A 288,358-nucleotide genomic window follows, 5' to 3' on the forward strand; every position below is an offset into this window, starting at 1 on the left:
AGAAGTCAAGGGGAGGCTCTGGTTCCCTGCTGCACGTTTCAGCAGTTCTCACCGAATCCCGCCCGGCGCTGGGGAAGGCGCCTGCCCGCAGGGTGCCGCAGCCAGGGCGGGACTGCTTCGCCTTTCGCACGGCTCACCAGGAATCTGCCGCGTGGTTATACACAGGGGAACTTTGTTGACAAATAACCAGAGCTGGAAATACGCTTTAATGAAGGACAGCAAGAATTAGCTATATTCACTTCCCCCCCCGCATTGTAGACATAAATATATGTACTTAAAGAATGATGATGTTTTGGGTAACCACGGCTAAATGAATAGGACGGAAACTTCGCATACCTTATGCAAAAGAATTTTCTAGCTGCAAGATTTCAAGTTTCATTTAAAAATAATCAAGTCATTGGAACGAAGCCTATACCCCAAAACCATGGCTTTGCATTTCCGAGTGCTATGGCCATAACGCAATAATGAATATATTTGTCTTCTTCAGACTGTCATCCTATTAGTTGCTGTGTCTAACATAATCTGCTTTCAGCTAGCATCTATCATAACACACAAACAGAAGAACTGAAATGCATTAAAAAGAAAATTGATTCCCTTGCATGCCCCTCTTTGTCTGGTTTCTTCATTTGCCTATTAATAGCCCACGATGCAATTAATTATGTACAATTTCAGGTACAATCCTTGTACCCCTGCGGAAGAGAGTTGATAAAGTTCTGCAGACATTTCCAGCCTGGAGGTAATAATTCTCCTCCTGAGCCGCGCTGCGGGTTTCTGCTGGGACCCGGGTCGCACACGGCAGCTCGGAGAACACAACAGCACCAAGGAACACACAGGACAAAAACTGTTTGCTTAAAATATTCAGGACAGTCCTGATGAATAACGGATACGTCCATAGAAACAGGGCTCAACCACAAGCAAAACAGTGGTTAAATTAATCAGGTAATTTAATGGCGAGCAGTGATTTGACATCTTGTGTCTCACTGGCGCTACTTCCACAGCCTTCCTCCGAGCAGGCTAGCTTATTCTCATCACTGCAGGCTGGAGTTTCTTAATGCAAGGCTTTTAATTATCCTTAGATCAATACTTCTCATCAGCCCCGGGAATAACCTTCCCCTCCCGGAGCGAGCCATGCAGTCGCAGGTACACGCTCTCGGCGCGTTCCACAGCTCCACCGGCACCCAGAGGAAAGGCAGGGAGGGAGTCACCGTCCCGTCCCGTCCGGTCCGTCCCTTGGAAGAGCCTGCGCTTCCCACAGCGCCGGCCAGGCTGGGGGGGCCACGGCCCCCAGGCGCAGGCACCAGGGGCTGCAGGGAGACCCCAGCCTGCAGCACCACGCGGCCCTGCCCAGGCGATGGCTGCGTCCTCCGGCCTGGATGCAGGCAGGAAAAAATAGCTCTAAAGAGCAGCTCCTGCTGTAGGCCAACTGAAATACAGGGAGCGCTAACGACATTGTTATTCTTCATGTTGAGAGGGACTTTAATTATTGACAAAGCTCCCAACTAGACGCTCAGCGTGCCTGGCATGTGCTTTTTCTTCCTCTTGCTCTCCTTTCCACCTCTCACTTTGAGAGCAGACCCATCCTCCCGCGTGGAGACACGCACTGCCGTACCATTTCCCCACGCCCGGAGCACCCCACGGCCGGATCCCGCGTGCCCAGCGCTGGCTGGTCCCCGTGCTCCCCGGCCCTCCGGAGCATCCCCGCTCCCCTGCCCGCGTCCCCAGCCCCGTGCCTGGCCGAGCTGCCACCCACCCAGCCCAGCCGAGGAGCACGATCAGAGCTAATGAGTTTGGCCTTGAGCAACCACCTCCCTCGCTCCGTTATTTTTATTTTTTTGGAGCCTTTCAGCCCAGGGTGCTTGTTGCTCCTCCAACATCAACAACATTAACAAGCTCTGACATCTCATAAATTTCCCTTGGTAAAACAAAGAGAAACAAATAGGAAAACAAGTTTCAGCAGTACAGGGCTTTTGGTGCTTTGAATTTTTCCTTCCCTTTCCATATATTGGATTTCACTGTGAGCAGCCCCTTTTATCCTGCTGGTGTCTCACTGCTGCAGCCAAACTGTTCTGGACAGCGTGGTGCGAGCTGGAACATACTCTTTTTGGCTTTGGGTAGAAAGTGCTGAGATAAAATAGGATCTGATTGAAAAAAAAAAAAGTGCTTAGATCCAGTCCAAGCCCAACCATAAAACCGTTGTGAGCTCAGAAATAATTGGGTTAATCTCCTTTAATTTTCACATTATTCCAGAGATGAGCAAAAGCAGCTGGATGAAAAGCAGAAAGTTGGTTCCTGTTCCCCTGCCTTTTCCAGCCTCACGAAAGCCCCCGCAGAGGCTCCAGCCCCACGCGCAGATGCCCAGGACGGGAGAGGGGGAAAGGAACCGGCCGGAGGTGGAGACTTTGCGGCTGCACAGGCATCGGCCACGGGGGTCCCTCCAGCTTGCATGCCTCAGTTTCCCCTTTTAGAAAGTGTATGTAGTAATAACTTGTAAGAATAATAAAAATCTTTGGTAATGCTTAGTTTAGAAAGTGGAAAGTGCAAAATATGCATTAATCATACCACAAAGCCTTTGTTAGAATGGTCTCTGCCATGGCAGCCCTGGCCTCTCTCGACGCTTTCCTCCTTGCTCTCTGTAATGCTTTGCCTGTGCTCAAAATATAAATTGGCTTGCTTTAGGAAATGAGTAATCTCTTGCCTCTGAGCCCAGCTTCTGCTCATAGAGTGGGGATGTAGCTACTGTAGATACACAGGATTTTCCCTTTCAATCAAATTTGGAAGTGCAGCTCCTCCAAGGTGCTATTAGAAATCACAGAAGGATGAAGCAGCTACGAGCCATTCCCTCTCTTCCATGCAATTGATTTTCTTTAAATATATCTCGGAGCATCTCAGAGACACTTAAGTAAATAGGACTCTCCTGTAAAGCTCATTTTGTTATCAGGAGCTGGATGTGGCACTGCAGCAAGACAAGCGCGAGCTCCGTCCTCCCTGGGCTCGCTGGCAGCGTCTCGGGTCAGAGACTCCCGAGGACCCAGCTATGGGGTCCGGCTTCTTCCGAGCCCATTTTTTATCATCATTTACCCCCGTGCAAAGGGAGTCTCAGCTGGTGCTAAGCCGGTAATGTGCGACTTCCAGTTAAGTGACGGCACCAACCACAACATTAATGAAGACAGCCAAAATGGATTTTTATCAAACCTGTCGTTACCTGAACACTGGTCCCATAAAATATAAACTGTCATTAGAATAACGTTACTGGGAGGGAATGTGAGATGGAAGAGAGAAACTTATTTTCCAAGGATAAAATTATTTAGTAGCAATGCTGGATATGTGAAATGGCATTTTGGACTCCAGTGCCCACTGCTTTAAACAAGGCAGAATATTTTCCTTGGGGATCTGGTTCTGACTTGAAGCACTGAAGATCCTGGCTGTGTCCTCTATGTTACTGTGGCATCATAAATATCGGGAGTTATGGTGCTTTGCAGCAAGCACACTGCACATTGCTGAGCTGGTTTGAATTTAATATGAATTTAATATTAGCATCCAATAGTGCTACAGCAACTGTCAGGAGGCAGCTCCATATTTATCCCGTTTTGCTTTCTGCCTTTTCCTCTTACTCGTCCTCTCTACATACAGAGAAATGACAATTATAAAAACCATCTCAGGGCACAGCCCCTCCCAGAAGAGCCCTGCTGATGCCCTCGCTGGCGGGATGAGTTTGCCACATGGAGGAAAGCGGTGGCAGCGTGTCCCGAGAGGGAATTTTCCTCCATCTCCATCCGAAAGGCTCCGAAGTGGCCGTGGAAAGTTCGTCCCTTCTGTGTGGCGCCGGCTGGCCGCAGGACTCGCCCAGCGCGTCGGACGGGTCGGAGATGCAGACGCTGTGTGCCTTTCCAGAGGTACAGGGCTGGGTCACCAACTCCCACAAGACGTGGGGCAGCCGACGAGCATCCGGCCTCTTGGCCCCAGCGAGATCGTCACTGGGCTTCTGGGTGCAGGAGCAGAGCAGGGCGAGTTCTCCAATTAAACCTGCCTGCAATAACACCCAGGTGTCCGAAGGACACCTTGCAGAGGAGGGCAACGAATCTCCCAAATCGTCACGCTTTTGGAGAACATTTGGCAATTCTTTTACTGTCACTCTCTGGTATTTTTAAATTGAAATATTTCTTTTGTTATTTAAATACATTTTAGTTATTTAGTACTAAAAGTTTGAAATGTTCTGAAGTATGAAATTATAAACAAGATTACTTCAAATTCTGGATGTTTGAAAAATATTGGAGATTTCAACTCCTCAGTTTGCGTTTCATTGGGAAAAGTTATCAAAAGCTAAACAGGTCTCTGGAACAGAACCCCCCAACACCCCCAGCAGAGCCAGCCCTAACAGCTGAATTAGAACAACATCCTGGAGGAGCTGGGCTGGGCTCTCAGAGGAAGACAAGATTTTTTTTTTAAAAACTTCAAAAAACCCCCTGTATCTATTGCTCTCACTGCATTTCCACTTTGCATTCACAAACCTCCGAGCCCTAGCCCCCATTTTTTATTAATTCATCCTTGTACTCGGCTTTTACAGACCTTCAGTCTGGGACTGGCTCAGGGCTCTGCTGACATGACTTGATTTGGTACCGCTGTACTGTGTACAATGGAAAAAACCATGAACCCTGATCACTCCCGCATTTACTGGCACACTGTTGCTGCTTTGGTGCAATAGGATACGTATTTAATACCATGGCAAAGTTGTGCCACATTTTAGTGCACAAAAATGAATTGGATGTGCAGCACCCCTGCCCAGAGCATGCTGCTACCGCGGGATGGACCAGAGCTGCAGGATTAACGTCGCTGCGCCTCTTCAGGAAATTACCACAAGATCTTCAGTTTCCCAAATCTCTTTTCCATCTGAACAGGAAAAAGAAAAACAAAAAAACCCAAAACCCACCCAAAAAATCCACACCCCACCCAACCCCCACAGCCAGTTCAGCAGTTTGACTCAGAGGCTGCAGCTCCTCGCCCGCTCACCGAGCCCGAAGGGTTAATCACCTGATCCTCTCCTTATTTATCTGCAGCTGGTTTACTATAAATGAGGAAAAATAAGTACATACTACATCACCCATCATCATATATCACATTAATATAATAGTGGAGGGTGTCTGCAGATCTACTGCAGGCATAAACTGGTTGTTATGAATCTTGTTACCCCTGAGATTAGTACATTTCTTGAAGCAATATGATTTAGGGAGAAAAGTTTATTTCTCACTGATCCAGCACAAACAAAATCTGCATTCCAACTATGAAAACTTTTTGTTTAATACTTTATATTATGCTACAAAGAAAGGAAAAAAAATATATCCAGAGAAGAAATCCCATTGCATGAAGATCAGAAATGAAACTACCAGCCCCGTAAGCTGTGATTTATCGATCAGCCGAACCCCAGGACAGCTCTACTTGGACTTGTCCTGTGTTTTTATGAGCGCACTAAAAGCAAACATTTCACAGCACAATCATGAATCCTGATGTTTGGGAGACAGACAGTACATCTCTGTCAGTTATATGGGTTCAGAAAATAAAACGATCTGAAATAGCACATCTGAGTAAAAGATTAAAACCCCATGTACACCAAGAGACAGCGGGGCCTGAAAAAGCAGCGGAGACTGGCGGTACTGTACTGCTCAAAGGAGTGGAAAAGGGATGGAGATCGCAGAGAAAAGACCAAAGAGGTTTTCATTAAGCGCTGTGCCCAAGAACATGAATATAATTACAATTTTAATGTAAATGATGCACTCTCTACAAATCAGACCTAGTGTCAGAAGTCTGTCACCTTATCCCAGGCACTCAGTCTGCCTGTTATTTAACCGATAATATTCACATGGGAGGAAACTGGTAGAGCAATTCCTGGGTGAGCAGTAATTGGTTTGAACATGATTTCTCTTACCCCAAGGGAGACTGAAGTCACAAATAAGATAAGGCACATTTTAAAATTAATTCCCATGTAATTGTATAATGTGCAAAGGGAGCACGAGCACCAACAGATTGTTTCTCCCCTCTTTGGAAGAGTACCAGTGCTGAGGGGATACAGGATGGAGGTGCCTGGAAATCAGCCCCAGCCCAGAGCCCGAGGAGCCGTTTCGCCACGGGATCAGCCCCCACTGAAGGGCTAGCGCAGCCTTGGACAGCAGCAGCGAGCCCGTCACGGGCAAAAAGATGCCTCCTTTTGCAAAAGCACAATTGGAATGGTGATTTTTATTTCCTGACAGAAGAAACTGACCTTATAGTCAGAAACCGGAGGTGAAAATGGAAAGCATTTCTCCACGTGTTAGCGTGCTTACAGCAGCACAAAATCCTCTCGCTCCGCCCATGGAGCAGCCCCCGCGTTGGTTGAAGATGCTCTTGCCCCTCTCGGACGGCATCGCCCCGAGGCAGAGTCAGCAGCAGGGAGGGGGTGCGCAAGCCTCGGCTCGCAGCCCAGCCCGAGCTCCAACCCCTCCTCAAAGGCCGGCGTCCGTGCGCCCTTCCGAAGCCGTAAGCCCACGAGGCTCTGTATCTTCGAATGTAAAGGCCAGTGGAAACAAGCAGAGCAGCAGTGGATAGTTGCAGCCAGATATAATTATGTTTGCAAATAACAAACATGGCTATTTGGAGGGAGGTGCTACCCATGTGAATTAACGTCACACGGAGGGCACAGATGCACTGCTAGGCATTTCTTTAAATCCTCCCCCCAGGCAAGCACTACTGAGCAACGTGTCCCTCTCCACAAGCATCTCCTTCAATTGGAAGTCTCCTGTCTTCATGGAGGTTGGCTCTGCCAGCGCTCTTGGACTAAGGATGCAATTGAGGACCTGCGCGCAGTCCGCCGGGTAGCTGCAGCCTTGCCCGTCTGCTCCAGTGGCTCTCTGCCTGCTGGAGTCAGTCAGGCTGCCCTGCTGAAGAGTAAGTGCCAATCAAAATGGGATTAAACGGGCAGCTGGCGAGAGCGAGCAGAAGTCACCTCTCCTGCCAGAAGCCCCCAGCGCGCTGCCCGCACGCGCCTCCTGCCTGGCAGCGCCCGCCGACCCTCGCTGCGGGCACGGAGCTGCGCGCTGCTGCCAGGAGGACAGGTTGCAGCGTGCTGGCTGCCAGGGAGAGCAATTAAAACCACTTGGTTTGTCAACACTTACGCAACACGAGAACATTATGCTTTGGCACTTCACCTTAAAGTAAAAGCCCCACAGAAGGTAACGGTGCAGAGGAGCACCGGCACCCGCTGCTGCCCTCTGCGAAGAGCTGGGCTTCTGTCAGTAGCAGTGCCTTCAAAGCCATCTCCGGGGGCTTGGACCCTTAGGGGGTGATGGAAGGCGCATGCCAGTACCCCCCGAGACCCTTTACCAGGGGTCACAGCAGCCTCGTAGGAGGGCTCTTCATGCAAAGGAGGATGAAGCCAGCAGAGCAGGTAGTAAGCAGAGGAGGCACAGATGGAGCAGCAGTGGCAGCTACTCAAGAAGGCACAGAGTAGCTGCCCGAAGCTAAATAAGGAGAGGAAGGCTGCTCTTATTTCTGTCAGAAGCCTGTGCTTATTGCTGTCCCATAAGCACGGCACTGCGCCAACACGAGCGGCCCTCCTGTCCCGCACTTTGGAGCTTTTGAAGATGGCTTCACTGGGAACCAAGCCAACCCTCCTCCTCCCTCTCTTGCTGCCCCTGTAGCGTGCACTGGAGTGGAGACATCAGCCACGGCAAACCCGTCTGAGAGCAGCGTATTGCACCGGTGTCCTGTCGAAGACTGTCCCTAGGAACACTCAACAGAAACTCCTGTTTTAACATGCCCAGAAGCGGCTTCCCGAGCATCCCTCGAGAACCGGCCCTCCGCTGCCGACGGCTTCTTTCTGCGAAGGAGCCAAAGACGTCCCTGATGGAGCTGGGCCCAATCCCGATGCTGTCACTGCAGCAGGGACAAGCGCTGGGCCGCTCACCCGATGTGATCAGGTGGAGAAACTGGTTCGTTACTGAGGGGTTTGCTTTCTCATGTCCTCTGGCCTCTTTTCCTCTCTTCAGTGCTTACATTTTTCAGATAGTGGCTGCCATTTACGTCTCCTTAGCCTGTGCGCTAACCAGATCACACATCTTTATGCGCTCCAGCTTTCCCCTTAAGCCTGTATGTTTCTCTTTCATTTCAAGAATCTATATAATTCCTGTAAGTATTGTTGGATAAGAAATGTCAAATGCAAACTGAGCTCAGAGATGCAAAATTTGAGAAAAAGAAACAAAGAGTCAGATGTGGGTAAAAGCGATCCCTGAAGGCACTTCTCGCCCCAAAGAGGCATTGGGAAGGGCAGACGGCTCAAGAAGCACCAGTAACAGACACAAAACACTAGCAGAGGCTGAAGAAGTGATAAAAGGTTAGCATACATTTGCATGGCAGCAAGGCCCTAAGGGGACGGAGGGAAGGATGGGGCTTTTTTTTTTTTTTTTTCCTCTCGCTGGCTTTGCCAAGAGCAGATAAATTGCTACAAACCAAAAAGATTTGAGAAGGAGCTCTGTATAAATCAGCTTTGGCATTATTAAGCTTATCTTGGGAGCAGACAGAAAACAAGGGACAGAATGTCAATTAATTTGAGTGCAAGAATTCCCCAGCACGGCGACTGGAGGAAGGCAGGAGAGCAGCACAGATGGCAGCGTCAGAAGGAAGTGGATTTTTCTGCACAGGCCCAGGAACTTGAGGCCCTTTTCATTTCTATTTGTTTAAAGATTCTGTGCAGCGTAGAACAATTTGGGCTGGATGAATGCTGTCTTACAGAGCAATAATTGGTGCTCTGAACAAAGAAGAAAACTCTGTATGAACAAAGCCAGCATGGGCTGAGCAGCGCTGGAAGGTGAATCGACTCGGCTGGCGTTGCCTCTGCCGCGCAGGCTGCAGCAGGGCTGGGACCTGCTCCCAGCAAACCCGTCCTCCTCTTGTTCCTTAAACACTGTAAGTGTTATTACTGCTGCAAGGAGGGGGGGACCTGGGGCCCGGCACAGCCCTCACGCCGTGCTATGAGGAAAGTGCTTGGCTTGACTTTGAACTTGATCTATAGCAGGATCTTGGGTTCGGGCCATAGAGGAGCTCACAAATAATGCATGTCTCACTGCCTGGCACTGCAGGTAATTGATCAGCTGGGAATCGCACACGCACATCTAGGATGAACTCATTTAATGTACTCCCAACTTGCCTCTGTGTAACCACTGTAGTTTCAGAAACGCTGTTTGCATCTGGAAAATACATCGTCAGTGACAGAAGCCAGCTAAAGCTCATTTCATTCATTGTCATTAAATCCAAGAGAACAGAGAGACTCTTCTGCTTTGATTTTTTCCTGCTCGTACACTGAATTTGGTGCTCCTGACAATTGCCAGCTGTTGCAGTTAGGCATCTCGCCTGTAAGGCAGGTACAGCCTGACTGATGCCAGCGGGGATCCCTCGTGCTGGCCCACCCCCCGGGGGCAAGGTGCTGGGGAGATGGATGAGGCTGTGGGCTGCGACCTGGTTGTTCATGGACCAGGGTCTCCCCTGCTGGGTCTTGCTCATCATTCTCCCTGGCATAGCTGTGTACCGACCAGCAAGTCGGGGTGCAGTAGCCGAAACCCTTGGTACTTCTGTGGTTTTGCGAGCATGTGCTGTCCCGTGCACGGCGGCGGAGAAGCCCCCCTGCACTTGCGCCGGCACAGCTGAGGTCGGATGCTGCAACAGGGAACACGGCTCCTCTCGGGGCTGGCATGTTAGCGAGCCACAGGCACCAGCCTCGGCCCTGGCACGCTCCTCCAAAGCTCCGAGTGCTGCAGAAAAGCTTGAATCCTGCAGCCACGTCTCCCGAGGCAGGCCCAGAGCGTGGCAGAGGACAAACCATGGCTCCCCACCAGCCCCCACGCACGGCAGAGCACAGCCCTTGCTCACAGCGCACGCAGCGGGAAGGACAGCGAGCACCATCCTGGCCCCCGTTCAGGCTGCAGAGCCTTTCGAGACGGCTGCATCTGCATGATGTTTAGCACTGCAGCGCTCTCATTTATTTCAAAGCCTCAGGTGCTGCTGTAATGCAATTGCTAACAATAAACTCTTCAAGAATGCAGATGCATCCAAAACAGAGAGCAGCGTTTAACCCTGACACGCTTTCCGGATTACGCGCAGCTCCGTCCCCTCCTGCCCCGTCAGCTTTCCTCCTCTTGCTGCATAACTGCTTTCGCTAATCACAATCCCTTGGTGCGTGGAGCAAAGTCCTCTCTTAGTTCCTCTCAGTCAGTTCAGAAGCCCTCAGGGCAATATTTTAACATTTCCTTTATCATTCTCACTTGATTTCTGTAGAATGTGTATTTATGCAGGTTTTCTCTGGAGGACTATTCTAAGCAGCGTTGCTATATATTTACACTTAACGTGCTCTTCAAGGAACTTGCTATACTTGCAATGTGCCCGTGCATGCACAAAGATGCTCCTGGAGGAGCAAAGCTGCCACAAGATATTTTCCCTTAAACTGCTCAATCCAAAGGGATAAGCACAATCCAGAAGGGTCAGAGTCGGGGGCGTGGGGGGGCAAGAGGGAAAATGGGTCTGGTCCCATCTGCCTGGACCTAGCCTGCCTTGGCAGGGTCACAGCCAGGGACAGCCCTGTGCTTCCTTCCACGGGGCAGAGGGGAAAGCATCCCGGTGGCAAAGCCAAGAGCATGAGCAGATCTTCACAAGCGCTCAGCGATTCGCCCTGCCACGAGAGTCTAGTCCCAGCTGTGAAGGCGGGCAGATCGCTCAGCATGCCACGCTGGGCGGCATCGCGGGATCCCACCGCAACCTCTGAAAGGACGGCCTGGGTGCTCTGCGGAGCAGACGTCCTCTGCCTGAGTAGATCTGGAAAGCAAGGCAGCATCTATCTACCAGCTAGCTGCAAGTCAGGTCAAAACCTTCCAAAAGTAAAGCAAGCAGATATAATAAACTCTTAAGGAACTTTCATTCCCAATAAACTTGGAACACTGTTTTCTCTAATAGTTTTATTAGTACACACTAATAGTGCACACAAAATAGTGCTTTTCCTTCCCAGGAAAAGCAGGGAAGCAGTGCTGCTGTCTCATGCCTCCCTGCCACGAAATTACCTTTTACAGTCATGCAAGTCACCAGGAATGACACCTACCCTATAGTGAAGGATGCCCTTTGAGAGCGCTTTGGGCTGCACTAGTGGAAATGCCTGCCAGGCTAACGCAGCCTCCGCTGACGCAGCGTAGGGTCAGAGACGCCCTGGCCACGGGGATCTGATGGTGGGATCTCCCTTCCAGCCCCATCTCCTTTCAAGCTACAGCCAAGCAGCTGTCATGGTACAAAACTGTTAAAAGATCACTCGGGGTCTGAGCCATCTCTTTTGGTACCTGCGCTGATGTACACTGAACAAAAATTAAATTAGCAAATTAAATTAACTGTCTGCTCTCTTTTCTCTACCCCTCCACGAGCTCTTCACGAGACCGTGTGGCCACGGCGTGCAGAAGACTTGTAGTTGATGACCTGGCCACAAGGCTCAAGGGAAGGCTCCTGCAGCTGATGTTTCAGCAAAACCCCGATAAAAAGCCACGTGTGCCACGTGCTGTCCTGCCCGCCGCTCCCTGCGTGGCTCTGTGGGCACAGCCCGCTCCCCATCAGCGTTTTCTACTCCCGACTTCAAAGATGCTTTTCTCTCATTACAGCAAAGTGCTGGGAGTTTTTGTTCCTGTTCCTTGTTCAGGCCCTACATGGCTGGTGGAAGAAATTTTAATTAAAAGCTGTTCTGCTTTTATGTCCAACATGGTTCAATGGGAAATACATCTTTCTGATGCCGGAATTGCCTACTTAGTATTTCTTACACCCTCTAAGCAGCTGGTGCAAGGCAGCACTCGAATTAGGATAGGGAGCTGGATGGAAACCGTGTGGTGTGGCCACAAAATCCTCTGCATCTCCATAAATGCTACTAATTATAGCAGTGGCTGGATTCCAGCTGATGCCCTGGGAAAACAAGACTGTAGGCCTGGAGATTAGGGAAAACACGCTAAAACCTATCCAGACATCTCCTCATGGGTGGCTCGCTGTCCTCTGCAACCAGCGTTTCATTTAGTGACACTGGAAAACGTCTCAAATAGCGGATTGTTCCTCTACAGAGCCAGGAGGAGAGCGTTCATAAATGAGGAGGAAGCATCCTCCCACATTTACCTCCCACTCGACCACCGCTGAGATGTACAGAAGCTGCCTCAGCCGCAACACCCCTGGGTCAGCACAGGTGCAGCCCCGCCGCGCCGAGCAGGGCTGCTCGCAACTCCCGAGCGACACGCGAGAGCATGGTCCGGGTCACACCCTTTCCTTTTGGGTAAAAAAAGGCTCGTCACTTCTGAATAATGTGGTTTATTGTGCTGCCTGGTTTGCAGTCTGGGGGGGAATGATTGCCCATAGCACTGAAAAGGGCATACAGTTGGGCAGAAAAGAAAATGCTGGGGAATGAAAGAGAACGAGAAGCAAGAGGGAGAGGCAGCTGCCTGAACTTCTGGGCTGCTGAGCCGCCCGCAGCTCAGTTTGCCGGCTGCAAAACCCAGGCACCAGCTCCCCTTTTGCAAAGGAAGGCAGCTCTTCCCCCACGCCTTAGAGCTGGGAACAGCTTTGGGCTTTACTTGCGGCTGCTTTAACTGCTGGCATCTTCGCAGAGTCAGGGCTATCCCTTAAGCAGGCAAGACCCTGCAAATCCTGGCCAAGGCCAAAGAAATGGCATTTTTTCCTCTCTTTTATCAAGTGAAGTTACTAGTAAGCTGCAAAACCGATTCTTGGTCCCTTTACGAAATCAGCCTGCGCAGCCACAAAGCTGCTTCCCCTTCATCGACCTGCAGGTCTCTGCGTGAGCTTTCAGGACCCACGGTTCGCCCAGCGACCAACTGCCCATCAGATGCCATTACAGGTAGAAATGTTGTCAGGCTGTACACAGGAACATATACATTTAAGCTGAGAAACTACTTAATAAATTCAGACCAACACTTTGTGACATTTCCCACAAGACTTTAGTGCTGTTTACAAATTCTGAAGAACACCTCGAGTCATTGCTGGCATGGACTTATGATTTATTTCAAAGAAAAATGGGTCAGAGTGTGTGGGTCTGTGTTTAATGCGAAAAGGGATTTGGAAATGAGAAGTCAACTGGCATGAAAGATTGCAGGGCCTATGTAAAAGCAGTAAAGCGTGTGGGTGGTCTCTGAGCATGTAATAGGATATTTGTAAGGAAAAGAAACATGCAGGATTGTAAGCTTTAATAGAACAGTTCCTTTTTACCCAATCAATAACATAGTTGTAATTTTCCAAGGCAAATTGCCTCTTAACTCCCTTTTCTTAAGGAAAGAGTGGCACAAATGGGACAAGGACTGAGAAATTACCGAAGCAGCAGGCATGCACGCGTGTGCATGAACCTCCCCGGCCCCCAAGGCAGAGGTCCCGCTCGCAGCAGGAGCACCCGGAGCAGGCAGAGCAGGGCTGGTTCCTGCCGGGGCTGAGCACCCCCAGACAGAGGAGGGTTTCTGCTCCATCACGGCTCTAACTTCCCGCACGCTGCTTTTGTGCATTTGCCAAAGGATGTTCTTGAGCAGCCCGGCTGCTCCGAGACGCAGTCGCGCTGGGAGAGGCGAGGGCTCAGCACATCAGGGAAAGGCTTTGCAGGAGATCGAACGGGGAATGCATCAGCTTACTGGAAACGCGGCGGGGCGGTGGGGGTGACCGGTCTTCTGGAGGCGCGGGGAGAGCGGTGCCGAGGGGGAGCTGGCGCGTGGTGCCAGAGCCCAGCGAGGGGGGAGAAGGACCCAGGGGACGGAGCGGGCAGCGGCAGGACAGGAAAATCATTGAATCAAAAATGCAGATAATGGCAGGGTGTCCTTTCTATCCGAGAAGGCTAACCACTAACTGGGCTTCCCAAAACTGCCCAGTAGCATGAAAGCCCCAACTAAATTCCTGTCTGCCTCATCCAAAGTTCCAGTGTATCATGTTGAAATAATTAATCATTATACAACTCCCTGGTATGAAACTAAACCCCACCTTTTGTTTCAACACTGAGAGAGTGCAAGTGCAGTTTATTTTTCAAAATTCACAAGAAACACTTAAAGATGGAAGGCTCACAGGAGTATCTAGGACTGCATCGCCATTCTTTAGCAGCTCTCGTTGTTCAATGTAAAATAGAAGATACCATAATTTAATTGCCATAGATTAGCGTAAAGAGGGTCAGGCAGCGAGCGCATCCTTAGCTCAGACTCATTCCTGGGCTCCATCTCTCTTTTGCCTCACAAGGGTGATTTCCTTCGTGCCTTTATTAGTATGCATGTCAGCTCCAAATGGAGATTATACAGGCGGGGGGGGGGGGCTGTTCATTTTTTTTTAGCTTTTAGGAAATAAACTATTTGCAATAAGAAGAAAATGTAATAGCTGTCAGATGTTTTGGGCTTGAATCGAGCAATAAATACCAACACAAAGATTAAAGCTCAGGTTGGGATGGAAGTAGTTTCGAATCAAAAAGACTGGAGGAAAGGTAACCCCAGCAGACCATGACTCTGCTCAGATCATCAGGGACATTAAAATGCAGCAAAACACAGTCATAAAAGGCAGAAGCCCCGTCACCGACACAGGGACACGCTGCCTTGCGGGAGAGGACGGCAGACGCCCCGGACCAGCCTGGGCTACTGCTGGGCCGGGTGCCGGAGGGGACAGGGGACCAGCGCAGGGGGCTGGCAGCCGCAGGCAGAGCAGCAGGCAGCTGAGGAGCCTTCTCCTCTCTCCTCCACGGAGACAGCACAAGCTGACTCGCAAGAACAGCCTTTCTCAGCCCGCATCTGTGCGGCGCCAAGCATGCCGGGACTGCGACCACAGGAGGAGCTTCCCTCTCTCTGTTTCACAACAGAGATATTCCAGTGCTAAATAACTACGGAATGCTTAGATGTCCCTGTACTAACAAAGATTCGCCCCTCTCCCCACACAGCAGAGTAAAGCACGATGCAAGTACCCTGTGCAGCACATGCACTGACGGGCACTAAACCTGAGACCGACCAACAAAGCGAGCCAAGCTAAGGGAAGCATCATAGACCCAAAGCACTGCTCGCACACACCAGCTCCCAAGCACATTCCCTGCCACACTAAATAGGGAGAAAAAACATGACAAAACCCTCAGGAAATAGTACAAAAAAAACCCCCACAAGAAATACAGGAAAAACAACCACTCACAGGCCAAGCAAGCAGCAAATCCTCCTTCCACCATCCTTCTCCCTCCAAAACCTTCCCCTGCCTGTGCTGCCATTTCTATTTTCTCTGAAGAAGCAGGTGACCTCAATGAGCCTTCTCCTTCTCCTTCTCCTTCTCCTTCTCCTTCTCCTTCTCCTCCTTCTCCTTCTCCTTCTTCTCCTTCTCCTCCTCCTCCTCCTTCTCCTTCTCCTTCTCCTCCTCCTCCTCCCCACCTCCTTAAAGCCTAATTGAAGGATCACTGCCAGTAGCTGTGAATCTTCTGGCTGCTGGGGAAGGTGGTCATCCTTTTAGCCTGCTCTTGCCATGTGTTTTGCAGGTTTCACCCTTGCTTGCCAAAACTTTGCCCCTTTTAGCAGAGAACTAAACTGAGTTTGGTGGGCTAAACTCAGTGCCCAAGCTAAGAATCTGGTGAGCCTTTCCACGGAGTGCTCCCATGGGAGCCGGCTCCGGCTTTCCCTGCTCTCGCTGGTCCTGGCTCCCAGGGGCATGGCTGCTGGTCTGTGCCTGAGCAGCGTGGGAGTCTCCAGAACTGGGTGAATAAAAGAAGGAATATTTATCCAAGCATATTCAAAAGTAATGAGACATTTAAACCTGAATCCAGACTACAAAGTTTTCCTGTACCTACAGTTCTGCAGCAACAAGGTCAGCAGTTTTGCAGAATTGATTTAAGACAAAACTGAGTGCTTGCTCCTCCTCCAAGTCTCCCAGGGGGACTTTTCTGTGCGCTCTTCTGACCCAATGACTTATTTCATTCACCTGAACTGCTGGTGGACAGTGCTCGGGAGAGAAAGGCTGTCAGCGTCCCTGCTGACGAGCTCTCAGTGGGGAGGACGAGCAGCAAATACCCAGGCTCCCACCATCTGTGGTCCTGTTCCCGGCCAGGCACCCGCAGACACAGCCCAGCGAGCAGGCTTTTAATTAGGAGTGAGAGTCAAGTGCATAATGTTTCCATCAAATGAGCAGCTGACAAAACTTCTGCGTATCCCGGGGAATTCAGAGCGTGCTGTCAAGTGCCTCCTGGCTCGGCTCCGGGGAGGTCACAGCACCCGTCAGCCATCTGGGGCTCGGGTGCTGGTCCTGCCCAGGATGGGGCTTGCAGAGTGGCCTGTATGGCCAAATCCACCTGATGGTTTGGAAACCTCAGCTCCATCCCTGCCTCTAGCAGTGACTCCCCGGGGTAGCGGCTGGAGATGCCCTGTGTGCATCTCCGGAGTAAAGCAAGCAAAGCAGAGTAAAGCAAACTCTTCTGCAGAGGGCTTTACCTTTCTGGACAGTTCAGAGTCAGAAACTGGCTTCAGGTCTTCTTTTCTGCAAAGGAAAAAGGAAGACAGTTTGAAAGACTCTGCCATTATCCTCCAGGACAATAACACAATAATTAAAACCACCCGACACAGTCCATTTTCCTTCCAGACCTTGGAAGACTATAACAGAGAGAATAACAATTGCTAAGACCCTTTTCTTCTCCCCCTAGAAGAACCTCACAACTGACAGAGACTTGAAAGCTCAGAGCCGGGCTCTTGGGGAGAAGATGAAATGCTGCTCGGAATATAGATTTTGGTGCCAGATGGGAATTACAGCCCTGATCCATCCTCCTCTGTCACTGGAGTCTGTGTTGCTCTGTGGGCTAAATGGAAGTGAATACAGTTACTTTCCCTGTCTTGGGGGAAAAAATGACATTCCATTTTGTCTCCAAAAAATACACATTATTTAACTTATAAAATATTTAATCTATGTAATTAATCCTCTCATGACAGCGCTTTGCACATTTTTGCTGGCAATCCATACTTTGAATGGCCTATAGTTATAGCTAACTTTGTTTCCTTTTTCTCATGAAATTAATCAAAGGCTTGTATTCTAAATTATTCAGGAACTGAATGAAGCCTGCTTTCTATAGCTTGCAGCAAGAAAACTCCTATTTCTTTCATGTGCCAGCAATACAGCAATTCAACTTTTCCAGGGGGGAAAGTACCAGAAAGCAGAGGCGATCCGCAGCCCGGCGATCCGCAGAGGCGGTGCCGCCACGGGCAGCGAGGCACCGGTGCGGGCTGGTGACACGGCCGGGGCTGAGCATCCCCTGCCTGGCGGGGCCGTGCACGTCCTCCACCTGCCTGGAAGGAACAGCAGCACCAAAGGAGAGGCTTCAAACCACCGAGGCTCGGATGCATCATGGAAACAGAGGTGGCCTAATTTCCAGAGACGCTGGGCTCCCGCAGCTCTCGCTCAGCTCAGTTGGATTTGTCATCGCCAGCTGCAGTTACGGGGCTGAACAGGGCGGCTTCTCCTTTCATGATGCTCCAGGAGAGGTGAAACGGTGGCCATGGTGGCCATGAGCTCTGGGTACCTTGAGATCTATGGAGACGGGGCAGAGATATACTGGTATAATCCAGAGCAGGGTCTTGCCCTTAAATTGCAATGCCCCGTGCCTGTGCCTTGGCCGGCAGGATCGTAGCATGGTGCTGGTGTGCCGCCAGCAAGTGCATGGGGCTCTTGAGCAACGTCATGCCAAGAAGCAGCATTCCCTTCTGCTCCTCCGACTTCTGCTGCCCGTCCTGTGCAGCTTCTTTCTTCGCCAAGAACCTGTCCGGGCTTCTATGTTTCCTTTGGGATATGCTAATAATTCCAGCGAGGCAGAGGAACACATGCCTGCAAAAGTTTAGCGGTAACGTACTATACAAAAATGGGTAATTAGGGACCTGAGTCCATGGGGATCTTTCCTTGGCTGTAACGCGCCCTGCTTCAAACCCGCAGCGCTTGTCTGCTCCTCTGGGAACCACTTGTCTTGAAAAACCTCAGACCATTTAGGAGCATCAAAAGCTCAAAGCACCCAACATCTTCCATTGTGAGCTTGAAAGATAGATTTTCTTCACCAAAAGAAAGTGGCTCTCTCGTGACTATCCCGCCTGATTTTGAGCCCTGAACACTGCTCAAAGTCTACATCAGTCAGGCTTCAGGGCCGGGGAGCTCAGGCTGTTCCCCAAGCATTTCACTCAGCCTGCCCAGCACCACCCTGCACCGGACACTTCTGCTGTCCTCGCCTCCATCTCCTCTCACACAGTACGTTCGTGTAATTTCAAAGGGTTTGATTTGCATTTGGTCCCCCCCGGCACTGGCCAAAGCCCGGTCTGCCACCGCAGCGGGGCTGCAGGAGAAAGCTGATCACAGGCTTGGCGAGGATTTTTTATCAACACTTGCTCTTCTCAGCTCCTGGATGTGCATAAGGCTCTTGCTGGATTCAGAGTTCAGCCCCTTTGAAGTTTTCACCTCCAGGCTTATTTTTTTCAGCAGAAAATTCTCTCTATCACCACTTGTGGAGGAGCCATATGGAGAGTCTCACTGCAAGGGAGACACACTTGCTGTTTCACTAGGAGCCGCATATGAATTTCCTGAGATCCTTTTATTTTTCTTATCTAAAATATTTTCTTCTTTCTCTGAGCAGCCGCTACTTGCAACCTCCCAGGAGTCTTCTTTCTCCTCTGACTCTTGCCCAGCATCACTCCGGATTTTAGTGACCCCACTAAGTGCTACCAGTGAGAGCTCCGGTTTAGATTCGGGGGCTCTGGTGATGAGGTTTTTGTAACACCCAGAACATCGCCGCTTTCTGTCACACGGGCTCCGGGAAACCCCACAGAGTCTGTTCCCACCAGACTGACTCTTCTCAAGGAAATAAAGTACCAGCACTCAGCACAGAAAGGAGACCCAAAGGGGGCTGACCGTTCATTAACTGTACCCAAGAAACTGTCCTCATCTGCCCTTTACTCTTCAGCCTTTAGCTTGGAAGTCAGTCTTTGTTACCAAATAACATGGGCAAATTGATAGAAAAGTCTCTTTTCTGGCTGTTCCGCTGCCCAGCGGGTTGTCAGCCACCAGCTCGTACAGAAGTGCACCCTAGAGCACACCAGCCTCGCGTCAAGGGAAGAGGCAATGTTTGTTAGAAAGCGTTCCCAGCGAGCGGTTGGATGGCACAGCAACGAATTCCGTAAGAAAACCTTAAGAGTGAACAGAAAGTATTAGTCATGGCTTTGGGAGCCAGCAGCTGCGTTGGCAGCATACAGTAAAGTTTCAGTCTCTTGTGTTGTTATCAGCTCCAAAATTCATAGACAAAGAAAATAATAATAATTAAAAAACAAAAGCAAACCCTTGATTAAAGCATACCCTGCTGCACAGCGAAGTTCAGTGCAAACCAAACGGCTTTGCGGGGCACTGTCCTAATGCATCAAAGCATCCAGTGCCGCGCCATGGCACAGGTACAGGAAGTCTTTTAATGATGCAACAAGCATTATGAGCGCCATTGTTAACCAGGTTTTACGGATTTATGAAACAAATATACACACTTATCTTGTTTAATATTATTTTCCAGTTGGAACCTTATTTTAATGCAGATGCCCTGAAATTATACCATTCATAAATAATGCAAGCAATAAAACCTTTCTCTCATCCCCTAGTGCACACAAATGCAAGCTTAAATGTGGATTTAAACAAAAAATGCTAGAGCTTTGGGTTTAAAAACCAAAAGCGTGTACAAAATGGCAGCCACTCCAAGACCTGGTGGCAAGCTGAGAAAGTCACTGCAGCTTCCAGGCTCCAGGTCACAAATGAGAGTTTATTTTTAAGGAGAGAATTGACGCCCTTGGTTTTGTGGTTAGATTTATATCACTGGGTCATATTTGGGTTGTTTGGACACGGGGCACGGACGTGCGATCAAACTGGCAATGGAAGCCCGTGCGCCCGCACCAGGTCCCTTCGCCCTGGGGAGCTTCACGGGGCCTCGCAGCGGTTATCATCCCCCTTTGCCCGCTGAGTTTCCACAGGTTTCGGAAAGGCCCCCACGCTCACCGGTGAAATGCTCTCCGGAGGATGGCGGGACGAGAGCGAGCTGCTGGAGGAGCTGCTGCAGACGGACGGAGCCGGACGCTTGGCACGGGGAGTACTCCGGCTGTGTTAAAACCTGCCAGGGCTTCAGTTCATTTGCAATGCATCTTCTACATAATTCATATCCCAGAGACTGCTGAAAATCAGGAACAATAAATAAGGCAGCAAAATTGGTATTCTTGGTCTGGTTTTCACAAGGCAAAACACAGCTAAAAGAAAACCATGGTCTCCCTCTGCTGAATCTGGCCAAAACCCAACCATGGGCTGAACTGCGTTTCCAACCAGTAAGAGGCAACTGCCTTTTTCCTTTTAAATTTTTGGAAGAATCGATGTGTCTTTGTGTTCAGAAGCCTGGGACTAGTTTTAATGAGGTGGGGAGAAGGAAAGAAAAGATCTATGACCTGTGGGGCATTTTGCAGGCACAGAAAGCGCTTAGAGCAGGCACAGGCAGAAAGGGCAATTAGGTTCCCTGCAGCCTGATCCCCTGCCTTGGTGCTTCCCCTGCTGCACGCTTTCCCAGTATTTTCTAGTAATTTCTCCAGCCAACTTTCAGGTCCTAGGCAATGAGCCCTCCACTTCTGCTCTGTGGAGACCACCACCTACGATGAACACGCTTTAAAGGCTTTTTTCTTGCTGTTCAGGGCACATGCTCTGTGTTCAGCTTCCGAGGGCACGAGGCACAGAGGTCTGGTGGCGGCAGGACCCGCTGCAGCCCCTCCAGCTGCCACACTCTTCCTCCTCCCTTAGGCATGCTGGAATATGTTTTTATGAAATGCATTAGGCCCTGAATGTGAGAAGCTCGTGCCCTTCTGCAGCCAAAAAAGGCGATTTCCCTCCGGGGCAGCCCGGCCACGACTCCCGCAGGCTGGAGATGCCGCTCGCTGCAGCACGGCCCCGCACCCCAGGAAACGCAGGAACCGTGGAGTTGGAAGAATCCTGAGAATTCAGGTAAATCGCTCTGGGGGCTTGGCACAAACCCTGTGGTGTTAGAGCAACAGACTTCAGAGTAACAGACTTTCTCTGCTTGCGGCTGAACACCAGTCTGGGGAGGTAAGCACAAAAAAATCTGTTTTTCCAGCACACACACCACCAGCAGCCCCTCTCTCCTCCTGCCAGCTGGACAGGGTCCGGTGCTCCGTTGCCGTACAGGTGAGACTGCAGACAGCAAGGGCAGAGCCTTTAGAGCTGCTGGCACCGCGGCTGAAATGCCAGCGGCAGCCCGGGCTGGAGCTCGCTGCTCCTCCTGCCCCGGCCCGCGGCCCGGCGAGCAAAGCCCTGCTGCATCGCCGGGGGCTTCCAAGCCGGAGCTCCCGGCTCTGCCAGGCTGGCGGCTCGGCCGGGGGCTGCCCCCCACGTGTGCCCCCACCTTTGCCTCCTTTGCACCCCGCCGCGATCCCTGCCTGCTTCCTCCCAAGCGCTGGCAGACCCTGCGTGCTTGCTTTCTGCCCGTTACACGTGTGTGATCGCACGTGTGAAATTAAATCTGTACGTGAATATGAGTACGTATGTCGTCCTCCCGTCATTCTTCCTTCCCCCCCCGGCTCTGCATCTCCCCTTTCAACCCACGCAGCTCCTACCCCTGCACACGCCTGTTTGGGTGGGAGGCAGGCGAAGGCGAGAGGCTGCAGAGAGATTAGAGCCTGATGTTCAGAAAACGGATGCTGACAAACCGCAGAGTCATCACTCCCGGCAGCCGCCTGCTCAGCCAGCAAACAAGGGAAGAAAATAAGCTCAGTGGCTCGAATAAGCCCCAGAGCCTGCATTTGAATTTACAATGAGCTGCTCAGTGGAGCTCAATCTGTCAAGCACCATGTCCCATTAAGATGAAAATTTGAAGGTCTCAATAGAGCAGATAGATAACCTCCTTTATTCTCTTTTATTAGAGGATGCTTGTGAGGCTGGCAGGTCAGGCCAGCTCCGACAGGACTGCAAATGCTTCCCCAAGAGAGGCCACTGTTCCAATGACCGTGTACTCCTTTTCTTGCGTGCTTGTTTGTTTCTTGGGCTTTTATTAATTCTCAGCTCATCACATTTGCATGTGCTTATGCCAGTGCCTCAGTCTGGGGGCTCCTCGTCTGCGTGATGCCACTCGGTGCAGGCTGTGCTGGATTAAAGCCCCCCGCGCTGCGCTCGCGGGGAGGTGTCGGCATGAACCCCGCTCTGCCCAGACCCTGCCCGCAGTTTGTGGGAGACCTGGGCAACGCTGCCCCAGCAAAGCAGGCCAGCGGTGGTGGGTCTGTGGCTTTGAACGAGTATAGAAGGAGAAAATGGAACGTCTGGGCTCTAAGTCACCTCCCTCCTGGGGGTCTGCTGGAGCCCAGCACTCAGAGCTTTGGTTTTACCCAGAGCAACACTTTAAGTCTCGTCTCTCTCCCTCCTGACAGCTTCTCTGTCAGCCCTTGAAAATCCAGCCCTGAGTGAATGCAACTCCCTGCCAAAAAGCAGGAAAAACTCACTTTGCTGTTTCCCTTCATCACGATAAGGCACAAAACGCTTTGTATTCCCCCTGCTCAGCAGCATGGTGTGCAGATGCAGCTGGGAGAAGGGGCAGGTTCAGAGGTGCCACTGGTGGCAGCTCCTGTGGAAAATTGTATTTAGCTGAAGTTTTGTGTTAGAAAAGGATGCCTTTCCCAGTGTCAATGAGCCAGAAGATGTGTGCTCCTTTCCTGCAAGCCGATTAACCCTTTGCTACTGCCCATCCAGCAGTAACGGGGATGTGCTCATTACTCCTCCCTTGCCATGTGTTTTGGCTACGGGAAGCACTGAATATTTGCAAAGCATTCGGTGTTTGTTGAAATGTTCTCTCTGGATCAAAGCTCAATATTTCTTGGCTTCTCTACACTTTCTGAGCTGCCTTCTGCTCACTGTTATATATTTGCCTTTCTCTCCTAGGTTGTTAATAGGACTGAACAGCTTTTGTTTATTGCTTGGGCTTCCTCTCCCGTACAACCCACCAAAGTGCTTTGGCCTCTCTCATACCTTTCCCCTCTCCTCTCTACCAGCGTGCAGCTGGGATGAAGGAAACCAGCAGGCAATTTCTCTTTCTTGGCGTTAGATTTACTGGAGTGTTTTAAAACACCAATGAACTATCTTTATGGGAAAAATTTTGACACTTGAAAAGTCAGGTTCTTTGGAAAAAAAACAAACGCACCTTGTTCTTCCTGTGCTGCTTTCAGGAACTCAGGAGACAACCGTTCTGCTTAATATTAAAAAATTCCATACTACTGGGCTACTTTCTTAGGCAAAACCCTTCTGTCTTGATAACGGCACGGGGACCTCGGAGACGCTCTTCCTCCCCTCCAGCACTGCCGGAGTGAGCACCAGGACCTGCTGCCACATCGAGGGACACCGTGCTGCCCTTCCGTCTGAGCCCCGGCAGAGCAGGAGAGCCCACCGCTGCGGAGCAGACCCCGGCTCTCCCCCGAGGGAGGACGGCAGCTCTCCGGGGGCTTCTCCACCACCTTACCCTGCCTGGAAACGTGCTGCTGCCTTGCATTTTCAGAGGAAAAATGATGTGGTCTTGCCAGCAGCCACCAGTTCTTTTTATTGAATTTAGAATCAATAGTGCATCAACTGGCTTGGGATGTTATTAATCAGAAAATTGGCATGAAGGACCAGGAGGTAATAACGCTGCAGTGAGCCCACTCTTTTCTTGCGGAGTGGCTGTACACGGTTCTGGGTAGTGCTAATTACTCCTCGGGACCTGCCTTTCAACTGCTTTATAGACAAGGCAAACTACTGCTACCGGCACTGCAAAGCCCAGCTGCTCCCGGTTATTTTCCTGTCATCGTGATTGCAACCTGCAGCAAAATATTATATTACATTTCCTCAAACCCAGAAGAAAGGATGTGAAAGTTGGGGAAAAAAGGCACACCTATTTTGGGTCAAAAGCCACTAAAAAAATACGGGGTGTCCTGCCAGCCCTGGGAGGAATATACAGCAGCTTCTCCTGATGCTGTTATTCCCCAGGTTATTAAGACTATATTTATAACCAGGCTATAGCCACCAACTGTCTTTCATCTTCCAGCTGCTCTCTGGGTCTCGCTGGACTGCATGATGAACTGCAACGTCCAGATCCTGAAGCTGCCTGAAAACTGGGCTGGTAATTGCACAACCCCTAATGAGGTCTGCCCGGCGTGCCCGCGGGTACCGGCAGCGCGTCTCCTGAAGGCAGTACAGGACCCGATGGACAGAAACTGGCGCTTTTCATGGAAACTAGTTAATTATATTCCAAGCATTTAAACTAACTTGTATAGCACCTCCTTGTCACCTCCGTCCCAGCTCCCTAAAATGCAGCAGCATGTCTAACACGCAGGTTGCATGCGTGCAGCACCAGGGTTCCGTATACGCAGGTCTGCGACAGGTAAGATACTCAGCTCTTAGGATATTTCCCATGATCTGTTTTCAGAGATTTGAAACCTTTTCATTTCTTTTTCATTTACTTTTTATAAGAAAGTCTCTGTTTGCCAGACCTGTTCAGGGTCAACAGATTTAGTAGTATCTCTATAAAAATAACACAGAACTTCTGTGCCTCTGAATTCATGCCATACACAGCGTACTGCAGAAAGGAAAATAACTTGAAAAGTATTAGAACACACTTTAATAAGATCAGGTCTCCTGCCTGTGACCCTGAAAGTGTGTTTATCTTTGGGCTTGTCTCGAGCAATCGTTATTCCACTGCCACCTTAGGATGAGCACGAATGCATGAATTTACAGCTGCAAATCCCATTTGACTGCATGTAATCTAGTGGTTTTCCACGGCAAAAAGGTTTGAAATTCTGCACCTGTCTTGCTTTTGCGGAGATGGCATTATGTTCTCATATAATTATTGTGTCACTGTGTCTAATTGGATTTCCAATGCCATTTATTTCATCATGAGGCTAACCTGGAAGTAACCTCCGAATGAATTTATTAATCCTAATGAGTTACTAAATTTGCAACTAATAAACACCAAAGGGAATGGAGACAAACATACTACTACCCCCACTGAAAGGAGTGTTAGGCATATAAATGATGAAACTTTTCCCCAAATCATCCCTCCAGCTCTCACATACCTCTCCATAGCCACAGGGAGTTGGTCTGTCATCAAAGGACCTCCAAATTATCAAATTATTGCTTTCCTGCAGCCTTTCTGGTCTCCCGAGATAACCTCTGGTCTCCTCTCAGGTTCCTCCTCATTCCCAACACGTTACGGAGCTTTTCTTCTCTTGTGACAATCAAAAGATGTAGAAAACATTCACAAAACTATGGAAACTGTCTGCATCAAGGTGTAATTGTACAGCAACAGATGGGATGTTGGTGTAGCTCAGCTGTCAAAAGAGGAGCGAGCAAGACGGGCGCTGGTACCCTGGCTCTGGAGCAAACAACCTGTCGCTTATGAAACGTGCAGGGTACGTGCATTCTGTGTGAAATTGCTTATTCCACACATTGCTCAGGCTGGGTTGCTGGTGGATATGGTGACCGTGCGCCTGTTGCACCACCGAATGATACCCGCAGCCGGGTGTTTGTAAAACGGTAACGAGTAAACCTCAAACAAACACAAAGTTTGTGCTCGCAAGTCCCCCAAACGAGCAGCTTTTTTAGACAATAAAGCAGAAAATGAAATATTGTGTAATATCGAATATCTGCCAGGGAAAGTGGCGGTTCTGGGGAGAGAAAGTGCTGCTGGAACCCGGGGCTGGGCAGAGGTGGAGTTTGCCCTCGGGCCTTGCCCGTGCAGCACCCCGCGCGTGGGCTCGGGATGTCGTTGTCCTTGACTCCTGCCTGCATCCTCCTCCGGTCCTTCACCTCCACTTGGAATATTTAGAAAGAAGAGAAAAACCTTGACTTTTCTAGCAACTATATGGTGGTTCCAAGATCCCTTTCAAACTCCTTTCATTCCTGCATTACGAATGGGTTTTAATGTTAAACGTAACAGTTTATTGCTATTCTCGTTCAAATAAGCCATCCTGCCGCCTGCCCAAGCTCTCTCCTTTCTGCCAGCCTGACAGGAGCGGTGAGGACCCGAAACGAAAGCGGAGGTGAGCCGGGGAAGAAGCAGCGTTGATGGGAAAGTTACAGAAAAGACTCCTAAAAATGAGTCTCCCTCCCAATTTTCCCTTCCCCTGTGTACACTTTGTCAGTTAAATCTGTTCCTCCGCCTCGCTGCAGTGCACAGCCTTTCCAGGGAAACCCACCCAGCTCTGCTCTCCCAGCCTCGGCAGCACCAACGCCACTAAAAAGGGGTCCCGCGGAGAAACCGGGTCCCTGAGAGCAGCGCGTCGGGCTGAGGCTGGATCAGAGGGAAGCGGGAGGGATTTCCTAATGTTAACATTCAAGCTAGCATGCTGACACCGTGGCATTTTGGGGGGTAAAACTTGGACGTTGTACAGTAAAACCTCAGTACAACAGTTGTACCTGCTCTGGAAAAGGCGGCTGTAGATACCACAGTCATCTGTAATTAAAATGTGTGATCTTCTCAAATGCATGACTTAGTTTTTTAGGCAAATCCGTATTCTTCAATTTGTAGGCCGCTCCCATTTTAGGATTATACTGGCAGATCAAACGCGTGGCAGTGAAGGCCTGTGATCAGAGCTACTGAAATTTCAGATGCTTTAGATCTCTCGTCTTCACTCAGGTTTATTTATTTATTCATGGTGATGTCTTCTCCTGGCAAGCTCTTGAACCTCCTGGTTCACAGCTTGCAGCAAAAACTTCATCAACAATGACTGCTTTTAGTTAAAAATCTCCCCATCAAGTGGCATGGAGATCAAGCTCTTCTTGAATTTACATCTCTTGGCGGACTGTGATTTTCTCTCTGCTGCTGCATTATGTGATTTTTCAGATTGCTTCCAAGAAATGGGGCTGTTACGTGGTCAGCCTCACAGCTCCGCCGCGTGTCTGAGAGTCGATTCCTCGTCCTGCTGCTGCTGTGGCTTCTTGCTCTGGTTTTTAATCAACAGAGTGCAGACATCCTTGGTTTAAGACAGATCTAGGGGCCATAAATGGAAACCTTCAGAGCCTGCTGCCCCCACAATGGGAACTGGCACGTCAAATATATTTTAAAAGTATGTAATTTGATTCAATTGTCACATGCCTTAGATAGGAAACAAATTCAACTTCTCGCCCCCTGGCTTCACGTTTCCCAGCTGGGCCAGGAGGAGAGGGGCTGTGCCGACAGACACCCCAACGCCTGAACGGGGGTCCCTGGGCTGGGCTCCGTCCCCCCGGCGGTGCCACCCGCCTCCTGCCACGTCCCAGCAGCGGCCGCGCTGCCGGGGACCCCCGACGTGCTGGGGGGGACGGGAAGGGGGCGGCTGGAGCAAGGGGAAAGATGACAAAAGCAGCCAGAAAAAGAGATGCAGGGAGATGCGGGGACACTGGGAATTTTCCGCAGCGCCCGAAGGTGCCGGGGAGCCGGGAGCAGCCGCGGGGGGCTGGAGGGGCTGGAGGGGCTGGAGGGGCTGGAGGGGCTGGAGGGGCTGGAGGGGCTGGAGCGGGAGCAGGGCTGCCCCAGCCACCCTGCCCGGCTCTTGGACAGGAGGGAGACAGGGGGAGCAGCCTACGGCCTCAGCCCCAGGGGTGCGGGGTACGTTTCCCCCTTTTTACAAGAACCTGGTTGCTACTTCGGATTCTTGCAGAAAGTATAGAAAAAATTTAGAGAGATACTATAGATACAAGATACAGCACGCCCAGCCTTGCACTAAAAAGCCTGTTTTACAGCAGCTATTCTGTTCTAGTCCCTGCTATTTATCACCTTGGTATCTGATCACCACGTAGCAGTGTACTAAAGATGCAATTAGCATTCTCACAGATATTATCTGTAGCAATACGTAACAATAAAAGCCGAGAAGTGAAGAAGGGAGCGTCCAGCACAACACCCAGCCTGCTTTCTGCCTGGACTGCAGATTTGTTTTATACACTGGAATTTCTGACAACCACAAATAATTGGAGTTTCAGTTTAATCTAAAATATAGCCATGTTTGCTAGCATCAAATAGGACGCTGGGTCCTATCAGAGCATCCTGGTGTATAACCACCACTTCTCATTGCTTTATTGCTGCAGGTTCCCCGTACAAACACTGACCCGCTTCAAACCTGTTGAAGTTCTAACAGCCCCAGAATCGCATTACGGAGAGGTATGATTGCCTGTTATTTACCTGCCCGAAAGGAGGCCTGTAATCAAATCTCTCGTTTACCTGGCTAACAGAGAGACCTGCAATCAAGCCTACAATTCCAGCGCCTGAGGTGCCTATTTTGCTGGGTGGGGACCCAGGCTGGGTGTGGAGTCCAGGGAGGTGGGGGGGACTGGTGGGGAAGTGCCAGGGCTTCTGCGCGCGGAGCTGGCTTTGCCCCCCGGGTGCTCTGCTCCTCTCTGGCTCAGGGGCAGGAGCCAGAGGGGCCGGGGCGGGAGGGGGCCAGGAGCCCACCGGCCCCACAGGGGACGGCACCTTCCTGCGAGAGACCCAAGAGCTGGTGCTCAAGACTGTAGGTACGTTTTTCTGCACGGTTTTCATCCAGGCCTGTTTGGGGAAGATTAGCATTGGCACCATGTCAAAGATGAGTTTAATCTCATTATGAATATTCATTTGTTCATGTTCCATGACAATTTTCCTCGGAGTCTCAGTGTGGCTGTGGCCACAGCAGGCCGGAGCTGGGCTACTTCCCTGCGGTACTTCTGGCTCCAAATGCATGGAAACAACTGTGGGGGAAACTCTACCGTTCAGCAAGTTTATGGGCAATGCAATTTATTTTATGATCAAATTACACCAGGGTAATGCTGCCTTTTGCATCAGACAATTCAGTTCTAGTAATTGCTACCCTGGGGGTCTCTTCTCTTCTCTGTGTGCCCAGCCCATTTGTAACACTAATGGTAGCAATGTGTGAGCAGAGGGAGGATAATAGACCTTAAATAGCAGCAGCATCTTGCTGGAGGAAAGAGAGAGCTTTGTCTTTATATTTCCAAGACTTGTTGAGCCTTATGAGGTGCATGCCTCTCTCAGTGAGATGTGAAACAACACAAAAAGTTGATGCCATGTGAACTGAATAGATCAGACTGCTTTCGAAGCGTGCCTCCTCAAAGTCTGCGACCTCAAGATGTGTTCTGTTTCCGTACGCACCTGCATTAGCCTCTGCACAGATTGGTACGTGCATGCGTGTGCATACATCCACCAACCAAAGAGACAAGTCTGCAAGCATATAGGTTGCAAAGAGCTGAGGAAAACCTACAAAGAACTGGAAAAAACCCAGTGTTTTGCTTGTGAAATGTAGCCAACTGATTTTCCAAATGCACTACGTAGGAAAGGTTAAAGTACTCTGCTAGGTAAAAATTTTGAATATTTCCAAAATACAGAAAGGCAGATGCCCCAAGCTGAACGTAGTTATATGGAGAAATCTCTTTGGTTGCCCATGGTAAGCAATAAGGCCACTGTAAGTCCCTCAGACGTCTGAGCTTGTCATTTTTACGACAATTATGAAATTGGAAATGAAAACTCTTCATTCTGACACAATTTTTGGTGCCTGTTCCCCAGCTGGCCCTCGTTCCCTGTGACGTCTGCTGCCACGTCCCTTATGATCTTAACTGAGCTCTGCAGGACGGATCGAGTTTGTTACCGCGCGAGGCAGAAGGCACGGCGCAGGGCAGCGTCTCGGCGGCACTGCCAGCCCTGCTGGGAGGGCTCCGCTTGCTCTTTTATACTTTTATACCATCCCTCCCCTCCTGCCTTTTACTCGCTATTGTATTTGCCACCAGCTCATAATATGATTTTGCTCCCTGTAACAAATGTCTCTGGACTATGATTCAAATGAGATAAGGCCTTGGATTGCCTCTTTTTTGGTACATTTAACAAAATACTTGTGCATAAAATCAAGCTCTCAAGCAGCAAAGCGAGGTGAATACGGCTCAGCATTTCTTTTCATCTTACAGACACGAAGAGCTGAAATGTCACAGAAACACGGTGTTAAGAATGAAAATCTTCTCACAGCCTTCCTTGACTTTTTTAAAAAAGGTGAAAATGAGTGTGGCATTTGACCATGGCATTGCTAAAACTTGGATGCTTGTAATTAATTGAAAGGAATGCAAAAGTATTCCAACTCCAACTTGAAAATCCACATAAGCATTCATTATAATGAGATCTCTAAGTCTCAGACTCCATTTAGATTTGTAATTCTCAAGTAAGCCGTGATATATCCAAACAGGGGCTAAATTCAGCCAAACTGGCGAACCTGAATAAACAACCCCGGGGAGCGAGGACTGGCGTTCCCGTCTGTGTGTGCTCAGCTACGGCCCCCAGCTGGGCTCACAGCCCCTGTCTGAACGCGAATAGAGAGGGGACCATGGCGTTGGCTTTGGCCATGACTAGCACCCGCTCTTGTTCCGAGGCTTTGCAAAACCCTTATCTGTCCACTCTGCTGATGCCTTTTACCACCCTCACGGCCGCACCTGGGACCATCAGCCAGGACGGCTTTTGCCGTGTCTCTGGCGATGCGGTTTGGTCTGTGCCCGGCAGTGAAAGCCCGGCCGCGCGAGCAGCGGGCGCGGGAAAGCTGCCGAGAGTCACTGCGCACCGGGGAGAACACGGGTCACCGGCTGCAAAGGTTTTCTGCTGTGGTAGCATGGCGACAGCTTTAGCATCTAATTAATACCATCCTCGGGAGAAGAGGAGGCAGCTGAATGCCAAGGTTGCCGGCCACAGAGAGAGGATGAATAAGAGCTGTCAAACTCAAGCAATCGAGGACAGAAATGAAAACCATGCTGGGTGGAGGGACTCAGCAGTAGCTTGGCCTGAACAGAATGAGATACTGAAATTCCAACACTAGGAAGAGCAAACGTCTGCTCCCCCTCGAAGGTGCCACCGCTTGCTCTGAGCCGCACCCGCAGCCCTGGCAGCAGGGCAGACCCCAGCGGGCTGCGGGCCATGTCTGGGAGATGTAGGTCTGAGCGGTACCTGCCTGAGCCTCCAGCTGCAGGAATTTCTGCTGCTGAGTAGCGTGTTCAGCCACAACTTAACCGCTCTGTTCTTCCCTTCCATATCTCTGAAATGAAGGTGGCATTCGCCTTCCTCAGAGGCGACCAGCGAGCTCTGCAGTTAATGCCCAGGTGAAGGTCAAAGCCTCAGCGGTGTCGCCGCGTTCAGCGCAGATTGATGCCATCCGGGAGGGAGCAGGAGGACGATCTGTCTAGGCTGACGCCTGTCAATGGGAACAAATCTGAGCAAATGACAGGGCATCATGTATTTTGAAATAACGTCCTCTATTTGAGGGAAAGTCACACTGCAAGCTATGTTGGAAGCAAGTCTTGATCTATTTAAACTGTTTTGCTCGGGGTTTAAAAAGGACAAGAATTTCTTGGGGGGGGAAAGCAACAGCAAACTCGCAACCAGCTGTATAATTTCCTATAAATATTCCACAGCCCCTGGGATCCCAACAGCCTCACTGAACACATGGCGTTGAGCACTGCGGATCATCTTCTCAGTGTGATGAGCCTAGAAAAATGGTTAAAGGAGTCCTGGAGGATACCTGGATGATTGCAAAGATGAAAGGCAGCCCCTCCGTGCTGGCGCTGGGCTCCTGACACTGCTGGAGCGCTGGGCTAAAGCAGCCTTTTAACCCTAAGTTAGATAGACTACGAGGAGAAGAAACTATTGACTAATTTTTGCCAAGTGCCTCTGTCCCCACCCTTGGAAAGCGGCAGGTAAATGGCAGCAGCAGATACAGCACGGGCTCCTGGAGAAGGCGTTTCTCCAGCCTCTGCCTCATCCCAGCCTCACGTTTCACTCGCTTCAGCTGACTCCTGGTACGGATCCCCCATGCTCAGTGGGGTCTTCCCTGCCTGCCCCTCTCCTCCATCCCTAACTGGCATGATTCCACTCTACCTTTTATGCGCTCCTTCACCTGGGCTGCTTTCCAACCCTTTTTGCTTTGATCTGGCCCGTTAATGTCAATAAGCTATTTTTGGAAGCACCATTCCAGATGCCTTCAGATCTCTTCCACCGTCTCTGCCGGTGTCCGCAGCGCAGAGCACACGTGGCCGCGGCCAGAAGGGTTTTGAATGAAACGGAGAAAGCAGCGAGTGCCCCGCACAGCGCCCGGCTCCCGGGGATTGCGCCAGCGGGTTGGCAGGCACGTAAGTTAATGCGAGGCTGCTGCGTGCCCTTACACTGCAACGTGACAAAAAGCTACTGCTGGCCACGGAGAGCCTCGCCGCCGTTTATTGATTTACTTTTAACACTTCATTCCTCAGCAATAATATAAATCAGCAAGAGAAAAAGAGGAATAGGAAATAGCTTCCAGCAATGCTGAATGGACTCTCGGTGCTTACGTGCTGCAACCTTGGTTTTACCCAGCAAGGTTACAGCTCGGAGGAGTTACGCTAGTATCTCAGAGCTCGTATTTTTTCCCCTTATTCTTAAAATAGCTTAAAGTGGTTAAGACATTTCTTTAATGTCCCTGGGTGAGCTTTTGGGATGCACTGAATCACTTTGGTTCCTGAGGAAAGCCGAGAGCAGCAGTTCTGCTGGCAGCCGGCTGCCTGCGGGCGCTGCAGGGGCCGGGGGCCACCCCGGAGCAGGGCAGAGGGGCTGCGGTCTGGGCACAGCAGCTGTGCCTGCGCCGTCCCCTCCTGCCACGGCTGTCCCGCCCAGCAAAACCCGACCCTGCGCCGGCCGCGGGCGCCCTGCGTCACGCTATCTGGGAGCAGAGGATGGAGACGGCTTCGGTGGCGCAGGCTGAGCCCCGGGGCACAGTCCGTCCCTCGGCAGATTTGCCCTTGGAAACCACTGTCCTCCGAGGAAGGCACTAATGGAGAAGCTCCTGGTCGCTGCAGTTTCCAGCACCTGCCCAAAGCCATGCCCTGTGCTCAGCAACCCAACTCTCTCTAACGGAAGGCATAGGGAAAGGCAATCTCTAAACCAGGGGCCCGTCCCTAGCCAGAGACCACAGAGGAGGGCTAGCCAGGGTGAGCCACGTCCTTAATATGCCAATTCACTGGGTATGCAAGAGAATCGCTTCTCGGCGACAATCGTCGTCACAGAGCACAGAGAAGGACACGCATCTCCCAGCACAGCCTGGGTCCGGCCGCTCGTCCCTCGCCCCGCTCAGAGCCGTGTCCCGCACAAGGGAGCCCGTCGGCAGCAGAGGAGGGCACCTCTGGGCTGCCCAAATCTCAGCTCGCAGGAGAGGGGAGCGGTGAAAGGACGAGCGGTTGAGCATTTCCTAGCAGAAGAGCTCAAAGGGTTATTTTAAGAATTAAAGTGTTCCCGTTAGAAAAAGAAAAAAGTTTTGAATGATAGTCTCCCAGGTATAAAAGACCAAAAATAGCATGAAGTAAAATAAAAAGGAGCAGGAAACAAAAAAGAGAGTATACTTCCTCAGCTGAAAATTCCCATTGATCATCACATGCATAGACCCACACACTTTTTCTACAGAATTATTGTTCAGAAAATTATTGATCCACATCCACTCTTAAGTGTATCTCTCATTTTTCTTCTCCTTTCTGCTAAACAGTCATACTTGATAAATCTCTGCTGTATATGCACTTACACCCTGATGCTCACACTGTGCGTGCGTGCACACACACACACACACACACACACACAGATCCTCTTGTGCCTTTGAACACAACTGCTTCGGTATTTCCGCGCGCTCGCATACATGTATTTGGTCTCATCCACTCAAGGCTAAAGAGATTCCCTGAATAAAATGTCAGTCTACGTATGGAGATGAAGCTAAACATATATCTAATACCTGCCTGAGCTCCCGAGCACTCGGAAATTTGGCTTCTGAGCTGCCCAGCCCTTTCCAAAGCGTGCGGCAAGCAAACCCCGCTGCTCTGCATCTCGGCTGCGTCCCTGTCGGCACGCAGCCTGGCAGGCTGCCTGCTTCTGGACGGAGCACGTTCATCTTTGGCAGACCTGCCAAAATAATCATAATTTGCAAAGATTTTTCTTCAGTCTGCACCTCCCATATACCTGCAAGGGTGGATGTGAGAAGTGGGACATTAGTCTCAGCCTTTTTACCTTCTATTCTCCAGTTAAATGAGCATGGAAACAGCATTTTCACTGGTGTTTGCTTGTCCTTATAGCCTGTGTCGCGGGTGATGGGGGTTTCTGACTTCAGGAGCTCAAGCAACCTGAAACCTGCCAGGTCTTAAATTTGTTATTGATTCCTTCTACTATCTCCAGGGACTGCTGCAAAAGAGCCAGGCTAAAACCCCTTATTTATGATGCATGGCACTTTCAGCACAGGACGCTGATTGAAGAGGATTTCAGGTAAAGCAATTACTCAGCCACAAACACACCAATGTTTAACTAATAATCTGTTTTACCATAAAGTCCTCTAATCCCTAAGGATTGGGACATTCGATATATCATCTCGCAGCACTGCGCCTTATTGGCCTCATTACTGTATAAACAGAATGAAGTCGAAGATGAGCTGGGTGGGGACACGCTCCCTGACGCCTGGCAGCCTGGGCAGCCCCTCTGCGGGACAGGGGGGACGGGGAGAAGGACCCGGGCACCCCGGGAGGCCAGGACACGCTTCCTGGCCAGATCCTGACCCCGCTCCATGGGCCTGCTAGAACTGGTAGATATGCAGAGAAAGAAAAAGACTGTGGAAAATATTAAACGACTAAACAAAAATCCTATTTCGGTTTTTGGCAGAGATTCCTTTGGGAAGAATGTTCTTGATCCACATCTGCCGGCGAAAGTTACTGCATTCAGGGGTGAAAGTTCCTGAGAGGTCTCGCTACAGGAGGATAGTGAGAAGCCACAATAAGACCATCTTCAGAGTCGACACTGGAAGAGCCAGCGCAAGAAATACCATTACATATGTGCTTGCAGATTGTTAAGCACCCTTCAGTATTTTAATGAGCATTTGGATTTTGCAATGAATGTTTTCTATTGTGCTACAAGGTCTTTTAATGGCTGTACTGACAGTGAGACACATGTTCGCAGAGGAAACCACTTTCTAGAGAAATAGGGCCCCATATGAGCAACTTGTAACAAATGAATCTGATTAGAGAACTTTTTCTTCCCTTTCATCCTGGGAGGAGGAGGATGAAAAAGGATTAAAATGGAAAGCGAGCCCGGTGCTAGGGAGGTGCAGGTTTGATTGTGCAGATTTTTATCCCATTTCCATTTAAAGAGAAGTGCGTTTTTTCTGCGTTCTTGCAACGCTCACTGTACTGACGTTCCTCTACTTTTCCATCATTTTTCGTTTGCGTCTCTTTCCTCCCGTTGTCTGCAAAGGGAGAGATCCTTGTATTTACACACATTTGTATGCAGAAATAAATACCAGGATAGGTATCACTCTCTAAAATATGACCAGGGAACACACTGTAATCTCTGTTAATGATGGTGAATTGCAGATTTTATAGATTGAGGCAATGTGACTGCTTTATAGTTGCCCTTTCATACAAGGATGAACACAAAGCTGTAGCCTCACCACAATGTATTTATTCATCCTGGGTGAGGTTTGACTTGGAGATGCCACTCTGTTCGTTAAATGATTAACAGCTAATGAAATCTTGCAGCCACCTTCTCTGAAAACACCTCTTGGAGAAACAAACCCATCTTTTTCACACTTTTCCTTTCGCCACGTGCTTCTGCCTCGCTCAGTAAGGCAAGAGTTGGAATCGCTTGCTGCGTTTGTCCCCCTCGAGGGCACAACATGGTCCCGGCACGACACGGTCCTCGAAGGTGGACACGGACGTCATGTAAGCCCCAGTCCCCAGAGAGCTTTTAACAGAGAAATCTCTTCCAGCCGGCTTGGAGCACCTTCATCACGGATGGGTGCCCCGGCTTCAGCTGGAGGCTGTATTTGCTTATCTCCTCTAGAAGTCAGGTCGCCACCCGGACGTGGTCTGGTGTGAAGCCGCTGTGCTGGAAGCCCATCAGGTCTCAGGTCTCCACTCAACGGCCCAACACCCTGTTGAATAAACCCTGCGATGTGGGGCAGACCGAGGGAGGCTTACGTCTGTCAGGTTTCCTCATCAAGCAAAAGACAGCGTAAAGAATTACAAATGAGAGCGTCAACAATCTCCTTCAGCCTTCCGCAGACTGCCGGCGTGTGTTACCCTTCCTTGCACACCCGCGTCCAGAGATTTCCCAAACCCCGTGGGGAGCAGCTCGGCACATTGGCCCCCGTGAAACTGCAGAGCCAGACAGAAATACCCAGTACGGTTCAGCCCTTTTTAACACAGCGGTGATGCCGAAACCGTTCTGTGTGGTTCACCTGAGAATTTGTCGGTGAGGATGTGTGGTTTAGGGCTTTTTTTGTCCTTTTCCATCTGTGGCTGAGCACTCTCCATTGGCAACAGTTTCAACCTCAGACCATGCTGTGAGGGAGAGATAATCTACACACAGTTCTCTTTTTTTTTCCTGCTCCAGAATTGTCGTTCTTCATCCCAATATGGAAACATGTGGTTTGAAATACAGTAACCTTTTTTCTTTATATACCTGGAGTATGCTTGAAGTCAAATGGAGATACAAAATTTACTTGCTACTGCCACCAAAGATTTTTTCCAGCAAATTATTCAGTTTTATTAAGCACATAAAGACCTACAAAGTTGGTCTTTTAATGTACTTATATAGACATAAACTTATATCACTGAAATAATTGCATTTTAATGATTTTTTAATCTTCACATAATTTGTATATTTAACAATCACACCAATAGAAAGAGAAATGCTCACTGTAGAAGCTTTCTGCTTAGAGATTAGGTGCACGCTTATTCCTCATCCCCACACTGCTGATGAAAGATTCCTAATTCCCTATTATGTGCTCTTAATGGCTTCTGTGAAGATAATCTCGCCGTCGCGATGTCCTGCCTCGGTGCTTTGCACACCAGGTTTGAAACGCTCCGGCCGCTCTAGAAACGCGGGTTCAATCCTACCTGGGCAGACTCGCTCTTCTGAAAACCATCTCCGAGGGAAGCTGGTCTCTGTGGGGAGAAGCAGACGGAGAACCCTGCTCCCTCGAGCCCTGGGCTGAGGATTCCCGTGGGATGCGAGATGCAACAACGCCTGGACCGCAGTCAGCCAGACCTCTTTTACAAAGAAAAAAAAAGAATTATGTCCTAACTCCTTTGGAAAGCATACAGGGATCCAAAACGGGTTTGGCCGGTAACACCTTTCACCTCATGCTGTCTGTGGTGGGCTTTTTGGGTGACTGTTGGGAGCACCCCAAAGCCACGACCTCGCGCTGAAGCTTTGCCATCTCCCGCCGGCGTCCCAGTCCTGCGGGACCGGTGCTCCTCCAGGCAAAGCACTGAGCAACTGTCCTCGTTACGTCTGGCTCTTGGGTCGTGACAAATACACAGCGGTGTTTTAAACTGCCTAATTAAACCTTCAGTTCAGATTTAATAACAGATTAATAACATTTCTATCTATAGATAGATATAAATTTGTATCTATAGGTAGATATCATTTATATCTATGGATATAATCTATCTATGGATAGATATAAATTATCAAGGAAGTGCTGTTTGCTAACGGCGTACAGGATACTGTCAACTGCCACGCCATTCACAAAAAAGACCTACGCAACAAATGGTTAATTGAGTTCTCGGCTGAGCATTCCCTGTAATAATTTCTGGTTATTTAGTGAGATCAGAATTACAAATTATTAAACCTAGTTAATAATTAGTTTAAGTGGACATTAATTAGCGTTGACTAATAATGAGGTTCTTACTACACCCACTTGCTTATCCAGAGACCTTCTCCTGTTTAATGATACAGAAACGAAAGCCAGATGAATCAGTAATATTTACAGCTTATTGAAAAGAATTGCCCGAGTCAGAAGGAATAAATTAGCTGGTAATTCCAGAAAAGTCAAATGGATAATTATCGTGCCATAGGGTGTCTTGTCCTGTATCAAGCTCCTGGCTGCTCCTGCTGCTGTGGGGCAGTGCCCGAGCTCTTCTCCGCTGATGCTGCGTCTGCCCTGGCCGCTAATGAGCTGCAATCATCAGCACGGCGAGAGCAGGAAACCTCCCCTTTGCGGGGGCCACGAGGGGTCTGCAGCACTCGGCGCCTCCGAGGTCCCTCCTTCGGGGCTGGAGGGTGGGTTCGGAACGCACGCTCGAGCACCTTTAAGGGCACGGGAGCTGGGAGCGCATTCTCAAGTTCCACTGATTTATTTTTTTAAAGTAATTGAGGTCGAGAGGACTCGAGTCTCCCACTGAGCCTGGGCTCAAGTGGAGACAAGAATCAGGCCTCCATCTCCCGCTGGCTGTCAGGAGTTTTGCTTTTCCAGAAGCAAATGCTTTTGGAAGGCTCTCTCTTGCTGCATGCTGCTGTCGTAGGAACGGCTGTACCCCGCTCATCCAAGAAACAATAAATAAACCCCCTCATAGTTAAATTGTAAACGCAAATAAAACAATTCAACACCTTATACAATGAACTACAAAAACTGAATTCCAAATATAACCTTTCTATCTTTGTCATAATTTCAAAGTCTTCACATGTTGGGTTTTGGGGTGGGGCGTTTTTTCTTTCTCTCTTTAGCAAGCTGCAAAATGTTTTATCACACTTTTAGCAGATCCTCTGTTAACTTATTATGCACACCTTTAATTTTTGTGAGGTTTTTAATGTAGTCAATTACAGAGTGACACACAGGTCTCTGCAATCCTTTTCACGGTGGCTCATTGCACGTGTGGAAATGGGGCTGCAACACATCACGTTACGGCGAAGTTTCTCCTTTCTGCTTTAGGAATGAATTACATTGCGGCAAGCTATATTTGGAGCTCTCAGGCACTGCTCTCCATTCTGTGGCTTTTGATGTTTTATACATTTGTCTGAGCTGCCTGTCTGCCGTTTGAGCTGGCTTGAAGTTATCAAAGTTTTATCATTTTTCAAGTATAAAAACACTTTCTCCAGCCCCTCCCCTTCCACCGGTTTTCTTCCGAATGCAGTCAGCCTGCAGACAGCCACAGCCACCGCTCCTGCCTCCGCACGTAACGCGCCTCTTCGTGCTGTGCGATGTTTAATCAGGCATCCGCTCTTGGCTGTGTCAGGACTTGGGCAGGGCAGATGAAAGCAGCGGCTGTGATGGTATTTAGGCGCGGGAGGGTTACAATGACGATGCTTTGAGCTTCCAACGCACCCTCCATCCCGGGAGCTCCACTTGTCTTGCCACCGCCTGGTCCGCCTTGCAGCCCCTCGAGAGCGGAGGTCTGGTGCAGGCGAGTGCGGATGGGGAAGCTGGTGGAAGGACGTAAGAGGGATGACTTTCTTTGCCATGAATTGCTTAATTCCTTGTATTCCTCCTTCACTTGTATGTTTGTTACTTGCTTGCTCCAAAGAAGTTAAAGCTGGTCAAAGCAATTTATCCGTAGGGAATTCAAGTGTAAGCACCCACCACAGAACAGGACACCTCCTGGTAACTGCTGTGGCTTTGATTCGGTACCTATGCTTTGTAAGCCATGTGGAATTTGGGTACAACAGCTGATCCCAAATATTTGTCTCTCTATAGTAAGTGTTGCACATTATGTCAATGAGGTGTAGCCCACGGGACATGCTTTCCTTGGTCTTCATGTTCGGAATTGGCAACCCTCTCCTGGAACCTGCAGGTGCCTGGTATTACTGCCAGCATTTGGCTTAGAGCTGGGGAGAAGATGGGGAAAATGTCTTCTGCTGTAAGTAAGGTCTAGCATACTGTAGGCAAAGATGAATTTTCATTGCTTCTTAATGACGATTAGTGATTTTGATACCAGTGATCACATGCATTCCCAGAACATTTGATTAATGAGACCATTTCTAAGAAGAAATAATAAGTCCATGGCAAAAATATGACAGGAACAGAGAGATCCGTCTGTACTTCTCTCTCTTAAAAGGTCCTGACTGTAAAGAAATTCTTAAAGGTTGTAAACAAAAGCCTTGTAATGGTTTTCTTCCTCCCATTTCCCTTTCCCTCTCCCACAAGCTACTTGCATCATTACAAATCATTGCATTAGCTGTAGATCTCTTGCTTTGGGGTTGCAAGCAGGTAATACCAAAGTATTTCTAATCATAACAAAAGTGAATTTCAACAGCAGTAAGGGGGAATCAGAGACCGACTCCTGCTGATCAGTGGGGGCATCTGCTGCCACCGCAAAATTAATACAGGCAGCTCTGCAGGGATGGACCTAAGGGCCTGCGACTGCAAGGGCCACGGGCATTGCTGAGCACAGCCCGCTCGTGGTAGGCAAGTAGGTGGTGAGGGTCAATTCAGAGATGGCCCCAGAACACCAGCTCCACAAATGCCACCCTCCGCAAGCCCTTTTCCAGCATGCCACGACAAATCCCTAAGCTGGTAAAACAGCAGGAGCATAGGAGAGAGGAAGGTCACGGCTACCTTTCTATGTCCTTGTAGCAAGAAGGAATTTCTTTGGTTAAATCCCCTTATGTGCTATCTCTCATCCGAGGGTCCTGAAAGGCTTGTATCAATTCTCATTTAAACTAAGTTATCTATTTTTACACCAGATTTTGTATGGGGAACTTACATTTGGACTTGCAGCAATGACCAACCAGGGAAATATTATTTGTCCTTTCTTGTACCATGATGACAATACAAGCACAGTGGGAATCGTCAATACAATTAGAAAGTGGCAAAAAGTAGTGAAAGAAATGAGTTCATGCCGTGCAGAGGAAGCAGCTACCAAAGACGTACTGAGCCTATGGGTTTATACAAATACGTGGGATCTGCAAGATAAGGAGGAAAACAGCCTCTCCAGGATTGTTATAATGGTGCCATATTTTTTTTTAACCCATGGTATGTTAATATCATACTTCTGGGTTTAGTCCCATTTCTGGATAATCAAGGTGGAGAAAGCAAAAGGAAAATGTCTGGCAGCTGATTATTCCAGACCTGGCTGCGTGAGGTTTCTATAACGTCCTCTGAAGCCACCGAGATGAGCGCTGTCAGAGCCAGGCAGCCCTTGCGATGGACGCTCCTTCTGCCCCAGCCCCGCGGCTCTTGTTTCTGGTGAGCGAGAGTGGGCAATAAAGGTGCAATTATGTTGAGACACAAGAAGAAAGAAGATAAATTATGGTCTTGCATTTATATAGCACATTTCATCCCAAACCATTGAGTTAACTGATTGATATACAAATTACATTTTGAGAGATCACTCTATCCATCCCTGACATGCAGATAGATATAATGTAATCGTTATTTTTTAAAGCAAACTTACTTATTAATGCAAACCCTACAATTGGGGTGAGCTCTTCTGGGCAAAGATGAATCAGAAGTGACAAAACTCCACCATCTCGTGACGAGCGTGCTTAAGAATGAATGGAATAATTTAGATACTTAGATCCCTCCAACACGATAAGTTCAAAGCCAAACAGAAAATGTCTCTCTCCTCTAAGGATTCAAAACAGACTTTGCTAAAATGTAATTAAGCGCTAAGTCCCTTGAAATCAATCACTTCCAGAAACTAATACCCACCTTGCTGATTAGGCAGTGGGTAAGCCAGGGGCAATTAATGCATTAGTATGAAAACTGTTAACCATGAGAGCAACCAGTTTTGATGGGATAATTGCTCTGAGAAAGACTACTTGATGGCTAATATCAGAAGAAGTGATGTATTTGGGAGAGGGGAATCTACTATGTTAACTGCAGCTAATTAAAAGTGACCTAATTCTCATTAATACTATGTATGATTGGATACAAATTTGAATCTGGGAGGCTAATTGGGAGCGTTGGCACATGTCACCCCAGCTGATACCAGTTGGGAGGTTTTCTGCTTTATCTCAGACAGGGAGAAGAGGTGGGGAGCTATCCTCATGGCAGGGGAGAGTGTCTGGCGGATTGGAAAGGTGAAACCCTGCCTCCTCATTAAGTTATTTTTCAGCCCACCCCGGAGGCAGACGCCCATCGCTGCCCACCAACTCCAACAGGTCACAGCTCTGTTTTGTGGAAAACTGCTTAAAACTGCTGTAAATGTGTCAGCCAAACTCACTTCAGCAACTAGAAACAAGCCCAGTAAAATTAAGCCCATCGTGTTTAACCGCTTTGAATAATGCGTTACATTTCTAAATTTTCCAGCATGTGTTTGTTCAGTGTGGCTGAGTGGAAGTGTCAGGGAAAAATGTTTGTTTTTCATACTCCCGCAGTTAATGACCAATTTTCCACAAATCATAATAGTCTTACGCCATTAGGTTTTATAATTAAGTCTTTATTATGTGATCCTGTTTACTCAGCACACACAGGAATCTGACAGCCATCCCGCTCGCCATCAGACAGTCCAGAAATGCCTTGTGTTGCAGCGCAACTTCGCAAATGATGGCTGAGCTCCTCCGACAGCACCAGAGATCGCGACTCCAGGCGAGGAGAGAGGCAATTTCAGCAGGAAACATTAAATAACCCTGACACGGAACCGGTGCCGTAGCTGATGTGAGGCAGCGTAGCACCATCCACCCCCATCCGCTGAGAAGCTCCACGCTGGAGCATCACCTCTGCATTAACTTCAGTGGAGATGCCCCATCTGCTCCAGCAGAAGAATTAGCCCTGATGGCTATCGCAGCCGGCCGGCTGCGGACGGGGAGGACGCCCCACGACCGTCGACGTCCCTAGCAGGCAGCGCTCAGATGACTTGCCCAGCTACGATGCTGCTGTACTATCCTAAGAGGGGCTGAATGTGACTAGAAAAGGGAGGTGTGGCTGGAAAGGCAGGGTCCCAGCGTGTTTGCTGGCTGTATTCATTGCATGGGAAAAGACGCACTTCAGGTTTTCCCCCAGGCCGTGTTCCGCCATCAGTTTTTCCTTCATGGAAATCGCAGCCAAATGGGAGCTTTGCGACTTGTGAATAACGATGCGGGTGATTCACTGGGCAATCAATATCCATTCCAGAAGGGAACAACGGCTGTGTTCGCGTAGGTACAACTGGGGGTGAAAGGTGGTGATCATTGAATTAATCATTAATTTAGTATTATATTGCTATTTATATGGCTGGGCAATTAGTGACAAAAAAAAGCAACCACAAATAATTTACTGAACAAAAATATCAAAATTATTTGTGTAAATTGTTGGCAATAAATAATGTGACCAACCCTTATCAATTCCTTTGCTCATTTCCTAGGAAGGTTTCGAACTGCTGTGCCAGTGACTTTTCACGGCCGGTAAGATTTGTCACCTTCACTACAGACCAGGATCAGGCCCCCCCCAGACCACAGCCATCCGTGGGAACAGAGCTCAAGGAGCCGCACTGCACTCCTGGGCACTGAGCGTCAGCCCTGAGGGCTGTCCAGATGGGTGTTCAGATGGAGAAAACCAAAATGTCACATAAGTAAGGGTCCAGGTTCGGTACTCCTGCCCGCTAGCTCTGTCCGTGCAGGACCTCATCCTCATCCTCGCCCACAATGCAGCCCAATGCCCTTCCACCACGCACCCAGACCTCTGCTGTGACCTGGTTTCATGCTTTTCCAAAACTGCTTTGAGTCACCGCCATGATTATTTGCCAGAGCATATGGAGCTAAAGAGGAATGGATATATGCTGGACCTGCCTCATTGGCTTCACACCATTTTAAAGAGGATTTAGAGTAGCATAAAGTTGTTGTGGCAGAGTGGAGAAGCTCGGCGGGTATATGTATTTACATTGTGTTATATTGCTCGAGATAAACCCCAACTTAAAATCCTTTAACTCTTTTTGACAACAAATTAGTTTCAGATCAAGGGCTCCTGCTCTGTCTCAAAATATGATTTTCACTTCCAAATTATTCATCTTGCCAGAAGCTGTTGCTAACAAAAAAGGCAAAATTTTAATGGTTTCTATAACGTCTTGTTCACTTTCAGTTTTCTTCATAGAAAATTCTCTTTGTCACTTCATGCCAGAGTGTCAACTTTTCTATCACATTAATTAAGCAAGGCAGCCCTGGCTTTTGGGTAGAAACCTCTCTGTGGGTGCGCTTTGTGCAACCTCTAAATGCAGCATCCCTTGCACCTGAACTCCAGGCTGAGCAAGTATCTAACAGTGATCTGCTGTCTCAATGACAAGGGTCCCATTTATTACAAAAGTCTCAAAAATCTGAAATTTTAGTCAAGATGCTGGTACTAAAGCTATCTCTGGAAGGTGTTTCAACAGGCAATAAACTTCAACCCCCTAACCCTTCCTTTCCTCCTTTCCCTCTGGGCTGTACACTAGCATCGATTTTCTTTTTCTTTCTTAATGTTACTTGAAGCGTCCAAGAGCTGTTCTGAAAACACACAGAAACAGAGCGAGAGCAAAGACCCTCGCTGGCACCCCAACGCCTGTCAGGAGCCGTCTGGGAATCACAGCAAGGAAGCAAACCCGAGCGACGGGGCGGACGCACAAGCGTTGGGAACTGGAGGCACCGAGTCACGGGGAGCTGGTGGAAGGCTCCCAGCACCCGGAGCCGGGCCAGCGAGGTGCTCGTGCAGGGAGGGACGCGGGAAGGGGAAGGGCACGCAGGAGCACCGAGAGCTGCACCTGGAGGGGAAAACAGGATTTTCACAAATCCCGTAACTACTTGTTAATACAGGGCCTGTGCTACGTGGAATTTATCCTTTAAGAATATTATTCTTCCAACACTGCAGTAGGCTGAAAACTTCATCCCTGATAGCTTTTCTATCCTCAGCAGAAAATGTCTTCCAGACATAATGGATAATAATTTAAAAAAAACAAAACAAAACCTACTTTTATTGTCTGTATTTCCATTTGAGAAAAAGAGGAAAGGGAAGGATTTCCAGTAAAATAATAAAAAAAAAAAAACCAAACCAAACAATTATGTTCTAAAGATCTCGGAGTTCGTGGAAAAATCAAGTTTGATGTTCATATACAGAAAAAAATATATTTTGGGGATGTTATTCACCAACTAATTCAGAGAACAAATGTCCTACTTTTCCAGCCTACCAGTGTGGCTTTTCCGTGACTGCGTGACCGTTTACAGCACTTTTCTATTTCACCCGAACCACTGAAGCAGAAGCCGAGCCTGCACACAGCAGCATCCCTTCACCAGACCTTTCGGTCCGGTCCCGCGGCACTGACTCTCGTCCAAGCAGGGCAGGACCTTGCTCCTGCCCCGTGCCAACCTCCAGCCCAGCGGGGACCTGGGCTTTGCCCCCAGCATCGCTGCGGTCCACAGGGCAGCGGAGCAGCTCCTGCCAGGGCTGGTGTCCTGACGATGGGAACACCAATACACGAGGCTGGTGCTTAAAAACAGGGGAGGACCACACCTCGCACGACGCAGCGCAGCTCTCGCCGGCACAAACTGGCGATAACTACTGTGAGCTTTCTGTTTGCTACCAGCACACGAGGAAGCTGCTGGAAGCTCCCGCTTCTCTTGCTGGAGACCATCAGCAAGATGGTCTGCATGACAGCAATCTCAAGGCTCTCTGCTTGTCATCGCAGCGCTGGGCGAGCTTTGGCTCAGATCCCGCTAACCATGTTTTCTACAAGCACCAAGTATGGCACAGAGCAAGTTTCCAGCTCCTTTAATTGCTCAGAGAGAGCAAAGCAGCTGTAAAGACCCGGGAGCTCCGGAGGCCCTGCGGCACAGGCTGTGCCAGCCGCGCTGCCCGCTGTGCCAGAGGCACGGCCGGCCCGCGGCCAGGGACGCCGGGGGGCAGGGTGCTCTCTGCGGGGACAGCAGCCTGCCCTCCGCCCACGCACATTGGCCTTAGGGCTGGGAACAACACGCTCTGAGAAGCTGAAGAAAGGATATGACACAAGTCGGGGAGAATGGGGATATTTTTCCCCTTTTAATTGCTTGCTGCTTGGCTAGCTATTGATTACCTTTTTTGCAGAGTTGCTATTTGTTTTTCTTTGCAATATATTGGATCTTGAGGCTTTTAATCAACTGTAATTGATTGTGATTACCACTAGCTGCTCTCGAGCCCGCCTGGCTTATTCCACGTGCTCAAAGCAGGGGTTGTCTTGCTCCACGTGTGTGCGGAGACGCCTGCATCCCCTGCCCGCCTCCTTCCCCCCAGCCACGCGCATGGCCGAACCCGAATTTTGGGACAAGCTACATCAGCAGAAATGAAGGCATTTCTCCTAAAAATTCCCAGTAGCTCTCCACTCCTTGCAGAGCTCACATCGTCATCCCAGCTTCCCTCTCCACTTTCGGGGGGAACCCTGGAACTTCTGATCAAGCTTTAGGATGGAGCCTTTAAAAACTCACTGCTTGCTGAACTTGGAAATTTCAGCAGGTGTTCTGGTTGCAGCTGGAGCAACGCTGGGATAAGTCTTCTATTGGCTTAATGATTAATTGTATCCAGTGGAAAATTATTCCACAGGCACAACAATCAGCACTCAGTGTTTCCAAATGTTAGTTTCTTCTATAAATGGGTGTTAGCAAAAAGCAGATGGCAAAGATAATTCACTGTCTACTGCACTATCCTCACCCATTGTCTTTGCCTATTGCTGCGAACTTCAGTCAGGCTCTATTTACGGTTATCTCTTCAGCTGCTGGATATCGCGCCGTGACAGGCTCTGATTTACGGTTATTTCGTCTGCTGTTTTAATTACAAACTTGTTGTTCTGTGATTCAGTTTGCGCGTGAGCCTGTGAGGCGGAGAGAAAGGGGTTAATTTTGATGCTGTCCTCAGAGCAGCGGTTTGCAGGTTCAGCTCCTTCTACCCAGGCAGATGCTGGAAAGGAGCAAACGCTGGAGGAGGACATCGGCTTCCCCCAGGGCCAGTAACATTTGGGCTTTCTGGCTTCTTAATCACCTGCTTTGGCCACCTGAGCAAAGGTTCCACCACCCGCTAACAGAGAGCACCTGAGGCGCAGGAATCGCCCGTGGTTCACTGAGCTTTCTCCCTTCTGTCACTGCAAGTGCCTTGCAGTTCCCGAGGTTAATTTTGGACCCATAAATGGTCCTTTGACAACATCGTAAGGGTCCTGGCTAGATTGCTCTCGAGTGAGGAGGCTTCCCCTCCGGTGTGCGGCTGTCTGGATGAGCCGGGTCCTCCGCCCGTCTCTCGGGACCTTGCAGTCTGGATCCCAGTCTTTTGCCAGCATCCCACCTCCGAATGCAGCACGCTGCCGTTCCTCCGTGGTGTCCCTTGAGTCAGGTATTCTCTTGTTTACGGTTCTGCTAAGGGTTTTCCCATTAAATTATAACTTGGTTGCTTTTTCTGTTTGCTTTCCCCTGCAGGCTTTTCTCAACCAGACCATCTACCACACAAATGTTTCTGTAATCTGAAGGCAAAGTTGTCCCTGCTAGTCGTTCCTTTAGCCCCTCTGAGACACTGATCATTGAAAAAGCCCAAGCAACCTTAACACTCTCAGCTGCCACGGTGTCACGGAAATTTTGAAACATGTCAACTCCTTTTTAGCTTGTGAGACAAGAAATCAGCTAGATGGAGGCTTAAAGGAAAGAAGAAGAAATTGTTCCCCAAACTAAACAATGCCAATTTTCTTCCCTACTACGCGCAGAGCATCAGCACCGATAGAAGACTCTGCTCTCCACCGCTCCAGTGCAAAAACGTGCAGCTGCTTCATTACTTTGATTTCTATGACAGCCTATTAAAGATCATCACTGCCATCTGTTCCCTCTGCTAGGTGAAGGGCTCGCTGGCTGATTGCCCTGCAGTGAGAACTCGGCTGAATGTGGCCTACGTCCGTGGAAGCTATAATTAACCTTGGGCATGCAGTTCCAGCCTGTGGTCGGAGCGGATGCTCCCTGCAGGACACGGTCCCACGGGGAACCGAGCTGGGGCCCAGGCAGAACGATCACCTCCCGCCAGGCCTGCGGAGCCACCCCACAAAACTCTCATGGGGACAGAGTTTACTATTAAATTTTCCGGGATGGTTATCATTCTCTATTTAACACTGTACACCTGTGGAGTAATTTCTTCTGAACCCTACTGCATTCCACAGAAGCCCGCTAATTTAACCTGTATTAGTGGAAAATCCTCTGGGGTACCTTGTGCATAGCGGCTGCAACTGAGTTTTAACTGCCATTTAACTCAATGGGCTCGAGACTGGTATGGGGATCTTTCCAGGCTAACGTTCATGGGGCAAGGCTTGACCTATTCATTCTGACCATTGCTGAGTGCTCCCGATCCTGCTGCTCCTCGTGAATCAAGCTGCTTATGTCCCATCTGCCTGCATGGCAGATCTACCTGCGTTCTCCTAAAGGCATCAGTCGCTTGAAAAGAAACACGAGATGCCACAGGGGGTCAAATCAGCAACATTGAGAAATACATTTTCTTCTTCAAGAAAAAAAATCTTGCCATTAAAAAGAAAAGCAGAGCACATCAGGGATGTGTAGAACAGATGCGATGAAAGACATACGGTCACTTCATTTCGTACCCCAAACTCTGGGAAGGACGAGCACTGAATGCTGTTCTCACGTGGACTTGAAAACATTAAACCCCCCCCCCAACAACAAAACGCCAAAGTTTCTGATCAAACCTGTTCCTTTGGGTACTCCAGCTGCAACTTGTTATGGTGCAAAAGCATATCCTTCATGAAAATCAGATTTGAGTGCTCCTGAACATTGATCTCAAAGTCAAAACACAAAGTCTTGAAGTACACATATATCACAGAAAGAGAGAAATTTCTCTCATCCTCAGAGCCAATGTATAACTCTCGCTAAGGCCAAATAGCCTGTGCAGGACGTCCCTCGCTAGTGTAATACAAATAGAAGCCTATTTTTGCACAGCATTAGGTCTTGGAGACAATCCAGAGGCGACTATTACAATCCAGAGGCGGCTATTACAATCCACGCTGACTTCGGGCTGACTCACATCCTTAACTCATACACGCCATTGTCTTTATTCAGATTTCCCATTTACATTGCAAGCATCTGACATTGGTTAATTACAGCTTTTTTTCAGCGAATATTTCTTTTGTTTCTCCCCTTTATATTTAGTACATTTATAAAGGCCTACAGCAGGCATTAATGAAGATGTTCTAATTGCAAAAGTCTGCAGTAGCACTGGAGAGGAACGGAAAAAATCCTTCATATACAGTAAACAGAGGCTGGAAGCTGGGACCATCCCCTGCCCAGCTCCTGCCATGCCAACCAGCCTCAAGGGCACGGCACAGCCCCCAGCCAGGGCGAGGAGCCAGCGATGAACAGAGACATCGCCAACAGGACGAAAAAGCCATTATTGTTCCTGGAGGAAGAAATGGCATAAAATTAGTTTTTACGTCAGAATTTGCCTCCAGCTAGGATCTCCTTGACCAGTTTGCCAAGGCTTACACGATCCAGCTCCCCGTGACTTTGGGGACAGGCACCGAGGCAGCCTGGCAGTCAGAGGGTGAGCCCAGCCCCGCGGCAGGGTGTCACATACGCTAGGCAGAGATGTGCGTTAACAGCCACGGGGCCAGACGGCGTCGGACCGTGTCTATGGATGGGAGAGACGGAGCGGGGAGGGCTCAGGAGAGATGGCTTTAACACCTTAACAGAGCTTAGCAGAAAATAACAGCTTTCCTCTAGGCTTTTAAAGGTAGAACCAGAGAACTGTAGACAGAAATATATTGTTTATTACATTCTAGAAAATGGCTTTCTCTCACCAGAATTGTACGGACGGATACAATTTTCTGTTGACAAACACGGTACAGCCTAGTGCAGAGGGCATCTCCAGTAAGGGGCAACTCTCATCCCTCCAGGACAGACTGTGTGTTTGGAGGGGGATGCACTGAAGAAGAGATGGGGGGAAAAAATGTCCCGAGGGGAAGGGAGAATCAATTCTTCCAAATGCTGCACAGGTGCCATTTACAAGCAATAAAGGGATTTACTGGCTGCAGAGACAATAGCGTGGCTCCCCAGAGAGCAGGCCACCTAACAGCCCCCAGTCACGGCAGAAAGAGAAGACGATTAAAGGAGCAACTGCTACATGCAAAGCACATAATTGTGGAAAAGGTAATTTATAGACAAGCAAAATAACTCACTCCTGTTAACTCAGGTATACAAACCGATGGCGTAACGCAGAAACCAGGGAGGGAAATGAATCACACTCTTTTACTTGCCAATTATACAGGTTTTGAAGCACCAATCCATAACATCCTTGGCTTGCCATGCAGCACCAGGAGCGAGCCCAGGAACTCCGTCCTCTCCTCTCGCAACCAACACCGTTCCTCTGCACAGGGCGTCCTGTCCTCTGCGAGCCCGAGGCAGATGTAAAGCCTCAGCCTGCCAGATTTTACGCAAGACGTTTTATTTATATACTCTTCCTCCCTGATTATACCCTGCTTGAAATAGAGACACCCTTTTTCTTTCCACCAGTGTTCACAAGTCCTGTCTACCAGTAAATTTGCCCACCGACAGTGAAAAAATTAAAGGGCTAAAGATCTCCCTGGTTAAGCTGGGCTGTAGCTGGTGCTGAGCCTGTCCCCCCACCCAGGTAAGGTGCCATTTGGCAGCTGCTGAGGATCCAACCTTCCAAGTTTCCCAAGAGCAAGAACAGAATGAACAACCCCTGCTGCAAAACGGATGGGGGATCAGACTGGCGCAGAAAACACCTCGATGACAGCCCGGCTGAGCTGCGAGCCCCCAGGCTGACCATGGGCATGTCCATCAACATCCCCCATCTTCAGGAAAAAAAAGTTAGCGCTAACGGTCCATCTCGTTCTGTGCTTTAACATCTGCTCCGACACCTTTGTGAATGCAGCAGAGCATTGCTCTCCGTTCGGTGCTAGCCATGGGGGACATGGGGAAAGCAGGGTGGTCCCGCAATGCTGTGCTGTCATGCACGCTCGCTGCATTATTAGGACCTTCCAGGGGATACGGGGACAGCAGGTCCGTGCTTCAGGGCACGGGCTGGCAGCTCGGAGGAGCTGCATTGCATGTTCCTGACCGCTTTCACGCCCGGCCTGCGGACCGCACGCTGTAACGGCCCGTTGCTGCCGGTGGGAAACAAGGAAAAAAGGAGCAAAACAAACGTTGCCATTTTACAAATAATTGTCCAGCAAGCCTAAGTCCCATGAATATTTATTTTTGCCTGGCAAAAGACATGTCTGCTGATGGCGTACGGGGCTCTAATGGCGCAGGTCCGTGCTTTGAAGGGACACACTGAACAGCATTATCTGACTTTCTTCAGTTTATTTTACCAAAGACAATTCCCACTTTATTCTGCCTCTTTTTCTGAAGCCACTTTGTAAAAGCAGAGAAAATGAGAGAGCTTAAAGTAGAGGCAAAAACGCAGAAAGCGCTGAATAAAGGCGGCGGCATAAATCCAAGGGGAAATGGATTTAATGGTCCGATCAGCTGTCTGAATGCTACACTGTGCCCAAAGCCCAGGGCAGGAATAAGGACTCATTAGACCATAACTTCAGAGAATTGGCCAAAACCTGCTAGATTTAACAGATTACAGCAGATTATACTGAGTAGTCATTTATTGCTTTGGAGCTGGATTTCACACATCTGGTTTACAGCCTAACCACCCAAATTGGCAAAGAGCTCATCTGGCCTGCGTAAGCAAGTTTAAGGGAATGCAAAACACTGTTAACGTGTTGTCATTCACGGACATTAAGGTATACAAAAGCACAAACTTATAACAACGTTTTCCTAACCTCAGGCCTTACACACTTGTTTTCATGCCAGCCTCCCTCTTAAATCAAAATGGCTGAGAACTGGAGAACAGAGGCGGAGTTGTCGGAGCTGTCTGCAAGCTGTGGAGATGAACAGAAAGCTTCAAAGAATAAAATTTTGATGAAAACCAGAAATGAAAACGTATGAAGCTTTTCTTTCCCTCGGTTTCAAAGAAATGATGTGTTTTCAAGACTGTGTCATTGGTATTTGTGAGCCCAAATACCTACAGATAAGAAGAAAAGCACTGAAAAGTCTCCAGAAACACAGGCAGATAAGAGAGCCCCAATCTCTGATAGCCCTTACCCTTCCTTCCCTCGTCCCAATAAGTTTTATTCCAAAAGAAGACAAGAAAACTGCATGAGAGGCAAGAAGAGAAGTCAACAAAGACTCAGCAAAGAATTCAAATGGTGTGGACCAATGTGGCATTCAGAATAATAAATGGCTCATTCCACTTATCAACTGCACTTTTTATTATTATTATTATTATTTTTTAAGACTGGCTTCAGACTCTTTATTCAGTTACTCAGACCTATTGATGTTTTGTGCCAAATCAATACACTTTCCTAGAGAACATGGAGTAAAAATCCATACTCCTCCTGCTCAGCAGTACAGTCATGCAGGCTTGGTGCTCAGGTGCCTGAGCGATTGCTCTGCGGGTAGGGTATTAAAACTGTCAAGTGTGGATGCTTGGGTAATAAAATAACCCATTTCCTGCGTCGATCTGCACTTACCCCCTCTTGGCCACTGACCTGGAACATCATTTGCAGAGTACACGTGCAAAGCAAATTACCAGGTGAGCTCCCAAAGACTCTGGGTCCTACTCACAGACATTTTTTGCTAGCAAAGTCATACTGGCCTAGAAGGTGCAACCTCAAGAGAGATTGAGGCTCACATTAAGAATCGTTGCAAACATAACCCTCGAGCACAGGCACTGGGGAATGGCGTACGCCAGCCTCGGGCGCAGGCGGGTGCTGAGGAGGTGCCACCTCTTCACTGACAACGGGCCACCGAGGAGAGGGGAAGGTTTGAAAGTACGCAGGGAGAGGAGACCAGGGAGGATGTATGTCAAGGGAAAACTGTTTCTGCGTTTCTGCAGCGGTGGGTCCGGCTGAGAAATGGCAGGGGCCATCACGCAAAGCACATTGCCCAGGGGATCTGCTGACCCGTCAGCAGCGTTGGCCACTGTGCTGCACCCGGGCCATCCCCAGCGCGCTCCTTATTCCAGTGGCTGCTAACAGTACACAGGGCACACGTGGAATGAATTAAAACCGCAGTATATCATTGAATAACCTATTCATGAAGGCAGCTCCATTTATCAAGGCAGTGCAGAGTGTTTTCAGCAGGTCCTTTGTCGCCAGAGAGGGCATTACCATTGCCAACGCCGGCCTGGCTAACGTGCTGGAAGTTACTTGTTTTCTGCTAGCCCAGGCAGATGATGATGGCATTTATCATGTTCTGTTCTCCTGTGCTGTGCCTAGCTGCAGGGCATAGGGCTAATTTAAATCAACAACCAAAAAATAGATGGAGAAAAAGTGATTTTCTCCATCAACATTTATTGACAACAGAACTCAGTTCCGGACCTGCTGGAAACCGCAGCAAAAGCCAGTACTCCTTCACATCAGCTACTGCACCACAGGGCTAGTGGGAACGTAATTGTGGCACCGCTGTATGCGTTTAATTCCTTCTCATGGGGGCAGAAACAGGGAGATGCTTTTTGCTGTGACTCCTTCTCTCCCCACCCCGAGTTTGACAGACGATAGAAGAGATAACACTGGCTTCCTTTGAAACTTGCTGAGACAAATACCCTGCAGTCACTTGCACAAGGATTTGCTAGCAATCTTATACACCCATTTCTCCCGTTACTGTATTAGTGGATTACATTATCTTTATATAGTTCAAGAGTTCAACCCTTCTGGACAACCCTTCTGAGTCCTGCTTATATGCTTCTTCCGACTTGTTTTACTGAGTTTCTCCAAGTACCTAAGCTACAACTGATTTGGGAGTTTTGAGCCACGATTAGAAATGACAATTCAATGCTTATGAGTCTTTTCAAAATATTTTGTACTTAGCAACAGCAATAATGACAAGTCATCTGAGTTTTAGTTCTGAAAACCACAAGAACCAGTACCTAACAATGTCGTGTTCCACTGCCCAAGTTGCACTCCCTCTAGTGAACGAGGAATGCAGATCTGTAGCGATGCTCAGTTCAGTGTGCCTCTGCTTTTCCATTCAGGCCTAAAGTTGGGGTTTGTTGTTGGTTTTGGGTTTGGTTTTATTTTTTTTAAGGAAGAGAATTTTTTTAAAAAAGAGAATCTGAAGGCTTATACAATGTTTGTAGAGTGCACACAGAAACTCCTTTGAGACAGCTAAAGTCTAAGAAATGAAACAGGAATGGAATCAAATTTTGGCCTATCCTTCTTTTTTCTACTTTATAACAGAATTATAGATGGACTTTTTTTCCATTTTAACTTTTTCCTTGAATCAAACATCTTTTCTCTGTATTCTCTCGAGGCTGGCCTCTTCATTTCAATGTCTGCTTATTCAAAAATTGGCCTGGCAGCCAGCCTCAAAATGACTTTGCTCCAGGGAAAACAACCAAGAACATTTGATATCGGTCTTGTTTGGATGCTCTTGCTCACCTGGTGAGCGGATCCTGACTCCTCTTTGAAGAGGCAGATGCCAGGCTGGCGTGCTGGGAAGCTCCATTCCAGCACGCAGTTCCATTAATCAAAGAGAGTTTATTAAACCGTGAATAAGAAGTTGGATGATTAGAAACTCCTTGAACCTGCCCCTGCGAAACGATTGCCCTTGCTCCGTCACCAGGACGAGCAGGAGTCTCCGTGCACCGAGTTTCCCTTTTTTATCAAGAAGGATAAAGAAACAGAACTGCTCATTAGAGACAGACCATTTATAAGGTTTTTTGTTTTCCTTGCAGCTCCAAACTACTTTTTAATTGGTTTCAGTTGATGCAAGGCATTTTTAAGTAATTTTTTTATATATCCAAAGAGTTAGGAAAATATACTTTAGGTGGAACAAAATGTTCCCTTCAGTGCAAAGGTTTTTCTTTCCCAACTGCTTGGTTTTCGAGCACACACAGAGATTAGAGTTATTTGTTTTATATTGCAAAACATACTGTTTCAAGTGTATGTATTTATGACTGATTTTTGAGATCAGATTTATTATAGAGTTAAAAACAATTTACATTAAAATGAAAATTGAGCTCATTCACCCCATTTTATGATCATTGTAATAACAGTCTATTCTGGATCATTTCTTGGATTATATTCAGTACAAGCACATTTTAATGAGTCTATTGCTGTGGATTTGAGTGACTACACTGAAAGATGCTACTAAACTGCATCTTCCTCTCTGTGGCTTTACTACATTAGTTCTTCCTTTTTCTTGCTTTTCTTTAGCATTCATATCGCATTTAAACGTATGAACGTTAAACCCATCCTATAGTGCTTGCAGCACCAAAGAACCCTCTCCCTGTGTCTGGTAGGAGACTCATGTTTCATTAGCAAGCCCCAGCGTTCCTCTTCCCTCCCTGGCCCAGTGAACTCAGTGCGGTGGTTTTCTAAGGAGCATGTCAATAATTGATCTTAAAAGGATTTATGCCTATCTCAGTCATGCTTTCCCTGCCACATTTACTCCAACATATGTCTGCAATCTACAGGGGCAACACAAACAGATCAGCCGTCCACATGACTGCACTTGGGAGCTAAAAATAACCTGCTGAAGTGAATGCATTAAGTTCTGTATGCAAAACGCCTTGTGTTAAGTGTCTGTTTGCACTGCTGATAAAATGTGTGTTGAAATATCCGTGGCCTTGATGTCTCGTATTCACAGAATAGGGCTTTGGCAGCCAAAAATACCACCCACCACACACGCTGAAATAGCAGGCATATTAATCTGTTTAATTTTTCCATTCTCTGCTGTTTTGAAGGTCAGGTATTTGCCTACTATACCTAAACATCTTTCAAACTACAAAACGAAGAATAGTTAAGAGCAGACAATTAAGGCTTAGAGAGAAGTGTCTCTGAGTAGTCATTCAAATCCAAGAGGAAATTTCAATTAGATCATGCTTATTACTCCTTCATGTTTGCTTTCTGCTAATCTTTGAGCACTTAAGCACTGAGAACATAGAATAGTCTTCCTGCCCCTCCGAGCGCGAGCTAATGGATGAGCTGGTGAGGAGCCGCCGAACCTCCGCCTGCATCTGGAACTGTGTATTTGCAGGAGCTAGAGGAAATACAGTTAACCCTCTTTCCTTGCTGTTAGTAATTAATTATCAGCTACTGAATTTGCCTATGGAGAAGAAATACTGAGCTAGCAGCTGCCTTCATTGCTGCTGACAAACCTGGAAGCACTCAAAAACTTAAGGGGTTTGCCAGGAAGGTGCCAGCGAGATTCTCGCAGCGGTGAGTAGGAGCAGACCACGGCAGAGGCCACCTTCGGCGCGGTGCCAGCCTTCGAGCAGAGCAAGCCGCCTCCTCCCCTCCCGCTGACTCCTCCAGCCGCACAGCGGTTCTGCGCACGCGAGTCGCAGCGCTGGCCTTTCTCTCGCAGTGCAAAAGTCAACCACAAACTACGGTAACCACAAATTCATTCTTTTACTTCAGGAGCTTTGGACAAGCCATACTGTCAATATTTGCTGCTTTATCTAGTTTGATTACATCCTTTAATATTTTTCCAAAAGATCCACTGGTTTAAACAAAGTTCACTGAGGCTGAATGCTTTACAACGTTCAGATTTTTTTGTGCAAGTCCTTAAGCATTTTCTCAATTTTCTCGGTATTTGGTTTCTTCTACAATTATTGACTTAGCCCAAAAATGGATGAGTATCCCATGCATGTTTATGAACATACTCACACATGTGCTCAAATATACATACATTTATTTATTCACTTGCAACGAAAGCGCCTACATGTTCTCCAAGCACCTTTATTAATACCCAAGGAACTTGCAAGAGAATAAACACTGGCTATGAGTCTGGTATCTCCAGTAACCATAGTTCCTGAATTCATAATCTTTCACATTAGTATCCTCATTTCTGTAAAGCAAAGTAAAACTATTAGCCTTACTTTATGGGAGGGAAGAGAGACAGCAGAGTCGGTATGGGGACAGACAGACAGAAGCTCATCTTCCTCCATTCTGAGCTATCTATCTGGAAGCTGTGCATCTGCATAACACAGCTCCACACCATGAAAATCAACAAGCCTGAGTCCTCTGAGTAACAAACATAAGTAAAATTGCATTAAAAAAAAAAAATCTCCACAGTAATTTTTGCTGCAAAACGAGATACAACTTTGGGGGGTTTGTGAGCTTTCCATTAAAGATGCAAAGGACTGCCTGTACGGTCAAGAGAAAGAGAACTTGGTGCTTTCATGTTGGCAGGAACTTATTCCTGAACGGCCGCCTGTGCCATTCATCCACCCAGCGTGAGCAGGGAGCCAAGCCAAAGCCAGCGCACAATAACCCCGCACACACACGAGCTCTGCTGTCGGCACAACATTAGTATGAGCCGACGTGCTCCGTGGTAGTCGGAGCTCCAAGCAGAGCGAGCTGGAGGGAAACGCAGTCCATTTGCCATCTCTGAGATGTGCCGACAGGAAAAAAAGAAGGAGCCCTGTGACAGAGAAATGGAGGGCTGGTGAGAAGAGGGGCATGGGCGAAGTGGAAGAATAGGCTGAGCTGCTCCGAGTGCCTTCTGGTTTGGAAAATATTCTTTATTTTGTATAACCTTGTTAAGGAGCAAGCTTGCTTCTTTCATAATGCTACCTGATGAAATTACTCCATGGGAGGGAGGAGACGAGCGTTGTTACCTTTTCTATTAAGACAGCTCTGTTATGGGAACTCCTTCCCACCGGGGAAACCTTACTGCTCCGGAGCATGCGATCCTGTAAATTAAAACAGCCCAGAGACCCGTACACAGCAAGGGCGAAGGGGAGCGGAGGAGCTGGCGGGTCCTGCGCCGGAGCAACGGGCTGGCCGCTCGTCCCCACGGCTCAGAGCCCCATCGACGCTGTCACCCCGCTGTGCGCACCGACACCCACGCCCCGCTCACGCTTCCCGAGGCTTTACTCTGGAAATCTTCTCTTTTGGGTTGTCAGCAAATGTGACACACAGATACAAAAAAGCAAAGACTGCTTCTGACAGCTCACATTAAAAGAAAGATGAGGTAAAATGGATTGAAATAAAATAAGGAATGAGGTGACAGAAGGGGCTTTATCTGATGGAAAGGATTTTAAAGTGGGATGTCTGATAGCCTTCATTAATCATCATCTACAAATAGGGAAAAGCTTACACTCGGTCCACACCACTATTCTGTTTCTACTTATGCCTCAGAATTCACCTGAAGATCGCTGGGAACCAGATTATGAGCTCATACAGACGGAAAGGGAACGCGCCTCGCTCCCAGTCCCGCTCCCCGTCACGGCGCAGCTGAGCCGCTCCGCGCAGCCGCCTCCAAGCAGGCCTGGGGACGTGCGCTCCTGCCGTGGGGCCCTCGCCGCTGTTTGCATCCTTAGGAGAACGGGGATATCTTTGGATGCCTCTGTATCAGAGACCAGATCAGAAAAATTAACTCTGTTCCAAACATTTGTACTCAAGAAGAGGACTGCTCTGTTACAGAAAGCTTACAGAGCAAACCAGAAGTATTTTTGGAGCACAAATAATATCTGCTATCAGTGTCAATTCTGTCTGTCTTTGGCTAACTTAGCCTGAAAGAAATCAGATAATAGGAGTTTTTTGAAAGCGTCTCCACCCGGAGCTAAGGGAAACCTTTCTGCAGATGGATGGCTCCTGCCCAGGTGCTGCATCCAGTGCTCCCAGAGGCTGCGTGCAGAGGACACGGTGCACAGACAGGGTCCAGTTTTGCAAAATATTTCAAGACGATTCAAGCCACCGGTCTCTCCTGGCCCGTTTCTGAGCTTCAGACCTAGCCCTCTGCGTCACGTCCAGGTGTAACCTGGGACGGGCTGGATTCATCACTCTCCAAGAAAAAGGTCCACCTCACGAGTGAAACTCTTTCTTCTTGCTTACGCCAAAAGCCTGGTCTTTGAGTTAAACTTCAGGTTATAAAAAACTTACAGAGTGCATTTCTAGAACTCAAACTCTCAAGAAAAACTCCTTACGCTAATTAGCCCAAACCTTACAGTACGCTCATACTGCAAAAAACATCCTTTTCCACTTGTTTTGAAGTGGGCAAAGGCTGGTAAATGCTCCTAATTGCTTGGTGTGCTCCTTTGTGCTGGTTTATACCACATTTTAGTTATTATTTTTTCATGTGAGCACTTTTACATTATGACGATGGTAATTATGGCTTACGGGAAGGTGCCTTTTTAGTGGGTTTGGGAGTGCGCAACATTATATATGTGTATGTCTAAATAAATGATGCTGGCTGTTACTACCAGCATTTTTACGCAGACCTGGTGCCTCTCTCCATCACTGCGCACTGTTTGCACAAGGGACGGTGAACACGGGAGATGGCGAGACCAGGCAACACAAATGGAGGATTTCAAGGGGTTTCCAGGCCCTCCCCGAGCCCATCCGCCCCCAGGGCGGGGAGATCTGCCCCGGTAGCCGCCCGGTCCCATCACTAACCCTCCGAAACAGCGACGTCTTTTTTCATCCCCCACCTATTCAACAGGATCGCGGTCTCGTCTGCTGTCCCCCAAATGCGGGATAGCTGCTTCTGCTGTGGCACCGGCGGAAGTGTCCTAAGCTGGTTCTCTAATTCTTCTAATTGAGTTTTTAATAATAAGCTTTTTGCTAGTGAGAAAATTCACATTAAGTAGCTTTTCTTGTCCAATATTCCTTCTCATTTTTCTTCCTTGTCTCTTACTAACATCTGTTGAACAAAATTGATAACAATAGGGGATCCATTACTGTCATGCCAGGGGTACACCATCAATCCAGATGCTTCGGAGGTTAAAATCAAAAATGCTCTCATGTTCAAAAGAAAGGGAGTCACACGCTATGTAGATATGTTTTATCGCTAAAAAATTACATTTTCATGGAAACTGTGTGATATCTGGTTATTCAACTTATTAGCACGTTTCGTACTTTTCCCCTTCGCGCGTCGCTTTCTATTTGTTTTTCTGTTGTTGACAGTCAAACCATATTATCTTGTTTCATCACTCCGTCATCCTGTTAGCTGGCACCAGCCCAGTTTCATCCAGCAAGCATATTAATCTTGACAATGCACCTGGGGTTTCACTCATTCTTACTTCGGCTTTTAATAGACATGTCCCCATGCACTCAATTTATTACCTTGTTTATATCGGAGAGTGAACTGAAGAGCTGTGCACCCGAGTAAATCACCTCAATTATCAAACTCGGCTACTTGACCAAAGGCTTTAAACCACTATAAAGTTATACTTAAAACTCTGTACTCAACCACATGAAGAGATCTTAGTTTGCATCCCATCATACGTATCTACCCCAGAGAGGTAATAGGTTTATATGGTATCGTGCTTTTTATATCAGCGATCCGTTAAAGGCTCTTTAAGTAGATAGATGTTCCAGGTAAGAAAGAGCGAGGCAGTCTGAGGCTGTAAGGGTGTGCTCAGGCTAAGAACCCCTGCCCGCGACTGACTGCTCAGATATTGCCACCCCAGAAAGCGTAGCCCTTGGCTGTCAGTATCCTAAGTTAAGATAAATTTGACTAGAACATATAAGCACTTTAGACAGATGAAGAATAAATAACGATAAGGCAAGTAGTTTATCACAGATGTGTTAGTAAAAATGAACAAAACAAGGTACCTTAATGACTGGGATAAAGACAAGGAAACCTGACAAGGCCCTGATAGTTTCTGTACTTCTCCAAAGCCTTGAGTCTCTTGGTTCTGCAAAATTAAACCAGAAATCTAAAAATCATTAGCTTTATTCTAAGTTTTTTTCCCTGGTATTTCCATTTCTGGTCCAATTAGCAATACCTCAAAAACAATTTCTCTCTCCTGGCATGTCAGGTCCCTACAGGAGGGCCGTCTGCTTTTCAGCAGGAGATGGAGCTCCAGTGTGGGCAGAAGCCTGGAAACCCAAGGGTGTTGCAGAGATGAGGTCAGGCTGGAGTCAGACATTGCTGACACCAGAGAGCATCCATTTTCATGGAAATCATGACAGAGATGTCAAGCTTAATTCAGACAGAGCCAGGTGCCCTCGAAAACAGAAGATCAAACCAGTGGGCAAGCTCAGGAATCAATGCGGTTATTAAGGAGTATTGGAGAAAGAAGCCGCCTGAATAGATGAATATGCTGAGAAAATTGAGCTGAACTATTTCAACGAGCAACAGCAGCACAGGATTACAGGCCACCGAGCATGTCAGCAACCAACCGAACCAGCCATTTGCTGGTATATTTAGGAAACCTCCAGTAATGCCCTCTTCTACTTTTTGTCAATATTTAGGCTCTCATTGGGCATCACCTCCTTATTCTGTTACCACTCCGAGAGTTGGGAGGCAGATCTAGAACTGAAACAGCAATGTTTATTGGCACCTTCTCCTCCAAATAACTGGCAGACTTTCTTTCTGACACATAATTGCATTTCTACAAGATTTCCTGTTTGGGTGGGCACAAGTTGGTTTTCCTCGTTTTTGTGCAGAGCATTTTACCTCCCAAAGTTTCCCTGCACCCAGACGGCGAAGCTGATTGAGACACCGTTATCCGATCAGACGCAGCACTTGCACCAGGAGAGGTTTGAAGTTAACCGCTTTAACATCACTCCCTGCTCTGCTTTTCAGTGGTAAATCGTACAGGGGGCCGGGCTGAGGTGGGCAGGGTTATGACGACTTTCATTTAAGATCACAATTACTTTAACAGATCACTTTCCAAAGACTCTCTCTTAGTCCTAGCAGTTTGTTAATGATCACTCCATCATCCTCATCTCAGGCAACCGATCCAAGCTGGCAAATATTTGGGTTTATAATTACATTAGTAAATTCCAGATTTCACATCTGCTCCAGTGAGGGTGCTGAGACTGACACCAGTGCAAGTTCATCGTCTCACTTAGCATTTGCAGACAAGCTGTTGTCTTTATCCTGATTGAAAGGCGCTGCTACCAAGGCCTTGTACTCAGAAAGCACCCACCACTTAGGCGCATGCTTAAATCCCACTGCAGCCCACTTCAATGTACGCTTAAATGCTTTCCTGAATTTTAGACCAAGCTCAAAGCAGGCTGCAGAGGGGGGAAAAAAAAAAAAGGCTTTTTGACATGTTTTGAGCAATTTTACTGTTGCCATGAGGTGCTTTTTTTACCCTCTCCCATCCAGAGGATGAATTGTTCCATTTCACTCCAAAGGGATGTCATTAATTCAGGTGTCTGTGTTATAAATGTGTATTTTGCTGATATGTTCTGTGTGTCATCCAAGGCAAAGTCTCTCCCATCTCATAGTTCTGCAGCACAACAACTATCACAGTCTGGAGCCAATGCACCATTGAGAAAAATAATTATCCAAAAAGTAATTAAATTAATTGACCAGGGAAGTGATTCTGTGAGGCTGTGGGGATAATTAAAACTAACACATGTTTTGATGCATTTATAGCATAAATGCTCAGGGCCACAATGTTAACCGGCCTTTTTAGCTCCATTCTTCACCCAGCGCAGCCATCCAGGCATCCCCCTCCCTGCCCACTGGTGCAAACTGGAGCAATAAATACGTATAATGTACTTTTTTCTTAATGATATTCATGTGAATGGGACCCACATTCTTGAGGCTCAAGAAGAACACGACTGAGCTTTGCAAAATCATCAAGGCAGAAGAGAAGGTCGATGTAGAACTGTTATTCGCCAAATCCCTCAAAATAGAACTCGTTGAAGCTGGCAGGGAGGATGTTTGAAACCGATAAAAGGAAGGGTTCTTGACTTGTCTGCTTTTCGTTCATTTTTTAGAGCAGGTAGTGAACTGGAAACTGCTGCCAGGGGAGGCTGTGAAGCTACAGCACGAAAAAGGAATTAGGTGGATTCATGGACAACAGGTCTGTAAACAGATACTAAAAGCAGCGGGCAGGGATGTACCCCTGAAGCCTGAAGGTTAAAGGGAAGAAATAGATTTTCTGCCTCATATACTTCTGTCCCTTGGTCCATGGTGTCCCCTTGCTCTGCTCCGCACGGGGAGGCTTGGGAGAAGACTTGGTGGCCCTGTGCCAGAGATTGCCTCGTGCCCGGAGATGTCCAACGGCTCCTGGGTGCACCCTGGCGAGGCACCCCTGGGTGGACATCCCTGCCACGGCTTTGGGGAGGGTCAAAAGGCTCCTGCTCAGATGGCCGCAAAGGCATCGAGACCTGCTGAAAGCAAGTTATGTAAACCTGAAACAGCGAGCATCATCTGAGCAGGAGACAGGTGGATGGACAGTCTTCATTAACTGGTTCTTGTGGCATATTCTTGATCATTTGGTTGATATTCCTGCAGTCCATTACAAACGTCATTAAATTTACTTGCCTGGCAGGCATTTCTACCTCTTATAATCAGCCTCATTCCTGTCAAAGATAAATTGCTTAATGGGGTAAGTTGATCCTATACAAATGGAGCTTGCTTCGAACTGGTGTTGATAAGTAGTATTACACCGAGGCACCAGACAGAAGGCTTCTCTGCTGTCTATCTTTGTAGCGATATGGCATGAAATAAAAATGGGTGCCACTTTGCTACCTGAGCTGCATTCATCAGGCTGCCCAGAGATTAGAAAATGCTCAAGTTAAATAAACAAAACAAACTAAACTAGAACCCTTAATAAAGGCCTTTTAGTTCTTTGATGTTTGTATTTAGTATTGACAGGTTGCGGCTACCAAGACATCACTTGCAAAACTTAATGTTTTCCACTAGACCAAAACCAAGCTCCACAGTTTAATTCATTGTTTGAAACCCTCTCTTGATAGTTGTAGCAGATCCTTTAGTTCATATTTTTGAGAAACAGCCGATAATAGTTCCTATGTTCTATACCTATCGTGACTTTATAGCCTCCTAGCATCTCTCTGCTTCTGTCCTCTCTCCTCCAAACGATGAAAGTCCTCCCGTACAGGGAAATACCTCGTCACCCTCCTTGAACCAGAACAAGGTGCCTCGGAGCAGCTCTCCGCTCCCACTGCCTCGTTATGCCGCCCGGGTCTTGGTAAGTTGCTCTTCATTACGTGAGTCATCCCACTGAAATCGGACCGATGGGACTCTTCAGTGTTATGCCATGGTCGGAGAAATGAGTCTAGCTCCGTAATTACAGTAACTATAATGCTTTAATGTTGATGTGGGTGTAATCTCTTAATTAACACATATTTTAAAAAGCGCTTAATGCTTATGACAAAAAGCATTGAAACTTAATGCACTAACTCAATAACAGCATAACCTACTTTCTTCCAAATAAGAAAGCAGGGAATTATTAGACATCAATGCATCATTTGCTAATGAGTTGTAATTCTGTATTAATTTACCTACTAGCTGATTAGATATGAGAGTTTTACAAAATATGTTAGAGATCGTGGTTCCAGAAAACTAGTTCAACATCAGGAAAAAATAAGTTACTGAATCTTTCAATATGGTGCACCTGGAATAATTAATTAGTTGGCATTTAAATAAAACTCATAAAAATTAGATCTCAACTGACAAATTGCAGCATTAGAAACAACGCACGCAATACCACAAGGCATCCAGCTGCAGTGCTCGGGAGAGCAAGGATTCTCTGCCGTGCTCAGAAGTCCAGAGGCGAGGGGCAGAGCCACCCGCCTGCGCGTGCCCCCCAAAGCGGGCATTCTGCAATTTCCATATTTCTGGCTTTCCCTGTTGTTTCTAAAGCTGTGACCCTGGAAATTTGTTCCCTATAGTGTCCAGTTTTTAACAGAATTCTTGCTGTTACTCTGGCCTTTTTAAAAATAAAAACTATGAATCTATTAGAACATCAGAAAAACTAAGGCTTAGGGAATTTTCTCTGCAAAATCCATGATGGCAAGGCATTATTTTTTAATGAAGAGGGATGGTTCAAAGCTGCTTTCTGACATTACCTCCCTTTTATTGCTGTAACAGTTGCAGCCATGTATTTCACATTCTCCTAATGCGTACCCAGGAGTTATTTCTGGGAAAAGATAATAAGTAAATAACAGAGAAAAGAGAAACATAACAAAAATGTGATCTCCTCAAGAGATAAGCCCCTGGGTTTAGGGCCGGTCCCTGAGCGCAGAGCAAGGCAGCAGCTCTGCAGCGAGGATCCCTTCTCCCCGACTCGCCCTGCAGCGCCCGCGCGTGGGCACGTGCCCGGGCTGGTCTGACGACTGACGCCTCCAACGATATAAATGCTACGGACGTTTCTGAAAGTAGCGCGGTGTATTCAAAGGCCCCAAAGTGACTTTGAGACCTGAAGCTCCAGTTTCAGAAGTGACATGAAACTCCAGAGGAGCTGCTCCTGCTCCAGGGGAGAGCCCCTCAACTTCTTCTGGTTTAGCTAGCGTGAAAACGCACTGTATTAGCCCCTATACACAGTCGATGTGCATATACAGCACAATTCCTAATACGTGTACTTAAATCCTCAAGGTTTATAGCTTCCAGAAGAAAGCTCTGACTTCTTTACCACCTACTACCGACATTTCCGCAGCAGTAACAGTGCTGATGCTGCTCAAATTCCTAAAGCATTTCCAGATTTAGGTATGAGAATATTTGTGTAAATTCTGTGTACTAGTCTCATATGCGTCTGAGTATGGGCTATTACTCAAAAGTCCTATCAACGCCATCCTTATTTAAAAAAAAAAACAAGCAACAACTTATTTTCCAATAAAGCGTCAAACTTATCTGCTTGAGAGATCTGAGGGACTGTAGAACTACAGATACAGAACATCAAAAGGATCTACACAATACCTGAAACAAGTACTTAAAAATACACATTTCAAGTAGGTCAGGCCACATGCATGTTTTCCTGCTTGTTATTTGCTACTTTTAACACACTTTCTTGTCATCCCAGCTTACCCTGAAGCCCAGATCGGTATTTCCAGAGGGTTTTCTGTGCTCGTTGTGCGCTGGGAGAGAACTCCCTCACGCTGCCAAAGTTTCAGGTGTTCCTCTTCTATGTAATGCACGGTTTTGAACATTTACTGCTTTATGTTTCAGCTTCTATTCTTAGATTCCTTTAACCACATTGGGTTTCTGTCTTTGGGAAAGGACTGTGATCACATTACAATACTGCATATTATCTCGAGTCTGTCATAACTCAGAAATGTGTATCAAGGAGAAGCGTCAAAATGTTAATTTCAGGCATAAGATTGGTAATTTATTTATTATACATCCTCTTTTTGTTTTGCCAATTGCTATAGACTCAGATTCATCTCCCAGTTTTGAAGGGAACTGATGTTTGACTCTTTTTCAAGATCTGCCTTATTATATTCTGCGCAAAGCAAATTCGAGTTTTGCAATCATATATTTTGTGTCAGATGCTTCTCCTTTAACATGGCCAATTAATTCCCCATCCTCCCTGCTTTTGAAACCGACTCAAAAATTGCGTACGTTTTCTATGAGCTCAGTTGTGACAAACTGTTAAATGCAAGTAACAAAAAATATCTTCAACACGAATGAATTAAACTAAATCTTAAAGCAGCTTGCTTGAGCAAGAAGGCATAGAAATTCTCCCTACCGCTTTCTTTCAAACACTCGCTTCAGAAAACGCAGTTATGTGGAACTGTTGGGGGACATAGTCAGTTTTCTTAAAAAAGGGGGGGAAAAAAGAGGCGAGAGCAAGCCAGGATGGAGCTCTGCGCACAGGCGATATCGGGCTACGAACTGTCCCGAGAGCGACGGGCAGCCTGCGCTGTTCGAGCTCTTCACAAGAGCCTCATAAACGGAAGCGCTGCTGCTCGCGGCGCAGAGCTGTCGTCCCCGCCAAGCGCCGGTGCCGAGCCCCCGCGCCGGCCGCTTCGCCAGCAGCACGCCGGCACCTCCCGCCCGCGCCCCGGCTCGGTCCCTGGGCCCAGCGGCTTTCAGCCGGAGGGGGCTCATCCGCATTTGGCCCCCTCGTACGTTCCCAAACGTCTTTGGAGGGGGAAATGCAGGCAGCGCTACGACTGCCAGCTTTAAAGGAATGACAAAAACCAGTTAAGGATTAGGACAAATAAATGGGAGCAACTGAAAGACTGAATAACAAAAACAGCTTGCTGCTTTCACTGCAGCAGAAGTAAGCACCTGCCCTATTCTTGATGCTTTGCTCCCTTCCCTGCTTTCCCATGAAACGCTGTAACCCCGACAGTTCCTGACACAGAAGAGGCAGTGGTACCAAGAGGAGGAATCGGGCAAATCCAGCGTCTCATGAACAGGAAAGCAGGGTGCTGAGAGGTCTCAGGGTAGAAAGAGCAGCAGAGATGACGTTCCTCACAGCTAGCCAAAGTGTCTTACTCTGCTGAAACTTGAAATAACCAAGAAGAAAGAGCTTACATAAAAAGATCTGCATATCTAGAATAGCTGCAACATCAGGAGGAAAAGTAGCGCAAGAGATGTGCGTTATTGTTGCCCAGGACTGAAGTATTTTCGTCCATACACCCCAGAGCTAAGCACCTACTTCCATACATTAAAACCTAAGTGAGACATACCCACATGAAGGATCTAATGATCTACCCACACCACTTACTTGATTTGTCACTGCAGCAGGGGGGAAAAAAATACCACAGAACCCCCAAAACCACAAGACCCTTTCTCGCTCTCATTCTCAGCTTCTCTACTGGCTTGGCATACTCCTGCCTAGTGTAAGCCTAAGTGATAACTGGGCTTTGTCTCAGCTCAGACTCTGGTTTTGCATCCGATACATCCATTTCTTGCGAGGGATGTTTACCCAAAAGAATGAACGCTGACACCTGCAAGCACCAGCTCTGGGAACAGTGCTGCTGTAATCACAGCGAGCTCCCAACAGCCCCGAGCCGCTGAAGCAAACCCCTCGGGGTGCCAGCCCCGTCCCGCCCTGCGAGGGGCTCTGCCCCCGCGCCTCCTGCTCAGCCTGCGACTCCTGACACCGCAGCAGCAGGCGGGGAAGATGGCACGAGCATTTTAAGCAGGCTGTGAAATCATCTGAGGCCCATCTAGCTAAGACTCTCTATTTTCTTTTTCCTCTCTCTCCGCTCCACTTTTCCCCACAGAGACCAGCTTTGTTCCAGGAAAGGCAACACGAAGCTTGCCACTCCACAGTAAAAGCGCTAGGCTAGATCAGGACGGTTTCATTATTTTTTAACACTAAGCCTCCCACCCGTCGCTCTGCAAACAGGCGCCCAGGGAGGGGGGTGTGCATGCTGAGGGCATGGGAAGGGATGGATGGGATGGGATGGGATGGATGGGATGGATGGGATGGGATGGATGGGATGGGGGTCGGGGCAGCCCCTCCTGGCAGCGGGGACACGTGGCTCACCTCACCAGGATGGTGAGAGGGACCACGCTGCCTTTCCCCAGGGACACTTTCCCCATGGGGGTTTGGAAGCTCACCCCGAGTCCCTTCTACATTTCCAGGAGGAATAAACTGCGGAGGGGAGGGCTGAGCCCCACAGGGCTCCCAGCTGACGACCGAGGCTCAGCATTTTATGCATCGCCAGCAGTAATAAAGTGAGTGTGCAGGCCAAATGGTTTCCTCACTTACATCTGTGCAACCCCATTACCCTTTAGTGCAGTTGCACGGGTGTAACCAAGGGCATAATGCGAAGACAACGCACCCGAACAAAGAATCGCTGCTGCCTCGTCCTCGCGGGTTAGCTGCACCGCTCCGCCGAGCGCATCTTTAATGCAAAGCTCTGGCAAACACATAGGCAACAGAGGGGAGAAACACGCAAGCTGCTGCGACAATAACATTCAATGCTGAATTAAAAAAAAAAAACAACAACAAAAAACCCCAACCAAACCACAACATTGTTTCAGCACAGGATTTGAAGCAGTGGAAACAATCACTGTAATTGAGAAAACGTGTCCCAGGAAGGAGGCAACTCTTCCGCCCACTCCCCGAGCAAAGCCTTCCGGAGGCACCGCAACCGCTACACAACAGCTGGACTCCCTTACAAGAAATTTCATAGAAAAGTACATAATCTTATAATCATTGCCTCTGTAAACAAGTCATAATGTCTCAATTACAGTGAGGGTCCCCTGTGCTCTGGTTGTCTGTATATAATATTGCTAATTTAAAAAACAGAAGAGATTCTCAGAAGTTCAGAGAATTACCCACCTCCCTCCAAGTAGACTCTAAATGGAGTTTTCTGCACTACCCATCTGTTCATTTTATATAATATGTACACTTTTTTCAAGATTAGATTGTTCTCCTCAATTTATACAGATCCGCAGAGCTTTTGTAAGAATGATCTGGGCTCTAGACCCAAGCAGCAGTGAAAGATCCCCTGCACTGACAGAGCAGCCCCGATTATTATGCAAGTATTTAAACAAGAAGAAAGAGAAAAAAGCAGACCAAAACCACCAGTATTCCTTTTCCCAGTTATGAGAATTATGGGCAACTCGTATGAGGTTATCAAGGAACTAAAGAAAAACCACTGCCTTTAGGTACAGAAGTGGGTAAGCCTTAACGCTGCCGCTCACGTGTTCGTGTTTTATTAGGGCAGTGATCGTCCCCCGTACTGGGCACTGGTGAGGCCGCACCTCGAATGCTGTGTTCAGTGTTGGGCCCCCCACGACAAGAGAGACATGGAGGGGCTGGAGCGTGTCCAGAGAAGGGCAACGGAGCTGGGGAAGGGTCTGGAGCACAAGGCTGATGGGGAGCGGCTGAGGGACCCGGGGTGGTTCAGCCTGGAGAAAAGGAGGCTGAGGGGAGACCTCATCGCTCTCTACAACTGCCTGACAGGAGGGTGCGGAGAGGTGGGGGTCCATCTCTTCTCCCAAGTAACAAGCCATAGGACAAGAGGAAATGGCCTCAAGTTGCATCAGGGGAGGTTTAGACTGGATATTGGGAAATTTTACTTCACTGAAAGGGTTCTCCAGCATTGGCACAGGCTGCCCAGGGCAGTGGTTGAGTCGCCATCCCTGGAGGGATTTAAAAGCCGTTTGGATGAGGTGCTCAGGGACATGGTGCAGTGGTGGGCTTGGTAGTGTTAGGTTTACGGTTGGACTTGATGATCTTAAAGGTCTTTTCCAACCTCTACGATTCTGTGATTCTGTGTACCGGCTGCTGGCTCATTCCCACCCAGAGGGACACGGCAAATCAGCGACCGCTGCCTCACCGACGGGGAAAGCGCTCCCTGCCCGGGAAGCGCCCACGTACAAGGAGGGGAGCTCAGGTCAGCTCACAGGAGCAGGAACAGATGCTTGTGGCAGATTGCACTTGGCCCTTTTTGGTTTAGGGAGAAGATTTGTAATCTCTTTAATAAATTAATAGGGTCATCCTGGAGGAATTGTCTTTGTAAATGTGATGGATACAAAAGGGAAGGAGAGCAAGCTTGTTTCCCAGGTTTTGCACGCGTGAGTGTTGGGAGCAGGTTTCAAGGAGAGAACAGACATAATCCATTCGGGTGTTTTCAGCTCACTGGCATAAAGCAATTAGGGATCATTTTTTCATTTCTTCACCTTCCAATGAAATAGGCCCGTGAACTTTTCTGACACAGGCAATGTTCATAACCAATGGAAAATAAAGTGATTACAGGGCAGGGGAATAAACCGCACGAGCCCTTGCTCTGCCCCGACGCCGTGGAGTCCCACAGCGAAAGCCGCTCTCCGGCTTCGTGCAGCACGCTGCAGCTGCAGCACAGAGCAAAGCCGCCCCTGCAGTGGTCCGTGCCTTCCTTTGGCCATGGCAAGCTGCACGCTTGAAACACCAAGCAAGAAACTGCATCCTCATAGCCGTCACCGAGATGGTCCCAGAAACAAGGAAATAGAAATTTGGAGGCTTATTTCATCTCGTTGGAAAGGCTCCTTTCAGCTGGAAAAAGATGCGCATGTATAGCCATTATAAAGCTCCTGGTACCAACAGGCACCCTGGGGAAGAGCCACTGCATCACGACAGGGACCCCGCTTCTCTCTCTCCACCCCGTTTTCAGAGATCTGAGTATAAGCAGCTGGTGACAATTCCAACCACGGCAAAAACTTCCATTTGAAAGATGGCAAGATTTGCTTTTGAAAACTTTCCTGTCTCCTTTTGTCCTTTTTTCCCCAGAATAATTGTTTGAAACTTGTGAAGCCCAAATTCAAAAGCAATAGTCACCAAAGAGACTTTCAACAGAAACTATAAATAAACAATTTCTTAAGCTCAGACTCATCCTCCACCTTAGACACAACACGTCATTCTGTAAGCCAAAAGTTCCAGACTCTGGGTATTGTACTTTCATCTTCCACCATGACAACCTGAGTCTTACGGCTGCTGTGTCCGTGCTCTCTCTGCAAGTAGGAGAGCGCTTTGATTACTGCGTGGCAGGCGAGGGAGGACGCGCTTCCTCCCAGGAGAGGAGGTTGGTTTGTTCACACTGACGGAGCCCCAGCCGAGTGCAAGGCCCTGGAGGTGTCACACTCGCAGGCCCTTGCTTGGGAAGCCTCAGCGGATGCGCTGGCCATTGGGCAGCCATGTGGTTTGCTACACACCCTACTGTGCTGCAAGGCAGCTACATCTCACGGGGTAGCTCGGTTTGGCCACCGGCACTGTCTGGATGGCATGGGCAAGGAGCAGAGCAGCGCTAGGAGATGCGGTGGAGGACTCTGCCAGGGACACGGGAATAGCAGTGGAGAGGTTCTGCAGTAAGAAATCGCCTTTGGTAAGGAAAATAACAAAGGGGGTTACGTCCAGGAAATGTGAGATCGAGCCAGTTTCTCTCCAGCCACAGTGAAATCTGAGCTCCCAGCCAGGGCTTCCCACGTACGAGATGGCTTCACGGTCAGTGCTTCTGTTTCAAAGGGCCAAAGATCTCATAATATCAGTATACGCTTTTTCAGGTCTGATAAGAACAAGCAAGCAAATGTACTTTAAGTGAACAGATGCCTTTTTGTGTGCATTAAGGTGGTGCATAAATGCCAAGGTTTTCCCTGTGTCTCCTCCTGTTTCTTCACCTCCAAATCCAAGACCGGCTGGGCTAGCTGCTCATTCCTTCTGTTGTTCCCTACCCTTCTCCATAGCAGAGAGGAGAAGATAGGAGCTGACAGTGTCTAGATTATTTATAAGGATTATCTCCCATGGGGCTCCCCTTGATGTGCAGCAAACACTTGTTATTATGCTATCCCATCCTAGTGAAAACCACTCGGTGCTGATGCAGTAATCAGTCGTCCGCAGAACAAGGTCCTTTAAAAAAAACCCTAGCAGGCTCGAGCGTACGAACAGCGAAGTGGCTTGTGGTTTGCTTTCATTCCCCTGTGGCTCTCATTTCCTTTCCAGGACTTGCTCTAATAGACTAAAAACAGCAAGAGGAGGTGCTTCTCCATAATATTAGACCACAGCGCAAAGCTTTGTGCACTTCTTTCAGGAACAGACCGCCCCTCTGCACAGAGAACGCGCTCAGAGCGTGGGCACATTCAAACAGGCATTTTTAGCTTTTGTATTGACCCTTCTTACAGAGTTTATCAGTATAATACCTCTAAAGCCAGAGCAGATGTTTTAGTGGAGCCACTGTAACCTTTCCAGAGATTGAGTTAAGTTGAAGTCTCGCAGCTGCAGGAAATGCTGGGCACCTTATGGGAGTCATCCCATCAGTAGGCAGCCCCAGGCTGCCAACCCAAACACATTTTAGAAGCTAATCAGGGTCAAATGAGGTGGATAATTTGGTGGATATTCCCTGGGCATTTCCTAACTCACTGCTGCTTTTCACAAGGATGCGGAGTGTAAAGGGCACCGCCTTGGCTGAGCTGGCGTCGGAGGAACAGGCATCTTGCTTAGCAGATCCCATGCATTGGTCACGTTTGACCTTAGCTGCAAATGAGAAACAGCCAAACAGACCCTCAGTCGGGGTTTTCACAGCAACAACGGTCGCTGGCAGGCACGTGGCTGAGCTGCACATTAGCCTCTCCCTGCCCCGGGCACGCAGAGTCCCCAGGCACTGGGGTCCTTCCCATAGCCAAGTCAGGGGTACAGCACCAGGGTCATCAGCGGGTGAAAACTTGTGGCCTGGGGCTCACGGGGTGATGCAGTGGTCCATTCTGGTTTCGGACACACTGAAATCTCTGGAAATAAAGTGTTGCACTTTGCTACTGAGAGAAAAAGCAGCTTTTCTTTCCAGAAATCAGCTCAACTTCCCTACTAGGGAGAGAAGAGAACCGTGCAGCTGTGCTCTCCCAGCTTAGAGAACAACATTTCCATCAGGCCCGACCTCGCAGCACAGTGTAAGCAAAGCGTTAGGATCATCTGCAAAGATCGCAGCAGGGAGGACGCTATACAGCGCCCCGTAATTTGCAAGAAACACCACGAGTGCTAAAACAATAACCCTCTGCACATACACTCCCACACAACCCTACCCAGCACTGCGCCACTGAGGGCTCAGCAGCTTCGGCATTTGCAGTCAACGTAGGTGGGTTGAAGAAAGGGAAACATGTTCTTTTCCGATGAAGAGAAAAGCCCCAGCAGCCAAAGGAAAGACGCGAGAGTCCAGGCTGGTGAGCCCTGCAGGGCACAGAGCAAGAGGCGTTACGAAGGCAATGGATCAGGCACCATTTCAAGCTACTGACCTGTTCCAGGCTCCAGCTAATTGCCCTTATTTCACCTCAGATTTGAAGTTCCATTTAATTCAGTTTAAATTCCAGTGCAGATCTTTGAAAAGAAAGCAAGCAGGAGGCTGGGGAGCCGGGGAGAGCACGGCGAGGTGCTGTGCGGGAACGAACCCTCCCTCCCGGCTGCCTTGGCGGAGTTGGGGCTCCCAAACCAAAACACATCCTCCCGAAACGCCTCCCCCCGGTCCCTACAGCCGTTATTCACCCAAGGCCCATCTCAACTGCAACGATGAAACTGAACTAGTAGGTATTGGAGCAAGGTACCGATGGACACAGTTCATGCTGGGAGTACCGGCTCAGCACAAGGACCAGTATACCTCCACGGCAGCCCATTTCACACCGGTTCCCGTTACGCTCGCCATTACGGCAGGAGATTGTCTGCCAAAAGTGCATTTAGCACCATGACTCATCTCCTCTGATGGCTCTCTCAGCCCCACAAGGGAGTATCTCCAGGGGAGCGTTTCATCTTGTTACAAGCTTTTCTATAAAATAGGTATGTGCAAAACCAAAGTAAAATCTGAGAGTCACGGGTGCTGCTGCCTTGCTGGCTGTTACGTGCTTGCATGGGTTGCTCCTGACTTGTAATTTCTTTTGCATTAGTAAGTCCAGTCCTGAGAAACACTATTTAACTAAATTATATTTTGGGCTTTATTTTCCCTGCTGTAGAAAGGTATAAAACCAAAAGCATGCACAATGCTTAATATTTTCCCAAACTTTTATGTAAAAGCATCCCAGCAGACAATAAATGCCACAAATAATTCTTGGGCTTCCAGAGAAAAATCAATGTCCTTATCAACGGCAAATGGTAGCTGCAGTTATGAATATTTAATATACAGCGTTGCTATGAGTTTAGAAATGCCTTGCATAGCCCCAACCCAGCCCTGTAATGAACCCTATGGTCTTGTGGGATATTTTTTTAATAAAAAGAAATAAAAAACATTAAAGCTAAGTCATTAAGTGCTGAAAGTAGTCGTGAATGCCAAATGCAATCTGTGCAACCCATCAGTATAACCTAGCCGTAAGTCAGGGCCACTTCCTAATGTATTTCAAATTTATTCTTTTTGTGTGATAAAATCATAAAATGTTCTTTGCCTTGCTAAATAAACAGCAAGTGCAGTTCACTTTAGGATGATACTAGTACTTAAGAACTGAACCAAAGAATAAGTCAAAACCAAGGGCAGGCCCATCCTTGCACATGCAACTGCCGTTGCCATCACCGCAGCGCATCCGGGAGAGCGAGGTGCCACGGTTTCCCGGATTTGGCATAGCCGGATGCTAGAGGTGATGCTGGCATTGCTCCAGGAGCAGCAAACCCAACACCTTTGGCCAAACGTCTTGGCCAAAACCCATTGCTTTCTCTCTTTTGCCTTCTGGCCTTCCGTCTACATGGTTTAAGCTCCCTGAATGTTTTTTAGCCCAAACACGTGGGCTAAATGTGTTATTAGAAAAGCCAAGGCAGCCCAACCCCTACGCGGCCGTGTGGCTCCCGGAGCGAAGGCACAAAGCCGCCCCAGCTCCCCGAACCCCTGCTCCTTAGTGCACTGCACTCTCAGGAGCTTTCGCTCCGTTCTTCTCTGCTGGGAACCTGCTGGAAGTTTCAGTAGCTTTTTTCCAATCAGATATTCTAGGATTGCCTGGCTGCTGGTGTTCCTCTTCTCTCTCGCTTGCCAGCTAAACCCTACAAGTTTACAGACAAACACTGAAAATAAACCAATGGCAGTAACAACGCGTCCGATCACTCCTCCCCCAGGCCCAGAAGACGGTTTCCAGCTCATTCTAATGCAGTTCCAGGAATGAAGGTTTCTGGTTTTATTTCCCCAAAATCTTTTAGAATCCTCTCCAATTAATAATGTTATTCAAAAAATATTTGTCCTCTAGGAATTGTAGTATTTTGTAGCTACGTCCAAATTTAAAACACAAGCTGAAATACGTTTTTTCTGAGAACACTAAGTCCTGAAAATCTTCCTGAGAAGTTCCAGTGCTAAAGCGTTGGTAATTTGGGGGTGAACCCTGAGAGCTGGGGTGCATTCTGCTCCCGCGTTTGCAGGTGGCGCATCCCGTGCCGCAGCCCAGCCCACGCTGCGCCCGCGGCAGGCGGGGAGAGCGGCGCTGCCAGGCGCTGCCCGGCCCCGAGCGATTCTCCGTCACGCTGATGAATGCCCCTCGGCGCATCGCTGCGAGGGGCAGCTGAGCCCAAGAGCTGCGGGACCCAGCCCTGCGAACTTGTTGAGGTCCTGGGGTGAAAATATTTGAATGAGTTACTTTTGAAGTTCTTCATACGAGATTGTGGACTTTTAAAATAGGTTATATGATTTCTGGATTGATACTGAAATTTTCAATGGAGATCACCCAAAGCCCTGCCATTTGCTGGGTAGGAAGGGATGTGAATTAGGGAAGTTGAATAAATACTCAGTGTTAAAGTTTCCCTTAAGTAAATGACTTGTATGCATAAATAACATGGGGAGCTGTCAATAAAATCATCCACAAATTCTGTCAAACAGAAGAGTAATTATGGCTTCCGCTTGTTAGTAATAAAATGATACATTAGCCGAGCTTACACAAAACACAAACACCTTCTGATTTCATTGAAGATTAATGCTAATGTGCCAAATTGCCAAACTAAACTTAATTGCTCTTTTTTATCTTCATTAAATGATAAGCAGCAGCCACAGAAGTGGTTCTGGTGACCTTGGATTTACATAGGCCTTCAATCACAGGAAAATCTACTGCTTTTATTTCTGACATGGTAACTTCACGGGGGGCCGCAGCATGGCCCCATGTCCCCTTCCGAGTTCAAGCCTGCTCTGCAGAGCCCTGCTCTGGGCTTCGTGCCTCATGGGAGACACCTGAACCCCCACGGTCCAAGAGAACTATTTCTGCCTCTGTGTGACAACCTAAAACTGAAGTTTTTGCTTCTTCAAAGACGAGGTGGCTCCTTTTCTTTCCCCGTTTGTGTTTTGCAACAATATATTTGCAGAAGAAAAAATATCACCCAGCTGCTTCCCATCTCCATGGCAACATTCTGCTCTGGCTCCAATTGAGAAATACTTTGCAAAACCCTGTTACTGCAGGTTAGTTGTTGCAAAAATCATACGCTATCACTCACAAATAACTCCATAATATTTAAAATGTTCTCTGGGTGAAGAGTAATGGCCTGATTTTAGCCCTTGTACGCCTGAGTTTCCTTCCTCTCACCCGTGGTTTTCCAGACAGCAAGTAATTGCAGAGACAGTTTAATCCATTTCTGTGTGCAAGCAGTGCATTTGCAGGTTTCTCTTAGGTACCTCAATAACTGAATGGCTTCACGTGAGACCACAGGAGAAGGAGAGTTCAAGATCCCACCTACAAGCATTTGCAGTCGGTCATTAGAGAAAGCTGCTGTTGCACATCTGTCCGTATCTGCTCGTCCCACCCCACCCGTTGCTCCATAAGCCGACCTCTGCAAGTACAGAGGGGAAAGAGTAAAGAAATGTCCTTGCTCATCTTCTGGGGCTAAAACTTGGTAGGACTGAGCAGAGAAACTAGGGGAGAAGGGAAAGTTTCCACGTTTGTGTTCTCCTGCACAAGCAAGCAAAGGGGCAGAACCGCCTTGCCCGAACGAACTGGCAGTCCCTGTCCAAAGCAGCTGGCCTTCCTCCTCCTTGCTGAGGCTTCTTTGGTGGAATCCGTCGTCTTTTGACTTCAGCTGCACTGAGTCAGCAGCGGCATACTGTCCCTGCTGGAAGGGCCCTCCAGGCAAAGTTCAAATGACCAATTAATGTCTCCATGTACTTTTAAGCTGCTTTCCCCGCTTGCAAAGGCTGAGTCAGTAACCTTTAAAAATGCAAAGCTCATCGTGGGATGCTTGCAACTGCATCCTCAGACATCGCTGCCTGGTGATGGGAACGTGTTGCTGGGCTCGCTGTCTCATTCTCTTACGCCATCCGTATTTCAAGCCCCCCCCCCAGCATACGAAACAGATCCTGACCTGGCGTGAATCGGCCGGGCCCAGACGCAGAACCACCCCAGAAAGCAGCACTGGTTTGAACCGAGAGCCCTGCTCCTCGCTGGTCCCTCCAGCCTGCCTGGCCAGCCAGGGCAAGCGTCCAACGCTTCAGCTGCCAGACCAACCCCTGCCGTCGCAGCCCAGGTAAAGCATCGCAGGAAGGACGTGGGATACTCGTGGACCCAGACTGTAAAGTTAGCTTGGGCTGCCCTGAGGGATGCCCAGGAGGTAGCAGGCAATCAAGTGCTTTCCTCTGTATTGATGAGCGCCATTGGACCGGATCATTCAGGAAAGTGTTAGATCTGGATCTGAAGACATCCAGAGAAGGGAGTAGCTAGCCAAATTTTCCTAGTAGTTAATGATCCTCAAAGTTCAAAATTTCTACCTTGTTAACTGGATTTTTCTGGCTTCAGCTTAAAGCTATTGGGTCTTTTTGTGCCTTTCTCTGAAGAAAAAGCCTTTCAGTACCTGGAGCTTCCTCCCTGTGAAGATACTTATCCACTGAAATTAAGTTACAAGCTTCTTTTTGATAAGATAAACAGACTGAGCTCCTTAAGTCTATCCCTGTAAAATATTCTCTCCAGTGCTTAATCATTCTTTATTAGCCTTTCAGCTCAGTGACATGGCAGCAGAAAGGTAAAAAAAAAAAATAATAATCAGGAAACAAGCAAAAAAAGAAAGCCCCACTACAGGAGATAAAGGGATATGCTATCCGAGGGAGTGAATAGTCCAGGATTTCACAAAAGATGCTAAAGTCATTACACAACTACAGTACGAAATTACTCCAAAGACCTTACTGACGTGCAGCATTGCTACCCTGAGCCGGGAAAGGCGAGGCGAGCCGAGGGGAAGCTGCCTAACGCTGGTCTGTGATAAATGTACATCTTCTGTATTTCTTAAAGTGCCTGAGACAGGGAGCTGGAGTCAGACTGATAAGGTGGGTTGTCCTTTTAGTCAAGGATGTCAACATGGATTTCAACATGTTCTTACAAAACCCCTGACAGATGCACATCAGACACCAGAGGAGAAGGCAGATCTCTATCACAGCGCTTGTGAAACTGCATCGGGGACTACTTCAAAGATTAGTTTATAATGAACATAAACTAGGCTTAAATTAGGCGGTGCGAACCAGATAGCTGGGACTTCTACACATTATATTTATTGATTTACAGATTTATTTGCAGTATGCAAGTCACAGAGTGCTCCCAGGATAAACTAGCCCCCTGAGATCACGCTAGTGGTTTCCAGTGCTCTGTGCTCATACAGAGCTTATTCCCCTCCCCATAATTGGGGTGCCAGGCTGGAGAGGCACCACGCTCCAGCGTAACCGCCGAGGTGGGTGCTGGTGAGCGGGAGCACCCCAGGAGGCACCGGCGGCAGAGCAGCTCAGCGCCCAGCCCAGCCCCGGGGCACAAGCAGCTCCTGTCCCAGCCCAGGGAAACCTGCAGCAGCGTCGGCGCTCCTTCAGAATGCCCCACCGCTGAAAACAGGAAGAATTCATTTTGGTCCAAAACTGTCACTATTTTGGACCTTTTCAACATAAACGGCCAGCTGGTAGTTTCTCCCAGAGTGAAAATCAGGGCTGCCTCCATGAACAGAGACGTTTGTGGGCCTGCGCAGATGCTGGATTACACCCACAGAGCATGTCACGAACTAAAGAACAGATTATTTCCCGTTCCCCTGTTACTGGGAGCCCCAGACCACACCGAGAAGAGCAAAACGCCTGGTCACCCCATGCTCCCCCCATTCACACCGTCATTCCTGCTAGCTGTGACACAGCAATAATTGCTCTGCTACGACGGCAAGAACTAATGCTCTTTTTTGCATATTTTGCAGGTGCACCGGTCATCTTTTGCTATCTTCTAAAATCCTTGCTCCTGACTTTTAATAGCTAACAATAGTTAACACTTGCAATGCTCATGTCATTTTTAAAAATCTGATTCACTTAAATATGACACTGACAATGACGGTGTCATTTGTTATATTACTGACCCTTTCACTTTATTCATTTATAAATTAATTGTCAGTTAAATTTGATCACATATGTCTGAATTGAAGCCATTTGCATTAAAAATAATACAGCTTTTCCCTTTTATTCCCTGTATTGTGGCAGGTGTTGCTCGATGATTCAATCAGTGCCTGCAGAAAGCTGCTGTTTAATTAATATGAAAATGGCTAACCATCTAAGTGGAAAAAAACCAGGCATGGATGAAAATCCCTGATGAGAAACAACGGATCTTGTTAGAGACTATAAAATTCAGACACTCTCATTTACACTTTCGCTGGGTTAAGAAGAACCGGACCTTCCCGGGGATGACCGCAACCGCCCCGGCACGGCCGCAGCCACGGGGACACGCGGGGGCACCAGCAGAAGTGATGGGATTCGCTTTCCCCGGTACCTATGGATCAGCGATAGCAGTCGGCTCAGGCTGCCAGGCTCTGCTTAATCCAGCTCCTCCCGGCAGAACGTTTGTGGCTGCGAAGTGATTAATAATGTTGCTTTTGCCTGGAAATTCAGTGCTTACAAAACAGCGACACTCACTTGTAAACTGCCCAGCCGTGGCAGCCCGCATCGCCACGGGCTGGGGAAAAATCCCGCCTGGCCGGGGGGATGTTCTGAAAGTTGTGGATGCTTCACAGCTCCTGAGTTGGAGAAATATATCTCAGTGATGAACTGGATTTTTTTCCTGATTAGTATATTGTAATTAATTCTCTGAAGAATCCTTGCTTAGGAACTTTATTAAATCCCATTAAGACTAATGAATTGTTGTTGTTTCCTAATGATATAGTTGTTTCTAGTTTAATGAACTGTATATGAATAGACTTATAGAATGGACATTTTACTTTTAGGATGGAAATACTTTAAATAAGAAATACATATCCTTGCTAATAGCATCAGTTGTCAGTTACAGTCGCTTGTAATGAATCTGCTGGAAAATACTGTCTTTTTGAATACAGATTTTGCTTATTTTGTTAGCTAAGAAGGCAAACGAAAAGCCAAAAATGAAACTTGTTCTAATGTTTTATGTAAAGCAGATATTTTTGCTCCTGTTAATGCAATTGCTCATTGCAAAACAAGATCTCCAGGCATCTGCAACTAGCTGAATACTTCTGACTGAAGTGATTATCATAGAGGAAAAGAAGTTCCGTGCAGGATGGGTGCCCCATGACAGTTTTTTCTTCACAAAAGAAATCAACAACATGGCTGTTTTTCCAGCTGAAACCCATTTTGAGGGACATGGTGACAACACCCACCTGCCCACACCCGAATCGGAGCCCACCAGCGTCACGCAGGCTCGAAGCAAACCCTCGTCGAGATACACACAGCATCCACGGCCGAGGTAACTTTGTGATGAGCACCACTGCAAAAGGAGGCTGTGAAACAGCTTTCAGTGCCACGCCGAGGGACTAAAAAGCCCCAAATGTTCTTTAGGTCGGTTTTGGTCACTACCCTACAGCAGGCGAGATGCACACACCACTCCATGAATAAGACCGGACGGGCACGGGGAGAAAAAAAGACCTTTTTCAGCAGCAGCAGAGATGCTGAGCATTGCCCCAGGGGCGAGTTCAGTAACACACGGGGGCTGGTTAATCACACCCTGGCAATGCGATACATCCAGAGCACACCCGCCAGTCGAGCTAGTACGTGTTTATTTTATTGTCCTCACTGAAAATGCATTTTCATAGAATCATAGAATTTTTCACAAAACTTTGCAGCCACTCAAAAGTTGTATTGAATTTTCTCCTACAGGAGTGAACTTGCTTTAAGGCTGGCATCTAACGCAAACGTTCCCTGGGCAATTCTGTGCCAGTTTGCCCCCAGAGCTCCTCAGCCCGCGCAGACAAGGGCGTTACGCGAGAGGGTTTGTGCTTCGTTAATTCCCTCTTGGCCTCCCCAGCGCACACAATGCTTCCACGACCGACCGAGGAGCCGTCTGGTACCTGAACAAGCTGAAGCCGTCTCCGAGCGGAGAAGCTGCTGCACCTCGCTCACGAGCTGGGAGCTTTGAAGTCTCGCTGCAGGGTCAAGGCCGGTGTCTAGGGCTGGAATAAAGGACAAAACAGTCAAAAATCCTGTCCTGTTCTCCAATGAACCGGCCTAACGTAGAGCGCGGGGTAGGCTCAGACCTGCCAGTCGTCAGCAGCTGGCACAGTCATACCTACAGCTGGTTTTATCCAAAGAAGTAAACACAGTTTCTCTGCAAATATGTCCTGAACTTTTCCTGAGGATATTTTGTAGGGCAAAATAGATATACTCCTAAAATAGGAGCTGCTTAAAAAGTAAGAATTGCTACTGCTTAGAAAAAAAAAAGTCATCATCTTGAATGCTAATACATATAATCTTCAACACACTGCAGCCACACCACAGATTAATTTCAGTACAGAGATTATGTTAATATAAAAAAAAAGAAGTTGTGATATTGAGTTAGATCAAAGATTTTTCATTTTAGTCACTGTCTTTGGCACCACTCAGCAATGCCTGTTTCAAAGTAAAGTCAAAGGCCTCTATAATGCACTGAGCTGAACCGTAATTATTACGGGGAAAGGCATAAAGTTTAGACCAGAGTGTTGCTCGATCTTGATCTGACATTAGTTGCTTAAAGTAATGAGTATTTGGCGAGGAATGACAAACTCCTCCTAAGGCCAGCACTGCTCCTTGCAAAGACTTAGGGTTTTTTGCTTCATAACCTGGGCAGGACACTGGGCAGTCAGTCCTCATTCCACAGCCAGCAGGACCCAAGCCGCTCCAGTTGAGCACGGAGTCAAGCTACTGCTTTTTATTTTTTGTTTACACTACAGCGAAGTTTAACCCTACAGAGAGCACTGTTCGGGAGGAGGTGCGGGAGAGGAAGGCGGGGTGCGGGGCACGTTCACGTGCTGTCGGTGGAAGCAGAAGCTTTCAGCGTCCTTCTGCCGCTTCTGACGGGTGTTTACTCAAGAAGCTGTGAACCGTTTAAGCCTTCTGTACTCTGACTAGGAGGTGCAATCAAACGGGAAGGAAAGCGCTTCCAGAAGTGAGCCATTATGGATGTAAAATATAAAACTAGCAAACGCTGGTCGGAGCATTGCTCCAGCTGTCCCAGGATCCCCAGCCATTCAAGGACTCCTAACCAGGGACACGCCGGTGGGACGTGCATCCCGGCAGAGTCCACGGCAGGGCCCTCACCAGCACAGAGCAACCTCGCTGCTGCAGCCTGGCTGAACCGCAGCTCACGAGCCCTTGAGCACAACACCTGAGCGTCACCCCTGACTTCCCAGGCTGCTGCAGGGATGCTCCCCCAGGCAGAAAGCTGCCATCCCAGCTCACAGGCACCCATCGCGTGGTTGCTGACTTTTTTTGTTTACTCTGCCTTCCCTGATGGCCCTGGCATGCTCTCCAGAAAAGCTACAGTTCTGGCCATTAACGGAACTCTCGGGGAGGGCACTGTATGACTGCGCTGGCAGGTACTGGATTTACGACCGCCTGCTCCCTGCGGCAGAGCCGGGCGCTCGCTGCGGGACGGGGAGAGGCTCCGGGAAGGGAGGAAGAAAGGCAGCCCCTTCCCCAGCGCCCAGCCGGAGCCGGCTGGTACCCAGCCACCCTCCTCCCACACACATGGCAGAAAGTCCCTTTCCACTCACTTTCCCTAAGAGAGAAATACACTTAGCCCGAACAAGGACATTATGGATAGAAACATTAAGCTTTATAGGTACACTATAGCCGAATGAGTTAGCTTGATAGTCTCTTGGGAGGCCGATATCCAACTAGACCCATATATCACCTCCTCTTGCAATTTAACTACCTCTTTCTCTCCCAGCAAAAAGCCAGAGATTTTTCTCCTATTTCTGGAGTCTCCCAAAGGCACGGCAGCTCTTTGCCTTAACACACCGGCATCTGGAAGGGAGAGCGAGGCTGACTTCCAGGCACCCCGGCCATAATTTCAGTCGATTCTCCACAGGCTCCCCAGACGGCTCCTGGCTGGCACCGAGCCCCCCGGGAGGCACGGAACCCCCAGCATCGCTGCCACCGCCCCCGCTTCCCCAGCAGACAGGCTCGCTTTTTATTTAAGCCTACTTCGAGTTAAAACTAATACCTTCCTACAAATTTTACTATCAAGCAAAGACTTAAATGATGCTTTGCCTATCTTTTAAGAATGGAAATAAAAATACAAGAAGCCTCTTCTTGCTAAAGGAAAAGTTTGGAAGTACCTTAAAGAACCCTCGAACGAGAAGCCCATCCACAGCCCTCGGGAACCTCAGCCCTCCTCCCACGCCTGCAGGGAAAGCCGGCAGCAGGGCCACAGGTTGCTTCTGTGCGTGCCTGGGTAAGGAGCGGCTGGGAGCGGGTGATCACCAAACCGCCCGCAGCTGAGCCCCTGCTGTCCCCGCAGAGCCTCCCGCCCCAGAAAGGCTCTGCGGGGACGGGCGGGCACCCCGGCCCCGGCACCCCAGCCCGGGCGCAGGCAGCACGCTGCCTGTCCCCGTCCATCCCCAGCCTGGGGAAGTACTCCCCTCTTCCCCATCTCCCAGCATCATAAACTTCCAGTCAGTCTTGCTTAAAGGAAAGAGCAGGAAATGTCAACTGTGGGAGAACCTTAACAAATTACGGAACAATCACTTAAGCCTTGACAATATTGGTTAACAATATTTAACGCAGGCTCTGGCTAATTAAAATTGAGCCATTCTGCTCAGGCACAGCTTCACTCCAGCCAAACTTCTAGTATTTTAAGTAACACCAGTTCTATTACAAAGAATGCAGACAGCTACCTGTACAGGGGTGGGACACCTGCAGATTTCTGTGTTTGCCAGTTCTCGAGGTATTGCTGTGGATTAAATGAAATGTTTTGTCGTAAAGTCACAGCACAGGTACACGTTATTACCTTCCTTCTACAGTAGGAGAAGCAACATTTCGAGGCTGAGTGGGAGACAGAAGAAACACACAAAAGACCTAATTCTCTGCTGCTCCCTCACACGTGCGCTTGCTCCTGCCAAGGCAGACCGCTGCCATTTGATGTCTTTGCGTTTACACCCTCCTCAAGCTTCTCGCCTTGTTTTTTTGCCAATGAATAGAAAGGCATATTGCAGCCAACGTCCCATTGTTACGGTTTTGCCCTGGCTGCAAGGACAAGATTTCAATATAGCAAGAAAAATATACATGTTGTAATTTTCCCATATTTTTCTTCTAGGAAAAGCACAAGGAGAGTCTCGCTTTCAAGGGGCAACGGCATTTTCTTCCAATTTTTCTTTTTGGAAGGCTCTATCAGTATTTGCTTTGCAATATGTAAGTTTGTTGCTGCTCAGAAGTGTTATGAGTTTTAATTAGCAGGTTTTCAGTCTTTCTGACTCATTATAATAACAGACAAGAAATCACACTTAAATTAATAAATCAAGTTTCTCTCCTAAATTGCTGTTGGGCAGAACTCAGAAGGTTTTTAATATGTGTAATTACGTTCAAGGATCTTGCCAATCATTATATTAATACGAATCTTATGGAGACTTTTGGGATCAACAGAAAGCTCTGCCTGGGCCCAGGGCAAGCATTACATTAATATTCTCTCCTCCAGCCTGCGTGCACGCCTCTGTATGAGCGAGTGCTTTTCCATAACGCACACGAAGCCCGCTTTGGTCCCAGTCGTGAACACCCTCAGAGAAGCCTTACTAGCGGCAAGGCTGAACCCAGCCCCGTGGCTGCCGTGGGGCCAGCCCCCAGCCTTGCACAGAGGCTGTGTCCAGCCTGATGCCCTGCCCTCAGCCTGCCCTGAGCCCAGAGAAACCGGTGTCTGCTTCGGACGAGAGGGAAGAGCTTTCCCCGGCCACCCTGGCAGCCCCTCGCGTTGGCACGCCGGCTGCTGCTGCCCTCCTTCCGGCACCGCAGGCAAGAGCAGGGCAGCAAAATCCAGTCGGCTCCTTGTCAGCAGCCCACCAAATAAATAAAAAATCCCCGCTGTGTTATCCTGGAGATGACCAACCAGAAAAATTATTTGTTACTTGAATCCCCAGTTCAAAACAAACCCTGATTCAAGATTCGTAATCGCATTTGAGACTCGAGCGCCTTGCTACCACTTGCCAAAGAAATCTTGTTTGTAGAAGACAAAGGATCATTAGGGAATGGAAAGAGTATGAAAGTCATAAATACAGGAACTTTTAGCTGTTTTCTCATTGTTAAAAGTCTGAATATTAAACATGATTGCTTCTCCAAACATTCCTCCATCAGGTATGGGTTTCTAGTCATGTCAATGGCACCACAGGATACATGCATAAATGAAGATGGGCAGGGTCGGGATTTGCACTTAAAATTACTTTTCTGCCGTTAGAACTAATTTAACGACTACAGGATGTTATTGGCAATTTAAAATACATAGGAAAGAGACCTTTTCTCTGTGACCTCCCTTCGGTACGTACCGCAGCGGCCCAGCAAGCCAGGCTGCGCAGTGCCCGCACCTCCTGCCACACTGGCACGGCTGCGCTGACCGGCCCCGCCGACGCGCCTTTGTAATAGCCACGCTGCTGCCAAACCGCAGATGAGTCTCCCGTTCCTTGTTTGTGCCTTTAGCGCTAACAGAATAACCAAATACAGGCAAAACCGAGCAGTTACTGTGACAACTGTCTATCGCGTACCCTACAGCACACACGGCTTCTCACTTTCCGTTACTGTTTTGCATTATTTACAAAGCACAGCTCCAAACAATTCGCTTAATAACTGCGACCAAAATAAGAACAACTTTCTAGTTTTGAAAAGACAACATTTGCTGTCCTCTTCAGTGACACACGTGGGCTGGAAGGTAAGGGGCTGAGGACTTGCTTTTCTCCCGCTTGTTTGCCATCCTGCCTCCAGCGATGGCTGATACCTGGATGCCCCAGAGAACAGACAAAAATATATGTTCATATATGTTTACTGCTGCCGTAGAGATAGTGCCCCTGGCTAAGAGTACAGTGTTATTTCACAGAGGAAAACTAGCTTTTCTTTCACAGTGTTCAGAAAGGCAGCTAAGAAAAACAGATGAGTATTAAAATATATATTAAAAAAACATAAACCAAAACGCACTTCTGTAAATTCCTCATCATTCTAAAGCGATTTTTTTTCTAATAAGTCAGAACAGTTACAGATTGAATTTTCGCCCTGAGATGCTGAGAGAGGAGAGGAAGGCATGCGCTGAGATGCTGAGAGGAGAACATTTCCTGGCTGTGTGTGCTGACCTGGGGCGGTTCAGGTCTGGGGAGGGGAGGGGAGGCAAGGGGAGGGGAGGGGAGGGGAGGGCAGGACCCTCCTCGGGGCAGCCCCGAGCTCCCCGGGCAGAGCAGGCTGCGCTGGTGCGGGCCTTCGGGATGGGGCGTTGGAGGTTTCTAGACGTACCCATGGGTCGACTCACGGGTGCACGTCCAAGCATAAGTTCTGCCAGCTGGGGAGAAATGACAACCTCGCAGGCAAGTCCTGGGGAGTCCCAGCGCTTTGGTACTCCCAAGAAAGGCTTTTTGCGGGGAAGAGGGTCTGAAGGTGCTGGCAGGGGGTGATGTGCTTTCTTGCCTTTAAAAAAGTTCTTCCGTTTATCTTTCTTCTTCCCCTCCCATGTGGTTGCAAACCAGCCTTTTGAAAACAGACATCCAGCACCTCAGCCTGACAACTGAGTGCTTGAATCTTGTCATAATATAAGCCCTGAGTACTTCACAGCCGGAGGAAAATAATGCCATTAATACAGCAAAGGGATCTAGATGCATTAGCTACACCCAGGAGAGGGCTCGCACTGCACATCTTAAACATCCGAGACAGCAGATGGAAAAGCAGTACTAGAAGGGGTTTGACAAGCATGCCTCTCGTCTCTCTGTTCCATTTAGGAAAGCTCTGAATCACACAGGCACAATAACAAAGCAGCCATCCTACCCCAAGAAGCACTAAAGGAGCCCGGGCTGCCACGAGCAGGTTTCATTTTCCTGCTTCGCGCAGCGCTTGCAGAGGCTCCCGCGGGCAGCCTGCTCTGCCTGCGTCCTGCCGAGCCCACGCGCGTCCCCGCAGCCGGCTTCGGAGCCAGCGTGGAAGGGCCGCTGGCGCTGCCTCCGCGCCCCGCGTCACCCGCGCGAGCGCTAATTGCTTCAGAGAGTGAAGCGGCACAGGCTGCCCAGCCTGACGCGGTGCTCCCCTCCACGCGGAGCAGCTCTTCAGCACGGGCCTCTGCAAAACCGCAGGGTTTTACCTGCCGGGTTCAAAGCTCAGCAACAAAATTAATTCAATTCATTCTTCCCTTACGGAGCAATAAGCCGAGTGACGTGGATTGAGGACCCATGAAAATACAGAGCGAACCATCATCTTCCAGATTTCAAACCTTCAGAATTGAGGCAAGTTTAGAGACTTAGCCTTTAAAGTGGATTGTTTCATGGTCAGAAAACATTGCTTCGTAACTATTCATGCGAAACGGCAGTATTTCCGCCCATCGCTGAAGTGAGCAATGTGTATAACAGACGGATTCCCTACCTATTACATACATCAAATATTTGAAGAATCCCGGAGCCATTTGCAGACTGTACATCAGCGCTTGTATGTGTCATGCGGTTCGCATCTCATTTTGACACTGAAGAAGAAGAGCATCAGTGTACCAGTTATTGCTTGAGAGGGGACTGTAAAGAGCATATTGCTAAGAGGTTTCTCATTAGCAGCAGAGAGCCAGAGATTGTATGATTCATCATCCCCTTTTTGGAAAGCTTGCAGAGTATGGAAACAGCACAAATACAATTCCAGTTGCAACGAAACACCATGTGTTTGAATATTAGCTTTGCTGGGCAGTAATAATCATCTCCATTTATTTTATTTAATCCTTTAAGTGCACAAATGTAAAATGGTTCTGTAAGTACCTAGAGGATAAATGAGGTTAAAACATTCACGGGCAGTGGGATCAAGTCAGGCTCACGCTGGTGTTTCGTACATTCAGCCCTCTATCATTTCTGCCAGAACCATTACTACACAATCAGCTTTAAACATTTCAGACCTTGGTGGCAGGGCTTCTGCGTAAAATGTCTGTCTGCTTTTTCCGAAATCCAACTCTTCATTATAAAAGAGCTGCACAGAAAAGATAAAATGTAATAAACACACCTCACTGTCGTGCAATTGCACTGGAATTAGGAACAAACTGCAGGGTTTGTGGAAAGGGACTTCTTTTCTCAGAGCTCTGGAAAAACACATCTGCACGGAGCCTCAAACCTCCCCGGGTCCCAGGCTGAAGTCAGCAGAGCTCGCAGTCAGGTGTAGGTAAGGAGCAAGAGATGCAATAGATAGGTGCACAGATAGTCACAGGGAGCTAAGCCCGCAGGAGAGGCTGGTAGCCCACAGGAGAGGCTAGCAGCCCGCAGGAGAGGCTGGCAGCCCGCAGGAGAGGCTGGCAGCCCGCAGGAGAGGCTGGTAGCCCGCAGGAGAGGCTGGCAGCCCGCAGGAGAGGCCGGTAGCCCGCAGGAGAGGCCGGCAGCCCGCAGAAGAGGCCGGCAGCCCGCAGGAGAGGCTAGCAGCCCGCAGGAGAGGCTGGCAGCCCACAGGAGAGGCTGGCAGCCCGCAGGAGAGGCTGGTAGCCCGCAGGAGAGGCTGGCAGCCCGCAGGAGAGGCTGGCTGTGCTGGCAGAGTGCCGGGGGAGCTGGCAGGCGGGCAGGCGGGAGGAGAGGAAACCCCCCGGCTTCGCTGCCTCCTCGTCCCCAGCTGCAGCAGTTGCCGCCGTGGCCCGGCGCGGCTGCGAAGGGGGAGCCGAGGCCTCCGCAAGTTTTTAGACACACACAGACACTTTAATTCATCGCAGTCGCCATCTTAATGTAAATTTACAATACGGAAACTAGGAATAATTTAACACCTAGGAAAGGAAAAGATGAAACAAAAGCCTGAAAACCTTGGCAGTCCCTTTGAAAGCAAAGGAAATGTCACAACTCTCTTTAACTGCATCTTTATTTTTGCAGGCAAATTCAAGTCCAGGTTCAGAAGTGTTTTTGTTCTGCCATTCTGCTGTGACAGCGTATGCTGGCAGCCTCTAATTCATTCAGGAAAATCCACAATAGAAGTGAAGAAGAGAAAATAACAACCGTTTTGTGCAGCTCCTCTTTCCTCCCTGCCAGGCAGCAGCAAACACTGACTTTCAGTGTAAAGGGGTTTTAGGACTTCATAAGCCCTTCTTGCCGCTCCTCAGGCTCTCGCCGTGCCTCCGGATGTTCTCTCCTCCAGATGGTCCAAGCCTGAATCACCACGAACTGCTTCACCTCTCAGCTTTCTGTCTTATCTAACGGACTTCTGTGCCCGATCAGTCCAGATATAAAGGGCAAATAAGATGCACAATCATTAACATAGAAGATGTGTGCTGTTCCTGTAGCCAAGATTAATAGTATACATTCTTGGAGCCCTCAGGGATATAGATTCTGGAAGTCTGATATATGGTTATTATTCTTTTAAAGGAAAACAGATTTACCTAATTTACAATCAGTTCTGATGGTGGGAGGAGGTATTTAATTTTTTTTCTTTTGATAAATATACTGCAACTTTTCTATAATCCCTATTAATCTGATCTCCTAGGGAAAATTTTGCTGATCCATCATCTCGTGGCAGTCTTAATTCCCTCAGTGCCTCCAAGCAGGAGAAATGGATTTCCTCCTACTAACCTCTTATGCCTCTAAAAATTCCAAGTGAAAACTCCCTGGGGAATTCAGCCCTTGTCCACGGGAAAGAAGATGTGTCTGTGGAGGCTGGAGCCAAGGTGCTGTGGGGAATCACTGCAGTGCCTTCCTAAAGCATTCCCGTGGGAAAGCTGAAATCCTGCAGGTTCCCGCCCTCCCCGACTGCTCGTGCAGACAGCGACACTATTCAACACTCCCCTATTCAAAAGCAACAGGGAAAGAACATCTGTTGAAAAATAAATGCAAGACTAATTATCTATGATTGAGGACTTTAAACTGCTATTTTTAGCTTCTCATTAAAAAGATTTGATGAATCAAATGTTTGTGCTCAGCATTTTGAGCTAAAAGAGGAGCAGAGTGTTGACTGCAGGACCTGCAGAGATGGAGCACGAAGCCCAGAGGTGCAATGGTGCTCGCTGTCGCCTGCTGTGAAGCTGTGCACCCCTCAGCATTCGGGCAGATTGAATGGAACCAGCAATTCATCTGAATACGAAAGTCTTTATTTTTTCCTCCAGTATGAGCGGGAGCAGGTGAACATCAAGGCTCTTCTCATTATCAAGTTTACTTCAGCTCATTCTGCTGGGAAAGATCCAAGCAGCACGTTGCGGTGACACGTCTGAAGATGTGCATAAAAGGGCCCGCGTGCATCATCCGAAAGGCAGACGGATCCCACAGAAGGATTCCTGGGTTCTGCTGGGCTCTGATCTCGCATCACTGCAATGATGTCATTGGCAGAGAATCACAAGAAAATCTTGACAGAATTGTTTTTCATCTGCTGCATTAAAAAGTAAACGGACTCCGTGGAGGTATTTTAAAGGGGCAATAAACAGAGGGAAGGCGAAGGTGCAGCGAGTGCTCGCAGGCACGGCCGAACGCCCAAGCTGCCGTGCAAGAGCCAGGCTGGATCCTCCCTCCAGGAAGCTATGTATTTAAGGAACAAAGCTGGAGACAGAAAAGGAGGATGGACACAGGTCTGGTGGCTGCCAAGAGAGCCATAAACGCCCAACGCAAACACACTTGCTCGAGCGATGGGATTGCTTTTACTGCCAGCCTCCCGAGCCGGGCAGGACGCTGCCCTGCGCCTGCGGGTGCCGGCGGGTGCTGTGCCCGGGGGCTCCCGGACTGCGCCCAGGCTGTAACCAGTGCTGCGGAAAGGGCCGGGAGAGCAGCTCCCGGGGGGCTGCGTGGAGCCCCGGCGTACAGCCAGGAAGGCTTGGGGGGAGCGGTATGGGTCCCCCACATTGCCCGGTGCAGGGAAAGGCAAACTGTCGCTACCCGAGCTGCTCATCCTGCTGCATCGCCCCTCTAAATCTGAGAGCTGCTTCGTAACTGAGGGAAGAGCGAGTAATGCGCAATCAAGAGAAAAGCTGTTTTTCACACTTATTGCCCTTGAATTGGCAGAGTGAGACATCATGTTTTATAATAACTTCATAATAATTACAGTTATTACTGAATTCATGTATACCAAAGAGGTTACAGCTCCCTAGGAAAGCTCATAATATTATTAATGGAGATGCCATTCCATTGGTGTTATCATGTAACAAGCTAATTCAAACATCTTTATGTTTAATACAGCATACCTTCGAAAACTCATGGATTTGTGCGTGGTCGCTGGGAGCAGTGGCGGTTACACACACCCGGCACACACGTAATTGCCCTGTGAAACAACTGCTTTACAAAGCACCAGGAGCACAACCCAAGAACAGTAAGAAGCGCTGCCTTTGCTTAAAGCAGTGAAATTAAAACTGAAGGTTTTTAATACAGAGGAATGGTGTGAGAAGTTAAGGAACTGTTGCTAGCTGTGGAGAACCAAGGGAAAGGAAGATCTTGTCTTTAAGAGACAGTAAGGAACTCACCCAGCCTGTTCTCATACTTTCCACGTGATTAATTGCAGATTTAATTTCTGGGGGCATGTGTTCGCATCGGCAGACAAACTTTTCCATCAGATTAGAAGAGGTGACCCATCTCCAGAGCAGCTGTTATTCTTGCTTAAAGATCTGGAGAGTGGCTAAAGAAGTCAGGAAAGGTCATCTTCGCACCAGAAGGCTGGGGGAGGAAAGCAGGCTGCCGGCAGCAGCCAGGGAAACTCCGATACAAGGGGAAAAATGTTTACGACAAGGACGGTCAAAGATTGGGGCAGCTCCATCTCGTCCCGTCTCCCCACGCTCGGCACGGCCGAGGCCACCTCCGCCCTCCGCGGCCCCGCAGCCGGGGCACAGCCGGGCCCTGCACGGCCACGAGCGGGCTGGGGAAGCGGAATTCGGTCTCACACGTGCGGTGTCAAAGTGACGTAAACTCAGACCAGGCCTATAACCTCCCATTGATTTTTACTGTAAATCTACTACTTGGAGCCTGCCATCGAATGAATTGTTGCACATAAACCCCAACCATACACATGACAGGAGTAAAATTAGACAGCAGGTCTGTTCCAGGACTGTTGCATGTCAGACTATAGCAACACATACATATTTCAAAAAAATTAAACTGCTATTAAACTTTGTGACCACCTTTGTAAATTAACCTCTCTTTCATCTCGGCAAGAGCCAGCTTTTGATTTAGCAGGAAATAATTTTTTGAGCAGTTTCCAGACTTCTTCCATTAGGCGTTTGGGCTGTGGTCAATAAGCCTGAGTTAATTACCTGCTTAAAACAGATCGTGCTTCTGGGTGAACCGGTGGCTCATCTGTACTGCAAACACTGTTTTCCTCCCCTTCTACTCAAGGGGAAGCCAGCCCCCTGGGCAGCGCCCGTGGGAGCTCTAGGCACAACCTGCACTTCATTTTTCCAGTGCGGCACTCGGGACCGGCAGCCCTTGGCCAGCGGGTCTCGGGAGAGCAGCCGAGCGCATCCCAGCCGTCGGGTTTGTCGTAACCCGGAGCTCCTTCCCATCCCGCAGGCTGGGAGGGCGAGCGGAGCTGTGCTGCAGCCTGCGCGGTTGCGGTCAGCACTACAAATAACCACGCGGCTTCAGCACGTGGTTTTCCCACAAAGAAATAGAGCATTTCTTGTGAAAACTAAGGCAGCAGGTCCTGCTCCTACCTTTCTTGGCGTGCTCTGCAGCACCCTCCAAACTGATGCCGAACGGGTCAGTGTCACATACAGCTTTGGTGTGACGATTCTCTGGCCGTCAGCAGGGACGAGGTCTCTAAGCCACCTCTCGCTAGATCGCTGCCGCCTTCTGCCTTTCCCCAGAGGAGGCTCTTTCCTCAAAACATATTCTGTAACCAAAAGTATAAATGCAAATATTAGAACCTAGGCAGCTGCAATCTGCTGCGACCGGGTCAGCAAAGCCTTGTCTCATAAAAAAGACCTGCTGAGCTGCAAGCAGCTGGCGAAGGACCGGGCTGTCGGTGAGCACCCGGACGCAGGGACACATCGCTTCCCACGGCCGTGACTGCCGCGAAGCTCAGGCACATCGCAATAAATCGCTGCAACACAGGGTAAACGACGTGACCTAAAGCAAAAGATCCACCGACCGCGACGCCTGAAGGAACATTTTATGGTGTCGTTACCTTGACAGGTGAAACGAAGGTCCGCTCAGGGGCAAGAGACGCAGCTCCCGCGGGCTTCCCCAGCAAACGTCAGGCAGGCAGCAGAGTTAACAACCTGGCGTGCTTATTTGGGAACCCTTTATCTGCATCCTGCAATCTCACCTCTCTGCTACGCTGCGTAAGAAGATCTGGTTACTGGTGTGCTAACTTCGTGACATAATTTGCTCTAGATTTACACCTGAATCTTTGATTTTGTGTTCATGCATTCACGGCTTCAGCCACAAATCAGCAGCCCATGTGCTCGGCCTGTGCAATCAAGGGGAAAAAGCAACACCAAAGAGATAGACTTTTTTTTTTTTTTTTAATGTGTGGTCTTTCAAGTTAAAGTCTTGGCCCACGACCAGACAAGGCCGCGTCCAAACCAGGTGAACCCTCATTTATCCAATATCAACAAAGCCCTAATTGAGAGATCAATTGGGAACCTGCCTCTTCACGCGCAATTTGGAGAGCTGACAAAGCCACCTGTAGGGGCTGGAAAATAAGTTCTGCCTCATTACAAAAGAAATTGCATCTAAATGAAAAACAACATATAATAAGAGCTCTAAAATGCCTGCAAAATGCTGCCAACCAGACAGGTAATCCAATGATATATAGCACACACCACGTCTTTGACAAGGGTCACCCTTAATTATTCAGCAATTGAAGGAGCTAAACTCATTTCCCCAAAGGCTTAAATGTTTTTTATTATGAAGTGTAAATGCCGGGGCAGAGAATTAGCTGGCCAGAACCTAAGAACTGCATCTCTTTGACAGATTAAAACCTAAATAATCATATGTATAGCAAAGCAGAGGCACATTAACCAGGCTTCTCGCTAATATTTTGAAAAGATTTCTAAGTCGGGATACCCTTCAAACATTCCCCTCTGCTTCTGTTTGGCTGTAGCTGTTATTAAAATTTTAATGGCTTAAACTGCAAAAGATTTATTCAATCTGCGGAAGGCTGGGTTAGCACATCTGCCAGGCTCTGCAGAGAGCGTTCACGCCAGCGGTCCTCACTGCAGCAGGCACCAGTCGACGGGCAGAGCCTTCGTGTTCCATCACTGCAACGAAAGCCACGGGCTCCTCGCCAAGAGGGAGGAGAAATAGAGGGGCTGGTGTGGGGAGAGACACGTCTCGAAGCTGTACAGCGCACTCCACCCAGACATTGTACGGTCTTTTGCTGAAAAATACGCACTTTTGTAATTACTTCCACAAGTAAATTTAAACTCATCTTATCTTCTTCACGTGTGATTCAGGACTTTTTTTATTATTGTTTTTTTAAAGCATCCACCACAGTTGTGTGCACACGGGAGCAAGCCCAGCTGCCGAGGACGCCCGGCCGGTTTGGATGTGCCCAGTCTGTTTGGTGGAGTGCCTCGGTTTGCACGAGTGGGACCGGCTGAGCGGGAGGAGAAAGGCTGTTCCCTCTTGCTGCAGTCTTTCATAAATCTGAGGGAATACAGCCAGCCCCGTGCCAGCTTCTGGGCTGCAAAATGAGATCAGGATAATAAAAGACATCCTGGAAATAGACAATAATGGTAAAATGATGTTTTGACATGGAGGCCATATATGGTTGATGGAAAAAATGAACAAAGTAGATGATAGAGGAGGTGCTGGAAAAATAGTCTCTAACAGCTGATTAGACTCCTATTCAGCAGATCCCCGACAAATGTGATAGATTTCACAGAATAAATCCCTAGCTGTCTCGGTTTATTCCCACGATCCCTTTAGGATCACATCATCTCTTTTTTTCTCCTTTTTGAGGGCTGTGCTTCCATCGTATCCTGCCGGTGCAAGTAACTCGTTCCGTGGCACGCCAAAGCCGGCAGATGAAGTTACGAAGTTTGGGGGTCACCTGGACGCGGGGCTGCTGCAGGGGCAGGGCTGGCAGCTTGGCTCAGACCACCCCTGCGGCCAGTCCCGGCGCCGGCCGCTACCCCGGCGCGTACCCGGGCGAGCGCGCCGCGCGGAGGCTTGCGCGAGACGTCGTCGGCCCTCTCCGGGACGACGGTGACAGCAGAAGCCCCCGTGGCTGCGAGCACAGGGTCACCCTGCGGAGCCCTCGCGACAAAGCGCTGCGTGCCCGTGGCGGCAGGGCGCCCAGCCAGCCTCCTTGCCTGCTCCCCTTCTCCCAGGCCCCTCTGCTGCGCGTGGGCCGCGTTTGCCCTCTCCTCTTCGCGCCAGCCGCTCCCTCACCCGCCAAGCAGGACCCCGGCGCAGGACGCTGGCGCGGTGCCCACGCTGCAGCCCCGCCGCCTCCCCGCCCTGCCCCCGGGGCTCTCCCGGGGCGCCGGTGCCAGGGACCGGTGCCCGAAGAGGTTTTCCTTCCCGCTGGCAATTTGCGACGACGTGCTGGCGAGACGGCGGCATTGGCATCCGTGCCTGCCCACTGCAGAACAACGCCTCAATGCAAGATTAATGAACAGAGGGGAACATTGTCAGCTATTAAAAATAAAAGGTACAAGACAGTACTGTTGCAGGCAGGAGTACCACCAGCTGCATCGAGATCTATATTATTTAATAATGTACATTAAATTATTACAGAATTTCTTTTAAACCTGACTCTGCTCTCCCGTACACTGATGTAAGGCTATTGCCAATTCACGCTAATCCTCTAACCCCTGTTTCTTTTATTCTGTTCACATATTTCTGTGTAGTCTCAATGTGCAACAGCACCCCGATGCCCCGAGATTCACTTCTTGTTTCATAACACTTAGGAAAAGCTTAGAAAACCAAGTGAAAACCAAGCCCAGAGACAGAAAGGTTGCACCAAGGTCAACACTTTCTGAAACAGGGCCTTGGAGCATCAGCCAGGCTTGTGCCTGAAATCAAGTGTACAAACCCTGTGCTCCAGCTCAGCAGACCTGGGGTAATTGATTTTTCATGGGCTAAACCAAGAGAGTGGGGAAAATATCATGAATCAACCTGAAAAATATGTTTTCTTTCAAAACTGAGTGTCCCCCAAAATTTGTTTCTGAGTTTTGTATTTTGTTGATTTTCAATCTAAGCAAAATACTGGTTCATTTTTCAGGGGTTAGTATTATTTTTGAAGTAAATCTTACTAATATTTTTTTTAAATGTTATTTCAGACCTTAAAAAGGTAGATGTTGCATTTAATAAACATCAATAGTAAATGTTTTGACTTTCTGAAAAATGTTTTTGGAGTTTTTACATGCTGAAAGGCTTTGACAAATGCAACATGAATTCACAAGTACTTTCAGCCGATTCAAACCTGCATTTTTTTTTTTCAACAAATAAAACATTCAGATGACATGTTTTGCCCAATTCTAATGTTTGTCCTGTGCCTAAGGGTGAATTTCACTCTGTGTGAATAACAACGCGGTGCAGACAAGATCAATAAAACTCATATTTCATTTTATTCACTGCCATGTTCCAAGTGAACCTGGCGCACAGCTGCGGCATTACCACACAACACTCACAATGTATCTTTAATTCCATTCGAATGAGGAGCAAATTGCCTTTTAAAGCCTGGTTATACCCCAGATTTGATGGTGAGCCCAGAGAGCGATTGGAGTGCATAGCGGCGAGCGTGAACGCGGGCTCGGTCCCTGTGGGAGCCCAGGCTTGAACACTGGAAGCTGTGTCACCCCTTGGCTCGGGCGCAGCTCCTTCTGCTCGCGCGGCATTGACTCCAGCAGCTCCCCTTCCCCTCATAACCGAGCCAAGTCCAGAATAACGGTGCTGTGTTCTGCTTGTTCTTTAGCGGCAGAGAGAGCCCAAGCAGCTCCCCGGGGACGCGATGCCTGCCTGCAGACAGCCCGGCAGGGACAGCTCGCTCCCGCTGCCGTCCGATGCATGCTGGGGCTGGCGGAGGGACGAGAGCACGACAGAGCCCCGGCCTCGCCGGTGAAACCTGCCCCAGGATCGCGACGGACGCCCAAAGTGCCACCTTCTCAGAAACGATTTGATCCCAAATTACACCGGCCAAAGACCGCTGCCCATCTCACGGCCACGATGCGCAGGTAACTCGGTGTGCTGGGAACGGCTGGTGTGTTGGAAACAGGTATTCATGGCGGAGTTCAGACACTGAAGTTCCTTGCAAATGCCCTAATCCCATCACTGCTCCCGGCTGCGTTTCTTGCTCTCCGCCCAGGGTCCCAGCAAGTCCCAAGCCTCCCCTTCAGCAATCCCACTTGCAGACCTGGAGTCCCTCTGGAGATCATGACCCTTGATTTGGGAAATTTTGACTTGTTTTTTCCCAAAGCCTCGACATTACAGAGGAATAAATTGAATATCCACTGCTTTTGGAGTACTGGGGAAAGTGTTATTCAACACTTCCAGCTTAGAAGAGAGACCGGCACAGGCACCGCTCCCTGCGAGCGGGAGCTCACCGCACCACTCGCCACTCATGGCTTTGGCTTTCTTAATACTGAATCATTATTTAAACAAATAAACCAGCCAGTGCATTTAGACCCAACAACCTTCCAAGCACAAGCTGCAGCACGGAAGGCTGTTCCAGGGAGGGTCCCCATAAACCTGCACGTCTGCAGCACCTGCTGTGCTGGCTCCCAGGCCTGCACCGCCGGCCGCTCAGAGCTGCCCTGGGGACCGCAGCTCGGCACCACCGCTCACGTAACGTCAGGCCTAACGAAGGATGGTCGGTCGCTTGCAACACGTCAGGATTTATTGGGTTTTTAGAGCTGCAAAGCTACGGGCCAAGGAAGCACCTTTGTCTTTCTGAACAGCACTCCCACCATTTATTTTTAGCTTCTAAATCCAGCCAGACCAATGAGGCTGGTGAATGGAGAGGACCAGTTTCTGTGGTTACTCGATGGGACAAACATTTCCGATTGCTCTAGTAATGCTCTGCATCACCTGGCAAAACCGGTTTGGGGAGAGCGGGAGAGACCAGAGGAGTCCAGGCAGGGCCGGAGGAGCACGCCGCGGTGCGCACGCCGGGCTGGGCAGCCGGCACAGGAGGGCTTCCAACGGCTGCTTCGTCCTTTCACATGTCTGCGACCATCTGCATTCAGCAAAGCCAAGCTCAGCTTCTGTACTGTGGTTTGTTTCTTCTGCGTGACAATGAGACCCTGTTAATTATTCTTACCAAATGACGGGTATTTTCAGTCCCTCTCATCTCTACATGCTGTGGGGGACAGGGTGACAAGCAGGACAGTCAGGGAGAATTACCTAAAGAGACACCCCACCACCAGCGAGCCCTGGCTGCTAGCCCAGGGGACTCTCCTTCCTCATCCATGGGAGGATTTTGTATTTAAATTGGGTTTGCTTTAACAAAGCCTGGTTCCAGGAACGCACTTCTGCTCAGCATCCCCTCAGAGGCTGCACGGATCAATACCGCACTGCTCAGCTGCTGTAGCACACCATTATTATTACATTATAACATGTAGCGAGCTGATCTATTAGACTTTCTTCTTTTTCAGGACTCTGTGAAGACTAGTGTTGTATCAAACTGAAATGAATTTAAATCAAAGCACAAAAGCTAATAATGGAGAAGGATCCTCGAGATGTCAGTTTGCATGTGCCTGTGCGGCGAAGGATTTTTCTCCGTGCCGCATTTTGTGAGATGCGGCCATCCTGCTCTAGTTCCCAGGGCTGCAGCTCGCCAGGATATAAGCTCAGGCCTTGGCAGCTCTGTGCCTGTGGCAGCATCAGCTGTAGAAGTGGGGTGAAAGCAGAAGATGGGACCACCAGCCCGCGCTGAGCTCTGTGCCACCGGCTAGCAAGGGGAGAGCACCCCGTCCCTTTCCAGCCCTTCACTTCATTCCTCTGCTGCCTTCGCAGCTCCCTGCCGTCCTACCCAAAACAGTTACAGGGATTTTCTTTTTTTTTTTAATATGAACTACAAAGGGGTTTCACAAATTGGTGAATTTGCATTTCTCATTCTGAAAGCACTTCAAATAAAGCAGATGTGAAGGGGGGAGTTACCCAGAGGTTACAATAACACCACAACAATAAGGTCGGAAGGTAACTTATGACCCTACTTCGCAGGGAGCTGCTGGCTGTTCGGTGACTTGTGCCCTTGCTGCTGGAAGCAGCCCATCAAGGGACACGCTCCCGGCCACTCTGCGCCTGCGCAATGGCAACAGGCTGCCAGAGAGCAGAGTGTTTATCGGTCAGTCGCCGCCTCATACGGACAAGAAGCATATGGCTATCACCAGCGCTTAGGTCGACACCTTTCTTTGGTAATGAAAAACCAAAGAAACCAACACAAAACCCGCAGAACAGTTCTCACGTTATTTTCCTTTGCTCTTCCCACCCCAGGAAGTCCGACTAACTGGCATTTGCAGAGTGCTCTCGTGGTACTTGCGTGTCCTTATTTCATTTACTGCCTTCAAACGGCTTCCCTTCCCCTTATCACAGCTGTAAACATGTATCACACAGCCCATATTTACCTTGCAAATGAAGATGGACTACATCTGGGACGAGCTTACCCCATTTTGCTCTCTCCTCAATTATTTTTCCATTTGTAAGATGTGATGGCAGCAGATACATCGGGGTTCGGATGCAGTGGCTGGGCACAGTGTCCAGTAGAGGAAAGGGGAGATGCAAAATGCCAATTTTTGCTTCACTACAGAAAGGTTCTTACAACGATGCAATGCTGTGAGAGAATGCTGAGGAACTGTTAATACCTTGGCCACGTTACAAAAATGTTTGGGTGATTAGCTCATGAAAGGAGAGATCAATCCTCTGGAGTGAAATAATTGTGGGTTCATTTTGCTACATGCTCTGTTCTGCATTTGATGACTAATTATCAGCATCTAATAAGAGAATGTTATCTTTAAATCACGTGAAGGTTAAATGCACTGCTTTTACGTGATGCTGAAGACTGCCCACATGAGAAGGCTAAATATTTCTTTTATTGCTATGTTTACCTGGTTTTATCTGTGTCAAGTAGAAAATACTCTGCTTTAAAAATACATTGTGGCTTCTTTGATTTCCTAAATAGATTTATAATTACCTCAAAATTGAACACACTCAGCTTCTGTACCAGTAATTACCACGCGCTGTCCTTCGCAGGAAGCGCAGCCTTTGGCATATTTTCACTGTTCTCTTTGGAGGCAGGAAACGAGGGGGAATGAGGTAAATCAGCACAGGTTTCTGCCGAGCTGCAGGGGTGAGGGCACACACGTGGCCAGGCGCTGCCGATGCTGTGCCCCTCCACCGGGCTGGGTATTTTTTCCTCTGACCCGACTCTTTCTTAGGAGAAATAAATGCGACTGCACTGGACAGAGCTGGAGCAAAGACTGTGGAGACAGACAAGCTGCGAATCTTCAGGGTGCACCTGCATTGGCTTTTCCTCCCAATATAATCCAAAAGCATTACAAGGTCCCGATCACGCGGCATTGCTTTCCCTAAGGTGTTGCTATGAAAGAACCATTAACCAAACCGCTTGCACTCTGGGACACGCATCTGCTGCCAAATACCATTTTTATACTTATAATAATGTCCTCACATAGGCGTAAGTTACCTCCTAAAAAACCTTTTCCATGAAGACATTTATTATTGATAGACACAAAGAGGAGAAGAGAGGTGGAGGAAGAAAGAACAGAAACTTATGGGGCATCATCTTAAAATTCTAAGCATTTAAGTCTTTTTAAAATTTCAGACCAGGCACAGCCCAATTTAGGCCGGGGCCGCTTCTCCCTGCCCATCGCGTTGAGCAGCGGTGCTCTTCCGCCCCATCGGCAGCGGCCGCCGGCGAGGGCTGGGCGAGCTGTGGGCGCCTTTCTTCACGAACAAGAAACTTTAACCTCTACTAAGAATGAACGAATGAATGAAACGCGGGAACAGCTCGCTCTCCGTCCTTTCCCCATGCCGACCCTCACCCCCTGCTGCTGGCTGAGGTGGGAGATCACAGAATCACAGAATCGTTTAGGTTGGAAAAGACCTTTAAGATCACTGAGCCCAACCGTTAACCCAGCACTGCCAAGTCCACCACTAAAGCATGTCCCTAAGCACCGCATCTACACAACGGCTTATATGGAGCCACGGCTGGACTTCACCCCGCAGTGGTCATCCCTAAGCTTCCAAAAATTCATCCTTATTACAGCTGTAATTTATGTAAGCCTCCTCTGCGGCCCATGGGGACAGACAGGCACCTCCAGAGTATAATTCAAAGAATAAAACCGAAGACTCAGGCTCCTGCTGTGAGTCACCATCGCAAAGAGCCTCTCGCCACCGGGTAGACTGAGAGCCAAGAGCAAATGGGATCTGACGGAGATACCGGACTTCGATGCTAAAGCTGGCAGGATAAATCTGAGCCAATATCCATAGCATGGGCATATCCTAAACCTCTTTCAAGATCCAGACCTTGAACCATCACGCAAGCCCAGTGGTCAGTCGGGTTATTGGACTTCTCTGTTCACACCGGCGAGGGGGCAGAAAAAGTGAAGAGCTGGGTGAAGAAAAGCAAAAATTTTTCCCAGGTAATTCTGGCCCTGATCAGAAAGGGAAGAGCTGAGCCTCCTGGAAAATATCCTGCTTTCACACGGCCACATCAGTATCACAGCCCAGGTTAATCTGATCTCTCAGTGCTTTTCTGAACTACTCCCAATTCTTTTTTTTTTTTTTTTTTGCAGTCTAAGGTTTAATCCTCCAGTGCAAATGGCATCCAGCCAGCTGCTTGCATTTCAGGTTTAGGAATAATTTGTGTGATTTTTGTAACTCAGTAGAGTGACTGTTGTGAGCCTGTCCTCAAAAGAAATTGAGAAAAATAATTGCAAGGTAGAGCAAAATAACATAAGCATGCTTTAATTCTGCAAAATCTAGGGAATTAAAGCTCCTCTTTCTAAGTGGCACTCAGTGCCATTGAATTAAACATGCAGGCTGGAAGTGGATCTGTCCAGCATGCTGTTAAAGAAAAGGTTTTCTGAAAGTGAAGGAATAAGTAAAGAACCACGACTACAAGAAAGATTCGGGTCTGTCGCAGAGCCCCAGTGTTTCACTGACACCCTTCAGCAAGCGACATTTCTAGAACGAGGAGCCAGCCAGCAGAGATGGCAACAGCCAGTTCGTGGCTTGTTGGAGTTCACACTCGTCTCCTGCCATTTCAGCAGAGCTGACACCGGCGCCGAGGAACTGGGAGGGAAACGGTCTGCGCCAATAGCGTGTCTTGTCGGGAAATTAATTTGACTCTGGTCTTTGTGCCCCAAACCGCGGAGATAATCCCTTTCGGGAGGACTGGCACTGCTGAAAATTAAATTGGTAACATGGAGGAGTCGGCAGCTCCTCCAGCACAGATCCAGTTTAGTGTTAATTTAAAGCTCACGCTGGACATCTAACAAGTGCCTTTTACCACAGAAAATTTTAAAAGGAACAACATTTTCTGACATAAATGTCTCTGCTAACGACAAAGACCAGAAGTAGCTTGTGGCCAAAGAATAAATGTTTTTCAAAAGCTTAGCAACAGCTCATACACGGAATGTCATCATCTGCCTCAGAGGGCTAGCACTGTATTGTCAGGATTATGTGAAATTATCCCGAGTCCTGTTTGCAATGTTTTTTTAGCTGTGCGTCTTATCTTTCTGTCTGAAGGTCAACTGAGAATTACCCATCCCTACTTTTGTTCAGGAACAGAGGCTATGATTAAAAGTCAGGAAGTGCCAACTATAATTATTTGTTATTCATAATACTTGTTGTTATTATTATTATTATAGCACTTTTGAAAACTCCTGGAATTGAACTCAGTGGGGAGGAGATGAGGCGTTTTGCAGCGCTGAGCAGTGCTAGCCGTTAGCAGTATTGACTGCTCCACGGGCCAAACTCTCTCCTCATCTGCTCTGATATTCCTCTGCCATAGCTGCTAATGCTATTATCTGGATTTCCACGGGAGTAAGTTAGAGCAGAAGGTGGTCCGATACAGAGCTGACCCTGTAACGTGAGTCATCCCTGTAAAATGCTGTTTTTATAAAACCGTTTTGTACGTGCACCAAACACCTTACTGGCACAGAGCACCACGAACCAGTCTTGTCCCGAGTGCCGCCGGCGTGGGTTTTCCCCACAGCCCTTGGCAGAGGTAGGACGGGCACGGCCCAGCTCTGCTTTCAGACCATGCGTAGACTCAAGCAAACATAAATCAGCTCCCATTTTCAAGCTCTAACTTACATTTATGAGGGCAAGAAACAAGACTGAAATGAAAGCTGGGAACCTAACCGCACTCTGTGCTCTCAGTTACACAGTTTCTGATTTTTCAGAGTCTTGGGGGGAATATGGTGCTCGGTGCCCCTACAGCTCTACCACAGTTCCTTAGTGGGAGGCACTGATCACCTCTGCACCGTGCCGAGCCATCCGCAGGGGAAGAGCACTATATTTCTGTTGTTATTGCTGCTGCTGTGGTTGACAATGGTAACACAAGTGATTATCAGCTGCACTGATCTTTCTTGTTCTGTATCATTTGTCTGCTCTCCAAGTTGCACACAAGCGGCTTTCCAGATTTATTGTGACATTATATGCGTGTATATTTGCAAAGAGATACGTTACAAGAGTACAACCCCAGACCTGGCCCAGTCCCTTGAGCCGTCTTTATCAGGGGCTCAGATAAGCAGTATATACATTGGTTTTCATTGTTTTGACATCTTTCCAGCGCTAACTAAAGCCTGCAGTACGGTTCCTTTCATTATTTCATTTGGTTGTTTAGAATTGTCAATGTTTATGTCTCCTAACAGCAGAGTTTGTTTTTTCAGACCTGGTTCTCCTGCAGGGTCCCCCAGGCTGGAGCCAAGCCAAGCACCTCGATGGCGTGCAAGGCACTGGTCTCATCCGCCCTGTGAACCAGCAGGAATTTTAAATGAACATCTATTCATGTGTCTATTTGTACTGGATTAATTAGTAAATAATCATAACCATTCTCTTCTCCTCACTGCTGTCCTTATGCGAGGGAGGAGTTGTAGCTGTTTCCAAACGGTTGCCTGAAGAGCCCTACAGCAGAAAAGCTCTACATCCAGCAGCAGGTCTGAACGCCACGTGACAACGTTTGTTATCAGCTGGGTCTAAAATCCACATTTTAATAGGAGTTGGGATCCTACAGAGCCAGGCCCCTGGCTACAGACCAGCAAAGCACTTAGCGTGTGTTTACCTTTACACACATTAGCAGACCCTTGACTTGCTGGGCCTTGAGGATCTTCATTTTAAACACGTGCTTAAATATTTCTGAGCAGGCGCCAGAAAGCTCCAAAGAGTCAGCACCTTGCAGGGCTGCGGGCTCAGGGTCAGCTGCGGATTTACACGTCAGCCCTCCATAGCTCTGCTCGCCCCAGGGCGCACGCCGGCACGCCAGCGCGTCGTGTCTGCGCAGCCGGGGTTAATCCGCGCTCCATGGCCGTGGACCGAGGCGCCCCCGGCCATTCCCATGAGATCAGCTTCCCAGTAGGGACTCCTGAAAATAAGCAATCACGGGAGCTCAGCTAGCAGATTTACCAGTTCCTTTGCCTGCATGTTTGAGCGCTTTAGATGATTTATCTGCTCAGAAAAGGATTATTTTTGAGCCTCCCTTTGCCAAAAAATGTAAGCCTTATCAAATGGAAATCAGAATCTATTCTTCAGATCAGCAGCCTGGATCAAAGCTGAGGTGGAAAGGAGGTCACATAAAACGCAGACACTTTTGTGAATATTTGCCTTGCTTTTCCCTAAGCTTTACATCTGAAGGTCTGATCTTGAACACGCCGAGTGCCTTCACACAGTGCTGCATGCTTCCAACTCCTCACAGTCAGTAACGCAGCCCGGGGAATAAGGCACCGTTTTATTTGGCTTCTATAATATATTAGATTGCAAAATACCGAAAAGTTCTGTTTCCTTTCTTTCTGCTGGTGTTTATAATAGCAATAAAGGAAGTGTCAGATCCAAATTCCTAGTTATCTGTGTCACTTCTAACCCAGAATAGTTTACCCCTCCTCCTCAGCCAACTTCTTCATGCAGATGAAATTAGTACCAGGCAGTAGATCTTTGCAACAAATAAACAAAACGCAGAAAAGGTTCTTCAACATTTTGAACGCTGAGAAACAGAGGAATTTTATATGCCTCCATTTCTGCCATAAGCAGAAATAGAGCTGCTTCTCTCTCAACTGGCTGTTCTGAGAAACAAGGGCAATGTCTGCAAACTCAGAGTTATCCAAATAAGAAGTGGCATGAAACTGTGAGGTTTCATCAATACTAAAGCCATCATTGGGACTGAACTCTACTTGAATGCCATTACATGGATTTATTGCTTGCCATTTCACCATTTCCTATGTTCCTGTTTAAGCTGGCTTGCATTATGCCCTGCTACATCATTCTAGATTGTGCTACTTTTTGCATGTTATTCCTTGCACAGAGAAATACTACACATAGTGTTAGAAAATGCATTATCTAAGCATTCAGCTACAATGATGAGTGTTATCTAATTTAAAAAAGGAGTTAGTGTAACTCATTCCTGGGTGAACAATACGAATTTTCATTCTAGAAGGCTTCCTGGTCAGAAACATGTGCAGAGTGATTTTGAAAAAATCAAATTCTCTTTATTTGCCAGCTTATCACCCAATACAAAAACAGTACTAATCGGTTTGACCCTGAATTTTCCTATGAGCAAAATCAGTCATATTTAAAAAGATATGCCAATGTGTCTTGATTAACCTCACCCCTGCCTGTAATAGAAGTAAAGTTGTGTTCAACACCAATAAAGTTTGCATACTTGATGAGATTACACATTTTCCTAGCAGGCATAAAAAGCCCAACGGTTGTTATCTTTTTACACTGCAAAGCAAGTGGGATCATGTTTCCAACATCTGCACAATCTTCAGACAGTTTATCACTTTGACAAGTCAAGCGAGCGAAACCCGCTTTGTGGTTAGTGCCGGGGAAAGCACCGCTCCGCTCCCGCTTCGTTTTCCAGCTGGAGACAGCCGCCAGCACCCAACCAGGGGGACATTCTTGGAACCTACGAAGTATACTGCCAGATGGGATGGAGTCGTAGGACTAAGTTAAAAATACCTCCTCAGCTAAATGGTATTGGTAACAAACCAGAAAACCAAAATAAAGACAAGGTCTGCTTTCTGCTTCCTTTCAGAAACTGAGGGTCTTGCAAACAAAGGTGAGCAGTGTCCTGCCAGAGCGCCTGAATATTCCAAAAGCCCCTTTAACGAGCTGATCTTCCAGCCTGTTAAGAAGCAAGATCTCCCTCATGTGTGCGTGATCTAAGGGCAAGAGAACCTCCTGCTCAGAGAGATGTTTGCATAAATATCCCTTTTGAGCTTCTTGAGAAGCTTAGGTGGGAGATCTTCCATTTGTGAAGAACTTCATTTAACACCGGACTATCCACAAATACTAACTGAATGTACTTGCAAGCTATCAGCTACTGCTTCTGCTCTGAGCAAGTGTAAGTTAATGCATTAACAAAAGCCCTCTTTCTATATCAAAGGTCTGTACCGAGGATTAAGATCTGAATTCCAGGTTAGCCCTTAATGACACACATGCACACAGAAAGCCTTCCCTTCAGCTAGCGACTACATCCTGCTATAGCAAGACAGAAATAATGACCTTACTGGATTCAATAATTTAAAAAATCAGATTAAGATTGAATTCTAGTTATAGAATTTCTCTGCAGGTAAATTTTTTTTAATCTGTTCCAAGACAGAAGAGTAAGTCTGTTTCTGCCTATTAGCATTCTCTTACATATAGGTAGAGGGGGTTGGTATGATAAATTGGTTTGGGGCTAGAATCCATCTCTGCTTTTTTTTCCCCCCTCACCAATGAGTTGGGAACCATCCCCTCCTCACCATTATGAAACAATCTGAAAAAACCATCCAGGTCTGGAGGCCCAAGCTCACCATGCTCGTAGCGAGACAGCCTTCGCTACAGCAGCCCCGCCACTAGATCTGCCCGCCCAAGCCAGCCCCAGCACCTCCTGGTGAGGGGCTCCTCCTCCAGACCCTTCATCTCTTTGAGCACAGACCAGAGCCACAATCCAGCAACCGACAGAGAAACAACAGTCCTCACCTCGTTTACACACACGTCACCCTCAGCCAGGCTCTGCTGGGCTCAGCCCTTGCCTACTCCAGGCAAACAGAGACCGAGGCGGCTCAAAACCCGCAGCAGCCCTGTTCTCGCCTGCCGCTGTGGTGCATCGTCCCCAGCCCTCAGCTAGACAAGCCTTACCGCAGCACTGGCGGTCAGGCGGTATTTCCCGTAAGGGTCTCTAACGCTGCAGACCAGTAGCGCAGCCCCAGCTCTGTCCCGGACCTCCGCCCTGCCTTGAGAGGAGAGCGGGAACGTGCGGAGGCAAAGGGGGGCCAGTTCTGAAGGGGACGAGGTTTGCTGCAGAAAGCCTTCATCTACTCTTCAGTGATTTTTCAGCTATTTTTATCTTCAATGTGATAATTAAGCAGCAGAGAAAAAAGGGCTTACAAGAAGTAGGGCCTTTCATTTTTATTTTCAACATTTTGTCTGTCTCATTAGAGGTTCCATCAGGGAGGAGAGAGCCACCTCTCCAGCAATGCCATCATCGCAGAAACGGAAATTCACCCTTGTACAGATCACAGCTGGATGAAGCCACCAGGCTTCAGAATGAAAGGCAACCCCTCCAAAAAAAAAAAAGAAAAATCACATTCCTATCACAGGGTCAGAGGTTTAGAGCCACATTTAGGAAAAGGGGAGGATGGGGGATGGCAGCCTCAGCTCTGCTCTCTGGGACACACCAGCAGCCCTTCTCCAAAGCCACGCTCGTGCCCCCCTCCGGCTGTGCACACAGGGAGCGGTCATCCGCCCCTGCCCACAACCCGCACACCTCGAAGCTGCCGCAGCCCAAGCACGTTGCATGGCGAGAAGCTCCTGCCACCAGCAGACAGGACCTCCCCGTGCGCCAAGGTGAGCGAAGGGACCCAGCAGCCCCATAGCAGGAGCCCAGCATGGCTTTGCCAGCACAGAGGAGGCTTTCACCCACCCTCTCCAGACCCCCGAGAGCCGTGGGGGGGAGCAGGCCCCTCCTTCCCCCCACCCTGATCAAGCAGCTAAGCTGCGGCCACTATCCCAGCTCTGCCGCATATTTCCCTGAGTATGGTTCATCAAACCCCAAATGGAAAACAAACACAGGCTTCCTTCCAGAAAAGGGAATTCACTGAGAAGACGAGGTTTGCATCTAGAAAAACAGCAATTCCCTCCCAAAGCAAGAAAATACAAAAAGTGGCTACAAGAAAAGGCAGCCGCAAAGCCCTTACTGCAGGCTCTTTCCGGGGGCCTCTGCTTCTGCCCTCTCTCCTGGGTCCTTGCACAGCCACCCCATCAGCGAGGAGAATCCCACCACAACCCAGGCTGCTCCTGCTGCCTTTTGGGAGACAAAACTCCCACCGGCCAGCTGCTCGGGAGGGCACGAGAGCCACGGGGTGCCCGGGGTCCCTTCTACCTGGCAGCTTCTATACTTCCTTTTACCCACAAATATTTTAGCATTTACTGTCTCTAACTCAAAAGACATCCAAAGTTCTCCAAGTGCTGCAGCAGAAGTATGTAACTTTTTGTATAGATCTGAAATTTGGGACTAACCTCACAGACACAGGTCCATGACCACCAGCCACGGGCACGATGGGCGAGCACGGTGCCGTGCACAGGGCAGCAACAGACAGCGGGCCCTCGTGGCACGAGCCAGAAGCGAGCCACAGCTCTGTAAATCTAATATACCACACAAGCACCATAATCTCATTAACTCTTCGTCCTGCCTGTCTGGGCCACGGCTGCCCGGCACTCACTGCCTGGGTCCGGAGGGACGTCTGCTGCAAGGGTGGGAAAGCTCCTTCCCCGGACACAGGGATGCCTGGAGAAGCAGCCTCAGAGCTTACAAGGAAAAACTGGCAGCCTCGGCCTTTTATCATCTCCCTTCCCAGCCCAGGCCACACTGATTGCTGCTGTAACATAACGATCTCACATGGTGAATAGCTTATAGCAGGCAGGTGAGCTTAACAAAAAAAAAAAAAAAAAGAAAAAGAACAAAGCAAGGCTCCTGGCTCTTACTGGCCATCCCTGTCACGCGCCGATGTGCATCGGTGCAAAACACTAGCACGTGGGAGCAGCTGTTTTCTACTCCAGTTTGCCCAAAACCAAGTAACCAAAGCACAGGCCTTGGGTGGAGGAGGCCCCATTGCTTTTGATGCAGCTATATACCCTATATACCAGTCAGCTGAACAAGGACAGTCTCTCTCCCAGATTTCTCCTCCCTGCCCACATATCTAATTATAATAAAAAGGAATCATGGTAGTACAGGATTCATTCCCCAGACAATAGCTAGGCAGGCTGTATATTGCTTTATGGCTGTTGACTTGATTTAAAATGCACTCTTAAAAATGAAAGAACAACTCCTTAAATTTGCAGTAAATGTATAGTTCCACAGATCTGATTTACTGGTTATGAGCCACCGAAAAACTGCAATTGCAATTTATTGTATTGTTGACTCTAGCAGTGAAACCTTCAGCATCACTTTAGCTCTGGTGACCATTCCAAACCTGATAGTTTAACATTAATCATTTATTTCAGGTTGGTTTGGCGGGTTTTTTTGCTTTTCTTTAATTGGTCTCTCAGCTTCCGGGAGATAATGATGATTGCTTTGATGGTGCCTGGTTAACCCGATGCGTGTGAGACCAAAGGAGTGCAGTTGGCTTGTGCTTTGCTCAGTTCAGAGCTTTTTAGCCTTGGTTGACTCATAATTGCAAGAATTCCCAGCTGGCTGGAGGGAGGTCATTGCAAAAGAAACCTGCAGCAGAGCAGTCGGCTAAAGAACGATGTGTAGAGTCCCGCCTGGACTGTAAGACACTAAAGCATTAGCGGTAAAGAGTACAGCAAAGCAGCGAAGAATTTGCATGCTTTTACAGAGCTTCTAGCTTTAAGCCAATTGTTCTAATTTCCCTCTCATTGACATTGCTCTAATTCCCTTGTCTGCGGTGAATGTTCCGCTGTACTGGACTGTACGCAGTGCAAGCAAGAGGCACGTCAGGCCTGTTGTACTGAGGGTACAGCAGTACTAGCGACAAAATGCTTCAAATTCGGGATGGCGAAGCTGGACTCCTCTGGCACCGTTCTCTTCAAGGCATAAATAAAAGCAAATCACAGGCAGTATTGTCTCACAAGCAGACACGGAACACCCAGGCACACTAATTCACTTCTCTGCTACTTGATCGAGCAGCATTGCCTCCTTGCAGCTAACGCATCTCTCGATCTGCTCCTGAACAGCCCTGCGACCTCTGCTCGCTCCGGCTTTGCCCTTCCCCACCTGCCTCATGCAACACTCCTGGTCCCATCTGTAATCAGGAATGTTAACACGAGACTCTCATTACTTAAATGTCTGGACGTTAATAACATGGAATATGGCCAATTAAGCACAATCCTTGATGAGCTGTTGCAGTGAGCAGCATCGCAAACCAGCATTGTTATTTTATTCACCGTGTGAAATGAGACTGGAAGAGCGAGCCGTGGAATGCACCGGGAGAGACAGGGGACAGTGGACAATAAATTAAAGCCCTGATTCAGGATCACTACTGTCCTTCAAGGGTCTTTTCCCTCTACTATCATGTGTGATCTTTTCTTGATTCATTAAGGTCAGCTGAGCAGAAAATTTTGCAGCTGCTGGCTAGCTCGCAGAGCTGCTGGACACCATCCATGGCTCTTTCCTCTTCCCTTTTGCAAAGAAGTGGCAGAATGCAGCTGCCTGGGAGGCTTTATTTCGGGTTGGAAAATCTCCAAGCATAGAGGGGGAAAAAACTGAGCACGCTGTAAATCGGAGATGGCCTTGAACCAAAGCCCCTGGTTTCCAAGTACCACCAGGCAGGGCAAGATTGCAGACCGAGGCAGGGATATGGACTGTCCGTCACACACGGACACCCCTGACGGACGGACGGGTCTGAGAACCGCACAAGGATGCACACAGTACCCCTGTAAATTCTGCAGCGTGCCTCGAAGCGGAGCTAATACAATCTCCAGTCGTCCTAACTAAATCCCCCAACCCTTAACATCTCCCTGTATTGAACCTTCTCCAAAAGGTGCTTGAAAATGAGTCACTTTTTCCTTCAGGATTTTTTAAGCCAATAACAAGTTCCCCTTAAAAACTCCCGAGGGATGCTGAGAGAGTTCGGGGTTTCATTTGTTACAAATCTCTATAAAATGCTTCAGACACTGGTTCTGCAAAAAACCTAAAGCAGAACTGTGTTATGAAAGACCATTTATTATGGACACTTTCCAGATTTAATAGTCTAGTTTGCCTTATAAGAAAGCCTGCAAAATTTTGATCCAAACCCAATTTTTGGCAGTTTTTTCTGTGTCAAAATAACTTTTTCACCAGGAGTGAGATGATAAAAGAAAATTTAGAGTAGCCCTAGCGAAGACCATTTCTGCCCCTAAAGTAGGCACTGCACTTTCCGGTGATAAAATATATACATGAGATAGACATACGAGTGAGCAAGAGACTTGAACTCCTTTGCCATGCCTGTGGCATGAAGGCATCTTACTTCAGGAAAGTGGTAGATACTTTTTACTGTATTTATAGGACGAGATAGAAAGTGCCTTGTGCCTTCCTTCATTTATTCGCCTGTAGGACTACCTGTTCTGCGCATTTCTGTACCATGATAAGAAGACCAAGAGAAATCTTGGAGGGTGGATAGTTGGAGAGACGGACGGACGGATGAAGTTCTGGAGAAATGCCGTATCAGTTTGCTTTACTCTGCCAGAGTGACGGGTAGACAGACCAACAAACACATAACGAGATCATTCTTTATACTTTCATACAACTTATTTCCTTCAGGAATCGTATAGCCATTTATAAATATTTATACATTCTAATAATATACTTTTCGTCAGTAAATATTATTGTACTCCTTCTTTAGATGGAAACGAGGAATACGGAGCTTAAGAGACTTAGCCAAGGTCTGAGAGAGTTTTCGAAAGAAGCAGAGATACATTCAGGCAGCTGTGTTTGCCAGGCTCTTTCAATCACTAGACCACATATATAATTTTAAGGTTACAAAGACGGACTCTTTCACATAATCATATTAATGATCTTTCTTTAATCTATGCAGGCATTTTCACAAGCTTGGATCCAAAGCAAGGAAACTGTTGGCACAAACTGTAGGACATAATCAGACTACAAAGCTGCAATGTTATGGCAAGCTGTAATTTCAAGCAACCAAGCCAGCTTTATTACTGCAACTGTCATTACAGAATGCTTATACAGCATGGCCACGAAGTCAATGGGATATTTAGATGCAGAATTAATGCAGGATAGCGCCCAGTGCAAAGAACAAACACCATAAATAAAATACACTGTAGAGGCATAGGATATAAATACAGAAGAAAATGGCAGAGCAAAAAATATCAAGTGAACTATATTTAATAGTGATATTTAACCATGCGGCGTTTATTCCAGTTGTTTCTCTGCATGCATGGCTCGTCTTAACACTGGCAGGTTCTACTTTTCAGTAACAGAATGAGAAAAAGTTGTTCAAAAAGTGTTAAAAACCTATAATTGGTGCAGCAGAACCTAAGGAGATATTCCTGGAAAGAGAGAGAAAGGGAAAGGCAGAAAGAGCAAAAGAGAAAGATGGAAAGACAGAGAGAGTTAAAGAGAGAAAAAGAGAGAAAGAAACAGAGAAACAGAGAAAGAAAAAGATAAATAAAAAGAAAAAGAGAGCGAAGAAGAAATATTTTCACATCGGACCATCTGCAGCTAGCTTGCTTTTGACTTTCATACTCTATTTAAAAATACGAAATTGGGAGCATTGAAAAAGAGTTCCCAAATTAGCTTTTTAATAGAGATCGGAAGTTAAAAGGGGGCCGAGTCATGGGGGAAAAGCGATTCAGAATCACAGCCAGGCCAGAGCCGGCAAAGAGCGAGGCCAGAGCACGCCTGAGCGAGGGAAGAGAGTAAGTTTTATGAAGCGATGACATTGTAAATCACAGAAAAATCTCTTCTACGAGTAAAAGCCAAATGACATTTCTGGTTTTGCTTTCTTCTGAGCATCTGCAAGAGGAGGAGAGCAAGTGGAGATATAGGAAGTATTTGAAAGAGGAACGCAGTTCTGAAGACATCTAATAAAGGATTATGAACGCTTTGATTTGCTTAAATTCCTACAGCCACTGAAAGTTTCTCATGGAAGTTTTAGGATTCACTTTGCACACAACTATTCATGCGTCCAGCATACAACCGTTAGTATCCATATTCTAAAGATTATAATACGCCGCGTTTGCATAAGCACATTAACTGCTCTGCAGACATTGTGATGCAGCTTACAAATATTATTGGGGGAAATTGTTTTGGGGCAGGATTACCCAGGACCTGACGTTCAGAAATTACTATTTTTTTGCAATAACTGCATTGAATTATCAGTGTTTGACAATGTTGAGACACTGAACTGGACTGATCAGGGTTCTGGTATCAGAGTTTCCAGTTTAGATGTTCCAAACCAGCCAATCTGAGTGTTGAAATGTTTGAGGATTTGGGGGGGGGGGCGGGGGGGTGTTTCTAATTTATATATTTTTTTAAATAAGGCCGTGGTTTAAGAGCTCTCAGAAGGGAGGCGTGTTAGACTACAGGCACACAGAATCACCTGGAAAACGGGCCCTGGTTCGCACGGCTTGGCGAAGCCCCTCTCCCCTCTTTTACACCCCCAGAGGCGCGCCAGCCCCCCCGTCTGCTCCCTCCCAAGCAGGGACACACCCGGAGCAGCACCCGCGGGGCTCTGCCCGTGGAAGCCTTGCAGCCGCCCCGGACGGCTCCCGCCCGCCGCCGCCCGCCTCCCGCCCCGCGCACCCCTCGGGCCCCGGCAGCTGCCGCCCGCCGGGCGCGGGGCCCGCCTGCCCCGGCCGCGCCGCGCTCGCTCCGGGTGACCCCTGCCGGCGGCTCGCAGGGAGCGAGCGAGGGAGCGAGCGAGGGAGGCGCCGGCTGCGGGAGCCCCGGGCGCCCCGGGCCGCCGCCTCAGCGCGGGCCCCCCCGCCGCCGCCCGCCCGGCCCGGCCCGGCCCGGCCCCTCCCCGCGGAGCTGTCCGCCGCGCCGGTGCTGATCGCCTCTCCCGCCGCCGCCCCGCGCCCGCGCACTCCGCGCCGCCCCGCGCAGCCCCGCGCCCGCCCCCGCGCCGCTCCGCGCTCCCGGCAGCCGCATGGCAGCGGAGGAGCTCGGCTGGCGGCCGCGGCCGGGAGCGCCGGGCGGGCGGGGCGAGGCGGCGGGCCGGCGCGCCCTGCGGAGGTGAGGGGGTCCGCCGGGAGGGCGGGCGGGGGCGGGGGAGCGGCCCCGGGGGGCTCCCCTGCGGGCGGGGAGGGGGCGCGCCGGCAGCCGCCGGGGGGGGCGAGGGGCAGGGGCGGTGCCCCGGCTGGCTCCCGCCCCCGCGCCCCCCTCGTCCTCGCCCCCGCTCCGCACTCTCCCGCTCCTCGCCTCTCCCGCTCTCCTTCCTCCCCTCCCTCGCTCCCGCCCGGCGGCCGCACAGACCGTTGCAGCCCCTGAACTCCCGGCGATAGATTAAAGTGCGGTGTTGGGCTGTGGGAGGACACGAGGCAATGGCGAGGCGGCTGAGCTCCTGCTTTTCATGTAGGTATTCGTCTTACTTTATGGAAGTCACTAACTATCGCTGCGGCGCATCAGTCATTGCCGGGAGCTGCCCGGCAGAGCAGGGCATGACCCGTTTGCCCTGATGTGGGCTTGTAGTTAGTTATTTAATGGAGGTTCACCGGCAGACCGATAAATGAGCAAGGATGCCAGGTCTGTGAGCGTGTGGAGCCCAACTTCTGACCGCGGCTGAAAGAGGGATGCTGAGGTGGTGTGGAGACAGGACTGGTAAGAGCGGCCAAGGAGCAGGGCAAGGGAGACCAGCAGGAGGAGGGGGAAAAGGGGACAGGTGGTGGGAAGGGAGAGGGGAGAAGGAGAGAGGGAAAGATCGGTTTAAGTCTGAATTATTTTTTTTTATTCCTGAAGGTAGCCTCCTGCCCTGGCTAAGGTGTTGGTTGTAGGTTTGTGATGCTGGAGGAATAGCTCGTTTTCTCGTCCGGGAGAAGGGACCTCTCCTGCACGGTCCCCGCCTGCCTGAGAGTCAGGGACACAGAGGGAGCTCCGGGAGGGACCAGTGAAGTTCATCCCATACTTTTCCCTCCTTCGTCCCCCCCTTGCCACTGCTGGCACATTAGCATGCAGGGTAGGCTCTGGTGTGTATTTAATGACTCCATTTGCCGGTGTCTCTGTTAGCTCACGCCGCCTTTCTTCAGCCTCGCTCTCCAGCCTGCCTCCCTGGGACCAGCTGGGTCCATCTCCCTGCCGCGTCCACGCGAGCGGACTCGCCGGGACCCGGCTGCCGTTTCCAGCTCGGCTAGGCAGCGAGAGCTAAGCTCTGAGCGGTACTGGAAGGGGAGGGGGCAAAACGAAGCAAGCTCAGGCGAGAGAGGCAGGGAGAGACTCCGTCTCGGCAGTAATGAGGGAGAAGCTGTTTAGTCATCTCTCTATATATACTTTCACAATGATGATCACATTTACTGATTGCTTCTGACTGCATTTAGAGAGGGAGTCAAGAGGCAGGCAGCACAGTTCACCTTTTATCCTGAGGAGCGACTGCTCCCCCTTCCTTCCCGTTCCCCAGATTTAGCCCTACTTTTGGGCGCCGCAAGCGTCTTTCCTTGCCAGGTAAGGCAGCGCCGTGAGCCGGCAAGATGGGGCTCCCTGGGCTGACTGGGAGGGAGGGGAGAAGTTTGCATGCATTTATCCTAAGCCTGTTGCTTTTGCTCCCAAATCTCTCCGACGGACTGGGGGAGTGAATGTTTTGCAGAAAGTTTTATTATCTGATGTGATTGCGAAGGGGAAGGAATACGTGGCTGACGGAGGATATCGAAGCTTTGGCTGACATATTTTGCTTTAAAGCAAATATATCTTTGCTGTCTGAGCCTGACCAACAAGGACGGGAAAGGAGAGAATGAACGATCTCAAGGCTCTTTACTCCCATTAGCAGTGTCTCATCAGGAACTCACAGTATGTTTATCAGTCGTATTTTAAGTCATCCCTGTCTGCTTCCAGAAAGGGAAACACTATGAGATTTTTCTTTTGTTTCTGTTTTCATGAGACTACGAAGAGACATTTATTAAGTACGGCATTGCCGGTGGGAGCTAATGTGGTAAGAATCCATCTTTTATTTCTTGACCCTTGAGGTGAATAGAAATAACCGTGTTCTCTAAAGTTTCCCTCCAGAGCTTTACTGACCTAGCCGTGCCTGTCAGGTTTTTGTTTGAAACTGGGATGAAACCACGGTGCCCACGAAGCGGCCGCAGCGCAGACGACCTGCGGTAGCCAGCGGTGGTCAGGGAGGGACTCGGATGGGGTCGGGAGCCCTGCGAGGGGGACGGGCTTTTCTGTCAAATCTCCTCGCTCCATTTCACTGACCTCATAATTATCTAAAGAAAACAGATTCTTTTCTCTATAGGTGCTGACTTTGTAAAGTCAGAAGGAGACAAATTATTTTATTTCGTGTACCGGGTCTTCTAAACATCATCAGCAGGGTACCGATCTTTTGTTAACTAGTTCCTTCCAAATTACATGCAGAAATTACGGTAATTAAAATTAGAAATATGTGTATAGCTAGATAGATGCTTGCTCGAATTAAAGTGTGCCTGTTTGCTGTGCGAGCTGAAGAGACTCTGTCGACTGTACAGTATATTTTGAGCCCAGCCAATTGCTTTCCAGCCTAAAAAGACTGTTTAGCAGTTACCAAAACCCAGGCGTGCAGAAAAGGAGGATTCTTTCTATATTTTGTAGATAAACTAGTTAGTTCTTTTTTTTTTACCCAACTTAGTTTGTGCAGCTCTGAATTACAAATCCAGTCCTACCTCTCTCTTCATTTTCTGTCTCTTATTTTGGGGTGGGGTAGAGTTCCAAGGACTCATGGACAAGGAAAAGCAAAACCTCTTCTCCCTCTCGCTCCTTCCTCGCAGACGAACAATTTTTAGCTGAAAAAGGCTCCTTTCTTGCGTATTTTGAGGATCAAATGGGACAGATTTAATGCAACTTGGAAAATTAAGCTGTGCGCACTAAGTTTTCTTAACCAGCTGCATCTCTGTCACAGAGAAATGAGAACTAAACTTCCACAGAAGAATACCCCTCTCTTTCTCTCTTGCTTCAATCTCCTGTCCGTTTCATAGCTGAGATATTTATAGCTTCCCCACATATACTGCCAGCATGGAAGGACCCATTTTATCTTTAAAAATTGATTTAAAAATGTGTAAGTCACTTATGAGTTACCAGCGCTTTATTAGAACAATTATATGTGAAGTATTTATAGTGCCTCGGCAGCTAATGTAGGTAACCTGGAATTTACAACCAAAGTTATAAAAGTACAAAAGAGATTTCTAACGAGGTTCCCCTGAGAAATCAGGGGAGATGAGGATCCAGTGTACCGTAGCTGGTCAGGTCACCGTACATCGCCAGTCAGTCCTGGTAGAATGACTGTGGTGGTGTTGCTGATGGAAATTAAAAAGCAGAGAAGACATTTACCAGCAGGGAAAACAGGAACAGGACGCACGATCTTGGTCTCTTGGTTATTTGCCTGTATATATTTGGTGATTAATGAATGAAATGGTTCTCATTTTGCTGCCTCCTGTTTTGCAGTCCTGTTCTTAACGCAGTGTTTCATAAAGTCAAAAGATCCACCACTGCTGCTCCAAGAAACGGGCAGCTCTGCTGCCTGAGCCCACCGGGTCCCTGGGGACTGCCTTGCAGCTAGAGACCGGGGCGCATTTTCAAAGTAGCGCAGAGAAAGTTTGCAGTGCTGCACTCTGCCTCCGCCCCGCGCAGACGAGCGAGCCTGGTCTCCAGGGCTGTCAGTCTGGCACTATTAACGCCATAAATTCCGTCTTTAGGGGGAGAGAAACAATAGTGCATAGTAATATTGAACAATCCTTTATAGGAAAATATTGTGGGATGTTTCCTCCGGTGCCATGTATATAAGCAAAGTGTCTCCTTGGGATAAGCATCACTATGGATTATTATATGTTTCATAATTACAAAACCTCTTCCAGCAGCAGTAAGATGCTTGCACGAGGGACTTCAATTGTCCTTTAGGTAGTAAAATTGCATGGAAAGATACTCCACATTAAGGTGATGCACGTTAATGTGCCCTGAAGGGGAAGAGCATTTCTGTGAGCAGTTTAGTCATTTTCACCACAGATTGATTCCATCATTTTTTATTCAGTATTTTGATGGCCTGTTGAAATCAATAATGCTGCAGCCTTACTGGCTGGAGTGGCAGCTTTCGTATAATTAAAAAACTTTGGAGTAAAACTGCCTAGAAGGATACCATGTAGAGGATATAATTAGGCTTTGAGAGCCTGAGTCAGTGGAATCAATGGAATTTCCATTGATAAATTGACTTTTGATAGGGCCCCTAACGCATCTTATATGATAATGGCACCTTTCTCCAGATAATTTTATGGTATAGTTAGAAAAACATTAGGGAAGTGAAAGTAAATACAAGTTAAAACAAAAGTTATATCTTGTAAGAACTCTGACCAAAGACCAAAAAGAAAAAGAAAATTCATGGCTAGATCAGAACTGCAATAACTATTCTAATTTCAAGAGAATGCTGGCTTCCAGTGGCTGAGGATCTGGACAACTTGGGATATTTTTCATCTGAAAATCAAGAGTGCAGCAAACATATTTCATTTCAACCTAATAGCCCTTCAGTTCTTAGGCTGAAAGACTTCTGCCTCTGTTAGCTAGGAAATAATCAAGGTATCCTCCTGCTGGAAGAAAGTTGTCCAACTTTGGAGGCTTCCCTCATTCTGATGTTCTTGGTACTCAGTTGGTAGCTTAATCCATCAGCTTTCACACCTGGGATTCACGCTTACTGTTGCTCAGGTATTCTGAACAATGTTTCCCTGAAAGTCAGAATTTTCCTCTAGTCCGGTGGAGGGAGGTAATATTTCACAAGACTGAAACCCATCTCTAAATGAAAGAGGCCAGCAAAAAGCTGCTGCTGAGGCCAGGTCTTTAATCAAAGGTGGAAGAAAACTAATGAAAACCAGAGAAGATTTTCTGTTTCTTTCAACCGAAAATGTTCTTAGTGCAAGATTCATTACCTATTGAACTTTCTTAAGACTGGAAACCCAGCTCAGTCCAGTCGTGGCTTTTCACGGCATACGATTTCATTGGGTGAACTGCAGGCTGATTTCACTGGAGTTCCCAGCTCTTTCTTGACAGCTGTAGTTAAACTGATGAGCACATGAGGCTTACACCTGGGGAATTATGGATTAGTCTTGTTTGTAAGGAAGCAAATATAAATTAGTGTGTTTATGCTACTTTTAAAATGCTTTTAATGAGGAATCATTTGCTATTCAAAATTTCAATCTATAATAATGCCATAACCCCGCTGAGCTGATTATCATGTGCCTTGTTTAACATCATTCTTCAAATGGGAGATGAGGGCAAGCCAGTTGTTTAAATTCTCGTGTACGTACTGGTATCTGACTCTTTAACACCATGGGGCGAGACACCCCGCTTGACTGTGTGTTGTGTTTTTGTTTTGTTCTGTATTTTAGATGGAACTGATCTGACTTCCAACAGGTCTCAGGAGCAGCCTAACTGTCTTCTCCAGTAACAAGGCCTGGGGTCATCATGGCAGCAGGAGTAGCAGCATGGCTGCCCTTTGCCAGGGCAGCCGCCATAGGATGGATGCCAGTGGCCAACTGTCCCATGCCACTGGCTCCAACGGAGAAAAACAAGAGGCAGGATGAGCTGATCATTCTCAATGTGAGTGGCAGGCGTTTCCAGACCTGGAGGACTACACTGGAGAGATACCCGGACACTCTCCTGGGCAGCACCGAGAAGGAGTTCTTCTTCAACGAAGACACTAAGGAGTACTTCTTTGACCGGGACCCTGAGGTCTTTAGGTGCATCTTAAATTTTTATAGAACTGGCAAGCTGCACTATCCCAGGTACGAGTGCATCTCTGCTTATGACGAAGAGCTTGCCTTCTATGGGATCCTCCCTGAAATCATTGGGGACTGCTGCTATGAAGAGTACAAAGACAGAAAGCGGGAAAACGCGGAGCGGCTGATGGATGACAATGACTCAGAAAACAACCAAGAAGGGTCCATGCCATCCCTGAGCTTCCGGCAGACCATGTGGCGAGCCTTCGAGAACCCCCACACCAGCACCTTAGCCTTAGTCTTTTACTATGTCACCGGTTTCTTTATTGCTGTCTCTGTGATCACTAATGTCGTGGAAACTGTCCCTTGTGGCACGGTGCCTGGAAACAAGGAGCTTCCATGTGGGGAAAGATATGCTGTGGCTTTCTTTTGCTTGGACACGGCTTGCGTGATGATTTTCACGGTTGAGTATCTGTTGAGACTCTTTGCGGCCCCAAGTCGCTACAGATTCATTAGAAGTGTGATGAGCATCATTGACGTGGTGGCCATCATGCCGTACTACATTGGCTTGGTGATGACCAACAATGAGGATGTCAGCGGAGCCTTTGTGACACTAAGGGTTTTTAGGGTTTTCAGGATTTTCAAGTTCTCTCGCCATTCCCAAGGCTTAAGAATCTTGGGCTACACTTTGAAGAGCTGTGCCTCTGAGCTTGGCTTTCTTCTCTTTTCCCTCACTATGGCAATCATCATCTTTGCAACTGTGATGTTTTATGCAGAGAAAGGGTCCTCGGCAAGCAAATTCACCAGTATTCCTGCTTCCTTTTGGTACACTATTGTAACCATGACAACACTGGGGTGAGTATTACTTTTTCTTTTACTGAGCAGCAGGCAAGCATGTACTAGGAGCTTGACTTCAGTTACTCCTAAGCATTTTCCTGGGTGCATGTTTGACAAGGGGCTGGAACTGTTAAGGGCTGGATTGTTCTTTGCCTTACAACTTCTGCAATTTATGCTTATGTGAAGTTGTCTAAAACAGAAAAAGCACTTACACCCACTTGACAAATGCTTGGCACAATGGTAAATGAGTGCAGGAGGAGCAAGGCTGTGGAGTAGCAGGTCCTGTTTCGCACTCCTTCTGCAGGAGAGAAAAGTTAACATGAGTGCAAGGGAGCTGGCAACTACAGCTTATGTTTTTTGCAGACACTCATTTGAGCCATAGATTTTACACAAGGTTGCTGGTGTATGTGTTGTCTCTTTTCGCGATGTCGGTCATTGTTTCTTCACTTGACGTGCCAGGAATTATAGATTTGCTGAATTCAAATGGATATTGTGGGCCACTATACTCCTGAAAATACTCAGTGATCTCCAGGACATGATCTGCTTTTTTACTTAATTGAGCAGGATGCAGGCTTCTTGTCTGTGTTTAGTTGTGAGCTGAAGAAATAATACAAGTATGCTATAGCAGTTGCAGTAGAATTTCAAACATTCCCATGGACAGGTACAAAGATAATGATATCAAAGCAAAGGAAATGTAGCCTGGAGGGCATTTTTTTCCCTTATATTTCATTTCTGTCTTACAGATGTTTCTACTGAGATTATAGATTTGAGCTTCCGTTGCTCTGAACTAAAACCTTTGTAAGCAGAATGACCAAGCCCTCACCCCGACGGGGTTATGTAAAAGAAAGCAGGCATCACAGGCTGCTGCTTCAGGCAGTCACGAAGTTATGATCGGATGCAATCTCTTCATTCCACACATCAGAGCAATATACTAAGTTTGCAGTTACTTTGCAAAGAGTTTTCCCACGAGAGTTCACACAGTTTAATATTCAGATGTAGACAAGTCTCATTCTTGTAATACGGTGACCACTTTTTCTCTAAACTGCTTTTGATTTTAAACACTTCTCTGTGCCTATTATACATGAACAGGCTCACAGTAGCTCTTTTAAATTATTAAAATCATAATTCAGCTGTCAGAAAGGCGCAGAATCTGAGCATATGACAACTGGAAGTCTGAATTTCTTCATTAACTGAAAATGTAGATGTTTGTCATAGTCACCAAAAGGTCTCTTTTTCCTCCTTTTTCGACATCTAAGCAAAATTTGCAAGTTTGTGTGGCAAAAGCGAAGGTCCTTACCCTGGAAAAGAAGTCAGTGCTTGCTTAGAAATCAAAGCTGGGCTTTAGATCCCAGCACTCCCCCACCCTGTGGTCCAGCTTTCCGTACTCTGGCTGGTCCATAGTGGTCGGTTCTCACCATCGTATCTGAGCAGCTTCAGAGGGACACCTGTCCTGGGTGGCTTCTTCGCGCATCCTCTCCGCAAGGGGGAAATGCATGAAAATGCAGTTCTGTTGTCGGGTTTCTGTTTAACAATGATTGCAGCTATCTCTCTATCTACACACGCTTGTGCACATTGACACATACGTTGTTGTATCTTTGTGACAGGAAAGTTGGGGTCAAGGCAATGTTCAGCGTTGCTTGGGAACAAACGCTCTTTGTGAAATACATGCAGGATGTGCTGTAGTGCAATTAAGTCTCTATTCCCGTCAGTGCAGTGACTTGGTCTTGTTCTCTTTCCTTTCTGAACGCATGGATAGACAAACCAGAGTGCTCCTGAGGACTTTAAAGTGTTCTCAATATGTTGTAATCACAGAAATTATAGATGAATGAGTGCCTTTAATGAGTTGACAAGAATTTTTAAAATTATGCATTTAAACACGGCTTTGTAAGAGTTCATTGGAAAGGGACCTATAAAATGCTGTCAAAGCTTTAAAGCTTAAACTTCTAGTATTACTGATTTGAGATTTTTGTTGCAGAATTTTAATTACAATAGGTATCTCTAGCAAATAGTCTATCAGCCAAGTTTAGCATCATATCACAGACTTACAAGAAACTCAGAAACCTTGATAACAGCAGACCCTGAAGAGCCCCTGTGCTCTCTAACACCTATCTGCCGACGACCCCATTCAGCAGGAACCTAGCGCTTCCTTATCCAAGCACCCAAAGTCAAACACTCTCCACTGGCTTGCCCAAAACCTGTGCTAGAAAGAGAAGTTGCTACTGTGAGCCATAAAAACCTAAGTCCTGCCAGACCAGCTCCGCAGAGCCCTGGCCTCGGAGGGGCACTTTCCGGGCTCGCTGGAGGAGCTGGTCAGGACGGCGGTGGGGTCCCAGCTGCGCGGGTGCAGGGACAGCACTGGGGGAGCAAGGTGCCGGCGGTGCCAGGTCCTTGGCTCGTGCAACAGCTCTTACCCACGGCTGGGCATCATGGCACAGAAATCCGTGAACTCTAGAAACGAAACTTTAGGCACCAGGTCATTTCCACCTTCCTGACTCCCACCATGTGGTGTGGGTGGCTACCGTCCCCTGGCCCCCTTCATTTCCCCATAAAACTTTTCAGGTTTGGCAAATTGGCATTTTCATACAATATTTCATATACATCTCTCTTCAGAAATCATTTCAATATGTTTGGAAGGATCTTGTTACTAATGAGAGTACTGGCAATTCCTATTGCACAGACGTTGCCAAAAATGCAGCCAAAGTCTCTAACGTGCTTCTTAATACACCAGACTTTGCCTAGTTAATGGTTGCCAGGTCACTGCTTGCATTTCAGCAATGCTCCGACCTTTTATAAGTATCTTAAATATTTTCTGCCATTTGCCTTTAAAAATTCAGCCAGCATTTAAAACAAGGAATTATAAAGCACAATGGCTTTTAACTCAAATCCACATATGTATGTATTTTTTGTTTTGAACACCGAAACATTTAAATCCGGATAAGTGAACATTTCTGGAATTCCACCGCTGCTTGTGATAGAGTGCTTTATAAGTGTGATTTGGAACTTGCAGGATAACTTTTCCCATGTTGTTAAGACATTAAAAAATTAGCTCCATTTTATATAAAAGGGAAAGTTTACTTACTACAAACAAACAAGGTTAGTGTTAGGAAACCATTAACTCTCCCACTGTACTGTATGTCAGCTGCTGTTATTCCAGATTGCTAAGTATCTTTAGGATACAATTGAATTTCCAGATTGACCCATAAATGAACAGCAATAAAAATGCATTTCTTCTTGAAGGTGAAGTACTGCATAAAATAGAGTAAGTGCTGCTTTTGGTGGGGTTACTATGCAAATCAGTTTTGAGAAATCCAGGACAACTTGCAAGCTCCTTAGGTAGTCAACAACCCAAGGAGATAGGTACAACAATTTTTCTGGAATGGGAAACAAAGCAAAGGAATTAAATTATACTGACCCTGCATCTTTGATCCCTCTGCTGTGCTCATCAGCCCTGGTTTAACAGAGGCTGTTTTTAATTTAGCACGATTTAAATTTTGCTCAGGAGGTTTTATAATGAAAGCATTATTCTTGGGTGCATCTTAAATCAATCTGAATTACTGAAACAAGTATTCAAAATTAATTCAAAATCAGCTATCCAATTCATGCAGAAACATTTTTCTCAAGAGGCCAACAGCTACCCATCTTCTCTCCTGCCCTTGTCTAAAACACCGATACAATACGTGCGAGCTTTGCCAGCACCCTCTCTTTGTTCTGCAGGAGGTTTAGACCCCCAGGACCCCCCACCTCAGCAGCGCTTGCGCTGCCGAAAGCGGCGGAGGAGCTCAGGGCTGGTTCCCATTGTTCGCATTCATGCCCCTCTCTTGGTTTTTAGCTGACTTGATACGCAAGAGCCTTCAGTTTTGCATCCATATAGAGACAGTTTAATTATCATAAATTTTGTTACCTTGTTACCAGCGTGTTGGTTTTATTTACTTTTAAATAGCATTTGGTTCTGGATGGGGCAGCCTCATGTTCCTCTGCCCATCAGCATGCATCACAAACACGGCCGCGGTATGAGACCTCTCTCACGCTACTAAACCCCACACCGTTTTTGCCCAGAGCGCATATTTTTTCTAAGCTTTTTATAGCTGTTTTCGTTTCACCTGACAACAGCAGTATGTTTCAGACTCTCGGGCAGCATCTGCGACCTGCAGCGTAGGCAGCAAATTGTAGTTGTGAAAATGTCGGTGCCACGTCTGCTGCACCGTCCTGGGGCACGGAGGGGCTCCTGAGGGCCCTGCAGAGCATCGCAGCCGGGCTCCCCGCCGTGCCCCGGCCTGGGGGACGCCAGAGCCGAGCACCGGCACCTCGAGCAGGCGGCGTCAGCACCCCGATCCCCGCCACAGCTGGCAGCAGAGAAGGGTGAAAGACCTGCAGTGTGCCCCGGAGGGAACCGGCACGGAGATCTTTGGGCCATTTGTGTCAAGGAACCAGCAATACCGCAGCCCAAGGAACAGAGGTCGTTGATGGATTTCATTCTGGTTTGAGCTTAGGGATATGCTGTGTGATTTTCTGTTGCCTAACGAAGGCTGAGCTCCCACAGCTCGCCGCCCTCGGGGTGGTCCTAGGAGAATCTGTCTTCTGTCTGACTGTCTCCCTTACAACTTGCAAGAACATAATGGTTTCAAGATCGCTAGCCCTCTTTCAGAGTCGGCTGCACTGGTCAATGAGTTTGAACGCTACACATCAGTGCACTTGGACAACACAGTCCTATCTATAGAATTCATTTAAGGAACCAGGTTAACGCTAGGAAGTCAACAAAACAGATGTGCTGGCCTGGTTATGTCAACAGCCTGATCTGGAGCAAGATCTGAGATTTCTTGCAGTTTTCATTAGCCGAGTGCTTAGAGAGCCGGGATTTGGGGGGTCGGGGTCTATTTTGGTCTGTCTTGGTTCAAGCTGGTACGCTGTGGTTCTGCAAAACGTGGGTCAGAGAGAGCGCGGGAGAACTGACGCCCGATCAACCCCTCTGAAAGAAACATCATTCTTTGTTTTGCTTATTTCTTGGGCTTTCTTTTTTATTGGTATTCAGTCATGGACAAGAAAGGGGATGAAATTTAAGTAGTGAGATAGCATGTGGAACACTTGCTGCCAAACTGTTGACAGCCGGGCTTGCATGAACTTACTGGATACTGACTGCGTTTCTTGCAAGTGCTGCCAGCTACCGTGTGACCAGAGATCTCTTTGCAGTTATTTCTCCAATGCAAAGTACTGAAACCACTCAAGCTGATAGTAACCTTCATTCACCCTCCTTCATGCAAACTAAGAGGAGTTTGCAAAGCAAGGAAAATAATAAATCATCTCTGGAGCGCTGCCATTCCCGGCTTCTCCGGAAAGATTGCCGTTTGGCCCAGTAATCATATTGTGTGTGTCAGTACTTCAGTAACTGCCATTAAACTGAATCAGAAAAATTGCTTTAATAGAAACACTACTTTGCATATTTAACATCGTCGATGGAAAGATGGATGAGATGTGGGATATTTCCTTTGTAAAGCAAGGTGCTAAAATTCCATCACTCTCGCCATTTCCCACACAGTCAACAATTCTTATATCCACAGGCCAAAGAACTGCTTGAATTTAATCTACAGAAGGTCCAATCAAACAATGAATCGATGGAGCTACACAAAGAAGCCATTTTCTTGAGCTTTCATTCTCTTGACTCTAGCTTCATCTTATACAAAATGTGTATCAATTTTCTTCTCCTAATGGACTTACAGATATTGTGTGCGAAATGTCTTTGTATCAGAAACTACAGCTGGAACCTTTTCCCTTCCCTATCTTGATGTAAATCTCAGGCAAGCATCTCATTTTTGAGCTATTTGTATTCACCAGAACCCCAAAAGTATTAAAATACCTTTATTCATTCCCAGAGCACTTGGAATTAACTCGATTTTTCTCTCTCTTAAAATAAAATAAATTTATCTGTCCTTAGGCTTTTTGTGGCTTTGGATATTTGTAATGATTGCACATATGTGCAAACACACCATTTTTAATGCACAAGACAAAATAACTTTCCTTTAAGGTAAACTCGTTGAGTGAGAAGTGAATTATTTTGAATAAGGCCAAGTAATGGTACTGGCTAAAATTACAATGTGCCTGCTAAATTTACCAATGGAAACCTTGGCAGAGATGCATCTATAGCAACTGATTTAAGACATTTTTCTAAGCTCTTCTTCCTTTTTTTTCCCCCTTTCTTTCTAGCCTGCACCACAGTAAGTGCCTGAGAAATACAGATTAAAGATAACATTGTATTTTCATTGGAGATGAAGGGAAGTGATTGGCTTGCTGACGGGATCTGAGCTATTTTTAGTCTCATAAAATGATAATTTCGTAACAGCACTGACCCAGTAAAAGTAATTAGTTTACAGAGATCAGCTGAAAACCAGGGACAGAGTAGCCACTGTCAGTGGGAAAGCAGGGAAAGGGGAGGTGAAGTTAAAGACCCTGCAACAAATTAGCCAAGACTAATTACGTGTCTTAGCTGATTACAGCCATGCAGTCCGAATCAGTTTTCAGCGTGAATTGCGGAGCAGAGGCGAGCACAGAGGGAGTTTCTGAGCGAGCCGTGCCTCTGCAGCCCCTCCGGCCCGCCGTTATCCTCTCCCCGCACGGCTGCCAACAACCGCCCTCGCTCGCTACGGGTGACGCCTGCACATCACCTCCGTACCGAGGCGTTCGCACCTGGCACGGATTTAGCACAGGGCACCTAAAATATGAAATGAAACTCCTGCCCCACTTTAATATTAGGAAAAAAATATGAGACATTTTTATTGCAATTTCTTAAGGGATCTGCGCGTTCTGGGTGGCTGAAGCCAGGATGTGGGAGTACCCGTGACCTGAAGCAGCTTACTTCTAGGCTGTAGAGGAGTGTCCCAAGCACTGTAGTGGGATCACCTCATTAAAAAAAAAAAAAAAACCTACACAAAAGTGTAAGATAAACAGAGAAACCTTTGTCAGCTTAGCGTCAACCAGCATTCTTCCCTGCCACCCATCACACTTCCAGCTGGACTCGAATCTCGGGTACCACGGCACTCTCAGTGAACATTAACACTGTAATTCAGTACGGTTTCAGTGGAAGCCGTGTACTATTTGCATTTAAGGCAGGCCATGTCTTCCTACCCTTCATTCCAGTCCATGCAGAAGAACACAAGGATGGAGCTGCCAAAGCGTGTTCTCAGAGGACATAGCAGGTTTATTTATTTTTAACGTAGCACAAGCCTCAGAAATGGCGATAGCCGAACCTAGCAGCTCCTTTTTGCGCTACCCATGGAAGCACTCTGGCAATGTGCTTTTGTGCATGACCCTGGCAGTCAGAGGACCCATGGGTTGGCCCCGGCTGCCTCTCAGGGCTCACCGGAGGGTGCTGGCAGCCACAGCGATATCCCATGGTGAGCATCACGGCTCAGGAGAAGTTGAAGAAGAAAAGAGCTACAATTAGGTCATTTCTCCATTGCTCTCCCACTCTCACTGCTTCGACATCCAGCACAGAAATTTTTTTTTCTGCCAAATTCCACCACATCCACTGTGAATTTATTACTATTTTCCTTTGGCGCAGGCAGACTGCTGGATGTTTTTCCTGCGGACCAGGAAGACAGGCAGGGTTCAGCTGAGCTCTGCCTTCTCCTGGACAGGCAATGCCTGCAGAAACAGATTGTGCCTATTTAACTATTTACCACTGCTACATTAGAGCACATTCAAGGGCTGTAATTCACCTCTTAAAATTACAAGTAAGCGTGGAAGAGTTATTTTAAAATCAATATCTAAGAGAATGCCATTGTTCCAACATTAAAACCTGCTGGGAAATTACTAGGAGGCATGTGGCAAGTCAAATCACTGCCTGCCAGAGGAAGAAACAATTCATTACTCCTTTAAAAGGTACAAGTCTTTACTGGCTTTTCGTTCTGGTTTGCAGCCTCAGAAATTACGCTGGAGCGTCTGGCTCTTTCTTTCCCTCATTCTTTCGTGATTTCACTCTTTTGTCCTGGCTCTACATTGTGGACTTTTCCTTACTTTCTGCACGGGGCCGTGAGGGGTTCGGGTCTGGGGCCGAGCGCTGCGATGGCATTGTCACTGCTGTCGCTCCTCCTGACGGAGGGTGGCACTTTGCCTATGAATTATCTCTCACCTATAAAAGCATCTGCAACAACAACAAAACCAAAATGGGCAGCCACTCAAAGTCATTTTCCGAGCGGGCTCTTCGCCGCTCGGGTTCAGGAGAGCCACTGAGAGATCGCCTGGGGAAGCCTACTGCTTTAATCTTGGCCTGCCATCTGCAGCAAAATTAAAACACAGATCAGCTTTAGCTTTTTGCCTTCAGGACTTTGCGAAATTTGGCTGACGTACATCCCCAGAAAGCCCTTGAGAAGGATTGTTTGCTTCTGAAGAGAGTAGTCCTGCGGAACCAGGCTACGGGCCCCGGAAGCCTAAGCTTAAACAGAGAGGCAGAGGTCTCAGTGCAACTGTGCAGTGGAGTCTCCCAATAACAAGGTCAAGTAATAAGTCTTACACGTACGGAGGGAAGCAGCCGCTGTTACTGAACGTGCGCCATGTACGGGTTTGCTGAGCGCTCGTGCAGCAGCCCGACAGAAATAACACCCTGGCACCCACCACCCTCGCCCAGCCTGCCTTGCAGCAGGCAGGAGCAAAAGCCGCTGGGTTCACTTCTAACAGCTCCTGTTAATCAAACAGCACGTCCTCAACGTTGTGAAGCACCCTTAGCTTTTTACTACGGGTAATTATTTTTCACGTACTTATTGCTTTATTCTTTCTGCACATGTGACTCCCCTTTGCCATCTAAAAGACACAAACTGCTGCTGTTTTTCTCATCTTGCCTGTAGACACAGGGTTTCACATGAGATGTGAAAACAGCAGATAATAAAATCTTGAGTCAGTTTGAGCCTTTAATATTTAAATGCACAGCCTTGACATAACAAGATTTCACCCCACAACCAGACAGCCCCTTTATTTCTTCTCTATACTAAAGAAAACACTTCTCACTATTATGTAATTCTGCTTATTTTCTCACCCAGTTGCCACAATCCTCACTTCCATGTCTGTAGGCTCTACGTGCACTTTTGGGGTGTAATTTGGAGACAACACTTCATCAACAGTACACACTTTTTTCTATATTTGTATGACCCGGAGCACAACGGAGCCATCCTCCTTAAATATTCATTACAGTCACTATGATAAGAACAAAAATAGCACTTTATTTTTCAATTGAAAAGGATAATGCAAGCCAGCTATTCTTGCAACCTAATGCTTGGCAGAAGTAAGCTATCTTCAAAAGGAAAGCTAAAAGGAGAGAAAGCTGCTCCGAGCTGCTTTCTCCCAGGGTCCAGCTGCATCAGTCTCTCCGGTTGGATCAGGAATGCTCTTTGAAAGCAAACTCAGGCGTCCTGTCCGTACTGCAGCTTGGCTCGCAGTGCAAAGAGGTTTCAGAGCATGCAAACTGCATTCCTTCTGGAGGAAACACGGCTGGAAGATGCACTCCAGGAATGCACCTGATGTGCTCTTACTGCTAATGGACGTGCAGTCCATGGACCAGACGAGGACTAGTCTAAAATTAATCCTCCCCGAGAAGTGGACAGTAGGGATGCTTGGTCCCCTGCACCAGCTCAGCTCCTGTTCAGCTGCACTGCCTGCTAATGCAGGTATAAACTTACTCTTTCCCTGCAATTGATTTCAGAACTCAGTCTCAGTTATAATCCTGTTTTAGTGTCTTTTGAGGTTTACATAGTTTCTTGGCCTTTTGTCATCAATATTAAACTGAGAAAAGCTCCAATTGCTTCTTTCTGCCTCTTCAGAGGGAAGATAGGAGTAGGCTGTTGTCGATTTAACAGACTCTGACACCTCCGTTACTCCACTGCATGAGAGCCTTTTTCTAGTAATCAGTGTCTGAAATGAGTAGAAACAGGGCTTAAATTTACCACTTTGAACATGAATCAATGAAGCATTATTGCCAGCACACATCCTTCACTGTCACACATTTCAGTTGTGCTGTTGGTTCGGGAAGATTTAAAACCCCGTCTCCCACCCAGCTTTGCACCTGTGAGATATCCTTTTTATCAAGCTCACTCTCTGATCTCTGCATAATTAACCAAAATATGAAATCCCTAGCTTCTGCCGTGCATGTGTGTGCTTTAAAACTTCCTGCAAGACCACTAGATTGTGTACAGATGGGCAATCACGGTCAGCTCACAGGAGGCAATCACAACTTTTACTTGGTGCCTCTTTCGTTCTCCTGCCTACTTACATCTGCCTAACCGTCTGTTCATCAATCCAGGGAGCATCCATCATGTAATAGGATGAGTCCTACTGAGTCAGACACTCTGCTTCAGTTCATGAAATGAGTTGGCATGATATTCTAGCCTTGGCACGCTAGATGCAAAAAGACTTCAGCCCTTTTAGATATTTTTCTGCTACAGAGGAATAGCAGGCCAGATCAAATAATAGAAACATTCATTCAGCAAGGCAGCTGTTGAATGAAAATATGCAAAACAGATGAAATTAGGTAAAAGTCATCTCTCTGGCTAAGGGTCAAAACAAGTAGTAAGCTGGGCTGAAGGGATACAAGATTTTGGGCTGCAGAGGGCTGAGCAGGATGAATTCCACCACTAATGAGCTTAGTGAATAAGCTCATTACCTAACGAGCTCAATTGAACAAGCTTGATTTCCAGCCTAGGGAAAGCCTTCTGAATAGATAAAGCATAGGTAAACAGCTCCATCAGTTTACACGCAGAAGACATATCTGTAGCTCGAGAGCAAAGTCTCGGTCATTGTCAGATTCTTTCCTGAAGGTGTAGGTGTCAGGATGGATCAGAAAAGCAACAAACGGTAGAGGCTCTTTTCCAGTTTTGACCTTTCTTTACAAATTCTGATACCAACAAAGACGCACACCAACATGACTTGTTAAAACACACACGTCCCAATAACTTTCCTTTGGCATTAACATAGGACTGTTCTACCCTCTGTGTAAGACATCACAGAGCTGGACGCAGTAACCTCCAGAGGTCCCTTCTGACCAAAATTATTCTATACGGTATGAAAAAATGCTCCCGAAATGGCACATCTCTGTGGATCTCCATCGGAAACCCCAACCTTGCTTTTGTGGCCTGGGAAAATAGGTCAGATGAGATGCCGGTTTAGAGGTCTTGCCAAATGTCCCAAAGGAAATCGCAGATCCACACTGTCTTGTGGACAATTTATTGCCCAGAAAGGTAGGAGTCTTGAAGTAGCTAGTCTGTAAGGAATGCTCCATCACGTACCCACATGCTGTTTAGCATAGTTTTCAATTCTGGTGGCTTGGAAGTGAAAGGAGAAAATGAGATTTCAGAAAAGGAGGAGAGATCTACAGATGTTGAAAGAAAAATCTTTAAATCTCGATTTTGTCTTCTACAGAGTAACACTTGCATTTAGTTTTACCATTTTTTTCTTAGATTTTCAGTGGATACTGAAGTATTGTTTAAACTGCTCAGCTCCTATAGCTGTGCCACTCTCAGACACTGCCACTGTCCATCCTTGGTCTGGTATCGTCTGAGCAGAGCTAAAAAATGTCTGAAGAGGAAAAGGAAAGGAAAATGTCTGAACTTTGCAGTAAAAAATAACTGCTCATTTGGGGGGAGATCAAGATTTTTAGGAGAAAACAGGTGTTCAGTCTTTAAAAATATGTATATTTAAACCTAAGCATGCATGCCCTCAAGTGCACATCACAGGGTAAATAAACATGCACACAGCTCGCTTGTGCATGTCAGTCTATATTCACGACTGCAGCATGAAAGCCTGGCACCAAACGTACTGTGAACTGAAAATGAATGTCAGCAGCTTTTATGATTCACTTTTTGTCAGAAACAAAGGAGGCGTCCGAGGCTGCCTCGTTAGCTGTGTCCGGGGGGGTTCGTTTGCTGCCGCAGCACATCAGACCCGCTATTCAGGCAAGGCTGTGCTGTGTGCGTCCTTCCAGGACCGCTTTATCGACAGCTTTGACAGCCCCTTGCAATTTCATCTATGTAAATAATTGTTAATGGCTCTGCCCACTCTGATCACAATGCGTATCGGGAGTAACTTCATTACAGTCAGTGAGTCACACCAGTGAAAAACGAGTGTCACTGACAGCTAAACTGGGCTCTGTGGATTTGAATAGGTCGGGGTGTAATTTGGGAGACATGTTATGCACTACTTTTATGGGAAAGTCATTATGGCAAGAGATGCCTTCTGGTGTCAGGTCCTCCACAGAGCCGTATCTCATCTTTCATGTTTATCAGTGCTTTCCTAGACATCGCCTGAAGAGCGGCGATTTCCAGCTCGCAGTACTAGATGCGCTATAGTTAAGGCACTTAAGAAAACTGTTGGATAGAATTTGTGTGCAGCCATTAATAACTGCTTCCCTGGCAATATCAAAACAGAGCGGGCAGACAGCGCATCTACTACCTATAGCCCTTGACTATACAATAAATTAAATCCACCCATTAAATCACCACAAACTGAGAGAAGGGGCATTTATCTGAACATCTGCGCGTAGTGAATGCTTTATCTGCAATGTGAAATACTTGTGATGAAAACTATTGGTGACCAAAAGCAAGTCAGATGAGGGTTTGTGGAATTTTGTAGGAAATAAGCATAACTCACGCACCCTGCGCTCGGAGCAGCGATTTCAGAGGACGTGCAAGCAGACAAGTGAAACGTCCAGCCGCAGCGGCGTGCCGACGGCCACACAAGGCACCACACAACTGTTAGGCAGCAACAGCGCTTTTGCTGAACTTGGGTTACAGCGTCAGACAGCTTAACGCAAATGAATGCCGATAGTATTAGTGCAACACAGCAAAGGAGCAGGAGTTACCTGGCAGTGCTAGTTGAGTATCTCGGGGTAGAAGTGGGCAGGCAGCTTCCCTTTACCTCGGTGTGTCCATTTAATTGATTACTCTTAGCTTGTTCTGAACCTCATTGCTGGATTTTACAGAAAGATCCTCCTCTTTCTCTAAAGGTCATCATCACATTTGAGACAGGGTACCATAAAACACGTTGTAGAAGTAGGTCTTGTGTCCCGCATTTCTGGACAATGTTTCTCCCTCATGAGCTGTCACAGTGGCTTAGCGTAATGGGCTTCTGAAGGCCAGGTATAACTGCCAAGGGACAAGGTGAAGGGGTTTTTAGACAGCTGCAACCATTTTCCTCCCCCAGTCCTATCACCAGGGAAAGATATAAATGAAAGTGCAACAGCATCTTTGCTTCTGTGCAAGCTCTCACTATGACTCAGGACAAAAGGCTTCATGTGAGCAAGGCAAAACTATAACTTTGTGCTTCCCATAGCAACCTTCGGCAGGCGTTTGGGAAGGACCTGATAACCGTTTGTCAATTAGCTGTATGAATCTCTGTGCCGGGATTCTCAAAGTCAAGTGAGACTTAGATTCCACCTCTGGCTGTGAAATGACAGAGATCCAGAGTTTTCTTCACTGTGCTCTGCTCTTCCAGACACCCCAAAGCAGTTGCCAACCACTGGGCAACGAACTTTATAGATGGAAAAAACTCTGATGCACTGAATCCCCAGCTATCTGGAGTTTAATCGGGTAAATATGCACAGTCAGATGTCCCTCTCGTCCCACACTTGGATCGCTCCGGTTCCAATTCTGCTGCAAGACAGGCAGCGTCTGCACCGCACAGCTGACAGGCCAGAGGTCCAGAGAGAGGTGACCCGGCAGTGGTCGTACAGTAAGTGTGTCGGTAATCAGCTCAAATGGCTTACTTCCGAACGTGCAATGCAATCTAAATAAAATATCAAAGAACTCGATCTCCTCTCACAGATAAAAGGAGAGAATGGTGGAAAAAATCACACAGAATTTCAGATGACAGAGTAAAAGATGTTCCACAGGTCTATGTTTTCCTGCTTTATAGGGAAAGACCGAAAATGATTTAGCAAAATGCAAACAGAAGTCGTTTCTTTCCCAGACGCTGATTTATTACTTAATACTAAAATACTATAAATAACAAATCTGCAGAATCATCTAGCCAAGAAGCATATGCATGCACGTGAAGAAACACATACACCTCTCGCCAGGCTCTGCCGAAAGGTTGCCGTGAGCTCAGCCGGCGGATGGGCTGTTTCCGCTGGTGTCAGTGAATCGGCGAAGCAGTTATGACTTTTCCATGCCTGCCTCACCTATCACGTGCTTGCAAGTATTTCTGTCACTGCACTGGCCTTTCCTCATATTAAACTTTGCCTATAGTTTGTCAATTTTAATAGATTATAGCTATACATTTTGCCAGAAGAAAAACCAGTCCATCTGCGCACCACAGAGTACTTTGAATTAGGATGAAGTCGGATGTCCGTGGCTCAGGCACTTGGGCATTCCTCAAAATTTTACCCAGCAACTTACTAAAGTGGAATATATGTATTTTGTGACAAGTACTGCCACGCTGTACGTAAAATGTTAAATAGCAGCAAAATCAGTCCATTTAAGTTACAATATAATGTAAGGGTTTGAGCTTTAACTATATAATCCATTTTAAAGTACTCTTGGATATGCTGTTCTATGTAAAATTAGATTTTTAGCAAAACCTGGCCTACAAAACATAGCCCAAATACTTAGCATAACAAAATGTGATCATAGGAGTCAGTTTGCCATCTAAGATGCAATGCATCCTGCGCATCTTTTTTTTCACTTATCTTTCAAATGCAATTTTCTGTCCCGCTCTGCTGAAGACCAGGTTAAATCAATAAAATAAAAATAGCATTGTAATATTATATCTTGTGGCAAAAGACTAACGTCGCTTCTAGTCAGTAGCCGTAAAAGTGATGAACCCAAACCAGATTTCACATGAGCATGCAGGTCTTTGACTGTCTTCATCACTGCCCGACTACGGAATAAGGGACTGAACCCCACTGACACCAGACCCCACCTTCAGCAGTTCCAGATCTGTCACGCTACCTTGTCCACAGAGGAAAATCACTTCATCAAGAGCGACCACATCTCCAAATACAGAATAGTGATTTTAAGTAGTTTTAATTGCATTTTCATCCATTTCAGAAGCGTTTCTTGGTTTTCTTAAATAACGTGATCTTTCACGAAATGGAGTATCTGTGTCCCCCTCAGCTGTAAACCAGACTGTTCACACACACAGCGCGAGATGTTTCCAACCACAGGAAAATAAAGAACGGTCATTTAAAAATACAGATTAATAGGAACTCTGAAGAACATTTGTGTAGCTCTGCTCAAGCCACCTGTAAGTCCAGGAGAAAAAAACCCCCTCAAGCCACCTGTAAGTCCAGGAGAAAAAAACCCCCAAATCTCGAACTGATTGGAAAGACTTTTCCTGTGAGATGTTTGAGCATCTTATGAGCACACCAGCGTTGCGGCTGACAGCGTGCCTGGGCCGCGCTGCTCCGAGAGGCAGAGGGAATAACAACAAATGCAACAAATCACCTACTTAGTCAGCGGGCAGAGTCCAGCCTCGGAATTTAAAAACAATCACTCTGCCTAATCGTTATTCATTGCCTATTTTTCCCTTGTACAGCTCTGCCACTGGTTAATAAAATACCACAAGATGACTGTCCACTTTAAGCGATTACATGCAAGACGCATAATGCAGTAGTGGGAGCCCACGCCATGAACACTTCCACAACACAGGAATAAGGGGTAAATTTCTTGACCTTTCCATGGAAACATGGTGAAGAAAAGAAATCAAGTGGGCAGAAGTCACAGGCCACAGCCCAGTGCATGGCGTGGGCTCAGGAGACATCTTAAAATCTGCCATCTGCAATTTTGAATCCCATGAATACCGTGAGTGTATCCTTCGCCATAACCCTACACACATCCAGCCGGGAGTAAATCAGATTGAGTGGGTATGAAAAAGATTCTTGAGGATTGTGTGCAAGATGGGAAAAGCAATGGCATGGAATAGCCCTCGGGCCAGTCGGGGTCAGCTGCCCTGGCTGTGCCCACTCCCAGCTTCTTGTGCACCCAGCAGAGCATGGGAAGCTGAAAAGTCCTTGACCAGTGTAGACATGACTTAGCAACAACTAAACCATCGGTGTGCTATCACATTATTCTCATACTACATCCAAAACACAGCACTATATTAGCTACTGGGAAGAAAATTAACTCTATCCCAGACGAAACCAGGACAAGCAATCACACCGCTATATATGATAAAACGTAACCATAAAAGACTGAAGGCCTGACTGATTGGGCATTGATGCAAAGTGATTTTTAAATGTTACCATCCAGATATGGTAGACAATAATATCCCTCTTGCAAAAAACCAGTACTGAGCGGTAGAAAACAAAACCCAGTACGGAACCTGGTCTAGGGGAAGGTGTCCCTGCCCATGGCAGGAGGGTTGGAACTAGATGGTTGTTAAGGTCCCTTCCAACCCAAACCATTCTATGATCCTATGATAAGGCAGCCCTGAGGAAAGACATAGCAGGAGCTCAGGTCTCTCTCCTCTGCCTAGCAGAGCTCATCATTTCCAAACTGTTTTCCTTTCTCGGTGTTCAAACTTCTGCATAATTCAAGAGGAGTTCGGTACGTGCTGTTAGATAGGGCTGTGTCTGAGAAGCTGCAGCAGAGGATGTGCATCCACAGTCAGAGGTACAACGGGACTTACATATATTTTGCCCCTCTCTCATTTCTCAAAAGTATCCATATGTGGACTTTACAATAAAATTATCATTTTTTTAGTGCATAGACACGTCCAAAAATTGCTCTTCATGTGCTGATACACTCAGCTAAAGTTGATCTGAGACTAGTCAGCATAAGAGAGGAAGTCAATGCCCTTTTGGAGATACGTGTCCTGGGCAATACTTTTCTAGTCTGTATGGACCGATGTGCAACTGCACAATCTGAATCCTGGTCTAATTATACACATGAAACATGTCAAGCATCACAAGGAGTGGTAGGAAATGAAGTCTAAAACTTCAGAGATTAGGTTGATGAAGAGATTGTATGCAGCTGTCAATTAAAGTCCTCTTCCTTCTCAGCAAGTGCCCCCCGTGGTCGCAGATCACTCGCAGGATACGCCACGCCTGACAGCAGCGTTGCAAGGAGTATTCTCTGAACCAAAGGGATATTGGCTTTATGCCCACTGTGAATAATGGGCTTTGTCAGGAATGATCTATTTAAAAACCAAGCACTACTCAGGGTTGTCTTTCAGACATACGCGACCATTTACAAGGTATCACATTAGCGGTGCCGAGGGCTGGGGCTCCCAGCGAGGCTGCGGTCCCACACAGAGACGGTGAGGTCTGCCCTCAGCTTGCGGCCGTGGTCCCCGGCCGGTCTGGGGACAGCAAGTGAGCGGAGGGCAGGACATGCCACCCCAGACACGGGCACGGGTCTGCATGGCAGAACCTGCAAGTCCCCACGCTGTCATCAGCTTTCCCATAGACGTGGAGAACGGGGACACAGTACAAGAGCATAAGTGGTTAAATGTAAATTGCTTATTTCCTTCCCAAAAGCCTTTTACTGCAAGTGACAACGGGTATCATACGCAGTCCTCGTCCACCCTATCCTCAGCACAAAGACGGGAGCTGCCTAGCAGGGAGGGGCAGGGGGGGCACGGTTCAAGACCACTTGTCTCCTGTCCCATCGAGGTATTTGCTCGTGCCATTTGCTCGGTATTTGCAAGCTTAGGGGGTTAATTACTAAGCCTAAAAGACTCTTTCTTAGGGACCTAGGGAAGAAAAGAGCTGCTAAGGGCCAGTTATTTCTGCTGCCTCTCCTGCCGCTTTTTTTTCGTATTATGCATCCTCCCAAAATTTTTTTATTATTATTTTTCTTCCGAGTCAATTCTGCTTTCCTCTCCCTTACCAGCGCAGTGATTTTGTGCTTCTGTTTAGGGACTGTTTTAGAAAGAGGGGAAGAGGGGCAGTGCCTGTGCCGCAGCCACGGTAGGCGACCCGAGTGCGAAGCTGTCTCACAACTCCACTGCTACCGCAGCTGCGGTGCTGCCGAGTCTGTAACCCCGTGACAGCTCTGTGGAGCAAACAGCTGGTGTCTGAGGTGATTTCGGTGACGTGAGATGCTTTCAGAGACTAATGTTCTCCCAGCTCACTATTGACACATGGGACAGGTAAATGAGATTTACTTTGGCATCTCATTCACTTCTCAATCCATCTTCTCTAGTGCTTTTCTCCCCTCCAGCCTGTACATGGAAAGGTCAATCAGTTTAATTGCAGATGTTAGACACATACGTGCCATTTACAGATCCGCTAAGTCTGCTCAGGCAACTGGAACTTTGTTGCACACTCCCACTGCTTTTTGCCCTGAATATAATAGCAACAGGTTTCTTACTGCAGCAAAGAAACGTCCCCATGTGGTCACTGGACTGATAACAAAAGAAATAAATAACTGAAGAGCAGTGAGTTTTAATGACGTTTCTGCAGCTTCACCAAGACTGTCAGAATATGCTACAAATATTTATTAAAGTTCACTGCCTTCCTAAATAGACATCGACATCTCCATTTTACAGATGTAAAATCCAAGTCAGCAAACAACTGACCTTCTCCTACACAAACCATACAATAACGAATTCCTTGCTCCCGTTTTGGGGCAGCAGCACATCTTTCTCAGTGGAGCGGGGGAACCCGTGCAGTCCCCCAGACCATCACCTCTACCAGAACAGCGATAGCACGGTACTCTGAAGGCAGCTTGGATCAAATCATTCTCTGTTCCTTTGAAGACCCTGACTTCCACAGAAGGTGACCAGAACGGGTCCCCTCCTGCAGACAGGCGAGGGGTGGCACTGAGATTTTCTGACGTTTGTTCAGAGTCAGCCCGGCACTTTTCCACCCGTAGTTTTCTTGCTAATTGCTGTAACATCACCCCAGAAGAAAATTCTGCGGACAAGGCGGGTAGTTTTGACGCCTGTCATTTCTCTCCACAGCACGGTTGTGTTCGGTACTCCCACATTCAAGACCCTTTGAAAAGCAGAGGCACAAATCCATTAAGGGGCTATAAATGGTCAACTGAGACTGGCGTGCCGTTTCTATCCCTTTAGAGAAACCCACAAAATTCTACAGGGGTCAAAACAAACGCACAAATACACAAACAAGCAGTAGCTGCCTTAGTCTTCGGCAATGATTTTGTAGTGTGTTCCAGGAACTCGTACTGCAGTATAAACTTCACTTTGAAATAAAGGACACTTTACGATTTTTAATTGCATCCTAACCTTTCATTAATTGGGCTTTATGCAGCGAGCAACATCACAATAATAGGTCTGCAACCTCTGCGCAGAATGCAAATGGGCCACAAGCAGGGGAGGGCACCTGAGCACGCCAGGCCCCCAGCCGCCATGGGAGCTGATGGACTCATCCAGCACGGCAGAGACTTCCCAGTTATCCCCTGGCCTTTGTTTCACCGGAATTACTTTCAAAACAAGCGACATCTGAAAAGCACTCCCCACACACCACAAATTTTGGCATTCACTCATCAGAGGGGCACACAACAGCTCTAGAAAGTGATGGCTTTCGGCAGCTCTGAAAAGTCACATTTAAAATTTATTTCCATAATAATGAGTCTAGTGAACAATTTTGCCAGAAAGATTTATTTGCGTACCTCACATTTATGTTTTCATGTAATTTCTGAACTTCCCATAAACAATGGATTTTACGGCTAATAAAAGTAATAATCCCAAGGGCAGTAACTTTGTCGATGGCTTCGGCTGCACACGCGCAGTCTGCCCGCACCTCTGCCACAACGCCCGAGGGACCGATCCTGCAGGATGCTCAGCACGGCCCTGGCCATGTCTGGAGCTCTCCTGTCGCTGCCGCAATGCACAGAACCCGCAGGATACGGCCATAAAGCGTGAACTCAGGGCTTGAAAGACGCAGACCCTGTCTTCGGTGAGAGGAGGGCGAACGCAAGCTAGACAGGCTCTCCCCACGAAGCACAGGGATGGCCTCTCACGCCTGTGCCTCGGAAGGGCTTTTACAGCTACGGGGGACAGCTAATCACAGTCTCAAAGCCAGATTTCCTCTCTCGTTTTTGCCAGGGCTCAGGCTTCTCAGCCCCAGCTTTAGGAGCAAAATTTGGCTTTCTTCCTGGCCATGTCGGTCTTCCTCCTTCTCGTGCCTTACGCCTTGCAACCCCGCCACAAAGCCCTGCAGCGGCAGCTGAGCAGCCCTTTGCCGGGGGCAAGCGCAGCCGCAGGAGCCCCGCTCGGGAGCGGAAAGCCCCCGGCGCAGCCAAGCGCGGGGCTGCGGGAGCAGCTGGGGCGCGGGACCCCGCCTTGCCGCAGCAGCGCGGGGAGCCCACGCAAACCCCTCTGCTCTGCGGCGCGAGGAGGAGCTGGGAGAAAATCCAGATCCTGTACGTGCCCTGTGCACAGGGGCAGGCTTTGCTCCCAGATTTTAAGGCCGAGGTTCTCAAGGCCGCCAGGAGAGCCCAGCTCTCTGGGGTAGTTCTGCAGCTCTCCTCCTGCGACCCTCCCCAAAACGTGGCTGCGGGCAGGGCGAGGGCCCTGGCTCCGGCTGCGCAGAGGGCTGCGGAGGGGCCACAGCACCTGAGACCTCTCCCCTCCTCTCCCCGCAGCGAGCTGCCTGGAAATATTTCCCAGCAGAAACTTCGTTGTCTCTTGGGAATTACAATGCCATTTGTTCTAATTCTTGTTGACATTTCATTTCACACGCTATTAAATGAACCCCTTCAGAAGGATGAAACAGAAATTTGCTTTAGAAGAGAGAAAAATAATGTCTGCTTTAGGACAAAACAAGCTCATGATTTATTTTTCTGATATAGTGAACATATATGGCGCAAAGCAGCCAGCCAGCCTTAAACAGTACTGCTCTATTGTACATAACGCCGTACTTGGTGACTATGGCAGCAAAGGCACTAACGTAACGCCACGTGCTTCTATTATTATTGCAATTTTTAAACCCGTCGTAGTATTTCTAACTGAACTAATCTTTCCCTTTGTTTGTAAGTAGAGTTGAAATGCTTTCTGTAAATAACCCGTTTTGTATCTGCAATAATACGATACTGGATCACGGAAGGACAAGTGTAAGGGAACTTAAATGAATCATTTTTTATTTGACCAATTTAGCAATGACATATTATATCAATCACTTCTGTGCTGGGTCTGTAGAGTAAGCAGATATCCTGACACATTTTATACCTTTCTTTGAACAATATAAAATGACCTTAGGAGATGGAACAAGTTGCTAAAGGTAGCTATGAATCTCTTTTACTGGTGGCATGGAGCAAGGAGGGAGAGGGACGTCCCGGCCCAGGCAGCCTGGGGCAGAAGGACCCGTGGGGACGGTGGCTCCGAGAGCACCGCAAGGGACGGCCACTGCTGGGGGGACCACAGCTTTGGTGGGGTCATACCCAGAGAAAAACCATGAACTGATGTGAGCAGAGCTGGAAAATACAGCAGTAAGAACGGCTACTCTAAAAACACAGCTCCCTCCTGCTTTCCACGGGCCTTGACTCCCAACGTGCTACATTTATCTTCTGTGGTGATTAAAGCTCAGCAAAGTCATTAATACTGAGACTTTCCTCACTGTATCACGTTAAGAAATAGACTTTCTTACTTAAAGAAAAGAACCCCCTTTTTCCCTTCTAAAGCTGCTTTCATAGGGGAAGTGTAATAATGAAAAATGCTGCAAAGGAGTCCATTTGTATATGGCTAATCAACAATTTAACGAATGCTGTACAAATACAATTTATGGGGATGAACGAAGGCCGTTATTTGCAGAAATGACACAAGTTCACGACGGCCACGCATCAAAGCACTTTGCAGGGAAGTGTCCCACAGCGTTGCCCTGTGGGCTGCAAACCTGGGGAGGAACCGAGCCGTATTCTCCCCATCCAGTACCTGGCCAAAGCGAGGGGCGGAGGGACAGACGCACAGCCCGACCGGCCGAGCTGCCGGCAGGACTGCTGCTCTTCTAGCCCAGTACCTGACTCCAGCTGCCAAGAAACGCTAGAAACTACCGTGGGGAAAAATTCTTTCGAAACAAGGAAGAATTTTGAGGATGATGTGAACTTCTACTTTCTCAATTTTTAAACTAGGATTATGTCATATAATATCCTTAAAGATATTCCCCAGGGCCAGTCCCTTTTACAGTGAATAATATCTAATCACCCAGTCTTCCCATATAACATACTACCGCCTTCTAAATTTGTCGATCTAATTAGCTCTTTCCCCTAACACTCAGTATGATTAAATCTGTATTAAAACTTTCTGTGCAGCACAAGAGCAGACACACCTGAGCATTTTCTAAATTTAGCAGAGGACAATATTTAATGGGTTATTTTTAAGGGATGCTGGAATTGCTGCATAAATTAATTCTGATTTGAATTTCCTCAGCCACCTCATTTTTTCCTCAGCTCCCTTAAATTGTATATCAAGCAGATTAGAAAGAATAATGGAGAAACCTACCTGGTACCATCCATCAAGTATCTTTCAGAACTAAATTAACAATGAGCACTTTATGCAAAAAGAGGAGGAAGAAACTGGCTTTCTTTATACTCCAGCTTCATCATTTTATCCGATGTGTCAGACTAGACACATTCGGACTCATCTCGCAGTTTCCATGCGGTTTAAACAGGGCAAACATAAGGGCTGGAAACAATTCCTGAGGATTTTCATAACTTGCATTTAATCCAAATTTTAGGAAGATTTGCATGTATTTGGGGGAATTAAAAGGCCCGTTTGTGCACTGTGGAGCAACAACCTGATCTCCTTTTCACAGACCGCAGCACAGTTGCTGTTGATATGCACCGTCAACACAGCACAAATCTTTAATGGGTTCTGCAGAATGGATTCTCTGCAGACTGCACGCGCGAAGGCAAAGCCGCTTGCCCCGGCAGCCTCGCCAGCCTGTGCCCCGCTCGGCATCCGGGTGCGAAGCCACGTGCTCCAGGGAACCTGATTTTCTTCTTCCTCCACTCAAATCGTGGGGACTCCTCGGGGCTCAGCTCTGCAGCCCCAGAGGAGATGGGGGATGCCGGGCACGGCACTGGGAAATGCAGCCTCTGCACCTCTCAAAAGAGCGGAGCAAGAACTTCCCCTGCATTCTACCAGCTCCACCACCCGACAGGGAAAACCGGCTCTGTTCTCTTTCCCAAAGCCCAGGAGATGCTGAAATTTTCCCTAAAGCTACAGGCTTAGGAAGCAGAGACTATGGGGTTGTCCAAGTCGTGCAGAAGCACGGGGTAAGAGGACTGTGGCAGATGTTCCCCACCAAGGAGATCTCCTCTTAGAGCAACCCGACTGCGTCAGATGCAAGCGCTGAGCTGTCTGAGCCTCGGAGAACAGGAGTGACTCAGGGCTGCTTCCTGAGCTTAGGAGAGAATTTAAATTGCTCAGCGCAACTGGCAACTGAAGAGGCAAAGCAGGAAGGATGGAAGACCTGACAGTATCAGCTCCAAGAAAAAAGGGTAAAAGTCTGTGATGGGATCTCTTCCAAATCCTTTCACTGTCATTCATTAGGCAGGTAGATGGGAAACCATGCTGGTGTTGCTGGGGGCTCTCGACTGCCTTCAGAAAACGCCACAAAAGTCTTCGCCTGCCTCTAATTGGAACACTTTCTGTTGCCCATGCAGGAATTTATCTGAATCGTGTTGTGAGGGCTGAAAGGCGGTTCTTGGCCCATTTAACTATACATCCACCTCTTTCATTAGAGTCCACTGGCAGAAAGATAACCAATTCCATCTTCATAATTACAAAGACATCCACAGCAGGAGACAATAAGGTTGTTTCTTACGGAGGATTTGAATTACTTCAATTATCATGTCTGAAGCCTCCTATTCAGGGAAGCGTGAGGTTTGGGAATACTTTAGAGCAATCAATTGTGCCTGATTGGTTATATTCAATAAAACTAGATGGGAGAATCTTTTTTTGTTCCCTTTAGGCAATACAAGCTCAAAGACTTGTAAAATTTCTGTGCCCCTTTCAGGGCTGTCACTTGAACAAAACAAAGGCACGAGCTGGAGGAAGGAGGAACTAATATTCTGGGTGTATTTAGGCTGCTTCTTCCTGAAAGAACAGTTTATCCTCACACGTCATCCCCTGAATTCAAAGAGCTGTGCTAGGGAGGTCAGTGCTGTTACCCTCCCTTTGCAGGCGAAGAAACTGAGGCACACAATGGGAAGTGACCTAGGAAAAGCAATCACTTCTGCTCATGGTATAAAGGCAAAAGAAAAGGAGATCCAGAGCGTTACCGTGCAAGGCTATACCTGGCTGCCAGGAGAGAACAGAAGTAGAGCAGGAAGATGTCATGAACCCACCCCTGACCAAAGGACAGATCCGTTCCCGGCGTGCATTCACTCCGCAAGCAAAATCCCACCAAGCTGAAGTTTGACCTCCAGTACAAAAGAAGTTCTCATGACTAATTAAAATGCACTTTTGCTTTCTCTTCTCTCTGCTAGTCAATAAGATAAACAATAGGCTAGTGGAGTACAAAGAACTTGCTGTGTGCACTGTGGCTTCTCAAAGATGCTTTACAGCATTAGATAGCAAACACAAAAGCTGAGCTGATGATGTGTTTATTTCTGTATAAATATGTGTTCCTCTGGTGTCACTTTTGGCATGGAAGAAAAGAAACATGTTTCTTCCTAAACGTTTCAAAATAGCCAGAGGATTTAAAGCGGATCCTCATTAAAAGATTTGTAATCCTGTCTCTGGAAGGCGTGCAGAAAAATGGGTATGCCTCAAAAACCTACAATACATTAATGTTTTTACATAATCCACTCCTATTTAGCCAGACCTCCAACTTACATTTAATTTGAAGCGTAGATCTGAGTTCAGATTGGTTTAAAATTCTACATTGAATAGAAACTCTTTGCCGATTTGAGGCCATACCTATGAACTTCCTCTCATCTCTAGGAGTTGTGGCCGACACTGAGAACCCCACCAAATCTCTGAAGATCTTACTGGCTCCTAGCTAATTAAATTTCCCCTAAGAAAAGGTTATTTTTCTGTTCATTTCCACCTCTGATCAAAACCCTAACACGTAAGTCAGACCATCCTGTTAAACTAAAACCAGATAATACTTTCAGGTGTGCTTCTTCACTAGCCCTAAAATCTCTTTTGAGGAGGTAGGAGAATTGTTCTTTTTGAGTGAAACGCGTACATATGAAAGCTACAATGGCTCTGCTCGTGAGAACAACGCGCCAGTGCAGCACTCCGTGCTGGATCAACAAAGCACTTAAGCACCGATTTCACTTAGGCAGGTGTTCAAATCCGACTGCCTTAAGCAAAGCACATCTCTAAGCAGGTTGCCGCACGGACTGGTTTAAGCATCGGCTTTGCTGTGCTCTGGTCTACAGCTCAGCCCTGTTCTGGTAAGCTGCCTGAGAGCACCAGCGCCTCTTTCAAGAGCTAGACAGAGAAAGTTGCAGAACGAAATATCGTGCACTCCCCAAGGCAATTAAAGTGGTCATATTGGAGCTAGTTTCTGCAATGGAGAATGCAAGATGCTTGCATTGTCAGTGAAGTATAAGATATTGTGAAATAGGGCTATGCTTTTGCAGTTCATGCCCAAGCTGAAGCTCTGTCTTATCTCAGGGCAACCTCGCAGCCTGCTCCTACGTTTGCTTTGCAAAGAAAAGGAGGACATAAGTAAAGAAAAAAGTCTTTTTCATTATTATTTTTTTAAGCGTCACCTGAAGGTTTAAATTTAGTAATTAAAAGTCCCTCTGTGCTTCTGCATGAATTTTTAAATATAGTCATTAAAAATAAAATAAACCCTTAGCATGATCCACCTTACATAACTTCCTCCACAATTTAAAAATAACTTGTACAACTTCCTAGTACTCAGTGTGCATCACAGCAATTATAGGAGAGGCAGGTACCCCGACTGCAGCGCACGCGGAGCTCGCACCTCACCCCGCTCCTCGCCAAGACCTTCCTTCCCAAGAGCCTGAGCCTTTGGGTACAGAATCTCCACAGTGAAAGGGGTAAGAGAGCCTCCCGCAACAGACCTGCTCCTCGCTGCACCCCAAACCCCAGCTCTGAGGGTGCTGGGGGGAGACGCAGCCCGAACCCCTCCCTCGCCCCAGCTGGGCACCTGGAGCGGGGATCGCCCCTCGCCCCACCATCAAACAAGTCTGATGGGCCCCAGGGCTCCCAGAGGCAGCTGCATGCGTGCAGCTGTGTCGCAGGGACCCGGTCGTCTCTCGGCACGTGGCGTTTCTTTACTTACTGCAAGCACATATAACATTTTAAAGAGCCGGTTATGTCTGGAGCTAAAAGAAGCATAACTCTGCATTGTAGCTTGGCTCCTGGCTGACTGAATTACCAGAGAATCCTAAATCTTATGTTATTCTGGTCCAATAAATATTAAAGTCAGGGAAAACGCTCATTAAAAGTCCCAAGAGTATAAGTACAAAACAGAGCTATCTTTGTATTTGTGCTGAAATCAAACAACACATTAATAGCGCTTCATAAAATCTTCCGTGCATTGGTCTATACAGCTCTGCAGCTGAATCCTCTGCTAGGTACAATGGGAGGACCAACTATGAATGCTCCTCTGTTCCAGATAAAGGGTCCTGTGAAATTCTCAGAGGCAGCCAAAAAACTGGAAGCCAGTAAGAATTGCAGAGTGGAAAGAAATGACCATGGGAGAATGATAAATGCATTGGAAAATGAGGAGAGCGAGGATATATATCAACATAGGTATATAAATCATGTAGATCCATGATGAATTTGTTATGCCAGCTATGCCTGTTGAACTGTTAAAGCAATGCTAAAATATGATTGAGGCACATGTGAGCAACTCTAGGCAAGTCTCCCAGGCCTTCATCCCTGTCTGGAGTAAATTATTATAGCTGTACTTACCTAAGTTTACATTAAATTAGGAGCTAGCCAGTTTTAGCTACAGAGAGAATTATTACTGAGCATACATCAGGCAGAACATCATTAGGTTGTCATGCACACGTGTGTTTTCTGTTCCCCAACTGTACACCGTCCCAAGTCTATCCGCTACCTCCAGCTTTTCTCTCCTAAACACACACACACCTGCTTTGGGTGTGCAAGGAAAATCCTTCAGATGAACTTCTCCACCTCATAGCGTGGCCCTGAACCGCACGCCGAGGCGGGAGCCGGGCACCGGCGTGCAGGCAGGCAAGGAGCGTGGCAGGGCACGAGCGAAACGGGCTCAGGACCTTGCGGTCCTCCCGGGGAACGGCAGCCCTTGGCGTCTGGATCCTGCAGAGCCGCCTCTGCAGCCCTGCCCTGGCCGCTGGAGCTGGCTCCACGTTTGTTTTCAAGCGAGGAGCCAGGTCGGACAAGACGCCGGGAGTCCTGCCTGCCCGGGGCAGCGGGCAGCGCCGCTGCCAGGCTGCTGTGCCACTGCCTGCGGTCCCCGTGCCAGTTTGCTGTGTCATTGCACAGCTATTTATAGACTCACGGTTGTATCCAGGGAGCCGGAGGATGTTGACTAGTATTCTTCTATGAATAAAACATGGATATTTTCCTGGCTTGAGAAGCTAAGGGCTGCTTTAGATTTAACGTTTTTCTCTCTGATTGGACTCAGCAGCTGAGCCAGTTACTTGTACTTCAGACACAAAAAAAAGGATTTGAGACTTGGCCTGAGAGAATACATTAGAAACAGTAGGTCAATATGTCCTTTGCTGGGATGGAACAGCACTATTCTGTCAATATTATGGAAAAAATTATAAAACTTCAGGAAATTTGCTTTTTCTGCAGATAGTATCCTTTTCTCCAGTTTTTCTTTCCCCTGAAGTCAAAAGATACCCTTCCTCATCAACTGAGCACAGAACATTTCATTCTGAAATTTCTTTGGATAATACAGGCCTTGGTAATTTCTTCCTATCTATAATTATAAATGGAATTTAAACAGAAGGCGTGTCCACATTTTTTTCCAAATACTAAATTGCACAAGAGGAAACGCTGCTTACTTCCCTTTCCTGATGCCCAAGCAGAAGCTGACTTTTAAGGGCAGGGGCTGCCCACTCTGTCCTGAATTTGTACTACTTGGATGAAATCCAACATCACCGAAAATCCTCACTAGCCACGGAAGTCCAGTGGGGACCAGATCAGCATCATCACGAAGACAGAGAGACCAACGAGGCCCTTGCAAAGGCTGAGACTCCTCTTTTGGAAACATGTTCAGGGAAAGGGCAAGACTCGCTCTTACTGATGTGCCTTTATGCTAATTCTGGCTTTGTAGGGGGGAAAGAAGGAGCCTTAAAGTGAATGCAACGCGATTTATTCCTACCCACAGCCTTCAACCATCAGCTTAGCGAAGGGAAGGGAGGCAGGGTGCCTGGATGCTTAGCTTTAAGCAACCTAGCCTAGGTACGAAAAGCAATGAAGGCATTGCGGCACGCAGCGCAGCGCGTGGCTTTTCAGTGGGTTAAATGAATCTAAACTGAGCTCTGCGCTGTTGCAGCCAGGCTGCTTCTGGTACATCCCAGCTTGCCAGCACCAAACCTGCTTTGGGATCTCTGCACTGCAAGGAATTCACCGTAGGTCTGTCCACAGCGTCAGTAAACAAGGGGTCTGCAGTGTACCCAACCACACAAGGAATGGTTCAAATATTTCACCCTCTCCTGGTTAAGACACTGAGTGTTTTGATTTGATTCCTGCTGAAATCCCCGTTTCTTGCCCCTCCTTCCTATCGTCACACATTTGCTAGAAAGCATCAGACCTGCTATACACTGCGTTATTCCGGCTTTATGCCTTCTTCGTGCTATAGAGTTGTACCAGCATAAAACCAATAGTTTATCATGGACCTTCCACACCAGACCAGTGGACAGATAGGTTGAGAGAACAAACAGGAGATTCAGCGTCTCTCAGGCACAACGTGTCCTTTTGTTGGTCAATACGGATACGCATCCTGTTGCCTGCCGGGTACCGTGTCTACCCCAGCCTCTCTCTCCCTGTTGAAAAATGAGAGCCAAGTTTCCTACAGCGGCATCTGAGGTGTGAAATGACAGAAGGTCGGTCAGTTTGGTGGATACATTTCTGCATACGGTTTTGAAGTAGGTCAAGTAATATAGGACTTGGCATCGCTCTCAAAGTAATCATAACTGGAATTAAATTTAGATTTCAATAATGAAGGCGCTTGAAAAAGTCAAAACTCCAGGCCTGTTTCTGTGGCCCTTCTTTCCTGCGAGAGCAACCCCGTGACTCTATAGTCACCTCAAAGGATCGATAATATACAGATATTGTCAATTCACCCAAGAGAATATTTTATTTTTTGCCACTGTTTTTGTCAGCCTCCCTGGACAAATCACCATATGGTTAAGCGTAGCGCTTTCGTGACAACTTTCACTGTAAAATTTCAGTTTATTTATGAGCTCCTATAACATACATAACCATATAACTGCCTCTGCAAGATGAATAAATACCACCAGCCTATGCTTTTACAGCAGAAGACACTGCAGCACGGGAAGATGAAGTGAGCTGCCCGGGCGGGTACCGCAGTGATGGCCCCAACCCAGAGAGAGAGCTCAGATTCTCCTGGTACTTCATCTACATTACTCAGAAAGCGTTCTTTTCAGGTTCAAAAAGGCTTGGGTTTAATATCTACTTTTCATGGCTCACTAAACCGCTTGGTTTGAGTTGGATTCACAAGAAAAAATACTAAACATTGCAAGAAGTCTGTTTCTCAGTGTTTCAAACCACCCTACGCTAGAAACCTTGCAAGAAGAAAGCCTGACCTAATGAGATTACCCAGGCTACTATTTTCAGGGCTAACCGCACTGAGGAAGAACAGAAAGAAAAGCACATTACTGACTGATAAATAAAATAAAACTCATTTTCTGATTTATTCTGTAAATCACAATGCTAAAAGAACCTCTAAGGCTATATTAAAGCTGAGAAAAACGTAACACCAAATCAATGTTAAAGGCCATCTCAGCATCCTTTTATCTAACCAAAATTGTAAACACATTGCTACATTCCCAAAGCACAAAATCCATTTACACTTTGCATACTTGAAAAGAAGTCTAATGCATTTTGAAAACCACAGACTTAACTGCGTGCTTCCCCCATTTAATACAACAGGACTTAATAAGATTTGCAGGAGGCATAAAAGGCAAATTGAACCCTATAGCTGAGCACACAATTTCAGGTTCCCAGCAGAGGCGCAAACCTAGTGATGGGGAAAATGTAACACCAGAAGGGATCAAAGCAGGATAACGGATGACCGGAAAATGCAGGGCAAAGTCATGAAACGTAGACTCAGTGCTCGACTTCTTGCAATACTTCTCTGAGCACTTAGCATAGGATTTGTAACAATGACAGGGAGTCAGTTTGCAAAGCCAGGTCCCAAAAGGACGTTACGTCTTGTGGGTAACTGCATCTCAGAGCTACCCGGGTCTTGTTAGCTTTGGGTGACAGAACTGGACAGCCAAACTCTGAAGGAAAAGGCTGCTTTGGCTCTGCAAGTTAGTGCTGCTCTCGTCAGCCAGCACGAACACGGCCTCCCCGGAGAAGCTGGTGCATCCGCAGGGAGACTTACATGTCTTCATCCTACTCTGGCCATTAGCTAACGGCAGGTCAGTACTTCTACCCAAGCAGTGCAAGTTTAAATTTCTGAATATGGCAACAAAAGAGAAAACTCTGAAATCACACAGACATGATCTTGGAAAGACAGGTCTCAAGACATCTAAGACTTGTAGTCATTTGAAGTCATCCACCTAACTAGCCATCCACTCATCTGTGGACATACCCCTAACAATTATCCAGTGGCTTTTGATCTCTTTACTGACATCTCACAGTCTCCTGCAAAGGCTGTAAGAAGCACTGAATGGTGAGTTCATCATCTTAGAGCCCTCCTTAAACTCTCTGCCCTGTTCTCAGCACTTACACTCCCACAACCTCTGTGAAGCCCACGATGCTGGAGAAGCATAAACGCAGGTAATATTTTCCCCTCTGCTTAAAATTAGAGAGGCAGACATTAAGCTTAGTTTAAACTGGTATATACGCAGCAGAAAGCTGAGAGCTTATCCACAAGTGGTCTAAAGCATGGCACAAACTCAAATGACTCAACACAACAGATGCTCTTTATACCTGTCTGACTTTCTGCACAACGTGTGCTTTGATCCAAAAGCTTTTATGGTAATGCTTGAGCCAAAGATTGCTGAGGAAAACAGAAAGACTCCTGTTGACTCGAGTAAGCCCTGGATCAGGCTGTCAGATGGAGGAACTGAGCAACAGTTTTGGAGTCAGTAATGTAAAATGTGCACATGCAAAATTAAAAATATGCTCCTGTGCAGTCACCACGATAACTTCCGTCAATTCTTCCTCTGTTTCCTTCCCCCCACAAAAATACCTTTTAGCAACGGTCTAGGAACAAAGCATCGCTCTAGGAAATCTCTGCAGGTTGCCTGGCGGCTGCCTTGTCCTCTCTGGAGATCAGGTGTTGCCAAGACAACCCGCGGGGAAGGAGCCGAGCGGGAGCGGGGAGCGGAGGTGGCCGAGGAAAGGGGCAAGGGGTCAAGCAGGTTGGGAGCAGATTTCCATGGAAAAAAATCGAATACTCGCTTTGGAGGGGGCGTATGACATTACCAGGGATAACATTTCTCCTTTTTCCCTTGCTGCCTGCGCGGCGGTGCGCCCAGCTCCCCGGTTCTGACACAAAGTTCTGAACTGTGCAAATAAATCCAGAAAAAAAAACGGGTTCACTGCTGCAGGCTGCCTTGCAAAGGCAAGAAACCCGATGGGGCGCCTGCACCTTCCCCTTTCGGGCTCTCACCGTCTCCTTTCCTCGCCCCGCTCCTCTCCCATCTCCATCCCGTATCCAGCAGGTGTTTCCATGGCAACACCCTGTAAAGCGATCCTTCCCTCTGACACCGGAGAGATGTCGAATGGCTGAAAAGAATCGGCTTGGGAAAACCTGGAAATTCAACTAAAAATAGGAAAGGCAATAATGGAAGGTGATGGTGGAAAGCTGCCTGGGGACTTCAAGCCCTTCTGGAGGTCTCGATGCAGGCTGAATGCAATTTGCTGTTTCTCTGTCACTCTGACGAGAGGAAAGAGATTTTTGTTTTCTTCTAAGATGCGAAGCATCTCTGGCAGCGTTGTCCCTTCGTTCAAGCCTATTATTAGCAGTAATTCTCCTAATTCTATTTTATCACACAGAAATGATTCTGAGGGACCTAGAGAGCAAGGAATGAGGAGCAGAGCCCCAGATTCCCCCCCCCCAAGGAATGGCTTCACTTGAAAGCATGTACTGTTACAGTAAATCGGTGTAATTTGTGCTCTGATGTCCTGCACGGCTTTACAACAAGTGACAAATCAATCATTATACAAACATCCTTTGATAATCAGTGTGGTTACATTAATTATGATAAATGCTTTTAGCAGCTGCAGTATGTGGATGCAATGCGTAATTGCATAGGAATCGTATTACCCTACTTCTCTATTCATGTCCTGAAGTACAAAGTCTCAAAAATTGCCATACTTCAGTAGCTGAATGCAGAGTTTACAATCCACTCTTCCAAGTGTTTAATTGTACAAAATGCAGAGTCCATTAGTATTACTGTTATTAAATATTAAGTAATATTCCTTGAAAAAGAACCATTACCACCTTACAAATTACAAATAGACAGGAGGACTGTATCAGTTTCCTGACCCAGGGGATTAATTGTAGCAGTTGTTGCACAGCAACACGGTACAGCAGATTAGGACCTCACCTAATGAATAACACTGCATCCAATTGAAATTGCAAGGAAATTTAGCTTGGCAGAATGCAATTACAGAAGTCTAAATCTGATTGGATTGCAATATTTCTATACTCTTAAAAAGTGCATCTGTAATGAATGGTAAAGAGCAATAGATGAGGAACATGTAATTCCCATTGGCCTTAAAGACACAAGAGGGGTGGGGGCTGAAAGGTTTCAAATTAAAGCGACAAATTCAACAAACAGATCGATGGATCCATCTTCACATAATTAACCTTGGGGATTCAATGCCACAACACATCATTGGGAGTAAGAGTTCAGCTTCCTTTTCAGAAAGACTGGACATTTCTATCAAAACCAGGAATTGATGGTCAAAATAATACAACGTGAATTTAGAAAAGGGTACAATTCTTTTGAATTAATAGAGAAGTGTCCTTGGCGGTAGGTTTTCCCCTCGCTGCCTGCTCAGGGTCTCTTTTTTCAGAAGCAATTCGCGTTTGTCACTGTGAATGACAGGATGCTGAACTGGGCAGATTTCTGGAGCAACTGCTCCCAGCAGGGCCTGTGTTCGTATTCCCTCTCATCCTAATGATTGCCAGGGGTCAGCCCCTTGGTTTTACATCGTCTCATCATGGGGCTTTAAGAGAGTCTTTCGGGGGATTTTGGTAAAGCAGAACAGCTACGTTAATTGTGTAGGAAACCGAAAGCACATGTTTTAGCGCTTGCTACGGCATCTGTGTTATTCCTGCAGTAAAGCCATTGCTGCCAAAAGGATTTTAAGTTCAGTTTTAGGCTAGAAAGACCTCAGTTGTTTGGATCGTAAAAAAAAAGTGGGCATGGCACGAATATTAGGATAGACTCTAAACCAGCACAGAGAAAGGAAGGAAAGCGTGTAGGAGCACTGCCTTGGGAAGGCAGCCGAAGAGCTCCTCGGCGTTCCAGCTGCCATTTCTCATCTGGCACGGACAGTGCAGTCGAGATGATGGAGCAGTTTGACAAGAGCCTTGATATTTTAGTGTTAGGGGAAATCAAAATGAAAAACTGTGCGGGAAGGCTCCGGCTGAATCACAGCCTGGCCTTCCTGAAACGGGGAGGAATTGCAACACAGACCACGCAACCAGCCAGGTCTGAGCAGGAGCCTCGGCAAGCATAAAGATAAGTGGAAATTCTGCTTAAAGAACTATTTAGAGAGGATGTTCCCTCAGAAACTGACTTTTTAAGACACAGAGTTTTCATAAAAATAATGCGGGCTGTAATAAATTCTGAGTCTAAACATCCTATTCCCAATGCTTTCTACTTTGAGGCACCCATTTTACAGGTTAAGGGATCCACCTTATTTGACGCGTGTAGAGAAAGACTTTGCAGAAGGATTTAGAAAAGCACTAATTGTGTTTCCAGAAAAAACCCCACCACTTCAGAACAAAGGAGTCTGAGTAGACACAAGTCTAAGGAGACTCCTGAAGCACCTCCACGAGACCCCTGCTGCTGCCTTTTACTACCTTAGTCTTTAGGCTTTGACCGGAGCCTTTTCTCCTGTGCGTGAGTCCTCCTGCGCAACCTGTGTCCTCAGGTCCTCAGTGATCCACCAGTCCCCGTGGCCTGTCCCCATCTTCCCCTTGGCTACTGTCAGGGATGTAAATCAGCACAGTTCCAATAGTCGTATCACTTTTTAGCAAAGAGGAGTTTAACCCTGTATTTTCATCAATTTTCCCTAAACCTCTTGGCATTAAAAGATCTGAAAATAAACCCTCTTTCATATTTGGTGTGGTTTTGGAGTCTGATTTAGAAATGGTTTGAGAAGAGCTTTTTTCTTCCTTTTTAGCCTTTATATCAGTCATTTTATCTGATATATGATAAGCTCAGATGAGTTTAAACTGATTCATCCTATTTTGTAATGTTTAAATGTACTTTGCTGAAGCTCCATCATAATGTCACACACTTTTAAAATGAATAATTCATCCTGCCCACCTCTTCTGAAATGCCAAAAGGATACTGCGCCTCACCAGACAGAAGCAAATACCTTTACTAAAAAGTACACAAGGAAACAATATCGTTTAAGAAAAAATACCAACCCAAGCTGCACCACTGCAAATCTCAATACCACGATCTCATGTGGGGGAACACGTTAAGACCCTGAAGGGAGGGAGAAGGCTCTTTTCCAGGGAGGGGTCAGACCAGGGATTCACTTGTTCTCTGCATTAGGCACCGATGGCTCCGCGCTTTCTAACGGGAGTCAAGAATTATCTGAGAATGACTGACAGGTGCAGATAAGACTCTTCTAGCAAATGCCTGTCAAGGAACTGTGCAAGAAATGACATTGATTTTATCCCCATGCTGGTACTATTTCAGGGAGAGCCTTTGTCAGTTCTATATTTAGCTGCTGTATTATGTACCTTGCTAATAGTCAGGTAGAGTTTTGTCAATTTTGAACCCAGCAGGGATCAGGTTAAGACTCCAGAATGAATGCCACTTCATGCGAAACTGGTGTTTGCCAACCAGAATAAAACACAGGTATAATGAAAGAAACCCGGAGAACTTCAAATAACAGGCAGAGGAGTTTCCCACAGCTGTATAGCACGATGGGTCCCTGCAGCCGTGGTGCAACGGCACGCTCGCACCCTGGGCTCCGCGGGGTGAAAGCTCCCGCCCAGCAGCACCCTCCCCAGGGCAGGGGGCGGGTGCTCTGTGGGATGTTCACGGCTCCCAGAAACACCCCGCAGCGCTCCCCAAGAACACCACTACAAACGCCCCGGCCCCTGGGAGGGGGGAGACAGCCTGGGATGGAGGAAGAGGAAGGTAGCAGAAACCCCAAGCTAGGTCTCTGGGAAAAGAGGGTGTGCTACAAGAGACGAGGAGGGGTCACAACCCCACGCGCACGTGGATTACAAGTTTTGTCTTGGTCCCGAGCAGAAAGCAGCGTCTCACCCATTCCCCCCTGGCTGGCGTCACCGCAGGAGCTGGCCCCGGCTTTGGTCGTAGCCCCTTGTCTGCCCCGCAGGAACCAAGAAGGAATTGTCTGAAGATGACAAATAGGTCATTTTGCCACGGGGTAGCACTGACGGAAAGGCAAGAGCTGGGCTCCTGGCCGGGCACCTGAACGAGCAGGGCCATTTGCCAGAATCGCTTGGCCCCCAGCAGCCCCCGTGTGCCCCTTACAAAGAGATCTCCAGCACAACAGAGCCCTCCACAATGCCGATAAATGCATCGTTACACAGCCCAATATTTGAGGGCCTAAATCTTCATTTGTATTTCATAAATATTTTATGCAAGGGTATTTTTACTGAATCACGGACAAGGCAGGAGACAAACTCTCCACTGGAGATACTAAAGGCATCTGATGACTGTTGCTGAAGATTTGCAGCAGGGCTGGGAACACTGGGTGCTATCACTCACGGCACACCACTTCAGACACCGCCAGGAAGAGTACGGCAAGGACAGACTTGTATCATACAGACTTGCTTTTGCGGAGGCAGGCTTTCAGAAAGCCAAATTCAGCTCTCCAAGCACCTTTTGAGTCTGGAATAAATAAAAATTAAAGAAAACTAAAAAAACCTGTAAAACTCCATAGTCATTTTCCATCAAGAGCCCCATGCTGCTCATCAAACATTGAAGAGCAGTCTGTGAATATCTGAAAAAATGACCTCATTGTCATTCTTCAAATCTTCCCTTCAAGCCTCAGAGCGCAGCGATGCTTGCAAAAGAACACTAGATGAGTCTGGAGTCCTGTGGCCACATGTTTGCACATCCACCAGCATTTTCTCCACTCCCAACTATCTTTTTTTATGTGGTTGAAATGCAAAACGAATGTGTCGGCGGAGCCCCTGTACACTCACCCAGGCTTTTTCTAAAGTAACTTGCGCAGGGACAGAACAACGAGCCAAGTGTTTTAGCACTGGTTGCAAATCTTCCAGAGTCTTAGCTACAAACCCAAGGAGCTGAACCACATAAAGCATCGTGCTGCTACGGACATTTCCCAGACAGACCTAATTGTCAGCACTTTGGGGCAGGACTAAGTGAGAAGCATTTAGACACCAGCTGAGGACTCTGTCTGTAATGCCTTAGAAATGATTGAAATAAAATGACTGAATCTTCATTGGTCTCTAATTAATCTCAGAGGGCTGATTACGAGCACTCTGAACCCTGGTGAGGAACTAATGTCAGCAGGATCCCTTAAAAAGTAGGGTAGGAAAAAACAAAACCATAAAACAAAAGGTGTGGCCTGGAATCGAGCAGAGAGAGCTGGGGAGGGCGCAGAAGCATGTACAGAAAATGATGGTTACATCCAGCTCTGAGCAGGGCCTCCCGTGACAACTCACTAGGGATTATGTTGTTTCTAACACAGATCTGTGGCAAATTCAATACCTGTGCACGTTTTCAGCTCCCGATCAGCTTAAGTCACGCTGCTTTCCTTTCAGACACTGGATGCTCCTTGGGGAGCCTGAGCAGAGACCTGGGCCGGTTCAGAGGCCAATACAGCAATTGCCTCCTGGCCAGAGAGCGGTGGAAGTGGTGCAAGGTCCACTCCACGCCACGAGTCAAGCGAGCCGTGGCATGGACCTGGCACGGAGGGGTTGGGGAGGAGAGGCAGCTCCGAGAGCACGAAAACTCATGACTCACCCCCTGGTCGGGCTTCAGACCGCAGGGACCGGGGCGGTTGCTGAGGATTCACGAGGCTCCTCTGGCTTGTGAACAGACCTGGGAGCTGCTGCAAAATTAGATGCAATCTCCTGCCGGGTGACTTGTCTGAAGCCAGTGCTAGCACTGGCTTAAGTGAAGGCACGTCTGGAAAAGACCTTCTTCCAGAGCACGCTATCATCGGCAGAGCGTGCCTCATCAGGGGGAAGGGGCAGCACATGGCATGTCAGCAGTGGGGTCTTTTGTAAACGATGGGAGGCGGAAATATCTGTGCGTCAAACAAGATATTCAATGCTATACGTCATGCTGCTCCAGGTAGCGTGCCTGGTGCTAACCCTGCTCTAAGTGAAAAACGAGCCTGTCTCATCCCTCCAAGGGCTGAGATGCACCCTTGGGAGGAAAATTAAATCTCCTGCAGCTCCTTTGGGAGGGCAGCCCTGCCTGCAACAGCATCCTGCCATCTCCATGTTTGTCTGGCCCACTTAGGAGGCAAGCGCTAGGGACCTGACTTCTGTCCAAAAGTAAAATCTAAAAGAGAGCATATGGCGTAGGTTTAAGCGTTTGGCTACTATTCTAGCTTGGGAAGAAGAGATAGCAACTAAGTTTTGCATGCCAGTGAAAGCTCAAGGTCCAGCCACAGAAAGTCCATTCCTGGGGGATAAGACCTATTTAATGTGACTAAATTACCCTTCCATGGTTTCACATTCATTGAAGGAAATTGTGTGTGTACTATTTATCTATATGTATGACTATATGATTGCACAGTGTTTTCATAGAGCCTATGCAACCGATCGACGGGGGGGATGTCCCTTTCCTATATAACCCATCACTCATAGACCAGCAGTGTTATTTATAGCTGTATATAAGAGAAAGTTATTAATTTCAGAAGTCTTGCCAGACTCTGGGCACCTAAATGCCCAGTGGGAGAAGCAAGGCAGAATGCACTAGTAAATAAACATGGTAACGGGCCATAGGAGATCAGGGATTCATTAACAGCTTTCAAGGCAAGAAGGGAACATTGTGATCACCCTGGTGCTGGCTGTTCAGCCGCAAAAGGCAAAAAACCCTCTGCTTGTAGATATGCCATAACTAGAATGGGCTCATGACTAATTTGCTTAGTTTTGAAAAGCAGTAGTGTTTTCTATCAAGTTCAGTCACCTCTTTTTACCATCATTATTTATTAGGTGACTTGGTTTACTCTTTTTCTCTGGTACCAGGCTGCTAGGGCTGTTGCTGGTAGCTGCTAAGAGATATTCTCTGCTCCGAAAGTCTCGCAGTTCAAGAGGAGAGGATTTAAAAGCGGAAGGGACCCACTGTGCAGATGAGGGCATACAGACTGACTCCTGAACTGTACTGAACTCTGTTCCTGATTCAGCAAAGCAAATCAGCATTGATTTAAATGGTGCTTACAGTAAAGCAGGTGCTTAAGTGCTTTGCTGGATGGTGACTGGGACACTGAGGGTCTTGATGGATTCAGCCCAGCATTTCCCCATGGCAGTTAAGTCACTTTTCTTACATTTTGCTATAATTCTGTCACTTCACGAAGAATATCAAGCTTTGTCTCCTACTAGCCATCTGCAAAAAGAAGTCAAATAAAACTCTGTAATGAGTTCTCACTGCAGAAATCTTTCCCACCATCCATGTTTAGGGCACCTTTGACCTCACATCCCCATAGAAAATGACCTTTCCTATATCTCATGGCTATGATCTCTTAACACCAAGTTTTACATTGCATTCATATCCCCTGTGACATGACTTAAATCTGAACCAAGACAAGGGTAAAAGGTGTGAAAAAATCCAGTTATAGCTTCTTTATAAATGATTATTCCATTTAAGAACTAGAAAGTACTATTCAAGAGAGGATAAAAGATACCCTCTATAGGAACGCATAAATTTAGAAAGGGACACGCAGCTTTCATGACTCATAGGAGGATTTACTATCTATATTGTCTCTTATCATGGCAGTTTAAAGCTCATCTGTTGCAAATGGTTTCACATTAAATTTCTGGGGTACAAACACGCAGAAAGTGATCCGCTGACTACAGTGCTAAACTAGGGGTTTGGCTGTGTGGGTTCAAGGTGCTCTTCTGCTCTGGAGCCTACGTGACCACAGGATCTTTGTGCCTCAGTAAAGGTTGTGACTCATCCAGCTGCTGCCGTTACACAGATGAAGTAAGTTAATAAAAGAGACAGGGCAAACATCCTGTTTTGTTCTCAATTCATATCACTGACTAAGATGTAGCTTAATTAACCAACCTTCTCTCCCTGTAGGACAGTCTGACTATCATCACTTACCATATGTAAAACGCTACACATATACTGTGCTTTACACTAAAAAGCTGTATCACAATGTCACCGCGATAACCGAACCTACTGTCAGCAGTCTAGATAGAAATGCCAAAGATGTAACGGGTCAGAGAGACTTAAATACCCTCTCAGCTCTAGAGCTGATGTCTTTCTCGCTCATACATGCTATCGAGACGGTGCGTGGAGCAGAGCTAATTCTTGCTGAATCACTGAGAGGCCTTTTTCCTGCTTGTAAGTGATCCTCAACCGGGCTGCTCTCCTGCCACGCGCATTAACACGCAGCATTTCTCAACCCAAACATTGAGCAGGCAAATCCTGGCCTGTGAATTGCTGTCAAGCTCTTCCCCAGTAATATTCCTCTCACCTGTAAGCCTGTGACTCTGGTGGGACGCCTGGCACCCTCAGCCGCAGGGGAACAGCTCTGCTTGCGGGGCTCTGAGCATCCGCTCGCTTCCCGACTGACTGCTTACAGGTATTTACACAAGCATTTACAAGACTTTTCTCAAACACTCCTCTCAGTAGCCCGGATGGAGGTGAAAACACCTCAAAATATGTTGCGGTCGAGGAGAACATCTCAGCTGCCACGGCAGCGTGTCAGATGCTTCATCCGCTTCCCTCGCCCTTCTCCTCCTGCTGGCAAGCGGGTGCTGGGAGCAGGGGCCGGGGCAAGCAGCAGGTCTGGGCACGTGCCAGACCCATCCCGCCGGTCACGCGAGGGAAAACGATGGGAGGTGGTAAAGCCTCACGGCAACCAAAGTAATAGAAAAGGAGATTTTTGTGTTTGGCAACTAAATGAGTAATCATCCTGAATTCCCTGCTTCACCCTAATCCCCTGCTGAGTCACTGGGTCCCTGTTGATACCCTGGGCTGGGTGACTCCTCTCTCAGAGGCTGCCAGGGATTTTTGCCATATGGCAACAAGGAGATTTGATTAGTTGACTGTTTCCTATTTGTTTTAATTAGTAGTTTATTAGCCATATGTTAAATTGCACATTTCAACTACTCAGCAGTGTTACTGGAAGTCAGAAAGTATCTGGACGGGGTTTCTGTTGCTGCCCGAGCCACGTGGGTATTTGCTTTGAACATAATGTCACCTGGTGGGAGAGCAGGAGTGCTCTCCCTTGTCTCATCCTCTCTCATCTCATCTCATCTTATCTCATCTCTTCTGGTTTTATTTAATCTCATCTGCCACCTCTGCCAGCACCGAGCAGGGGAGCAGGTCAGACCTCTGGCTGCCTAGCAGAGCTGCTTGTCACATCAGTGGATGCCGATGGGCCTTGGCATTCCCAGGTCTGCCGTAGGACTCCCAGGGATCTCCAGGAAGAACCTCCCGGATGAGTAATTTGGTGGTGCTCGTCTTTCTGGGTAGCGGATTAACCGGAGCTTGAAACCTCTGCACTAATCACACCGTGGTGTTTGCACCCCTGTTTCTGCATTCCCATCAATCAGTCATATAGAAGTTAATGGGAAATAGATAAAGAAGGTCATAAACAGCAACAGAGTAGATTCAGTTTGAACTCACTACAATACCCACAGAGACCTGAGGGCGGTTTTCACCCGGCACTGGTGCACAAGCTTTTATTGCAGACAGATTCTGGCACCAAGGGCGGCTGCTGCCGTACGTTTTACCCGCACGCAGCTCTTCGTAAGAATAGCTAACCAGCTACTAAACAAATCCCGTGCACCATCCCACGTCTTGTCAGGAAGCTGCTGGAAAGGCACTTGCAGCACGTGACTAAAAACCCCACCAGAAAGTACTGGGCAACTCAGGAAAGATCCCAGACCCGTGCGGGTCCGACGAGGTCCGGCGGTGCCTTGCTGTGTCGGCTGGCAGATCGCCCGTGGGAAGCGTGCCCGACCTGTCCAGGGCGTCGCTCGGCCGGCCACAGCACACGCCTGATGGCGCGGGCTAGAAAGCCCGTTTCTTTTGCCTTTAAGAGTTGCTTTTTTAAGTTTTCAAATGATAATCTGATTTCTCCAAAGATTTGCCCAGGGCTTTTCCAGCTCCTCTGAGCTCTCTCAGTGACCAGCATTGATGGCATTTATAGACTTTTATCAAAGTTCCATTTTCCAGTGCTACAGCTTCAGGTTTTACTACTTCTGCACACAGAAATGCATGAACGCGCTACTAATTTTACCCTTGACTACCTTTACTTTTTAATATTCTTATAGTCTTTTGCCATTATCGTCAAAGTAATTGCACAGAATTAAACACCAAATTCTGGTTTACTGGCTAGGTTCATTTGTTTAAATTTGTTTTCTTTTTGTTTTCTTGGTTTTTTTTCTGAGAACTGTGAACATTGTTTTATACAATCGTCTTGATGGCCTCTCCATGACTATTTCCCTCCTTCACAGAAATGTTAAATATTTTGTTTCACACTTGCACCTTCTCTTGGAAAACATCTTGAAGTTAGGTTTTCTTGATTCCCATGCAGTTTAGAAATGCAGATTCCTAGATGTTGGGATTGATTTTGTATCCTATTTTTTTCATCAGTTCAGGGGTTGTAATGGTCTAAAATGCAGTAAATTCACTCTCTCAGATACTATATTTAATCAACATGTTACTCTGATTCACTCTTATACACTTGCTCCCTGTGTGGGCTCAGATCAATTTTTAGATTCTAATGACTGACACATTTTTAAAATACATTTCAGTTGCAAGCTTACAATAGATCCCAGGTGCAAATTTGCCAGTGCAGATGATTACAGCCCCAAACCCTTGCCATTTGCAATGCGAAGGCCCAGCAGCGGGTGGAAGCGCTCAGAGCCGTGCTGCTGATGGGAGCAGGGTGCAGACCCCGTCACCCCCGCAGCGGCTCTGGATGCTCCCGGGGCAGCGGAGCTGCCTCCTCCCCCAGCACACCCCCTTGCCTGCCCCGGGCCCGCAGCAGCGACCAGCAGTCTCAAGTCTTCCTCCAGCCCAGCAGACACGCAGGTGCTTTCCAAGAGCCCAGGGCTTAGCACGTAGCTCTGACTTTACTAAATAAGCCAGAGCAGAGCAGCAACGCTGCTTGCCATGGCTCAGGAACAGAGTTTCTCGAGCTATCGTGTTCCACTGCCCTCAAAGCAATTAGTGCATCAACCTGTTAATGCTCCACGCCCTCTCCCCAGCCTGGGGGGCTGTGCCCTCCGTAATGTTCTCCTCAGAATAATCTGGGGGTGGCATGAGGAAATGGAGGTTGTACAGCTGTCCACCTGACAAAACCAGCAGCAGCAGCAGCAGCAGCAGCAGCAGCAGCATCCCTCCCCTGGCCTTGTGCCAAGCTCGGTAACATTTTGTCATCTCCGCTGTGACAAAACATAGGTGCTCACTACAAGAGCATTACAAAGCATTGCTACTGGAAAGAGATTTTCATTAGCAGGCCCTGGAGAAGGAGTTATACCCAACAGTGAATCCTGGAGCTTGTTCACATCGCTCTTCCCTTGCTCACATCAATCCAGCAAGCCCAGGCCTGCACGCACTGACGTACAGGCAGTTCCTTTTCTCCAGGAACCAACTTCCCACTCGGTTTCAAACGATTTTCAGCTCACGCACACAGCCCTGAACCCTCCCCAGCTCCTGCGTTCCCCCAGATTGCCCTGACCCGGCTCTCTCCGAGACACTGGAGTCGCAGACCTTGAACGTGACGCCAGGGTCAATGAGCTCGGCCAGGGATGGGGCGGGAGGACGTTCAGCACCACGCTCTCGATGGCTGCAGTGCCTGTGCCACACTGTACAGCACGGCAAACCTCTTGATCCTGAATTTCTCAAGATCTTGAGAAGGAGGCTCCCTCATACCCCACTCTGCCGATGGTCTCTCTCCACGAAATGAATCCCACCCATCCCAGCTCATCTGCTTTGCAGTGCAGAGGAATCACCGACACCCTTCCTGCAGCACAAGGTGCTCATTTGTGTACAGAGGCAATGAGAGAAACCTCCCTCTAAGAAGGGATGAGGAGCTTCATATTTACTCTGCCTGGTATATGAGAGATTATAACGTCACGCGTCATGTTAGTAAACGCTGACAAAAGTGACAAAACGTGGAGTTAATCCTTGAAGCCTGCTGAAACCAAATATTCTGTCCAATTTGGTAACAAGTACAGATAGGAACATGTTCTGTGGCCTCAGTGTAGTCATATTAAATATTTAAAGTTACTTACTAAATACACAAAGGGTCTGAACTTCCAGCTGATCGTTGGAACGTGCAGATTCTGGGGCAGAATATGGAAAGGCAGGCATGCCAGCAGCTCCGCCTGGGTGTGAGCAACTGGAAGTTATCCTTCAGCTGGAAAGTAAGACAAATGAGGCAGTATTAAAGCATCAGATAAGAAAAGATGCTCCCTTTATTAAAAAATAGCAGTACATTCTTTACATTTAGCATAAAATCTGCTGTAATTACCTAGCAGTTGGAAAGCAATTTGCAACAGGCTTTATTGTTCAGCATCTGTACCAAATTCTCAGGGAAACATCCACCAGAGAATAAAGTAAAATGAGATGTGCCACAGTAACTACAACATTTAAATGCTTGCACAATGGAAATTTCAGTGAGGCTTAAATGAGCTACAATGCAATTCCACTTTTGTGTTGCTGTTTTTGTTTTGTTACTTAAAGGGCTCTGGGTTCAACTCCAGCTTCTTTTTCTCCTGTATACACACACCCACCAGGAATGCTATAATCCACACAAACTAGTCAGGTTATATTACCAAAAAAAAAAAAAAAAAGGAGTAATTGTCAAAAGAAAAACCAAGTCTCTTGCAGCCACAGAACAAGAAACATTCTGGCAGGTACCACCACCAGGACTTCACTGATTATCAACGCATGTACCTCTTTGGTTTTGATCTCTGCAATAAAGAGAAAAGGCAAGATACCTTGCAAGTTAGCTAATAGCTTGCAAGTTCACCACAACATCCCAGAGTAACTATTTCATCTCCAGTGGAGAAAACCGGAGCTCACACAAGGTTTTGTGGACGCTGAAAGGCAGCTACATTTTACTCCTGCTCAGCCTGGTATAAATCTGGCCTAACTTCACCACAAGTGAGACAGTCAGTAGAACCGTGATGGAAATACATCACTTCAAGTTTGTACCAGTTTAAAAAAAAAAATTGCATCTCCCCGAGGCTGGGAGCGAACATGCGAGGCCACTGAGGAATTCTGTCTCAGGTGTTGAAACCTGTGCCATGCGGGAAGAGAATACGAGCCTGACGCTCTCCAAACGGTTCCTAACTTCCCAGGGGACCTCACGTGTCACATAGTGACAGCCATGAATTTATTGGATGCCTGTTTATTCCTTCTTTCTTTCTTTCTTTTCTCACTGATTAAATAACATTCCTTCTGATTTAATTTCAGACCGTCAAATAAAATAGGAATGCGTCTTTGCAAGGAAACGTATCTTATGTTCTGTTCCAGCCTGAAGCTAAACAGCATAAACAAATTCATCCCTTTCAGTAATGAGGACATGGTTGCAAGAGTGCTTGGAATTAAGGAATATTAACAAATTCCCTATGTTTTTCTCCCATCCAGAATTATGTTTCAGAACGCTGCCTCGTGCTTTGCTATCTTACATTATCCTGTCCAATCAGGCCGTGTGCCCTCAAGCCTCCAAGCAGGTTATTAGTCTTACAAAATGCATAGGATTAAAAGTGCATGTCTTTAAGCTCCACAGGCTGAATTTTACTCAGCGTGATTGCATGGATACAAATGAGAACGGAGCTTGATTCTAGATGTTTACAGTACCATGCAATTTGCTTTAACACGCTGACTTCTCATGTAAGGCGAGTTCCACGCGGAGGAAGTTAATGTCTATGTCCTCTTTCAGATCAGAGCAAAGCACACTCGAATGGGGAAATCAAAGTCTTATTATTAGGTAAAATAATTCCCTCATTCAAGAGAAAAAGGAAAAATTCAACTAACGCTCAAAGAAATGGGATGATCTGTGAGTGAAAGGAGGCGATGTAGATGTGATGACAGGAGAGATGTGACTGTGTGCTCTATGGGTTGGTAGGAAAGCCAGGAATAAGAGAGAGCAAGGAGAATCAGACAGACATTTACAAAAATCCTAGACTTTATTCAATGAATTATTTAAAGTCTATTTCTGATCTGGCACAGGAGGTCACTTGATCTCCAGAAGGGAGCAATGGGAGCCCCATCACTTCTGCCATTCAAAACTCAAACGAACAAAGTGATAGGAAATACACAGCACAGAACCATCATCCCGTGGCTCCAGGGAAAGGACTATTTGACCTTAGTCGACTTCCCCTCTTTCTAGTATTTCTGTCTTGTTTGCAGCCCTGGGAGTTCACAGTCTGGACTAGCTTCACTGGGTAAATACTGACACTTCCATACGCATCAGTACGCGTGGACCAAAGCTGTGGTCAGCTGCTTCGTGTCTGATGGCTTAGGTGTGCCGTCACAAACAAGTAGCGTCAAGCTGGATGAGGCCTTTCAGACTTACCAAACAATAGCATTAAATCGTAACAACCTAGCCTTGAAAGACTCATTTTAGTAAGACAATACCGAATACTGAAGAGGAAGGCTAGATGCTATCCAACAAAGCCTCTGAGCCGCTAAGTGGCCTCAGGGGCTTACCCCTGGACTAGTGCCCTGAAGCACATGAACATTGTGACGGACAAACTTTGTCTTTATTACAGCCTTGTTTAAGACTTGGAAAAAAGGATAGAAATACGAGCTGTAAGTGATGAACTAAATCACATGAAGGTTAATGACTTTAATGACTTAGCCAAGGTCTCACACAGTATACTGCAGCAGTAATTTGGGAACACTAGTGTCCCAACCCAGTTCTACAGTCGTAAGATCATCCTTCCTACTTTGCTTCAGAGAGCACAGACAGATTTATGGAACACGCATCTTCCCCCCCACACGCCGAGAGCTTCTGCAGACCTGACATCTCCAGCCAGGGCCCTGTTCCCAGGATCTGAGGGAGTGCAGTGCATTTGTAGAAAATGGAAAGTATCTCTCAGGACCAAGGTTAATATCTACAGCCCAGTTTTCCAGGTCCACTAGATGAGGAGAGGTTGAAGTCACTCTTCATTCACCAAACAGTCCCTCTCTTCCCCCACCTCTTTTGAAGTGATGGAGGTGTTTATTCATGCTCTTTCTAGACTCTCTTTGCTTCCCTGTCCTACAAATATCCTTGACAACAAGCTCCGTGGTCAGAGAGGAATCTAAAAACATACACTTGGTTTACCTTGTTCAGCACATTCACAGTGGCTGGGTTTTCCCATAAATAACCATACTGCTAAAGGTGAACGTGAACAACTTGAGATATGTAGACAGAGAGAATGACTTCTGGGCAAAGCCGAGATACCCAGTTTCTCTCACTCCTATTCAACTGTAGCAATTTCACATCCCTGGGAAAAAGGGAAAAAAGCTTCAAGCATGAGATTATTACATTTTGTACATTACACCCCGATAGAAGCTAAAAATAGACTGTGGCAGTTGCTAAGTGCATTTCAAATGGCTTTCCTTAGAGGTAAAAATGGGATTTTTATTTGAAAAAGCAGAAAGTGCAGAAAGTGGGATTTGTAACATCTTGGGAAAGAGCTGAACAGAAAAATCGCCAGTTGTCAGCACGGATGAAGCAGGGAGTTTGCTATTCCTTTTCTTCTCAAGAGAGAAGGCACGGGTGTTGACTGAAAGCCTATTTAGGGCTTCCTAGCGCACTACATGAAGAATACACATGCCAACTCATGGCACCTCTCATCCCCTTCCTTGACACAACCCCACAACATTCTCACAGGTCCTACCACACCGCGGGGCACATCTACCCCGCGGGCAGCAGAGGAAAGTAAAAATACCTGTACTCGCTCCAGGTGGTTTCACTTGGCTAGGGAAGCACAGAGCCCCGCGCGGGCCAGTTTCCCTGCTTCACAGGGTACGCCTGGCAGGGGGTTCGGGACACCGGGACAGGAAAACCTTCAGCTTTAGCCTGGTAATCGGGGTTAGAGCTCAGGTGAGTCTGAACCCAGTGCTCCACTGCCAGGTAACCTTCAACACTCCCAGCACTGAGGGCATTAACAGCTTTCAAGCTTCCACACAGGCTAACTCCGCTTCGTAACTGCTCTCTGTTTAACCATTTGGTGTGGCAGGTTTCATGTAGAAAAATAAAGCCGTGCATGTCATTGCAGTTAGGACGGTGTCTTAAGGGTGAAGCCTGTTTGCCTTTCTGCATAGGTCTGAAATACTGAAGTGTAGGGACTGACTGCCATTCTCATTAAAAGCACTGTGGTTATCATTTTGTAATTAAGAAAATGAACTGTTATAATAAAGATTGAGAGTTGTAATTGAAAGACATCTTATGTCAAAACAATTTTTGAGACACACTCCAGGTATTAGGAGAGCCATTTCCTGCAGCAGTAACTGCTGTAGGACTAGGCAACGTGTTAACAAACCGACTTGGCAGAAAACAGTCTCAAGATAATTAGAATCACGGCCATGCAAATAGCATGAATACGCTATTCAAAATGTTTAGATGCTGTTAAAGCTTATGCAGAAGCAGTCGCAAGCAGACGGATGAGATTGGGAAGGACAGTAACCAGAAGCTCAGGCATCCGAGGCACACTTTGAAGCATCAGACTTTCTCTGTGACCTCGCAGCTCTCCAGAAATGAGAATCACTACCCAGGGGGGACATTAAAACGTTAGGAGAAGATTAAAATAATGGTTCAAAGAAAAAAGGTGTTAAATTAATGGATACTTATGCATTGATGTGGAAGTATGTATATTGAAAGAAAAAAAAAGAAGAGAAACCTCATTTATTTTCTTGTATAATTCATTACAAACTCACTGTATCCTTATCAAGGCAACATGAAAAAAAAGCATCATCATGGCTGAGAAAGAAAAGCTATTTTTAATCAATTCTGTCAAGGGAGACAAATTTGGATACATTTTTTGCACGCATTGTCAAACCAAAGATCTGGGCTGCATGCATCTGTGGACAGTAATTGTATCAAAATAGGTAAGCGTCCCAGACTTACTCCGAACACTCAGTCTGGTTTCTCTGTTCCACCTTTCAAATGACGTCGATTGTGGAGTGTTGATATTCAGAGGCATCTGTGGTTAATATGAGAATATCGCTCCAGTTCTGCGTTTTACAGGAAACCAGTGCCTATGTAAAGGTGCGGCATGAAGTTTAGGGAGATAGGTGGGTATGCAAACGGTCGCTGCCTGGGCGGGTGCTGGTTCTTCGTTAGCTATGTTCATTGTAGCAATTAGAGATGGACTTGGAGAGTGCGCGGGGGAGCCTGACAGGTTTTTTCTGTTCAGGAACTTGCCCTGTGCCCAGCAGCAGAGTAGGACCGAATATTTCAGTTCCCAACACGCTCACTGTGACTTCAGTTGAATCACCCTCCTTTTGGATTCTTATTACAATGGAAAAAGACAGAGGAAAATCTATTTCAACAAAATGAATTTGCCTCTAAAACTTCCATTATCAGGTCAGGTTTATAAAAGAAAAGCAGGCAATTAAACCCAACTGAATGTTTCACAAACAAAATCATTGAGGTTAAGAATCTGCATTCATATGACAAAACCCAGGAAAATACAAACTTCTGACTGACAATTTATCCCCAACCACCTCTGTACGAAGGCCTCGGAACATTCTATTAATGACCCACTTTGTCAGCAACTTCCTTAACTTTAACACAGTTTTCTCCTTTTACTGTAGAATTTGGGACATTTTTTATCAAGTACTAGATAGGTCTGAATCACGATGAAGGTTATAGAGTTTATAGGGGAAGGAACCACGTTTTTCTGATGCACTGGTGACCAGCCTGCTGACGGGTCTTTCTCCGCTGTACTCAAAAGGCACAATGACAATCTCATTACAGCAAAGCCCAGGTAGCTTGAGTAATGTCTGCTTTTATTTATTTGTTTGTTTTACATGAAAGCCACTGTTACTGTTCACTCCTGACAGAATTCTACATTTCCTATGCAAGTCAGCATATGATAAAATAGCAGAATATTCACCAGTGTCAAACAGAGGATTTTAGCAATAAGCTTCAGTGCACTGTGAAATATTGTAACAATTATTCCTTGTGATCAGGATGTTAATCTTCCTTTTTCAAATAAAATCCAAGGTTATCAGTACGATCTAGCAGTTTCTCAAAAAATTCAAAACAGTATTTCTAATTATAAAATTCCTATTTTGTGAGTCCCTGGGTTCACTTTGATCAAAAATCATTGACAGAATTTAACTCAGAGCCTCCCATTTCCACTCTGTGCAGCTTTTTGACTTAACAAAATCTAAATTTGTGGGTGTTTAAAAATAGCCTAAGTAACATACATACATATATATATATATATATTTCCGTGTATATGAATATACGCATGCTTCCATATATATAAGCTTCATCTAAAAATGTAATGGAAAACATTCCCAGCTCTAGTTACCTACACTGTAGATACATGAGACACAACGAAAAGTCTCACGAGTATGCCCAAAGCAGTAAGAAAAGTGAGAATGTTTAAAACAGACCAATGTCCAAAACCAAGTACAGACGAAGAATATTTTTACTGATAATACCCTGTCGATCTGGATTTAAGAGTCTGGATGATTTGATGAATTATTAACATGGTAATGTCAATGTAATCAAATCTCATGACCCAATTGTACAGGGATCACCACAGGGAAATAAATAACGAAGCGGTCATTTTCCCTGAACTCTCAAGCACCGGTTCTGCCGAAGGGAACGCCAGTCAGGTGGGACAGACACGAGACTGTTTCTGCCATGGCACAAGGGGTGATACAGAGAACCAGAAAGAGAAAGCAAACGTATGCAGCATCGGTTTTCCATACTGCAAACATTTTCCAGTCCTACGCAGGGGACCTAAGACAGAAAATAACAGCAGTGCCATCAGACCCTCGACCCACCCTGCTACGCGCGTCGCATCACCTCATCCCCTTCATAAGCACGACAAGCCAAGTCCGATGCACCAGCAGCAGCGTTTCCCCATCTCTGCCCGGTACAACCGGTACAACCGGTACAACGCTCTGTCTGGTACAACCTACGCCGACTTTATGTCGTTAACTCATTTTAACTGCTACGAAACCCCTGGCTAAATATTTGGTCTCTGGAGCCTTTTATGACCTGTTTCGCTCCACTTCACATGTTTTGGCACAGAGATAGAGCTAAATAGAACTTGTTACTCATAATATCCCTTTAATCTTATAAACAGCGTCCAGCAGATACAGATCTCGGCAGTGCCGTAAGATTAATGTCCAGGGCCCAGCTCACAAGGAAAATGATGCTGGGTGAGCAGCTCCGTGTAGCAAAGCATATTTCTCAAGGTGACATGACCCCACAGAAATATTTGTCAGTGCATGCTGCACATATTGAGAGCTGGAGAGTCACCCTAAGCACAGAAATACTGTTCAGCGCAGAAAAGGCAACAAAAACTGCACTTATGGCATAATTGTGGAGATGTTTTTCTCAGAACTTAGAGAGCGTTGCCAGACACTGGTGACTGTGGCACATTGTGGGGCCACGGAGGACTCGTGTGATGGTCCAGAACCCAACAAGATTTGTTTCTTGTATTGTGTTTTGGTATGACAGAGCATAGGTCTGTCCTCATTGCACAGACAACAAATTTGGGAAGGAGGGGAAGTGAAGAAAACCCAAAAGAGGATTTCACATCTCTTAGTGAATCCCTGCATAAAGTGGCAAGATCCAGATTCCTGTTTCGTTCTCCATCATGTTAGCAATTCGCAGTGCTTGCCAGGCAAGGGAGGAAGCGAGCTGGAAGCAGATGAGATTTCATCAGCCCTCACTGCCCCGAAGTTGGCCAGTGACCCCCACTCCAGAGGCAAATCAAAACCTCTCTGGGGTGCTGGGGCCAGCGCGGGTGCGATTTTGCTCGCCCTTTGCTGGGCTGGTGCAGACGAAGCACTGGGCAAGGAGTGGGAAGCAGAGACTCGACTCCCAGCCCTTAGACAGGACACCAGTGTGATTTTATGTATTCCCCTCCAACCAGCAGCTTTCTCAGCCATAGGATGCTGATAACAGCCAGCATTTTCTCACCTCAGACAGGGACTATGAGACTAATGTGACTAATGTCTGAAAAGAGCTTTGAGGCAGCTGGATGGGAGCGCTGGCATTATGATTAATTCCGTAGACTCATCTGGATTATAATAAGCATGAAACCAAACCATTGCACAGAGGACATGTGATATTATATTGCTGCTGTCTTTATGGGGTTTTAGCCTTTCAGCATCAACTCATAACCAGCAAGAGAGGGCTACATATCACTTGTCTAGGACGCTCAACAGCTCTTCATGTCTTCCTAGGGAAGGGCACATAACAAGAGCCAACAGCAAACACTAGAGAGGCCAATGGTACAAGTCACTACAAAGCCCGACCGAGGCAAGAGCCTGAATCACATTAAGAGTTCAAAGCCAGAGATGAAACCAGTACGGCACCCATCAGGGTTGACACTGGGGCCGTGATAGCCTTCACAGGGAAATAACTCCTCTTGCTGGGATGGCAAGCGTGCCACAAGCGAGAAGACCTCCCCACCCACGCCGGCTTGCCTGCGCTTGGCCGGGTTCCGGCTCCTGCTCCCGGGGCCTGGGGGCTCCAGTCGGCTGCTGCGAGGCTGCTCACGGGTCAAGCTGGAGCTCTTCCCTCCCGGAGCCAACACTCCTGCTCGGACAACCTCTCGTGTCTCCCAGCTACAGCTGGACCACAAGGCACCTTATAGGCAGGAAGGGTGACCAGCTCCATCCTATCAATGTAAAGACAGCCGGTGCCAGTGAACACAGGAAAGTCCATTCTTCTGCTCTGCCCTTTGGCAGAGGGGAAGATATGGATTTGCCCAAGGTCCTGCAGCAAGTCATTAGAGCTTCAAGTAAAGTGCAAGGAACATGGGTACCAATCTCACTCCAGCTGCTGTCAGGGCTGCCTCTTGCCAGCAGCGCTTGAGGGCACCGTGGCACATCAAAGCCGTATCACAACACAGATTGTGTCTCAGTTAATGCAGCCTTTGGCAAAAACAGTATTAGAATGGGCTGTTTCAGTACGAGAGGGGTCTCCAGTACTTGCAAAACTGTTCCTTGAAAATAATGTGTTATACTAAGCTGTCAGCTTTCCTTCGTCACTGAGCAAAATACATTTCTTTTCCTCGCATCTGACGCTCTTCATGGAAGGACACGATAAATGCAGACTTTCACTTAGAAGTTTGGGGTTTTTTTAATTAAAAGAAGAATGTTATGTGAGATTATTTTCACATGCAATCTGCAGATTAGCTCTCTGGCTGAGAAACAGTTTGTCTACAACCACCCCTGTGGTCACAGGTGCTGCTGCCTATGTGTGTGCCCTTCATGGCAAAATCAAATTGCAACGATCACAAAGATTAGAAGATGATGAACACACACAAAATACAGCGTTTACAACATCCACCAGTAATCCCACACTCCTGCTTGGCTACAGACTCAGTGAAATGTAGCCAGAACACACATTCTCATCAGAATTACTTCCTTCCTGGGAAGGACAGAGATATGGTACAACTCGCAAGGGAGGTGCAACAGAGCTTTAAATAACCACTTACAAACTTTCCTTGCAAAGAAAATTACAAGCCAGTTAATGCCAAGAAATCCCAGGCTAAGATTGATAAAATAGGACTGCTTTCTGCATTTGTGCGAAAGGAATTAAGGAGTCGTGTGAAAGTTTTTGGCACGGCAACCAGGAGGAGAGGGAATTCTCACTTCTGCTTTTACTGAGAATGTCTGTTTTAAAAGAAAGAGCTGTGGTTCGGTGCTAGCATAAGACACGCATGGTTTGATTCGGGTCAAAGGAGTCGCATCCATTTGCCAGGGGGGAATTTAGCACAGGAACTTTATGTCTAAAGACTTCACCTGAAGTCCTGTGTGAAGCAACTTTTCCTGCTGGGTTACAGCAAGGCTGGAGTCAGCAGGACGTCAGGGTTCAAATCAGGTATCTGCAGACTGGTAAGATGTTTCACCTCTCTTTGGCCAGTTAATTTAAAACAGGATTAATAATTCCTACATGATTAGGATTTTATGAAGCTTAATTAATTAAAGGTCATAAAATGCAATGAGACCCGCATATGACAGATACCAGATAAATCCAGACTATTAGTATGTAAGTCACGCTGTGTTTGAGACGTATAAGCAGCTCTGCAGAATGACTGCCAAGCTAAGCCAGAGCACGCTCCCCCTCGCCTCCCCAGCCCCACGGCTGCAATGGGGTGCTAGCCGGGGCTCAGCCAGGAGCAGAGAAGCCCCAGAAAATCTAGAGGGGAGAAAAGAAAACCCACAAAGGCAGAAGTGTGGATTCACAACGGTGCAAAAGACCCGGTGACCAGACTGAGTGCCAAGGATTCACCCAGCACCACGCCAGTATGGTTCGCACAAGCACGCTAAGCGTGGGGTACGTCCACGCGGGTGTGTGTGAGCGTTCGGGCACAAAGAGCTGTGCGCATCCAGCCCTGATTGTGCACACGTATCATTCAATTCAAACGAGCTCACTGTTCTCCAGGACCTTTAATTACTAAAAATGCAGCAAATCCCCTTAAATATGCCAAATTGGGGTAGGCAGAAGGGGCTGTTCAGGATTGAAGTAGGATAAAGAGACTAAAATGCAAATCTCCCTGCAGTTTATACTTATGACTAATACCTATCACAACAGATTCATTTGGAAACATGCTTGTGACGTTAAACTTGTCAATCCTCCCCACCTCTCAAAGCCTCTGCTCTGCGACATGCCTGTGCCAGCTTCTCCAGGCCTGCACAACAGTTGCTCAGAAAACGCTGCATCTCCCCGGCTTTGGATCCTGCTGCTAGGAGCCAATGCTTGAGAAGCGGCACCCGCAGCCAGAGACCAAAGTTCCCAGCGTATGAGTTGACGGCATCCTGAGAAACAAAAATCCAAGCCACGCAAAGGTTTCTGAATAAGCATGAGGCATCCTCAATCTGCGAAGCCGCGCTGGGTGATCCCGAGCTCACCGCGCAGGCAGCCCGCAGCTGCTGCTCCTCGCCGAGGAGAGGCCGGGCCGGGCTGGGCCAGCCACCCCGCTCGCGGCTGAGCCATTTCGGGGCTTCTCTCCAGCTTCCCTCAGAGCTCCCACCGCCAGGACCGTGGGACATCGAGTGTGCCACGGGGTGGCGGGGAGGGGACTGGGTGTCCAGCAGCATCCCAGCATTTAGCCAGGCACCCCGGTGGGAATGAACGTGTGCAAATGCCTCCATCAGGGCCAAAGCGAGAGAATAAACTGTCTGAAACTGGTCTGAACTGGTGGGGCACCTGTCTAATGGGATGACATGGGTGGCCATGGCACTGAGCTGAATAACCCCAGAGCACAGGAGGATGTGGACGCACGAAGGGGAGGAACAAGCTAAGGGCGAAGGCAGATTATTCAGAGGGAATGGCTAAAGCTGCAATCCAAAAGCAGAGATATTAGCATATGAGTAGCCCATTTGCAGTTCTTAAAGAATGAGACAAGCAAGCTAAAAAAAGAAAATGCTATACAAGGAGCTGAACAACCTCAGCACAGGCATAAACTGCCCTCACTCACTGCACGTTTGGTTAAGCCTTTAGGATGCACTGCAGCTTCCTCTGGACATCAGACACTGGGAGGCAGGTTGGAGCTTGGCCAGGGCTATTATTCAAGACACCCGAGTTAAATTAAGCTCCTTTTGGGGGGAGGTTCCAACTACCTAAAAAGAGTTTCTGCCCTGAACGAGCTGTCGGAAGACCCTTTTGCCACCCTGGGATCTGGATTGTGAATGCTGCTCCACGGAAGCTGGTGGGAGCATCCGAGAGAGCCAGCAGAGCCGGGCGGTGGCAATCTGTCCTGCCTTCTCTAAGGATCTAGCTCATGGTTTCCAGCAGCTACTAAATGATTTGAGAGCTGCAAGCCTAGGGGTTTTTCACTGGGAATTAGAATCCTAAATCCAGTACGTAACACCACCAGCCATCCTGGATATGCCACGGATACACGGCAGCACGAGGCCCTGCTCTGCCTCCCTCTCCATAGAGGAGTTCTGGCTCCGGCTTTACAGCGCTAGGCTCTGCCTGTATCCTATTTAAAGAAGTTTGTTGGTTGGGAAAGGCTCCAAACCTCTTAACAGACCACTTCTGTCTCAGTGAAATTATCAGGAAAGATAACAGTGCAATTTATAACTATAAAAAAAACCTGGCCTGCATTTGAATAAAGCCATGCTAAATCCATATATGTGTGGATTCACTTTGTGAGGCCAGGTAGCGATGGTCATTTAGGCATCCTGCTTCACTAAGAACCCCGTACAAAAAAACCCTTATATCCTGTGAATCTATATAAATACATTAGATAGAGAATGAAAACCGCATTGAGATTAGATTTCCATCTCTTAACATCTACGTACATGACAGATGGGATTAGTAAATGAACAGACCACTGAAGGAAGGAGGGAGGATTAACAATGGAAAATAAAAAAGGTCGATAATCAGTGGCAGCTCTTTGGAAAAGAGACTTAGGACAAATGGCACAAGCGGCTTCAATTTATTTACTTCGGCAAATGAGAGATGCAGAATATGAAAATGGAAGAACAATCTTCCGTTAATCTGCAGGGAAAGCGGGGCTGGGTACAGCCCGCACAGGACATCATAGCTGCTAACGAGGAGAGAGTTCTCCGGGAACATGCTCTGACAACTCTAATCATCCCATGTCCTGGGAAGCTTAGAATCCAATTTCAGCTCCAGCTATTATTGCAGAAGTTTTAATCTCCATTCTTATCCAAACAATTTGAGGGAATGATGGATGGATAAATAAACGAACAAATGAATAAAAATCAGGCTCACACACTGACGCAAAGGAACTATTTCTCATTGAGATGAGCATCACATGCTGGTGTGAGTTTGTGAATGACAGTCAGCATGAAGATGAACATGACAGGTAGAGGTTATCCTCCTGCTTATGCTGGCTTTAGATCAAGTCCAAATTTTATATTCCAGACACAGCAACAAGGAAGCAGTGACTGCTGTAACAGTGAGCACACATGCAAAAAAAGAGCACTGTTCTTCATTTATGTCCAGACAAAGAAGATCTGACCTACAAAGTCAAAATTTATGAGCGAGATAAATAAGCAGGTGGTGTGTGATTCTACTAGACGCAGGCAATGTAATATAAAACCACACTCGCTGTACAGAAGTCCACCCAAACATCTGTCTGGGCTCCAGCACCGACCTAGAACAGATGTTTATAGATATTTTTTTTTTTTTTTAAATACACATTTATAAGTTTGTGGATCCTCAACTCCCACAGCAAAAGGGCCCACAGTATTTTTATGCACTGCGTAACAAAGTACTTTCCATTGCTTTACGTTTGATAGTGCCTACTTCAGTAGGTTGCTTCAGTGAAGCAAAAGCAGTTTGGATTCACACTGGCCTCAATACTTTTTGTTTGGGACGATTTTGAGAGTGGGGAGGAGATTCCCACCACGCTTCCTGCACTGCAGGTACTGGCTGAGAAGGACATGCAGGCAGAAGGCCACCTCTGCTCCAAAGCCACTGAGAGAAGGACTAAACTCCAATGCCCATATTCAGTCTCCCATCTCCTAAACTTGTGTTTTACACATCTGGCTGCCTACTTGTTCCTCAGTTATAAAGTTTCATCAGAAAAAAACGTAATTGGCACTATCATGTTTTTTTTTTTCCAAAGAAGAATGAAACTGTGCTGTCCCCTTCTGTCCAGGGCTGCACTTGTATTCAACCGAGTCAAAGACATTCTGCCCTCGGGCTCCTGAAAATACACATCACTTTTCATTTTGAGAGAGTGAGCGAGACCAGCGCCTTCGCTCCCTCAGAGCCAAGACAAGAAACAACCAAGAATGAGAAGTGCTGGCAGAGCTGGCTAACATTTTTCAAAGCTCATGCATTTTATTGTTTTCAAATGTTGATGCAGAAAAGAGATACGTAAGTCAAAAAACGTACAATCCGTGTTTCATCAGCTTGACCGTCCTAGGATTTTCATCATTTGAATTTTAATGATTCAGAATAAAAAACACATTCTCATCAAAACACCACTGGTTCGATACAGTGCAGGAAGCCGAGGAAAAGAAAAACCCCTAGCCACCAGCAGGGCATCTTTGTCGATGGTATATCGATGGATATATTAATCCAAATTCTGCTGGAAGCAGATCCATTTTTACCATTTCCCCCCACTCCCAACATACCCGCTGGTCTCTTTTGGAACACCCCCCCCCAAACTGCCACAAAATTGATAGCACAGAAATTGCCTTCTGTGGCCACAGCTACAGCCAAGCCCTAGCTGGGCTGGGGGCTTGTTTTGGGCAGCCACGTGGAAGGCGCTTCCAGGCTGTAAAACTGGGACCTTTCGCTTACACTAAATCATTTCACTAGCACCAAAAGGAAATCAACCATTATTTTATGCAATCAGCTTTTAGTCCATTTACAACTTTCTGCATTAATATTAAGATATACACTCTCACTTTTGTCCAGACTGTAAAAAACACATGAATTAAAGATATTTGAAAGTTATTTAAGACTTGTGCCCTCTGAACAGCTCCACTCAGAAGGTGAACCATTAGGTCTTGGCCTCCCATTTGGATCTGACTCTAAAACACATTTGCTGCTTGTTAGCAGATTAACAGATGAGACGGAGGGGAGTTAAACATAGCCAAGGTGTGAAAAGTAATTACGGGCTGCTGCATCAGGCTGGGAATTAGAAAAGCCAGTGTTAAGTGTCTGCTCTAAGAGGTGATATCTATCTTTACTGGAAGAAGAACAAGGCGTAGCTGAACCTGTTTGTATCTTAAGTAGCTGACCTGAATCTCATTCTGTATCTCCAAGTGAACACTGTTCAGACTGACTGCACTTAGATAAACTTCACTCTTCTCAGTGTCTCCCTTTTTGGAGAGCCAGATTCTGCAGCTGACTCCAGCAAGAGGTGCTGCTGGAAACGAGGGCTGCGTCGCAGGTCTGGTAAAACCAGTAGCCAACCAGTAATGATTTCAAGGGACAACGAACTTTCATTGAGAAAATGGTGGGGGGGGTTGTTTGGATTTTTCAAATCAATGGAGACACAGACGGTTGCTTTGCTTGGAAAGGACCAATATTCTCCCAAATTTGTGCAAATGAAAGTCAGCCAGTCTGATATGTCCGACTTGAAAAACAACAAAAACCTCCAATTCACAATCCAAAGAGAAGTGAAGTTCCCCCGCTCTCCAAAATGAGCGATATGAAATGAAGACCCTATTAATCTGAAGCTTTGAAACTTCAGAATAGTTCTTAGCAAGAGGAGAGAGCACTGCCCGTTACTGTTGCACGCTCAGGAACAGGCCAGCAGGATTTTATTGGCAATCGTGAAAAGAGCCATGTGTGGGGAACTGGCTCGGACTACCCTCGAGCCATCTTTTAATCAAAACTGTCTTAGTGTTGTTCCTTGCTTCTCTATTGTATTCACCTGTTGCCTTTTGCCTTGTACTGTGATTGTAAACTCTTTGAGGCAGCGTTTATAGCTTTGTTAGGAGTGAAATCCAAGTGTCATCAAAGTCAGGGGTGATTTGTCACTTACATCAACAGAGGCAGCTTTTCATCACACACGATTTTGCACAGTGTCCATCACACCAGAGCCCGGGCATCCAGGACTGCTCTCGCAAATAACACCGAGTGATGGAGTATTATGTGCCCTAGTGGCTGTTCTTATTTGGCTACGTTATTTACTGACTGGGTCAGAACTTTGTTGTTGTGAACGTTACGCATCTCGACGCAAATTCACATCGAGAATGCGAGCGAGACTATATCAGAAAGTAATACTTTACACCAATTTTTCATCTCCTTTAAACCTGTATAAATAACTGCACAAGTTGCAGGGCAACGGCATATCATTCCCTCTGGGGTTGTATTTCTCTAAGCCACTCCTCTGGTTGCTCAGAGGCAAAGCTCTAATGTGGGAATTGCATAGCAAAGAAGATCAAAACCAGAAGCAAATAAGATTATTTTTTTTCTTTTTAACACCCAAACCTCACCAGCATTCCAATGACTAGATAAACATTTCTGCAATGTAAGTGAAGTAGTTTAGCACTAGTAATTTCATCAGTCAGAGGTTGACTTATGCAGTTTTTGAGTTCATGACTGATTCTTTATGCATGCACAAGAGCTAGCTGCATCCGCGAGAGCTCTGTGCCTGTTGGTCTGGAGGTGTATTGCCATATGTTTGGTGTATACCTAATTAACACAGTGCAGCTGCACTGCTTTCCATCTGTATTATAGATTAGATTTCTATTACACATCTAGGCAGGAGTCCCACAATTCATATTTATTAAAATAATTACCCCAAGATTTAGATGGTTGGAAGTACTCAGTCAAGCAGCCCAGCATTACTTTGCACAAGGAATATTATTCAGCTATGAAGCAAAACTGAATGAGTCTTTACATGAGTACTTAAGTGGTTGACGTGCATGCAGTCAGAACATCAGGCTTGCAGACAGAGGTTAAAACAGAGCCTGCTGAGCATTTTTCCAGGGACTGGTTCTTAAGACATGAAGATTATTGAAGTGCGACTTGCTAGTATATCCATATTCAGCATCAGATTCAGATCTTTTTTTAGCTTCCTGCAATCTTTTTCTCTAGGCACTGGAAATTTAATTTTAAAATTTGATTTGTACAACACACTCATTGGTCTTTAGTATCTGTTTATGAAGCACCTGTGGCTCAAAATTGGTATGCCTGTGCAAACTGTTACAGGTGTAGAAGCCTGAGTAAGGGTGCAAATTGCACATATGCATTTCGGTCAGGTATATTTCCAGTAAGTTTTTTCCTGCTGTACTAAACCAGCTTGCCTACAAATACACTGAGGCCACAAGAACAGAACAAATCCAGAATGCAAACACATGAATTAAATGAGATCTAATGGCAATGTTTAGATCCAGGATCTAATTCCAACCTCAAATACCTTTCAAGAGTCTGGAATACTAGGGCCCAGAGCTGCGGTTTGGGTTTGATAAGAAGGGGACATTCATTTAGCATTTTATGTGAAAATTACTGTCTTGTCCAACTCCAAACTGAGGAAGTAATCTCCAAATCTATGCAATTATAGACAGCAACGCATGGCTGAGAAATAATCAAATTTACTTTTCTTATCCATTCATAAAGTCATCGATATAATTTTGTAAGCTGGTTAAGACCTGCACGTAGGAAAGTGAAGATTTCCAGTTACCTGGAGAGTACAAAGGGCAGGGCACAGCAGGTGAAGCTGCTCTCATGCTACGCTTCACTTGGATACTGCATGTCTTAAAACGGTGTTTCTGATCCCGTGCCAGGCAATGGCTATCGCCTGCTAGGAGCAGGACCGAGATTGACAATCACTTCAGATAGGCTGATGAATAGGTATCAGCTGGCAACGGGGACCTAAAAAATATTTTGGCAAAAGGCACTGATGTGAAAGACCTTGCGAGTTCAGTTTCCCAATGAAGTTGATCGGTATGTACTTACTCTTTCAAGTAAGTTGGATTTTTAGGTCTCTTAATTTTGGGGTCCGGAAGTGCTCTGTACCTCCTCAATATAGTTTTTGTACACAGAAAAGGTAAATCATAAAACAATGCATGTGTGAAAAGCTGCGTATATATAGAAAAGGAGCAGTTTCAGACATGACCTTGGCTGGGTCCTGCAGCAAGGCCAGCTGTACTGCAGGTGGAGTCCACAGAGCCTGGAGGTCTGGCCCGGTATGTCCATCATGAGTGGAATAAAAGAGCTGGGGATAAGGGGGTAAGGTACTAGGCATTTCAATGGCATGATTTATGGCATCTGCTGTAAAATGCAGGTTTTCTGCTATTAGCCAGTGTATTGTTTCCCCAACAAAGAGCAGGAAGCAGAAAATTACTGTTTCCAGTTTTCTTGTGCACTGTGCTAGATGCCATTGCACTGATAAAAAGATGCCAAGATGTTGAGGTCTCCAAATGTTATAGCAGGCCCCCAAAGGGGAAGGTGTTGACACATCTAGACAGTATTCAAACCAGATCAATACCATTCAGCTCTTCCAGTGCCGTTCCTGTGCTCAGAACAGATACACGAGCTGCTTGGCTTGATGCTTCTTGTGCAGCTGTGCCTGCCTGGGAAACGCAGGGGGACAGCACACCAGGGTCCAGGTCCGGGGGACTAGCTAAAGCACAGGTTTTGTGGCATTCCTTTGGGGTTTGTTTAAAGAACAGCGATTTGGGGGGAAGCAAACTCGTATACCACTTGAGTGCCAGATGGTATTTTGGAACAAAAGTTAACGGGGCTGTAAATCTAGGAGATGGGGGGAATTACTGGGTCACTTTGAATCGGCTGCTTCCACAGCCCTTCTGTTAGGCTTATTAGCATAGAAATTTCTAACTTTCCAGCTGAAGAATTCTGGCTGGTTTATGTTTAGATTTGAATTATAATAGACTTGCTATAACTGGAGGGCAGAGATAGGGTGAGGCCTAGGAAATATGCTTAAACAGCTTGTTGCTTTTTTTCTTAGGGATTTTTGCCCGCTTTAAGGAGGCTGTTGTTTGAAAACAACAGCAAGAGCAACAACAGTATTATTAAATATTAAATAGAAATTCCAGGAGAGGATGCAAGAGAAGGACCATGGCAGACTTCACTTGCGAAGTTAAATGCAGTTTCATTGATCCATCTAGCAGCCACAGCTCAGAGGCTGCTTTGTGCATTTAAGCTTTACAAAAATCTCCAAATCCTCAGGAGCAGGCTTAAGGGACTTTATCCATGTGTCAAATCCCCAAACTGAAGCAACATACTGATAGACCTCAGCTGCAACAAAGTTATCCTAAACAGCATGGAAGGTGGTTACTGTCACCCCAGAAGGGAAAAACAGACTTTCTAAGAATAACTTTAAAGGCTTCCTCTTGTTTTGCATGCCCTCCTCTGCTCGCCGTAATGACATCAGGCGTAGCCAGCATCAGAAGCATCACGGTCTTTGGCTACACGAGCAACTACTGCTCTCTAGCCAAGCCGAGCGGTGGTACGGCAAAGGATCTGCTGGGACCACCCGAACCAGCACGCTCCTCTCGCAGGGGCAGAGGCACATAAACCCAGAGCAAGCACTGAGGATGAGAGCCCTCTCCAGGAGACCAGCACGCACACTCCAGCAGCCAGTGTTTCTAAGCCCCCTGTCACTAAGTCTCTTGGTCCTTTGAAGTGACTGTTTGGGGTTTTTTTGTTTTCACCAAAAGCCACATACTTCAGGGTATGGCAGCGGCAGATCAGTAGAGGACAGGAAGCCTGGTGTGCCAAAGCAGCTCAAGTAATTCAAAGTGCAAAGCTAAAACCTCCCCTTTGGTGCAAGCCTCTACTCTCAGGTGTCCTACAGACAAGCAACTAGAATAGATTGTTTTACACTTGCCTTTCCCCCCTTAACTTTCCATTTTAATTAACATTACAGTCTTCAACCAAAGTAGTGCTTGTGTCATTGTGCATTAACAGAAGAGGCAGAATCACATCTCTTAGTAGAAAGCAGTATTTTGCAGATGAACCTAATCCTTCCAAGACTTTCAGCACATGAACGCACATTTTCTTGCTGGCTGACGGTTCATTTTTATACCTGAATTCTCAGGCAACTCAGAATCATGGTAGAAAATTTCACGCTGCACAAAGCTGCTTATCAGCATCAAAAGAAATGAATTAAGATGGTTGGGAGAGGGAAAAAAATATATTTTTTTTTTCAAATAACACTTGTGTTCCACTACAAGAGCATATAAGGTGGGTTTGCTTTTCAACTTCAGGAGAAACTCTTCCTCCTCTTCTTGTCCCTTTGAAGTACATCCGACTCTCAAAAGCCGTATAAGAATAACTAGGCTGTTTGTACATAAAGAACTGACAGGGAAACTTTATAGCACCGTAATCACCAGCTCTCCATCCTACAGCGTCCTCAGCAAAGGAACATTAATAAACATTAAAGAGGAGCGTAAGCTAGGCATCTTTCTAATTAAGAGTGGAACAGCCTGCCAGACGAGGTCAGTCCCCAGATGGGGTTGAAGGGCAGTGTAAGCATGAGAGAATAAATTCAACGTAAAGGTCATCTATATGGATTAAATGATCTGAGCAGTCATTTCCAGAGCCATCTTCTGCAATTAATATTTAATTAAAAATAGAAACACTATAAAGTTTAGCTTTTAACCAGCAAAATTATTTCGTGTCCCATAAAACCTTTAAATACAAGATCACGCATTCTTTCTCTCTTCCTATACAAAGTAAGCTTCTGTGGTTGCGAGTAACCTAATAGAGCTGAGCAACCCAAGAAAGGGCATTTCAAGGGCAGTCAGCCTTTGCACCTTGAAACAAACCACCTGAAATCTGTTTCTAGTAACCAGAGATGGCATTTAACAGCTGACGGGGTTTTTTCTTCTTTTTTTCTTTCCATTCAATTGAGAATTAAATGCAATTTCTAATAAAATATTCATCAAAATACCTAATGAACTTAAAGAACCAGACTACCCCAGCGTCATCAGCAAGACCACGTTTCAGAGTAGAAGGTGATGGAGAAAAGGCACTTGAAGATGTTTCAAGTGCAATCTGCTGGTCTCACAAAAGCCTTGCCTTGCGCTAGACCCGGAGCGAGCTGTCGCTGCTGCCTCCCAGCACAGCCGAGCCGAGCCGAGCCGAGCCGAGCCTGCCCCGCGCGTCCTCACCCTGCTGCCCTCAGCTCCTCTCCTCCAGGGGACCTGTTAAGCAGTTCAGAACCAGCAGTTCCTAAAGAACTAATAGTAGCTTTTCACTTTTCTTTGCATATCTCCCTGGACCTCTCCTAAAAGTGCCTCCAGCGTTTGTTTAGTGTGATTTGAAATGTTCTGTCTCCTATGACTTTGCTGCCCAAGAACTAGGCCACCAAGCAAGTCACTAGAGGAATATTTGTTCTTCAGCACTCGAGTCCTTTGTAACCTACTTCCAAGTTTTTAACCTACACCATCAGAAAGAAGTTGGAAAAGGAGGTTCAGACTCATCATATGAATTCTTATCTTTGGAAACCGCAACAAAAAAGTCACTTTGCCTCTACAATGCATGGGTCCTTTCACGGGTCTGAAGTTTGAGAAGTTTAGGTCTGGTTCCCAACTCTATCACCAATTTCCTGTTTGACTTTCAGAAAGGCGCACACTCTCCAAGCTTCAGTTCCCTGTGAGTGGAGATAATACTAACTTACTTTCATATGAGCTGGAGATATTTTTCACAGTGCTATGAAAATTAGAAGTAATCTAGTTCAAAGACTTGTTTGTGTGTCCCTCAAAGTCAACCGTAAAATTCCCTTCACTTCAGTAGGGCAGGATCAATGCTTTTTTCTTTAAGTGCTTGACAGAGCTTCCTCTCTATTCTTGGAACTTGGGGTCTTACTCTGTTTATTTTCACTTACTACAGGGACAAAACATGAGATTTGTCATTGTTTTCAAGGGTACCAAAGATGTAAGTCAAAATCTCCACGTAGCTGACTTCTTGAAGCTGTTAGTCTTTCTCATTGGTTTTAAACAACATTCTTGGGAGGTGTGACCTTCTCCCATCAGCCTTTCTGGTCTGCCCACATCTTTGCTCAGGGAAATTTCTCAGGAGAGTCTGGGCCGCTCTCTGCGGGTTAGCTCCTCGCTTTGGAAAGCTGCTATTAAGCCTATCTGAACTTGCACCAGTACTCGCAGGAGCAGCCTGGGTAATCCTCCCTGGCAGGAGGCAGAATCCTCAACATTCGCGGGAGCGTTCATCCATCGGGAAACAAGAACAGGCAAGGAAAGGCAATCAGCTTTTCCAAGATGCTAATAAGAAGGCACAAGTAATCTCTTCACCTCTTACTCAATCCCGCTGCAGATATAAACTAAATTAGCAGCCATATATACACACACACATATATAAAATACCCTCTGATTTAAATGGCACTTTAACTTGGAAATAAAAGGCAAAAGGTAAAACTGTTGAAGTTAAGCAAAAGACAACACATGCAACATCATTCCTCCCGTGACCCACAAGGCCCAGTGATTATTCACATTAGCTTACATATGTGTAAAAAAACCCTTCTGAAATCTTTTGAAGTATCAAATATTATTTGTTGCTAATTCTGGTTTGCAAACAACTGTCTAGCGTTTCTGTTAAAATATGGCAGTGCTGTTAAATGCCTGTATAAATAATAAATGGGAAGGGCATGTACTAAGACTAAGGTCTCTCTGCATCAAGACATAGACAGCACTATGTTTTATTAATAACAATTTGAAAACCACAATGAAGTAGGAAAATGGGTCCTCTGCCAGGATTTTAAATCCCTAGTTCACAACCAAGCACAGTCCAGAGGGAAACAGTTCTAACTTTATCATAGGGACTTTACCAGAACATTTAGGCCTGTACATATACGTTCAAGAGTTGTCATTATCCTGGGTAGTGCATTCTTTTCCAGTTCCATGGATATATTAATAGGCCTAGGACTGATGGTGAATCCAATGGTGCTGGGTGTAGCAGAGCAATAGGTTACCTATAATCGCTGTTTGTAACCACCTAGAACACCTTCTAATGATGTGCCTTTCTAGACAAGAAAAACATTTTCTATAATATGCTATTACAGTTTACTAACCCTTAAAAAACAGGAAAAGGGAAAAATACTATTTTTAAAAAGCTTTCCCATGCCTAGCTTTGTTCTTTTGCATAGTCTTTCTGTTTGTTCTCTGCATGATCTTTGGGTAGTTTTATACCTTGAAACCACTTTCATAGGGTCCTCTCCTTTAGAAGACAGTGTAATCCCTACATGGAAAGCAGTATTACAACAATGCTGATGGCCACTAAGTTTTGCTGGGGTATTTGCCACCTTAACTAGGTCATTGGCCTGAGCAGGCATGCCTGTTCCCATGTTAATATTCTACACGCAGTTAAATACTTCAGAACTGAAGAAGGGTTCTGCCTTTAAAATATAAACTATTCCATGATATCTTTGGCGCAGCTGTACAAGTCTTCCTCTGATTTCTATCCATGGTTAATCGTGCTATGATTATGGAAAAATATTATGTCATGGATGTGCGTACACTGATTATTTCAGTAGAAATAGTCTTGTGCATTTCTAAAAAAAAAAAATATGTCTAAAACCCTTTAGGTAGAATAGGCAGTGACAGACAGAGCCCAATTTACATAAAATCACACAAGCATCAAGTTCTTTTCAAGTAAGTCAAAGATTCAAAAATAGCAATATAAAATACTTTCAGCCTCAAGATGCACGTGTATTACAGTTGCAAAATCTCTGGTGATGGATTATGATTCTTCCTACTTTTGCACTTCAAAAATTACTTGTCGGTATACAGTTAGCATACAACTCTTCGCAGGTGGCTTTGAAGAACAATCAAGTTCTTTAAAACAAGAACTAGAGCATAATCAATTAAAAAACTAGGACTTGGATATAACTTTTCACAACTCCAGAATTCAAAGATTCCCTTACATTTAACAAATCTGCAGCATAGCAGCTGGAAGAAGAGACTTTACAGCTCCTTTATTTAAAAAATCTTTGTTCTTTGCTGTCACATAAGAGTTCCAGAAGGGTTTAGCTCCCGCTTAGATGCCCAAATAATGCCCAGCTGTCCAGAACATGGCCTGTACTCTGAGAATGCAACTGAAGAGTGGGTATCGCACGCCGTGTTGCCTACACCCGTGTCGCCTACACCCGTGTCCATGGCAGACAAAGTGGTTATCAGCATAGTACTTATGGAGAAAATCCTTGGTCTGACAGAGATGTTGTCCCTGCTAGCTGCTCACTTCTTCACCTGTGACCATCTCGGATGTGGTAGCCTTTTCTATGCATGCATTTATTTATCCTGGCGTTTTCTTTAGTTGCTCTGAACTGCGTACGTAACAGCTAATGGTTACGGTGACAGCTAACAGCGCCGCAGATTTTCTTGGAAAAGGTGACGCCATTTGTGTAAGCGTTCTTCTAGATGTTCTCATCCCGTCTAACCCTTAGCGCATGCTCTGCTTTTACTGATGCCACAGGCACGGACACTCATACTGCCTTGGGTGCTCCGCATCTCTCCTGCACAGCCAGTCGCATCCACGCCCCGAGGGCCTGTTACCGTAACGAAGAAACACGACCTGTCGTCTGCGCTAACCAACAGACACTAACACGGTTTTACATTTCAGTATCTCACATGCAGACGCTCTCGCGCATCCAGAAACTCCAGTCAACATGTGGGCCGAGAGCAGGTCTCCTTTTAAAATATGAAGTTCAAAAGCTTTTGTGAAGGGGTGGTATCTGCTAGGCATAGCGCTATGTTCATTATAGCATAGCTGCCTTCAAAGAGAAGATGGAGATGTCTCAATTTTGTATAATTAATATTTCAAAACTGCAGTAATTCAAGTTAATTTTATAGATGCCAAAGGAAAACAAATCCCATCTATGGATACAGCTTACAATCGGAAAGAGTATTTTACCTGGAAAATTAAACTGAAAAGAAGAGCTGCTTCTAAAACCACATTTATATCACATTAAGCCAAATTCCTCTTTGGGGCCAGCCTCCGAGAGTTTTGAGGAGTGCCCTGCCATCCTGCATTGTACACACTGGAGTTACGCCCCAGAAGTTCATCTTTTCATTCCACGACCAAAATGCTGGAAAGCCACAAGGAGAAAACGGTAGCGAGGTGAGCTCCAGCGTGTTCACGGCCAGGCTGAACCGTCTAACACGTAACACCTCGGTACAAAACACCTTAAAGATGCATTGCATAGAAATATGACTTATAAGAACACTGAGGCCAAAAATTGGAGCACAGCTCCAGGTCTGTTCTCTCTTTTTCTAAATATAAACACTATTCTAAGGTTTTGAAATAGTGACTGCCAGATAACTCATGAATATAAATGCACTTTTTAAAATTACCCAGCTGAAGGCCAACCTTTACTTATCTACAGGGGTATGTTGTGTATGAAAAATCACTGAAGTCAGCCTAGCCCATTTACTTACTCAGAGGACCTTACAGGAATCTAGGTCTGAAACAGCTGTGAACTAATACCTTATGAATACCTTATGAATTAACAAACTCCCCAAACAACTTATTCTGCCCCTGGTGTAAATTGGAGAAGTGAAACATCAAAGCAGTCTGCAAAGAATGAATTTTGTTGACATTTTGCTTAGATTAAAAAAATGATCTTTGTTAAGCCACACCTAATGTTGAAATACCAGTGAGTCCGAAGGCAGAGAACGCTACACTGGCATGCAAAAAACCCCCCCAAAATGCATGCCTGATTGTTCCTGCAGAAGTATCACAGAGGTTTAAGCTTCATTTAACATCCCACCACACCCGCCCTTCACTAGGGCTCACAGTCCCGTAAGCCACACTCCTCCAAGCCTGGAATCAGAGCCTGTGCTCCATCTGAAACTCAAATTGCACAAAGGCAACTGCTCTGAGGTTGGGACACTGCACGAACCCCAAACCACCAAGCACTGGAGGAGAGAGCGAGCACGAGAGCAATAGTGTTTCTTTGCAACTGCCTGATCTGGTGCCTTTTCATTTCAGCAGTGCTGTTACTGCTGCAAGTGTCATGCCATAGCTGCCCAGTCCTCTGCAAACATTAAAATTACATCAGACTTAGGACAGAGATAAGCATTTTTATAGCTGATATCTACCCCAATATCTAAAAGTTAAACAAAAAGTTTAACTCTGGCCCGGCCCCAGAATGATTGTCTCGCTGCTCAGCAGACCATCATTTGAATTGCAAGTGTTCAGTCATGTTTAGTAAAAAGAATCTGTTCTTTTAAGTTTTTTGTTAATTGGAGAGCACGCATTTCGCTGTTCACCCAGGTTCAGTGCGCGGACTGTGCTCTTCACCATACAACACATACAAGCTTTTAACTCGGAGGGAAACTTCAGAGAAATGGGGAAGAGCCGTAGTCACTGGACCACACGCTAACCTGGCCCGTAAAGCACCCAGGCCAAAAACAGAGGAGGAAGTTACAGCAACAGCCCGGGCTCACGTGCGTGCAAAACCCATACTTCTTTAACGCCAAAAAGCACTAACGATGCTGAAAGCATCAACAATAGCAAGCACGGAACAAGTCAGGATTTCAGCATTTCACACCACCAATTCTGCTACTCTAACCTGCACGCCTCTTGTCCGTCACGCCTGTACACCCCGAAAGGCTTGGTCCCGCTGTCCTCCCCTCGTTCTGGAGGAGGGAAGGGTAACCTTAATTACAGGGTAACAAGGTTGGTGGTAGCCCCTCGCTTATGACAGTGCAGGAGAATTGCCAGTGTCGCGGCTCAGGAGTCCTCAGGACCTGGGACGAGTACTCTCTGGCAATGACAGAGGGGGAATGGGGAACCAGAGTCCCAGTGTCCTCTTTTGGCCTTGACACTGGCTGTTCCACCAGCTGGCACATTTTGCCCATCTGTGAATTATACCATACGTTAAGGGATAAGTCCAAGACTATTAACCTGAACGCAGACACCCCCAGGTCCCGAGGGAGCACCGGACCAGACTGCCTAGGCCCTGCCCGTGTCTGCCGTTACAAAGCGCCTGCCTACCTGCGGGGCTGCGCAGGACCGACGCTGCCTCGGAGGTCTCGCGTCCCACGTGCCGCGGAGCACACGCTAGACCTCAACAGCAGCAGCAGCGTGCTCCGAAGGCTCGCATCTGCTCCCCGTGAGGCAGAGCTGTGCTAATAAGGTTAGCTAGGAGGGTATCACCACAGGGGTCAGGAAGCTTTCCTCCTTCATCACAGTGCTCCTGCTTCGCTTTGCTCTCCCACTCAAATCAGCGTTGTCTCTAACTAGCTCGGGAGGAAATAGCTTGCACGTGCTTCGAATATGGACCCCCAGGGCCCCCATCCAGCTGGGTATTTCGGTCAGTCTCTCCTCTGACTTCCACAGCGGCTGAGCCCAGCTCACCAAGTCGATGAGACTGTTGACATGCTCATCGACTCTCACGGGCTTTCCCTGCCTTGCTGGATTATTCGAAGTGTCTTCCAGGATCGCTAGTAACAGCCTTTTGTTGCCTGGTGCAGGACTCCTTGAAGAAAGAAGTGCCCTGCGGGGCCAGTGAGCGAACCTGTTCCCCGTGGGCTTTTGTCACCTCCAAGGCTTGCACGAGAAACCCACCTAACCGTCCGCATTTGGTTTGCATCTCAGGCAAACAGATGGCTTGGGAGAACTGAGGGGATGTTAAATTAAGCTAAGGTGAACCTTCTGGGAAAATTCAAGGGAACTTAATTGTATCGTATTAACTTTTACCTATTTCTCCCTTTTTATTTGGCAAATACTTATGAGCAAACTCCGCATTTAATGAGGAAGAAAGCACTGATGAAAGGATATTTTTTTAACATCTTTAATCTGAATTCCTGCTGGTGCTGCATATTTTCCCACTAGAATGCTTACGGGTGATGAGGTTACCCTGCAATTTTTTACTGATTACAACCCAGGTTAAATTAGATACAGGAGAGATATATATACATATATATGTATAAAAACTTCAAGATAAACACAAAATTTTAAATTCATCAAACAGAGCCCTGATGCCTCTGCAATTTGAAAGTGCAAATGTTAGGTATCATATGCAATGTACACAGTTTTATTACAAAACAGAGAGATATGCGCACAGACCTTTGTTTTCAATGGCATCTATCACTTGACATACTAGTTCTGTCTCTGAATTTGTCCAGGATAAACTGTGGTGCAGAGGTGCAATTTCCAGCAGGGTAAGTCATCGCAGGACTAGGAATAGAATCAAGGCTCTCTCCCTGACCCAGCTCTGGCTAACAGATAACGTTATACTCTGAACAGACCCACTCCAGCAGGGAATTGCTCAGTCACCTTGAGTCGTGCAGGACTTGGGAAGGAACAACCCTTTCTAGTTAAGGGAGTGCCTCGTGTAAGGGCTGCGTCTAATGGCAACGTAATCCACAGGAGGGGTCTGCTAATGGGAGATCGAGCCTTTCGGCTCCAGACTTCTGTCTTAAATCTAAACCATACTGGTGCAGGCTAAAAGTCATCCACTCCTGACAGCTAACTGGTTGCCTCCGAGACAAGCATCACAGAATTCTGTATAGGCCATGAACAGGCAGATAACCACCGCATCTTCTATCAGCATTGATAAATATAGGTACTTATTATATAAGAGGGGACATTCAGGTCACTGATTTTTTAGGAAGATGTTCTCATTGATTTCCAATAGGAAATTCTGATCTTAAATATTGTATAAAATGGCATTTTGATATTATTGTCATCTACTGAATAATATGAATGCTTAATCAAAGTTTAAATAATGATTATGAAAATACATACTGGACGCTGCGTCAGTGCAAAGAGCAAAGTTCCTTATATAAAGAGCAAGAGAAAACACTAGGGATTAAAGGGAAGGAAAGAATAGCTCCTCACTTTTAGGCAAGGGTAACTGAGGAGAAAAGAGCTTGCTTAGGCTGTCCAAGGTCACATAAAGAGCCAACAGTCACATCCCTTAGAGCCTCCGCCTATCGCTTTAACATCCTGTAGATGACATCCCTGTGTCTCCTGTACCAACAAATCTCCAGGCAAAAGGAAGCTTCAGCTGGAGTGTCGAAGGTATGGGAAGCTGGCTTTGGCTTAGAGCCCATGCTAGAAATGACAAATGAAGGACAAACATGTAAAGTTTATCAAGTAAATAAATCTTAAAATGAAAGGATTTGGGAGCACTGTAATGATCTCACTGCTTACATCAAGCACAAGCTGTGCATATCGTCGTATTATATTTACTATTATGAAAACATAAACTGCATTACCAGGGCTTAGTGCTTAAGCAGCCTGTTTCATTAGGAAGGCAAGGAACTTTAGCTGTTCTGATATTACAGATGTGATTTAGACAGGACAGAGAAAAGGCGAGGACCAGGATGTTTTCCCGTTCAAAGCACAACAATGATACCAAATAAATAAAATTAATATCACAAAACCTTACCAACTCATATACATAAATCCAAAGAAGGCTGGAGGTTCTGAACCGAGCAGCCTCATCCCTATAAGGATGTATGTGAGCTCCGTGAAGTCATTCAGAGGTTTAACATCATTTTCCTGAGGTAACGTGAAACCTGTCACACTCTCACTGAAGGGTGGGGAAGTTTCACCACTGTTTCAGGGGACAATGCTGGGTAATGATGGGAATAAGGCTCATTTTACTGGGAAAATTCTGGTTCCACTGAAAGCTAAAACCACCCGTTCATTTCAACAGAGACACGATTTCATTTTAAAACCAAAACCAGCAAGAAAAATTCCCTCCCCACACAACGGCCAGCAGCGGCGGTCAGGGGACGCGGCGGTCAGGGGACGCGGCGGTCAGGGGACGCAGCGGCTGGGCACCCGCAGCAGCCGGGGCCGAGCACCAGTGCCGGTGGCCGGGGCTGCGCTGCTGCAGCCAGCAACCGAACCCAGCGGCAGCTGCGGCCGGTGAAGCTCTCTCTAAGGAGAGCCGCACACCTGAAGTCCCTCTAGGATGAAAACAAAAGTGCTACGGACTGAAGGAATTACAGTTTATTTTCACTGCGGTGAACGGGTCTGCAGCAGTGCACAGCGAACAAACGCAAAACTTAAACACTGTTTCATTCAGATTTATACCCAGATTTACTACTTATTAGGCTTATCATACCCACATCTCCACTCAGCCACGCTTGTACGGCTCTACTTTAATTGCATAGCTTTAACTGCGTTGCTTTTCAGTTTGCTTCACTGGATTTAAAGTAATACTAAAAAACGCATTCCCTATGCTACAGCTATTCTGAACTTAAGTAGCTCAGCAGTCTGGGGAAGGATGTCTTCCATTCCTCTTGCCTGTCTTCCTCAAAATAAAGCAAAGGTTTGTGCCCCTAAGAAATGTTCAAATGTGAGATATTTTTAGAAGGTATTTTTGATCCAGCACTGGACAGAAGAGGGCTGAAATCTCACTGCTGCTGTTTTAGATTTGCAGGGGCTTAACTGCCCCGTGAATACAAAAGGAGCAAAACATAGCTTAAAATGTGCAGAAGTCAAAGGAAATCTGTGTACTGAATCCAGTCAGCTGAAAGGTCAGCCACAGATTTTCCTAAATCAGGATGAGTTAAAAATCCGGTTTGTTTCCCATTTATGCAAGATCTACCCACAAAACCATCCAAAGAAACAAACCTAGGGCGCGCAGTCTTCCCTTACCTGATTCCCTGGCCAATCTGGTAAGAACTGTTTGTAACTTATGTCACTTTGTGTGGCTCTTACAGCTGTCGTACTAATCTGCAGGGAAAAGGTACAGCAGCTTCCTTGCCAGCCACAATATAAAATGTTGACAGATCCAAATGGCATGCTGCACTGCTTTTGCAGAACATACTGCGAGACATTTGAATTCTGACATCTCTCCTTTTTCTATGGGAAAGACAAGAATAAAAATGCATGCCGCAGATCTGGGCTCCTGGTTGGTTGTTTTAGGGTTTTTATGTTTTGTTTTGGCTTGGTTTTGCTTGCTTGTTTATTCCAAAATAACCTCGGGAAATGAGCCTGCTGCATATCACTCCCATAGATAAACTCAAATAATGTTATCTGCGGTGGCTTGTACCTGGAGGAAGGACGGTGAATCAGTAATTGCAGGAGAATGAATTCATAGTCAAGTGTTTTTATGAAGGCATCAACTCAGACTCAGCATTCAAAGTGCCGTATCTACAGGGAAAAGCTCAACTTTTCAGGGTACATATGTAGCAACAGGAAGAAAAAGATATCACAAGTAGCAAATTCAGAAATGCTCGCTTTTCTCCAGGCATCTCCCTGTAATATCTGAGGGGAAAACACAAGGTGCCTTAACTACCTGTACTAACCTGGCAAGGAGAGGAAAGAGGCTTCTTCACAGCAGACGTGGGAATGAAGTAACAGATGATGGTTTGAATCTCAGATCGTGCAAATAATGGAGAAAAATCTTCTAAGACAGAAAGGAAATTAGAAAATAAAATCTGCTGACAGGGAAGCTGTGAATTTACCAACTCTGCAAGCAGTGACGGGAAGGGCTAGACAGGGGATTTAGGACTAGGCAAAAGATTTACTGATGGAAACTGCAAAATGGTATTTTCACTCTGTAGTAGTTATGCCAGAAAATGGACCAGACAACCCAGTCTTTTGTTTTTCCTGAAATACTTATGAATGTGCATAAAGATCTGGCTGCTCAAATGCATAAAATATAAGGAAAAGGACCCGAGGTATCTACAGAGACAAGAACCATCATTCAGCTTTGTCCCAAGGTGCAGACCACAAATGATTTATTCTTATAATCTGTTTCTTTTCATGCAATACTTAAACACACTTAGGGAAACAAAGCAGGGTTTGCTTTTGGTGATTGTCCCTTTGTGTACTAATTATTTTTATTAGCAAGTTAATTTTCATCACAAGCTGTCTGCTTTCTCATCTGGGAGAAACATATTTATAATGCCAGAAGTTCAAAATCAACTTTCTGAGCATTACCAGAGAAGGAGAATATCGTGCACGTTATATAATCTTGCAGCAAATACATTAGAACACAATTCTGAAGACCAAAGCTAAACCAGATAAGACAATTCAGGCTGGGTGTAAAGCACACGCGCACGCACGCACTCAGTCGCACGTGGTACTACCAGACCCTGCCTGTGACGCACGACAGGGAGGAGAGGAGAGATTTCTGTAGTAACGGACGGGCGAGCGAGCAGACGTTCCAGGAGACGCTGCCCAGTCCCAGCAGTCGGGTGGGATGGGCAGATTCCTGCGAGGCTCCCTGGAAGCAGCCCTAGGCTGGGGGGTCTCGGAGCTCAGGGGCACCCGTCCCAAAGCTTCCCTAAGTCACACGTGGGATGACACCGTTCCAGTTCCGCCACTGTCCGGAGCTTTTCTGCAGCTCCAGAAAAACACGGCCTGCCTTTCTAGTTGGTCAGCATCCTTCGGCATCTTCAGAGGCAGATGAACACAGGCGAGCGCGCTCCCCTGCTCCCCGCACCCCGGTCCTCAGCACAGCCCCGCTGCCGCTGCCGCAGCGCTGGGCAGAGCTCCGTCCGTCCCCGATGGCCCTGCAGCCAGGCAGCCACACGCGCTGCCCGGGCTGGGAAACCTCTCCCCGTTTTCTAATCCGACGTGGTGTTCGGAGTGACAACGTGGCTGGTGCTGCTGACTTTTCAAATTGCACAAAAGGGAATTTTACACTTTGGCAAACTGCCTACCTGAATTCTGGAGGAGTGAAAAAGGAGAAAACAAGTTTTGACTGGTAACATTTAAGGTGACACTATCAATCACTGGCAAACTTCGACAACTCCAGTTAGTTTTTGCTCAGAATGATAAAATACTCCACTGGTGAAGAAAATAACAAGGAGTTTCATGCAGGGCTATTTTTCTTCTTGTTTTTCTTTCTATTTAGAAGAAAAATTATGTTAAATCTGCAGTGTTTTTAATCAAATACAGACAAGGGAAATTGAACTATGCACAAACAAGCCTGTGTTTTCAATTAGCTTTTGTTGCTTTCACTTAAAAGTTTACAGTTTTGATTATTTTTTTTCCTAACAAAAATCCAAAACATTTCAAGAGAAAGTGATATTCGTGAGCATGCTCCTTTAGTCTGTCTTTGAAGAAAGAGGAGTCTGAAATAGAATAGAATTATTCAACCAGCTCTAGACTCAGAACACTTCCCTGGAGGCGTAGATCTGGCAGCATGTAGGTGAACTTGATTTCTTACTCAGAAAAATTATCTATGTGTTATTAATATTAACACATGCTTAGAGGAACAAATGGGTAAGATATTCTAAACTACAGATAAAGGTGGATCCTAGAGCCTGACTCCTGGCACTCCAAGTGAAGAGGGCCAAGCAGCGAGTGGCAGTGAAGAGGAAAGGTGTCAGCTTGTGACTTCCAGGTGACCGCTTAGGCTGAAGCTCAGGGCTCCCAGCCATCGCTGGAAGGGACGCTGCATTTCTTCACGTCCCATTGCTGCACCGGAAAGCAGCTGGTAGGTACCTGTGTCTGCGCAATCCCGTCATCACACCGAGACAAGCAAGCAAAGCGTATGCTGCGTTCGTGGCAGGAACGTTTTCACCGGATGACTGCCAGGCTAGCTTTATACTGTCACCCATCTCGGTAACGGCTGTAGCGATGACCAAAGAGTGAAACTGGTTTCTGCTACAAGTTTAGACTGATCCATAAGCTGCTTTGGAACCTGCAATAGACATAGCCACACGTACGTGACACACAGTGCTAGCAGAGTCTGTACATCTGTAACGTATGAATCCATAAGACAGTCCCCATCCCTAAGACCTGCAGCTCCCCAAGAGTAAATCCTCTCAGACGGTCTGAAAGACGCTGTTGTCCCTTCACGGTGGCTGTTCTCAAAGGAAGCAGAATAAAATCAAGGGATCATTCAGAGCAGGTTCATGGCATTGGTCTTCCATTTGAAAAAAACTATGTAAGAAAGGAAATAAAGATCCTCTGATGTGTCTGTCACACACTTAATAGAATAAATTTTGTATTGCAGTGTGGTGTTTAAAGCCCACCCTTTTTTTTTTTAATAGAGCACTATTAAAAGAAGATAAAAGAGATAAAAGAAGATAAAACAGTCGCTAGCATAAGAAAAAGCTATTTGTTTTCACTGTCTTCTGTGACAACCTTTTGCTGTCCTGCACTAAGTAGGTTTGCAGAGGAGCACCTGTATTTCTTGGGGTTTTATTATTTATTTTTATTTTCTGCTATACAGAGTCACGAAATGAGGGGAAAAAAGTTATTTCAAGGCTTCCAAGAAATCAAAATTTATTCATAGAAAAGAAAGCAGAAAGAACGAAGGAACACAGTTATGAGCAAGGAACGCTGAAGTCATCTAGCTTGTAATAAAGTCTATAGCTAACTAGCCACAGGTGCTCTTCACATCCCCGGAGCAAATGAGAGTATGATTGACAGGGATACGATAACGGTTCTGCAACCATAATACAGTCTTTCTGGAGTACAGGTTTGCACCTGCTCAAAGACGAGGCATTAATATTTATTTAAACAAGACCGTTAAAAAGGAGCGGGGGGTGGAAAAGAAATCATTAAGTATCTAAACCAAGGTAGAACAAAGCACGCCCACACCGAACGACAGGCTTCTGCATTGCAGAGGAAACACCCCAGCTTTGGTTAGCAGAGCTAGGCACAGGTTCTGGATACAATCTCCCCATTTTTCATGGTATATAATGTTCAGACTGTGCCTCTGCTGCAGCGTAAACCTGTTCCTACTGGCTAGGCTGCCTGACGTGATCTAAAATCAGAGTGGATTTCAGAGTCGTATATAGTGTCTACGGCCAGACTTACAAAATTATTTAAGTGTGTGAAGATGCAAATAGCATTGGGCCTGCACCAGTGCTTCAGTGATCCCTCTGACGAGCCCAATTAACTCTGTAAATCTAACCCTATGGCAACTCTAATTTTGCTCACAAGTCAGGTGAGTCTGTGGATGAGAACACAGCCACCAGAAGTCAGGCAACGCAAGGCTGAAAGGACATGCTCAAGCACTACGTGCTTGCTGCACATGAAAGCATTGAAATAGAGATCTACAAGTCTTCAAATTCACCCTGATTCTGCTTCGCTTAGAAGCAAAGGCTGAGGCAGTCTGCACTGCAAATACTCTCTTCCCAGTTCCTCAGCATCGGAGCTCGTGGGCTCTAAAAGAGAGGTCTAGAAGCCTGTGCTGCCTTCCCACCCCGTGACATGGTTTTACAACATTTGCAATACTATTGGTGATTTTACTGAAGGGCAATCGAGAAAACTCCTTTCAAATCTTTCCGATCTCAGTAATATCCTGTACACACCAAGTCATCCTTCAAGGACCGGTTCCACATTTGAATTTCCGGACTGCCTTTCAACCCATTATTACAAGGATTTGTCCCTTACGTTTCCAGGACTTGGGTAGCCTGCCCTGAAATCGTTTCTGCAGAGCTTATAAGTACTCTCTGCAACGTGATCGCTTTGGTGCTCATGTAACTCTCCCTATCACTGAAATCTGTCTTTCATTTACAATGTATGCCTGATCCAAGGAAATTCTTAGTTCCTTTCAAATGTCACTATCTGATGACAAATGCCGCATTATTGGATCACTTTCCCTTGGAAGGGACAGAAGTGTGTATTTAGGTATATCCAGCCCTCGGACAGCATTTTACATCTGCAGGAAAAGGAAGCATTAATCAGATAGGTCTAAAACTAACTGGAATTTGTATGCAACTTTCCATTGCCTTGAATGAAGTGAGTTTCTGACATCACTATTTAAAAATATATATATATTTGTGAAATTATGTTTATTAGGGTCTGTGTTTTATGGATGGAGATAATAGGATGTAGAGAGAAGTGTACAGCTCACAGTATTTTTTAGGCATGAGATATACCTTTCACTTGTGCCACGTCTCTCATTCCCATAAACCTGACATACTTTATGCACTTCACTATTTGATCATAATTGCTAGACTGTTGAAATAGAACTTTTGATCAGGAAAGGTAATTCTATGCAGATTTACAGATTTATAGCTGTTCTTAAATATAAAATATTTCAAACTATTATTTAAAGAGGAGCTTAGGTGCTTAAATATAATTAAAGGAATCAAGCTTCTAAGGAGATGATCAAATTAAAACAGCCTTATTCTTCCAATAAACCAGTCAAAAAGCCATTCCATAGGAACTGTGAGAAAGCGGTTAGTCGTGCATCTGTGTGTTACTGTACCCAGCCCTAAAGCACAGCTGCCTCCACATGGAGGCAAAACGTCAAATACCGTAGCAAGAAAAACAGGGCACAAGAGAACTGCCTCCAGATCGAGAATATGCACCATTTTTTTACTGCACGGGTGACTGAGCACTGGAACAGCTTGACCACAGCGATCATGGAGCCTCCACCCTTGGAGACATCGAAAACCCCATTGCCACAGCCCTGAGCAACCTGCTCTGGGAGGCCCCGCTCCGAGCAGGGGTTACACTGGATGGTCTCCAGAGGACCCTTCCCACCTCAGCCACTCTGCAGCTCGGTGACAGCCAGCTATCCAGGCAGACTTTTTCTAAATCTGTTGTCATGAACATGGTGGAGGGAGCTGGCCAGGGCTCCAATTATTTTGTCCCTCTCTGCTCATCCCCGCAGAAAGGCTAGAGAAACTTTACAGACAATCTTCACGTGCAATCTACAGGCATTGCATGGTGTTCCTCTCTCAGAAAGCTTCGAGAGTGTGAATCAATTATACATACAGCTTCCAGTGCACCTTCTGACCGGTGCAGAGATGCCTGGGATGTCTAATACTCCATTACGACTTACTCCTTTTTCTTCTGCTCACTTCAACTCCTTTGAAACTGCTTCCAATTCCAAGTTCAACTTTTCCAGAATCTGAGGCTTTCAAAAAGCCAATTCTTAAAAAGCTAATTAATTCCCCATAGGCTTTTTTTTTTTTTTGACTCAGTAAATATTTCTGAGATTGCTTTTTGTATAATCAGTGTTAGCAGCTCATTAAAATGCACAGTATGTGTATCATTTTGAATGTGACATGGCTCAGCATGGACGCTCAAGCTGCTTAAAAAGACAGAAAAGAAAAAGATGAGGATAAAATGAAAGCAAAAACCCAGCATTTCCTTTAAGCTGACACCACAGTTAAGAATTTCAGACAGGGCAGGGAGCCTTCAGCCCTGCTATTAGGTGAAAAGTCTAATTGCTCAATGCACTGACTGCCCTCTCCAGCCTGTATGCTTTCTGAAAAGGTTTCTTTTACAGAGAGCTTTAAGGTGCTAGATTCTACTATCAGGTAATTGTATAAAGTTTTCACTCCAAGTAATATGAGAATTCTTCTTGAATTAATAATAAATTAATTAATTTAAAAGGCCTTTAGTGTATGCAGCCAGAAATAAATAATGCCTTAATCTGGGACATTTGATTTTGCATTAAAACAAACACTTTTTAAAAAGTGTGTGTTATTGAGAAGAGCAGCACTCAGTTGCTAACATGCCAGATGCCTGTATCAGGTGATGGTCAGATGGACACTAACACTCAGGACCTTTTCCTAAATTTCCTGAGTATCGTTGATCCTTGACGGCGGTAGAAAACATGAAGGTTAAAAACATTACTTTGGGTCACAATAAGAAAACCCAAGATGAAAGGCTCGCTCAGTACTGGGTGGCTGCAAAACTGCCGTTCCACTTTAATTGGCCTTATTTCAGTTGGTGTGCGTTCTATATTGCATAAAATACACCTCTGTTCATTTACAGACAAATTATTATGACTGACATACTAGTAAAATGATAAAAATGCTAACTCATAAACTAATTAGTACCTGTGTGTACAGTAACTTCTTTAAGCAAGTTATAATCGCAAGCTGTGAGGCAAGACACCTCTGAGCATGGGAACGGACGCTGCAGACTCCCCCTTGCCTGCGCGCAGGGAGAGCCGAACAGCTGAGGTTAATCGAAATAAAATAAATAAACAAACAAAAAGATCAGAGCGCGGTGCCTCATGACGCCTCACGACACCTCGTACGCACACCGCAGCGCCATGGGTTAAGGGCCAAAGAGGACCCGCGGGTGGTGGCTGCCCCGTACCACTGCAAGGGCTAATTCCTATAAATGGATTTGAGTCTTAGTGCCCACATTAGAATTTAAATTAAATCAAGTATTGACCGAGGAAGAACTTGCTGTCAGGTTCAGGGTGAAGAGCTTCAATTACCAAGGAAGCAGGAGTCCTTGAAAATAACATCATACTTTCACCCTCATGGGAAAAAAATCACGGTATGGAGATACACAGCAAGGGGTGGCTTTTTGGCAGAAAAGAAAGAATCAAATGGATTTTTTTTTTTTGTTCACGTATGACAATAAATCCCCACTGTTACGGTAAACCAGCGAGCTTTTCCTCAACCGATAAGGGTGAGTTGAAGGGCTAAACAGTAACTTGTTGTGAACATATCTGCATTTTTCTGTTCTGCTGACAATAGACCTGCTTCGAGCAAGAGACTGCTCCAGAGACCCACACAGGCCCCTGACGCTGCCGTTACCATGAGTCTATGAATTCGCAGCTTAGAATAGGGAGAGAGGGGGGGGAAAAAAAAAAAAAGAACTTTCCTGGTTCAGGGAACCGAGGAACTTTGCAATTTCCCAAACATAAGTGTAGGAAATGGATTCTGACTCTTTTCTTGTTGGACTCTTCATTATTCTGCAACTTGCCCTGCAACACGCGCAGACTTCCAATGTGTGATCAGTATTGCTGGAGGGTTTGAGGTGCATCAAGATGTAGCAGTTGCTCTTCACTTGAAATTCTCTAGTGCGGAGAACTTCAGAATAGCATGAAATTACCACCACCACCCACCAGTCCTGGACTCCATTGAAATGCTTCCTCTTACAGTCATCTTCTGCTCAGAAAAATAACAGCCCAGATAACATGTTTGGTGTTTCCTGCTAAGTCTTCTCAATACATTTCAAATCAAAAGTAACTCTGTCAATTGGAGAAAGATCTGTCTCATCAAAAATGCTGTTAAGTTCAGTAGGCTAACAAAGAAAAAAAAATTTTAAGAAAGCTTTTTCTGCTACATCTATCGCTACTGAAACAGATTTGAGGATCAAAAACTTAGATGACGACATAGCTGCTTGGTGATGCATGAAGCAAAAGAAAACAGAGATCACTGTTTGCTAGATGTATCAGCTTTGCAAGAACTAAAAGGAATAGCGCTTCCTCTGAAAAGCTGAATGAATAAACATTAGGAATAAAAGACAGTAAGGTGTGGAGGTTAAGACTGGAGGTATTTTCTGCAAAGTGAAATTCATCTTTTCTTATACTGATTCTACATTGAAGTCAATTCCTCTTTTTCTCTGAATAACTTAAATCAACAGTTTAAATTTTCATTTTTTTTGTGAAAACTAGTTAGTGCTTTATTAAGTGGCCATGGAGAAACCTGAGATACAATAAAAAAAAGAAAACGTATTTTTCTTTAGCGAGATGTGTGTGACATAGTAAACTGCTATTTCTGTTAGGCAGTAGACAATTACCCTGCACGTCATTTCTGAGTTAGAGAGACCAACGGGATGTTCCAGATTTCAGTCCCTACTTTTGTTACCTGCTACGGTGACAGTGACAGCCAAGGATCAAGGCAGAGGGTCCACATCTACCATTAAGGGAGAGCAAAGAGGAGGTCTCTGACACTACCTCTAAAAATGCATTTGCTGGCAGAGCTGAAATGCAAGCAGTTCTCCATTCAGAGAAATGTAATTTCCAGCAGTAGTTTGAGGGGAAAGGCAGAGAAGTAATGACAGCGTATTAGTCTGGGTTTGCCAAATGCAAAGAACAAACATTCCTCTTAGTACCATTTCAAAAAAGAACATTTAAACAAGCATGTTATCATCTTTTTGGTGAACAGGAATTAGGTTATGCGTTTCATATTAAGCAAGGGCTGAAACAATGTGCTGAACCGGGGCCACTGCGTTTAACTGGTACAGGTTCCCCGGTTGCTTTGAATAGTCCCTGTCGGCTACAAAGAAGAAAGATTTCTAGCAGTTGGCACACACTGGAAAATGATGAAGAACAAAGAAATCACTGACTGAAAGTCTCAGCAATGGTGCAAGTCACAATTTGCAGAGGCGATGAAATGACAGAACCTGAGTCAGGTGGATGACAGCATTAGTGTGGAAAGGATTATTAGTGCGAAAGGTATTAATAGAGGATATGCAAAGAGGCTCTCCTCTCAGCACTCCTGGGACTGAAGCAGAAGATAAAGTTGCTCATGTTCCCAGGAAGAAAATGGCTCCATCCTGCTGCGGCTCCAGTCCAGCCCGCAGGACTTTAGGAAGCGACGTTCATGGTCGCCCCGTCTCTCACACCAAAACAGGTTTGCAAACGCACAGGTCTCCTTGCAGGAAGGAGGGTGCTCGCGCTCCCATTGTAACCCCTTTTTCAAAGGTCTCTAATGATATTTCTTCCCCTGCTCCTTTTAATGAATGGTAATAGAGAACACTTGATTAGAAGCCTTTCATTATTTTAGGACTAGGGGCTTTAGCTTTCTGCCCTACTTTCTTTGCCAATGGAATTCCATTTTTAGCTTCAACTCAAGGTCTGAATGTTACCCAAATTCAGACCATCTGTTTTAACTGCCTACAGGCTGAGAAGTTGACCCAAGCCAGGAAGAATAAATGGAACCGGTGTGTGCATATATTAAGTATTCTCAACCCTCAGTGTATAAAATAACCTGCTCAGTTTATTCCTGAGTCTACATAAACATTCCTGTTCCTTTGGGCAGTGCCTGCTGTTGTTGTAAGGAATATTTATGCTACCAGTTGCTCTCCAAGACCTTCAGTTGGGTCAACTTTCTCATACAAGTACAGGAATGAGCAGGCTACAACTGACCCCAAGTCCACCTAGTCCCTTAACCTGGCTTTGGTGAGGGCTGGCACAGGCTACCCAGAATAAGTACAGATGCCCCCTGAGCAAGTCACCAGGGAATAACCAGCCTCTCTTTCTAATTCTCACTGGTAGAGAAGCAACAGAACTTGTGTCTTCTCAGTGATCCTTTTTCATCCCGGGTGATGTAACTACATGGCGTTGGTGGTAATAAAAAGACAGCTGACCAGCCCTTTCGTCAGTCTCTAGCAAATTCCCCACAGTATCTTGAAACAGGGAGTCCCAATGAGATAACTTTTGCACTGTACAGAAATCCCTCTCAGTTTTAAATGTCCTGTCTTCCCATTTCATTGCACATTCACTTCTGTTAGTATGAGAAAAGGGCCCGAGAGCATCAGACCTTTCTTCAGGATTTCAGATACATCTCTCGGTCCTTTTATTACACAAAACTCAGTAGCAAATATGAATTTATAAACAAGAACAAAATCAAAAGGCAACATTACCTGGAAAATCCCTACTAAGTAACTGCTGACCACAGCGTTACAAAAAATCAAAATGAATCCGAGTACCAAAGATAAGCTGCTGCTGCTAGCACTGGTACGCATCTACAGCACTCATCCCTCGCAGCTTGGCTGATGGGTGTAATTTCAGCAGAATATCTAGGGAGGATGAGAGCATCCATGAAAACATTAACAAATAAAATATGCCAGGGAAAAAGAAAACAGTAGTGTAAAACCAAGCCAGATATTGCAGAAGTTGAATGCACAGCTGGGGAGCTGCCCAGCTCAAAACAAGGTGGAAAATAAGGGTATTTAATGTAAAAGAATCCTAGCATGAAATAGGCTCCGTACTTCCCTGGACACAGCTGATTTGCTGTTCAAGCCTGTCATTTGACAGCCTGTTTATAGATTCTCTTGCTTCAAAGCCATTATGGCTCTGTTTACAGCACGCTCTTTCAGGAGGCACCGCAAGCCTCCTCGCGTGGGGGGTTTCTCGGGCACCCCTCCGTGCACCCCATTCCTTCCAGGATTAGTGTATGCCAAAAGCTGCCTTTAACATACCAGACTGTCCTCATGGACGTGGATTACTGAGTCTGTGTCTGCACAACACTTTCAGAAAACTTCTCCTATATTTTCAAAATATCATGCCAGCATTAACTAATTAATCCTCGCAACACTTGTCCAGGACAGCTCTGAAAATATTTTGGTCTCCCTTACGGACAAGGAAAAATGACATAGAAAGTGGACCTGTCTTTCCCGAGGCCATAAAACAAGCCCATGACAAAGTCAGCTTTCAGACTTCAGGAGCGCTCCATCACTGGTCCCGCGTCGCACGTCTGCGTTCAACCCATCAGACAGCATCGCTGCCTCAGTAGCTCCAGAGCCCTCCTCCCACCCTCCCAGTTCACAGGAATTTAATACATCGCACGTGAAAGTTTGTACGCCTCTGCTGAAAAAGGCAACAGCATCTTTGCATACCTAGAGGTACGAATACGTGACAGGATAAAGCCCAGCCGGGCAGGAGAGCGGCACACGTGAGCAGCCACTAGCTGTGCTCCGCAGAGCTGTGGCTTTTGATGGGGTAATCCCAGCAAGGCAGCTGAAGCAGCCAATGTGGCAGAGGAACCGCGAGTTAAACCCTAAACAAAAGATCTAACTATCCCCAGCCCCCGTACCGTAGCTGTTAATTCCCTGTTCGTTCGTCATGTGCAAAACCAAGAAAGGAATGAGTAATATTTGCTTTTGTTTTCATTGTATCATTGGAAGTGACACGATCGTTATTTCACTGGAGGTTCAGAGCAGCATTAGCATGATTACATTGGACTGGTACCTATTAAATGGAGGGACATGAAATGGAGGGACAGGGAGCTGTCAAATGCAACATACGCAGTCTTGCAATGCAACTGAAACGTTCTAGCTGAATTTTAGACATTTTTTTCTCCTTTGTGCAAATCAAAACATTGCATAGCGATTTACTTACAGTGTAAAAAAGGATCTCTTGCACCTGGAAAGCTACATGCTAATTCCATGCTTTATTCTATCTCTTTCATGCAAAGGCTTTCAAAATCATATTCTATTGTATGGTGCATAATGTTATTATTCTGCCCTTGTTGTCCTAAAAGCAGAAGCTTACAGGCTGGAGTGAAATCTTCTTTTGACGCTACTGTGCCGGGCAAAAGGTTAGAGAGATAAAGAAGCTCTCAAGGAGCTGTTAATGCCAGTATGAGGCAGAAATACTAAATCATTTGAAGCAGCATTGTTTCTGTTTCCATCCTCCACGAGGTATTTCAGCTTTCATAGGCTGTGTGTGAAAACTACACGGTTTTGCACCACTAGGCAGGAAATGTCCCTTGACCGCTTAAACATAGCGACCAGAAAAAGCACAGTCCTCTTCCGACCGTTGGATCCACAAGCCAGCTGTCCCCACGTTCTTGTGTTGGCTCTGCGACCTTAACCAGATCACCTGGGGCAGAGGAGCGTGCGCCAGCACGCCGAGCGTGCTGCTCTGGGGGGCTTGGCTGCCCTCCCTCGAGCCAGCTCTGGGGAAGAGGAGGGGCGTTGGACCGGACGCTCTGTCCGAGACAGATCTTCTACCGGTCGCAAGGAAGATGTCGGGGTACAGGTTTATCAATTTTCAATTGCCCTCTTATTTCCTCTGCATCTAGAGAAACCAATGGAGACAACGGCTAATCAATAATGGTAATTTATGAGCTGTAAGCCCCTCCCCAGGTGCATGCCTTACAGCGGCTGAAAAGTTGGCACATAAAAAGGCTGCTGGAAAAGAGCATCCTCTGAAAAGCTGTTTCACTGTCCCCACAGAGTTGTTATTGCTGTAGCACCTCCCGATGCCCTTATACCATAGCATCTTCCAGCTTTTTGACTACAATTCCCTATTTGTGGGGCTGTGAATGTTGCACAGAGAGATAGGATCATCAGAGATGCTGCTGAGCGTCTATTTTTAGAGTGAGTCATTTGATGAGCTGTTCAGCACCTTATTTATTGCTGTCTCCGGCTGGAGGAGCTAAGCACTGTCCAGACACCTCTACCGCTAAAACCAGAACTCGGAAGCAATGACCTCTATTTGATAACATTTTCTGCACTGACAGAGAGAAAAACAACAGCACGTTATGCTGTCGAGGCTAATAGCTGCTAATTAGGGTGAGTGACACATGACCCCTTTTATATCCAAAGAACACAGAAGTCACAGTACAAATAAAAAAAAATGGGAATCCTGCATTCAGTCTTTTCCAGCCTAAAGAGTGACCACTTAACAGTAATTTCCTATTTCGGTTTTTTCCTGCTTTGTCTGTTTAAGGCTTTACTTGAACTTGACATTATTTGTACAGCGGGTAGGAGTCTCAGTGTTCACAGTGTTTCCTTGGTAGGAAATGGGGCTTTGAAGGGACACCAGACGAAGGAAAGGGGACAAACGGAAACACGGGATACGTGTGTAGAGGCTCCAGAATCACTATCAGAGCACTGAGGGGACTGCGGCAGCGCGGGCAGCTCCTCCCAAGGGTCTGGGATGCGTCTGGCAGCAGGCGTATCTCACCTAGCATAGCCCGTAAGCACAGCAGCCAGTTCAGCAACTGAGAACGGGCTGAATCTGTTGCCATCTAACCGGATTCCTGGCAAAATAGATAGAAAAGATGTTTATCTCTAGGCATGTTCCACATCATACCTAGCCGATGCTCAGCGTTTATCTCTGGACAAGCCTGGAGCCACGTGCAGGCTGTGTTTCCTCCAGATTTCTGTACAACTGCCTTGCATTATTACTACTTGTAACGCAGTAGCACTTAGGGGTCGCTGCTGGGTGTGGGGTATATGCAGAACGTGGGGCAGCTCCTGCTCTGAAGAGCCTAGCACCTATTTAACCAAGCGGGCAAAGAGTGAGTAATCAATTGCCATTTCATAAATGGGGAACTGAGGTACAGAAAGCCGAAATGATTTACTAGAGGTCACATTAAAAGTCTACTGAATTTGCAGCCACCCGTTGTTTTATTACAGGCTCAAACATCCCGTTAGACCCTCTGAACGTTAATCATTACCTAACTCTTCTATCTTCTTGCTGCTCTAATGAGATTATTGATGAATTACTTAAAATGCACTTTCTGTAGAAGAAATTTTTTAGGTGACAAGTTGCCTTTTACTAAACAAATTAATGGGAAAGTTGAGTTCTCTGATTCCAGTCTGGGGAAAAGAAGTTTTGGGTTTAAAATGCCCAATTAGTACTAACTGAAATCCAATACTTGAGATTATTTGGCACTGTTTCTGTTATAAATATGCCATGTGGCCCTTAGTAGCTTGTGGTACCATCAGGACAAAAATAGTCACCCCGGCAATTAATACTGCAGTAGCTGCATATGTCAATACAGGAGTAGAACAATTGCAACTTTATAGGTTCATTGCAAACCCCATCATAGTCAAAGTCAAAGGGAGGCCTCTCATTAAGAGCAAGGGGATCTAGATCAAGCTTGCTGAAGCATAGCTGGGTTCTACTCTGATCAAAAAGCTATGACATTTCCAAACATCAGTATCGCTCACATTGCAGGTCAGCCCAGTAAAGCCAGAGAACACGGCTGGAAGTGCACGGCGTGCCATGCAAACCCAGAGGGACGGATCCAACAGCGTTCTCTCTGCAGATAACTCTGCTGTAGATCCAGAAGTTCGTGTTACAAGTACAAGTTTTAGGTCTTGTTCCCATGCAGCCTGCTCCAGCTAGCACAAAATTTCTCATTGCGGTATCTCTCATAATAGTTTTGCAAATGAAGTTCTACGTCTCCCCAGCAAAATCCTCCACGCTTCAAGACAGCTTGATCTTTCCTCATGGTGTTTTACAGCGCCTTCTCTGAAGTCCCAAGTAATGAGATAACTCTCAGTCTGTGTGTAAGAACAAAACTCTACAAGACAGACTGTGAGCCAGACACTTATTATTATACTTTCTCCAAATGTGCAGAAGGGCTTTCTCTCAGTGCTCCAGGTCACTGAGATCATGTTTGAGGCATATGATTAATTTTCAGCCTTATTGTGTTAAGGAGTGGCAGGAGAAAAGTAAGAAAGATCTTTTTTAGCACAGTGTTAAATGAGGCAGAAGACCTTGTAACTTAGCGAGAGCTTTTAAACTATCTTTGCATAAAGCAGCAGCTAAAAAGTTAATAGACATAAATAGCATTTTATTGACTTGAGGTATTCTGAGGGGTTTTAATGTAGGTGAAGGCAGGAAAAGGATTCTGCTTGGGATAATTAAGCCTTAGCTAGTGAAGCCTGAAGCATTTACACCCAAAAAAAAAAAAAAACCCCAAAAAAACCAAAAACCTGAAAATGCCAAAGAAAAGCTGTCACTTAGCCTGAAACTAAGCCTTTCCTGGGACACAAGGGAGTGTGATAGCCCAGCGATCATAATCTTTTACCCAGCAGCTTGGCCACACTGTCTAGCCACCGAGCCTAAGAGAGCACACGAGAGATGCCCAGGAGCAAGCAGTTCATGTGTAAGGAGTTCTGCTTTTATTCAGAGGCCCTCATACCAACGAGTGCTTGGATGGGGGAAAGAAGTTCAGCTGATAAAAAAGGTGTTTTGAAATATTTGGTTTTCCCCTTGGACGTAAATTATTCTTAGCACAACTCTATTCCCATAAAAGCTCTTTGTTGGTCATATGCAGACATCAAAGGTAAAAATAAAGCCTCAACCGTAAATCATTTTGCTTTTCAATATTTGCTGCATCAAACACCAGAACATCGCAAAGAACAGCACGGAAATCCCAAACACCATCTGATAGCAACTAGGGGCCTCTCCAGATTTCAGGCACCCTGAAACAAGGGATATCTTCCTTAGGCCCAGACTTTCATTTTAGCATCCTTTCCCTATCTACTGCAAAACTTCAACAGGTTGCAGTGCCTAGGACCTCTTTGCTACTCCAGGGTGTAGCCAGGTCACATAAGCCCACTGCAGTGGGATTTCACAGAGTCCAACGCGTCCCCCTGAGTCACAGAGGTGCTTTGGGAATTCCTGAACCCTGGTGGTTTGTACACAGTCATTTCAGTATCAGAGATTTTTTAAAAAATCTGTTGTTATTTGGCTGCTTGCTTTTCCCTTTCCTCCAGATGAAAATTACTTCAATGAATATTGATATTAATATGCATTTGCATGCAAGCATGTAATAAATGGCTCACTGAAACAAGGCCTGTAAATTCAGTCAGTGGCTGTGCTAATCATGTTCCTATCACGCTCCAGGGGCATTAGCTGTAAATGAGCTTTTTGTTACATGATCAGAACACACCGCAATCCACATCCAGCTTTCTGGATGGGTTTTTATTTGCCTATCAACCATTTGCAGAAGAAAGCACTGAAGTCACTTCTAGAGGGCAAACTGCAGGGGAGGAAGAGCCTCCCACGGAGCTTTGCACCGCAGCTGCTGAACGCAGGGCACAACATTTGCATTGCCAACATCTGGTGCTTGCTGGATATCAGAAGTTGTGCTGCAAGACGGGAGAATCGTGAGTGATGGCGCAGTTGGTTAGAATTAACAGGTCCAGTCACCTGGGATGCAACATGGGGATTGTGTCGGGCCAAACTGTAAATCAGAATTCAAAATCCCCATTCCCTTCGCTATAACGCAGCATTCAGTGAGGCAGAGCAGTCAATCACGTGCCCGAGTCCGAGCGCCATTTCGGTACCGTATGTTCCGTGAGGGAATAACAGCCATGCTCCTTCTTATGGCACTGGTGAGTAGCCATAAGGCAGAGCACGTTGGTTTTCTTTACAGAAGGACAGCATTAAAGCTTCAGCGTAAAACTGCTGCAGAAAGCTTTTGCAATATGCAAAGTAAAAACACAAACAGCAAATAAGCACTCAACAGACTAGTGGCTTCTGTCGTGCGGAATCCACAGAACCTAAACCAGCATCATCTTCCAGCCACGTAAAATGGATTATTCCATCTCAGTTCTGCTGGTATTATTTAACATATAAATTACAATTGTGAATGAAGATTGCTAGGACAAACCCACTACAGAGGTCTGTCTGAATAATTTTTCAGCTGGTCTCATATTCCTGACAATTCACCCTTTACTGAATCCAGACTCCAAATGAACCCCAAATTTCTGACTGTACAGATAGCAAGGAAACTGCTGGGTTTTGAAACAGTAATCAGTCCTCATTTGCACCTGGATACAAGGGAATGAAAATATATGAACCTGCTCACAAGCAGACATACAGTTTTACGTTTGTTAGAGCTCATCTACATGGAGAGGTAGGTACGAGATGAGCGAGGGCGTGAACTGAACGTGCTCAGCAGCTGCCTGAACTGCCACATCTATTCTGCAAAGAGAGTGCCTTTCTTTGGCTTAGCTTAATTCGTTGCCAAAGCATGGTGTAATTGTTATCTCCAGGATGACAGCACCACAGGAATTGTTGCTTTCTAAGGTGGATTTCTAAGCTGTAGTGTCCAACCTGGACACTCACGTTGCTGCACGCTCAGGGAACCTGAAAAGGCTTTTGGTGCTGTTGTGCTTGTCTGAAGAAGGGGCTTCCCTTTTTTTTTTTTTTTTTCCCCTCTAGTTATGGCGACATGGTGCCCAAGACAATTGCTGGGAAGATATTTGGCTCCATTTGCTCCCTGAGCGGGGTGCTGGTCATTGCTCTGCCGGTTCCAGTCATTGTTTCCAACTTCAGCCGAATTTACCACCAGAACCAGAGAGCCGACAAGCGGAGAGCACAGAAGGTAAGCCGTCCCGCGCGGCCTCCGAAAGCCCAGCAGCTGCCAAGAAATCTCAGCCCCTGCTCATCACCACGGGGCTTGTGAGACACCAGTGACAACTCTGAGCAGTGCAGAGGGCAGCCTGCATGCACCTATCCATCCACCTACGCGCGCATAGGCTTACCTTCGTACGCAGTTATAACTACCTATACCCGTACAGACACAAGCTAGTTCATCGCACGCACCACGTACTGGCGGATTTTAAACATCAGAAGCAAGGGGGCTTTTATTGCTCGCCTTTGCTGCATACCAGTCTGAAGTAAATATATACATATACACATAAACCCTTACATCATTACCAGGGCTGTTTATCTTTCCGGCTGCTTGGTTCCTGTCCTCTCTTTGCCCTGGAGTTTTGAAAACACCCATCCAGAAACATATACGTATCAGTACACATACCCCCTCGAAGCTGCAGACTGTACCATAGACAAAAACACTAGGAATACACAAAAGCCCCTGGAAACCAGGGGATTACTGAATATTCCAAAGTCTGAACAGTTTTTACCAGCATGAGCTTACTGATTCACTGAGAAAGTATAACAGATTTATTATACCTCTATTTCAGTCTGCTAAATTACACCAAAACCAGAATCAGGTCTTTACAACAACTGCAAACTAAAGGTCTGGGGTTTTTTTCTCACTGTGGAATGCTGTCTGCCAGAAATTCAAGACTCAGGGGACCTGATGGAGAATAGTAGTAGAAAGATGTGCTATTTCTGCTCCAGGCAAGCATCTGGGCCATGCCTACTTCTTGCATCTCAGGGAGCTGACAGCAGCGAGCTGAGATACAAGACCTACAAAACCACACAATTTGGCAGTCAAAACACATAAGGAGAGTAGCAGAGAGACAGAGTCATGCAGGAATGAGCTGCAGCCTCCGTAAGTCATTGCTGAGTTTTACACATACCTGCATTAGGTTTGGCATTGTACTTGTGAAACATCACCCTGCAGTAATTTTGGGAGGTGTTTTTGAGGGAGAGTTGTTTATCTGATTAGTCATACAACATAATATAGATGAAAAAATCTAAAGATATCATAATGGAAGTCCACTCAGTACCACACACTGTTCAGTCAGCAGCTGGACAGTGGGAAACCAATACGGCTCATTATATTCATTTAATGAATTTAAATGATTTGCAGAGTGGGTTGCCTAATGTGAGGCTGCACCCAGGCGTAAGGTATCTGGGTTTAACTTGCAACAGGAACGTGGCAGGTGTCGGTGCGTGGGAAGGACGGGAGCGCTCACATAGAGGTTTGTTAAGGGGACAGTGTGCAATAGCCCATTTAAATAACTGAAGACTTTGAGAGAAAGCACTTGTTCTATTTATACGGCACATAAACACAGTGAGAGACAGAACCTGCGTTACAGCACAGCCTAGGCAGCAGATAAATAGGCAAGACAAATGAACAAACAAGCTTTGAGACTTAACCATGGATCACAATACTAAGAAGCTCCAGAACTGACTCCAGGTCTGTGCTTTCAGATGAGGCTGTCCTTCCTTCCAGGCAGCAGACCGAATTTTCTTGTTCCGATTCACCTTTTCCTTTATTTGTTGGACTGTGAGCCACTTGGTGACAAGAAAATGAACCACCACCTTTGATGCTGATATGATTGATTGCAGCTTTTATAAGGTTTTCTGTATTGACACACACAGTGTATAATTTCCCCCCATTTGAATTTCTAATTCCCTTGATATTGGATGAATTTCTGGGCTAAGAAAGTTTTCTCAAGTCAGAAGCGTGAGTAATTTTCACATGATCATCACTGCATGAATACTAAAGAGAACGAAAGAGACAGCAGCACATTAATGACAGTCTCTCTGGAGATGGTCAGGATGTACACAGGGACGTTCAGAATCTGCTTTGATAGCGTACTTGTTCCAGCATCATCCTCCAGTGAACGGAATCCTTTCTTCAGAAATAGGAAAGTTTTAGTAATAGTTAAAGCTGTCTCCCCATCTAATTAAAGATACAAAGACATTTGTGTGGCTTTTTGAAGAAGGTTGGAAAAAGCTCTTTGCACTCTCTCAGCCCTTGAATATGAAGAGCCCACCAGCAGAAGCTCCTTATAAGCAGAGTTTAGAAGACGCAGCTTTGAAGAAATAACACAGATATTCTTCCTAAGTTTCTAGTGTGCTAAATAGATTATTTTTCTCTTTTAATTGAAGAGTAAATAATTTGTATGGTATGTATTAGTATAAATGCTTTAGAAGAAGTTCTATTTAGTTCAAGAATCATAATTTTATAACGTACACGTAGGTTTCAAGATTAGGCTATAGACCATATTTATTTATTTTTTATGAACTCAGACTGAAGTTTTCCAATGAGAAATAATAAAGGCAAAAGTACTGTACGAGTGTCAAGTTGGCTGGATGTGACATTCACAGACGTGAAGGTCAGGGTGCGAGCGAACCCGGGCTCTCCAGCACAGGGGGGTTTCTGAGGGGCCGCACTCCAGAAAACAGGAGGACGCAGCACAGCCCCGATGTCCCTCTGGGGTATGATGTGCTCAGTCTTCACTTTTGACGAGGCACTGGTCTAGCAGGAAGAGGTATTTAAATAGTGTGAATAAAATACTGGGAGGTGGCTGTAACTCATCAGCATCTATTCTTCAACTAACTGAGGAGAAATGTTCCTTGAAAAGAAAAAAAAAAAAGAAAGAAAAAACACCAAAAAATAACAAACTACCAGTGATTTAATCACCTTGAAGATAAATTATTCTTTGCCAAAACTGCACTGCAAGAGAATTAATTACAAGGAGATCTGGCAATCTTAATTTATTGTGCTGTGTCATCAGATTTTGTCCTCTGGCATGCTGCAAGGACCAGGTCAATCTGAACAGAAGATGAATTGATCATTTCTGACAAGGTTCATTTTGGTAAAATTGTGTTTTCCCCCCCACCCCCCCAAAGACTTTTTTTTTTTTTTTTGACTGATGTGCTAAGAATAGACCTTCCTGACTTTGAAACGATGCTGTTCTTTAGTGAATGTCACAGCCTTTGGTTTTAAAGGAGAATTTGACACTTAAAAGGCTTGACAATAGAGTGACTTTGTAATTCAGATAATGCTGGAGTCTCTCTCTTGCTGTGTTCCGTTTGCAGCATAGATGCAATGTGAAGAAGGAGACAAGTATCTCATGCTGGTTTGAGGACTACACCTCCCACTTTTCAACCCTAGAAAGAGAAAGCAGAGGCAGCTACTAACAGCTACTGAAATGCTGCTCCTTTAGCAGCAGCAGGAAAAGTAAAGCAGTTCATTGTTTAGAAGTTAGAGACTGCGTGAATACAGCCCCAAGCCACAAACATTGTTCCCAGCAGAGCAGGGCAGTAGAGAAATGCACAGCTGAAAGACTGCCAGGTAATACAGTAGCGAACAGAATAGATGTGGCCTTTAGGCTTAGTGCAGCAAAGATCCCAGAAGTGCAGATTGCTCTCCCAGGGTTTACAGGAATGCTGTAGGCCTCTGGACTCAGAGAACGGTCAAAAATCCTGCAAGAATGATCCTTCTTGAGTAAACTCTAGCTGCTGACAGGCAAATTTATTCCCATGTCTTTAACCAAAGACTAAAGAAGAGAACCTTCTTTCTAACCAAAGACTAAGAGAACCGATACTAAAATCAAAGGCCCTGTCTTTGCACAAACAATAACCAAAAAAGGAAGAAAGAAGGAGAAGAAAACACTAGATCTCTTAGTGAAAATACTTCTAGAAAGGTGTTTTTCAAAGTGTTACGAGAGCCTTCGTTGGTCCTTAATCTCCCAGATCCAATGACACTTGTCTTTGTCCAGCTTTAAAATAATCAACTCGGGTCCCTCAGCTGGGGAGACTGTGCTAAGTGCAGCAAAGTTAGTTTGTCCCGTTAGGTTTTTTGTTCCTGGAATAATGCTTCAGAAAAGACAACTAGAGATCCCTTCGATATCTCCCCAAACTGCTCCAATACAGTCCAACTAATTACAGCAGTACGACCCCATCAGCTCCAGTGTCCCATTCCCTGGGGAAACAGGAGCTGGCGATAAACTGCACGGGAGTTTTCAGAAATGCGAGTTTGCTTGGGTGGGCCAGTGACTGACTAGTAGCAATGTGCACTAGCAGCTTTTTGGTAAGAAAAAATGGTAAGACAGAAAAAAATACCGTAACAAGGGCAATACAGCATTACAGGTCAAGCCTATGTGGTTGTTAGCTCCAACTCCCCGCACACGTAAACAGACACGCAGATGAAGACACCAAGTCCTCAAAGGCACGTTTAAAGCAATCTTGAACAGCTTCAGAAGGCACATGGAAGTAGAGTGGCAGCTGAAATGTTTGGAAATAGCAACAACAGCCTAAAGCAAACTGGTCTCCAGACCAGCCCCCTTAGGGCTAAAATTTTTCCCCCAGAGTTGTTCTAGATCTTCTCAGTTTGGGGGAAAACAAATGTTCAGAAAGGGGCCTCTTACACAGTGAAGTCTGCCTCCTCACATTTGCACAACAGAGGAGGGAGAAATGTAAATGCTTAGATGCTGTGAAAAAACCCTGTTTAAAGTGCATTTATCATTTAATGGTTAGATTTGCTAAATGAGCCAAGATACTGAAATGGCTGATAATCTCAGAGGGATTGGCATGGTTTTAGTGGTGCATTTCACAGGGGCTAAACTGAAACCGTCGTCTACAAATATAAAACTTTGGTAATCACAGTGCTTGGTTTCAGGTCTGCAGTAAATATGCTTTTGAGGACCACAGCTTCTTAGTCTGTTCAGTTCATTTCATTTATTATCTGGTGGCCTTTGACTCTATGAGAACAAGCAATGTACTGCAAAAGCCTTGAAACAGACTTCTCATTTCATCCTCTAGGCTTTAAGTTTCCAGGAAAGAACCAAACACCCACATTTAGGCAAGGAAAGGACTACCCAGGACAAAATCATTTTGCAGAGCCACTCTCACATAAAACTATAATATAGAACTGAAAACTGTAATGCAGGCTATCAAAGAGTAGATGGTATAAATTAGGTGAAGCAGAGAAGTGGACACATCGCCTGGTGGATGAATTAAAGCATTCAACCACAGAGCCAAGATCAGCAGAAGAAAGGAACGAAGGGGCAAAGGACAAGCCGTATCTTTGCAGATGGAAGTCGAGGAGAGGAAGTAGATGGAGGAAGGTTATTCCAGACAGTGAGAGCTACTCGTGAGATGGTTGCACAGAGGCAGCTATGACTCTGCAGACTGATGAAGAGGTAACTATGGAGATGCTTAAAAGGGGCTTAAGCCAAAAGGAAGGAAGAGTAAGGACACAACCGTCTTTCTGATTGTTCCGTAAGAGGCACATTAGAAACAGCCTGTTCCAGACCCAGCCGTCACTCCCAGAGGCACGGAAAACAGGACTGCAGTCAGCAGAGGGGATGAAGAGGGAAGATGGTGATGAAAAGAATGCTTAACGCTAGATTTATGTCATCATCGTACCCATGAGAAAGACAGCCCACACACCTGTCAATAATGAGGCCATTATAATAATTGATTTGCTACAGAGCAGGGGAGTCAGCTTTGAAATGTTCTGTTTTTCAGCTGACACCCTAAATTTTGGAGGTGGGTTAGTGAACTTCAGAGCGTGGAACAGAACGGCCAGAAAAAGCGACTTGAGCAAAGCTGTGAGCTGTCTAAGGAGAGCTCAGCGACAGAACATGACTCAGTTCCCAGCAGGGGATGGGGTTGGGAACTTAGGGAGGGAGAGAAACAATAAGGTTAAAACTGGAGCTGGCTGACATTTAAAAAACATGGTTTTTTCAACCACAATGAATCTGTGTGGAATATGTTTTTGTTGTTGTTGATATTTAACAGTGCTTGACGGGGGGGGGGAAAAGCTTTTAATTACATTTTTTAAAAGAGATTTCATTTTTGCTGGGGTAGGTATCTCTTTCTCTTCCTCCTCTGTTTCCTGTTTGGTGTTTTTCACATCCCCTCGTACAGTTCAGGGGGAAAAAAAACAAACCAACCAACCAACCAACCAACCAGGAATCCTTCCTCTTTTCTTTCATATGGTCCAGGAAAGCAAAGTGGCATCTTCCATCAGTTCAGCTAGTTCAAATTCCCTGGGTCCCAAATTGCATAAAACAACTAGATGTCTCCTCTGAAAGGAAGGATTGAAATCAGTGAGCTAGAGCTTATAGGTTCAGCCTCCAAAGCAAGCCCATGTATCTAAATACTAAGCCTGTTGTCAATAGTGGCCCAATGCCCAGATAAAATGATTTCCACACGTACCCAGAAGCCGCTCTACATTTGTTTCATGCCTTGAGGCCCTTTCACGTCATGTCTCAGTCCTAACCAGGTAACAGCCTGCAATGCTGTAAGAACCTGCCTAACCCATCCTCGGGGCCTCTCCTCGGTCATCTCAGCAAGAGGGTGTCCCCTTTGCCACCTGTCGGAAGTCCGGGTTGTACGTGGCAGCCTCTGTCCAGATGGCTCCATTATGTAGCACAGTTGGTAGGATTTGTAATGGCTGATGTTGCCCGCTTCATCCCAGATGTCCAAATAAATGCAAGCTGAAATTGCCTTGTCAAGGAGACCTGCATGCAAAACGTTCAGCCAAAAAATGTTGGGAAGCCCCATCCTACTTTGGAACTAGGTTCTAGCAACGAGATTCTTTGCTGTTGCCTTTATTAACTAGTTATTTTACCACTCTGCCCAAGTAATGCAGACTCGAGTGGGCTGGGTGCAGTTGAGCTCCCACGCAGTTCCCAGCCTACATACTGAATACAGCTCAAACACCCCTGCACCACCCGCAATATATGGTTCTCTCTAGATTAATGGATATGGATATATCCACCAGGTCAGGGAAAAAAGATAACTGAAAGTGGGTGTAAATGGTAGTAAAGCTTATTGCGGTTACTAATGTGTACCATGACAGTGATAAGCAGGTGAAGAACAACATTAGTTGCTGACACATGTGGTGCTGGGATGGCAATACAGGTCTCCGAGCCCTCTAATCGCTCATGGCAGATGGATGGGAACACTCTGCAGTCTACCAGCACATCTCTCAAGGGCCACTGCAGAATTTCCCTGCTTACACACTGCCAGATGTCTTACACAGCCCAACTTGAGAAGTCCTAGAATCTCATTACTCCACTCCTCCCACTCCACCCAGCAGCAGTGGTCCGCAAAGTCTGACTCAGAACAAGCCTTTGTTGTTTGAAGGTCATGAAAATCCCATCAAACAGTAGCTGCTGCTAACTTCAGCATCGCATCAGGCTCTAAACCAGCACAGGGCCAGCCCTCTCCGGGCGCGAGCAGGAGCCTGCCATCCTCTTTTGTCTCCTCACTGCCACCAGTCTCACTGTTTTGAGAAACTCTGATGCTGCAGCAGTATCGCCCTTCCGTACTTGCCTCTCTGCGACTCAGGTTTTCTCACACATAAAACTGGTATAAATCCACTTCTTTTCCTGGCTCGGTGGATTCTTGCAGAGTTAGTTCATGTACACGTACAAGGTTATAAAGTGAAACCATCCTTTGGTAATACTATTCATACCCAGGATTTTAAAATTCTCTATCTGAGCTTTTGCACTAGCAATTCGTGCTGACTCACCAAACGAGGCAGCAGAAGTGACAGCATGTGCTTTCCTGACCAGTCATGGGTAGCAAGCAGAGCAACAGTAAATGCTGGCAGAGCAGTGGTTCACGAGCAGGCAAGGGAATCAAGAGCGTGCATAAAACTTACAGATAATTTTCAAAAAAAAAAAAAAATCTATTTGGGGAAATCAGAGTCTGCCTGTGAGTACTGTGCAGGAAGAAAAAGCAGTTCAATCCATCAGACAAATTGCTCCATACGAAATAGTTCCTCATTTCTCGTCTTTGTCACAGTAGCGCAGAACTCTTCTGTTTACTATGCAGACCACTGCCTGACAGTAATTCCAGCCACCTGTTCTCCATGTAAGCGCAGCCATTTAGCCCAAACTCAGCATTAACTCTGAACAAATACAATAATAAAGAGCAATTCGACACATTGTCCACGAGCTCCAGTATCCAGGCGCCAGCGCGTTTCTGTCCACATATGAAGCATCAGCTTCGTTAGTGATTGAGTCAGGACAATTAGGAGCCATTCTAGTCGGAACGTGCAGCGATGCTGGAATGCACAAACAAGGGCCAGGGCAGCACGTAGCCAGGACGACTCCGCAGCTTTCTGCTGACAAACCAGGAGCGCTCCAGCGCCCAGGACCGCACGCCAGGCAGGCTTCTCCCTCCGCATCTGCCAAATCAAGGCACGCAGCCAACGCGTTGTGGCTGTCAGCATAAGGATGTGAGCTGAGACACACATTCTTCTAAGAGTCTTCTCTTACCAAATAGGTCTATGGGATGGGTTTGTGATGGATTTTTTTCTCCAGAAGCCTAATGCAAGAGGTTTGTCCCCAGAGACCCCAGAGGAACAACTAGGAGCAGCTTCAGAAAGAAAGCTAATTGCACCGCACAGCAACTTTGCTGTCATCTGATGACTTCTGAGCAATTTTTGTTTGCCAGCAAGCAACCCTTCTCTCAATTAATGCTGAAAGCTTGTAGCACAGAGAAGTGGGATGGAGCACAGCTCCTGGCCCTGCTGCCTGGAGCAACAGCATTGCCCACGCTGACGCTTAGCCCCACACACGCCCCTCGCTGCCGGTGGGTACCTGCCGTCGGAGACGACACGTGCTCTCACTGCCAGCGAGCAGGCAACGAGGCAGGAAAACAGCCCCACCGTCATCCCTTCCCCTTGGGCTTCATTCCATGGGGGAGAACGAAGGGCACAAGTTTTACAAATTTGCTTATTTCTTCTTGAGTTTCATACAAAGGTTTTGTGGTCGTCATCCCCCCATGTTTTCACTGTCTTCCTGGGAAAGGTGTGAGCAGCACTATATGAAGCTATTACCTTCATTTTCTGCAGCTAACCACAGGCCTCCACACCATTAATTAGTGTTCATATATCAGGTCTAGTAAGTTGGCATGTGACACTAGATCAAATTCTGTTAATTTCTCCATCCCCTGAATACTTTATAGCTATTAATTAGGGGTGTGAGCTGTGTGAAAGATGTTATAAAAGTGAGATCTGGAAACACAGACAGACAGATAAATCACAGGCAGATAGATGCTCACCGCACTTTGCTTTCAGTGAAACACAGGACCTTATTTTATAACAACAGAGAACAGCAATCTCTCTATTAATGATGCAGAAAAACATGAGGCTCTTTTCTTGAGAAGATGTTTATCAAGTAAGAGGTTTCTAGACAAATTCTGCCACCCTAATTTACACCCCATAATACTTCACTTCTAGCTCTAACAAACTACGCCAGATTCCCACCACAATTGGTACGGCACCTCTTTGACCATGCATCCTTGGAGCGATTTTGACCCAAGCTCTAAAATCTGTTACAGCATTAAGGATACAAAAAAGTGTATGTAGGAATTTCTTTTATTATTATTTCAAGAGGCAAACTTAAGAAGTGACGAGAGCTAGCTTTGCCAGTCAGCTGGACTAGTAGCATGGGAACCTCAGCATAGAGGAAGCTTTGAATTTCAGCCAAGATGCAGTAACTGTGTATAGCATATTTCAATCAAGGAAAAACTGTCCATCAGGTCAGTTCTTATAGAGATCAAGGTCTGACTGTAACCCTTACTGGGTGGATGGATAGATGCATAACTAAAAAAAGGTATTAGAAATAAGCAGGGCATCTACAGAGGATAAAAATATGAAATGGCCTCCAAAAAAAGCTGACTTCTTAAATCTAAAGCAAAGGAATAAAGTGAGAATCGTCAAACTCTACAAAAAGTGAAGTTTATTCTATTCTTTCCTGTAGAATGCAGCAAACACCAGAAAGGGAATGGTCTATGTAAAAAGAAAACATCAATACAATGACAACTGAGTAAAACTGGCAACAAATACATGCAGGCTGGAAATCAGAATAAATTTTCTAAATAGAAGAATGAAGTTCTAAAATAAATGCCCAGTAGGAGTAAGAGCTTCACTAAGTTTAAGCCAGAGCTTGTTAAGTTCAAGATGAAAATGTACAAAAGGAAGTGTGCAACAGGAGGGGACCAGGCTCAGTGCTCCAGGGGCTTCCTGACCGTCCTGCATTTCTCTCAGCAAGTTTTGCATATTACGACACTTTTTTCAAAGTTCTGTGTTTAATCAGCCAGGATATCTATGACTAGTAGAGAAGCTGAGATCCATTAAACTCCATATTCTGTGCGTTGTTCTATAAATAGATCGAACATCATGTTCTTCAGTGTTGGAAAAGATTAAACGATATAGTGCATTTGAAATGATGTTCTGTTGCTTTAACGGTGCCAAGGGTAAGGTAGGATTAAAAGAAGAGCCACAGAGGAGGGGAGGGAAATCTTTCATCTCTGGAAAGTAATGAAGAGGCCCAAAATAAGATCAAGGTCTGACTGTAAGTGGTTCTATCAAATTATATAGGAATATAATGAGTTCTACACTATCTAATTTCCATATGCAGCTCTACAACATCTCCCCAAAGCAAAAATGACAGAATATTTAAACTTGGCTCAAAAGCTGTTTAACATAGAGATTTGAGAGGAAGAAAAGTCCAAATGTGCATACTGTCTTAGGAAAAAAAGGGTAAAATGACAGAAAGATGATCTGCAGAAGCTAACTTTTCTAACACGGCTGTAACTCTGCTGCCTGCCTATTACAATGGCCAGATGGAACCATGGCTAGCAGAATACCAACCAGTACTTATTATATGGGCCATTTGCTTTTTAAACAGCCATTATTTCACTCAGCGTTCAAACACATGTAATAACCCCGAGTCCTAATTTGGCAGTCCAGCCTGTTTCCAGGCTTTGTTAAAGATGGCGTATCAGCTTCCCAGAGCCGTAAGTAGGACAGATGATCAGTGCTGCCTGATTATATTGAGGAAAGCACTCCACAGACAGTAGATTCATTTAATTTCTTGTCCACCATTATTTTTGAATGCTTTTTAAAAAATGAAGCATTTTCCATTTTCTGCTTGGCAAGGAAATACTACCACAGTAGGCCGGGGAGCTAAGCTATTTTCCACCAGATGAAGGTTACATCCATTCCCCTTCCAAGTTACACATGTGCACTGAGTTCCCACTCAGAAGTACAAACTGAAGCCTTTGCTGAATTACTTTCTGAATTTTATGCTAAAATTAGTCAAAGGTACCACAGACGAGACCATTTCAGGAAGGTGAGAACATAACTACAAGAAAATACTTTTTTGTCATTCCATACTCTAAGCCCTGTTGTTAAGTCTGCAGAAACTCCTGTTTAAATGCACAATCTGCTCGTTATCCTTTCCATAGCCTAAAATCAACCATGTTCTTTCTATCTAGAATTTAAGTCCAGACCCAAACTAGCAACAGATGCAGACAAATGCAAGAAAATCCAGACTTACTGAACGGCTGTGATATTTCACCTTGGAAATAAAAATCAGATCAAAATATGCTGTTGATTACTTTTGAGAACAGCTTCATGTCAGCCTTAAAAGACCAGTGGTGTACACCTACTGCACCACTAGACTCACTGCAGCAGTCAGCAATAGTTCTACTCATATTCAAACTACTAATTGTTTAGGGAAAAAAATGTGAAGCACTGTTAAATATCTAGCGTAGCTACATTTTCTGCCAGGAGTGCTCTTAGTGTGGTTTTAGCAGATAAAGTTAGGTAGGATATAGACCGGAGCATCTCTCATAAGAGGAAAGGCTGCGAGAGCTGGGACTGTTTAGCCTAAAGAAGAGAAGGCTCGGAGGGATCTTATTAATGTGTATAAATTCCTGAAGGGAGGGTGCAAAGAGGACGGAGCCAGGCTCTTTTCAGTGGTGCCCAGTGACAGGACCAGAGGTGATGGGCACAGACTGAAACACAGGAGGCTCCATCCGAACATCAGGAAGCACTTTTTCAGTGTGAAGGTAACCAAGCACTGGCACCAACTGCCCAGGGAGGTTGGGGAGTTTCCATCCGTGGAGATATTCAAAAGCCATCTGGACACAGTCCTGGGCAACCGGGTCTAGGTTGCCCTCCTTGAGCCGGGGGGTTGGACCAGGTGACCTCCAGAGGTCCCTTCCAACCTCAACCATCCTGTGAAGGATAATGCTAATAACAGCCCCGGTCCAAAGAGGGAGCAGGAGTGGACACAGGACCTGTGCACAGAGTACCTGACATACATGTACTCCAGTCATCTTCTTGCTCAAAAGCACAGATGATCTGGAAAGCTGAGGATGTCTGGCAAATATGAAATTATGTCATAGGTTGTAACCTAATAGTTTATTATATCACATAAATCAAGAGTGAACATTATCTCCATAAGAACTAGATGAAAACCATCAATAAATAATAATTAGCTGTTTCCTGGGCCTGCCATCTGGTAAGCATTTTTCCTAGCCAGCAACTCCTGCTCCTTGCACTTCTCCAAAGCAGCTAAAAGATGAAGAGAGGCTATTCTTTCTTCTCTGTCAGTCCCTTTGGGAAATGTAGGTACCCAGGATGCTGACAGCCACTTACATCATCCTTGCCACCGTACCTCAGCACCCCACATGTACAGGGCTTCACTGCCCTTCCTGCTTATTCTGAGTCTCCAGTTTCTTAAAAAGCAGTAAGGAGCCAGAAGTTGAGGCCTGCCTTCCATCCTGCTCTCAGGCACACGTGGGCTCCAAGATAACCAAATTAATCATTCTAACCTGTAAGTGGCTGTCATTAGTATTATTATTTTCATCATATAAATTATCTTCCAGATTAGGTCATATGCATTTTGAGATCCTGTGGTTTCCTAGCAACTCCTCTTACCACTCTACATGCAGACACAGTGTGCCGTTTTCTTTTCCTTTTTTAGACTCTCTGTGCAGGGGTTATATTCAGTAACAGTGATCTCAGGCCTGGCCCTAATGACCTTTAGTCTGTCACATTTGTGGGATAAGATGCAGAGGACAGCTACCCCCCCACACACACCCCAAAAGACACTTGCAGCAGATGGCCAGAAAAACATGGTCCTCCACTTGCCTGTCTTCTGTCCTGCAGACCAGAAGTACTGAGCTCTGCAGGACAGGGATGACAAAAGCATACCCACACGTGTTAAAAACTGGCAGAATTTGGAAGACCACATCAGACTAATTCTCTAGGTTTCTGACAGCAAAATACATGACAGTACACAGGACGGTTCCCTGCAAAACACTGCTGCTTCAAAGCTTGCGTGGGGTGCCCTAAGCTCAAGGCTTTTGCCTCTGCAATTTACTCCTCACCTGACCTGCCCAAGCATAGCTCTGTCAGCCAGCCCAGCCCAGCCTGATGCATTCCAACAGATAACGCAAAACTCCTCTGAAACGGCCAGCTTCTACCTGCTTCCACACTAACACGGGTCTTACACTGCTGCCAGGTGCCCTTCACGTCCTCAACCCTCTTTGCTCAGTCTCATAAACCACCGTCGAACCTCCAGCGCAGATGTCAGAGGGGAGTGCTTTGCTGCACTTAAACCTTTTGTTAGTCAGGCACGACCAAAGTACTGCACCCTGCGTAAACATATGACAGGTACCTAAGTATCATGTAAAGCTTGTGTCACTTGATAGATATGCTTTCCAAATAATGCACATTTACACAAAGACTTCCACATAAAAACTATGGTTTTAGAGTTGTTTCTAGTCCAACGCAGGAAGCTGTCTGGAGGGCCAAACCAATTTTAGGCACCAATTTTAATTAACTTCACTAGCTGAGTTAATCAAGATATCTACCAAATTTAATCACGATGGGAGCACAGAGTTAGGCGATGTGACTATCCTAGACAGTCTTTTGTGTAAGGAGAATAGGATTAACTTCTGTCCTGCCCCACTGACATTTTTTAAAATAACAACGTCTGTTCTAAACTACAAAAGCTATGGGGCTTAATTATTTAGATAGCTAGTGGCCCTGTTTCAAAGAAGAAAAAGAGAACAGACCTCAGAAACGAACCATCTCCAGTCCACGTGGAGTACAGCTATTAATATTTGATCCCCTGCTAGCCTGGAGGCAAAGGGAATAATGTTCATTACAAGAGCCCAAGACTGAATCCACTTTAACAATTGACTGAACTGAAGATGAAACCTTTCCTGCTATAGGTGAGGTAAGTATCCAAGCCTGATTATGGAAGAGATAAGATCATTGCAAAAAGTAAGGAAAGTCATATACTTGCAAATGGAAGAAATAATTTAATGGAAATGTAATTAACAGGAATAGCAAGACAATGCCACGTAACTGGGAAATGGAATGTCCCTCAGTCCCTTATCCCCTGCTCTCTCCCCATAGCGCATCTTCAATAGTAGTAGTCTCTGCATTGGTTGTTCCAGATTACAGTCTCAGGCCAGTCTTATTTGGGGCCTAGAGCAACACAGCAGTTTGGGAAAGTCTTCAGAAAAACTGAAGACCCAAATTCATTTTCTTGTTGTATCCTCAGTCTACGTCTTGCAACTAGAACCCATGCCCCTTTCACAGGGTGACCAGATATCCCTGGGAGATACCTCGGCCCCAGGGCAGAGTAAGTTTCATCAAAGATTTCACTCTCATACACAGACTTGGAGTCTTAACGTTAAAGTGGGACAATGAAATCTAGGTGAAGTATAGAAAAGAAAGTCAATTTTGGATGTCCCCATTTTGGGGTGTCAAAAGAAGACCTGTTTTTCAGACTGATCGTAGTCTGTGTCACCTAATTAAAGCTGCAAACTAGTACCCTGTACATGTCTTTGCCTGAGAAATTGTCTGCTTAAGCAGAAGCTCTTAAGGTTAAACAAATCTTTCAAATACTGAGGGCCACAGTCACTCACGCGTGTACGGTAATAAAGCTCCTGGAATTATTACACTCTCTGGACCCACCACAGATATTTGCCTCTTGGCTTTACTCTTCCTACAGTGTATACCCATTAGAACCTCTAATTAGAAAGGAAAATCACGAGTTCCAAGTTATTTAAAAGATTATGCAGCATTTTAAAATACAGCATAATGTAATTATTTTTTAATAGCCACAGCTATTTCATGTATTTACTTTTAATGGTGTTTGAGTCATAAATTAACAGGAGAAAAGAAAAAGGCAAATCAGCACTTGACAGAGAAGCAGGCAACAACTCAAAAGAAGAACTGAAACGCTAAAAACCATGTGATTAAAAAGGAAGAGGGCCTTATTAGTTTTTCTTGCTTGCTTTATTCTGGACTGTTTTTTACCATTTAACTTGTCCACCTGGAGCTCAAGGTCAGGGATAAATAAAAATGAGTTGAACGTCCGTGTTGTTGCAGAGTGACTTCTGTCAGTTTGTCAAGAGATGCATATTTTTGAGCAGACTCTTATATTATCAGATACCAAAGTTAATAAGTCCTCTGCCCGTGCAGAGGACAGAAGGAACAAATACAGTGCCTTCCCCTGCTGCAGGATGATGAACGTAGACTTTTTCATTAGTATTTCCCAATATTAAATTAACAACCTATGCTACTCGACCGGTAAGCGGAGCAAGTTACCAAATGTCCCTCTCAGCTCTCCTCCCTCTGAACGCCTGTTACCGGCCACTTGTACTGCAGCAGCATCCCACCATCACTGAGGCCTGGGTGTCACCATGCTAGCTGCAGTACAAGCAGAGCAAGGGACAACACAGATGTCAGAGCACAGAGCTGAAAGATAGAGAGAGGATTAAACAACCAAGCACGTTAGAGAGGTGAGCCATGAAAGCAACACACGTGCAGAGCATGTACACACTGCTGGATCACGTAGTCACACAGTCCTCCCATGCCAGGAACACGTCCAAGACAAGTGTCTCTAGTTGCTGTGCATCTCACCCCCAAAAAATGACTATTAACTTTTGAAAGGACAAACAAATCTGCAGGACCCCGTTTCTTATCTCTGGAAAGGCCATTGATGCTCTGTGGCAGATTACGTTCTTCAGACATATGTGCTCCTCTGACTCCTGGAGACAGACCTGTGCTAGCTGTTCTCAACAGCGCCTTGTCCTGTCCGCGCACCCCTTGTATTTCACCCCCAGGCTTTTTCAGGTACAAGGAGAACCTGAAATTTCCTTCCTCCTGGTATTGCCAGCACAGGACCGATCACTTGGTGTGCCAAGGTATGACTTCAGCTTGTTTGCCTTCTTCACAGAAAGCCCGGCTTGCGAGGATTCGAGTGGCCAAAACAGGCAGCTCCAACGCTTACCTTCACAGCAAGCGCAATGGCCTCCTGAACGAAGCCCTCGAGCTGACGGTGAGTGCAGAGACAATATCTCCTTCCACAGAGTTTGAGAAGCTCCCTATTCCCACTCCTCTCCCTGGGATCCCTCCCTTTCTCTCTCCGTTGCCACCTAATTGCTCATTATCCAGCATGGCAGCCTCTCGTGTACTGTATGTGCCATGTGGAGGGACAGCTGGAATCCAGCTGCAAGACTGGATGGGAGGAAAAAGCTTCCTTGGGCTCCTCCTTGAGCTAGGAAAGGATCTGACCTTCCAGCAATGATCAGGTTCACGGTTCCCTCGAAGCTCTCTGTGCGATGGAGCTGTTGGAGCTGTACTGATTTATACCACCCAGGGTCTGCCCATACTATAAATATCCACTCCCTTTCAACATACTGTTATTTATTTTCAAGAGTCTCCCTCTAATATGGTCTATCTGATCATGCCCAACAGGACGGGAAAAATATTCCCTAGCTCCCATTTCAGGCAGTTTGGTGGTGGGTTTATTTTTAACAGAAAGGCCCCTGGAGGCTAATACTAGCTATTCATGAGAAGAAAAGTTTTAAGTGCGTCAGATTGCTCAGCAGAATCAGCGAAAATGAGAGGAGGTTATTACATTAAGCTTGATCAACACCAGAGCAGGTATTAGCACATTTCATGGATTTCATTTCAAATAAATCAGCCTTTTGTGCATGTGGGGAGCAAAGAGCGAGATGAAGAATGCTTAATTGAGCCACCAGAGCCACCTAGCACTTGTTCATGCATCCTTACTTGGGGCCTAATCCTTCAAGTGTCTACTATTTTCCCTGGCACACATCCTTGCATTTGTGAAATCAAAGCTGAAAAACCTTTTCAGCGCATGCTGAAAGCTGCTCACTAGGACCTGAGCCCCCTCCTACCCAAGTTCAGTGGGTACAGCACACAGAGGGAAATTGTGCAGCGCCTTATTTTGCATGTAGGATGCTACTCGGTGCAGACCGAGATAGAGGAATCTGTCCCCTTACAGCTGCAATAGTTTTTAAACTGACTCTACAAAAGCACGTCACATGAAGTACAGATTTGGAAGGTAGGATGCCCAGATCAGTTTCTGTTCTCTCCTCCAAAACAAGTTTGATCCTTCTGACTACACATCTAACGTTGTCTCCTGCTCTGCAAATGGCAGCGACACCCAGAAAATCTGTTTCTTGAACCATATGTTGCTGTTGAGCAGTTCAAGAAAAGTTTCTTTGTCAAGAATACGAGAGACCAGGAAGACTGGTCACACCTAGTCCAGAGCCTTGTCCCCATAAGGAAAAGGCTCAGGACTGGGATGCCAGCTCAGCTGAGATTCTGCTATTTCATTACCCAGGAACATGCAAAAACTTGGCTACAAATTTAAAACTTCCTTTTGACCTTTAGATTTCTAGTTTTTAAAAGTGCCAGAAGAGCTTAGCAGGGACACTCAGTTTGCACTTGATCTTCCAGCCTGTCATCCCAACAAGAATCTCCTCACTTCTCTTGTCAACCAAAACTCCCTGCCAAGACCACTCACGGAAGAGCAGCTGACGCACCAATGCTTAAGTCCAAAATCTGTGAGGTTGAGAGAAATATTTGGCTGAATGGGTTCATTTCCTGGCACCTGCCCAAAAAATAACTGGAAGAAGGGTCATTTTGTTGGCTACAAAGCTACTGTAGACACAGGAAGGAAAACAAAAACATTTCTAAAGAGGTTCTAGAGGATTTTTTTTTTTTACCCATTAATAACTAAATTTAGGTATCTAGTAGCACCTAGAGCATGTCTTCCCAAGCTTTCCTGGGTGCAGCTTGCTTTCTGGTGGGCTTATAGCTCTAAATGCTAACATGACCCCCCCACAGCCCAGCAAGATCCACAAATCCTACTTTGAAAAGCACTTAATATTGTGTACATTTGTATTAATACCTTGTAAGAAAATATCCCCACCCTAAGGAACTTCCTGTTGAAACAGTCAAAAGCAAAGGGTATGGGAAGGAAGGAAGAATTACCATCCACCCGTGACGTACAGGAATATAATTTCCTAAAACAAGAAACTTGCCAAAGCCATGCCTGGCATCTGCACAACGACCAGGAAATGATCTTTGACTACCTGAGGACCAGCCTCCTACCTGAATCAAGAACCGAGACATGTCTCTCCATCCACAGGTAGTGGCGTTAATTAATTACAGAACTGCAGAGCATCCTTTGTTGTAAAGCTATACATGACCGTTTTAACTCCACAAGGCAAGATTTTATGTCCTTTCATTTTATGGCAGGAGAACAAACTATTCTTAAGAGTACAAAATGTGAATGACAGCATAGTCTAGGCAGCCAAATTTTTTAAGCTGTAAAATATGAAGGAATGTGACTTCTGTAGTTGCTATATTAAGGACCAAAATATTATCTGCATACTGCACGTATCTGTTGGTCAAATTAGTATCAAACTGCTTCATCAGCCAGATACACATCCCATTTTGACACCTTGCCCAGGACTCACACTAACTTTAATGGACTTCACATGGCCAGATTGCCATAGGGCTGGTTTGTTACCCAGCAGTAATTCCAACTGCAATTATTATATGGCCATGACTAGATATTATCACTTTCATCATTAGCAATCACATAGTACTGTGACCGGTGTATAATTGTTTCACAAGTGCCCAGCAGATTGCCCTGCAGTCTGACACCTTGAAGGTTTACCCAAGGAAAACAACTGCCCCAGAATGTATCCTGGCTGTGGCTCTGCAGTCAAACTAAGACATTGAGAAATAAGGACTGCTGAAGATTCCGGAACATGCGCCAGAATGTCCTTTCATTAGCACCAGAATGAATACACTGACACCATCTTTCAAGGGAACAGCATGTCTTCAGCCTGTAGCCTTGTATCAAAGTAAAGAAAAAGCGAAGAAAGGGATTTATCCAAGGACAGCAGCAGGAAGGAGTTCTGCTCCTAGCAAGAATACAGACTCTTGCTTCAGAAACATGTGGATTTGTGGCATTTTGCATTTGCCATCTAGACACGAAGTACTCAGACCGTTTTCTTCTCATTTAGAGAGATTTTTAGCAGGCTTTATGTCAGAAGTGCTCAAGGGATGGTGAGCTTCTTCCCATGGCAGCAGCCTACATATCCTCTTAGCGTTAATCTCCTTGTACAGCTAGCTGAAATTCCCTTTTAGCTAAAATGCTAGAAGGTGTATATCCTAGGAACAGTAGGTTGTGAGGTCTTTTCACAAGCAGAATCTGCTTAGCCATAGATAAGCGTTATAGCTATTCTCATGGGAAGGGGCAGTCTAACCACTGAACCAGTTCACCCCAGTTCACCAGTGTCCAATTTTGCGTGCTGAAGCACTAAGTAGAAGGGGTAAAGTGGAAGTATTTTGGATTTCAGAACTGACACTACAGTGTGTTTCAGTCTCCCTCCAAGCAACCAGCAGTTCACTGAATGTCTTCCAAGAACAAACTGAATGGTAGCTGGCATCGAATCCTTGCAAAACTGGCATCCCAGCTCAAAAAGCAAACCATCTCCTCTCCTCCCCCCCACCAGCTTTTTCATTACAGCCAGACTCTTCTAATGAAGACACAGATTTTACTTGCCTGCAGTAGCGTAGGTACCACTGATGCAATCTCTATAGGTATACATTCCTCAACAGTACTATCAAAATGCCAAGCATTTGCATGATGTTGGCACTCTCACTGTCCTCGGGCAGTACTTCCTGCAGATCTCGCTCTTAATTTGCTGGCTAGGATGTGCTCGGTGGTTGCACGCTCTTTGTTTCTGAAAACATTGAGCTGACTGAAGAAAAAGTGAAAGGAAGATAAGGTACGAGCCATACTCACTGATGCTACACTTTATTCCTGGTCACTGCCATCCCTTGATCCATTTCCATCAGCGGCAAGCCTAGCCTCGGGATGGAAGGCAGAGGGAGAAACTAAGTTGTACTGCCAAAATTTAACAATTGGCTTAGGTCTTCTGCCAGAGGTACAGAAGCTCTATCTTTGCTTTCAGATTCCATTTAGATCTCCTCTCAAGCAAATCCTCATAAAAGATACTCTTTGCAATATGTGCTCTTTGTCTCTCCTTTTCCAGTGTTTTAGTGCAGCATCATATTTGCTTCAGGGCTTGCAAGGACCTCCATGGGAAATATTCCAACACAGACTTCAGCAGAGTCAGTAATCTCAGCAGGGTACAAACACGACCTGCTTTATGTGTTAGCTCACCAGGAGGATTGTTAATAAGAAAAACGGAACTGATTTTTTTTTTAGGCCACTTCTAAAAATACTTCTGGGAATGCTCCATCTTCCAAAACAACAGCAACAAAAAAATCCATAACCTGCCTAAGATGCATTCCCATAGGAATCTATTAATTCTGTGTACAGTAAGTCAGCTTTCTTAACATACCAGTTCAGCTACATTTTGGCATCTGTCAGAGACAGAGTTATTCCTTCACTTAAGGATCACAGAACCATCCTGGAAAAGGCATCTAGAACACGCATTTACAGTGAATCACTGGGACACATGGGTGTATTTAAAAGCAATGCTTTAAGCATAGTTGAATTTGACCCCCTTGAGAGCAACAGACAATGTCTTGGCACTTCTGCCAAGATGTTCTGCCATGTCTCCCATCCCACCCATTTTCTCTCTTGAATAGTTAGATACTGCTGTTTCGTGTCTGAGTAGAGATTCAAGTCACACACATCAATTGTTGACTTTCAGATTTAGGCACCATAGAAGACACCAGGCACCCCTTACTTATGGAGCACAGGGAAACATTTTACAAAACCTAATTGCCATTTTAATGCATGTAATTGTCTTTGAAAATGCTAGTCAAAGGCACATGCGAATTAATGTGTCATGAAATCACAGTGAATTTCAAGATCAGGAGCTTAAGTAGTAGTAGTAGTAAGAGAACTTCCTTAACAACCCAGATCTTAAATATGCCACCACAGAACAGAGAAAATGAGAAAAATAATCCTGGCCCTCAAATAGTGCAGAAACTCTCTAGAGAACCCCTATTGCTTCTTTTCCTTCCATTTCTAAGGTGCATCTGATCATCAGATCATAGGGTAAGTGACACGCTATATTTTGAGGAATGTAAGCATCTGATTCACTGATACAGTGCAGAAAACAAAAATACAGAGTACTGGATTTCTCCCCCCACACCCAAGTTGACTAAGTTGGCCTCCTGCAGTTTTGATGAATGCTTGATGCCAAGCTTTCTGCATGAGCAAAACATCCCGCACATACTGTCCTCGAGCTCCTAACCTCTTATCCATTTCTATTTCAGCTGCTTCAAGCAGATCAAGCCCCTCAGCTTAACAAAAGCACAGAGACTGGTCTGAGAGCTGTAGCTCATCCTAACCACTAATAACACCACGGTCTGAGCAGTCTCTTCCCCAAATCACCACATGCACACGTACCTGATGTAGAAGCTGAGGACAGACCAGCAAAAGTGCCCCAAGAAGTCTTCTCAACGCAGAGTCCTTAAATAGGCATGCCACAAACAGTTCATCCCCATCAGCTCTTCCTAGGAAGGGCCACTCCTTTTCATAGTTTTTCAACCTCAATACTCTCAGCTGTACCCAATCCCTTCCCAGATGGCACAAGCCGCCTGCTTGACTCTAGGCACACCCTACTCTCTGAATTAGCTTACAAATTTGTTAGCCACATTTCAGCAGTTTGAGTACGCAAGGGAAATAGGGGAAAGCTGGTCCCCAATTGTACAGGTGTTGCTGTACAATGAATCAAGTATCTGGATCGTGAGGTCTTTGAAACAGGCTCACCTTGTTCTGTTTTTGTGCTAAGTGATGTACGGAGGGTTCCTAGTCAGTTCACAGGGCTCCTGGGCACTGTGTTACTAAAACATAAATCACAGTATGCCATCCTACTGAGAGAAAGCCACAAGCCATAAGAAACTAATGAAGATGGGACCTTCCTTCTCCTGGGGAACTGCTGCCACATTTCATGTGAACATAAACCCTTTGCCACCGCTGCACAATGCTTCTTCATTTGCCGTATGCTTGAATGGCATAATTTATATGTATTAACTCTTACATAAGTAGCGCCTGCCTGTTCCTCCCTTCTCCCTGCCTTTCAGAGAGGGCTTCTCCACAGGAGGGGTTACGCACCTTCAGTTTGCACTGAACCCAGTCCTCAGGACTTGCTATAACTTCCCCACCAACAACCATATACACTGACACAGGGAAAGAGCAGCCCCCTTTTGATACACTGCAGGTACAAAGTGTGGAAAATGATTCGTCACGTCCATGAAGAGGAGAGACAGAGCCAGGAGTCCTGTCTCTAGAAACAGCATTACAAAGTCCAAGACATGAAGCCTGGATTCACATTTTTTGATCTGGCGTGCGGCCGTGACTCAGGAGGCTTTGGCAAGAACACATGCAAGTTCCAACAGGCCCAGCTCTGTGCAGCCCTGAAGGTCAGGCAGAGCCAGGCTTTCGGCTCAGCAAAAGCAAGACAGCTTGTGTTTTGTCTCCTAACAGAGACTAGAGTTCAGGGTACATCTGTTGGCATTCAAAGGTCATGTCAAGCTTAAAAGTCTTAATGTTTTTTTGAAAAATAAAACAGCACAGGTTCTTTTTTTCTTTACCTTCTGGTTCCTGAGCCTTGACATCATATGTCACAGTATTTCCCAGGTTTCCTCCACAGCTACAAAATGGCTAGAAACACACTGGTTTTGAATCAAAGCTGAGTTCCTCACCTGAGTTTACAAGCCAAATCATTAAGAAAAAAAATGAGGTAACCTTGTAAGAATCATGAGAAAAACCTGAGAGCTGGCAACACTGAAATGATCTTTATCCCTGTGACAGCTAATGCTGGTGGTTCTGTTTATTTTCATGGTTTTACACCTGGTTTGGGTTTTGGTTTTTCCCCCTCCCTTTTTCTGGCTATTTAGGGATCCACTGAAGATGAACAGCATATGACTAAAGGCACCTCCTTAATCGAGAGCCAACATCACCACCTGCTGCACTGCCTGGAAAAAACAACCGTAAGTAGCAACACAATCCTTTCACATCTTACTAGGTCTCTGTGCCTGGCCCAGGCTTCGTATGGAAAAGACGCGCGCACAGAAGCTCTGAAGTGGCACTCAGTTAGACATACTCAGCAGACCTACAAACTATGCCAGAGGGGGCTGACACTCAAGCTCCCAAGAATATTCTGCAATGGGATAAATGCACTTTATTTCATTGCCTTCTTTAAAAAAAAAAAATTGCTGTGCAAAAGGATAAAGATGTGATTATCTGCTACTCCACAGTCACCTACGCCAGTACGAAGCTAATAGCAGGTTGCTCAGTCAAGTTCACTTGAATGCAAACAACTTTTCAGCATGGGGTTAGGGAGATCCTACAAACAAGGTGTACGTTAAGTTTAATTTCTTCAGTGCTTCTGAAAGAGAACTAAACTGCATTTGTCTTATGCTGTCAGTCACACATCGTGTATATACTTGTTGCTTGTGCTAATTAGTAATCAAGGACAGTTCTGCTGCCTTAAGAGGAGGAAGCTGCCATCAGTGACTCCAAACCACAGCCTGGTCACCGGTGCCAAAAGGCTGGAAAAAATAACCTTCAGCCCTTTATATGACACAGAGCAGATGAATTCTCTTAATGGGTTTAAAGGTTGCACATATCTTTTTCTCACTACAGTTCTGGTTACAAGAGCAGGTAATTTATCTCAAAGCCAGTCAAGGAGTTTCTGTAACATGACTTTTCTTTTCGTGTCATGCAAAGTGTTGGAGCGAGAATTTTATTTTTCATTAAGTGATTCTGTATGCAGAAGTCTCTTGGAACATTTCAGATATTTATGTGATACATATGTTTTACTTCCAGGTATATATAAAAGGTTTTGCAGTAAAGGAACACATTATCTATACCATGATTCATTCTAGAAAGAATGAAGAGAGGTTAACACTTGAAATATTCATGCCTTTTTCTATCTGCATCCATCATCAAATGTACTTTTGATTTCTGACTTGCAAGAGCTTTCTTTTAGATAAATCACCCTCACTTCCATAGTTTGGCTTATGCTGGAATAACACCACTTAGGCTTCAGCGATACACTGGAAGAAGACAACTGTTAATTACAGTGACCTGCTGAGTACAGCTGGTTTACCACAATGAGCTACACAGGTCACCATTCCAAGGACAGTGAACTGATTCTTCCTGTATCAATGACTATGGAATTTATAAGACTCATCTTGCCTTTATTTCTAGCAATTTTGGATGTTACACAACAAGCAGACATGTCACAATCTGACTCCCTAGTTTAGAACGTGATGCTTAAAACCTTCACTACTATGACCCATATTTCACAAAAATACTTTTGTTTGGAAACTTTAACAAATTGGCTGAAGCAAACAAAAGCTTGACAACCCTGCCTCCAGGGTCTGCCCTTGTAAGGCCCTGACTTTGTAAAGGCTTATAGAAGTTCTGACCTCTGCACAGGGCGGCTGGACCTCCCTGGGAGCTGCATGAGTCGCTCATTACTAATGAGCTGGTTAGGGTGCTGGAAGGAACATGGCCAAAGCACATCCCAGGTTGTGGATGTATTGGCCTACCACACTAACAAAGCTAGATTGCCTCCAGCACGCAAGCCTACTCAGACAGTGAGTCTCAGTGGTTGAAAATGTTCCAAACGTTGCTTTTTTCAGCAAAGAATGCCAAGAACAGTGATACTTTGAGTTTTGATTAAAACCTGGAGGGAGAATCTGCACAATATTTAATGTGTTTTCCCCCACATTTTTCAGCCAGTTATTACCATGATGTTGCATCAAATCACGTAGCAAGTTTGGATTCTGGTCTGAAATTATCAATCAAAATAGTTCAATCAGCTTGTGTGGAAATTCTATAGTTCACGTAACCTATTAAAATACTGTGCAACAGTTCTCCTCCCAAAAATTTAAATCGTAGTAAAAGATTTTTTAAACACTGAAGAGTCATTTTGTCACCAAGTTGCAGGAATGGAATGAGGAATTTACCATGGTTGCAAACTTGTTTCAATGGGCAATTCACCTTTCTTTAAACCAGGCAGGAGGACTCTAAAAGTACATGATTTATTGTCATGGTATCTGCGGTCGTCACTAGCATACAGCCTTACAATTGAATGGCTGTGAATGGCTCACAAATCTGGTGTGTCAGATGACAAAGTGACCCTAAAGTACTCCTAGCTGCCACAACACAGGTTACTTTGTCACATTAACACAACAGATGGAGTTTGTTCAAAAAAAAGGAGTTTTTTTCCACTCATTCCAGCTCCCAGATTGAGTAGGGACATTCACATGCCATGTTTTCTCCAAATGCTGAGTGCATCGAATCCAGTCCTTCAACCCAAACCTTTCTTCTGTGTTTTCACAGAGTATTGATCAAACCCATAGCCATTGGTGACCCAATGGCAATACAATTCCAATTCGCTACTTGTGAATCAGCAGCTGAAACTTTGTTTTCCTTTGCCTTTGGCTCTCAAAAGATCAACATAATAAAGTTGTTACCAGTTTTGTTCTATTTCCAAGAACACAACATTAAAACGCTTAAGTGTGAGAAGGAAGGAACAAAGGGGTCTGATTCAGGCAAGGTTTGGTGAAGAGAAGGTCTGGTTGCCCATTCAAACTTGAGCGAGCCGACTGGAATGCTGAGGCAATAGATGCAATGCTGGGACTAAACTTCTGAATGCCAGAATGGACAATCAATTGTGTTTTTATCTTTTGTTGGCATGTTGTCCCGTAGGGATTGTCCTATCTTGTGGATGATCCCCTGTTATCTGTACGAACTTCCACCATCAAGGTATTTCCTTTTTAATTCAATGTGTTTTCTCTATGGTCTCTGTGACGTGTCTGGAGAGTGTTTGCTTCCCTTTCTCGTTCCTGGTCTTGTCCTCGGGAGTTTGTGCACGTGGCTCTTTTTGGCTATCCAGTGCTCGTTTCCTGTGAGAGTTGTTACTTGTTCCAATGAAAACCGATGGCTGCCTTCACCATGGTTGCTTTTGTTTCCCATCCTTTCTGATGCTGTCAGGGACTGGATAAAGTATGTTCCCTAGAACTACTTGGGTGTTCATACACACACATAAGAGTTCGTTCTTTCAGGATTTCTTGTTCCTTAGCACAAAAACTCTTTACAGATTCAGCTTTCTGAGTTTCCTTCCCCTATACGCTTCCCACTCTCACCTGCCACGTTTATTTCCACTCGGCTAATAGCACCCAATGAACTGCAGATATGCTTTGCACACAATAGCCAATACAAGCAACATCCTGCAATTCAGCTATATGTCAAGATGGCCATCCAAATACAATCCAATCCTGTCCCCAGGGACAAAGAAAAAGGAACCTAAATCTCCTCTTGGGTTTCATAACCACGTGGCATCACAGACTCTTTGAAGCCACTTCTGGAATCCAGACACAAAAATGAAAGGAAATTCACACACAATATATTAACCATCTCAGACTACACAAGCAAGGCAGCATTGATAGACTATCATGCTTTCATCACTGCAACAGATTCCCTTATTCCCCTCCTGATGCAGGAGAGCAAAATCTTCTCTTGGTTGCAGTGAGTGGAAGGGCAGAGTCTATTTCTTTTAAAGAGCTGCCTGGTGCAAACAGTTTCAGGCACAGAGGCAGAGCATCATACACAGACAAAGGGCTGGCACATCCCACCAACCTAGCAAAAGGTGCCGTTGAAAACAAACTGCTGTTGGGCCAAAGCTGTTGGTGTCACCAGAGAGTAACGGTACTATTCTTTTCCCTGCCAGAACCACGAGTTCATAGATGAGCAACTGTTCGAGCAGAACTGCATGGAGAGCTCAATGCAAAACTATCCTTCTTCTCGGAGCCCCTCCTTGTCAAGTCACCATGGACTGACGACCTCCTGCTGTTCTCGCCGTAACAAGAAGACCACTCACCTTCCCAACTCCAGTGTGCCAGCCACTCGCCTCCGGAGTATGCAGGAGCTCAGCACCATCCACATCCAGTGCAGTGAGCAGCCCTCACTTACAACAAGGTACAGTAAGTAGGCTCTTGCTGCTAACTACTGCATGCAAACCTCTGAAGTGCATTATCCAACTGAACGTTCTTGCAGGCCTATTCTCCAGCCAGGGAGAGGCTTCTAGTGCTGGGAGCATCTTTGTTTCCCTCCTTCTAATGACAACCCAAGGAAAGTAGCTCCTAGCTGTTCCGGGAAGAACCAAGTCAAAGCTAGACTCTAGCACAGCTCTCCTCTGGCCAGGCTGGACATCGAAGAATGAATTCCAGCAGAAACCTGCCTATGAAGTGCTAATCACACAGGCAGGAGCCAGCAGTTCCTAGCTGTGAGCCACTCGCCAAAGCTGGCACAGGACCACTTCACAGCCCACCTCCCAGATAGCCCAGTACTTCCAAGCCTTTACTGGGAGCAGGCACAGACAACTGGCTAATCAGCATCTGTCAGCAAAAGCTGTTGGAGAGCTGTACACACTGACATGGTCCACCAGGGACACTCACGTCACTGATTTTCATTGTCCAAAAGTCTGAATCGCAACTGTAAGCATCAAGCATCACTGGGAAACAAAGAAGGAGGAATTTCACAATGGCCTCTTAGTAGTTCTTGCCTAAAAAGCCATTAGTGACACAGGTGAAGAAGTGTCTCAACAGAAAATTTTGAAGTTTTCATTTTATACATAACTTGCTGAACAAAATCATTTCTTCACCATATCTTTCTTGCAAGTATTAAATTACTTTCTAAATCCCCTTCAGACCATTAAGCTTCTTGTGCACCAGGCTGTTTTTGAACTTACTATTCTTTTCCTCCCCACTCCTATCAAAGGGGTCTAGAAAATGAAACAAAGCCACCTTTAGGGCAGCAAGCGATTACTTTGTGCCAGGGTGAAGTCAGAAGGGCATTTCAGAGAATGAATTATGAATGAATAAGCACAAAACAAGTCTCTGGCTATTGCAGTTTCAAGACGACAATAGTTTAAACCAGCACCTGAAACAGTAATTCAGGGGAATGTCAACTATTCTGCCTATTTCAGTGGGTGCTAATCAGATGCCAGTGATATTTTAAATGTCAACACTGTTTGTTATTTCACTTGCTTACCAAACTGTGTAAGAATGGAGAGAGAAAAAAACTTTTAAGTTGTTTTTCATGTGGAATGCAACTAACTGGGTGTACTGGTTACCACTGGCAGAAACACCCAGTCCCTAAGACTGCCCCACTCTCAGCTTGTGACTGAGGCAACCGGGGAGCAGAATGGGTTCTGCCGTGTTCTTGGGATGCTTGAGCGATCAAGAAACATCCTCTTGGTGAGTCACTCTGAGATAACAGCAATAGCTTTCCAACTGGGAGCTTTAAATTTTAAAAGGACAGGCCTTGTGTTTAAAATGAACATGTTGGGCTGGTAATAGCAGACTCCTGTAGCTGTGCAGATGCACAGAAATCAACCTATCATTTTCCCTCTGTAATTAATTATAGGATGCAATTGATGCAGATCTAATAAGAATGCTCCCAGCTGCCAGATCCTTGAAACTACTGCAGAGAGATGAAAAAATAGAAGAGATCAAGGGAGAGTGAATTTGAAAGAGGCATTTGAAATGCAAGGAAGACAACATCTCTTTCTCAGAAAGGAGTACCTGTGCTCTGAAAAGATGCAGTACACAGGACAGTGTATTTAGATGTCCTCTTAATTAAACCAGAATTATGCAAGAATGAAATGGAAACATAAAATGATTTGCCCTGTGAAAAGCTGTATCCTAACCAGGGGGAATATTAAAAAAGCTTAGTGTAATCTGGGTAGAAGTAAATGATGCCTTGCAGGAACTGGGGGGAACATTTAAGCGCAGTCTTCTGAATATTTCGGTGTCCTTAGTTCAGAGGAATAAGATACTGGCTAAGAACAACTACCATTCCCATCCTTTCTACTGTCTGGTTTTAAAAAAAACCCCAAACACTAAATTTGTTTTCTAGTCGTTCCAGTCTCAACATGAAATCAGATGATGGGCTGAGACCGAACTGCAAAACTGCCCAGATAACGACAGCCATCATCAGCATCCCCACGCCGCCGGCACTCACGCCAGAAGGCGAGAGTAGGCCTCCGCCCAGCAGCCCCAGCCACTCCACGAACATTTCCACCACCACCACAAGCAACATAGTCAAGGTCTCTGCCTTGTAAGATGTCTCATGCACAGAAGGAGGCTGGAAGACCAGTGCCCCTCTCCCTCCACACCTCCATGTTCCTTTCTTGCTGCAAATTGTGCCTGGATGGACCAACCTGACATTTTGTCATCGAATTAGCAATGGAGACCTAACGAGGCAGCTTTCTTCAGACTCGCATTCATGCTGTGGACTGAGGAAGGATTAGGAGAGGGAGGAAGAGGCTGGTTAAAGGAAAAACCTGCATGGAGAGCGTGTTGTGCCATGGTACAGGGCAAAAATCACCTGCAGAGGCTGGAGGGAAAGAATCATCATGGCAACAAGAGAGTCAATAAAGAAAACGGAAATATAACACTGTGTATCGCAGCACCTTTTTAAAGGTTTTTAATGGATAATATTTATTCATGAGGAAATGACTGAAAAGGTGAAAAACAATGGATTTTGTGAATTTTTTTTCTTCATGGAGCAGAACCTTTAAACCAACCAAAATTTCACATTTTTTTTCTTTTATAGGAAAAGATTTAGACAAAGAAGCCACCTGTCACAGAAATCTATTTCCATTCCTCTGTGTGTGTGCGTGCGAGTGTGCAGCAGAACCACATCAGAGCAACACCGAATTACAAAGAGCAGAGCATGTTTCCATGATTGGGTGCACAGTAGGAAAATACAAGCATGTGTCAGCACATATGTGCACGCGCACACACACACACACACCCCTATTTCACCCTGGATGGCATTCTTTATTTAGACAATTTTGTATCCGCCTTTTAAGTCAATACAGTGCAATTGCAAACAGTGTGTTTGTCTGCTAATTATTGTCTGTGAAAACATATTTGTGGAAAAAAAAAAAGACAGGCTTTAGTAGAGTTTTAGTCCCACATGGATATCTGCTTTCTATTTTTGTTATCACTTACTTGTAAGAGTGTGACTAGACTACCAGTTCTGTATTTTTAAAAAGGAAAAAAAAAGGTAGTATTCTTTTTTAATACTGTACACACAAATGGCAAAGAATGAGAAAGCACTGAACTCAACTGCATCAAGCGTTCATAAGTCTAACAGAGGTTTCTTGTAATGTATGCCCATGCTTTTTTATTTTTGTTTTCTATATATAAATTTCTTTGCTAGCACTGGACATACAACCCGTTGTAAATAGTAGCCAAATAACGTCTGGATCTATACTTGATAATAATTAACCCCAGAGCCAAATATCTTGCATGGACAGAGAGGTATTTGGCTTTTTCACAGTCTTAGGGCTCCAGTTGTCTCATCAATGGCTTCTGGGTTGCACTGGTTTTAGGGGTAGACTAGGTTAGCAATTTTAGTTCTCTGGTCCCAGCACAGGATCTACAGCATGCATCCACTTGAGCAGGGGGAGCAGTACTGAAGTTTGGAAAACATTTGATAAAGTGTGGTACAGACAGCATTTTCTTTTTGCAGTTCTACACTTAGTTTGGGAACAGTCACACACTTCTAGTCAACCAAAAACTGAAGTAGCACTGTGTGGTACTGCCAAGAAGCTAATACTTCTAACTAAGCTGTGGTCAGTCCTAGCACCTCTTTCTGAGATCTTTCTAGGAATGATTTATTGTAAGGAAATACATGGTCCTGAAACATAACTGATTTCCGCCCCCCTTCCCCCCCCCCAAGAAGAGTAACTTTTTTCTTCCATTCTGCCTTTCTCAAATCCCCTTTTCATAACAGGTGTGATCCGTGAAGGGCAGAGTGAGGAACATCACCCACCTTTTCACTTGCCATACACTGTTTGGCTAATTATTGCAGTCATGCACAAACGCCCCTTCAAGGCCCCATACACGCCCACGAATGGCGATGCACCTAGCCCCCAACCGCTTGTAGATAATAAAGAAACATTTCAAGTGTCCTGTTTCTGTACAGTGATTCTACCAACATTAGAGTTCAAAGAACTAGTCAAAGCATGTTTGAGGCTGATTCAGCAAAGGGATGACTTTTTTTTTTTAACATCTGTCACAATCTATCCTGATGTAATATTTATATACACATATACACGCGTACACATATAAATAAATACAGACACATACATGTATAGATAGATAAATAGACTTACATGCTGACTTAAACATATGAGCTAGGAATCTGCTTTGTTAGCACTCCTAACCTATTACTCTATAGAGTGGACTCAGACAGCTGATGCATTAACTCAATACCCTCCTTAGAAACCTACAACATTCTAGGAATATTAGGGCTATGGCTAAGCCTTCAGTAGCTGCACCAGCTTATAGTCACTTATTCCAGTGCTGTAATATGTTACCCAAAACTATGTTTAGTCCTGTTTTAAATGATTAAAACGCTCTGCCTTTGCTGCTTCCTGTAGGAGGTTATACTGCAGTTAATCTTACCATTATTGAGTTTTTCTTGATGTTTTAATTTAATCTTTCCTTTGCTTTAATTTCATTATTTGTCATCATCTGCTCCCCATCTGAACACCCTCACCCTTGTAGATCAGAGGCCTTGCTCTCCACCACCTACCACCTTGCAACCTCATTTACACTGGCACAGAATGATGGTTAAACGCTACCGTGCTGACAGGGTACAGTGTTCCTTCCAATGCGCAGGAGTAAACAATTACAAAGTGTCAGGGACTCAACATGGATTCTCGGTGCTGCCTTTCTTACTCCTGATTTACTGTGGAGTGGTACACAAGCCACTTCATCTCTCTGCACCCATTTCTTTATCTGTAAATAGCAATCATGGCAGCCCTTGTCTAAAGCACTATTGGTGCATTTAATTGCTATCAATCAAAATGCTTTTTGGAAAAAAAAAAAAAAATCAATATTTTTAAGAGGGGGGAGGAAAAATTGTAAGGAGGAAAGCCAGTCCTTGGGGTTTCTGGCTGGCTGCTTGGGCTCAGATTGTCAAGTCAGCCATGGCCTTTGTTCTCTTCCACAGAAGAGGAATCATTGTTATCCTTGCTGAAAAATACGTGGCTTGCTTCTACTACTACCTTAGCAGATGCTGCCCCATGCAGTCAGTACCTCAGCACAGACTTTCAGAGGATAAAGACAGACAAAACTGAGGAAGCCTGAGCCTAGAGGAACAGGGCTAAAAATATTTTTAATGGAGGCATTAGCTCCCTTTATACAGTGATTTGAAGTAGACTGAGTAATGCTTCCGAAGGCACTTGAAAATATGCTTGTACAAAACCTCCCTGGATTGCCCAACACAGCTACATCCTCATTATGAGAGCACTGTGCATTCATTGAAACAGCAAAGACAAGAATCTATCGCCACCGTACCAGTGGTTGGTAGGGCATAACATAGCATCCTTCAAATGAAACGCAGGGAAGAAGGGAAAGCATTTGCACAGAAGAGCATGGGAACTGCACTACAGCCACTTATTCCTACAATAAGGGAGGCAGTTAGCTTTGCTAAACTGCAAGGCTCTCTATAATCTTTAAATAGCAACTTATAAACCATTGCTGAGATAAGGCCAAGTCAGTCCTGAAAAGTCCTAGGCCAGAACTTTAACTGAAGGATTTGGACCATTCTCTCCAGCGGTCCCCCGTACTGCCCTGTCTTACCAGCATCCCTCTCCCTTTCCCCACCGCCACGCACGCCCAGGGCCATACACATACATTGATACGGACACAAAAACCAGCACATACCCCTGCAATCCTGGCCATTCCTGATGCATACGGAAGGGGGCTTCTTCAGGTGCGGGCTGCCTCTGGGAGGAGAAGCATCCAGAAACATAGGTAGGTTCTAGCCCTGATACCTTTCTGAAAGGCAGGTGGTACAAAACAGCTTGATTAGCATGACTGCTCAACAAAACGTTGATAGTATGTTGGCAGTTCATTTCAAAAGCCTTCCCCCTCCCCCTAATTCCTTAAGACTTTTTATAGTTTTAGAAAAGTTCATTAAAAAAAGATAAAAACAGATTGTTTCTACAAAAAGCAAGTGGAAGGGGATTATTTTTTCAGTCTTTCATAAAGCAATATTAAAAGTATCAAAGGAGCAACACCTTTTTCTGAGCATTTTGTTTGCTTTCCAAAGCCATTTCTGAGGGAAAAATATTTTCACAGATTTTCAGCATATTCTATTAATTTACTCTCTTCTCACCTGGCATTGGGCTGCTACTAGAAGGAATCACACCCAATTGGCAAAGAACGATGAGAAATACCTTTCACATCTAGGCTTTGACTTCTGTCTACTCTTTCTAAAATCCACCTTTTACATTCCTTTTCCTTAAACATCTTAAAGGCACCCATAAAGAAGAGGCGACAGATAACACGTCTTGATACATAAAAATTAAAGAATTAAAAAATGTAATCCGTCCTCCGCTAGCACAAGACCCTTCACTGCAATATACTGCATTGCTTTCTCTAGATTAGATTTAAAATTCTCCAAGGAAAGGACTCCCACCGCTTCCCTGGAGAGCTTATTCCAGACTAATAGATCTCAATGTCAAGAATTTTCCCCCTGCTGTTCAGCCATAATTCTTTCCTTATTTTTTCCTCTCTTGCTGCCATTATACTCCCTCACACCATGTTAAATTATTCTCCTTTCCACATTGCAAGTTAGCTCCCTCAAGCATAAGAGGAATATAAAACCTTCTACAGCAAATTCTTATCCCAGAGACTGCTTTTGTCTGCCAAATAATTATCATCGTGAAAAGTGAACTGGGGAAAAGGTAAACTAAGTAACACGCATGGCTTTAGTGTGGAATAAAGTTAACAGGTAATTCAAAATACCCCCTTCTCTACAGTTGCCAGAAGTACTAAATTTGAATCAATGCTACTTGTTTAACCTGAAACAGTTGATAATATACTAGTAGTGCAAACCAGCAGTTATCATTCTAGTTTAGACAGCTTAAGGGGTGTGCATGAAAATCAGATTAATAGCAGCTAAAGAAAGCAATGTTTCTTCCAATATTTTGCTTTTTTAAGTAAAGAGGTTGTAAACATGTTGTATCTTACATGTATTATAGAGCAAATCCAGTATATTGAAAAATCATATTTAATTTATGGGTTGCAAACATCCCTTGGATCCTGTAACATTTTTTTCTATGTCAGACTATGGCAGAGTTACAAAGTCAGCACTCATGGATGGCTTGCGAACATCAGCAGCTTTGAACTGAAGACTTTATTCTGCTTTTAAAATTGGGTGAATAATATACCTTTTCCACATCATTTACCAATCAAATATATCTTAACTGATTTTTTTAAAAAAAAATCACTGATTTTTCTCCAACCCTTTAAGCAACTGCACTAGATATATGACTTCAGAGCTCAAGTTTTTAGGCTTCACATTTAATGATGCCATAAACACTCTTCATAATGGTTTTATCTTTCTAAAACTTTAAGAGCAAACCGAAGGCAGTGTGCACATTGATTAGAGCTAGGAGAGTTAGCATCAGGAACCTATGTTCTACTCCTGATTGTCTTGATGAATCACTAAGTGACCTCGAAGAAGTCATTTCACCTCTCTTTGCCAATTATACGAGCTGTATAGAATTTAATACCTCCTCTTTCAATAAGTGAAGCTCAACTCATGAACACCTACAAAATACCATAGAGAACTCTTGAGAAAGGGTACCAGAAAAGTACTGCTACTTACATTCAGAATGCAAAAACTGTGCCAGAAAAACTTCAGGTGGATCAGTCAAAAGATCAGGTGACAAAGAGCTTGTGAAAATTCCTTCTTGAGTTTTGTTCTCAGTCAATAGTCTGTTACTTTGTGTGTATATGTGTGCACGTGTTTCCTTTCATTTTGGTTTAAACTAGTGCTAGTCACAGAAGTCACACAGCTGCCTGGGTGAGAAGCTAACAACCATATCAAATGCTTTTCTCCGTTCTGTTGCAACTATGACTGGGAGCTCCCACTGGCTCCTCGGACCAATGAAGTATCTTACAAAATGCGTGTGATGGTATATTTTTGATAAATCAGTAAGGCATTCCAATGCAATGGTGTTTTCTTTAGGAGTTTTATGTTATGAGAAGCTCTCAACCTTATTATTTTCTATTTTCGTACTATAAATGGGCTTTGCTTATGAACATCAGAGGACAGATACAAAATGTACTGTATACAACTGCAGGTAGCTTCATTTGAGAACAACTTTCTAGAAGAACCAAGTTTCCTGTTGTCTTCTTTTGGAATTGTAGTGCATATGTTGAAACTTGTATATCATTTACAGTATTGAGTCTTGTGCCACTGCTGTACCTGATGTATCCAACCTGGATTAAACAGAGTATGTGCCACAAATACCAAGATGATGCTGTAGATTTCTTCCAAAAAAATTCTGGGAGGTTCTTTTGGAGAACTTTGGGTGCTGGCCTCAGCCACTCGAGTTGCATTTAAATACTAATAACTCTTACTTAAGCAACCATTAATGAAAACAGCAAGATGACCAAGATGTTATAGGAGAGCAATAACGCAGATACATACCTAAGTGCATCTCTTACAGTATCCTCCTTTTGAACATTAAGAGTTGCAACAAAATCCATCTTGGAAACAAAATCGTATTGTCTTGGCCTTTTCAAACTATGCAGACAAAACTTAGGAGAGCCCCCTCCCTGGGGTAATTTGTGACACAAAGGGAGTAAGGCGGGAAAAAAGTACAGAAAGAAAAATACTTCTCCTAAGGAGGTATTTATTATATCTAAAGAGCACATCTGATGCCTTTCTTTAAAAAGGCAACCTCATCTCGGCAATTCCCCTTAGGCTGAAGTCTTGCATTCTATGTTGCAAATAGGGTCAGCTTGTTTTGATCACAAAACAAGTAGAAATGATCTCATCTTAACCATATCAGAAAGTGTCACTTAGGGCCATTATTTAAAATTTTCAAAATTCTTTAAGCAGAAACTAAAATTACTTATTAGGTGACTTCTAACACCCACCGAGTTAGAGCCAAACAGAACAGCTTACAGACCACTCTTCTCTCCTGCAGTGAAGGCTGACACTCAGTAGGGGCCACCATTGCCCCAGCTGACAGGAAAACCAAACCCACCCAACACAGGACAGCGACCTTGCTTGCCAATCTTGTGCTAAATTTCTGTGCCACTCATGAGCTCAATCAATCTTACAATTCTCCTGTACAGGGAGGAGAGTCTGAATTGCGTGGTATAAAGTTGAGACCCACCACTACACAAACAGGTTGAAAGTGCTGCCAGGGACACCACAGGATTTGCACAGGGAATTTTGCAAGAACGTTAGGAACACTCAGGCAGCAAGTGATTTATGTAAGCTGAGTGAAAACATACTGTATTTCTCAAAATGAATTTGAAAGTTGCTGAAGGTGAGCAATCAAGCATCCCTGAAGACATCCATTTCACCAAATTAAAGAAGCAATTCTCCTTGGAAGTACAGCTCGTAGTAGGTAAGCAGCAGTGCTTTTACTAAGAAAATTCCAGCCTTACTCTGCTCAAGACAAAGAAAAAACCAATAGACTGTATCTCCTCTGGTGAATGTTGAGAAATCAAAGAAACTAGTTGAAGAAACCTGTCTACTAAAGCTAGAGGATGAAGTTTTCAAAGTTAGGATGGAGTCAACCTAGGGTCAATACTCTCAGCCAGCCAGCACTCTCATCTTTTCCTGCTTCAGGACAGCTACATACAAAGCAGTGCAAGCCAAACAGGAAAGACCAATTAGTTTTAGTACTAATAGGTAATTTCATTTCTAATTAAAGCTTCCCTGTAAGTGTGGCAAGTCTGATATTGTTGCACCCAGAGGGACAGACCAATTATGATTGCTGCACATTTTCTACATAATTAAACCAGTCTCTACTGCACAGCTTGCCATACACCTAGCTATAGAAGTGTTATTTATACAATGTTAATTAACTGGATTTCAATTAGCAATACAGGCATTGAGATGCAGGTTTCACTCTGCCACTTAACTGGTATATAATCAGGGCCTAATGTTTAACAAGAGGACTACCTAAAATGGAATGATCTCCAGCTACAAACAGACTATTTAGTCTTACGGTGAATTCATCTTCACCGAAAAAGTCACATGGAAGACAAGGCAAGCAAATAAAACTGGGGTTGGTTTGTATTTTCTCCTTACTGAGATTTCTTAGGTGTAAGTGGCTGCCTTTTATCTTCCTTTGTTAATTTGGATTGTAAAGATTGCAACTGAACATCCAGCTGTCTTTCATTTCCTTTTATTAACAACTTGTTGTAACACCATCACTGGAATGCATGTAAAACATTCACCTGGACACAGCTCACTTAGGAAAAAGACAACATTTTTCTTCAGTCTTAAACAATGTCTGTTCATGTTTGTCAATGTACTTGCAGACCAGCAGTTACGTTTCCACAGATAACATCCATTCGCGGTACCAACCAGCCCGTCCCAGCAGTGTCATTACATCAGTCACCACTTTTCAGCAGTTCCTGAAGATAGACTGAGTTGGCATGATAGGCATTCATCCAGTTAAATTGTCTGTAACTCTTCCTATAGTGAGACACTGCAGCATAGTAGTTTTGCCACGCCTCGTAATAAGATTTCCAGTAGTTTTTGTAACTCCAAGCCTCATATGGAACACCATCATCCCAAGAGCTGCAGGAGCAGTCATCTTCAGTTTTTCTCGAGGAAGAACTAGGGAATTGATGGTAATGGCTTTTCTTTTGTTTAGCATTTTGTTTCAGAACTTTCTTTTTCACTTGATTTTGCTTTGGGACTTGTGGTAGCTCCTGAGGCTTCTCTGGTGTAGGACAGAAGCCCGCATGACCCTGACGCACTGTGGGAACAGCATTCTTCTCCTGCGTATCTGACAATGCTTCAAAGCAGGAGTTATTTTCCCTACTATTGGAGGAAGCCCTGGAACTGTATGAAGCATCACTGTCACCAGATACAACGCCATTTGCTACCACCTCTGTATTATGTTCCACCTCTTTCCACTCTACACCACCATTTCTGGGGAGCTCACATTGTTCTCCTGGGCCTGAACAGCTTCTTAAAATTTCAACCTCTCTCTCCAACCCTTCTTTAATGAAATACTCGTAGTCTTCAACAAACTCTGAGAAGTTCCAGGGATTGTTCTGTTGGTTTTTGAAAGAAGACAAGCATGGAATTCTGGGAAGATTTTTTTTTAAGGCCTCCTCATCTGGAGACTGAGTATTATGTTGTCCATCCGTTCTAGAGATGGTTTTGACTTTATTCTTCTCTTCTGTGTGGCAACCGGAAGTTTGGGGGGTTCTGCTACCTTTTTCTCTATTTGCAGAATTTGTGCACTTTTTAATCTGCTTTTGCTTCAGAGTCTTTTTTGGCCTTTCTACAGAAGAATTATCACCTGGAATATTAGAAGGAGGCTGAGGTACCTCTGAAAAACTATTTTGGACAGGCTGCAGCACTGGTTCCTCTGGTCTAAGACGCACAGTGTCACAATTCACTGAAGCACCTGTACGTGTAACAGGTTTGACTTCTACCTCCCCATCTTCAAACTGATCCATCATTCCAGGAGGTATAGGCTCTGCACAAAAGGGAAACAAGCAGGCACTCAATTAAGTGCATCCTTCCCTCTAGAACTCAAATGAGCACTGAAGTAAAGCTTTGCAAGACCCCAGATAAGATGTTAAGACCTGTTAAGTTAGGGCTACAAACCAACCCCTTCAATTCTTGAAAGAGCTCAAATAGCCAGAACATTTTCTTCATGGAAGGCATCAAAAAGTTGATCAAGACAAGCAGCGCTGCATTACTTGTCACCTGTTTTTCATATCCTACTTAACCAGATAAAAAAATTAGAACTTATGTAAGAAGGCAAATGCTACATTTCTAGCAGAACAGCTTCTGGCAAAGCAAGGGTAGCAAGTCTTCTGCTGTTTCAATTATTCCTTACTTCTCTTACTGTATCTTACAGCCTGACAAAGGCTTAATACTAGATTTCTGGAAATCTAAGTAGTTATGTAGTTGCTTAAGCAACAGCTGGAGCAGAGCTCCTCTCCCTATTCATAGGCATGCACTAAGTTCATTTTCTATTGCTTTGCACAACTCCAGCAATTACACAAGTAGCCATTAGCACAGAGTATGAAAAACCTATCCCAAAATTAATGCAACTTCAGCAGAGAAGATACATGTCAGTTCCCCATGGACTTGTCTGGAGCTTTGAACGAACAGAAAACAACCAAACAGCTGCATTCATAGGACAGAGCATACCTGGTAGAGGAAGAAGCTGAAGATTACATTTCTGAGCAATTTTCATCATCATGTTTTCTTCCTCTCCACGGCAGCAGTATGTTACAGATAAGCCTAAAGTTCCTGCAATACACAACAGACAGTGTAATTACCTAACCAGAGCCAGTGAAGCTAGTGCAAGCTTAAGAAATCCACGTGACTGTTTTTACCAAAGCGCCCAGCTCTGCCAATACGATGCATGTACGTTTCCCAGTCTACAGGTACATCCAGGTTGATAACCAGATTCACTTTTTCAGCATCAATTCCACGAGATGTCTTGAGAAAGTGAGGAGGAGAGAAGGGGATAGGTAACTGAATATGCTGAACAGATCTTTAGATAAATACAACACATTCGGGAGTAACTGCTTGTAGAGTAACTTTTAGTTGTTACAATACACCATAAAGCAGCTACAATTTTCCAGCCAGTTCACAGTATTACATGTGGAACAGGCATATTGCACTGGGACCATGAAAGTTAGGCATCATTTTTCTCATGCCTTCTATGTATCAAATACAAGCAAGCATGTTTTTTTTCCCCCAGCATCAAAAAATTCAACCCAACAGCAGTAATCTTTTTGTGACAGGACCTCAAACGATTGACTGAAGAGAAAAATACATCAACCACGAAAAAGCTGAGGGTGCCTCAAGCATAACCAGTGCTCTCTTTACCCTATTTGAAGTTGTTTGGAATGTTACTATTGAGCATACCATACTAGAGAAACAAAGTATTCCTTCCCATAGTTCCTATCCAAAGCAAACATCTCTACTGCTCTGAAATATCTATAAGCTTCTGCAAAGCAACAGATAAATTAAAAATTATTTTTGAACCAGATGAGGAATAGGGGACAATTTCTAAGTTTCACAGTGAAATTAAGTCGCACACAGTGCTCAAGTCACATGCTTTATCAGTACATTTATCTTCTATTCAATTCCAAGTCAAAGCTAATTCTCTGAAGTAACTTGATGTACAATACTCACGTATGCTATAAAATACTAACTCACCAAGTCTGTGGAAATCAGAACTCTACAGTGGAATTGCTTTAATTTAGCCATAGCATCAAGTCGTTGATTTTGATTCATGCTGCCTAGAAAGACAAAAATTAGAAATAGATTATATTCTTCAGTTTTATGCCCCTCAAATCCTGGAAAACACGCTTTAGAAAACTGTAGACGAGATCAGAAATAAGGTTGAGAAACTTCCTCAAACATCAGTTCCAAATGAGTAAACAAGGAACACACAAAAATTTGAAAATAAGGAAATCCTTTACAAAAGTAATTCATTTGCTTGTTTTTAAAGGGAAGCCAACTACGCAGATATGTAACCAACTTGAACACCACTGACTTTAGACAAATTCTACTTAAACACATAAGCCACAGAAACCACTGTTGAAGTAAAAATTCAAGGTTTCTAATAAACATTAGGTGCCAGTGATCAGCTTTTTACAGAGAAACTAGAAATAAAAAAGATTTAAATTCAACATCTGCATTCCAAAGAAACACTGCTTCCAACCTGCAAATGGAAGTAAACTTTCTCTTTACAAATAAGCCAATACACTCATCTGGACAGTCATAAAAATGACTCTCAAACAAATTTGAGAACAGAAAAGTTAACTGATGTAAAAATTAGTTAATATTTAAGTCCTAAAGACCTATGAAGATTCAAATGCTATTCTTAATTATTTAACCAGAGACCATGCAAACCAAGATTTAAGATTAATTTTCCTATTTTAGGTCATGTTTATGCACAACTGCAATAGAATCAGAAAGTTTTGAATGGACTTACCTGAAATGCACTCAGCAGGAAAGCCTCTGGATGTTAGTATTTCAGCTAGATGTTGAGCCCTGACAGAAGATACACAAGGAAAACTGTAAATAAAACCGCAGACCTAACAACCCCTGTGCATTTCTTAACAGGCTATTCTTTACAGCCAAGGACTACGTTCCAAAACTGTCACTTTCATCTTTATGTCTAGAACAGCCACCTTACAGATGGAAAAGGACAATAGGATATCAGGTCTCGCTGTACTCTAAACAGTGTATGAGGTACCTTCGTGCTAAAGCATTCCTTTATTTTCAGTATTTCATACTGCATTCCTCTGGCTGTACTTCAGATCTGAAATTTGTATACTGCTTTGAGACCTTATAGAAGGTCTACATATAAAGTTTATCCACAACTGGACATTACAACCACTGCATTCGACCATGCTTTTTACAGATTTTCTTTCAAGTTTGTTACCTGCTATGCAAATTTGAGAAGACTAAGGCTTGATTAAATGGAATCTTGCTGAACAACTCCTGTAGGTGTTGGGTTTTTTCCTCAAGTGTTTTATGCGGAAGGGGATGGGAATTCACAATCTTGTAATACTGCTTCAGCCCTAGCATGAAACCAAAAAAACCATCAGATTAAGGATTTCCATAAAAACATGCACAGTGCTATGCTGCTGTCAGCATGTGTCACTGCAGCTAAAACAAAGACTTTAAACAAGCACACACACATGCCAAGTAAGAACCTACAGGACAAGTTTTTCTTAAGAAGCTGAAATATTTTTTGAACAGATAGAAAAAACAGAAAGTTACATTCATCACTGATGTTTTAAATACATCAACACCGGGAATAAATACTTCCTAAACTAATCAACTCACCTGTGGAGCAAAATTATGAAGAATCACAAATTTTAAAGGTACATGTTTTGGTTTTAGTATACTCTTCTTTATCTATTGATAAGAATATCACTGTAAATGAACTTCGACTTACCAATGAGACTTGGATCAGTAGGGTTCAACCTCACAAATGTTGGCTCTCTCATGTACCTAGTCAAAGCATTAGCTAACGATTCAGGATAAGTAGCTGAAACAGCAAGCATCTGTTTATTGGCTGGTAGTGAAGAATAAATCCAACTGTGAGACAAAGAAATGGGAATGACTAACAAATATGAATCTAATCTACTGATAAATGCACAAGATAAATGTTTTTCTTACTTGATTTGTTCCTGAAAGCTGCCTTCTTCTAGAAGCTTGTCTGCTTCATCAAGAATGAAAAGCCGGATACTGGCTGTATTCAAGTAGTCCAACTCTATGAGCTGTTTTATTCGACCTACATATGAAGAAGAAAAGTAAAAGAAACTTGAAAAATATTAATTTAAAGGTTATAATGATGAATTTTGTAATTTTAAAAAAATAATTTTAATAAGCCTTTAAAAGGGCATATTTAGAATAATCTCTCACTAAAAATAGCCGGTTGAAACATCTCTGGCACTGGCCTTTAGGACTACCCCCTATTATTAAAAAAAAATAACCCAGATTTCAAAAGCACCAGTCATCAGTACTGTAACCAGTACTGTAAAGTACCACACGGTATCTGAAGCACAATGAAGCACATCCATACCTGGGGAGCCAACTGCTATATGGCACTTCTTTAGTCTGATTCTGTCCTGGTTCAAAGGAGTCCCTCCAATGAAGACATGGCATTGCAAGCCTTCCATTTTCATTCCAATAGTTGTGATTACAGCATGAATCTGCACAGCAATCTCCCGTGTAGGAGCCAAGATCAGAATCTGTAAGGGCCAAGGATTAAATTTGAAAGCCTCAGAATGGTTCCCAAGATTAAAGCCCAGCGTCGGGTCGTGATGATTTCAAATACTATGTCTCACAGGCGATAAAGTCGTTTCCCCAAGAAAAAGAGCGACTCCCTCTCACAAAGCAAAGCCCCCGCCCGCGTACCGGTAAAGGCGGGCCGGGCCAGCGCGCAGCAGCCGGGGCCGGGGCTCACCTGCGTGGCAGGGCTCTCCAGCAGCACCGCGTCCAGGGCGACGGTGGAGAACACGCAAGTTTTGCCAGTGCCCGACTTGGCCTGCACGATGAGATCTGGAAAGAGCCGCCACAGAGGTCACCGGAGGCCCCAGGGTCCCCTCCCCTGCCCCGCGCCCGGCCCCTCCGCCGGCCCGCCCGCTCACCCAGGCCGCAGCGTCCCAGCGGGATGGCCTTCAGCTGGACCGGCGACGGCCTGTGGAACCCAGCCGCCTCCAGCCCCGCCAGCACCGGCGCCGACAGCAGCAGAGACCCGAAGTCGGACGGGCCGCCGGGCACCAACACATCGCGCGTGCGGAACCGTCCCTCCGGCGGCGGCGGCTCCGCGGGCGCCGCCATCTTGGGGGGAGGAAGCGGCGGCGGACAGCGCCTCGCGAGACGCGCCTTTAGCCCGCGCCGCGCACGCGCCCTGGGCGAAGCCCCCTCAGCGCGCCGTGCCGCCAGGGGGCGCCGTGCCGCCAGGGGGCGCCGCGGGCGGCGAGTGGCTGGCGGGGGCGCGCGGGGCCGCGCGGCGCAGGGAGGGGCAGGCCGCGCGCGCCGCCGCCTCAGCCGCTTTCCTGGCTTTTGGCTTTTTTCCACCGGCATTAGCGATCCCTTCGTGTTTGTGCCAATAACCGAGGCCGTCACTCCCCGCTGTGTGTCTCAATAGGTGCGCTTACCTCCAGAGAAGCGATTAACGGTGACGTTTTCATAAACAGTCCTTTAGATGGAGAAAGATAAACCTTTGCAGCTGAACAGCCCTGCATACCTCCCTGGGTCATTTGTTTCATGAACAGCACAAAAGCTTAAACTTGGAAATACCGCAGAGGACAAAACGTCTGTGTAGGTGAGTGGAAGTAAAGCGGTGGGAGCTGGAGGCCTCGCCACGAGCTCCACGAGCAAGAGCTTTAAGTAGAGCATAAACCCGAACCGCAGGGAAAAGCTGGGCTCAAGGCGGAGGATGCCGGGCCCAGGGCAGGGCGAGAGCAAGCGCCTGGCCAGCAGCGAGAGCAGGACCCGAGGGAAGGGTCAGAAGAGAGCAGTGAGCAGAGGGAAAGAGAAGGAGGCATAAGAGGAAAGGAAGAGCCCAAAGGAACGATGGAGAAGGCTGCAAAAGAGGATGAGGAGGACAAAAAGAGGATGAGGTGACAAAAAGAGGATGAGGAGGACAAGAAGAGGATGAGGAGGACAAGAAGAGGATGAGGAGGACAAAATTGACCATGTTGGCAAAACAGTGTCAACAAGCTTGCTGTGGTGCCCAAAGTATCTGTATCTCTGTAAGTTTGCAGAGAAGGCAGTCACTGCTCATCTCTCAGCTATCCTACTGTAACGAAACAGTGGGGACATTTTGTTCTGCCCCCCCCCCCCCCGTTTCAGCTCTCTTTCCACCATCCTGACGATAGAAACAAGTTTCTCATTAAACACTCTGTGTCTGGGATACAGCTGTACTGCACACAGAAACACGATTTAAAAGTCAGGGTACTGCAAAAAATTAATAGTATAGCATTCACTTCAGCAAAGGCCAAATGCGTTAATCCGTTGTATGTGCATTACTTATTACCCTCTGTAGACCACTTATTTTAAATCGTGGGTGGTTTTATGCATATCAGCTTTTATTGTCATAGCAGTTCAGAGGCTCTGGACATGCAGCTTCCATTCACTGCAATGGGATTTCAAAAATCTCAACAGTGGCTTCTACTGTAAAAGCACATACACTGTGTCATTATTCTTACATTGCCAGGCAGCCTAAATGAATTTTAATGGCTTTGGTGTACCACAGTCTTTGTCACGCCTTTGAAATTCCTCTTGATTATATTCCTGATGGGGGAGAAAAAGTCTGGCATGTTCTATAAAGTTGTTATTTTTTAGTATTACGATATTTTCATATGAATATCTGAGTACCAACCAAGAGTGGGGCCTCACAGGACAATGAAGAACAGTTTCAGCTTGGAGAGCTTACCTCGTACCAAGTCCGGACAGACCAGATGGTAGGGGCGAGAACTGTGCCCCGGAGCAGAGGTAACAGGATAGCTAACTACAAGCATTCTGTTAGTTCCAATTATTTTTTAATTTTTAAGTGGATATTCCCGTTGGTCCTCAAGGGGAAACAAGTCTCCAACATGAGATAATTATCTCTGGATAAATCTGGGAAAGGAGACAGACAAAGACACCTGGACATAACAAACGTTTGATTAAATACAGCCTCTCGTAACCCTTTTAAAGTGATGTGATTTAAACAGACAACGAGGAGCAGTCAGAAGTGACTGTTCCCATGGGGGAAGGGCAGAGGAGAGGTGATAAAACAGCCCAAAGCAGCCATCGCAATGAACTGCTCCCCCTCCCTATTTTCCTCACCTATTCCTTTTCTCCCCTGAGGGTGCATGCACGTTGCAATACAACCGAGGTGATCTGGAGACATAAATTATTCTCTGTGGTGCATTGTTAATGGGACAATCAGACACATCACCTTAATTCAGAAGGATGCTGTTGTTTGTAGGTATTTATTTAATTTTCCATCGGATGCTGGAGGGACGGATTCCAAACCATCTCAATGTCTGTACGCTGAGAAACCCTTCGACACCACGACTGGCAGCTTTATTGTCCCTCTCCCTTTGGATTTGGCCCTTACTGATGGGGCTGTGTCAGATTGAGGTCACGCTCCTGCAGCGGTATCAGTTGATCTAATGGAAGGTTTTGTTTCTCCCTTAACCCTTCTTCCCGTAGAAGATCTTAACTGCTACTGCTACTAACTCTGTTTTAAACTCGCTGTATGTTGTGTACTCTGCCATGAGTCAGGGTATAAATAGCAATCCTCAGCCTTCAGGCCTCATTTTACCTCAGTGACTCTCAAGTACTGAATTCACATTGTCGACATTCACATGTCAGCCCAGCCAAGACGAATCTGCAGTTTTGCCATGACATTGCTTTGCTTTCGCTTGCAGTAAGATCCAAAGGAAGTATTCCTGCTCAAAGCAGCCTTTAGAAATCTTGACAATTAATCTGAATACTCTGCAAGCAGAATAGGTCCTGGGAAAGGATTTAAGTTAGTAAAAGAAGTAGCTAAGACCTCCTTCTGAGCTGTAATATTAAAAAAAATAACTGGTTCTTATGAAGGGAGATAAACCAACCTCTAGGTTTTGGGGGTTAGAAGAAAACTCTTGCTGGGGAAAACTCTTGCACCTATATCTACTGAGTGCACGTTTTATTCCCCCAAAACAGGGCTCACCGCTTTTTTGTCCCTGTTACGAAGTGCAGATTACATACTTGATTTTAATTCCATCCAAGATTCATTGCCCTCTGAATCTATATATCAATATATCAGCTTTGGATAAATTATCTTATAAGACACCTGTGAGGCACATGCTGCTGAAACTCAAGGTCAGGTTCTTGCTATTTCAGACTATAAAGCACTTGTCTTCAAACTCCCAGCAGCAAGGCAAAGGTCCGTATCACACGTTCGAGGTGTAGTTTGTGTTGTGCCGAGACCTCCTAAGGCTAACACGTGCAGTGCAAAGAAATGTCTTGACCAGTACTTAGTACCAGTACTAAGCAGTCACCACAGATTTATCCATCTCCTCTTTCTGTGGAACTTACTCATCATTCGCAACAGCTCAGTTCTTGTAACTCTTTGAAAGACTGGGATAAACTGCTCACGGAGAATTTGTATTGGCTTCCAGAACTATCGGGTTGTGTGTAACTTTTAAGAATACATTCATTATAGATTTGAACATTGCTACTGTAAACAAGCACCTGCCTTGTCTTATTCCTTTAGCTTCAAAGGATTTGTCTTTCATATCTGCCAAGACATGGAATTATTCAGAACAAATCTTTGTTTACAGAACATTTATAAAATATTTTTAAAGTGAGGTAATCTCATCCTCCTCTCCCAGATGTGTTCAGATGAAGACAGTGAACTTTCTCCGTTCTCTGCAGCACGTGTGACTCACTCTTTGGAGTGTGGTATGTATTTGTGTTTACACTGCCATGGAAACTCTGTTTGTTCTCTGTACAGTAAAGCACATTACAGTGAAAGGGCCATTGATATCGGCATAGAGAGTGGCTTCATATTCACCACCAAAAATTGACTCCAAGCACCCTGCACATTCATTTTCCCTTTGAAAAAAAAAGCTGGATGGCAAGTTACCAATGAGTAGCAAGTCTTTGGGGCAGCAGAATCTTCTTTGTTTCTTTAGTAATTGGCAAAGTCTTGGATTTTTTCCAGCAAGCCTGTTGTTATAAATAATGAGTTGTTATAAATAATGATGATGATGGGGTCTTACATCCGTCTAAGGCTCATTTCAGTGCCCTTCTGCTGAATGGATTTGGTTCCTTGTCAGGCATGTCCTTCAGAAGGATCCAGAAGAACTCCACAAATTTCAGATGGAATCTAAAGTACCCAGGGGAGTCACCGCAGATGCATGTACAGATGCAGCTACAGATACAAAGAAAGCAGACATCAGGGTATCAGTTCAGAGTAGCTATTTCAGCTACACCAGTGAGAAGTGCCAGTAGTTCGCTCCTCTTGTTTTCCTCCAGATAAATAAGTATCAGCCCATTTTAATCTTAGATACGCTTTTATACCAAGGTTTGCTAAATTATTTTTCAGCTAGTATGAACAGGATCTAGGTCATCAAAATGCAGCCAGCCGAGATGTAATCCAACAGTTCTTTAACACAAGACAGCACAGCGAATGCACAAGGAGTTTCCCTACCCTGGTACTTAGTCCTGGCACTCCAGTGCAAGCAGAGGAATGTCAGGGGCTGGAATTTGGCTGGAGCAGAGTGAAAAGTTTTACTTTTGGGATGGGGGCATAGTGAGGTAGGGGCACGTCAGGAACCTTAAAGGCCACAAGTGCAGAGACTGCATGCGATAAAGTGGGCTTCATGGAAGAAATGGTCACATTTTCAGGGGTAATTTATCTCTTTATGCACAAATACAAAACCAGAATTAAAGTTTTGACATTATAATCTTACCTATTTTGGCTGGATCTTTACGCCCCAGTGGATTTAAACAAAGATGGATGCAATTCAGGTCATGCTGCAGCTTAAGGGGGAAGAAATTCGGAAAGGTTTGCCTTCAGTGTGCAAGAAAGTAAAAATGAAAGAAAATTCAGCAATAACCAGGCTTGTTAGTTCAGCAAAGAACAGTCACATGAAAGCCCTGAGAAACCAGATCAACGAACTGAAAGACAGCAAATGAGATAAGCCTTCAGCTGTGAAGGGACGGATGTTTTCTCAAACGGGAAGGAATGAGGCAGCTCATGTAAGTGGAATACACCACTCTAAAAGGCGTACTCTATTTTCTGCCCAAGGATCTCAGTTTTTCATTTTATCCTGAAATAAGCCATGTAGCTTTCTGCTTGAGTGTGTTTGATTCTCAGCTCTGTATTTTCTTGGAGACCTGATTTTCCACTGCACTGCACCATCTGCTCAAGGTTTGCACCTCTGTGGAGTGGAAGGAGTGCAGGGCCTGGCATGAAGTGTCAATGTTGCTTTGACCCAGTTGCCTATACGGAAGAGAAAAATGTTGCTTAGTGGGGAAATCCTACTGAGAAAATATTTCAGATTTTTCCCTTCTCTTGCAAGTTCCCAGGAGTTTGGAGCACATGAATATTCTGGTCTTTTCTTTATTCTATGCTCATGAACTCCTTTATCAGCCTCATGGGACATGAGCAGCCCCGGAGGCTGAAAAATGGATCAAAAAGACAACCTTAAACAGAAGCCAAAGAGGAGCTAAAAACTCTTCCCTGTTCATCTGCCGCAGATCACACAGTTCAGTGTCTTGCAAGTGTTGCAGGAGCTTTCTGGAACACAGCATCTGCCAATTGCCATGTGCAGTTGGCCTCCTGAATGCTAGACGTGCTGGAAAATATAATAATGTTTAACTTAGATGTGATGCTTCAAATAATAACCTTGAACATGTGTATCTTTTGTATCTCTTTCTTATTGGAATATTCAAAGCACTGTGAAAAGCATCAGTTAAAACAAATCAGGAATTACAGGATTTTAAAAAAAATATGGTATTATAAAGAAAACGTTGGGGAGAGCATTCTGTGCCTAGGATAATCCCTGGTCTGATTTCATACAGTTTTTCAAGATGCCAAAACCATAGTGCTCATCAGCAGTCTACTTTGTCTAGACACGGTAACACCAGGAGAACAGAAGCCATTCCCTGTTGATGCCTGCTCTTAGTCTATTCCCTACCAAATGTAAAAGAATACCTGAAAATACTGTTGTTCAAAGCTGCTTGGATGAATTAAGCTCACAGTCAGTTTTCAGCTCAAACCAGCTGAACCTAGGGCCATGTATTACAAATGTGAAGAGAAAATGCCATCATGTTTTAGCTTTGGTGCCATGCCACGAGGAAGAAGTGGTGTCTACGTATTTACAGACCTGAGATAATACAATAAATTATAAAAACGTGGTACCGGTAGCAGGAAGGAAACAAAGGTCCTGAGCCACCCAAGGAACACAGAAACCTGGACTCAGAGCCTGGGGCTCTTCTTGAACACGGATCCTTGTCTGAGGCACAGACAGAGGACAGGGAAGTTGGTTCATTCCCCATACTATTAATTATTGGCGGAGGCAGGCGATTCAGCTTGTAGTCTCCACATGGTACCATCTTTTTTATTTTTTACCACTCACTGGCTGTTCAAACCTGCCATATGATACTTGATATGCTTGGGTAGGCTGGGGACATCCATACCCTGACCCTGGGCCGTGGGGAACAACCAGCTGGCCAACAAATCCAGCCAGATTTCAAGAAAAAAATTATAGCTGGGCTAGTTGGCTTAGACTTTAAGAAAGACTGGCAGGTATCCCACTCACATCATAGCATACCCCGTTGGAAGTGATTAACTTTTTGATAAGGTCATTTCTTTAATACATTAATATGTTTACTGCCCCACGTTCTGCAGATCCTTGAAGAGAGATGCAATTTTCATGCTTCCTTAATAGATAGGAAATGGAAACCCTGAAATGAGCAGAGAGACAGGAAATTTTGACCAATAATGAAAGAGATGCTGGAAGGATCAATAAATGTCAACTCTAGAGCGTTTCCCAAACACGCATGAAAGGCCAGATCGCAAATTTCTAATTTAAATTGGATTTTGACACAAAGGTCAGCTTTCAAAAACACCAAGGCTGATTTCTACAAACAAACAAAATCCTATTACCAACTATAAAAAATGTTTTCCTTCAAAAAATAAAGACCTGGAAAGGCAAAGAGTTTAGCCAGTCTTTGTCAATACTCAAATTTACGGGAAAAAGCAAGTAATTACGTTTTTCATCCCAAATTTGAAAACACAAAGTAGTATTTCTCATCCTATCAAGTCCTTTACCTGCAGAATGATTCAGATAAGCCTTGCTAACCCATTACTGGGGACCCAGCATTTATCATCTAAGCAACACATTTTGCACACAAGCTGAGAATAATACATATATATATCTATGAGAAACGCTGGAAAATTCAAACCCTTTCAAATTCAATGCGGTTATAAAGTCTGATGACACAGAAGTGCTTGTATTTTCTCCTGGCTCATGCGTCCATCTGTTTGATCTCCTGTGGTAACAAGCAGTATCAGGGTTTGTTGATCTGAGGTAAAAAAATCCTGCCCTTCGAGGAGTGCATCTGCAGCGCTGACAGCATCCCCTCGCACCCGGGAAGTTTCCGGTTGCTGCTCTGTGTGTAGATTCCTGTCAGCCGAACCACCGCTTGTAACACACGGTGAGGAAAAGCCTGCTGTTCTGAAGATAAATGCATGCAGAGAATTTTCAACACCTGTTTCTCGCAGCGCGCCAAACGCGCCGTTCCTGACGAAGGGCGTTTTGATAAGGGCGCTGTCAGGTGCGAGGCGCTCGTGGCACTGCCACCTCCCAGGGGGGACCCGGGAGACCCCCGGGGTGGCAAAGGGCAGTTCGACCCGGGAGGGACCTGCCTTCACGCAGCAACCCGGCCCCAGTTAGAGCGAAGCGGGGAAACCCACAACTGGGTGGCTTCGCAACTTGTCCTGGTTAAGGCCATGTAGGTTAATCCATGCTTTTGCAGGGGGGTCCGTCTCTGCAGAGCAATTTGCGGACTCCAGACCACCACAAACGAAACCCTCCGCCTTCTCCGCGGGCAGAGGGGAGCACTCTGCCCACTCCCGCGCTCCCGACGTTACCGAGCGCTGGGTCCGCTCTGGCTGCCCTGCGAGACGCCTCTGGCCGCCCCGCGCTCTGCCCAGGCCTCCCGGGCCCCGGAGCCAGGTGGGGCCCGGGCCGCCCCCCGCCGCCGCCGCCCCACCGCCCTGCCCAGAAGCGGCTCCGAGGGCGCGCCCCGGCCCCGGCGCCCGGCAGCGCGGGCCGGGCTCTGCCCCGCCGGCAGCCGCCGCCCCCCGGTGCCGCCCCCCGGCCTCCCCGCCGCGATCCCCCCGCCCGGCTCCGCTCCGCTCCCCTCCCCTCCCCGCGGGTGGCTGCGGGCGGAGCGCTCGCATGGCGGGGCCGCGCTGAGCCGGGCCATGGACCACCACCTGCGCCGGCTGAAGCAGGAGCTGGTAAGCGGGCGGCGGGCGGGGGCCCCCCTCACCGCAGCCGGGGCTCGTCCCGCGGCGGCGGCGGTGCCTGCGCGGAGCCCGCGCTCAGCGGCGTCCGCGGGGCTCGGCCCTTCGCGGGGGGAACGGCCCCGTGCGACCGCGGAGCGGGCTCCGCCGCGGGACGGCAGCCGCCGGCGGCAGGGGCGGGGCGGGTCCGGCCGCGTCCAGCCTTCGCCCGGCCGGGGAAGTTCGGGGTCCCTCCGCCGGCTGCTCCCCCCCGCACCGCCGCGAATCGGGCGGCGGGTCTCGGCCTCCCAGCGCCGGCCGGTCGGATGCCGCCGGTCGGTTCGTCGGCGAGAGGGAAATAGGGCGCACGGGGGGCTCTGGGGTGCGCAGCGGCTTTGGAAGAGGGATGCCAGCCTAGATCAGAAACCAAAGAAACAGTCACAGAAATCTCTGATAAGAGTAAGTTTACGGGAATCAAAATGATGTGAAGGGAGCGTGCGCTTGCCGCCGCCAGTACCCTCTGAAAATACTTCTTCTTTAATAGGAAACCCTTTGTCATACAGCAACACTTTTCTCCCTCCTCCCGCTCCTGTTCAGAGGGTAACCTGGCTCGCTGAACTTGCTCGGGCTTGCCCACAAGCCAGGAGGTGTTGGTGGTGCACTGGGGCTTGCGGGGTGGGCTAGCGGGAAGAACTGATGCTCCCCAAAATCGGGTTCCAGTGCTTAGCAGGTCTGGCCGGGGAGCAGTGCGTTGTTCAGATAAATAGATGATGAGAACAAAAGAGGAGGACAAGGCAGAGCAAAAACGGGTGGGTGAAGTTACTGAATGCACAAAAGCTTCCCGGGTTAGGACTTAATGGGATGTTGATTCCAGCTGATATTTGTGCTAACCGCAGTTTTACAGAATGAGCTTATATACAGTATCGCTGTCCTGCCCGCATTACAGGAAATATTTCGCATGTAAGCAACACCATCTGAGTCAAGACAGAGACATGCAAAGTTACAGCTGTGCCCGGGCAGGCTCGGGGACTCGCCGTTGCGCTGGAGGTAGCCGTGCTCCTGCACATCGGACGTGTCCTGGGAAACACGGGCTTGGGCAGCAGCGCTTTACTCCGCAGAGATGTGGCAGCAAGCAGTGCCATTTGACCTGCTAGCCTTACCAGTGTTTCCCCAGCAAACAGAGGAGCTGGAAGACAATCTAAAACAAAGGGAAACGGGAGTCACTGGTGTTCTGAACGCTGGGTGTGATGAATGAAATGCAAACTGTAAACCAGGATGTTATGTTATAATCTGGAAGATCTTTAAAATCTGAATAAATTGGAAGGTGAGATGGGTAAAGAGAGTAACTCTCGGAAGAGTGTGCTTAGGAGAAGGTTCCTAAATCTGTGTTTTGTCTTCTAAACAAATCAGTTTCATTATCTGAGCAGTATTTTGTACAGAAGCCTAAACATTGCACCTTTACCTGTGAGTCTAAAACATGCCTATTTTGTAGTGCACAGCAGAACTTCTGAAGAATTTGAATATATTCAAGAGGAGGGCAGATCCCTCACACTTCATGTGAAAACCAAAAAATACTTAAAACGAGAAAATTCCGGTTCTGTTCATACTCTTGCTATAAAGCAGTAGTAGATTTTTTTTAAATTGTAAAAATGTGACAATTTTTATTATATTAATAGACCTTAGCCTGGCAAAGATTTATGTATATGCTTGGCTTAAAAAACTGGGAAGGGGCAGTTGTCACCTTCAGTAGGACTACTCGTGACTTAACTGGAAGTAGCCTAGATCTTCACACATTTGGTTTTTAATAGTCACATTCATTCCCCCTCCCACCCCCCAACTTTTGTTACTCAATCTTAAAAACTTACTTAAACAACAAATTCTCAGGGTATCAGAGTGCAGCCTTGGAGCTGTTGAGAGCACAGCCGTGCCAGGACAGCCCACCGGGCGAGACAGCTGGAGAGACCCTCTGCCTTACAGCACGCTGTCGGAAACAATTCCTTTCATCGGCAACTTAAGTGAGCCGCAGATTGCATTTAGTGAAGGTAGGAGGACTGTATTAATTAAAATAGCCATAAATGATATCCTGAGCAATAACAGCTTTTAAAAACCAACACTGTCAAGACAGCCTGGATTAAAATAGACTAATGTTTCTTTAAAGACCAGCAAGCAGTGCGATAGACAGCTGGGACCATCTGCATTGAATGGTGAGTGGGAACTGAACCTCTTGACCCTGCTTCTTTACCACTTTCTTCATTACTGGGCAGGTCATGCCTCCAGACACAAAATGCACCATAACCAAGAATCATGCGGGAGGAATGGTGGGAAGGACTTGGGCAGATCGAGACAATGAGCCACCCTGTGTGCAGCTAAATGGGAGTCCAGTGCCAGGGCATCACTGCGAATTTAGAAACACGCTGGGTTGCGTTGTGTCCAAGGAGCAGCTCTGGTCGGGTGGCAGGGACTCTGAGTGGCTGAGGGGGTGTTGCGCAGGGGTGTTCTGCAAAAATGCCCTGGTTTTGGAGGAACCCGCCTTGCTGAGGCTGGTCAGTGTGACACGGGAAAGTAGAGGCTGTTCAATTAGCAGAAGTTTAGTTTGTCTTGGTGTAAACTACTGCAGCCTTGGGCTGGTTTTGAGGAGGGGGATTTTCTCCAAAGAGAGCAGATGTTGGCACAGCTCCCAGTTCCCAAGGAAAGGTTATCTTCAAGTGCAACACTATCCCCCACCAGTGTGGGATTCGAAGATTCCGGCTCTGATTTTTCTTTCTCCTGCTTTGTGTATTAAAAACATATTTAAATAATCATGTGCTTGGTTTGGGCTGCTGGTGCGCCCCAGAGTTTCACCACACAGCCTATGTGCCGAGATCACACCGTGCTTTGCCAGACAAGTCACAGATGAGCATGGGTCCAGGCGTGCTTACACCAGTCTTCGTGTTACCTCTGGGAAGGCTCTGCCAGCTCTGCCATGGCCCCCAAGGATGAATCTGACCCGTTTGAGTCAATGAGAGATCTCCTATTCCAATCGCATGTTTTCCATTGTAAGCTGATAGTTTCTGGCATGTGTGGCGTCCCTTTGATTGGAATTCATTCGGAAGCTTCCACATGCAATTGCTTCACAGCCAGGAGAGCCTCAGCTGACACAGCCATTCATCCCAACTGGGTGTGGGATCGGGGCAGCTCTGCAGTCAGGTTGGTTGCCAAAGCTGGGATCCTCATCCCGGTGCTGACACCAGCCTGTGGAGCCGTTTTGGACAAGCCGTGCCAGCTCTCTGCACCTCAGTCTCTCTATGTAGAAAATACAGAAGACCTTGTTCACCTCCTCTGGAAAGCCCCTGGAGATTCATGGACGCAATGTGGTTTGCGAGAATATGCAGTGCTGGTTTATAGGTCTGTCGGGGAATAAGTTGTGCTTCTCCACTCCTTCTGTCATCTGTCCTTCGTGTGGCAGTTGTGAAACGTGCCACAGAGCTTGTGAATCTTCCATTAACGCAATTAATCCCGATACTAAAAGTCCTCTTGACACTATCGGCTGGATTCGGAGTCTGCAAACATTGTGAGGAGGCACAGAAATATTATGTCTGCTTTCCGAGTTACAGAATGTTATCTCAGCTGAAAGATCAGATTTAACAAGAATTGCCTTGCTCAGAGATTAGCAGAGAGGAATTTCATTTCAGTGTCTCACGCTGCAGATGGCATTACCTCCGTAAACTTTCTGACACGGGGATTGTTTGCATTTGTACATAGTAACATCAGCATACATACCATGGGATGGGGGTTTCAAGGCTCTTCCACAGTAAGAATTAATCACTTACACTCTAGCTAGGGACTGGCGAGTTCATGGGGCAGATTTATCTTGCACTTGGGGTTTGTATGGCTGTAACAGGCGAGGGGTCACAGTCAAGTTAGCTGTAGTTATAACTTTACTTTGCATGTTTTGGTCTTTCTTGAGGAATCCAGGATATTTCTCAGCTTTCTGGTGCTTTTTTCTAGGAGGAAAAGTATTAGAGTAGGTATTTAAAACAAACCCCACCACTTTGACTTGAACTTCTGAATGTTCTCCCTTCACATTCATCATAAATGTGTCACATTATCGAGTTTGATAGAGTCTGACTCCTTTCTTACGTCCTGGTAGACAATGTTTCTTGCTATGAATATCTTGCAGGAATAGAACATTTGGTCTGAGTGAAAAATACAGCCAATTATTTTTCTGCTTTGTCTCACACTGGGTCCTATTCCGGTAACTGTGTCATGCTCAGAAAGGAGTCTGCTGTATTTTCATTACTGCTAGTTCTGAAGGAGCAGCTCTTGTGATTTGCAGTAGAGTAGGCATAAGTGACAGACCTCAGGGGCTAACGTCACTGCTCATAACTCCAACAGGTGGGAACACGCAGCTCCATTTGCGTCTCTGCCGATAAAATGGTCCCTTTGAGGGTGGCTTTACCCATCGCTGCTGGAGATAGCGTTAGGAACTTGGGTGGTTATCGCAGAATCTCATTCTTTGGTGTTGCCTTAAGGGAAGGTGCAAAGGCGTAACCTGACAGCGGATGTCCTGTCACATATAACCTGGGGAGAGAGAAAGCAGTCACAGGCTTTGTCTGCTTGTTTATTTCCAGAGAAGACTCCTAAAGATGACGGTGGATTTTTTTAGACTCCCAGCTGCACGTATTCAGGAACGTTAAAGACCAGATCCCCCAGTGAAGCAGACCACTGGGCTGAAAGCCGATGCTTTTAACCATCACCTTCAATGGTCAGTCTGTACATCGAGGCTTGTGGTCTCCTATCCCTGGGTTGTGAGTAAAAGTTTGAAGGCTGGAGTTCTTTTTGGTCCATTTATTTCCCGGTTGTAGAGAACTGATTTTCTCATTTGCCTTTAAACGTAGCAAGTGTGATTGGGAAGCACAGAACAATATCATTGCAATGGAAAGGAAGGCAATTGAGTAAGGAAGATCGTTAATTGGCTGATGTGAACCATGTCTTTTGTGGTTAACATCTGTTTAAGATCTATTTAAACTATTGGGGAAAAAATTCTTTGGTGAAGTTTCAGCATCCTTCCTCTTTCTGGTACATTGTGAGCTCACAGTTGACATCCTAAGTTATGCCTAAAATACTCTGGAAATACAAGAGGTAAAAAAGAGACTGGAAATTCTTGTGGTAGAATGGAAGGACAAAAAGAAGATTGCAGGCATCCATCAAGGGAAGGGAAAGAAAGGTGCAACATCCAGCTGGAAAGCAGCTCTCTGCGAACCCTGCAGCGCGCTCTGAAGAGTTATGCCCAGCCACAATTGCAGGCTTGTTGAAGATTAATCTAGTTAGTGACCCAAAGGAAAACACAGAAACAATATGATCAGCTCAGCAGTTCTAAAATAATTTTGGTCTCTGTTATGTCATCCTCTTTAAATACCAATTGTTTGTTGCTGGTTCTGTTGCCTATCAGCACTATTATTAAGAACTGCTATTTGCCATTTGTTCTTTCCTGTCCTCTTAGCAATAACTTCCTCTCTTTGCATTGCTTTTACCTAAGAGCTGGACATCTGTCTTCCTCCTCGTTACGACAAACACGCTCAGAGCTCTTCTTTTCAGTTCTCTCTGCTCAGCTGAAAGCCGTGGCGTGTTAGCTGGGTTTTTCCTTTTCTCCCGTCAGCATCACAAAGCCGCTGCAGTCCTGGGCAGGCCAGATGTGCGGATGGGCCGGGAATACAGACAGCTGTGGCTCGAGGGCATTGATGGGAACTGACTTCTGAGAAGTCGGTGTATGTAGATGCTAATAGGAAAGCATTAGTTCCCAAAGTGGGTTAAAAAAGTTACTTATTTACCTGTGAAGTGGGAAGTGACAAGTGAAATCTCCCTTATTTGTACATCTCAGATATTTGGGTTTGAATTCGACAAAATGCCAGTGACTGCTAGAGCGCGTTCCTTGGGGCAAGTTGTCCTGCTGTGTTAATCAGTAGGGGAAGATCATTGATTTATAAACTGTGTAAACCAATTGTGGTTGTAGTTCTGGGAATAAGTATTTTGAGGAAATCATTAAAAAGGCATGGCTGCAAAGTGATTGATGCCTTTGCCACTCAAAATGGTAGATTTTCGATGTAAAAAAAACACCCAAAGCCCATATTTGAACTCTGTCAGTTTGCAAAATGCTCACTGTTGGTTTGTGGGATTTTTTCCCCTCACGTTGAATATTCCTTGATGATCATTTGAAAGTGCTTGAAAAGCTTTCGAATACTGCACTTCGGTTTTCAATGTTCAGGGTGAGTGTAGTTTAAACAAGCTTTGCTTTGGAGAAGCATTCAGCCAGAGCTGCCTTGTTCCTGCCTTCAAGGAGGTTTGATCTGGAGGTGATACCTTACTGCTGGAGAAAGAAACATTTCACATCACATGCTGAATCCCAGCCACCGAAGTGGAACACGCACGTCACAACTGTGCTCAGCCTTGTGCATACTTGTCTGGCTATAAAAGGCATCTGTGTTGGCTTGTTCAGAATTAGACTAAAACTTTTTCATGCCAATTTTTAGGGACTGCAAAAGTTTCAGGAATAATAATGAGATGCAATTTGAGGCATCTGATTTTTAACTGGTTTATAGAGATAAATTTGAACACCTGCAAGTTGTTATAGTTCTAATTTGGCTTTTCTTGGAAGCAGAGGTGCCAAACGACCACATGTATTGAAGCACAAAGTATCTCAAATTAGACACCCAGAGCCCCCTGAAACGCTGACGTACTTGTGCACCTTGAGCAGAGACCAGCAGGTACAAGAAGGGAGGATGCTGACGAGCAAGATCTGTGCTAGACCCGAAGTTTTGTAGTGAATGCCATTTCCCCTGCACTCTGCTCTGCAGCACGACTGAGCCCGGGGCTGGTTCAACAACAGGTTTGGGATTTACAGCTCACAAATGTGCACAAGACACAACATCTCCCGATGCCCCGTGGTGGCCGGCTTACATAACGTCCCTTGCATAACCCAGCAAGTACGGTCAAGGTCTCTCTCCATGCCAAATTAAGGCTCTCTGGGGTTTTGTGTCACGTTCACGCTCTGTTTGAAATTGCACTTTAGTTCATCACAAATTCCAGTTCCTTCTACATGAAGTGTGACCACAGAGCCAGCGAGGCTACAAGGATTGTCCCTTCAGCCTTGAGTTCCCATCACCTTGCAGTCAGAGCATCTGTTTGACTTCCAGCCCAATCTCCTGGATTATTCGCAGAAACTTTTTTTCTTCTAGCAGCCCGGATAGTTCAATCTTGAACCTTTGCCAGGGTGGTGGTCTCTCTTCTGTGGGAGATTGCTCCTTTTCTGGAGAGTCTCAGAGAAGCCAGTCTGAACTTGGGAGAACTGAGATCTTGGCAAAGAGGAGAGAGTTGCTGTTAGACACTGGGGAAGAAACTTCTTTTTTTTTTTCAGTTTTCTCTCCAGGATGAGTACTCTTAATTACCACAGGGTAATTACTAGTGGATTAAATCCAAGCCCCTGCAGACTCTTTGGTCACCAGGCAGTGACTTCACTTTGGGCTGGGTTTCACTCACTCTTCAGTTCTGTAAAAGGCTGAACAGATACCACAGAGCAAAAGATAAGGCAGGGGAGGTTGTCTGCTGGGTTTTTTAACTTGCACAACCTGAAGTTTTAGCAGTGTTTGCAAGCAGAGTTAAAAGCCTCGGGATCTTTAAAACTCTCTTGCTGATGGTGGGATTCATGCTGCCAGAGGGACACCGAGGCCGAGTCCAGAGGGCAGGATTCATCCTACCCCAAAGCAAGTTGCTGAAACAGGAGAGACGAGTCATGTCCCAGAAGTGCCCGTTTCTCCCTCTCCGCTGTGACGGGGACAGCTCGGCACAGGCAGCACTGGGCATCAGGGGAGAAGCGTCCAAACCTCGTAGTCACTTATGGGAAAGTGTTTCCACAGATGAAAACATCTCCACTCGTCCTTCAGTGGCTTGGGCTCCCCAGGCTGGTGCTGGCGCCAGGTTTGGCAGAACCAGCTCCTTTGTTCAGAAGGAAAAGTGCTGGATTCTGAGCTTTTGGGGCTCAGGTCTTTTCTTGTGGGGGGGAGACTGGATCTGCCAGTGAGAAACGACCACACTGACGATAAATGCTGCCTATGAAATTTTAATGCTTAATAGAGCCTTGCTGGATGAAGCCTGCATTGTAATGATACCACCCATCACGGGGGAGTTAATTGAATCAATGAGGTGAACAGCAGAGCCGTCCAGCATATGCCAAGGGTTTGATCAGCCCAGTCATTACCGCAGGACCCTCGTCACTCACCGCGGCGTGATTACAGCGCTGCGCCGGCCAGGGGATTTGGTGGGAAGTGGCCAATGAGGGGCCAAGCTGGCTCCAAATCCAGCTTTTTGCAAAGCCCCAGATAAAACAGACTTCCATTAATAAGGCGAGAAAGGTTAGGACGAGAAGCATTACGGCAAATCTGGAGAGGTAAGGTGATAGTTTTGTCTGAGGCTTGTAGAGCATATGGCCCCAGCTTTTGTACGGGAAACCCAAGAGCTGGGTTAGTCTGTAAGTGGGGCATCATTTGCATGTCTGCAGAAGTAGAGGTTTATTTGCTGATGTTAAAAAATTAGATCGCTGGAGACACTCGATAGTGTAATCAGGAAGCTAAACAGAGATTTGCTGTATCTTCGTAGCTTGTGTGCTCATTCTGGGTGATAAATAAGTTTCTTGGGAGTGAAGCTCTGAAAAATCATCGTAATCTGCTGGCTAGTTTTAGGTTCTGGGTTTTGAAATGGAGATTTGTAGTCAGAAACTGTTGAGGAGCTTTTCACTTACGGAGCTCTATTGTTACAGAGGATCCAATTTTTTGATGACTGCTCTTTCTTACTGGTGAAATCCAGGTACAGAAACGGAAATAGAGCAAGTAATTGAACTAATTTAGTTAAATTGGAGAGGTGAAAAAGTAAAGCTTGATAACGTAAAGCTGAACGTAAGATGTATCTGTCCTTTTTCACCCTAAGCTTGAGATCTATTGCAGTACAAAAATTGTAATGAGCCTTTTAAACTGTTTATGCCGGCGTAGGCTGAAGCTTTTCCTAGACAGTGGTAATCTCTTCTGCAAACCTCCTTCCATCGACGTGACATGTCTTCACCTCCAGCCCTGCCGTCCCCTGCTGCTCTTCCCCTCTCCTTCCCACTCCCCACTCCCCCTCCCTGCTAAAAAAAAAAAGTGGCAGCTGTTGGAAAGTATAGCCCATTTGTTTTATGGTGCCGCTTTGGGAATATAATCCAGATCCTACATAAGAGAGAGAGAAAGCAACAGAGCGAAAGAGAAGAGGGGGGATTTTAGAAGCTCTGGAAAATAACTTGCTTATTTTAAGTCTAGTATAGAAAGTTAAATCTTTATAGCAAGGTGCAGGGATAAAGCAGAACTGCTACTAAAGGTCCTAGTTTGGGAACCAAAGGATTGCTAGTTTAAGTAATTTCAGAGTTCGTTGGTTTGTGCAAAATTTCAAGTGCATTGAAATGTCTTTGATTGTCCTCTAGTGAGAGGTGCCTGTAATGAGGGTATTAAGATCTGAAGGCATGTTGTAGAGTAACAATGTGATTCTTATTGGGGTGTATTATTAATTTACTTTAGTGCTTCAGGTAAAGAAACAAGGTTCTCCATGGAAGGCACTTCTGTTTGTTATCCTGACTCCTGATTTCAGTTAGTTACAGAGCACGACAGACAAAAGCAGAATATGCTAAAACTGGTGGCAGCCAAAACCATTCATAGTTCTATGCCTTGGGTTTTGGCCAAGCAATTAATGGAAACTCAAGCTATTTATTTTTGTTGTCAGGTCAAAAAATCCACTCCTTCTGTCAGCTCCTCTTATTCCTAGAGGGAAACTCCTAGAAAAATCTAAGAAAAATCCAATTGCTGTTCCATGAAATGGATGTAGTACAGGTAGGATGCATCTAAAATGTAGCCAGTAGGAAGAGGTCATGTTTCAGAAAGCTGCTCAGCCCAGCTCTCCTGCCCTTTGGTCAAAGTTTTCTTGCTCTCCCGGCGGCACTGACTCGATGTCTGCTTCTTCCCTCCGCAGCTATCCATGAAGGAGGTCGGAGACGGGCTGCACGAGCAGATGAACTGCATGATGGGCGCACTGCAGGAGCTGAAACTCCTCCAGGTCCAGACAGCTTTGGAGCAGTTGGACATCTCAGGGAGCCGAAGCACCGTTTCTGGCATTGAGCAGCGCCAGCGCTGCCAAAGCGGCAGAGATGTGCCCGGGGCCCGGCAGGACGAGCGGCTGCGGGGGGAGGCGTTGGTGGAGGAGCGCAGCCCCACGTCCCTCGCGTGTGCCGTGCCACGGCCGGTGGGTTTGCCCCGTCACGCTGCGCTCCCGGAGGGCAGCCACCTTAGAGACACCCCCTCCTCCTTTGGGAGCCTCTGTAGTGAGGATGTTTATCACCCAAAAGGGCCTTCCTCCACATCGATCGGAGCAGAGCACGTCCGCCCAAAGACGTTCGAGCCCAGTAGCCAGGGCCCGGCTGGGGGGTGGCCGGCATGCCGGGAGTGCCCGGGGTGTGACGACGGCCATGACTGGACATCCTCCCTAATGTCCCAGAGCAGGAATCGGCAGCCGCTGGTCTTGGGGGATAACATCTTTGCAGACTTGGTTGGGAACTGGTTGGATCTGCCGGAGTTGGATAAGAAGGGGGAGAAGAGCGAGGTGTCCCTGTCCGTGAGCAGGTCCCAGGAGCTCTGCAGGAAGTTCTCCCTCACAGCCAACATCTTCAAGAAGTTCCTGAGGAGCGTTCGGCCAGACCGAGACAGGCTTCTCAAGGAGAAACCTTGCTGGCTTCCCCCTGAAGACAAACAGCCCGAAATTTCTAAGAGACCCAAAAAGATGAACAAACTCAAGGGGACATTTTACTTCCCACTTCATGGGAACATCCAGAGCCATCACAGCAAAGCAGAGAGGTGCCCAAAGGCAGAAAGCCATAGTGAGAAACCCAAAACTGGCACCAAGAAAGTCCACGATACCATAGACTACACCCAGTCTGGGTTTGACATCAATACAGCTGTTTGGGTCTGAGTTTGTCAGCGTTCTCTGCTCCGCCGAGCATTTGTTTCACACCGGAGAGGCGCTGGAGGCCATACGCGTCTTTTCAGGAGATCCCCGAGTTCTCAACACAGACTGAGATGAGAGAGGAGTCCTCTGCAAAACGTGCTGTGGGCTTCAGTCGCCTGCAAGTGGCGTTTTCCGAGGAACTACAGCTTCAGGGGCAGTCTGAGCAGCAGCTGACGCAGCCCCACGTGGGGAGACTTTTGGGGACTGATATTTGCAAAAATAATCAGAACCTTTAGCAGCTGTAGGGTGAGTGGTGCCACAGACGACCAGCCCCTGGAGCCCAGCTTACGATAGCTGCTCCGGGCCCATTCCATCATCTCTAGTTAAAACAGCTGCAGCACAAAATTCACTGTGTGCATGTGTGTGTATAAGTGTGCAAATATATATAGGGATTTTTTTTTTTAAAAGAGATCTATTCCTGCTTGTGTGCACTTAAAACTGGGTTATAAACCAGGCAAGTCAAGCATTGTACCTGAAGCACTTGTTATTTAAATTGAAAGAAGTAAGTTTGAATTTATAAGACTTGAACAGTTGCTAAGTGGGGGTGTTGAACCCCAGCTTTGCTGCATTTCAGCTGCAGGGTTTTCCCCCTAAACTGCATCTCTGCCCTGCTCCCAGCATCTCTCCTTCCCCTGCCAGTTAAACCAGTAGGACACAAGGCTCCTCTCATGGAAGTTTGTGACCCTCAAGCTCGCAGCGGGTTTTGCCTCTCTCCCCATGCCCTTCTCCCCACGGGTCACGCCAGATACAACGTGGCAAAAGTTTATTGTTGGGGTTGCAGTGAGACACAAAGTTGCAACAGAGGGTGGTGGTTGTTGTTGTTGTTTCCTATTGCTGTTGTGTACAAACCTCGTCTTGACAGAACTGAGTTCTTCAGTGTCCGGCTCTCCAAGAGTTACCAATAAAGTGGCATCCGTCTCCAGCGTGCCGTGGGGCCGTCTCCATCCTGGGGCCACCCTCAGTCCCACTTTTCTCCAGCACAGAAGCCTCTGGGTTTTCACTGTCATGAGAACCCAGCCGAGCCGGCACAAAAAGGCTTGGCTGGCAGGGGTCGGAGCCAGGAGCGCGCGTGGGTTGTGTCAGCCTGTTCCCAGCCAAGACCGGGGAGCCTGGGGAGCGGCCAGGAGAGTTTCCATTCAAGGAGAAGTTATAAATCATAGCAGGGAGAAGAGCTGCAGCCAGAGGTCCCTGCCAGGGTCCCAGCGCTGCCCCGGAGGCACGTCCCACTGCGGGCCATGCACATGCCCGAGAGCCTTTGGGTAACGCTTCAACATCCATCTTCCTCCCCCAGCCCAGGGAAAGGCAGAGAGAGAAATGTCTGGGGGAGAAACTGCTGCTGAGGGAAGGGCCTCGGAGCCGTGCAGCCCCTGGCTCGCGGAGGGGGACAGGGCCACGGCACCCCGGGGCCACGCAGGTCCTGCCGCAGGTCCCCTCCTCGCTGTCTCCGGGAGTTAAACGTGACCGAGGCGAGTCCCCAGCAGCTCCGTGAGCCCCAGCGCGAACACCGCGCAGAGCCCATTGATCGTGTTGCAGCAGAGGGGGAGCCCCCCCGCAGCGCTGCCCCCCATTTCCATTAGCCCGGAGCCTCACCAGATGCTTCGTGCGCGCAGCAGGGTTATGTTGCAAAAACCTGTTCCGCTCACTCCAAGTTTAGGAAGGGCTTATGTGCGAGCAGTAGTAGTATTTTTTTTAAACATGCAATTCTATTCCTGTTGTAACTTCCCAAGGCAGAGAGGCCAGTGGAGCAGAGGCATGGAGGGAGAATTTTTTTTTCCCTTGCAAATTAAATATAGGCACAAGACAAGCCCCGTTTCTGCCCATACAAGGAGAGGAGTGGGTCAGCGTTTGAAAGCTGTGCTCAGCACTTTCTCAGGAACCTGAGTTGCAAGCGAGCTTTTGTTTTTCCTCCTCACAGGCTTTAGGTTTGGTTGTTTTCCCCCTTCTTAATTTCTCCAAATGCCAAAAGGCTGTTTCTAAAGCATTTTGTTTTCCTTCTCTTTTATCAGTAGTTCATCCTGTTTGTTACAAATACGCCCTCCCAGCTCCCACCAACCTTTCCACAGGGTCAGCAAAGAGGAGAAGGAGCTTTCTATAAGCAGCAGCACAAGAGAGAGCAACAGCTTTTCCTGCACCAACCTCGGTCCCTGGGGAGCGTGGCCTCACCCCAGGGCTTCGCTGCCGCCCAGGCACAACCTGGGGGACCCAACCCACGGCCGGGCTGGCGCAGCAGCGGGGAGCGCGATGGCATCGCCCTACGGCACCCCCATCCCCAGGAGCACGTCCTGGCCATACCTGCCTGGCACTGAAGGCTGAGCCCACGGAGAGAGGAGCACTGTGCTGGACGGGGAGAGGCTCTGAGGAGCTGAGCACCCACACCAGGGGCTTTTTAAGCTGGTCACTGAGCATTGCCCTCAGCTGTGATGAGTGTGGTGGGCAGCAGGCGAGGGGCCAGGCTGAGCGTGGTGGGGCAGGGGCATGGCCACAGCCACGGCCACGGTGACACCTTGGCCGAGAGATGAAGGGTACGTTGCTGCAGGTGGTTACCTCTCCAAGCGATGTATTATCCGGGAAACAGGATGTGTTTATGCAGGACACAGGGAGATCTGGAGCCTAAAATGCACACTAGGAACCTACTCTGCGGGAAAAGCGGTTCTCGGGGATTTGCCCCCGTTCGCTCCCGCTGGTGCCAGCCCCGTCCAGCCCACGCCGCCCGCCCCTGCAGAGGCTGCGCGACCCAGGGCTTTAGAAACTCAAACCCACTTTGCCAGCGCACGTGGTCCCTCGCAGACGCTGGATCCCCCGCCCCAGCAGCTGTCGCGGTGCCGCTCCCCCCGTCGACGGGGTCTCGCGAGGAGCCGACGGGAAGTTTCTCTTGAGAAAAAGCACTTCTGGCCCCGCGTGCTCCCGACAGCTGCCCTGGCCCGTGGGGCACCGCCGGGTCATCCTGCCCGGGCATGCTCACGCTGGGGAGCTGCTCAAAGATCAGCTGCTAAACCCAGCCTTTTCTGTCCCTGCTCGGAGGAAATACCATTGTTTCTAGTTTCACGTGGAAAGGGCAGTTCTTGGCCCCAGCTGCCGCCCACGTGTTCCTTTCCCACCCAAAATAATTGCTCCTGCTGCAGCCAGCACTGCCGACTGTGCCCGCTCCCACCCGAATCCCCGTGAGCGGGATGGGAGCTGGCGGTGGCGGGGTCAGAGCCCGTGCGGGGTCCCTGCACCCCCCCGGCACCCACTGCTCCTCCCTCCGCTTCTGCCTGCAATTGCCAGCGAGGCGAGCGTTCAGCTTTGGGGACCACGAAGGATGAACGCCGGCCCGAGGACAGAGGTGGTGGTGTTTGCTTCATCTCTGCTTTTTCTGAAGGAACAGATCCCTACTGGGGCACTTTGCACGGGCAGCTGACCAAATGCCCAACATAGTTTCAAATGTATTTATGGTCTCTCTGCCTCTTAAGTGTATCTTCAAAGGTTGTTTTGCATCAAAATAGGATTTTCCAGGGTGTTTGCAGTGACAAATTCAGTGTGACCTAGGCTTCAAACAGCCACTTGAAAATCGCAAGTGAATGTAGCTGGATCTCAACGTTCTTAAGAGAAAAAAAAAATTAATAAATTATTCTTTAAGAGGCATTCAAATAATAAAGAATATCAGCCAAGCCAGACACCCTACCTAATTTAGTCTCCAGAGCAGGATCTGCTAATAGATCAGGGTAGGATTTGTGAATTACCATTTCACTTCTCCAGGGACTCTTCCTGAAATTATAATGGCTTTTTTCTCCTCTTTTTTTCATGAAACTGCCATGAAATAATTCCCCATTATTAAGTATGAAACCTACCTAATTAGCACAATGACAGTCTTTAATGAGGCCCTGGCTGTGTTCTGCATCTTTGATAGGAGTGGTTGATACCAAACACAGGACAATAATCATAGAAACACATTCCCCCATGAACTTGCCCCGTGGAAGGCAGCAACGGCAAATGCAGCTTGGGCATTCAGATTTATTAGAAATCTCTGTTCATGGGGTGCGCTAAGCCCAGACGGGATCAAATGCACTGGAGTTAATTTGACGCCAATAACATTCAAACCCCAGGGACTGATAACTTGGCACGAGGGGAGCTGCCGTTCACTGCGCACCTGGAATTTGCAGCCACGGGGAGGAGGCTGCTGCTGGGCACCAGCTCTGCCTGTGCTGAACCCTCCCATGAGGGGCTGGGAACCTCCCTCCAACGCCGGCGGGCGGACGGCACGGGCAGGTCGGAGGAGGAAGGGGTTAGGGGCTGTTGGTGCTTGCGGGATTCCCGTTCTGCGGGGGGTGGCCGGGCTCCTGCTCGGCCAAGGGGCTGGATGAGCAGCGCAGCCTGGCCCCTTCCAAAGCCCACGTCACGCCGCACCACGTCTCTGCCACCGCCGAGCGGATCCGGCACCGCTGAAATGGATAGGTGCTGGATCTGGCCCATACGGCTTAATGTATAGAGGGGATTTGGCTCTTAACGTTAATAGAATGCTTCTCCAGGAGCTGCTCCTCACTCTGCCTCTCTGGGCTTTCCCTTCCCCGCCAGCACCGATGCTGACACCCTGCTCTTCCAGCCAGATGGCCTCCAGAAGGCTCACAAATGTGCCTGTAATTAAAAAGCCTTTATTTTCAAAACCATTTCACAGCTTACTCTTCTGACAATGGGATGCGGCTTCTTAGGCTAATGCTGGGCAAGAGGAAAGGAAAATACAGGCCGGCTGCCGCCCGTCATGTTTCCCTTGCCCATTGACCCAGGTTGTATTTACTATGTGCCCGCTGAAGCTGAGGAACCCACGTGCCCTGCAAATCTGCACCGTAGCTGAAGCCTCCCCAGGGCCAGCGCTCGTCTTCCCTAGCGATACTCGGCTCTGTCCCCGTTCACCGCCCGCGCTGATGCGCCTAACTAACCTGAAAGGCTTGCTGACTGGAGACCATTAACGTTGCCCTCAATTCCCCTCGCACCGAGTCCGACAGGAAAGGAACCAACTGCCACGTCCTTGCTGAAATAAGATCCATTTTATTCAAAGTCCAGCACTGTTTTATTCACTCCAGCACATTCCCAATCACCTTCATCATATTATTAAGCAGCAGCAGACTCTTTTCTACTTCTTTAAGCAGTGTTTCTAAAAACTGGACCACGCTCCTTTAGCGTCCTTGCCTCTGCAGAAAGAGGCTGTATTTTATTTCTCTTTCCTTTTGTTCAAGTTCATTTGTATCCACGTGGCATTTCTAATCAAGAAGTCGTACCCCCTTCCAGCTGGCAGGCAGTCTCGTATGCTGGTTTTAAAGCATAAATAAACCCAGTTTTCTGCAACAATTTGCCGAGGCCGGGCTGTGGCACGGCTGGGGGAGCACCGTCACCCCCTCGGCTCGGCTCTGCCCCAGCCAGACTGGGCTGTAGCCCAGGCTCAGCCTCCCCGTTGGGGCTGATTTCCTCAGCCTCCTCGCTTGCCTTTCTGCAGCTGGGGGGGTCGGTCCCAGCTGGGCGCTTGCCCTCTCATCTGTGTTTTTCAGGAGCGTTTCCTGCAATAACGGTATTGAGCAAAGCCTCTGGGCTGGCTCAGATTTCTTGGCTTTCGCTGAACAGGAAAGCGAAAGGGGGAAAATCAATATCCCAGAAAGAAGAGACGCCCGATCCTGGGTCGGTCCTCACCGGGGGCAGGCTGGAGGTTAATTTGGAAAGCACTTCCCGACGTGCTATAAATGCACGCTTAACTCCCACCGCAGCCGGCAGGACACAAGCTCACCGGGATCCAGAGCGGAGGCTGAGGGGTCCCTGCTCACGCTCACTCCACCCTTTGCACCAAATCCCACCCGGGCCCCTCCGCCGGCGCGGCGGGAAGGGGCTGGAGTGGCCGCAGCCTTGGTGTGGGAGCGGAGGGAGAGCAGCTTCGGGCCGACCTTGCTCACCGGCTGCCGCCTCCTCCCGCGGGACTGGCGCAGGGTCCCCGGGCAGGCAGAGGAGCCTCCCTGGCAGAGAGCAGAGCCGGTGCTCATGGCGCAGGGGTGGTTCACGCTGGCTTTACCATGCGGCTTCTGTGCTGGCTCCAGCACCGCCACGCTGCCCAGGGGGCCATGGAGGTCCCACCGCTCAGGCAACGGGGAGGGAGATCCGCTCCCTCATTAACAGACTAAGCTGGCAATCCAGGCTGGACCTTCCCAGAGGGCTTCGCTGCATTCACAACATCGGGCTGGAGTTAGCGATGTGACATTTCGAACCTAGAGATAACGACCGTGACATTCTGTCAGGTTTAATTAGTCCCTTTGCTCTGCCAGTGACAGCCGCCACAGAGGCAGAGCCCGGCCGAAGGCTGGCAGAACAGAGGGCTGCGCCTCCGAAGGCTCCGCAAACAGAGGGGAGCACCGAGAGGAGGCTCTGGGACTGAGATAAGCAGTTGCCCGATGAAGCAGCTGCTTTATTCTTAAATGCATATGCTAATAGCAACCTGCCTTTGCCTAATTAGGATATTTGAAGGGTCACTCCAGGCCCCCACATTGTATTTTTTGTCCTCTGTGCTCTGTAACAATATTCCGGGGCTGAAAAAGTTCCTCAGAGGACTGAGTGGGTGTCTCCAGGGAGCAGGAACATTGCGGAGTCTCTTTCCCCTCTGCTCCAGACTGAAGGCATTGCAGCACCAGGGCCCTCCTGAAGGGCAGCGTGACCGGAGGTCCCAGTTCACTCAGCGTCTCGGCAGCAGCGCTGGCAGCAGCATGGGCCGAGGCTGGGGCAGGCGGCGGTGTAACATGGCAAGGCCCAAGCTCTCTGAGCACATCCATGTGCCCGGCGGCTCTGCTGACCACGTCCAGCCCAACAGCTCTTCTGTCAGCCAGCGCAGACGGACAAGGCAGCCAGGAGAAGTGTCCTGGGGACCTGGGGGACCTGGTCTCTCCCTCACCTCTGTGAGGGCAAAAGGAGCAGCTCGGGTCCCAGGAGCCACTGCTGGCAACGTCCTGGCAGAGCCCAGCGCGTTCCCTGCCTCGGGGCCGTGCTCATGTAACCCTGCACGGCTCCGAGGATGTTGCTTGCGTTCGGTCCTGTCCAGGTGTCACTCGGCTGCAGCTCTCCCGAGCTACCTGTGCAGACTTTCCCCCTCCTCGTCTGTTCATTCTGTTCCAGACCGATTACTGAGAGTTTGCACCCAAAGGCAGCCAGCCAGGCATTTATGCATGCAGCTGCCTGATCTGCATGCACTCATGCTAATTGTGTGGAAACGAGTCATGGTCGGTTTTGTACTGAGTTTCCTGTACCCTGAATTGAGCTCTGCTTGTGAAAAGGAAAGATCAGGTCCTCTGGATTTAAAAGAATTCAACAGAGGATCTTTCTAGTTACTGCTAACCTGGTTTTCAAACATGTCACTGATGTTAACAATGCTGTTAGCAAGAGTATCTGAGCTTTCCACAGAATATATGTGTTATTTGCCTTTTTAAGGTGTCTCCTAACATGAATGGGAACACTCTACTTGCAGCTACAAACACAGTCTTGGGAAATTCACTGGAGAGGAGATGTATTGCCAGGAAAAGTCGAGCAAAAGTCCTCCTTCTGCAGAGACAGGGTCTTTATGGGACCTCTAAATCACTCTAAGATGGACAGGATAAGGCACTCTCGCCCTGCTGTTAAACAGCAAAACCTGCGCTTTCTTACAAACAACCGGCGGGCGATTCCTCCTACCTCCTTTTCCTCTGCTTAGGAACACCGGCGCAACCTTGCCTTGCTGCAAGGAAGCGTGCCAGGACCGGCTCTCACCGCCACGTGCCAAGGCCTCGGTGCCCGAGCAGCCCCGAGCCGCCAGCAGCCCGGCAGGGTGACGGCGTGGCTGCGTGGCTGCGTGGCTGCGTGGCGCTGGCATCCCACCCGGGCAGGAGGGACGCCTGCTGCCGCGTGGCGAGGCCTCGATGAGGATGCGCTCGTGCCCTTTGTGTGCGCGTTTAAATCTCTTCTAGAACAACCTGTCACTCCTGCAGCACGTCAAAGGTAAATTTCCTCCTATCCCTACCGGAGGGGATTATGTTCCCAGCAGGGGTTCAGGTTTTTTGCCATAATATGATTTAACGTGACAAGTGTAATTAGATGTGACGCATCTTTGCAACAATTCCCTACCTTGGAAAATCACAAACAAGCTTAAAATAAAACAGAACGCGTAGACTCACATCTCCCTGTACATCGCAGCTAGAAAAAATAAGCACCAAGTTAAGGACTTTTCAGCGCTTCCTTTGGGAGACAGCAAAGTCATGAACACGATACTATAAATTAATTATTTAGATCCCAGCCCTGCAATGAGAGCCATCTGGCCAGATGCCTTTACCCTCACCAGAGCCCCCTTGGAGTTAATAGCACTCCACGCAGAAAGAGCGAGCTATCCCCGTGCATCTCTTAATGGACTGAGACTTCAGTCCCTGCCCTGAAACAAGCAGAAACAGCACAAAAATGACTCTTAGCACTTGGGTTCCTGAGCCATTTAGTTTCCTCTGGAATTAAGGCAACCCATTAAACCTACAGTGCCTTTGTAAATGTGCACGTTTGTATACCGAGCCCTTCGGTCCAGGCTGCTGATGCAGCCTGAGCTCGCGCTGCCGCTCGTCCTTCCCGGCCCCACATCTTGGTTTACGCAGTGGAAAAAAGCCGGGACTGGGAGACTGTCCCCGAGAGTCACCTGCACCTCACCCGCAGGGCTGAGGGTGAAAGGCTCAGACAATTCATTATGCACAGCAAGATTAATTCTCATTTGCACCCCGTGGGGCCCTCCGTTTACAATTCAGTTGCTGGAGTGCAGCACCGCATGAGACATATTTTCATTTGCCATGGTCTTAAATTAACGTGGATAGTCAACGCTGTTTTCTCCGAGTTTGAGATGTTCATGGGCTTCAAGTTGCAGCATTGCCAGTGTCCTCCACGCAACACAGAGACAGAGACTGAGGGGAAGGAAAATCCTGTGTCTGGAAGAAGCACTAAGGGAAGCAGGCAGAGGCTTTGGAGGTCCTGGAAAAACCTCAGCATTAGCAAGAGCGGCGCGTGCGGAGCAGCACGGCCGTCAGCTCACCGGGGAGCCCTGCCTGCCTCTCCTGGGGAAGAGACGAGGGAAAGAGTTAAAAGGCGTCTCCAGGCAGGAGAACAAAAACGCTATTGCACTCATCTTGCTCACTACGCTCATCTAATTATGTTATTTAACAGGATACCCTCTCATTGATTTTAATTACTCACATAATTTGGGAAGTAATTCACAGTACATCCCTGCAGGGTGCATGAGTCTGAGCTGGGAACAATGTGCTCAAGTCTTCCTTGCTACATGAAAGGAGATGGGGAGGACGAGCCCCAGCCCAGCAGGCAGGCGGGGGGAACGTGACCGTGGTGGTTCTTTCCCTTGGGGAAGATTTCTCCGGCAGGGCAGAGGCTTGGGACGGTTTCTCCGCCAGCACCGGAGACGTCAGCGAAGCCAGGATCGCGCTGCAATAAAATATTGTCGCAGACGGGCATCAATGCAGATCCGTTTCTGGACGGCCGTCCCTGCACTCCCACCTGCACGGCTCCCTCGCCCCGGTGGGATTTTCAGGATTCCTCTTCCAGCGGGAGGTGGTGATGCCGCAGCCCCGGGGCAGCCCCGGCCCCCAGCTGCCACCCGCGTGGGGCAGCTGAATGCGATTCAAGCAGCTCCTTGTCTCCCGCCGTCCCCGTCCCCCCTTGCAGAGCAGCTGCAGATTAATTGGCCCTTTGATATCGGTGGATTTCTGCCAGGGACGATTCGCTCGTGTCTCGCTGACGGGGGGAGACGCTCGTCCCTTCCAGCGCGCCCGGACAGCCGCTCCCTGCCTGCAGCTCTCCCTCCAAACACTCCTGGAGCAAGGAGCCGCTCTCGATCCCCGCGGACCATTAATCGAACAGTCCCCGTCGTTGTTGGCTATTAAAAACGCTTTTAACCACAGTTCTCCTACAATGTCAATATTTTTTTTTAAACACGGTATAGCAAAATTGGGTTGTGCATCCCCTAGCACACACTTGTTTGGTTTCTTCACTGTCTTTTGTAAGTTCCCGACTTAATTAGGATGCGAACAATCCCAGAGGAATGTTTAATTAATATTATAAAGCAACAATGGGATGATTAAGCAAGTCTGGGCAGCTGCTATTTATACACAGGGCATGTGGCACTTGTTGGGAACGAGCGTGTCAAGGAAAAAATCATTCCATGGACCTCTCTGTGCAATTTTATTGCTTGTTTTAATTGTCTGGTTCAGTCCTTTTCTCCTCTTTGTGTTCGCTCAGGCAGAGCGAGAGAAACAGATTTAGCTCGGAGTCTCTTGTTCAGCTTAATTATAGAGTGAAAGCTTTCAACCGAGGAGCCTCTTTCCCACCCCTTCTCCTCTTCCCCAGCCACGAGGTCTCCAGAAACAACCCAGCAGAAGCTTCGGGCAACGAATGCCCTAAAACCGGTCCAGGAATAGCATCTGGGAGGCCCCTTCAAGCAGAAAAATACCCCAGAGGACAGAGGCAGGCTTTGAGGCTGAAAGAGGTGGAGGGGCTTTGCCAGGAGCAGCGGCGACCACCCGGCTCCCCCGTGCAAGGAGATGGGGTGGGATGGGGGGAACGGGGCACGTCGTGGGCTGGGGCGCGTGGGCCTGTGCGCAGGGTGGGGTGTCCGGAGCAGGCAGCCAGCACCTCCTCCCACCCCCGTGGAATTAAACGTGCTCGTCAAATGGTTAAGTGATGCTCTCATTGCACGGTGGCTTCATGGCATTGGTTTTTAGGGCATTTGCTATTTAGAAAATATTTCTTCTTTGCTTCTCAGAAGCCTGCGTGCAACCTGAAGTAATTGTATTTGCCTTGGGTTGAACTCTTTTTGCAGTTTCTAAAAATAAACACTTGATTTCTTCTACTTCCCATAGGGCCGTCTCTACTGAGAGCAGCAAAACAAATTGATAAAAAATTAAAGGAAGTGGGAAATCCAACAGAAGTGAAGTGAGACAGCAACAGCACACCCCCAAGCCTGTTAGGAACGTACAACTCACATAACACAGCAGCAAATAAATTCACATTTTCCAGGGGAAGACACCTGATTTCCAGAGGCAGGGAATACCGCTGGTCCTGGGCCCCAGCTCCGCAGGCACGTGCTCAACTGCGCGCCTCCCTCGCCGAAGCCGAGCACGCGCTGAGCCTCCGCACCCCCAACGGCCGCGCGAGCCCCGCGACCGAGCACCCAGCGCAGGCTGCAGCGGGACCAGGGGTACCACGCACCCCAGCACAGCCCCCAGGGAAGCCCCTTCCCAGCCTTTCCCCCTAGAAAATCTACTTCTGGCAGCTTGAAGAGCTCGGTCCCCCTGCCAGCAGGCAGCAGAGACACGGAGGAGCCTTTTCCCTCCTTCCCAAGGGCAGCGGTTTTGCCTCCAGCTGCTCTGACTCATCGTTACGTGTCTTATTCACCACCTCACACTTATTCAATTATTACTTCAGTCCTGGCCCCACTCTGGGAAGCTTATCTCACACCGAATCCTTCTCGGTCAAGCCCTAAACACTGATTGTTTCAGAAGGAGAGGGCCAAAAGCTGCCTGTTGGCTGCTAATCAGACTCCGCGTCATGTATTGAATAAAAGGGAACACCCTGAGCTCAGGAGTGCAGCAAATCCAGGTCCTGCTCCTGCAAAGCTGGTGTGAAATCTGCAGCGGGACAAGCCAGCTGTGACACAGCCATATAGCAATTTCTAACACACCAAAATTGCAGCCTGGCTCAGGTGCACGGAGCCCGAGCAGCAGCAAATACCAACCCCGAGAGCAGCTTCCTTGCTTTCTGCTCCGCTGTCAGCCTGACACGTAAAACCTGGCTTGGGACGGGGCTGAAGCCAGCTCCCGGCAGAGGCTCCCCGGGGTCTCCCCGCCGTGAGCAGCTGCAGGAGGGACCCGCTAAGGCAGGAGCAGAGGCTGCAAGGGGAGAGCAGCCACAGCTCTGCGTTCTGGGCTTTCGAGAGTCAAGTCCGGCGTTAGAGGACTCCTTTAGCCTGACTGCATCTCCTGAAGACACTCAGTTCTAATATCTCAGGGTGTGAGGGGGCAGAAGAGCTCTGAAAGTTTAGCTGTAATGAGGAAACCCTTTAAACAACCCCTAACAAACAGGAGATTGAGAGTTTCTTGGAGAAAACCTCTTTTGGGGTAGTCTTTTCAGCTGAGAGAGGGCACTGAAAGAGTTAACCGTGTAAGTCCCAGCCGACGATACCTTCACCTTCACTGTGGTTTCTTTTAAACCCGAGGTGCCCTTGTTCAGCCCTCCCTGGCTTGGTCAGGCGCAGCCTCCCAGCCCTGAGCGACCCGCGGGCCAGCAGCGAGGAGCTGCCGAGGCAGCCGGGGCTGACGGGCGCCTTTATCCTCTCCGTGCATCAGCGGCCTTGAAGGATTTTCATGTCAGAACCAAATCGATACCTTTAGATCAGAAAACTTCACTCCAAGGCCACTAAAACATGTGTTATCGTTTGCTCAATTACAGCCTGTGATATAACGACAGGACAAATAAGTATCTCCCTGTGCTAGAGTCCTCCAGAAAATGGATGCTTTCTCCTCTTTCCATTGAAATTCATGTATGTTTCTAACAGGATTTCAGAAAACAAGAGGCTTCTGTTTGCTTTTTAGGTTTCTTGCCAGATTTCTGCAGTAGAAAATATCGAGCCAGTTGACCAAGGTGCACACTACAGGAGCGAAACCCGTGGGTACGTAAGCGTTGGCTTTACTGCGTTACAGAAAGATGCTCCGGTTCAGTTTGTCTTTGCTGTAACACTCGTGGCCGATCGTGTCGCAGGTTTAGCTGCTGGTTTGTCCAAGTCCAGCCTCTGCCCTTTGCTCCGCACACCCGTGACTGAGCTGTGCCTTTCCCTGTTCCTGCAGATTAGCTGCGACCGGTGTGCGAGACGGCCAGTATCGGGTCTCCCTCATTTCAAACATCATTTATCATACAGGATTATCCCGCAGGGCTGCCTGTGCAGTCATATTTAATAACATACAGTGCTTCAAATCAAATGAGTTCTCCTGTGAATTTAAGCCACACTGACGCAGCAGCTTGACACTGCTTATTTCCAAAGCTAAATTAAAAATGGTCGTAGGGTGCTGGATGTCTGTGGCCCTCAAAATGCTATACCCACACACCGACC

At 46.6% G+C, this 288,358-nt stretch overlaps 3 protein-coding genes across 7 annotated transcripts; 2 read left to right on the top strand and 1 right to left on the bottom strand.

Moving 5' to 3' along the window:
* The first annotated feature begins 119,844 nt into the window (after positions 1–119,844).
* On the top strand, positions 119,845–241,740 carry KCND3 (potassium voltage-gated channel subfamily D member 3). 2 transcript variants are annotated; one of them, XM_072844712.1, is made up of 7 exons: positions 119,845–120,953; positions 212,257–212,419; positions 228,531–228,632; positions 235,502–235,594; positions 238,326–238,382; positions 239,347–239,594; positions 241,536–241,740. In XM_072844712.1, exons 1-7 carry the CDS (start codon positions 119,845–119,847, stop codon positions 241,738–241,740), a joined length of 1,977 nt encoding a protein of 658 aa, XP_072700813.1. The 2 variants fall into 2 exon arrangements, with proteins under 2 accessions (XP_072700813.1, XP_072700814.1); XM_072844713.1 differs by lacking the exon at positions 238,326–238,382.
* An 8,087-nt stretch (positions 241,741–249,827) lies between these two features.
* DDX20 (DEAD-box helicase 20) lies at positions 249,828–256,021 on the bottom strand. The gene is made up of 11 exons (XM_072844843.1): positions 255,824–256,021; positions 255,640–255,734; positions 255,256–255,424; positions 254,850–254,964; positions 254,626–254,768; positions 254,107–254,245; positions 253,654–253,712; positions 252,873–252,955; positions 252,041–252,146; positions 251,853–251,954; positions 249,828–251,169 (listed from the first exon to the last, which is right to left on the bottom strand). Exons 1-11 carry the CDS (start codon positions 256,014–256,016, stop codon positions 250,067–250,069), a joined length of 2,307 nt encoding a protein of 768 aa, XP_072700944.1. The 5' UTR covers positions 256,017–256,021; the 3' UTR covers positions 249,828–250,066.
* Positions 256,022–263,966: 7,945 nt separating this feature from the next.
* Positions 263,967–276,191, top strand: INKA2 (inka box actin regulator 2). Of its 4 annotated transcripts, XM_072844937.1 has the most exons (4): positions 263,967–264,189; positions 266,059–266,216; positions 266,333–266,378; positions 274,201–276,191. In XM_072844937.1, the coding sequence occupies exons 3-4, from the start codon at positions 266,376–266,378 to the stop codon at positions 275,191–275,193; spliced, it is 996 nt and encodes a 331-aa protein (XP_072701038.1). In that variant the 5' UTR covers positions 263,967–264,189; positions 266,059–266,216; positions 266,333–266,375; the 3' UTR covers positions 275,194–276,191. The 4 variants fall into 4 exon arrangements, with proteins under 4 accessions (XP_072701038.1, XP_072701042.1, XP_072701037.1 ...); XM_072844941.1 differs by lacking the exon at positions 266,333–266,378; XM_072844940.1 differs by lacking the exons at positions 263,967–264,189; positions 266,059–266,216 and adding an exon at positions 264,608–264,633.
* The last annotated feature ends 12,167 nt before the right edge of the window (positions 276,192–288,358 follow it).

Source organism: Ciconia boyciana, chromosome 23 (assembly GCF_034638445.1).
Source record: "Ciconia boyciana chromosome 23, ASM3463844v1, whole genome shotgun sequence".
NCBI lineage: Eukaryota > Metazoa > Chordata > Aves > Ciconiiformes > Ciconiidae > Ciconia > Ciconia boyciana.

Coding starts and splice junctions, on each gene's coding strand:
- KCND3 (XM_072844712.1), top strand. CDS start 119,845: ATGGCAGCAGGAGTAGCAGCATGGCTGCCCTTTGCCAGGGCAGCCGCC. Junction 238,383..239,346: donor TACGAACTTCCACCATCAAG/GTATTTCCTTTT, acceptor TTTCCCTGCCAG/AACCACGAGTTCATAGATGA. Junction 239,595..241,535: donor CAGCCCTCACTTACAACAAG/GTACAGTAAGTA, acceptor TTTGTTTTCTAG/TCGTTCCAGTCTCAACATGA.
- DDX20 (XM_072844843.1), bottom strand. CDS start 256,016: ATGGCGGCGCCCGCGGAGCCGCCGCCGCCGGAGGGACGGTTCCGCACG. Junction 254,965..255,255: donor TATAGCAGTTGGCTCCCCAG/GTATGGATGTGC, acceptor CTTCATATGTAG/GTCGAATAAAACAGCTCATA. Junction 251,170..251,852: donor TCAGCTTCTTCCTCTACCAG/GTATGCTCTGTC, acceptor CCTTTTGTGCAG/AGCCTATACCTCCTGGAATG.
- INKA2 (XM_072844936.1), top strand. CDS start 264,154: ATGGACCACCACCTGCGCCGGCTGAAGCAGGAGCTG. Junction 264,190..274,200: donor GCCGGCTGAAGCAGGAGCTG/GTAAGCGGGCGG, acceptor TTCCCTCCGCAG/CTATCCATGAAGGAGGTCGG.